The sequence below is a fragment of the Sparus aurata genome, chromosome 21 (genome assembly GCF_900880675.1).
Source record: "Sparus aurata chromosome 21, fSpaAur1.1, whole genome shotgun sequence".
Classification (NCBI taxonomy): Eukaryota; Metazoa; Chordata; class Actinopteri; order Spariformes; family Sparidae; genus Sparus; species Sparus aurata.
This window is the reverse complement of record NC_044207.1, coordinates 22,861,025-23,097,910: the sequence shown is the minus strand read 5'-3', so window position 1 is coordinate 23,097,910 and position 236,886 is coordinate 22,861,025. Positions and strand designations below refer to the sequence as shown.

Sequence of the window (236,886 nt, the reverse complement as noted above, 5' to 3'; positions counted from 1 at the left end):
TGGTAATGGTGCCTTTCAGGGCCACTCTATTTTCTGAAAATGAAATATTCATTCATTGGCGAGGACAGTCTTAGAGGAAGTCTGTCTGAAATATGAATTCATGGTTCCAGCAGACATTTCTTCAATATTTGATGGGTCATCAGAGCTCTGTGTCTAATACTGCGCCGTTCTTCCAGATACTCATTCTCTCTCTCTGTTTTGCTTCCCTGTCCTCAGCTCACTTCTTACCTTATCAGGCCCGGAAAATATGCACAAAAAAACACCTTGCAGGATAATTCTGCTGCACATTTTGGCGAAAATTTGAAAACATAAACCCTTTTTTTCCGTGTTTTCCTCTGTGCCTCTGTGACAGTGTTTTCTTTTCTCAACAGGTTAACGTCTCTTAAAGTCCGCTGCATTGTGTGAAACCATCAGCCAGTGCACACTAAATCAGCTTGATTGCATGCCAACAAGAAGATAAAAGGCTCGGAGGTGGGTACAGTAATCCAAAGAGAGCGGGTGGTCTGCTTGGAGGCATATCGTTTTTATTCCCTCATGCATATTCACTTCTAAGCCTCTGAGTATGCAGATTAGTCTTGTCTGAACAGTGGACCCTCCAATCACATCCTACTTTTGCTCTTTCCTTTTCTTTTCTCTCTAACTGCATCCTGCTGTGCGTGAAGGCCGCCACAATGAGTGTATCGTGCGTGCATGTGTGTGATTGTGAGTAAGTAAGTAAGTGTGTGTGTGTGTGTGTGGGGGGGGGGGGGGGGGTGTTATTTTTTATTTTGCTTGTTCGCAAGTTCGGGGGCAGGCAGCATTTGGAGTGTGCATGCATGAATAAATGTTTTGGTGTGTGTGTGTGTGTGTGTTTAGGTATGTGTGTACTGTCGTAGGTATGTGTTGTGCCAGACACATGGCTTTGTCTTGTCCTGGCACCACGCTCGGCTCACCAGATGTTCTCCTTTTTTATCATCCTCCACTTGCGCCGTGTTCTTTGAGGTTTAGGGAATCTGTGTCGCTCTTATTCAACTTGCTCTCTTGTTTTTCTGCTGCTCTGTGGAAACACGACAAGCTCCTCAAAGCTCCTCTTTATTTGTCTTTGCATAAAAATCTTTGAAATGAATATTCAGAGTCCTCTGGTAGCAGCAGTTCATCGTCCAGCTGTTTGATTTTTAGGACAAAATAATGATATATATATATATATATATATATATATATATATATATATATATATATATATATATATATATATATATATATATATATATATATATGTATATATAGATAGATAGATAGATAGATAGATCATTTTATTTATATTATCATTATATTATCTTTCCTTCATGTAATGTTTCTTGCACTGGTGTAAACTGGTAATATTTTATTGTTTATGTGGAGAACCATCAGTAGGTGCACTGGCAACAACAACTCATCTGGGAGTGAAATTAACAAATTAAATGTACATTAAGCTACATGTGATATATAATACAGTTAATAATATTAATTACCGCCCGTTTAAGCAAAATCGCCACTATGCCAAACTCACTTAGAATGTATATAAAGCAACATTAAAGGGGATTTCTTTAATGCCGTTTAAATCTCATATCATTGAATTCAAAATCCTTCAGGTTTGATCGGTTTGCTCAAAAGGAAGTGTGTCTTTTTGACGATCCTACCAAATCACAAAATCAAACAGGTGGCGGAGAAAGATGTGGCAGAAATTAAGAAATTAGAGCACAACCACACTTGTTTTTTGTAAATGTAAACAAAGGGTTTCTCTGACTGAGATCCAGACAGACATGTATGATGCAGGACATGAATTCGCTGACAGGTAAAGATTTCATTCTGTGATATGTAGATTTTTCTGGACTGGAAATGGCAGATGATGTAGCCAACAGCAAGTAGAGATGTTATCTCACCAGAAACCTTCTCTCTGGAGATCTCGCTCCAGAGTATTGGCTCCTTTATTTAGGTTTCAGGTACAGATAACGCCTCATTTCAGTTTCATGAATCAACAGTTCCCCGCCTAAGTCAAATCAAATCAAATCAAATCAATTTTATTTATATAGCCCAAAATCACAATCACATTGCCTCAGTGGGCTTTACAATCTGTACAGTGAACAACATCCTCTGTCCTTAGACCCTCGATTCGAGTGAGGAAAAACTTCACATGTTGATGGAAAAAAAACCTTTTAACAGGGTTTCAACGCTAGCGACGGGAATGATAATAGAAGCGGGGCGTCTGGCTCGTTAGGTACCATTCAGAATGCTCCAATAGAAAACAATGAAATCATGCTGATTGCTGACATCCGCTCGTGTCTATAGGCCGAGATGTCACAGCTCTACCAACCATTGAGGGAAATATGTGGCTTTTGAGACCCTTTTTTTTTTTTGCAGCTTTGTCTTTGAGATCAGCTTCCTGCTGCGGCCAAAATGACTCTATAGTACGAGAGCGACAGGAGTGAACCGTAAAGTTGTGTGTCAGACAGCCGTACAATGAGCTGAAACTCACTGTGAATGATTCAGGAAATAATTCTGTGTGGGTTCGTTACAATGAGCGACCCCTTTTCACTTTCTTGTTACTTTAGAAATATTGATTATAGTCACTCAAAATTGGATCCAACTCCTTCCACTTGAGTTGGCATGCTTTGGACAGATTCCGAATACACGAGCAGCTAATCCGAACACTCTCATAGTCCCTTTATGGGGAAATATCTCTTTTAGTTGACTCCGTTGGAGTGCTGGTTGCTCATGAGGTGAAATGGGGCGATGACTCTGAAGAGCCACAGCTGGAAAAACAAACAAACACTCCACAAGGATTCATTTAGTAAAAAGGTGGGGACCCGCAGTAAAATTTCCTTCAGGAGGGGCCAGTATTCCTTGCGATGTCCCTGGCCTTCTTCCACGAGAGGTCAGAGCACAGGGATGAATACAGAGTAACTTCCCTGATGGTGGAAGGGATGCTGCATTTTGCTCAAGGGCACATCAGCGGGGCAGATGCACCAGGAGGGGGGGGATTAATTGCATTTAATTGCGTGTTTACATTCACCTGCTGTTGCAAGTTTTACAACGGCGCTTGATTAAAAAGCCAGAATGAGGAAGTCGGAATTGAAAACCGCTGCATCACAGCGCGCGCGCTCCCCGCGTGGAATTAAATCAAGCTGTCACCTGGTCAGTGCCACCACCCACCACACACACACAGTCACATCAGCAGACACACTCCCATCAACAAACACAGAGAGCTGTCAAATAAAGCAACACTTGTAATTATGGGAGGGGGTGAAATTCAGATTTATTTATTCCAAAATGAAGCCTGCGGATCGACGGAGGGACAGCTCTCCTCCATCTGTCATCGTTGAAGCCACACTTGTCTGACACAGGGATTCATTCGTCTTGTCGTCTTTGACAGTCGGATTTTCCCGGCGCACTCCCACCAGGAGTCGCACTGGATTTTTGGAGGCAGACTAAAAAAGAAAACGCTCTGTGACAAGGGGTAGGCTCTTTATGAATGCAAATGAGTCTGGGAAAATTCACAGAGCAGCTAGCGGGCTCCGAGGCTCCGGCATCCGTCACGTCTCCCCCCACCAGGCACAACCCACGCCTTGCCAAGAGGTCTAAGGGCTTACAGGGGCCCTACAGCAAGAACAGACACACTCACAGAAAAGGGCATGAAAATCCTGTGGCTGACACACACTGCGAGTGCCACCGGTGACTATTATTTTCATGAAAATGATAAGCTTACTGTTTTTACATGCCATCCACAGAATAGCTGGTGGGTTTTAGGTTTTATTATAAAACATTCATCTCCTCAATCCTCCCTCTCTCTCTTTCCGCGTGTGTGTACGTGTGTGTGAGGATGCGTCACTTGTATCACTTGACATTTGGCTTCCCTTTTATCCTGTTCCAAGGATAGTAAGTCAAATGCTATGTGACAGGTCAACCTCTTCATATCAGTCATCCTTCACCCTGACCCAGCCTCAGCTGCACAAAGACACATCCAGCTCGACGACACTAAAAACGATCATTAGCTGCGAGATAGCAGGCGAATCCTGCTGGGTTAAAGGCAGGAGGCTGTTTACTCAAACTAACAAGGAAACACTGCATAAAATCTCCATTTTAACCAGGCCATGCTTGAGTCCTCGAATTGAATTTCCCCTAAATGTTGGTGCATAAACAGGGGGCAACATAAGTTCACCTGTTTTCAAGGAAGTGATATCTTTATTTTAAAAAAAGTTTCAGAAAAGATGAAGCAAAAAGCTTCATTTGCAGGTGCTAACAAAGAAAACACTCATTATGCTTAAATATATCTACCTTCATAAAAGGGGCACTACACCAATTTTACAAGTGAAGATAAGAAATGTTTCAATACCATTTTTTCCTTCCCAACAACGATTCCTAAACCTACATAAGTTATCAGCTGATATCGAGTACCGTCTGATATTTCTGCATCTGAAAAACAAATATTGGATTTTACCTGTAGCACACTACTCACCCTGTATGGATGTGATATGATTGCCAGCTTTATAGTTTGGCCTGGTTCAGATTTTAACCCTTTGTGAAACCGGAAAGAATACACACAGAGAGTAAATGTGAGTAAATATACAGTATTGTATTATATACCTTTACCGTCAACCATTACTGAAACAGAACACATATATCTACAAAGTTTGCTGACTTGTTCTTGAAGTTCAACAAGTCACTGGATGCTTATGGATATTTGTACTCTGTAATCCAGCAGTTCAGGCCGTGTCAGAGGCGTTTCCGATTCTTGTATCGGAATCAAAACAGCCCCAGTAAAGTTGCAAGTTATTCATCATGAGGAAAACAACTCAGCCTGTTAAATCTGTTGTATAATGTTTACTGCTTGGAAGCTACTTATTATAGCAAAAAGCCTGTGATATAAACTCTCATTTTAGAAATAGACATTTTTCATCGAAGACATGTTGACTTTTCATAGTAGCAACAGGACATGTTCACTACACGATAACATTTATGGCTTTGGTTCTATTCAAGTGTGCCAGTAAGCCGCCATCAAGGAACTGGAACTGTGACGCAGTTTTAACGTAGTGGCCACGCTTGGTATTGCAAAATAATGTGGAGCGCACAAAAGAGAATGGCTTTAAATATCCAGAACTCTATATGTTATCAGTAGAGCTGCAATTATTATTTTCACGATTTATCAGTTAGTCTCTAAACTCTCAAAAATCTGTTTGTAGCAAGTGTTTGACATTGTTTCTTGACAAAATGACTTACAATGAATAGATTATGAAATCTTTGTAGCACCATTAATCAGAACTTGTTCCATTCAGTTCAATACAATGTCTAGAAAGATGTATCATTAAACTACTTGATGCCGTTTATGTGGGCGTTGAGTAAAGAGGAAGTCTGCGCACACACTCAGTCCAGTCCATGAGAGCCCAAAATACTTTTGGACGTACGCACACAGTGAACAACCTTCACAAGAATGACTGGAGCGCCATCTTGGAACTTGATCAATTCTTGTATTATTCAGACCTTTTGTTGTTCCTACTTTGATATGTCTGCGGTGAAAAAGGTTTTTGTTGGATCCAACACATTTGCACCTTGACCTACTATTCATGAATAATAATATCAAGCATGTAGAACTGAAAGGATATCTCGACACGTGCTGTTATCATTGAACATGTCTCTCGCAACTGACCCACCTTTATGGATGCCCAACACTATATCTCTGGAGCAGCCCTTTAATGAGATGATTTATACATGGTATCATATTAATGACTGGGCAGCTGTGCCAGTTTTATTGCTTTCTACCTCAGGTTTGTTTTCATCTCACTCTTTTGCTAGAAAGCTAATCTGAGGTACACAGAAACTGGAACCTGTGGGTATTTAATTTAGCAGCAGTTCAAAAGAGGATGGTCAACAGAGGCAGAGCAAGGGCTAGGAAATGCTGACTCGGCTCCTGTCGTTTAATCTATTTGAGGTGCGATTAAAGTTTAATTCGTGCCCATCTCCTAATGCTGGCCGATGCGTGTGCTCCCCAGCAGTGGGTCGGTGAGTAGTTTCAAGCTGAGCCCAGGTCTTTTCTCTCTGTCTGGGCCTCACTTTATTCATGCCTGAGGGACACCGTGAGCTGCAAACAACTGAATTTTTCATCAAGGTTACTTCCTGGAGAGATGTGCCATGCAGTTGCTGCTTTCTCTCTCGGTGTGCTCCTAGCTCATACATAACTTACCCTGCTCTGACCTGCAGCTCTCTCTCTGGGAGGAGTTGTTTGACCCTGGTCCAGATAGGAGAACATGTGCTGTGGAGTCAGCATGAGTTTGTTGTGAAGCTTGGAATATTGAGGGTGGGTTTGCATGGTTTGATCATGAGATATCTGCCAGCGCGAGCATTTCTAAGCAGCCTATTAAACAATGTTGTAGCAGACATAAGGACATTGGAGGGGTTGATTAATTATTAAAGCAACTTATAAAGCATCCATACATAGGTAATGAATGCTTGATAATATAACACTTTACAATTAATATATGCTATGATATGCACACATGTGAAGTTAATAAATATATCAAAGTGTGTTCTTAAATTTTGGTTTCAACTTGATTAAACTGTGTTAAAAACCATTTCTTAAATAGGAATTAGGGTTGGGTACACAACTTGATACTTTTAAGGGTATCAACTGATTTACATTGTTACAACTGAGCACCGATTCACGCTAAAATCAAATGTTGCCAAATGTTGGCACCTGAAAGAGAATCTTTAGAGCAACATTGTAGAGGGAGAGGACACAAAATAACAACAGAGAGAGCATATTTTATATTATATCATTTATATTTTGTTATATCTTAAAGCTGAAGAGCGTACCGTGTTTGATAGCCTGGAATCCAGGTTCACTGCAGCAGCCCCAGCTAATGTTAGCATGCCTGTACCGTAGCTGTGATTGTTCTTAGAAAGTCAAATTACAAAGCATCATTATTGACATCTTTGTGTAACTAATAAGCTATTTGGTGATGTCGCTGTTGGAGATAATTGTTCTTTTTTTCATCCGCCCTTGCTGCATTCGAAATTCCTTACCAACATGCTTTTCAGTACGCTAAAACAATACAAGAGGTTTCTGCGTATGTCAGAGACCTTAGTATGAAAATAATAGTATGTGAATTGCACAGTGCAGGGAAAAAACTCTTTTTCCAGCCGCTTCCAGGTTTTTGAACAGCTTCCTCCTTTGAAGCAACTTACCACTGAAATGACATTTTTGTTTTTACAGAGACTTAAATACTAAAATAAAAGATGGTGTTGGGAGCCAGTACTGAATTCCAGCTACCGGTAGGCTATCAGTTCAAATGTGAACAGCTAATTAATGTCGAAGGGGCGATATGTAAGAATTTTTGTTGAAAATGTAAATAAATCTACAGAATGTAGATCATTTGTAGTTTTGATATTATAATGCCTGTGTATTGTGTTGCAGAGATATCTTATAGAGTTAGCATGCTAATTAGCATGCTAGCCCCCACCTGTCCTGCCCAAAGCTCCTGTGCGAGTGATGTAAACACCATGAACAGTCCCCTGGCCCCTGAGCTCCCAGTCCGAACACCTAGCTGGACTGCTAACTGAGCTGACTAGCTAAGGACAGCTAGAGGTAGCAGCAGGTAGCGGTAATTATAGTGAAGGAAGAAGGTTAAATTCAAGTGTTACCAAATATGGATCCCCAGTCTTCTCATTCAGTAGAAACCATCCAAACAGACTATATAAGGAGTTTCCTTATTTAAGTTTTGGCTCAAACTTGAGACAAATCCTGCCATTTCCCACTCACAAATGTATGATAATCTACGGTACATTCTGTCTCGTTCCATATTTATCAGAGCAGCCTCACCGGATGATGGTAAACACAACTCAACATATTCAACTAGTTCATATTTCTGCTGGGAATACCGACACGCTTGGCATTAACATTTTTAGCCTCTGAAAAACAAACTCTGCTGCAACTTCAGGAGAAAAGCATCTACTATTTATAAGAATATTTCTACATCAGAATTCATTTGCAATTATAATCAAATCCCACTTACTCCATTTTTTTTTTTTGCAGGATTATTAATGCTGCAACAACACATTCGGTTTTAATGGAGGGAAAATATGCAATGTCAGATGATTTTTATTTTTCTCCCCTCATTACGGCTGCAAATGCCGCTTTTTGTAAAATGCAGCAATCAGAACCACAAACAAGGATCTTATTTATTCTATTCAGAGTTTACTTTCCCAAAAGCAAACCACACAAGCAATAAGGTCATTTCTGTCTATTGGCTTATAGTGGAATAAATTTGAATTTAAAGCACGAAGAATGAGCTCTTCAGATCATATTTCACACTAATCAATGCAGCCTTTGATTTTTAAATCAGACCTAAGAAGACTGATGTGTGGGAGGTATGGATCGGGATTTGAAGGACCAACCTGACACCAGAGTTTGACTAAATACTCATTGTTTTGTAGAAAAACCTTATATTTGTCATGCCTTCTGGATATTTGTATTCGTTTTTGGAGCATGAGTGTTTACGACTGAACCCATCATAGCCTTTGTAAGGTCTACAACACAAAGATAATCCTCCGTCATTATGACCCTGTTAAATAGGGAATAAAATCAAGCAGAATGGCTGTTGGACTGCAGACTTCCATTTCAGGGCTGTGCTGTGCAGTCTTGCAGCTCCTGAGTGTCAGACATTATCACCACCACTACCCTCAACCTCACCCTGCCCCTTGTGACAATTACTGCCCTACCTCCCTATTCAGCACGTAATGAGAAAACTGACTGATCGATTTCTGTCCAGCCAGTAAAAGAGGGGAAGGAAGCATTTGGATGTAGCGCAGCCGAGACTCTGAGGGACAGAACTGCAGCATACACATATCATCATTCATAATTTCTTTATGTGTTTTGATGGGAGATAAATGGCATGCAAAGACAAATATTACATGTCCAATGCAGAGAGTGGTAAGATATCTGAATAAAGGTCTGGTTTAGGTCTGCAACAAGCAATTATTTTCATTATTGATTAGCCCTTGTGACAATTTCCCAAAGCCCTCGTTGACATATTGAAATTGCTTGTTTTGACAGAAACAGCAGTGAAAAAGAACAACAAATGTCTCTTTTTATTGCCACTGTAGACATAGAAAACATGCAGATATTCACATTTAATCAGACGAAAGTGGTGAAATTTGGCAGTTTGCTCATTGGCTCGTGGAGGAGTTGACTGATTTTAGCACTTCACCTCTGCTGGACTGTTTTGGTTCGGTTCATTCCGATAATTTTTTTGTCAAAACCTGGTGCCTACATTACCGACGAAGGACACTCAACCCCCGACAGTTCAGTTTGAGATTAACCGCACAGTATGAAACTTCTGCTGGTAGAGGCCTCTTTATTGAAACAATAAGAACACCTTGATGGGAGTTGTTGTCTGTATTGTTGAACCAACATTGTTGTTAAAAGTCTGTCTTCAAGACTCAGGCAGAAATGTTCAAAGAGGAGGGTAATGTATTTAAGTTTTATTAACATTAATTCTAGTCATGTCCTTCCTCACTCTCCAGCATATCATCTGATGTTTCCCTGGAGGTTATAGCAAGAAGCGACCAAATAAAATGCAGATTTCTCTGGATATGAACATTGTTGGAAATATTTGCGATAAGGTGACTACACAGCTACTATCCACCTCACTCCTAGCCGACATGATACCTTGCATGAATTGGGTTCCAGAACTGGTGACGTCCCCAGAATACTCCTGGATATCTTTAAGGTATGCTATGCTAGTAGCGGCTAACGTTGTCTCACGCAGCTAGCCTAAAACAGCGATGATAATGGAGGACGGGTAGATTTCAGGCAGCTTGAAAGGCTTGTAAACGCTCATTTATGCTCCCTTTGTGGACTAAAATAGAGACGTCTGTTTCAAAAACTGTCGCTGCCAACATGGTTCCATGTGTCCTTCATGTTGGTACGGGTCTCAAGTAAATCAACCACAAGATGGCGCCACATGGACCTCCAACAGACAAAGCAGGCTAACAGGCTAATAATGGCTCCAGTTATGACAGTGAAACAAGTCATTTCCCAGGAGTTGTGACTTAAAAATAAATGTATCCACTCTTTTACAGACAATTCTTTCACAATGTAAGCTCATGGGGAAAGAGTGTGTGCATGTGTGCATCACGTGATGATGTAACTGGCCAACGTGGAAACTTGCTTGAAAACACGCCACTCTTCCCGCCTTTTTTAAAAGTTCATCCTCTCGTCCAGTGGTAGAGTCTTTCTTGAACTATTGGCTACACTGCCCCCCCACATGGCTACCAATGGTACTGCTCCACTAGTGCTTATCCATAAGATTTCAGAAAATGCGCAGGGACACAGACAATATGAACGCAGAGTACGGACAGATGGCGACGTATAACTTTAAGACTCGTCCTTTATAACTGCTGATTCATTTTGACTAATGAAAATTATATATACTTATAAATGTGACGACTGAAGGAGTGTCCGGACGTTTAAACGTAAGGCTGGCTCGGTACATTCGTTACAACAACTGTTGTGGTGCCCCGTGTGACAACACAGGGCTTGTAAAAGCACTCCCCACAAACTGCTGCACGTTCCAATAAATTCATCTTGATTTATTATTCCTTTGACTGATTACACGGATGTAAATATTCAGCGGTGAAATATATAGTCGGGGGGTGACAGCGCGTCTCTCCCCCGAGCACCGCCATGCTGTCCTGTTGGGTCAGAGCTCCACTGCCACTCACAATTATTTATTAGGCTACATATTCACTCTCTATCCATCACCGTGTGGCCACCCGGTCCGGTCACATCTCTTTATGTTTATTACAGTGTCCCACCTTCCTCGAGGAGGGATGATTGACGTGCTCGGAGAGGAACCGAGGTGGGACTTGCGCGCGCCCTCTTCTCCAATCGTGGCTCGAGGGGGGCGGAGGCTTTCCCATCCATACTCTGATTATGAGTCAGTTACCAGACATACGCGAAACAATAACAGTTGGTGGTTTTACTTTGTGGCCAAACAAAACCCTCTTCCACAGGCAAGTTGAGTCTTTTAGCGCGTATTTCTTTTTTCTTTTTTGGGTTGCTTTTTTTTTTTTTTTTTTGTAGCGCGTCAAGCTGTCGAGTGTGCCGGAGGTTTCATAAGAGGAGCTCAGCGCGCTCCACTTTTAATCAGATTAGGAGCCTTTAATGTTCAACCCTGTGTCTTTTTTCTCTTCCTCTTCCTCTTCTTCTTCTCCTCCTCCTCCTCCTTCTTCTTTCTCCTTCCCTACAGTAGCGGTTGCAGGAGTGGCCAAAGCCAAAAGCAGCGATTCAGATCAGATTTCACCTAAAACCAGCTGGGAGAGACACCGAGAGAGAGAGAGAGAGAGAGAGCGCAGAGAGAGGGTTTGTCAGTCTCCCTCCTCCCAAATCCAGAAAATCTTACCAAGGAAAAAAGGAGGAGTGTCGGTGCTGAGAGAGAGAGAGGAGAGAGGAGGGAGAGAGAGACGCAGAGGAATCCAGAGGAATTTCCGAGGATATTTTTTTCTTCCCCTTCTTTATTTTTTTTCCTGCCCCCTCTCCCGCCGCCTTTTTTTTTTCTTGATATCATAACAAAAAAAAAAATAATTTTTAAAAGTTGGGAGAGGCGAGGCGAGCAGGGGAACCGTGGTCAAAAAAAGGATGGACGAGCAGCCGCGGTTGATGCACTCCCACGGGGTAGGCATGGCCGGACACCCCGGCCTGGCGCAGCATATGCAGGATGGCACGGCGGGGACGGACGGAGAGGGAAGGAAGCAGGACATCGGAGACATATTACAGCAAATAATGACCATCACAGACCAAAGCTTAGACGAAGCACAGGCGAGGTGAGGCTGCGAAGACACACACAGACACACACACACACACACACACACACAGACAAACAAAAAAAAAATAAACAAAAAAAACACACTTGTATTAATAATCGGAGAGCGGCAATATTAAAGCAGCGTTATTTGGTGATGGAGGAGGAGGAGGGGGGGAGATAATAACACTGGTTTATATCAAGACAGCCTCCTAAATGAGAGCAATTACGCCCACCGAAGTGCCGTGACTGCGCGAAAAGCGACGAAAAAGCACCCGCAAAAAAAACTTCGCATTCGATCATTCCGGAACAACTTTGGAGTTAATATTTGCAATCCAAACTATTTAATTAACGTCTGATCATTGCAAATTTCGGGGGACGATCTGCCGAGGGAGCTTTATTTGTCTGCACACCTCGGAAGCAGTTTCGCACACACTTCTTGCTTCCCTTTTACAACAGGAGCTTAACATTGTTAATCCCGTTGCTGTAATGATAAAACGTGTTGCGGATCCCTTCTGTAGGTATCACGACTCATAATGAAACATAGGACGTGGAGTTTGCGTTTGAGGCATGTCACAGTTGTGGTGTCACATGCAGGATTGTGTTGCTGTAATTAGAAAAAAAAACATGGCAATTTGTCTGTGAAGGTTTTGTTTTGATGTGACACAAATGCGGAACATTTAAAAGCACACTGTGATACAGCATCTCGTGGGGGATTCAGTGACATTTCTATAAGATTGACGTGGCTTTGTTGCTGTTGCCACTTGTTTGAGTGCTGATGCAAAGTGGTGTCCTGTCCATCTCCGTAGGAAACATGCACTGAACTGCCACAGAATGAAACCTGCCCTCTTCAACGTCTTGTGTGAAATAAAGGAGAAAACAGGTGAGTTCTGTTTTCTATACTTTCTTTTGTCTGCTGGGTTTCTTTCCCCTCGTCTCGTCGATGAGATGGTTGTCTGTTATTTTTATGGTCTCTCGTCCCTGAGCATCACTTTATGTTTCTTTTATTTTTCACAACCTCTCCGTAAAGAATGTAGATTTATTCGTACAAAGCGCAGATCGCTATGATGTCCCCCCCCCCCCCTCTCTTTTTCCCTTTAATGATTTGTGACTCCCTGATGGTTCTCTCGCTGACAAACGTCACACACCCTGCATGTGAACACCACTGGCCCCAGATGAGGTGCTGTCACTGGGCTGGAGTGTTTTCATGCCGACGTTCGGGCCTTTTCAGGGGGCTGGGCTTTTCTCACCCCTCTCTGTCTGTTTTCCTTGGCCCGAAAAGCGAGCTGTTTTAAAAACGCCGAGGCAGGTCAGAGGGATTTTTCTGTTTATGTTTGCAACGAGGGGGTCAAAGTCATGAAAAGGAATGTGTGAATTATTACTCTGCTTTAACGGCAGATTAAAACAGAAGAGGGGCTCACACGATGAAAGCCTGCGAATGTTCTCCGAGGGAGGTGGCGGGGCGCCGTCGAAACAGGCAGCCTTTTTTTTTGTTCGAAGGGGAGGAAATAAAACAAAAGATCCAATATAACCTTATCTGCGAAACACAACTTTGAAGCTGTCTTTGAGGTTATTGAAGAGAAGCCTCGTCACTTTGTCCGGCCGTCGCTGCATTCACAGCCATGACAGGTGAAAACAAACAATAGGGGCTCACGTTGGAGGCGATACCGCTTTCTCCTTGGTTTTTTTTTAACATGAACTGTTATTCGCCGACATTTCATACGTGTGAGTCAGAGTTTGGCACAGGTTTTTGCAAAAAAAAAAAAAAAAAGGAAGTAGAAGGAAGCAGCAGACACTTTGGGAATTTCACCAGAATTCACAAAAGGTTAAAGAGTGTGCTCTGTGAGGAGGAAGCTATAGTAGGCTGGGGCCCTGTTTCTAAATTGCAAGGCTTGGAAAAGTGAGAGAGTAATGCCTGGCTCTTTGTAAACTGTCTGGCGTCTCCCTGGGTTCAACCAGAGTTCGTTTCCAAAAAGAAGAACAAAGTGACTTGGACCTTTTCCTGGCTTTTCCCCCCTGCCTCTCCTCTCTTCCCACCGTTCTTGGCAACCGGCATTTCACAGAGCTCCTGACGAGAGAGAGGCTCCCCCCCCCCCCCCTCCTCCACCTCCTCGGCCTGCGAATTCTCTTCCCTCTCGGTTCAGGACCAAGTTTGGAAATGAGCATAATTCAACGCAGTTTATATTTTATCTCTTCTGAAAAAAGAAAATCTATTGATTTGGTTATTTTCACCCGAAGCGTGGCTGAAAAACGTGCTTCCAAAAAACCCCACCAATCAGCACGCTCTAAACGGACTGCATTGTTTTTGGCGAACGGACAGAAGGGCATTTAAAAGTTTAAGAATAACCCCCAAAACAATTCGAGTGAGAATCGAGACTTAATGGCTGCCTCGCTTGTGTCCTCCCTGTCTGCGTTTGAAGAGCTGAGCTGCGGCTCATCTTCGCCCATAGGAGGTTTGTGCAGACGAAACTGAAAATCCTTTCACTGCAGTGACAGAGAAAATGACTCAAACCTTCACCATGGCATTTACAGCCAAATGTGCTGAGTGCAGTGTATGCGCACCGAGTACAGCCTGTAATTTGTCAGGTCCTTTTTTATATTCTTTATAAAGAGTCAGCTTCTCCCCGCTTTCCTACATTGTTGCAGTCAGAGTGTCTTTTAGCAAGGAGGAGACGAGCACGGCGGCTCGGGCTCCGAAGCAGCCCCTCGCCTCGACCTTTTGCCGAAGGGAGGAAACATTTCTCGAGATCGTATATCATGTGTTGCATGTAGTTATTCACATGTGCGTCCTCTCTTCGTGGAATATCGCGGGCGTGTGAGTGTTGACAGCGGTAATACGGGACATTGCAGCAGCGAGGTGTCCATTGGCAAGCAGCTGACAAACAAGGCGGGAGTGCATGCCAATAGCGGACAGAGCAGGCCTTAACTGATGACCCCACCCCACCCCTCTGCCTGTATATTTGTGCTGGGGTCGAGCCTCGTGTCGCGCCGGGAGAGTATTTAGCAAGCTTAAACAAGCTCGGGTTTGCATGCTGGGTTATGAGAAGCGAACGGCGGAGGCTTGTGTTACCTCTCACAGACGTTCCTTTCGGCCGCCGGTGTTGTGTTTCACGAAAATGTTTTGCCCCCCACCCCCACCCCCACGTCTCCGACTGCCGGCCCCCACTTCTTTTTTTTTCCTTTCTCTTTTTTAAACTGTCATCATTGTTTCTACAGTTCCTGAGAGCACTTAGCATTAGTTTTCCTGTGTTTGCTTCACATCCTGCGAGGAGAGTTTTTGGAGAGCGTCTTTGTTTGTGTGGAACCATTACGCCGATGGAAGCTGGCACGTACAGGTTGACTAAGTAAGAGAAGCCAGACACCAAGTCAGTGTTTCTGGGTGTCAGATTTCAGGCCCTCTCCCTCTCCCTCTCCCTCTCTCTCTCGCTCTCTCTCTCTCCTCTGTGTCTCTCTATCTGTGGGCCTGCATGGGACTGTTTCGTCAGGCCACTCTGTGTCAGCAGCCTCACATTACCCCCTCGCAGGCTCGGGTCAGATGGAGAGCTCCTGCATGACTAATGTGATCAGACGGATAATGCATTACACCGCTTGAACTTATCAAAGCTGGAGACCTGCTGAATCAGTCGGTCCCCGCTAACTGCTAATTAGACGTGTACACAGGTTTCAGATACTCACGACGGTGTTGATCCGGTCACTTTTAAGTGTTTTTTTCATCGTTAAAGTGCGACGTTTGAAGACGGGCTGCAGCCAACAGATGTATTCATTATTAATTCATCTGATTACATTCTTGTTTGAATGAGTGATTGTGTTTGAAGAAGGTGGAAAAAAAACGGTCACGGTCGCACCTTCAGATGTCTCATTTTATCCGATCAGCAGCCCGAAAAATGCAAAGATTGTTGTATTGTGCAGTGACAGAAACCAGAGAGAAGCAGTGGATCGTCACACTGGAGGAGCTGGAAAAACAAAATGCGTCTTTATTTTGTAGTGAAGAAATTTTAATCGGAAGTGAAAGAACTTTGACTGATTTTGTTTTGGTGCCCAAGCAAACTAAATTAACAAAACTCTTTGTTTTCATGGATGAATAAACATACTGGCCTTAAAGCAGCGACTGACAAACTCACCTTAAAGGACAATTTCATGCTGTTTTACTATTTGTCACCTTTCCCTCTTCAAACAGTGTCCTGTGGCTGTTATTTTCCGGCTTGTTTTGCATGGAAAAAAAACAACATATTTTCTGAGTTTTTATTATTACCTCATTATTATGTTGTAAATAGAAACATGCCTGGGTTTGTATTTCTTCTCCACAGCTACATAGTGCCACTTTAAAGTAGCTGTGAATTCATTTGACAGCTCACTAATCCGTTAATGCAACGCTGTAGTCGGTAGGCCTGAAAAAAAAAAAAAAAAACGGTAAGGTGATAAAGTGTCAAATTACAATTTATGGTATATTTTGCGACATTAACATTAAACGTTGACGGAGGTGCTAGTCGGGCTCCCATGAAGCAGTGGATAGACTGGTCACTATGGCTCCCAGTGCTGCTGTTTTTCAGTATTTAATTGACATGGCTGTCCATGATGAGTTCAGGGGTTAGTGTTGCCTCTCTTTGTTACTCTCCTCTCATCTCCAGTGACAGATGGAGGCATTAGTCTCCAATGTGGCGCTGTCCTGAAACTAATGGCTATGTCCTTGGTTTTTCCCCGCGCTAGCTGGGAGACTGTATATCTGTCCCCGACTTGGAAGTGCCGAAGCAGCAGTTTATCCCCCCATGTTTTAGTTTCCACGGAAATAAGGCCGAACAGGACTCTGTCTGTTCTCCCCCATAAATGACTTCAAATAAATAACTTCAAAAAAGGAACCTGAAGTTTTTTTCCTGGGAAAATGTTGCCGGGCTTTGATTTGCGAGTTTATAGGAAACTCTTCCTCCACTTAACCAGAAACGTTCCTCTAAGTGAATAATAACAAACATGCAATATATTTTTTACGAGTCTTCTGAGCAGAGATGTGGTGATTCTGAGTTTATCTTTTGAACATAAATAGTCTGGATTCCACTCTAACCACTGACATTTCCTCTGTATTCATGTTTACACTCGCTCCACTATCAGAGCACTACAGAAGCAACAGCGTGTATTTTTCTTTTTTTTTTTTTTTGCTGTTCCCTGTCCTCTGATGTAAACTCACTCGCAATTAGGACGGCTAATATATTATGCAAATGTTGACTGGCTTAATTGAGACATGTTAATCATGTTTTAAGAGGCTAATTACAGCCCTGTATATCTGAGGTGGGAGTAGTAATTAGCCGTGATAACAGATCTGGCTGTGGAATGGTCATATTCTGTGTGTCGACGTATGGCGAGGGAGTGTGTGTGTGTGTTTGTCTGTGTTTGTGAGGCCATAGGTAGGTTTTGGCAGTCACAGCAGCTATTTTCTGTCTCTTTAAAGCCTCCAACCAAATTAAATATGTTGACGTACATGAGAGTAAGTAGTTCAGAGGACTATTTTTTCCTCTGCATCCATTTTTCCCACGTTTCACCTTCATGGGAAGCAGCAGGAAAGGACAGAGGAACAGAGATCCGTCGGCTCACCTCCTCGAGGAATGTGAACGCATCTCTATCTATAGTTTGTTTCCGTCACTCCTCAGTCTGGTTATCTGATGCAGCAGTTCTGGCCATCCTACAAACCGGGGCTTTTATACAAAGGCTGTGTTCTTAGTTTTCTGACAGAGATCATATTCGGATCCATTACGCTAAGAATGCCTTCCCACTTATCGAATATAAAATTGCTTTAGAGAGGAAATTTGCTCTGTGGCAGAGTGGAGTTTCTTTTTTATCAGATGTTTGTCTCTGGAGCAGCTTTTAGTGTCTACAAAACAGCTCTGGTGACATTATTGCAGTTGCAATTGCCTCAGCCATTGTTTTTCTTATTGGTGCTGTTTGGATTTGATTGGATTTTCCGCAGTCTCGAGGAATTGCTTCACGCAGTAGGACCGCCGGACGCGTATATCCTCATATTGTTGCCGTTGAAACACCTGCAGATCTTATTACTGATATGTTCATGGGGCTCCAACTGTGTGCTACAACTACCTCTGAATTACACAGTGTTTTTTTTCATAAATCTGTTTGGTTACACGTCGCCTTCTTTCCCCTCCTCTGTTTGACTTTCATACGATAAAAAAATGTAACTCGCACACTCTTGGGCTCTTTGATGGAGGTGGTTGCCCTGCCAGTTGATAACCTTTAATTCGAGGTGTGGGATCTCATTTCTCTGGCACCCTGCCACTACGATGTAAGTGGCGTGTTGGCAGCATGCTGGGGTTGTACAAAGGAACCCCCCTGACTTCGATGAACAGTCAAACATAAAATGGCAAGCGCTCTTCCCTGGCTGACTTAGTAAAAATGACATAAATTAATACATGCTGCTTAAACGGGACCAAGATTAATGGTTGCCTTTCGCAGCGGCTTAGATCCACTGTCAGTCGCTGCTCGCTGCCCAGATGGAATCAACACCAATCAATGAGGCTACCCGACTCTCCCCGGATATCTGCTTAGGATGCTGAGTGGGACACACACACACACACACACACACACACTTAAAGGTATAATATGCTAGATTTCAGCATTAGAATGTTTAAAACAACCACACCTTTGCTTCTTTTAATCTGTATAATCCCAGATGTGTCCAGCAATGTTCAAACCCAGAAAAAAACTGAATTTGTAGTAAATGTAATAGTGCTAGTTGCTTTTACTTCAGTGGTAAACACAAGAAAACACCATATCTGGGCTCAAGACTGCGACTATGTCGTCACATTCTGATCCATTTTCAGAGAAAGTGCGACTAAATGTTGTACCTAGGAGCGCCCACCGATTTGCAAATATGTCCCCCATGATTTTGTTTTTTAAATCCTCCTCCTCACCGTCGTGACCACCACAGCAATAGAAACCACACAAAAGTGGGGTTGTAACATTATGTCAATGTAGTTAAAGCTATTTGTTATCAGTTGATGTTTTGTGGTTCAAAAAGATTTAAGTGAAATCGTTGTATGTAAACACCAGTGCCTGAACTGATCTCTTCATTTAGAATTAAGAAATATTGTTTGTGTTAACACAGCTCATGTAGCAGCACAGCGCTTCATGTATAATGTTATGTTGTGACACATTTTACATTCAACAAAGAAATTGCAGCCCTTCGAGATGGGTATTTCACTTGGCTGTGTTGCGATTATGATAATGTTAATTAACTGTTCAGCTCTTGTGTCCACAATTGAATATTTTCTCCAGAACTGCTTATACAACCTTAAATACATTTTATCACTGGAGAGATTCAAATATGTTGAACTTTGTGTAAACAAAATGGTAGTTACCGGATAATGGAAACCCTGTGTTAGATAGTGACTAAGGATGTCGGCGATCGTGACTAAATACGTGAATAAAACTTTTTGATACATTACCTTGTCTGAGTTACGTAGGTAGGTTTTCTTGTTTAACATCGAAGACAACAACTTAACGTCGTCAAAATACTTCTTTCGTTATTGTTTCGGTCGACCCCCTAGTGGCAGAAAGTACAAACAGTGTATTCAACTATATCCCACAGACACATATACATTTAGGCAAAGGTATCATCGTAAAAAGACATGACTTGCACCCTGGTTGATGCAGCATCTCTGCTCCTGTCCTCAGCATTTCTTCATATAAACTGGTAGGCATATCCTGTATTACTTCCCATACAGTGGGGTGTTCAATCAGGTGCCACAAAGTCAGATGGGGAAGAGCAGTGAGGCTGATGGCTCAGTAGTGATTGGATGTTTCAATTACTGATAGTAATGCCATGGTGTAGTGAGTCATGCAGTGCAGATAGCACCATTTATTTTAATCAGGACAGGGGGAGAGATGGGTGTGGATGTGTCTCCCTCGTTTCAGAGTACTTTCACATTTAGATGCAGGGGAGTGTGCTCGCTCTCTCGCTCTCTCTCTCTTTCTCGCTCTCTCTCTCTCGCTCTCTCTTTCTTTATTTCACACACATGCACAGACACACACACATGCACAGACACACACACGCTCAGGTGGATTGAGAGTGGAGGAGAGGTTGCCTTGGGTAACGCATAGCGACAAGGTACTCTCTCGGTGAGCTATTCTAATTTATGTTAATAAACCTTGCTGTTGCTGTGAGAGACAAAGGGGCCACAGATGAGCCTTGGTAACCTCGGCACCTTCACTGGAAGGAAAGGCGCAGACAAAGAACAATGCAGAGACACACACACACACACACACACACACACACACACACACACAGTCGGAGAGAAAAAGAGAGAGAAGAGATACCGAACTGTAGAGAAAAGACACAAATACTGTGGCGGAGAGCGATGATAAATTTAGCCACACAAAGAGTTGTTTTTGTGGCTGCAAAATCAAACAGCCTCACGCTGGCAATCTTCACTGTGGTGTGTGGTATCTACTGCTTCTGTGTGTGTGTGTGTGTGTGTGTGTGTGTGTGTGTGTTGGGGGGGGCAGAAATAGGCAGGCAGGCTGTCTCTCGGGATTGGTGCTGCTAATTCCGTGGGGAATCTCTATAGAGACGCGGGGTGCTGCAGTTTTGGATCACTTCCCGGGGGCAGATGTGACACCACAGGTAGCGTTTAGCACAGTGGGGCGAGAGCGCGAGCGTTAGCAGAGGTCAGCACTTGGCCTGACTGCCTGGCACCAGAAAAGACCATCTCAGAGAGGCAGATAAGGGCCCTTAAATGAGCTCCTGAGGTAGTGACGCATTGAGTCAAAAAGGGAAACCCTCAGTGTGGAATAATAGAGACAAAAAACCCCACAAAACTCGCTATAATGTCGATGTATATTGTATAAGAAAAACAGGCAGCAAGTAAAAACTGCCATGTGGGTGCGAACCAGTAGATTAAAAAAGAAATCAGTGAATCAGTTATGTTATTGTAACTCATTAAACTAAAACTGGATCAGGATTTACTTCTTCTCAACTAGGGCTGCAACTGCCGGTTATTTTCATTGTTGATTAATTTGATTGATCTAATCGATTAGTTGTTTGGTCCATAAAATGGAGCAAAATTGCAACTGGTGTTTCCCAAAGACCACGATGACGTCCTAAAATGTCTTGCTGTGTCCACAGCATGAAGATATTCAGTAAACCAGAAAATATGTACGTATAAGAGGCTGCAACAATCAAATTACTCGAACCAATTAATCTAATATCAAAATAGCTGATGATAAATATCTTAGTTGACAACCCTTTAATGATTCCTTGATAAATTGCTGCAGCTCTAAGTTGGTTTGAGTTGTTGTTAGCTGATGCATTATGGAAATTCTAGATTATTCATTCAACTATGATGTCTTTCAGTGTGAAAACGAGCCACATTTGAAAGTAAAGTCTAATTTCTGGCACCTAACAAGGTGAAATATGCAAACTATTTCTCACAGTAACAACAATGAGGATTGATAACACGCCGATGCCTCCTCGCTGGTTCCCTCTGCTGTAGATCTCAGTATCCGAACCCAAAGAGCGAAAGCTGTGGGTTTCCTCTCTGCCGTCTGTCTGCCAGCTTGCCTTTGGCGGTGTTAGTTCTGGACAGTTAACTCCAACTGAAATTATGTTAATTGCTGTCATTTTCTTTTTTCTACTTGAGCATAATCAGCAAATTATATACTTCTGTTCATTTATTACCGAGCCACTTTTAACAGAGTTTTTACCCTTCAGAGATCAAAAGTTAGGACGTAGTTTGCTCTTATGATTTGTGTCTACGTGTCGGTTTATGTGCACAAATGTACGTTATTAACCGTTTGTCTTTTTGTGTGATAGTAATGCCGTTATGCTCTTAACATTGTGTCCAGAAACGCCATCGTGGATGAATGTATAGTGTCAGAATGAAAGAAAATGTCACTGCTCAGCACTGTTATTGGTGTATTTATATCCCTTTTTAGATATCAGGTGTGCGATTGCTGGCGCTCTCAGAGCTTAAACACTATAAAATTCTAGTGCCATGCAAGAATGGCTGTAGGTTTTTTGCTGCCATTGTGTCAGAGATGTCTTTAGAGGCCATTTTTTGAAGAAGACTTATTTCTCTAATGTATGATTTATTTACCGAATGAATACAGACAAATGAACAAAAACGCTATTTTAAGATAATAAGAAAATGCAGGAATCCTCTCCAAAGCACGGTCCAATTTTTTAAATTCTGTTTATTGCTGTCATTTTTTATCTTCAATTTTATGCCGGATTATATCCCCCTGTAATCACTCAGTATGTTAATGTGTGTATATGTGCCGTATGTGTGTGTGAATGTGTGAATAGGCAGTAACCCACTGACGAAGATTAAGCGTGAGGTTGGACAGGGAGGCGGCTGAGTTTAATTTTTCATTTTCGCGTGAAGTTTTGTGAAGAACTTTCTTGTTACGATTTGAACATCAACACAAACATAAGGATGTACTGTGTGGTCGCCTGCGCCTGGAGGTACAATTAGTTGAAGTGATCAACTGCTGTATTTTACTGTGCTCACCACAGGAAGACCAGGAACACAACTCTCATTCTACAGTAAGTATAAAATGAGATCGATTAATCTTTGTATACACGATTTGTCCTCTCTCACTCATCACTTCCAAATCCCCCCAAAAAACAAAAACAAAACAGAATTTACTTAAAAAAATGTCATCCTCGCCCAAACTCAATAAGTAGCCAAATGCAGAATGTAAAAACGACGCACATGTTTTAAGTCAGATGTCATCATCTGTTTGTTCGGTCATTAGGAGCGCAAACGTATTCAGCCTGGATCACGATACACAATATATATCTCGATATTTTGAAATCGCGATATCGATATTGCGAAAAAAGTCTTGCGATAACCTTTTGTACTGTCACACAATTTTACCACAATTTGATTTGTGATACATAATCATCAGTGACGCGTATATAATGGCTAAATGGGTAAAGGAAGAACAGTCAGAAAATGTCATCTCTTTAATGTACACCTAATTACTTAGTCTACTTTCTATATCAAGTAGAGTCCGAATGATATATTGGTTTGCTGATATTATCAACCGATCAGAAAATATGAAAACTCCCTTTTAAGAGATCGTAATGCAGAAAAAGATACATGTGGTAATTTATAATTAATACATTTTCTGTGAAGTTTGCTGTTATACTGCACTTATGTCATTTTGGATGATACATTTTATTGTTAAACAGAAAAACATCCTGCGTCTGTAACTTGTCGTTGTCACAAGTGTTTCATGACCTCATTCGAGGAACTCTTGTCGAATATTTTGCAGACATATTGAAATCACAACAGTCTGTAGTATAAAGATGTATACATATCTTCAAATCATGATGCCGATTTGATATGGATATGCTGCCGAGCATTACATCACGATACACCGCACAGTTTGTTCTGCGGGATGACACCTACAGCCTGGTACATACAATTGGTGGAGGTGGTCATAGCATTGAAGAATGGGGTTTTTAATTTTTGAGTATTGACTCAGTGATCTAAGATGATCTATGAGTGGATTTTTACCAAAACATATGACATGAGGACACATAGTTAACCGTAGATTAAGTGTAGATAACCTATGTTGCAATCAGCTTTTTTCATCATAATAATGCAAACTAGATTTAGATGCAGTTTTTCTGAGAGATCTGTATGTATCGTCTTTTATCTATAAAGATAATCTGAGCAGACGTGCAGCACGCTTGGTGTTAAAATGGCAGATGTCCAGTTTATTTTTATTTTTTTTTGCTTTTATATAAAAGGCACCTTCACTCAGGCAGCAGTGTGTCTGTGTCAAGTTCACTTTGAGCCTCTTGCAATTAGTCGTTCTTATTCACACTCCCACCAGTCGTTCGTTTCGTGAGATTTGAAACGATGACCTCATGACTTCACACATGCCTCGCGCGCCTCCGGGCGAGCTTCTTCTCCTACTTCTATTATATTTTATTTGGCTTGCTGGCACCACCTTGTAGCCTGTTTTATTGGACATGTCCTTCAGCACCATGTTTAGCAGTCTCCTCCCCTAAACACATAAAATTCCTTTATGTTCCTATTACTTGAGTTTATGAAGAGCGTCTTCGGCTCCCCTCCCTGCTGATAAGATCATATTGATAGATTGATATTGGGAGAGCTGCAGTGTGATAAAGGCGCGGAGGTTAAGAGCTTCTTGGATAGTTTAACCTTGATAAAACAGTTGTTTCAGTGAGGCTGATTTTGCCCCATCCGTCTTCATCCGTCAGGGCCCCGCTGAAGTATGCAAATGAAGGCAGTAGAGGGAAGCGCCGTGTGCGGTTAAATGGGGCGTTGCGAATGTGCGGTGTACCGCGCCGACGGGGTGATACTACTTACTGTCCAAATTTAGTGTGTCTCTTCTGAAACACCACCCCCCCCACACACACCACCTCCTCTCTCTTCCTTTTTGTCTGCATTTCAAGAATATATAGAGCCCCGAGAGGAACTGTGGCCTCTCGTAAAATGATTACAGCTGTGGCAGCAGCAAAGCACTTTACGCTCGTACATGTGTTTGTGCAGATTTTAATGTTTGGAGCAGGAATTTAGTGACTGCGGAACAGTGTGTTATCCTTTTTTATTTGTGTCTGTGCGGGCGCGCGTGCGTGCGCGCACTATCTGTATTTACATGTTGCAGCCGGTTTTATTGCACATACATTTTAGAATATGGCTGTTTATTGCGCTAATTAGCGAGTCTGGAGGTGTGAGGGTAATAATCTTTATGATAATAACTGTTTATGCCTTAACACTGCTCTCCATTCACGGTTTACGTTGCTCGGGCAGCTTCATTTGCCTGATTGGTTTTGTACCTACTCAGCAGCATTAGGGATGTTTTTTTTTGTTGGTTTTTTTATGCGAGTGTGTGTGTGTGTGTTTGATTCTCTCATTTATCTCATGTGTCGGCATATTGATTGATCCCCCGCTCACTCATTATTTTGTTCTGTTCTTCACAACTCATTTTCGGAGAGGGGGCCAGCGCCGAGGCCAGAAACAGATACCGTGTCTCTTCTCTAGCCACCACACACATAAAGCTGTCAATCAGGAGCTTTCCTGGCTGCCCTTTGTTATGGAACGCCAGCTCTGTGGGTGGGTCCTCCTGGGTGATAGATGGCTCCGAGAGCCTATCGGACTGCAAGGAGCATCCATCTCTGTCTGGAGCCTGTTAAACAAGCTTGGGAAAGCAGCCATGTAGTCCTAACCACCACTGGCCTCCACTAAAAAACCCCATTAACATTAATGAAGGATAGCTTTAAAAGTTCTTCAGTAATAGGCTTGAATTGGATTTATGAGTCAGATAGTTTGCCAGAGAGTACGTCATGAAAAATGCCACTGCTGGATAAATGGAAATGAGCATTTGAAAGGTCTCGGGACAGTGTTTCAGCAGGGATTTCAGAAACCTTTTTTTTTTTCTCTCTCTCTATCTCGCCCCTCAATCATTTTCCCTCCAGGTTCAAATCAAGCTTCAGAGTGGCTGTGAGCGGGAGAAGCAAGGTGTTTGATGCTTTAAGTGACTGCAAAGATAAAGCTGCTCATCTTACGCACAGCGCCGCTGCTTCTAGAGAGCGAAAAAAAACAAGTTCTTAATACTTTTTTTTTAAAGGCCTTTCATTCCAGGTGGCACTGGCCATTTCAATATCTTGGAACTACCACTTTACCTGTCTGCAAGGTCCCTATAGATGGCTGATGTGAAACTGCCATTAGCCAGCCAATTCCTCAGCCACAGATTACTGTGCCACTACGTAGTAATCACAATGTTGAAAAAGGTCTGATTGCACTCCATCCAACCTACAAAGTGTGGCTTAAATGGGTTTTTCGAAGGTCTGCAGTTGGTTGTTGGTGTGTCATCATAGTGCATTAGGACTGTCAGAGGCAAAATGGCAGTTTTTTTTTTTTTTTTTTTAAACCTTTCATTTCATGTGAATGTTAAAAGGATGCAGAAACGAGGCCTCGCTGCAACGTGCCTACAAGCTGCAGCATGTGGAACCATTCAACGCTCCCGTCGAAAAAAATACTTCTTTTAATTATTACATATTTGATGCCCCCACTTCCTTTCTCTCTTTCTTCTTCTTCTCCTTCTTCTTCTTCTTCTTCTTCTCTCCTCCTCCTCCAATCTTGCGGCTGGTCTGCTCCCCGCTAACCTCTGATGTCATTAGCGTTGGAGGGAGGCTGAAGGGAGACAAGGGTTGCTATTCTTAATGAATTCCACTGTGTCTTTGCACTCCCCCACCTAGTTAACCCTACCTCCCCCTCCCCCCCCACCTCCAGTGCTCAAGGTGTCAAATTAGAGCAGCTGGAAAAAGGGGAGAACACGGAGATGGACAAGGTACATCTCACCCCCACCCTCATTTCCTCACTTTCCTTCAAAGCGCCTCATATAACACGATATTCATGAATAGTATCAATGTAGCAGCTATGCAAAGATGGTGGGATGCACTCCACTTGTTCACTTTGATGATTGAGAAGCTGCAGATTATTAATTGTTACTCTTACAGTGATGTGCACTGAAAACAAGAGTTGAAGGGAGGATTCACCATCAGGTACTTTCACCTGTACTAATACTACATTACAAATGTTACAAGAATGAAAAGTGGATGCATTTACAGAATTAGAAGTACAAAGAAACTCTATGTTAGTGTATTGTTATAGTTTATATTTTGTTTGATTATCATTACCTCTGACAAGGACGTGTGTTTTTTATGTTTTCGTTCCGTTGGTTGGTTTGTCAGCAGAATTACCTTAAAAACCACTGGATGTATTTCCACAAAACTTGGATGGATGAGGGGGTCTCGGCCCAGAACTGACCCACAGAACTTTTGGTCCGAGAAAGCACAGATCTTAAACTTTCTTTAACAATGCAAGCTAGAGCGTTTCTTGACATTTTTGTTAATTTCTCTCAGGATCTGATGATTTAGATTCAGCTGGTATCTGTGATGATGAGCGAGTACGATTGGAGGACAATCCAAATTCGGCATCAAGCCGATTTAAAGATGATTTACTTGACATTGGATAAGGCTCGATTGAATTAAAGGGGATTGTTTGGTCTCGGCGGAGGTATGCGCTCTACTGAGTGCCACTCCAGTTGCTGGTGCATAAATACATAAGCAGCAATATAATGTCGCAGCTGGTCGAGTGGGAGCTAATATTATCTATTTTATTTATACGCTGCTGTACTACTGAATTTGTTCTCAGCCTTTCTCGGCTCGTAACCTTTAAAGTGAAGAATGTGACGACTTCTTCCTTCGACACATGTTGCTGATGAGATTCTCTCCTCTAAACATCTCACTTTGATTGATGTAAATAATCGTTAGTTACCGTTAAAGGCATGGTCAGTGTTTCACAGAATAGATTAGTGAAGCATCGGTATACATGAATATACATTTATGCAGCTTTTTTTATCACATGTATCATCTCAGGACCCTTTAAGGTTTCCTGTGACTGTCTGACCGTTGACATTCTGTAACAGTGTATTACATTGAACATGCTAGTTAAAGCTTTATGTGCAAAGTAGCTAGTAAATATAGCTGTCATGATAAATGACATGCGGAATAAACAATTATGATATTAGCAATATTGAAAGTACTGTAGAAGTAGCTCTGAATATTACTTGAGTACACTGTAAATAAAGTAGAGCTAAAAAGTTTCAACAACTTGAAATGATAAGGCTACTTTAATTTTGATCTCCTCGATCAGATTTGGTTCCTTTATGTGATTTTAACTGACTTTCGTATAGAGCTACAATAATTAATCGATTGGTTGTCAGCTATTAGATTAATTGGCAACTATTTTGATAATCGATTAATTGATTTGGGTAGGTTTTTTTTTTTAAAGAAAAGTAGTCAAAATTGTCAAATTCCAGCAGACAATAAACTGATTAAGAAGTAATAAAAAGACATTGATGTCATCTTGTCAACTCTGATTTCTGACCATCTTCTGACTATTCTGGTTCACTAAATTAAACATGTAATCGATTTATTAAGAACATAATCGACAGATTTATTGGCAGTGAAAATAATCGTTAATTGCAGCCTTGATTAATGAGGTGATGTCATTTTGTAATTACCCATCCAGCTGAACAGTCCAGCTCCAGTCTCACTTGTAACCCGCAAAACATGATTTTCAGTTCGAGCCGAGGTCTCGAACTTGTCAAAGATACCAAACATGTCTGCGAGGATTTGGGGAAAATGTGAATAAATGATGCAGAAGAGATGAAGAATATTTTTTAATTGTTAAAACAGTGCAGCCGTGACAAGCCGAGTAGCAGATGGGATCATCGTTATAATCATATAACTTCAGTTTAGCGGTGGAACAAACTGTTACAGATTATGTATGTTGCTGTCAGGTGGAATGTGGAATGAGAAGAACTTTCCAGAGTTGCTTCGGGGGAAACACGAGGGGGAGACGTTGACCTCAGCTTACCTCATCGGACTTCCTTCTGTCCTCAGAAGTCGTGTCGACAGTCTCCAACGAAGGAGGGCGTTCGCAGAGCAATAGTGGTGGTGACAGTGATAACGTGTCGGACCCCTTTGTAGTTCTGCAGGAAACGTCTCAGTGTGATGTCACATCCGCTCCCGTTAGGCCGCTGATTCTCAGGAACGAGAAAAACACACCGCCTGGCGCGATAGGCGCGAAGAAGATGCAAGCTACGTCGCCGGTGGCAGTTTTTAATGATGTTAGAGTGTTTCGGGGTGGATTTCTCCTGCGAGCCGAGCAGAGTTGTTGTTGTCTATTTCACCCGGCGTTAACGGTTGATAGTCCTGACTCAACAGAGAGCCGGCATCCCCCCGTGGCTGTGCTTACTCACTCCTGAGCCCGGCGTTTAGTTTTCCTTGGCAGACCCAGGCCACAGCTCATTAGACTAAGAGAATGTGCCTGCCTTAATTAATGATATGTAAATATCCTTGAATTGGCCACATTTGCATATTAAGAGAGATTTGTGGAATCTGTGGAGTAATATATTTTAATTAGGGATTAATTAAAAATAATGGGAATTTCATTTCGCCTGGCAGGTTGTGTTTGGTGTGAAGCATGCGCCGGGGCCCAATCTTTGAACGCCGAGGCTGCAACCAACATGTTGAAGGAAGCTCTGCTCTTCCACCTGCTATCTGTGCTGCATACAAACATGTACGCGTGTGCCCTCAGACACACACACACACACACACACACACACATACACACACATGCGCTGGCATCACATTCCTTGAGATGCCAGAGCCTTCCCAGGGGGTCTCCACAAAAGGCTGTAGCTTTGAAAAGCGGGTGAGGAGGAGGAGGAGGAGGAGGAGGAGGAGGAGGAGGGGGAGGGCGGGAGGGGGGAAGGAAGAGGATCCTGCTTGAACACCCACAATATGTTTTTTTGGGGATGGTCCCAGTTTGGCTCGATTTCATCTCCTCTCATCTTTCTGTTTTTAAATGTATTTTTTAATATTTTTTAATCCGTGTAGTTGGGGAATGGCTCTCAGACACGGAACACTAGTTATGTTGGCAATTATGTTAATGGAATGCCATTAGGCCATGATTGTGTATGAGCGGACGGGGAGAGAGGGCACGTTTTCACAGACCCGAGTCAATGTCTGCTTTGATCCACTTCTAGGAGACACTTTGCCAAAACATTTTCCAGCACATTCTGTAGTTTTCTTTCCCCTCATAGATCTTCAGTGTGACCGTCATGTCAGGGGTCGTTTCATTCCAGGCTATTTGTACTGGGTAATGATGTACTCGCTGTGGTTTCTTTTTTGTGTGTGTGTTTTTTCTTTTCTCTGACGGCTGCGAAAATAAATCCGAATAGAGACAAAGAAACCATCTGTCATCGGCATCACTAATAGCACTGATAGCACGGCCACTATCACGGCATCTCCTAGGTGGAAATCATCCCCATTACCAAGCATCAAGGCTGCTTCCTGCTTCCTGATGCACCCCGCGGCAGCGGCAGCAGCAGCATCATCACACACGGACGCACGCACAAACACACTCGTTTTACTCAATCTGCAAAGACGATTTTTGATGCGTTAGGTCATTTTTCAGTCCGTTTTCGCAGAGCAGAAGGACAGACATTTACTGCAAAATGTCTGTTTTTCTTCGGGCTGGGCTCAAAGCGCAGAGCTCCTTTGGCATTTGTGATGTGTCGTCAGCGCGCTGATGTTATTGATCCAGGACCTTCCGAATTCATTAGGAGATCCAGCACAACTGTGCTGCATCTTTATTTATGTTGCTGCCCCCTCCCTGGCCTGCCTCTCTCTCTCTCCCCTTCTCTCTCTCTGCCTCACTCTCTGTCTGCCTTCCTCTTTCATCCTCCATGCATTATTCTTTTATTATTCTTTTACAGCTGCCTTATCGCCCGCATTTTGGTGAGGATAAGACCTGTCATCTTTGGGTCTTGTCTGGGGAGCTGATGGGAGACTTCAAGGGGGAGGAGGAGGTGGATGGGAGGGGAAGAGGGGAGGGTGGGTGTAAAGAATGCCTGCTGTCCCCCCTTCTTCCCCCCCCCCCTCGTCTGAAATGGACCGCTCGCTCTTTCTCTTTTTTCCCTCCACCTTGCTCTCTTTCACTCTCGCTCTCGCTGTCTCTCTTTGTAATGAGAATCTCTCCCTAATTGAGGGAGCTGCAGCGAGCTGGCCGAGGGCGGCAGGGTTAGATTGTGATACTGGCTACGTGACCGTTATGCTGATAGAGGTGGCAGATCAATAATTTAGGCCCTGACCTTAATGGTGGTGTTAAAACGCTCATTCCTCTGGAGTCTGGAGGCCTTAAAGGTGCAGAGTTGGATAAATCCGCGACGCTGGGCTTCGGATGTGGAGGTGGGAGTGGGGGATGGTGGGAGAAGCAGATAAGAGGAGGAGAGGTGGAGGAAGACGGAGAGGGGAGAGTGTATTTGCAGTCGGTGTGTGGAAGGGGGGGTGGGGGGGATCATGAGTGATGTTTTTCCCGCTTCTACATTCAGATGCTCACATTGTCACCAACATTCATCCTCTTAGTATCTATATGAATACCATAAGCTTTTCTCTCTCTCTCTCTTGGTATCTTGTTGTAATCCGTTCTCATAAGAAATCCTCCACCCATCCTCGCTCATGCACTGAATGCATCACCAGACACCAGAAGTGAACAAAGACTGCGGTAACGAGTGGGTTTAATCTGGTTCTGGGCTTGTCTTGTGCTCCTAGCTTAAGGCCATGCACATTGAGGATTCGGACAGCCATCGATTTGATTCTGAGGGACATTAACGTCACGGCCTCATGCGTCTCTCTCTCTCTCTCTCTCTGAATCTCTAAGACCCGACTCATTCCCTGCTGGCAGGATGCGACCATCTCAACCCCTCCCCTCCTCCTCCTCCTCCTCCTTCCTCCCCACCCACCCAACCACCCTTAGGGGATGATATATTAGATATAACCAATTCAATTTTATGCAGCCAGGACAGACGCCCTGGGGACATAAACACACACATTTTTAATACACTCCTCACCAGGAAGCCCAATGCGCCAGAGCCTGCGGCTGCCCTGGGTCTCCTCTCACACTCAATTATTAATGTAACGGCCGTAGTGGCTTAATTAAATAATAAAGACAAGCTCACTGCAAAGGAATGGGCCAAGGACGAGTCAGAAAGGAGAAGTGGCTTCTCTAAATGTCTCGCGTTGACATATATGAGGATGTAGCGCTGTAAATACGCAACAGCGCAATAACAAATGTCGTATCAATCACCAAATGTACATGTTAAATGGTTAATATATCCATGCATTGGGTCAAATGGGAAGCAATTTTCCCTCTAAAAAGCTTTTTGCGAGTGGTTAGTATTTGTTTTTGTTTTTTTCTTGCAGAAAATCCTAAATAAATAAATAATTTGCGAGGTGTAGGCTTTTGGCTTCAAGTCTGGCTCGTAAATCAATTGTCTTGAGAGTCGGGTCAAACAGGGGCTCGCGATACCTCAACTACATAAAAAGAATGATTTCCTCAGATTATGGATTCCTGCCACCTCAAGGGCAAGCCGGAGGAAGCACTCTGTCTCCGATGTGATGAAATGTGGCGTTATCTTTTACTTTGTTTCATTAGATTCACTGGAGATTACACACTCTATCCTCAAAGAGTAGATTTTTTTCCAGCTTTCTAAGATGAGAGATCTCTCTGGCCTCGGGGCAAAAATATATATTTCCAGCTTCCCTCCTTTTTCCCCCCTCTGCCTCGTTTCTTGGGGTTCACGTCTGTTTTAGCTTCCGATTAATTATTCAAATTCATTTTGAAACGCAGGGTTACATTTTGAGTGGCTTGTTCAAAGAGAAAAGGCAGGTTTTTTTTTTTTTTTTTTTCTTTTTTTACTAATGGCAAGTAAGCTCTGCCATTAGATTGAAAAATAGGCCCATTGTGTGTGTTGACTTGGTGGCGTACTGCGATGAAGGATTGCGACAAACTGGAGTGTTTAAATCGGCGAATTGAAATTAATGCCCTCTCAAAGCCGGGCTTGCTGACGATACATTAAAGCTAATACTCCGGCGAGGTCGAGCAAATGTTTGTTTATATACATGAAATACGCTCGGAGAGAATGAAATGATTGGATTTCGCCCAAGTAAACACTTATATTAAAGGGAGAGGCAAAAGGAACAATTGTAATGCAATGAGGTGTGGGGCGCTTTCCATGTTTATTGTTTCTTCTCAGCTTCTGAGCGGGCTCATATTTCCTGACACGTTTCATTTATTGTTTTTAATTTTCCCTCTCTCTGCCTCTTTTGGGCTCGTTTTCGCCCCGCTGACACATCGAGACACTTTCAAAGGTCACGTCTCAAAAGTCTGTCTTGTCACATCACTTATTCAGGCCTCGGTTTTATTTATTCATGCCACTTTTTGATTTTAATAATTTAATGCGGTGAAATGTTTCTTTCATATGGCTATAAAGTGCTCGCGGAGGAGTGTTGACGTCCCTGAAAATGTGGTTATACGGCTTCTTTGTGGCGGGGCGCGGACACTCCTCCATGTAAAGTGTGAGCGGCCGCTGTCAGTAGCAGCTGTAATGTGTATCGATTGAAATTATCCCTCACTTCCACCCGCAGCCGGAGGACCTCTCAGGTGCCGGGGCCAGGAGTGTATAAGAGGCTCTTTTTGTACTTTTTCTTTTCTCCTTTAAGAATTTAATGCCAGCGGCTGAGAGTGGTATTTATTTTCCTCAGACTCTGCTCTGCTATCCTGGAGTTGGCAGAGTGATTTTGTAGAATAGAAACATTATAGACTGTTAGTGTCAAAGTGTTAAATGTGATGTATAGGGCTGGGGGTTTCAGAGGGAGGAGGGTGGACGGAGGGAGGAGGTGGAGGCGGTAAGGAGGTGAGCACTGCCAGCCATAACTGGAGCAAGGTGCTCATGGGAGAGAGGAGCCATCCACCATGTGAGGGATGGCAGGGTAATGTGGCGGGAGGTAATGGCTTTTCTCAGTCCGTTGAAACAGAGGGGAGATCATTAGGGGCCGCCGTGCCGCACCGCGCCGTCCGTTTACCCCGACTCTGCCGGCGTCTCCTGTCAGAGCAGGGATGTGGAGACACTCATTGCGTTTGTCTGTTTGCTGTGGCGCTGGCAGACAGCGTTGCTCCAAAGAGGCAAGAGTGTTTGATTATTATTTTGGGCCGTTCGTACCGGGATGGATAGACGCTGACACTCTGGCTTACAGCTGCACTCAGATATTTCCTTACCAAATGCTTCTCCAGCTGTGAAGTCGAATCAAAGGAGCGAGGCCGGAGCTGATGACAAAAACAAAACTGCGCGGCTTCTCTTTTGCTTTTATCTAATCCGGCATAAATTCCGTTCCTGGTGTAAAAAAATAAGAAATGAATGAAGATGAAAAGTAGCGGAGATCTCCAGGTGAAAACTCTTGTTTCATCAAGGGTTCGCTTTTGACTTTGATTAATTAAAAAGATCACAGCCGCAGTCGTACATTTTATGTTGCAAGCTGCAACGTAACACACGTATCTTTATAGTTGAACACTCAATTCATAATCAAAAGAGAGACCGACTTCAAACGGAGATAGTTTGAAAAGCATGCAGACAAGAAAAAAAAAAAAAAAAGCCTTCAGATCTCAAAGAGAATGTCTATGGCAAAATAAAGATACCTTCCTTTATTTTCCTCGAGGTTACCGTCAGCTTTGGTCTGTGTTTGTTTGGCTTACAAATCATTACAGTGGCTGACATTTATGTCTCACTACAGTAGGTACGATAAAACGCGCTATAACTGCAAGATTCTTTTTTATCAAAAGCTTCAAACCAAAACCTTGTTCTGGAAAAAGCTGTGTTTCAAGCTTCACGCCGTCGATGTTTGTGCATCTCTTTCCCTGCATGCGGCGCGAACGTCTAAACTTTAATTGCACGGAAAGACGGTGGCTTTCTCGTGAGGCCATGCTAGAAAATGAAGGTGCGCTTTGTGCATCAGCGAGGAGTCCAAAAAACGGTTAACAGCACTTTGAGCTGTCGGTCGATTTTTGCCCTGGTGAGCCTCCAGCCCGGCGTGACAGAGAAGATTGGACGTCATTAGGGTCCACACTCTTTCTGCTGTCTGGGGGTGTGTGAAATGGCCTCTGCTGCTGCCAAAAGCATGGACTGTTATTGTGTACGTCCATCGTGCATGTGAAATCTCAAAGAAAGGGCTCGCAGCACAGACGGCCAGGCCTGCACACTCAGTCTTGTGGTGTCATTTACCCGCACCGTGCTGGTTTTTCCAGATGTTTGGGGGATTTTTCTTTTTTATACATCCTCCTGTTACAGCTGAAGGTTGGCGACATGTCTCGAACGAGAAGATCCTTCTTGGGTCGCTGTCAAGACGCGTTACCACCGTATGAAAAAAAGCCTCAGAGAAATACGATCGCTCCTGTAAAGCGGACCAATTACTCCCCATTGACAACCTTCAAAACCCACTTTTATTGGCCGATTCAGCCAAATAAAACTTTATTGCACGAGCAGGAAAAGGGACGCCGTCGTTTTTGCATAGCTTTTCCAAGCCCAGCGTTTATATGATCGCCGTTATTACACCTCTGTGACATTTAAACTTTATTGAACGAGACTTTAAAATCTGTAGGCAGTATATAAAAGATCGAGGAATTTATTTCTTTCAGATGGGAGGAGAGTCCCCCAACGTTTGAGGCACGAGTGGAGCAGATTGACAAGGTTTTGTCAAAGACAGTGTAAATGCTCGCATTTTTCTTAATATCTTTTTTGTCATTTATTAAAGGGCTGCATCTAACTGCTTTTCTTCATTATCAGTTATTCTGCGATTTTGACGCGAAAATGTCCCAAAAATATCAGAAAAATAGCGAAAACTTCCCTCGCGGTTTCTGAAAACATCACATACGTACTGTCAGCGTGGAGGGTTCTTTGAGAATGACCAAAATTAGGGCCGAAACAAATCATTAACGATTAAGCTTGCAGTCAATGAATCAATTCATTGTTTGGTCTTGAAATTGGAAAAAGGCACAGCACAATTTCCCACAGCCCAAGGTGACATCTCCACATCGATTGTCTTACTAACAGTCCAAAAACCCAAATGTAGGACTCAGTTATTGTCTTTGTTGATCAATCTGCTGGTTATTTTCAGCATTTGGTCTGTAAAATGTTAGAATATAGTGAAATATGCCCGTCACAAAACCCTTAAATATCGTGTTTTTGAAAGAAAAGAGGCAAATCCTTAAAATTTAGAGGCTAAAATTGGTCTTTATCGGGGAACAACTTATCAAAACAATAGCTTTTTTTTCCCCTAACAGATGAATGGGTCTCACCTCTGTCTGTATTGTAAAGGTGATACAAGGTCGCCGCAGTTTAGCTCCCGGCTTTATTTAACACCACACGTGAGCTTCCTCCTTTCATACCGCATGTATTTCCTCGACAGGCAGACAGAGAGAAACTGAAGCAGGGAAGGGAGCGGGTAGAAAAGGTCCTGCCCCCCTCCACTGTGTAATTAAAAGGGGGTGTCTGTCAGGGGCTGCTGCTGCTTTGTGTGGCCCCATATGTTTGGGCGCTGATACAGGGAGGATTATTCTGTTTGGAGGCCTGATAACAGCCTGTTTATAACCTTGGCACAGGCTGGAGCCTAATCTGGCAGCAGCACATCTCTCCCCACCTCCACCCTCCCCGAAATTTTCACAGAAAAAAGAGCATATTGGCAATTTTTTTGTTCCTCCAACCGGTGGGGGAAACAGTCACGATGACCCAAAAAAGGACGTGAGTGTTTCACCTGTATCTCCGGTTGTTAAGCTGTCAGTTTGGACGTGAGTTATGCGAGGATAACTCAGATCGTGAATGTTAACAGGTGTAAAATTAGTCCGGCTTGTTTGGCTGTTTTTGGATGATCCATCCATCGCCGTATCCTCAGTGTGGAGCGTAAATACTGTGCCGTTCCCTCTCCTTCCCGCCTTTTCGTCGAGTTGTGCAGAACTGCGTCTACGCTCACCTTTCCTCCCCTTCTCTGGACGTCAGTGTTCCCTTTGTTACAGCGCTCCACTTTCATTTTTAAATCTACAGGCTGATTAGTTCAGTCTTTTGTTCTCGCTGCATATTGCCATCGTGCCGCCTTTCACATGACTGAGTGTGTGATGATTTTAATTCTGCCACTGCAAACTGCTTTGTGATTTTAAGTCCTTTGTGCTCTCCGAATTGTTTCTTCGGAGCGCCTAAATTATGCCTTTCCTACACTAATTGCTACGTGATTGATTTTATGAATTTATTAACACTTGATCCCCGGTATGGAGGCCGTATTATTCAGAAAGTATGAAGACATCCTACTGGTGTTATACTGTCAAACACTTTGAAGTCATTTCACTAATGTAACTTAAGTTTTGTGTCAGATGACCGCTGGGAAGTGGTAGAACATTTTGAGGTACTTCTCTTTAAATACTTCCATTTAAAGCTGCTTTATATCTCAACTCAGCTGCGTGTCGTGATAAAAATCTGATGCGATTTAACTACCCAACAGTATTAAGAAGCAGTTAAAATGAGCTCTACCTGTAAATTTTAATGCATCAATGATAATGATCCAGTGATACAGTAATATGTCACTGCACGAGCCATTCTGTCGAGGAGGACGTTTACATGCGGTAGATTGTGTTGCCAGTGCTTCCGTACTTTCCCATAACCAGTATTCTTAAACCGCTGAATTTTTACTTTTCTTAAAAGCCAAAATTCGTTAGAAGGTTGAGTGTTGAGTTGCATTCCTAACTGAACCTTTGGGTGAGTAGGTTGAGCTCGACACCAACCCAGCTGCGTCAGTATTTGAGAAGTTGGGATAGAGACTCAGCAATCAACCATCTAACAAATTGTATTTTAAATCTTATTAAATCCCCAGTGTGGAACTTTTGTCTTCTACAGACGATGAGAATAGTTACACAGCGCTGTCGACATGCGCTTTTGCCGCCTTGATCTCCGCCAGGCTCCGTGTTTCTGAAGCCTGCTCCATCGCTACGATCGCTCCCACATTCAGCTCCGGCAAACCAATCTTTACTGGTTGTCGTAAAAAACTAAGTGGCGACCTCTCAGGTGTGTGAGCTAATCCAAAGTCAGAAAAAACAAAACATTTAAATCCACTAGATAAGAATTTTTATTTGGATCTGCACTGTACTCACTCATAGATGCCAGCCACCCAAATATACCTACATTTTTCATGAAGATCCAATGTTATTCACTGACAAAGTAACAAAAAAACTAACAAATCTTGCAGTGTTAAAGACAGAAATCCTGGATCCACACCAAGAGTTAATTGGGTCTATTTGATCTGAGTTTTTAAAGAAACGGAGATAAAGATGCTGACAAACATGAGCTAAACATTTTTTCTTGTTTCTACAGCTAATTTCCATGTTTATAACAAGATTTTGTATACATGTTTAAATTATATTAAGCTTAAAGTTTTACATAATTGGGTGTGTTGCCACTTTAAGTGACAGCTAGCTGCTAGATGTCAAGCTAGCTGTCAGCAACCAGGTTTCATTTGGCCCGTCTCGGCTCCAGGTCCATCAAGATGGTGATGGCCAGAGCCACCACACTTTGGATTTGGATTTTATAGAAATAGAAGCTCATTTTAGTCTATTTTCTAATTAGAATGGAAGTCGTGATACCCTCTGCACTTCCGAAACCTGCTGGAGATGTGATGATGACAATGTCCATGTATTTTACAGTCAGTGCTTTAAATGCATTGCTCCTAGTGCACCAGCGCAGGGAAGTCACATCACACTCCAGACTTTAAAAATCTCTGATATGTTGCAAGATACAGAGAGATTTATGTGGCGGTGATGGGCTTAATCAGCTTGGTGTGAACACGTTTGGCAAGAGTCAAGGTTTAAATGAATAATCAGATTGTATCTTCCACCACTGGAGATGACTGTCAACATGAACACCAGCGTGTTTTCTTCTTTTGGTCTAAGATGTGGAGGAAAATGTGAATTACTTCTGCTTGCCCACATCCTGAATCACATAATTCCCTACAAGTCTCCTTAAAGGTCCACGTTAATAAGAAGGTTCCAACCTTGCTGATGAGTTTCCAGCGCGCTGAATAAAAGTCACCCTCGGTAATGCACTGTTCCATAGCGAGGACCCTTAACCGGCGCGCTGTGGGGAGAGGGAGAGCTCGGAGTGGCAGGCAAAGAGAACTGTCAACCTGTCACATTTCTCCCTCCTCTTCCCCCTGATAAATTAAAGTTACACAGTGTGCGTGTTGTAGCAGCGGAAGGCTGTGCAGAAAGCCTGGCTCCTCAGGTCTCAGGAGATAGCTGGCAACTAGGTCAGACTGATAATGTAATCCGCTGACTGGATCCTACAGCCCACTACATCTAGAGAGAAAAGCATGACAGGAAAAAAAACCAAATGTAGAAGGAAAAAATAGGAACTTTCATGTGTTGTTGCGCTTCCTGAGCATTACATCGCCGGCGCTGGTTTATCAAGGAGTAATGTCCGTGCAGGAAATTCTGAGGAAATGTACTGATAACATATCCAGCTGTGTGTGTGTGTGTGTGTGTGTGTTTGTGTGTGTGTGTGTGTGTGTGTGTGTGTGTGTTTCTGTGTGTGTGTGTGACTGCATACACGTGATTATTCAAAAAAGTGTAATCCATGTCAATGCACCTCACACTCCTCACTCCTCACAGGAATCGTATTTACACGGGTTCCTTTTGAACGCGTTATCTGTGCACCACATACTGCACTGCACATCCTCAACAAAATAGTGTCATGCGAGTCCGCCGGGAGAGAGTGACAAGAATAAGTTCCTGCATCAGCAAGGTGCATTTTCATTCCCATGCAGTATTCCAGAGAGGCTCTGTGGGCCCAGTGTGACAACTCTGCCTCCCTGCAGGTGTGGAAATGAAACAGGGCCTATAAATAGCCCAGGCAGCTGGGAGTAGAGCACTGTAGAGCAGGGAGGGGTGGAGGCGGGTGGGGGTGGATTAGAGGTCCAGCTGGGGATGCAGGTGTGTAGAGGCTGACCGACAGAATACGACTGCTGTCTCACCCAGGGGGCCGGGGAGGGAGGAGAGGCTGTGGGGCTGCAGCTCCATCCACCTCGGAAAGTGGAGAGCTTCAACATGATAAAAACATGTATATGATAATACTGATATACCATGGAAAACTACAGTAACAGTCATGTTTTACCGCTGTTTAATAGTTTTGTACAACCTTCCCACATGACTGATGGCAGATTTGAATGCATAGCGTGCCTCTTCGTCATCAGATGAAACAATAAAAGGACCGAAAATAAATCGCTGTAACTGCATCTTTTGTTCTGAAATGAAAGGATCTGCACTGTAACAAAAGAAAACCTCTCTGCCTTGTCAGAAAACATGTCTTTACGCTGTTTAAAATGAGTTTGCCTCAGACTTGTTGCTCTGTCCTAATGTACTTAAGTGGAAAACATTTGATAATTATTATTTGAATTATTTGAATAATATGAATAAGGACTACAACGAGAGTAAGACACTAAAGTAATAACCAAAGAGAAAGATAAACATGAACCTATACAGTTTCCTGGTATAACATTTGACACTGTTTCCATGGTGTCTTCTTCTTCTTCTTCTTCTTCTTCTTCTTCTTCTTTTCTTCTTCCACTCAGTATCTCAGTGTCGTCTGCACAGGTTAAAAACATAAACTCAACATGGAACTCTGAATTGAACAAATAACTGTTGAAATGAATATTCAACATTATTTTATGATTATTTATAAGTGCGACCAATGTTTATGTACTAAAGTGCAATTTGAGATTGCCTATCTGTACTTTACCTGGATCTTCCACTTCAGACATAAAATATTGTACTTTTTAGTTGACTATATTTATATGCAGTGTTGGGAAGATTACTTTGGAAATGTAGTTGGTTACAATTACAAGTTACCCTGCTGAAAATGTAATAGTAGTGTAACTATTTCAATTACTTTCTCAAAGTAATGTAACTAATTACATTTGAATACATTTTGATTACTTTTCTTAATTTTGAATGAAATCTCTCAACTGTTAACCATTTTCACATTTTAAGACCTATAGTGTGATAAACCTTTCAGTTCAAAGGTTTAACCATATATTATGAGTCTGACCTTGGGCCTGTACTGCGAAGGAGGCTCACTTCCTCACTAAATGGAGCGACAACGGGCTGATTTCAGCCAAGAGGAGCAGGTTGTTTTAATGGAGAGAGTATGAGGATACAAAAAAGCCTGATCACAGCCTGAAGCAACATTGTTGCTGCAAATATGACAAGAGGAGGCTGATTTTAATTTCTGACAGCTCTACATTGAGCTGCTTTTAAATATGAAGCTTTAGAGCAACAACAACTGTTGTTTTAAACTGTGTTTTATAGTTTTCATATATTTCACTGATCGCAATTATAAAATGCCAGAGTGAGTTTTACTGAAAGTGAGGCTGGTGTGCTATGAAAATAGGTTACAGTGGGTATTTTAGGTGCTGTAGCTACAAGAAAATCTCATGTTGTCTCTGCGCAAAGACCTTTTTAAATGTGAGAAAACAGAGTAGACCTACTCAGGATTTGCGTTTGGGCAACAGGCGGAACAATTAATTTATTCATGGCCACAGCAAGTTAAATTATCTGTCCTGCTGCGAGCGCACAACTTCTTTCAGTGGTGACTGACTGTATATAAAGTAAACAGGCCATAGCCTGATAAATGACCTCCTGACGCGAGTCGGATCATCAGCTGAGCAGCGTATCCACTCAGCTGAACATCTGTAAAGACGTTTAGAGAGAAAGTCAACAGCAGCGGATCAGCGCGATCTCTCCCACCGTACAAATGTTCTGATCCAGCTCCACTGGACTTTCAAAGTAAAGGTGACGCCAGCTGTAAATGAGTTAAATTAGTTTTATAGCCGATTTTATGATTAAACTCTGAACAGAACCTGGTCGGGACCAGGTTATGAGCTAAGCATAAGTTACCATGGTGATCTAGCCGGGTTAAAAGAGAGCCACCTTTGTAATACAGGGAAGCCTGGCCTCTGTCTGTATAAAGTGTTTTTGTATTTCCAGCCCAGGAACATCTTGTGCGCCGCCGACACTGTTGCTGCTGAGTCTGACCACGTCTCTGGTCTGACTGCCGCCGTACGGTTTGTCGGTTGAGTCGAATGGCACATGACCAGACAGAGCCAATCACAAGCGTCAGTTTTGGAATGAGGATGTTTATATGAAAAAAACTAAAAAAAAACATGAATCCAGGGGGGGGGCGAAAAACTATTTGAATCCGAGCTTTTGCGGTGATTTTTCAAATGTAACTTAAGTTGTAATCATTGAAATTTCCAAAAGCAACTGTAATTTAATTACATATTTTCTCCCAGTAATGTAACGGATTACAATTACGTAAATTTTGTAATTAAATTACGTAACGTCGTTACATGTAATTCGTTACTCCCCAACACTGTTTATATGACAGCCTTAGTACTTAACATAATTAGATTGTTGCATACATAACATATTAAGAGCTTCTGAAATATGTTTGCCAAAGATGCCAAACAAATCACAGTTCCGGCTTGACAAATATGACCCACTTTGAACTCTGGGTAACTGTGACAACAATTCTCACTATTTTCAGACTTTGCCAACCTCTCTCTCAATATATTGACGGAGAGAATAAACAGCCAGTTACAGTGTAAAACCTTGCTTTTATATTAACACAGGAGTTATCATGTAATTGTGCCTCCCTGACTATACTGACATAATTAAAGCCAGTGTTTTACTTGTAACAGAGTACTTTTACTCAAGTAAAGGATCTGAATACTTCTTCAACCACAGTTCTAATCAGTGTACAGTTGTATGTAGAGTACTGTGATGACACCAAAGAGTATTTGTTAAAGAAAATCAGCTGTTTACACACGTCGCCATACATTTAAGGTGATTTCATTTGGTAATGTTGCGGTTTGATCATGTTTGCGGTTTTCAAAGACGTGTTCTTATGAACGTGCGACATATATTTTATTGATCTTTAAACACAGTCGGGCAGGTGCGTCTTCTGCCTCTGCATTATTCACCGTATTGACAGAGCTGACCACAACTTTGATGCAAGTGCCACATGTCTTTACATTGGCTGAAAGGAGCTCTCATGTTGGATAAACTAGATGGCTGCCACCTGCAGGAGAGCAAAGACTACGGAGGTATCCCCTGATTCATGGAGCCGAATGCCAGAATGAACCAAACGTAGAGTTTGTCAGTAAAGACTGAGTTCGGCCCGTCTCAGCAGTTTCGTTTTTTCTGTGTTGTGCTGGAAGTGACCACGTGCGGTATAAGAGAGGATTGTTCTTATCACCCTTTCAGATAAGGGTTTTCGTCACAGTGACCCGGGTTAAACCCACATTGATGTTTGAGCTGAATGGGTCAGCGTGTGCTTCTGTGAAGTGAACTCTGTGGAGCTACAACTGCAGACTCAAGTGAACGCTGTGTTAACCTGTGACAGAAGCAGTTTTAAAAAAATGGGTCACACGTTGGCTGATTGATTGGTTAAACATGTGCTCGGTAGTCCCACACGGCTCTCTTATTTGAACGGGGTATTAGCGTTTCTGGCATGTGCCGCTGATGCCACAGGGCTGTCTGCATAGCATAGTAGTATTCAGCGTTACAGAGAGCCGCCTTGTCTTTATTTTTCAAGATCAAGCTTCAGCTTTTAGGGCAGAAAATGCAGCTTTCATTCCCCAACGGATGAGTCGGTATGCTTTTCATGTAAATGACGTCTAGCACTTGGTGTTTGCATTAATGCATTAATTCCTCAGTACTATATGCTTTTTTTAGCTGGAGGCGAAATGACACATTCTCATCAAAAAACACACACTACTCCCCCGCTCGCAGTCCCACTCCGCTCAGACACACAGACACACATTTGAGCATTGATTGACAGCAGGAGCTCCAGCTGACCCAGTATTCTGCTACAGTGGGACGATCCCACAGGCCTGTGATTAATGACTAGGCTTTATCCGCTAGTGGTGTGGTAGGCCTGCCAGCCAGGCCACTTAGACTGCCTGGACCACTACCTCTGCTGTAAACACACTCTCTCTTTCTCTGCCTCTGTGTTTTCTCTATGGCGCTCCCTCCCTCTCTGCCCTCAGGCGTTGCATTGTCATATTCATTGGTACAGCTCTAAATCTTTGTCCCAAGTTGACCCCCCTCCAACACACACACACACGCACACACGCACACACGCACATGCACACACACACACACACATGCATGCATTCACACAGCGTCACCATGAACTTTTTGCTTTTGCCCTCATGATGCTGCAGCTTCTCATTACAAGTGATAGTCAAATATTATTTGCATCATTTGTGCATTAGCTCGGTCTCAGCTGTGTTTTTTAAGTGCTCTCTTTTGTTTATGTAAAATTTCTGGCACGGTTGTTTTCTATCCGGGACAAACGTCAGCTATCTGGTAAAACAAAGATGTCCGACCAACGCAGATCTCTGTAGTGTCTGAATCAGAGCGGGTCTCGCTAATGAACAGCGATCCCTCACGTTGGTTTTCTCTCCTGACAGCTGGGGGCACGCTGAGCGCCGCCCGTCCTCTGAGCAAAACAGTAAAAACCTCGCAGGGATTTCCGTACAGTTGTGACAGCGTCCGAATAAAACTGCACACGCAGCAAAACAAAGTCGATTTGACTTAGCGTGCCTTGATGGGGATGGGAAGCTCCCTGATAAATGCAGGGGGAGACTGTATTTTCCTCCAGGAGCAAATCTCTCAAGTGCTACAATATTAATGGGCCCTCAAAGCCTATCAAGCATTTGGATGGCAGCGGTCCACCTGCCAGATTCTGCGCTGCTACTTTGCGCTGACGTTGGGAGCTGCTTTTGGCTTGTGTTTGGATGTCCAGTACATGACAAGTGTGGATTTAATCTGGAATATTTTAACCGGAATTACTACTTGATTACCTGATTGATCATTTAATTCAATGCCCTAAACATTCGCTGGTCCGAGCTACAGAAATGTGAGGATTTGTAGTTTTTCTCTGTTTTGGAATCCTTAAATCTAGATAATCTAGAATATCTTAATTATGGTGACGATATATTTTTGTATTTTCTCACAGAATGTAACAAAACCAGGGCTGAAATTATTGGTGAATTTAACCCTGAGTTGTTCTTCTGTTTCACTTAAATGTGAGGATTTTTCTGTGTCCATAATAAAAGTAAAGCTAATATCTTTGTGCTGTGGACTTTTCTGTTGGATAAAAACAAGCAGTATAACAATGTCACACTGGCCTCTGGGCAATTATAACTCTTTATTATTTTAGCAGGTCTCCATGAGCTGTGCTGATGTGTTAGGCGGGGTCGAAACAAGAGCAATAAAAAGACAATAAACAAAGTTACACTGTGTCAACAACAAAGCACAATACCAGCCACATGCATAATTCAGAGAGGCAAAAGGAAAGAAAGAAGGATGGGCTTTGACATTTTAAAGACAAAATAATTCATGGTTTGAGATGGTTATTTGCAGATTTACCAGTAATTGAATACATGGAATTGAATAATCCAATAAGAATATTTGGGGATTTATCAGTAATCAAATCAAAGCAATAAACATTTGCAGCCCTATTTTTTTTTTTTTTTTCCATTCTGGAATGTCAGTCTGCAGAGACCCACCGCAGTGGCTGATATTTTTAGCTTATCCATGGTTTGTCATGGGACAACAAAAGTGCCCTTTGTAGTTTTGTGGGAGTGTGATCCGAACTTGTGGGAGGCTGCAGGGCTTCTGCTGTGTGACAGCCATGAGGGAAGCTCAAGAATCTGCCAGTTATCTTCCCGGAATCACTCTCCAAAATGAAGGAACGGTGGCAGGAACATCACTGCTCAACCAACCAACTCCTGAGCAGCTAAGAAGAACACAAGATTAACATTTATCACAGCTGACATTACCTGTCAATTAAACTCATGTCGCTCATCTGGAGGGATATTTACTCACGTCTGCTTATACATAGATGCTCAGTTTGGATGGTATCTATATATAGAAAAGACAATGGGATCATATCTATTTACAGAGGAGGCATTGGCATATGGCTAACATTATTATCATGCCATTCAAAGCACTCAGTGACCACTTGTGCTTTATGGAGAGGAGCATTGTCATCATGGACGATATTGCTCCCAGTGGAGATGCAATGCATCATGGGATAATCTAAGTAACCACTCGGAATCTTTTTTAACAGTATAGTACAGGCCGAGCCATGTGACTCTGAATAGACTCCGTAATAATAATAATGAAGGAGCAGCGTCTCCGTGTGTCTCTGCGTTTCATCCCGTAACATCGTGGGAGTCATTTTGTTCACAAACTGCGAGCCAGGTTTCCTTTCTAGCGACGTTGTGTAAAATGCATGTTCACATGTTGTCGAGTGAAGCCGAGCACAGCGAAGCAGAACCAGCAGCACTATTGTCTATGAGCGGCCATATGGTGGGTGCCCTTGCGTGGTAGCTTTAGGGAGCCTTTCTCCCTGAGATGAGACGGTTTTGTTCAGAAATGAACCTCCTCTCTCAGCCCTTCGTGTTCATCAGACCCTGCCCCATCGCACACCTCTGAGATCACTCAGTGTGTCACCGGTCTCGCCAGGGCAAGGATGGCGACCCGGACGTCCCAGGTAGACCCAAACAACCTCCGTCAGGTCGTCTCTGCGACTCCCCCTTGTCAAAAAGCCCACCCCTGCTTGTCTAGCCCTGCTCCGTGCCTCCAGATGTGGCTTAATTTACTGCGACTCTGCTAATTGCTGTAATTAAGGATTAATTACTGTTAATTACCTTCGCATAAACTCATCACCAGTCAAAGAGCGGAGCCTTATGAAATGTGCCATGCACAGGAACACACACCGCGGGGACTTGAGGAGGCTTGTGTTGCTGGACCTCTTGTTTCATGACTTGTCCTGGTGCGTGGGGAGGGCTTGTAGGCCAACAGTTAGGGCAGGATGCTAACTGTCATGGACCATCTCCTCCTCCTGGCTCCGAACGCTTCACACGTCACCCCCTCACCAACTGGTGACCGGGACAACAACACTGAGCTGGCTGTCGTTTAATCAGTAGCTGGCTTTTATTTGCTTGAAAGTAAATGATACATTTGAGACATTCATGAAATGCTGTAAGATTATCTGCAGTAATTTTTGACATTTTGAAGTTGTTTTATCGCAAATAGACTAAATACTGCTAATACCAACCTGTCTTGCTTTTGACTGGGTTTAAAACTGTAAAACTCTCTTGTAGAAAACCTGCCGTGTCAGAGTCTTGCTTACTTATTCTTTCATCAAATCTAAATAAAGCTTTGCTAAGTTTAGACTGCATTTTTAAGACACAGTGAACTGATTAAGGCAGTTACGGTTAAGTGATTAAAGGTTCTGTACTAAATCATTTTTATGCTCCACGGGCTGTTTCAAATTTGGTGTACAAACCAAAACTCCGTTATTATATTGGCACTAGAATGAAGCTATTTGAGACGAGTGGTCTCATGGTGGCCTTGGGCTGTACAGGCCAGGGTATGCTTATAACAAAAACTAATTTGTGTGACGTTTCGTGCAGCCATGTCGGGAGGTGAAAGAGCTTTATACACATAAAACGTGACAGAGATAGGTCTGTAAAAGACGGATTAATGGAGGAGTTCACCTTCAGCTGACGGCTATGTAAAGATTTCGGACGCAGCTCCTCCAATTCTGATGTCACAAACGTGTGAAAGGGAGTTTCCGGAGCTGTTTGGTAAACCAACAACTCGCCCCCTCAATACTCTGATTGCACAAGAGGTCCTTGTTTGTCCATGCCCTCTGGAACAACACATAAATGCACTTTCTGATCTCTTCACGTAATTAGTGTTCGCACCCCTAAACCATTGCAAATCACTTGTGAAAAAGGAATTTGAATTATGTTTCATGGCGACGATACAAGCCAAGGTTGGGGTGCAACCAAGATGGCTTGGTTAGCTTGAATACGTGCTTTGTTAAGGATACAGAAACATTATGGTTCGGGTTGAAATGACCACTTTGTGAAGGTAAGCAGGTTATCCATTGTCAAGGTTGACATACGTACGTTCTTTTGATCCAACCATTCACTCCGACCTCCTTGTATGCAGACTTGGCCTCTCTAAAACGCCCTCACGTGACCTCCTCCATCTTTTCATATTGAGGACGTTTGTTTTTTGTTGTCACATTTACTTTTTTGCTTTCAAGTGTAAATCAACCTTTCATATTTTGCTCCTACATTCTGTTTCCCTCTTCGTTAACCGCAGGAGTAATTTAAATTGTGACTCCCTCCATCCCTCGGCCATCAGGACACGGAACGTTTAAGCATAAAGATATGTTGTTTTGGTACGTGTGCTGAAACGACAATGCTTGAGTCGCATGTTTTGGTCCTTTATTGATTTATACATTCATTCGTTTCTACTGTGAAATAAAGGCAAATCACACCTAAACTATAGATATATCTATATCTATATATATATATATATCTATATATATATATATATAGATATGCAACTCTGCCCGGGCTTTATTAAAAGTGTTCTGTTTTGGCTCCATAGAGATGTCTTTGTCTGTCTGCTAGCAGGTCGACTGTGCAGCTCGCTCCTCCACAAGCTCGTGACTTCTCCTCAGTTATTCAGCCACTCGGGTTTCCAGTGCAGCCTGGAGCTGTTGAAGCTGCACTGGCTGAGCATGAGTTTGATTCAATCAAGAAGATATATATTTTAAGACACCTTAAAAAAGACTGACAGCCAGGGGGCTAATGTATTGCCTATTTTGAATAATGAATTATTTTAATGAAGGCTTTTAAATGGGAGTGCTCCGTGTTGGTGGCAGGGCGGTGTTCTGAATGGTCTTCTCCTCTGGCGCTGGCTGCCTCATTATCAGGCCAGCCCCTCAGGCCTCAAACTGGCCTGCTTAAGCCTCAGATGATGACGATAATTACCGTTATTAGGAGTAGCTGCAGGGGGAACTTGTTCTGAAAAACACCAAGCTGAGTTCTTGCCTCGCTCGCCGCCGCCGCCACTGCTGCCGCATGAGAAACTACCGATCGCCAGTGGAGAAAGCCAGAGAGAGAGAGAGAGACAGAGGGGGGGGAAAAAAAGGAGGGGATGAGGGGAGCGGCCACCAAATCCGCCTAATGTGACGCCTGTCAGCTCGTCTCCCACCAGCTGTCACCTCCCAAATGCACTGGGGTTCATTTTTTTAATTGACACCTCGCTTTCCTATTCCATTTCTATTTTTCGCCTTTCATTCCCCCTCCATCACTCCCTTCCCTCCTCGCCCGAACCATCCACATCTCCTCGTCGCTGCCTGTCCCTCCAGTATTTCTTTGGTGTTTTTCCTTGTCCTTGGTGCCCCCTCATCCCCTCCTCCTCCCCCCCGCTCCCCAAACCGGTGTCAGATACAAAACCCCGGCTTTGCCCCCTTTTTTTTGCACATGATACTCGAGATAGCTGATAAAACATAAAGCTGTTTTAGAGGTACTTTATGACTATGCCCTTGTGTACTGAGGCTGTACAGCTTCCCATTATCCGGTGATGGAGGGAACATTTTGGGCCTGAGAAAGTTTCCCATGAGTTCAGGGATAGATCACAAATCTAGCTCTCAGCTCACAAAACACAACATTTTAAAAGCGATGTAAACAACACAGTATCAAGAATACAACAGTGGCTTTCACGCCGTAGACTTAAGCTATAGTTAGTAAATTCATAATGATTGTGTGTTTCTTTATTACAGCCCAGATTCAGCTCAGCAGAAATGACCACATATACAGTAAATTGGATATAATGCAACATAATATTCATTTAGTGCTCTCAGTAATGATAATAGCATTGCTTAGCGCCGTAGTTAACTTCTACTACGTGTGGCAATTTATGAAATATGGCACGATGATGCGTTTTATGATGATTGCTTTATTAGTAGGGGACTGAGTTTTTAACCTCAACGCTTTTTGGTACCGACTGAAATGTCTGTAGCACTCAGGACAAAAAGTGTCACTGGGTGCTGTGTTGGTTGAGAAAAAAATTAGTTTTTTTAATTGTTGTAAAATTCTTGCAAAGTTGCTGTTGTTTTGGCAAATCAAGCAATTTAAATGCCATCGCCGTCAGGTAAATGTGATGGACAGACAATTTATATACTAAATGGCCGATGGAATAACTAGAAAAATAGTCACCTGATGGAAATAAGCATTAGTTGAAGCCCCATTCTACACAATTTTCACTTTAAAGTCACAGTTTCTGGTTTAAATCATGTTTGGACAACATTATAAAGGCGGACACTGACATTACACGTCGTCTGTTGCGTACTGCTGCACGGGTACATAAAGTTGTATGAAAGATTTTGTGGCTTTAAATAAAGCACGCGAGAAATGTAAAGAATGTCCTCAAATGATGTCACACAAAATTGTGAGGTTGGGAGTTCAGATTTTGGACTGGCGGCTATGCTAGTAGCGGTTGCATCAGCTGCTGCTAGTCGTGTTGCGTTGTGCATAACAGCAGGTTAGATACCTGTTTAGCGTCGACCAGGTGATTCAGTTGAATCGATTCAGAGTTAAAAAATAATTTGTCCATCGAAACATGAGGTAAGCCTTCATTTCCGTAGCATGCCTTGATGTGCATTGTTACTCTTTTCATGTTTAAGGTCTGCAGTGCGACTCAGGCTGAAGTGAATGATGAGAGAATGTTTGACGACCTGTAGCCTGAGTTCTGCAAAGTAACAGCCCAGTTCTGACCGCCTTACAGAACAATTGATAGGTATAGAGAGCCACCTCCCTCATATGTAATGTTCGATTAACTAGCTAACAGTAGGCAACCATGCTGTTTCCTCTACTAAGTCACCGGAGGTGATGTAACATAGTACATTTTCACTGTGTGTCCAGACAAATGTTGATGCTTATACTTCTCAAGACTTAAAACATGAAATTAAAAAAAGAACATGATGTGTTCTTCCTCCCTCTGTCTCTACTTTTTCCATGTCTTCTCAGTCTCATCCTCTTCAGCCTCTGCTCCTGGGCCTCTGTGCTCGCTACTTGTTCGGCAGTGCGCCAGTTTATCCTGAGCCCCATCTTGCCTGTTGTTATAGGTTCTGATTAAAGGGAATCGAAATGCAATAAAGCGTATTTGTTTATTGAATGTTGTTTTGACGCAAAACGCTCCAAAAGGCTTCATTTGCGTCATAGGATCACAGAAATGTTCCTCAGATAGAGAATGCCCCCGGGTCCCCCTATCTGAATTTTTGTTTTGTATCTTGTCATCTTGTTTCACTACTGCGGAGTTTGAAGGTCTGTCTGGAGGTGCCGAGGAATAAAAAAAGACGATATCCCTGGTTCTGCTGCATCGATTTTGATCCCTTTTTTTTGTTTGTTTTTTTGTGTGGTGGAGTTTGCGGAGCGCCCTTTTACCAGATTCCCATTATCTTTTGTTGTAAAGAGCTCTTTGGGCCGGGGAACATGTCCCGTGAGTCCAACACAAATCCAGCTTTCAGCAGATTAGGAGAAGAACATTTTTAAATAACACATTAAGATTAGAGCTAACGTTTTCACACTTTATCACAAGGCGTGATTAGTAACTCCATAATGATCGTCCTTCCTTTATTACGCCTTTATTTACAGCTTTATTTCAGCTCAGCAGAAATGAGCACATATACAGTAAATTGGATGTAATGCAACATAATATTCATTTAGTGCCCTCAGTTATGATAATAGCATTGCTTGGCGCTGTAGTTTACCTCTAGCGTGCGGGTCAGTATGAAATATGTAACAGCGCGGCGTCTGATGAAGACCGCTTTATTGGGCTTGTATCAAATGCAGATGAGAGCAGGATGCTGAACCCCTTGAAGGAGCGGGGAGGGGAGGGTTTGTATTAGTGATACTTGTCATGTCTGCTGTAAATCACGCTGCTTTTTTCAGGTTCCTGGGTTGTTGTTGTTTTGTCTCAGAATGCTGTGTGGCAGGGATGAATGGTGGTGATGTTACATTATCATGTGGCTGTCGCTTTCACTCCTGCTGACTGGTCTGTGACAGGCCCACACACACATGGATGTACACACACACATGCAAACACACACACACACACACGCACACACACACACACGGTTGTGTCAGGAGCAGGCCTGATTTATTAACTGCTGAAACCGTAGATGACGTGTGCCCACACAATCGATAGAGAGCACAGCCACTGCCTGCCCTTCTCCGGGGTCATGTGATGCGGACGAGAGCTAGGCAAGGAAAGGACACACACGTACACACACATATATATACACTACAGTGCCGCGGAGTGTATTGCATTACTGTATTGATGGGAAATGGATCCAGTCCAGCATCGGCTGCTAGCTGCCAGTCAGAGGCAAGCAGGGTAAACTTTCATCATGGCTGTCAGGGACATCACGGCTGCCTTGTTTGACCGTAAATCTTCCTAATTGTGACAGAATACTTCAACATCATTAATTAAACATGTTTTCATTTAAAGGCACTCGCAGGGCGCCCGCCTGGGTGCTCAGGGTAGCCTGCCAACGTGCATAGCTGTGTATTTTTCCTGTGTGCCTATTCGAGTGCTTACATTCATGCACAAAGTGTATGTTTGCGTCGTGTGTGTGTGTGTGTGTGTGTGCACCTTGATTTCTCCCTGTATGAGTGGGTGGCTTAATCGTCATGTTTATTTACACTCCCGTTGTCTGCAAACAGCAGGCAGTGTGGCGATGGGTATGAGCCAGCTCTTAAGGAAGTAAAACAGCAGAAATTAATTTTGTCAATAAGCAAAACAAAGGCTTATTCTTAGAACTCCATTCATTATTCAGGAATTGTTGTATGACGCGCGTTCAGGTTTTTTTTTCAGCCTTTTTTGGGTTTAGTGGCCCACATCTCATGGAAGGAATTATACAAGAGCGTGCACAAAGGGGGGAGAAGGGAGGAGGAAGGGAGGGAGGAAGGGAGGGAGGGAGGGTGGGAGGAAGCGACAGAGAGGGGAATTGCGTCCTCTCATTGTTCAATTAAGTCTGTCGGTAATGATCAAGATTAGATGATGGCCATCTTCCTTTTATAGATACTAATCTGTGACTGTCCATGGAATCAGGGAATCGCAGCAGAGCAGTATGGACTCCGAGCTTTCGTCGCCACAATAGACTAGAAAAGTGCGTTTAAAGGGGTTTCTCCGTGTGATGAACCGTAATAGAGGTCACTTCCCTCCGTCAGGTGATTATGGTAACGTATAGGCCATGGTGGCAGGGTTCACAAAGAGCGCACATCGAGGCCTAATCGATTTCATTGCTATTACCGAACAGAAATAAATAAAGCTGATGGCTGTGGTTAGGGTAATTATGCCACAGCACAGTGAATTGTTTGATTTTCCTTATTAATTGTATTTATTTAATCCATTTCATGCTTTTACTTGTGCACTCGGGGACTCGGAGGGAATGAATAAATCACTCTTAGGCTCATTAGATTCCCCCTCTGGTTGGGATGTGCCACTATTTTGTCAGAATTAAATTGGCGAGTGTTATAATTTCCCGCTGGTGTGATTCACATGAAAAATATCCACATATCCGTCTACCGGCACATGGTGCATATGCGCCCACACACGCGCGCGCACGCACACACACATGTGCGTCTGCTCCCAATCTGAACTCCTGACCTTTTCCAGCCGTCTGATAGCCATTGACATTTGCCTCTTGAGCTGAGCTTGCTCACGTGTTGGAGCTGATGGGAATGGATGATGTTATTGCTGGAGGAGAAAAAAAGAGAGGGAAGGAAACAGGAGAGAGTGAGGTGGGTAGAGTGTGGGGGGGGGGGGGGGTTGAAAAAAAGGAGGATCAGGGTAGACAAGCTCCCACTGCGGCCCCAGGAATCCATCTGGAACACCACCCACCCCCCCCACCCTGCTCACCAGCAAAGGTCACAGGGCGCCTCAGCCTTACATCCTCATTACAAAAGAGCCGCCGCTGTGACCGGGGACTGTGGGCTACAATATGGCTTCACTGCTCCGTCACACCGCCTGTCATTTACCCTCACTGTCTACAGTCATCATGGAAGAGACATTGCAGGACGCTGTATTAGATCGTCCCCCTGAAACATTTTTGATAGATGCGTGGATTAAAGGTGTGTGTGAAAAATGTTGTGGCGCCAGCGTGAGCTTTGTCTTTGTCCTTGAAGACAGTGGATGGAGCGGAGGGGCTGCACCTGGTCGGCTGTTTTCAGCACCTCTGAGAAAGAAAAAAAAGGCAGGACGCTCTGCCGCCTTACCGAGGGAGCCTTCTGGTGGCAGAAAGAGGCAGGGCAGTACAGCTGATCTTTAAATAAAAACTCGTGGGGGAAGCATCTGTGTGTGTGTGTTTTGTTCTCGGGAAACATAGTCCGCGGCGTAGTTTTTTTCGTGCCACCTCTCAGGATATCCGGACCGCTTTTGTTTATGTGCGCACGTCAGGCGCATTTTTGTTTGTCCATCCCAGCAGGCCTGTCTTTGTTGTGTTTGCACTTCCCTCTCCGCACCATGGGAGCTGAGCGCCGGTCGAGTGCTGAGCGCCTGTAGGTGTGTGAAGGCGTGCAGGTTCAGACCCCCAAACAAGTGTGTAAACGACCTCGGTGTCGGCTGCAAGAGCATCCTCAGCCCTGCTGAAGGGAGATTAAAACGCTGCGAATGCTGCACTGATGTTGCAGGCGCCGTGTTGAAATGGTAATTTAGTGGTTGCTGTTTGATTTCCTGCTCCGAGTGTGAAAATAATTAACTTCAGTGATCACGAATCAAATGATTAACCTTTTATTTATGTATCTCTATCTTGATTCAGCGCCAGTCCCCACACATGATTTATTTGAGCCAGGTGTCGCTGCATTAATATGCTGTGTCTAACTCGTGTTATTAGTTTGTTTTTCTGTTTAGACAGCACCTGACAAGATAATAAAGCCATCAGCCAGAAACTAAACATAGTCTGAGCATAAGGAGAGCAATGAAAGATGAACTCTGGTGGAAGGCTGCGTTAATTTTTTTTTTACATGAAATGATAGCCTGAATCGATAAAATTATAGTTTTATGGTCCTGCCGAGCTGCCAGCCACTGTGAGGCTGCAGGTTTTTATGGCTCAGACTTGAACTATCTAAACGACGGCCATATTTCAGGGAGTTCACTCGGAAAAAACAGTTAAGACTCTTTCTTAATCAAAGTAAAGTTCTCGCTTTTGCTGTCATTTTGAACATCCATGTAAATCTTCTTCTCCTGTCCTTTTTTTGCAGTGCTCAGTATCCGCGGCGCCCAGGAGGAGGAGCCTCCAGATCCTCAGCTGATGCGACTGGACAACATGCTGCTGGCGGAGGGCGTGGCCGGGCCGGAGAAAGGCGGCGGGTCGGCAGCCGCGGCGGCAGCAGCAGCCGCCACAGGGGGCGTCGGCGCCGACAACTCAGCAGAGCACTCGGACTACCGGGCCAAGCTGACTCAGATCAGACAGATTTACCACACGGAGCTGGAGAAGTATGAACAGGTGGGGAGGAGGAACATTGTTGTTTACCATCAGCTCTCATATTGTCACTTACTCAGATCAGTTCCTCCTTTTGAAACAAATATTCATATTGTAATTGTATTGAAAGTATTTGATCTACAAACACACAGTGCATCTGTAGGATTCCCATATATCACTCTCACAAAACCTTAATTTAACTCCTCTAAGATAGGAATGTGATGCGTGCAGGAGCCAAAAATTGTTTTAGAGCCCTTTTTATTCTCCTGTATTTTATTTGCCAGGGTGTAATAAAATCCACGGTTTGGTTCAGACCTGATCTTTTGTTTGTTAGGTTTCTGTATCTTAATTGGAGCGCTTTAAGGATTTTTTTCCCACTATTAGAAGTGTCCAACAGAGCCTGTTTGATTGGTTAAAGTCGATGACAGACATCTTTCGAATTGTTAATCACAAGGACTCATGATAACCAAGGGAAGTTAAAGTGTGGTCAAATTTTTGTATGTACAAAAAAAACGAAAACATTTTAACTGTCTTAAGGAAAATGTGCGACTTCATTTATCCTGTACTTTTGTCATATTTAAGCTTATTTACATATTTTACCCATTTTGTTCCTTTTTCGCTTTGTCAATTGCTGTTAAGTGTTGACTTCAGTTGCGTTTTGCTTTTTAAAAAATGAAAAGAATATTTTAAAATAAGTAATAATACTTAAATAATACACAAAATAAGTAAACAAAATAAACAAGTAAACACAAAATACTTTATTAAAGACCAATCTTCATATTAGCTGTGTGCAAACGCACAATGTTGGTAATTTACGGTCAGCCCCTGAATGCATCATGTACAACGCAGTTAGTCAAGAGAAGCAGGCAGCTGTTCACAGTCCTCCAAAACTTGAGCTTTTGAAACAAGAGCTAACACGGTTTTAATTATTACATTTTTTTTTTTCTTTTCTGGGAGACAGGGCTGAACTAGTCGGCCTTGGTCTCAGACTCTGTTTCAGAATCGTGACAGCCTTATTATTTACTTAACAAATGGAGAATTTGAAACTTCACTTATAGGATAAAAGAAGTCAAATGAATAAATGCAAGAAAATAAATATTGAAACTTGTTCTCGTACTCCCCCCCCAGGTCCTGTGTCCTCGTCCTGGGAAAAAACATCCCGCTAAGGTGAATTGGAGACTCTAAATTTCCCAAAGTTAGGAATGTCACAGTGAATATTGTGTTTTAGTCCAAGGATTTTTTTTCTTGCCCTTTTTTCCGATGCATCGTGGCTCAGGCTCCATCTGTGAAGCTAAATAGGGATAAGTTGGAATAAAAAAATGCAGTTTTTTTTTTACTAAGTGTATCACTCACTGAAATCAGCTCTTACAGGCCAACTCATGACAAGCCAAGCTTTCAGAGATGTTATCTTCAGCAGGCAAGCAGCCATTATATCAGTCACACACCGGCTCTTTTCCAAAGACTGTAACGTCTTGTCATTCCCTCGGAAAAAGTCAAAGCGTTCTGGGTTTGTCATCTTCTGCGAGGAAGGCTAGTCATCGCTAACTGTCACAGTCAACACACACCTGAGCATTTTTGTGTCACCGCGCCACGTACGGCAGCTCACGCGCGTGTGAGTGAGCAGTGTCTGGCGTGTGTGTGCAAGCAGAACGGCTGCTCGGTGCATCACTTTGACTGACGTAACCCTGGTGTTGACAAGCAACAGACACCTTGACTCTGAATGCAGTCATATCCAGTGACTGATTCAGACAGAGGGAGAACGAGGTAGACTGAAAGATGGAGTGAAAAGAGAGGGAGACAGTTTAAACCTCTTGAACGTTAACGGGACTGAAAGCCTGCTGTCATTTTAGATTTCTCCTCACTTGTCACATTTTCTCATCCATTGAAGAGAAGTCTTTTTAATATTCAGAGAGCAGCGTGTGTCTCGCTGCCTCCACTGTACGACTCCGCCGCCACATTTGTTTGGCGTCGCACTGTCTGCTGCTTTAATTCAGACTGTTCCCATTACCTCCAACGCTGCTGCTGTTACAGTGTCAGCCAGCGCTGTTTCTAAGAGGCCGAGGCCTACCAGCGAAGGTGTGGCCTCTCCAGAAATTCAATTTCATCCTTTTTTTCTTGTTCTGTCTGAAGCCGTCGAGCCTCCACGATAGTTATTCTTTTTATGAATCCTGTCTGTCTGTGCATCCAGGCGTGCAACGAGTTCACCACCCATGTGATGAACCTGCTGAGGGAGCAGTCTCGAACACGACCCATCTCGCCCAAAGAGATCGAGCGCATGGTCGGCATCATCCACCGCAAGTTCAGCTCCATCCAGATGCAGCTGAAACAGAGCACCTGCGAGGCCGTCATGATCCTGCGCTCGCGCTTCCTCGACGCCAGGTCTGTGTTTCTGTGTTTTGTTTTAAAACACCTTCAGAGCGTTTTTTTAATGTTTCAGCGCTGAAGAATTATTGTTATCATCCGGCCGAGTATCTCTCAAAGTCCGATCAGTCTGTTCTTTCTCCCTCCTCCAGACGAAAGAGGAGGAACTTCAACAAACAGGCGACAGAGATCCTAAACGAGTACTTCTACTCCCACCTCAGTAATCCCTATCCCAGCGAGGAGGCCAAAGAAGAACTGGCCAAGAAATGCAGCATCACAGTGTCACAGGTAAGCAGAATAAAAAGAGCTGCGGTCCACTTGGCCTGTGTGGTGAATCATTCGGTGAGGAGTAATAAATGTCACTCCGAAGCCTCCGCCAAGGCCTTGCAGGATTTGAGATTTTACTCCACCTTTGAGGTTCGCGGTGTTATGGCCGCTCTCTGTCCAGCATGACCTCCAGTAGCTTGAATGAAGTATTATTAACAAGGGACAGTTTTATATTAAATATCAACACTGGCTCAAGTAAATCTCAGCTTTTAATCACTTAATGCCAAACGTCGGTAAATGCATCCTGAGCCAACACTGTCTGAACACTACATTTTGGTGCATTTATGTTGTTTTTTAATGTGAATTTTCACTTTTTCACCTTATTTTTAGAGGTTGAGTTAGGTTCTGGTTCTGTCTCAGCAGCAGCTGCAGCAGCATCACTTGACATACGATATATGTATATGTTTTGTTTTTTTTTGTAATTTAATTTAATATCTATGTGTGTAGACCAAAAATATCTTTTCACAGCCATCTACAATGGAGGCCTACCCGTCTGTAATCTGTAATCATGGCAACAACTGCATGACAGGGTGGCACACTTACCGTAACTGCCTGCCTGTTGAATCTGGTTCCGGCCGGTTCCCGCTGTCTCAGATGTCACGTTCAGACAGAAACGTTTGGCCCGCGCTGCACCCTAAAAAAGCTAATAAAGACACATTTCAATCAATACCGAAAACTTTCTTATGCAGATATCTGTTTATAGAGATTGGTGTTCTGCACACGCATAATAAAAACATTTAGATCAACGACTATCAGTGAGCATTTAATCATTGTCATTAAGAGGTTTGAATACAAGAAGATTCTACATAAGATTGGCAGAAAACAAAAGTGTGAGAATATTATTTAAACGTGAATTGTCATATGTTTTCTTAGTTTTTACTTTGTCGTTAAGATCGTGCGTCTTTGTTTTGTTGATGTCAGAGATGTTTAAGTGGACATTGTATATTGAGAAATCTGTATAAAATCTTATTAAAAAAAGAGAATGTTATTGTTATGTTATGGTCTGATCCATGACAATCATAAATATTTACGTTTTGCATTATAAAAACTTATCAGGAAGTCACTGATGTGAGAGCAGCCACAAAGACTATCCAGAAATCATGATCCAGGCTTAGGTGTTAAGTATCAACGTTCATTTTTTTCACCTGCTTGTTGGTTTGTATCTGTGTCGTCTTAAACTTGTTCTAACTCGGCTCCTGTATCCTGTCACTGCCATCTCCCCAGGTATCAAACTGGTTCGGGAACAAGAGAATCCGATACAAGAAAAACATCGGCAAATTCCAAGAAGAGGCCAACATGTACGCGGCGAGGACCGCAGTCAACGCGACCAGCGTGTCGGCTCACGGCAGCCAGGCAAACTCCCCGTCCACTCCCAACTCAGCAGGTGAGCTGATCCCAGACCAGCTCTACAGCTCTCTTTTTTTATACCAGAGCCGTTACAGACAGAAGCCAAGACGTTCTCCTACCTGAGCCCCAACTCGGGCATTCAGTCTCTGTTGCTCTTTCATTCAGACTAACAGGCTGAATCTCCTTAACTAACCCAGTTATACGGAGCGGCTTTCTATCTCCTCTTGTTCCGTTTTTTTTTTTCTTTCTTCTCAGCCTTTTTGCCGTCTGTCTCTTTCACTCATCTTCTTCCTCTCTCTCTCTCTGTCCCTGTTATTGACCTCTTGGTCTCGCGGACGTTAATTTTTTCCTGCCTCTTGTCCGGTTGACCTTGTGCATGCCATTAAGCTGCTCGGAGGGCAAGCGGAGTCTTTTGTCATATAGAGACTTTCGCAACTGTATTGGATTAGGACCGGGTGTTGAAATCAAGTTACGCCATGGTTCTCTTTACATCTGGGGAGCTTGGGTCCATTAAAGGACGAAGACGATTCTTTGGGTCTTCCTGCAGATCAATTATTACTTCCTTAATGAAACACTAGCAGCACGGACGTTTAACTAGAATATAATCCATAACGGCTCGTTTAAACTGGACTTAAACAGTTTTATGATGATTATCTGTCTCATGGTTCTCGTCGGCTGATTTTTCCTTTTAAATGATGCTTCGGTGATACTTTAATGTGCATGTTCTGCATCTTGGTAGAAAATGATGCTCTCCCAGACTAACCCACTCAGTGCACTTTTGCTTTTGCATGATCATTTTAACTCCTTTTTCTGTTCCTCTCTTCTTCCCCCTTTTCTCTCTCCTCTCTTCTCTCCTTGCTCTCTTTCTTCTCCTCCTCCTCCTCCTCCTCCTCTGTGTATTCTCAGGTTCTGCTGGCTCTTTTAACATGTCAAACTCCGGAGACTTGTTCATGAGTGTGCAGTCCCTCAATGGGGACTCGTACCAAGGGGGGCAGGTTGGGGCCAACATACAATCCCAGGTAGGCGCCTCTTCAAGTTTATGTGGCTTCAAACCATGCTGCGCTTAGCTGAGTTTCCATTGGCACTTTAGCCATGCAGCAAGTTGTGTGCTGTGCTCTCGGGCGCTGTCAGAGCCTCTCTGTTAGCAGCTTTGTGAGCGTTGATCCTTCAGTGGTTACTGCAGGGAAGAAGAGTATTTACAGTTGGTCCTTTGACCACAAGTCACAGCCATGGATCTGCTGCTTTTAAACGTCATGACAAGTGCGTTTTCAGTTAAAGACAAACCTTCACGGGGTTAGACTTGACATGCCAAATAAAGCCGAGTCACGCCCAGCTAGCACATGTGTATTTAATCACCCCAGTAGTGTCCTGCTTGTAGAACTGTGCAACCACTGTCCAGTCTTGGAGTGCAGAAGCTCACAACAACTTGACCGCCGCAGTGAAGCAGAGGTCACACTTAGCCTGAGGCTTTACATTAATGTGGAAGCCATTGTCAACCCACAGTTGAGTAGACGACCGCAGACAGTTTTGGAAACGGTGCAACACTCATCAGCACTCCTGACAAGAGTTCACATAGCCACTGGTGCACTGTAGCTCCCTGACCTTGCCCCAGTGGACAGTGACGACCAGCACACTGTTTTTGAGTGCTACATCTCTCACCATGGATTAAGGAATCACCACCTGAGGTGATAGTCTCATTTGGTTTCAGAGCTTTTGGCATAATTTCTCTCTCTCTCTCTCTCCCTGCATGCACCCCTTTCTATTCAGATCAGCTCTCCGGATGCTTTAGGTCATTCATGAATATGTAAAAGGGACGACTCTTGCAGGAGGTAAAGAGGTCTTCAGGGTCAGCCGTTAATTAGTGAGACTCATGTTCCTTTAAAATGTTTCCTTTTTCTTCTGTCAGAACGGCCTCGCTCTCAGGGCTTACGGAATTAAATAAAAGCGGAAAAGTAAAAGAAAAAGTACAACTCCCACTTAACTTCTCCTGAGTAGATTGGATGTGAAATCCATACAGCAGGTGTGTTTTCCTGCATAACCCTGGTGGGCTCCAGACTGACTTTTTACACTCTTTGCACTGGTCCGCCTAACTTTGAATTCCCTGCATTTTTATATCATAACACATTCTGTATGTGATTATAGATAGGAATAAGCCGCAGATTTAAATCAGTACACGCAGCAAGAAAAGTCGACCTCACATGTTGAAGGGTCATAATAAAAGCATAAAATTGATGTAAAAGTTTAATATAGTGTTAACACAACATTGTGTTTTTAAAATCAGACCTGCTAAATTTTCTATCACTTCATCACTTACCAGTTGAGTAGAAACTGTAAGTAGAAATGTTATTGGACAATGAAAACATGGAGGCCATATTTTGAGGAAAAACTGTATTTGACAACCCATGAGTTAATGTTAGCCTTTAATCACTTCCTAGCTAACGCTACAGTTTTTTTTACATCCACTGTGTTTCACGTCGCAGTTTAAATAAATGTGTCCAAGATATGTGTTGATATTTTAGAACTACTTCATGCCGTTCCTAAGGCGTGTAATGCTATCTAACTGTAATGCTAGCTAGAAGTTGTGGAATGCTAATGTTAGCTGTTGTAAAACAGAAGCAAATGGGTCATCAGATATGATGTTTTACCTAAAAAAAATGGCCTGATGTCCCACATGATTTTCACTATCCATTGTCCTTTCAGTTACTGATCGGTCTTGGAGCAGTGAAATAATAATTTGTAAGATTCACTTGGTTTATACGTCCTGTGATCTGGAATATCGCAGTACCACAGATGATTCCCTCCCGAGGAGGAAATGGCTGCTTTAAAGTACTTTTAGTGAATGCGCAACTAAAACTGGCGTACGTTGGAGCCCTGAACCGTTCCAGTGAATCTGTGAAGGTTTTATAAGTAAATAATGCAAGATGTGACTTCACCATATTTTTTATTGGCAGCCATGTTCTGTGGACATGTTCCAATTCATCATACGCTTTAGTGTCATATGTGGAAAAAAAAAAACAAGTCTTCAGAGTTGTAAAGTATTGTTTGCAATGTCTTTTTGGATTTTTATGTTTATTCAACCACGACCACAAAAACATCCACAAGTAGTTACCTCTTGTCATTTTTCTTGTATTTTCATCGTCTGCGACATCTGTTATCAAGCTTGTAATAGCGGCCAAATCATTCAGATTCTCTGTTTGTAACCTTTTCCTGTTTACGGTACCCTTTTACTATCAGGCTGACCTTTCCCTGTGCATGGCTGTCTTTGTTATCCAGAGCTTTTGTCTGACCAGGCCTTTTGTCTGTGTGTCCCCGCTGTTCCAGGTGGATACCCTTCGCCATGTTATCAGCCAGACCGGAGGATACAGTGACAGCCTCGCAGCCAGCCAGATGTACAGTCCACAGGGCATCAACGTAAGACCTGTAAACAATCTCCTTCTGTTCTTTTTCTCAATGTTTTCATTGCTGTCTAACTGTGCGATGATTCCCCAGTTGCAGGTTGTGTATAATGTTGTGTAATCTGTGTGCACACTGGTATGCCACTTAGCACAGTTTGCGGGTGTTGGGCTATTGTCCAGCCAGTTGCCCCCCCTCCCTGCTCCAGTCTTTGCCCTGGGTGGCAGGCAATGAGGCAGCTACCAGGCTGGAGAAGCTGGACACGCTCCTAGCCTGTCAGAGGACATTAGCGTTAACGAGACACCTGCAGACGACAGGAACAAGGACACAGGTGTCATCGTCCCTCCCAAAGCTGCTCTCACGTTGGCACCATAGGACAAGTCGTACCCCTTCCAAAAGACAAAAAAAAAAAAAAAAAGAAAAGTTCCCAGTTGCTAATTCTTAAAATAACTCTTTAACTATCATGTCAAAGGCTGGGCCAGTTTTTCCAGGTCCTCTCGCTGGGCTGGGCTGGGCAGGGCGGGACAGCCAACACTGGAGGCAGTGCGTTAGCATGTAGATCCATAGCGACAGGCGGCGCAGGGCTGAACAGAATCAATACGACAGTCACAGGGACAGAAAGAGCGGAGCTTTGGGCTAACAGTCTAAGCACATTGGTCAGATCATTTATCCACAGGAACAGCAGCACTGACAGCCAGGCCTGCAACACCCCTCGTGCTAAAATAAGAACATGGATGCATCGAGCCAGTTGCAACATACAACCGGCTCAAGTGTTCAATGCACTGTGCTGCTGTGTGAGACAGACCAATATCTTTTTACAAAAAGTGAAAACACTAACCTCCAAACTTTCCTTGTAGGAAGTTGGGATTAGATTTAATATTGTACTCGCCATAATAAAAGCTTTTTATTATTTCCTTGCTCATATGATTTTAATGACATTTAATGGCATCTGGATTCCCAGGATTGCTCCCAGTTTTTAGTACTCTAATCCCGTTTTCCAAGTGCACCCGATACAATTTTTTATCTACATTGTGTCACATTGTGTTCTCTTTTATTTGATTACCATTTATTTGATTACTGACATGAATCTTTTGCCTCAATGTGTCACTGTCATGTGAGTCACAGAGCTAAATACCCAATGATCTTTAAAAAAAAAAAAAAAGGGTTGCTCAACAAAAGGTACCACTGTTATGAAACTATGTCTTGTATCCTGAAAGAGTCTTCTAACCTTTGGGGGGAAGAATATGGTTTGAGTCACAATAAAAAGAAAGAGATGTTTTACCCTTTTTCTCATTTCAAGCAAAATGTTAGCCAGAGATCACATCTGTTCTTTCTCAACTAATGCAATTATTATCAGTTGTATTTTTATATATTAATGTTTCATGCAAAATAACACTATTAAAAAATAATTTAATGCTCTGCGTGTGTTTAACAAAAGAAATACAAACCAGACAACACAAAAATACTTGTACTTCTGCATTTGTTTAAGGAATGTAACACTTTTAAAAGATAATATCAGCATAACAATAGGAGTACATGGTTGAATCTTTAAAATAATGTCCATGAATATAAGAATATCTTAGTGTTTGCTATGTGCACCTTTTGCTTTAATAACAGCTTGCACTCGAATTGGCAGGGACCCCAAACGTTTGTCAAATCGCGTTGAGATACTGCAGATCATCAGGTTTTACACAAACTTGTGGAGTCCATGCCAGTTCGAGTGCATTCTGACATTAAAGCAAAAGGTGCACATACCAAATACTAAGATATTCTGAAATTCATGGACGTTATTTTAAAGATTGAGAACAATAAGACTCATATTGTTAAGCTGATTATATCCTGTGTAATCAAAAATTAAAAAGTGTTACATTCCTAAACAAATGCAAAAGAAGTAGTGTTTTGACGAGTGGTCTCAGACTTTTGGACCTTACTGTATGCTGTTTCCAGCTACCTGGCTTAGGAAAGTTGCAGGAATTTTTCTATCCATGTAGTCTCAGAAGACTATTTGAGGATTGGAAATACCTTGAGAACAGCAGTATGTGTCTTCAAACGACCTTCTCGGTGCTCCAAAGATGGCGAGATATTTATTATCAGAGTAACAGATGTTTAGCCCTGTGACTTGAATGTAAGGTTAAAACATGAAGTGAATGTAACACGAGAAGACTGGGTGTTCAGCGTGTACTAAAAGTGTAATTCTTCAATAACAAGTTGTCTGAATTGATCAGATAGAATGACTTATAACCTGCAGTTCAAACAATCATCGAACCCGCAGTTATATTGTAATAATCAGGAGGAACAAATCAGAAATGAGCCACAATGGAAAATGAAAATGATGAAAATATCATTCAATAATGCATTACAAAAACGCTTTATAGTTGTGAGTTACTGTGAAATAGATTTTAGGCTACATTATCCAGCACTTTTAGAAACATTTTTGGAGCATTCAGTTCCAGTTGGTGATAAACAGACTCTTCTAGTTCTTTCATGATTAATACATTTTAAAGAAAAATGGCAGTATTTTTCATTAAAGCTTGTGAATGAAGTGTTGCCGCTCGTGTTTATTCAGTCCAGATAAATAAAAAAAACTTTTTTCTAAGATCCACTGACTGAACTCTGGCAGTTCACCTCTCCTTCTTTATCCTTGAACAGCAATTACACCCCCTCAAATTGCTGGTGGGTGTTGCTGGAAAAGGCTGGAAATGCTATTTTTTTTCCTCTCTCTCTCTTTCTTTTTTTCCTCTCTTGCCTGTGAATAAGATGACAGACAGTCTTTACGCGAAATAACAGGGTTTGGAAATGAGAGGCTGCCAAAGCACGTCCCCAGCTCTCACTAATAGCGTTGAAATTGCAATTAATGTCCTTAATGGTCTTTAGTCAACCTTTTATCATGATTTGAGAAGGGCCTCCATTTTCGAGAGCTATTTTTTTTTTCATTGTGATAATTTATTCTTTTACCAGCCTGCTCAGGGGTATATTCTGAGATATATGAAAGGTCTGCGTGTTCTGTTTCATCTCCTCTGTTTATCTCACATTATGTCAGCCGCTCGGAGGGGAGAACGAGGCGCGATGATATTTCTAATGAAGAGTCTCTCGAAAAACAGTGTTTCGACAGTTTGTTGAATGTGCATTTATGTGGTATTTTATTCCTTTTTAGGGCCAAATAAACCAACTACATATTTGAAAGTGAAGCTGTTTTCTACATTCTGAATGTTTTTTTTTAAAAAGCAGTACATCCTGTTAGAGTCATTTTAATTCAAGGATAAAACTGGTGAGATTCTACATTGTTGTTATTGTAGATGAATGATGTAAAAGATGTAAAAAAATATATATATATACCGTTGTTCAGATTATTGCAAAAGAGTCAATGAAACAGGAGTAAAAACTGCATTAGTGCATAAGTTCTACTCAAAATATCTCACTACACTTAATATAAGATACAGTCACCTAACATGTGACATTTCAAAGAGATATGGGAACTTGTTTTTAGCCAATGCATCTTGAATATCGTCAGTAATAGAATTGTGAAAGACGGTTCGTTTTGTTTCAAGACATAGACTTTTTTGATTTAAGAACATACATTTGATTTACTTGAAAATCTAAAAAGTTTTTAGCCAACTTTATACATCAGAAAAATAGTTCTTTACATTCTAGGTTCAGTTCCAGCGTATGGCCCTGCAGCATGACATTGACTCTCTCTACCTCCCTATTCTCCTGTCTGTCGTCAGCTACACTTTCAAATAAAGGCCAAAAAAATAGACTTGAAATGAAGAGCTGTGGAAAAAAACAAGCTACTTTTGAGAGGAAATAACTACTTCTTTCACAATACTGACTAATACTAGTAAGATTTAGCTCAGAATTAGCTATAATTTCAAGGTCTTTTATTCTAAAAGGTCAAACTATCACATCTTATTTCAATAAATTCTGCAGAAATTGTTTCAATGGCGGATTTCTTTTTACACATACAAGCCAAAGACAAAATTAATGCATTTTTTCCCCCAGAAATTCATTTTTATGAAGCAACCAGAGGCGCACAATGAGGGGAGGCAGGCCGGGCCAAAGAGATCTGTACAAAAGGCCCCTGATGGCCACTCACATTGGCACATTTTGGAATGACTATAACTATAAAGCCCTTAAACCTCCCATAAAGGCACGAAACTGCTGCCTCTAAATCAGTGCGTTATGTGTGGATGATTGGTGGCCTTAAAATAATGTGTCAGCGTTGAAGTTGTTTAATTTGCCATTTAGGTTGAAATTGTTCTGTTTTCTAAAGTTATTTATATTCAGTCTTTTCATGTGATTTGTCTGTAGTAAGAAAAATGGGAAATCATTTCAGCTTCATCCTTAAAGACAAATCCAATACTGTGTCTTGCAGCGCAGTGTGTAACCATGACGCTAAACCGTTTCTTGTCTCTTTCGACACAGACAAATGGTGGCTGGCAAGATGCTCCGACTCCTTCGTCAGTGACATCGCCCACAGAAGGACCCGGGAGTGTTCATTCGGATACTTCCAACTGAATATATCCATCTCTACGCCTCATCTACAAAAAGAAAAAGGAAAAAAAAAAAAAAACCTGGACTGACCTTCCTATTCACAGTATTAAACAAAGGAATTATCTGTCCCACAGTTTTGGAGAGGTACTGTGAAATCCTAACGAGAAAAAAAAAAGAAACTTATAAACGCTGGACATTTGGGATACAAACAAAAAGTTTCACAATAAAAGTCCGCAGTCAGTGGAGACGTTTGTACAGATTTCACATTATATTCCGAGGGCTGGGGTTACTTATTCACTCATAATGTTTTCACTCATAATGATGAAATGATATGATAAATTAAATAAGTCCAATCATTGGTTTTAACTGAAAATACGTCATTCTACCTCTCAGCCACTAAAAAAAGTAGAAAAAATATGTCAGTGACCATTATTTGTTTTGTAAAAATGAAACTTTTTGTCTTTGCAAGCAAGAGGCACATCTTCTTACTTACATTTTGTTGTCTCTCACCTATTCTATGGTACGCCATTTAGACTTAAATATTGCTCAGTTGTTTACAATGTGTGCTTGATAAAAAAAAAAAAAAGTATGTTCATCTTCCCCCTCTGTCTCCCGACGAGTCAGAAACAGAGTTCTGTCAGGAGATTTTTACCTCTAAGGTAACCCTGTGAAGTATGTTATCTGTAAAACAATAAATAAATACTTGTCATCAAATCGGACAAGCTTGACATCATTCATTAAGAAGGACGACGTAAATTATTTTTTCACTCTGTTGGTTTTGGTTCTGCAGCATGTTGGTAAAGTGACAGTCACAGGATTTAAGGATTAACACACTGAGAAAAAAACAGGAATTTTGATTTTTTTGGTTGATCTATGGACAAGGAGAATTGGGTTTTTTGTAAAGGAGACATATTATGCTCATTTCCAGGTTCATAATTCTATGTTTGGTTACTACTAGAATATGTTTTCTTGCTTTATTGCTCTAAAAACTGCAGTACTGTATTCCCCCTCAGTCTGAAATGCTCAGTTTTAGCACCTGTCTCTTTAAGCTCCACCCCCTCCTGAAAACCCAGTCTACTCTGATTGGTCAACCCACACATGCCTGTGCCAGCATTGCTTACGACAACAGAGCAGCTATGCCCAGCCAATTCTTACGTGCTAAACAAACTGCTAGGCATAAATTATGCGTAACTTTGTGATGTCACGGAATTAGAGGCGAGGTGTTTCGGGAGCAGTGTTTTCTGTGGGAAAGAGGAGCTCCTGTTGGTGTGGACTTTGACATTTCTTAACTTTCAAAACCTATTACACACAACAACCTATATGTAATAATGAAGGAAAGAAAAAAAATGAAAATGCATAATGTGTCTCCTCCATCATGATATTTATGTTCCACCTCAGAAGAAACATTTTTTTTTTTGACTATGCCAAAATGCTGATGTAACCAAAACAAACCCATCATTCACTGGTGCTACAATCGAGCGAACAGTGCCGTCCGGTTGAGAGAAAACATCACTTTGTGCAGAAAAGAAAGTTTGTCAAGAACGTCTGTAACTGAGTTTGTTTTTCAGTACATGAACCACAATCCACTTAAACAGGGAAGTCATTATGTTAATAGAGTTTTACACAGTGGATCCTTGCTCCTGAATCTACAGCACAAGGTCACTGACGATCATCGCCATGAAAGAAGCATCTGGATGTACCTGAACTGCTGATACGTTCAACGTTTCGACGAATTGTGTCCTCCTCTGGGCGTTCATTTACATATACATCATTCAAGTCGATATATTATTCTGCTGATGCTTTAGAATTGACGCCAAAACAAATAGACATCTGAGTTCATGCTTGTCTTGGTACTATCAAACTGCTTTTTTTCAGTATCAAACATTTATGACATTGTAAATGTTGATCATTAAGCACTAAAGAAGGGACATTATGTCAAATAATGTGTTTCCTGAGCAGTCTAACCTTGTTTATAGACACTTTTTATGTTGTGTGGCCTATTTGTTCTTTTGTATTTTGTTATTTTTTTATGGTATGCTTAATGTAGGCTATTACTTTCTTCTTCTTTTTTTTTTTTTTGCTTTCCAACTCGTGAATTAGCTCATGAACTTTTCAACATGTGTTTATGTGCGCCATTGTGCTTGACTTGCTTTGTTGGAAAGGGTTTTCAACACATTAAAAAAATTATATGTAACACAGCGAGACCACACATCAGCATCTTTTTATTGTGGCGTTTAAGAGACTCTTCGAGCGAAGGCTTCGTGTGGCCTCGACGGTGGTCGCGGTCGCTGTTGTGATAACTGAAAGTCGACCAAGGTTAGTGACTGCCGTTAGACATCAACCCTTTTACAGCTCTGCATGTCCCCCGCCTTCCATTATGGCTCCGGTCCAACATATTAGTGTACATGCACTCAGACAAACACACAAAGAAATGCACAGTATGGCAAGATCAGGTTTAACAGCAGCAGTGTCTCTGGCAGGGAGAAGAAAAGAAAGGTCGGTTAAAAACTGTCAGGTTTGAAGTGTAACAGCTGGAGAGCTATAACACTGCTTTAAGAGAAGTTGTCATATTTGCTTTTAATTATTATAATATTAATAATGATCTCAGTAGAGCGCATACCTCTGCCAAAGCCCAACGGTGTCCTTTCATTCAATGATGCTTAATCCAATCTCAAACTCGATAGCGCTGCATCACTCTAAATTTTAAACCACACATCACTGCTAAACCAGAATATAAGATCACCAGATCTGCAACAGCCAAGACAAGAAAACAGTGAAGACGGATTCATAATCTCCATTGTGTTGTGGAAAAATAATGTCTATGAAAAAGAAACAGTTACACTCAAAATGAAAAATCTACATGAAAAATCGAATTTATTCAAAACATTAAAAACACACGTTATCGTTGTAGGCATTCATAGATAACAGCCATCGACATAAGCCTGTCTGCTTCTCATTTAGATCCATGCATTACTGAGAAAAATGGAAAATGTGGAGAATTGTGCTATCTTGCAATACCTAAGAGAGTGATCTGCACCAAAAGTTAGTGGGGACCCGTCATCCATCCAAGTTTTGTGGAAATCCATTCAAAAGTTTCCTTGGTGGAGGTAAAAAATAAGAATAATAACAAATTGTATCTATACAGCAGCTTTCATTTAGGGTGCGTTGCTCAAATTGCTTTACAAGTGAAGAAAAAAAGAGAGAAAAATAAATTAAAACAGGCAAATTAAACTAAGTGTGAGTAAGACGTGATAAAACCAAGCTGTGAAATCAGTGACAGATTAACAGGTTAAAGATAAGAATAAAAGAACATTGATTACTTTTGGGAGCAAACAAATCAGAGGATGAATTGAAGTTAAAGCAATACATGGAACAACACATGAGCAGAGTGACACAGTACTCATTTTGATGGAAGACAAACAATGCAAACAAAAAAGCGGGCAAAGTGAATCCAATAAAAACGAAAGAGTAATACAAAAAACTGAGAAGAAACCAGAAAACCAGGGAGAGCGGACACAGGAAACACAGACGACACAACAAAGACTGAAAGGAAAACACTGACTGAAACACACAGAGGCCGATTTACTAACCAAAACCCAACATGAGAATATAAGCTTCAAAATAAAACAGGAAACAACTTCATTAAATCCTAACACCATGAAAGTTGTCTTGCTTGTTTCAGAGTGACATATTTTTTTATTGTAAGGCTTCTCATGAACAAATGAATGAACGAATGAATGATGACAGAAAAATCTACCATTCTTTCTCACACTCACTGTAGCAAATATCACTCAGACAAGCCTATATTTTGCATTTGTCTGGGACTGTTTTATGCTGGGGATTAATACACACTTAATGCTGTTCTTCCGTGGTATTGAATTTAAATAACATCCAGAGCTCATGTTTGTGATGGTCGAGATCGAGCTTTTTTTTGACAACAATGGATCACAGGAACATCCTAACCACATTTTGTTCAAACAACAGAGGACAGAAAAATATCCAACATGTTGTATTTAGGTCATCTTGTGGTCACTTTGTTGTCATCATACATGTGCAAATCTGCTAGTGAATGAATAGAATGGTCATGTCCTTGTGAGATCCTTCCTTCAAAACGCACCAAACAACACCGCTGACACTATCCGGCTGGACAGTTGCATGTCTGACAGAATTACTTTCACAGCGGCTGAATATTCATAATTGGCCAAACAACAGGGGCGAGGGTATGTAAGGGAGCAGTTGGCTGTGGAGACTGCGGACGGTCACAGGCCTTGACTGCTGAGCGAGTGTGAAATGCCAAAGCCAGACTGCTCCCCTGCGCCTGGAGGGCAGCGAAGGAGCCGGGCCGGCTCTCACCCACAGAGAGGGGCATCAAAAACAATCTGACAAGACTTCATCTGGAAACATCTCCTGGCTTGTGCTTCTGGACGCTCGTGATTATCACAGCATCAAAGTCTGCTTTGAAACACAAACATGTTGTGGAGTAAGTTGTGCAGGGAATAATAACGGCTTTCTGACATTTTGGAGGGATTTCGTCATGCGGCGTGGCTTTTTACACCTCCTCATTCCTCAGCAGTGTCGACACTGCGCGGGCTGATTGAAATCTAACGTTGCCGTTGACATCTGCCTCCCCAGCTGTCATTGTACCACTGTTTATAATTACAGCTGCGGAGGAGGAGAGAGGGTGGGTGGCCCAGACACCTTGTCTCCCCCCTCACGACGGAGCCCAGCACACTGCTTTAATGTGCAGTGACACAACAGCACAGACCCTGCTGCTGCTGCTGCTGCTGCTGCTGGACTCACCGACCACATGGGCACTTCATCCAAAACTCACTCATTCACAAACTGTCTCTCTCTCTCACACACACACAGATTTTATTGTGCACAGGAGATTGGGTGTGGCATCTGGATCTCTTAAATTACACACTGTTCTCTTCTTTTGTTTTTGCAAATTGGGTGAAATACTGTTCGAGAGGGCGTGTGAATCAAAAATATGTTAAAATTAAATTTGATTAAAAACAGAACAGACCAAAAAAAAGAGAAAACATGGACGTGGAAGTGTCGTCTCTCTCCACACGATGGCGATGTGAACACGTTTTGTATCGTCCACGTGATAGCAGAGGTTTTTAAATCAAAGAGGGCTGAGTTGCATTATTGCTCGCTGGGAATATTGTGACTTATTTTCTTGGCACCGATTGGAAACTGTTTTGCTTCTGTTCTTGTTTTTCACTTGTTTTTTGTTTTTTCACTGGTGGAACATTCATGTCCAGCCCGGGGGGGATGACATATCTTCTTCTTGTCTTTCCTGCTGATCTCTCTCTTTTTCTTTCTCTTTCTTCTCCCCTTCTGTGGCTGTTTTTTTTATTTATTTTTTTTGCGTTTGTAGGCGTTCATGACGCAGATTGTTCTCATTTTTCACATTCTTGTGTATGTTCCTGTATTTTAAAACAGTGATGATTCAAATATGTCTTTGTTTGATATACTTTGTTGAGTATTCCAGCGTGTCTGCTACTCCACTTTGTACTTTTGACTCAGCTACATTTACTTCACATCAGCTAAATCAATATAGGTATCAACAGATTCGACTAAATAGGTTTTGGATGGATTGAACTGTTGTAGAGTATGTGGAGTTGTCAGAATTAGCTCCTCTAAAATGTTGCTCCAATTACACATTAATTAATATAACTCTGAAACTTGTAATATTAATACTTAAGTCCATTTTGCTGATATATTATTATAATGTCGTACTTTTACATGTCTAATGCAGGAGTACTAATTTGTAGTATTCTTATATTGTAACCAGTGGTCAACAGTAACTAAGTAGCCTACATTTACTCAATTACTTTACTTGAGCTTCTTTTCTGCTTCTTAGACTTCAACTCTGCTGCATTTCTGAGGCAAATACAATACTTGTTACTCCATTAAAGTGGCACTATGTAGTTTTGAAGAAGGAAGACTTGTTTTATTCACAATACTGAGGTAATCATACAAAGTCAGTAGTATTTATTTTATCCATAACTGAATAAACAAGCTGTTCTCAGAGAAAAAAAAAAAACGTCCTGGGAACACTGCTCTAAGCTAGAAAGGTGGCAGGGTCCGCCACTTACAAACAAAGTAAAACAGTATGAAACCGTGTTGGCCTTTAAGCTCAGTTTGTTTATTCAGTTTATTCAGACATCGAAACAAGGAGAGTTTGTTTAGCAGTTATCAATGAAGATCTTTCTCCTCAGATTAAGACGTCTCCAACAAAACCACATTCAAGTTAAAATCTGAATGAAGGCCTTTTTACTAGGAACAAGAACTGAGCACTCATCTCATGAGTCAAACCAGCCGTGGCTTGTTGGCCCCGGCTCGGCTTCACACTGAGGCCATGGGCCCCTCAGCACCCAGCAGCCCAGTGCAGGGTCACACATCGGTGTTGTGTTGCCTCTGGTGGCAGCAGAGCTCAACAACACACCACAGAGGGGGCTCACACTGACTGTTGGACGTTAGATGGCAACATTTATTCTCTCTCGATGCTCCTCCTTCTCCTCCTTCTCCTCCTCTCTCTCCCCTCGGTGCCTCTGATTCCTCTGAAAAGCTGCACCACCACATTCCCACCAAGACAAGAGCCCGCTTGTGTCGGCGAAAAAAACAACCAACATGGCAGACGTCGCCGTCCAACCTGACGGGAGAAGCGGCGGGATTGTGGTAATGAAACGAGAAAACACACACACACACGACGGAGACAATTGCTGCATGGCGCCCGAGCACAGCGCAGAGAGAAAAAAGTTTCTGACCCATGGGTGCAAACGCAGGCTCGGCTGCTGCGCATTCACGCAACTTCACGCACCTTGCAGACGTGTTTTTTTTTTTTCCCCCTGCAGGAGCCACATGTCTCTCTCTGACTCACTTGCTGCAGATTGATTTTGTTTTGTTGATGCATAAACTGCAACGTGATGTTCATGTGCTCCCTCCCAGATTGAGGATGACTGGCCGGGCTACAGTTTAGACCTCTTCAGCTACCCGGCTCACTACTCCGGAGATCTAGACTGCGTCTTCATCCCTCATGGCGTCATTATGGACAGGTACAACACCGCGCTGAAGGCAGGCGTGGATATGTGTTGACAGATCTGATAACAAGCACACAGAAACAATTTGTGAATGTACAATTACAACCACGGGCCTTCTACAGGCCATGTAGTTTTGAATCTTTTATCAGCATCTCACAGGACAGTCACAGGACACATGTTTTTTTCTGTCACGGGCAATATAAGGGTGTGTGACAAGGTTGAATTTGATTGATGACTATTAATACCTCATTTTCTTTGCAAAATCACATGATAGAAAACAGACTATACAGAATATAGCACGCATGTATGTCCAGAGTTTGGTTAGATCGATTATCAGGCTGATATTCAACATTTTATCATTTTGCTCAGGATCCTTTCACACGATGTCTACGCTGACAACAATATCAGATTCGTGACATGTCACAATTAATAGCCTGTTAACACAGAATTATCTGAATCTGCAAAGTAACTTAAGTGTGTCAAATAATAGTAGCGTACAGGAAGTATAAACGAACACCGGTCCCGAATATCTGTTTTCAGTCCTCTTGATTTCTAAAAACCATTATCGTCCCTGAGAAAGCTGTAAAAGCATGTAAAAGCGTGAAGGAGAAATATCTTGGTTGTAAATGCTACGAATTAGAGCTGCAACCCCGTAACCCGATGAACTCGCCTGTTATTTTGCCTGTTAATCGAATGATTGATTGTCCTAGCGACGGTCCAAGACACAAATATATTAGTTTTACTCTCACGTATGACGAAGAAGAGCAAACAGATTTTCATATTTAAGAAGCTGTATGGCAGCAAAGAAATGACAAACGAATCGTTGGTTTCAGGTCCACTCAGAAATATTGTGGACAGGTGGTATGATAATGTTTTTCCTTGTGTATTTTTCTCCAAGTGTATTATCGCCCAGTTGTAGTATCTTGTATTGTGAAGAAATAATTTTAAACTTTCTGTGGCCGAACCTTCCACCAAACCCCAGTGAAATGTGTTTATGCTTTTGAGATAACATGCTAACTTACAAAGAGGAGTGAACGTCTCTGCTTGTGAGTGTTGAAGTTCACCTGTCACACCGTCTTACAGGACGGAACGCCTGGCACGAAACATCATGGACGACCTGGGGGACCATGACATCGTGGTGCTGTGTGTGCTGAAAGGAGGCTACCAGTTCTGTGCCGACCTGGTGGACAGGATCAAGGCTCTGAGCCGCAACTCCAACCGCTCCATCCCCATGAGGGTCCACTTCATCCGTCTCAAGAGCTACCTGGTGAGCCGCCGCTCGCCGCTTCACATGCAGACCGTTTGACTGAAGTGGCGTGAGAACGGAGAGGAAGTCTTTTATGCTTAAGATTATCTATCATGATGGTGGAGTCCCATGACTTAGTCAGAGGATGTGCGAGTTATGTTGCATACATTATGACAGTGGTATCTTTGTGTAAAGTTGCCTCGAATGTGCTGCTTCATGCGGCCGCATTGAAGCTCAGGCGAAGAAAACCACAGACTCCGACACGAGTACACTGAAATTATGTAACTGTGCTGTGATATAAAACACACTTTGACCTTAAAGTCAGAACTTAGTTCAAGTTCCTGTTGATAAATGTTGCATCTTAATGAAAAAACACACCAAAAGGCCAAATAATGTGCTTTACTTAACACATTGACATCCTATTTAACGTTGGGAATGCACCCAGATGTTTCAGGACGGCATGTTATTTAAACATTCATTCATTTATTTTCACCTTTTTGTCTCCCTGTGTCCTCAGAACGACCGGTCAACGGAGGATCTCCACATACTCGGAGCAGAGGATTTATCTTTTTTGGCTGGAAAGGTGATATTCTTCTTATCTACGCTAATTTAAAACAGCCTAGCTTTTAATCAAGAGCAGAATTCGAGTCTGGTGGAACATTATTTTGAGCTCTAATGCGATAAAATAAACGCTGACCGGTGACGTGGAGTTGGAGATGGAGGGTACTGATGGATGTCAGCCTCAAGAGGGCAGCCTTCCCTCTAATCTGCCATCTCCCTCTCCATCCTGAGGAAATGGTTCAGTGCTTCCGTAGAGGCGATCAAAGATGGCAGTTTCTGACAAACCCAGCGGTGATCAGATACCGACAGTTGTAATGTAATAGTTTAGCGGCCTATTCGGCTTCACCTCAGAGGAGAAATTCAGTGTGAAGGGGAGAATGTACCTGTTATCATAGTGGATCAGGAGGTCGACAGTGGTGTGGTTGTTACTCTTTTGTCTGCTTGTCTTGTTGTCATGTAATCAGAGTCAGTACAACCACTTGACTGGAGTACGTGCAGGTGTGTGTTTTATTTGCTGACTTTTAGCGGATCTGACGGAGTGTTTCATTTTCACTGTGGGTGAAATTTTAAAACCTGATCAAGAGCTGAACTGACGGAGTTGTGAGATGATTTCTAGATGAATAAAGTGAAATAAGATAATTTTGTGTATGCTGTTTTTGTTTAAATGTATAGGATCCCTTAATATTATTTTTTATTTCTGAGCATGGCTGGCTATGCAGGAAATCAATCAATCAGTCAAGGGAACCTGGGATTCCAGTCCCCCTCCTTCATCTCAAAGGGGCTCTGTGGAATTTCTTTATTGTGTTGGAAGCTGGTCGATATGATTAGCAACTGTTGCTCTCTGTCAGCGAAGCGGAGAGAGGAACTGAGACGAGTCAGCCGAGAACGTGCATAAAGTCACGTCCTTAAGACTGTCCACCAGGAGAGAAGGGGAGCATCCGATTTTTCAGGTTGTGTTAACATCTGCTCACATGTGGCCAGAAAGATGTGATAAACATGTGTTAATTGTCACTAGTTAAGTAAAGTAGAGCCCCGATAAGTAGTCGTCTAAGCCCCTTTTAAAGGAAGATTTTGCAGAGATTACTTAATGGGCATTTAAACTCTTGAATAGCATTAAGTTTTGGATTTATTTGCATGTATCTGTTACATCTTTTAAAACACTTTCCCTCTCTCGATTTAATCAATGAACTGTTTCTGGTCTTGTTGAGCACAACTGTCCCACACCTGACGTTCACACTCTTGACAGTGGGTCTTTGTTTTTAATTTTTTTGTCCAGGTGCTTCTCTTTTAGCTGAGAGTGTGAATCTCCACCGCTTGTTTGCCGAGTGTGCACGTCCACACGCACTCTCATCTTTATCTCTCCGCGCATCTGTGCATGCATATGTGGGAGTGTGTGTGTGTGTGTGTGTGTGTGCGTGCGTGTGCAGACACGTGGCTGAATTACTCACCCGCTTCTACAGGAGTCATAAGTTGGCAAGAGTATTTCTAGGTAATATAAATCAGCTGATCTGAACTCTCAGTCTCACACACACGCCCCTATCTAGCTGAGCACACTCGCGCACACTAATGTGCTCTGTAGCCAGGCGTGGCATAAATGCCTGAAACATGAATAGGATATGAGGTAGTAAGCTTGAGTCACTGCCGGCTGCCGTGCTCACAGTATTTCAAGTGTGCTTGTGAAATCCCTGAGCTCCCTGTGATGTACAACTAAATTTAGTCGGCTGTTTGTAACACAGTGCTGCCATGTTTTGCTGGAAGAAGTGAACTCACCGTGTGACAAGGGGTATATTAATATAGTTCAAGTTACGCCTTCACCTCCCCGCAGTGTGTCTGACTGACAGTAGCTTCCCCTTTTTTTTAATATATAGCTTGTTCCTTTCACATTTCTCCAGGGTTTACTGCAGTCTAAATAAGTCTGAATGAATAATGAGGCCTAAACAAAGCATGACTTCGTGCTCGGCTGAACCTTTTTGTTTAAATTGTAGAGTAAACTGCATACAGTTACACGGCAGTTTAAAGTTTTTTGTTTATCTTGACCCAGCTAAGTTGAACCGGAGCGCTTGTGACTCCGGTGCCCAGTCGCCTCCATTTGATTAGATAAACATTTTCAGAATCTCGGCTATTTTCGGTGTGACTTTCAAAGGAAGCACTGCAGGAGCGCAGATTTCCAATCCGACTCGTTTTTCACTTTGTTCTCTGCTGCTCTCAACAAAAAAAAATCTTGACTGTTATTTCTCACTTCACAAGCTACTTCTCCATGTGTCTGTGCGACTGTTGTCGTCAGTGTATTTGTGGTTGATCATAAGATACAGTACTCTATTATCTGTTTCCAACTAAGAATAATTGTTTGCTTCCCTCCCTCTCTTCTCCCCCCAACATGCTCCCATAAGAACGTACTGATTGTGGAGGTGAGTCAGCCATGTTTTTTTGCGTCTCTGTTTTTCCTCTTCACCAAATAGGCCTATTGTATTTCTTGCTTTGTCGGCTATCCAGGTCAAAAGGAGGTATTTAAAGTTTTTTTTCTCTGTTCTACAGGAATTCGTCATAAGGAAACTTTTTTTAATGGGTTGACCCATATTTTGGAAATCAGAGCTGTTTTTTCCAACCTGATCGTAAACTTTCCTCGGTAGTACAATAATTGAATCCTGTATTGGGAGGTGCACTGGGGAAGAAATGACATTTACAGGAAAGGGTCAGTTAAGTCATTCAGTGATTGTTACTTTCTGTACACTCTCAGACATCACATGATTAAACATTTTGAAACAACAGTCATTCGTCAATGCTCAAACATACGTCAGTGTGGTCTTGAAGTCATTCCATGACTGACTGCTATTGCAGAAATGGGATTTTATTTATTGTAGCATTTCCTTATCTTCTCTTTTTATCCTATATCACATGAGTGCCTTTTTTCAGCTTTTGGTTTTGATTCTAATCCTTGTAAATTCACTGTTTTCAGTTTGCCCTTGCTGTTGTAAGAGTGAGCGAGTGAACATTGGACTTGCACTCATCAGGTGACAGAGACACATCTCTGATTAGATGCTAAAGTTGCTGAACTGCTTGCTAACAGGCTAGCCAAAATTGGCTTTGATAAGACTTGACCACCTGTCAAATTCATACTCATACGCTACTGCTGTAGCTGTGCAGCTAGCGGTTGGGACTGGAAGCTTTTGTTACAATAAATGAATTGTCAGTCCTCAGTGTAATTCAGAGGGCATAGGGAAGAGAGTATTTATACTAGAATCGTTACAATCAGGATGACTGACTGGCTGTTGAATGGTGACCATATGTGAGTCACGGCAGGTTTATTTGTTTAACAGCTCTCTGACACAGGCAGCTTAAAGTGCTTTACCCATGGTGGTGGCAAAGAACACACTAGAATAACATTTGAAAACAAGCTAAAAGGCACAATATAAAGTGACATATCTGACTTCTTCCTAAAGCTTATCCTACTTCTGCTTAGGTAATATTCAAGTTAAGAAACAGTATTATGGTAAGAGAACCATCAAGCACTTTTTTCCACCGGCTTAAATATCATCAAGTGAAAAATGTTAAGCGGAGTTTGCAATCCTTTCTATACGAAGGGCATGTTGACCTACATCTATGTGACAAAGGTGGCAAGGCACACTTATGTGGCTTCGTTCCACCGCAACTTTAACCTCTTCCCGATGCGAGAGGTCAGAGTCGGTAATGTGTAAAACATCACGTGTTTTTTTTAAAATTCCCTTTTCCGATCAAGTCATTTTTAGAAAACGGCTCATAAACAAGTACAGTGTGACCAACGTCTTCCTCTTTTCTCCAGTTTGAGAGAAATCTGCTTGAGGTCGACATTTCCCTGTTTGCTTTCTCAGTCCAGTTTCTCTGTCTTTCCTATTACAGGCTATTGTTGGCACCGGAAAGACAATGAAGACACTACTGAAGCATGTCGAAGCCTTCAGGCCCAAAATGATCAAAGTAGCAGGGTAAGTTATGGCTGTGAGGACCTCAAAAAAAGAAACCGGCCCAGTTGCCCTGCTTTGTGAATCACTCAATTTCCGCCTCCTAGTCTAGACTGAGAGGGGGGGGGAGAGAGAGAGAGAGAGAGAGACAAAGAAAGAATAATTGACTGTTTTAAAAAGAATACTGCCCCTTGTCGTCCTACGTAACATGTAGAGATATCGTATGTTACTGTCTGCTCTTATTCTCCCACAGACTTCTGGTGAAGAGAGTACCACATAACTGGGCATGCCTCCCTGACTGTATGTACCTGACCAACCCTTTTATCTGCTTTATGACTCAGTTAAAATAATTGTCGAAGCTTGTTAGTCAGTGAGTCAGTGGACCGTGGAAATTCTGGCAATTAATGTTCCTCTTTATCTTTCTCTTTCAGATGTCGGCTTTGAGATACCCAATCGCTTTGTGGTCGGCTATGCCTTAGACTACAATGAGTATTTTAGAGACCTAAATGTAAGTTGGTGACTGTTTTTTTATGAGAGAGAACCGTGAGTCAGTTTTAAGGAAGAGCTCGTAATATCTGCCTCGAAACTAGAGATGTGCGCGATTAAACGCTGATACCCCTCGTTAATCGGCACCAGAAATACTTATTGTTTAATTATTATTATTTTATTATTGCACACATTTTAGTTGGATATTGGAGATTTTTTTACTGAAAGATAATGCGCTCCTCGTCAAAAGTTGCTTTATATAAAATAAAAATCTTCTACTCTCACTGTACCACAGCACTGTATTCCCCCCTCTGCTCCATTTTAAGCTCCCGTCTCTTTAAGGCGCCTCATCCTGAATACCCAGTCTGCTCTGATTGGTTGACTCACACATGTCTGAGCCAGCACTGCTAACAACAACAGAGGAGCTTTGCTAAATTAGTTCTTACTAATACTCTAGCTGCTAGGCCTATATTATGCAAATGTGTGACATGGTGACGTAGAGTGATGTCACAAAGTCACGGAATTAAAGGCGGGACTACTGACGTGGCGTTTCAGGAGCCGTGTTTGCTGTGGGAGAGAGGAGCTTCTGTTTGGTTTTAACTATCAAAACCTTTCACATGTGAAAGAAAAGACGGAAAACAATGAAGGATGCAAAAAATCTAAAGCATAATACGTCTCCTTTAACTTTGTTTTGTCCGTCATGTTTAGTAGAATGGTGTGCCACACATTATAGCAGCATTTAAAAAAAACTAGTTAAACAGTTTCAGATCTTTTGAGAGTGTTTTCTTCCTTTCAGACTAGTCGACTAGTCTAAATTTAAACTTCAGGGAAACAAGTCGTTAGGAACAACCCTTCTCGTAACACTGGCCATCAAACAGGCATTAAATGAAGACATTTTTGTATCGAATGTCATGTTATGCCTTTTGACTGTTGTTTTTCTTGTCCCTCATTCTCTCTCTCTCTTTCTCTTTTAGCATATCTGTGTGATCAGCGAAAGTGGGAAGATAAAATACAAGATTTAAAAAAAAAAAAAGTCCCCACAGGATTGCGAAAGAGGCGACTGTTACACAGATGTCATCTGACGGAAAGCCTGAACATTTTCCCCGAGATGCCGTTCACTTGCAGCTGCTATCGTGACATTTGATCCCAAGCATCCCCTGTTTTGTTACGACATTCCTTTCTACAAAACGTTGATCTGTTTCTAACAATAGGAACTGACATTAAACTGTTAATTTTTAGCCAGCGCCATCGTTTTGAAGTTGTAACCTTACTTACAGATCTAATTCACATGGAAGATGTCTCATGCTTCTGTTAGTGGTTTGACTCTAACACAAATGCCGTCTCAGTTTTACTTCCTCTTTTATGCAACGTTGATAACTTGATAATCATGACCTGTATGAATGTGATTTTTAAGTCAGTCTGTGATGAGGGAGCAACTAAAAGGGAGCTGTTTTTTTAAATTAGTGTTAGAAGTTTACACTTTCTTCACCTGTTCATTGCCTTTTTGGTAGTTCTCCTGCTGCCACCTTTTTAATGCTCAGGGGCTAAAAAAAGTAGTTCTGTAAACACTAGCAAAGAGCGCTAACTACCTCTTGTTTTTTTAGTATTTGACTTGTAGTGTGATACTTCTGACATTTCTGTATTTCCTTTTATAATTCAACCTATCAGTAAAGTATTTTTAACATGTCTGTGTTCTCACACTCGCGGTTGACTTGTCTCGGCTTATCTTTGTAAGATAGAAAGAAACTTGTTACTCACGTTTTTTTTCAGGGTAATACACAAAGGAGGGCTGAGTCATTGAAACAGCGTGTTGAATGGTCAAAAGAAATTAAATCAATTTAATTTTTATAGCCCACAATCACATTGCCCCAGTGGGCTTTTTAAAACTGTAGAGTGAAATGACATCCTCTGGCCTTTAGACCCTCGATTCGAGTGAGGAACTAGCCATATTGAGGAAAAAAAGAACTTTTAACAGGAAGAAAAAGATGGACGAAACCTCAAGAAGAGGGATCCGTCTCCCAAGACAGACAGAATGATGTGTTTTAGTTGTTTATTTTTAAATAATCATTGAATGTAAAAAGCTGCTGGGAAGAAATCATTGTACAAATCTCCTCCTCAGTTTCCAAACCCTCCTAAACTTTGCGTTGACGGTTGGATTATTGTACCTTTCCGTTTTTCCAAGACTGGCCAAAGCTGCATCCTGAAACATCAGGTTACCATTGCTTTCTTTTGGTTGAATAAAAATGGGTTAACTGCAAATGAACTAGAAAAGGGAACAAAAGGGAGTCCGTTGTGTTGAGCTGCTGTACTCTTTGTACACACCTGACATATGACTCCCGGGAACACAAAGTGCTATAAAGACAAAACCTTTTTTTCTTTCTTTCTTTCTTGGTACTGAGGTCTGCTGGGGATTACGGTGGATTGACTCTCTGACCTTTTAACAGAATTTAGCTCCAAGAATTAAAGACTTGATGAAGTGCTTCCATAGAGTTGCATTAGAGTGGTATTCAATAAAAGTAGCAATAACACACTATAAATGCACTATTAAAGGTAAAAGTCCTACACAGTAAAAGCACAGATGTATTTCTAGAAAAATGTATTTAAATGAAAAAGATAAGTTGTGCAGAAAATTGACCCATGTGAATATTATTTTATTATACAGTATTAATGGTGCCTTAATGTCTTAATACCTTTTTACTGTTGTAGGTGGTTAGGTAGAGCTAATTTTAACTGCTCTCAAAAGTGCTCTGTAGTTTAAGATGGTGTTTTCTCTTTAAATTATTTTAAGGGGCACTGCGTAGTTTAAGAGAAGAAATTCAAACTATTTACAATATCAATTAGGTAATTATACAAACTTAGATTCCCCCCCCCCCCCCCCCATAACTGAATAAACAAGATTCAGCTTATTCGGACATGAATGTTTGGGCATAATAAAAATCAGTAAATGAAGATTTCCCTTGTAATTAAAATGTTTCCAACTACACAGTGCAGCTTTAAAGAGAATGGTTTAGACCCACTCCAATTCAAAAGAGTCATTAGATAACTAGTGACTGGCGCTACATAAATATTGATTAATTTTTATGTAAAGCTGAACCTGAAAGGAGAAAAGGGCCTCTCGCACAAACATAGTGGAGAAAAAAAACTATTTTCCTAAAAAATGTAGTAAAGTAATAATTGGTACCTGGTTATTTAACTTATTTTCAGAAGTAGCTCACAGGGTTGCTCTGTCTGTAACCTTTAGACGTTATTTTGTAGTTATTTTATCCACAGTGGAGCCACTGGAAGTAGAACTGGCTGGGAAGGACAGCTTTGTGAAAGTCTCCTCCCTGGACTGACCTCTGCAACAAAAGCTGCCGATCCCAGGAACAGGTGGTCCCTTATGTCGGGGAGGAATAAAGGGGACATGTTTCAGGGCCCTGAGAATCTCAGCTCTTATTTTAGTCCTCAGCTACAATATGTTTACGATTGCATGTGTGTGTGTGTGTGTGCATTTAATCTAAATAATTCACTCTGGGGAGTATACAATGGCAGCACGTTGAGAGCTGAGATTATACACAGTGTGGTATGTGTGAACTCACATTCCACATCCACTGCCATCCACATGCCAGCCCCGCTTCGACCTCACTGTGAACCAAGACATGTGACTCCTCGTTCAGCCTTGTTGAATTGAAACGAAGGCGAGCAAGGTTGTGGAAAAAAACCCTGAATTGTGACATGTGGAGTGTGTTTTTCTACTCTGTCTTCCCGAAACAGTCTCCGTGCTCCCTTCGACTCGCTGAACTGCGTTGAAACGGTTGGAAAACACCACCTCTCCAACAGTGCAGCGAGTGGCGACTTTTTTTGTAAACTCGAGCCTGATTGGCTCGCTCGAATGCAAGGCCGCTTGTGATTGGCCGAGAGTGTCCTGTTGACCGAAGGTGGACTCCCAGAGAGTCGGGGACGCTGGAAGCGAAAAAAAAAAAAAAAATTCCAGCTACAAAACTACACCATGCGCCTCCCCTGAGTGGGGTTGGAATAATCACCGGGAAGACGCTTGTACTCAAAAGTATATTAAATTATGGCAACGCCTGACCATCTTGGAGCTCCCACGCTATGATTTTACTTTTTCTACTCGCTTTTACAGACACAACCGCCGCCGCCGCTGCCCGCCTGCGATGACTCCTCACAACTACACAGGTAACTTTGTTTTAACTCCAGCCGTTAGCATGGATGCTAACCGCAGCGCTAACAGCCTGTTGCCGCAGTTGGTTTGGCTGTTGCTTTTGCCTACTTTACAAAGCTTTACAGGCAGCGTTCACGTAGTAGATAACCCAGAAAGTGACTACGACAGCCCGCACCATCATTTTTGTTTTGTGGTGGTATTTTATTTAAAAACAACACAGCTGAAGCTCCTTTTGTTGGTCGCTTGAGAACAACAGCTCGACACGCTCTGCTCGAGTTGACCATCGATCTCAAACAAGAGAAATTCACATTCACCATCTTTAAATCACGCATTCAAGTGGGGTTTTCCTCTCGAAAATATTGTAGTGACTTTAAGTGACTTGGGCTTTAACTTATATTCTCGGTTGTGTAGGTGTGTTGTAACTTAAATTCAAATGTGACGGACCTTTGTGTCGTCTGTAGTCCACTTGTTGCCGTCCATTCATTATGCAGCGTTGACTCTCCACGTTGTTGTGCTTCATGCCGATGACAACAAGCTCATGTTCTTGTTGTGTGAATAATGCCGTGATGATGTGGTTTGCCACATCGCTGTCTTAAGCATGTCGACGAAACTTAAGGTGATACTCGATAAAGTGTACATATAGTTTAGAGTACTTTTGAAGCAGTTAACTACAAAGTAATTTCGTCATGTTGGAGATAATATCACTCCAAGCCAGGCTCGGTGTATTGACTTTAAGTCAGATAAGGGACACAGAAGCATCTGGTAGAAAATAGCTTTATGTTAGGAGCTGTTGCATAATGTCCATTGTCCAACATTAAGCACGGATGGTCTACTATTAGGTGCCTCAAACAACAGAGGTATTGATTCATGTTGGTTTTGTACAGTGTGAGATACCATATCTACCATAGCAGTTCATTTTAAGATATGTCAGGAACAAAACAAAATGCAGCAATAATACATCTCTCTTTTTCTCTTCTTTTTGTTTTTGTATTTTCATAACAGGTGGACTAATAAATCAAGAAGCAAGAATGGAGGTGTGATCGGAGTGGAACATATTTTCTTGCATCCCGCTGGAGCTACATTTTCGATGTGGGCGTTCACGGATAACTGGATTTTAAGTTTAGTTGAATGATGGCATCACGTTGGGTTCAGTCTTGTGAAGATGATGAGAGACAACAAGCGAGATCTTCTTTCTGTGAGGTAAGCACAGCAACACCAACCCCTCATTCAGAGTCAAAATGGTGAATGACATTTTTCAAATGGTGATCATGAAAGTGATTTTTGGGGGCAACCGACTCTCTGGCCTCTGTGTCTTCTCAGTTTGGTCTTGGTGTGGGGGTAGTAATGTGTTTGACACTTTGGCCCAGCTGTCTGTGCTTGTTACAACTCCGGTTGGATTGTTTTGCTCTTTATCTCACCGGTGCCTTATTACTTTTGCTTCTTTTGGTAATCATAGCTGTCAGATATGTGGCAGAAATTTGTCTATGCCTCCCATTTTTTACTTGGGTAGATCATCATAGATTACAGGTTTCTGTTGCAGATCTGCTCTAAATTATATTAGAAATTTTAATCAAACTCATCGCAGGAGGATGTGGGAGGAGACAGTGGCGTTGAGGCAGATAATTCAAGACCCCGTCTTTCAGATTTTAAGCTGTGACCCCTGTAAAACCAGACAGGACACCATCTGCTCCTCTGAAAGCTTGTCTCCTGAATGAGGTCCTTCAATGGTAAACTAGGTAGCCAGCCCGCACTCTTTGAAATGGAAGGGCACCTATTTATAGAATCCATAGTTTTCTTTCATTCTCTTGATTGTCTTTAATCTAATATTCAGCTCTCCACTTAAGCCTCCCTGCTTTTTCGTGAATAGTCTGTTTATGAGAGATTGAAAGCTCCTTATGTTGTTACTTCTAGCAGACTCGATGTACTAAACTAAATTTGATTTTAGATCATTGATGAGAGCAAATCCTATCTCAGTACTCAAGAAGATATTAAGTCAATTAGCAAGTAATAGACTCAGTTTTATTGGGTTTGTTTTTATTCCATTTATATTTTTGAGTTTTTCTAGAGCCCTGAAAGTAGATTTTTGGTATTAAACATAGAGAGATCTCATTCAGAAGCCATGCTGAAGAGACAGCTTGTCCCATAGTCAAAAAAACAAAACAAACTCAGATGCTGTGCTTACCTTTTTGTATTTATGACAATTTAGATACAGCCTCATAATTTCTAAATAGGTTTAATGAATGAATGTAATATCACCTAACAATTCTGAAGCAGTTAGTATTCATTATTAAAAATGTTTTATCTTAAAGTGTTCCCTTGTTGCATTTTAAAAACTCTTTATATGACAGACAAAAGACATTTTTTAGATATTCTTTTTTTAAATGATAGTACGGTGTTAGGGAAAAAAAACTTCAGCTTGGCTCAGTGCAGTCAGTGGAAATCCTTCTTTTAGCAGCCCCTCTAATAAGGCTACCACAGAAACCAATTCATGTGCTAATTTTGAGCCGGAAACCCCCCTGGAGGTTTTGGTCCTGGGATTTTCTGGAAACGATGACACTCTGGAATTAATGACATCAGAAGTTTGTTAACTGGATGATTTTTTTAATTCACTTTTTGCAAACATAAATAAACGGCTTACAGTTGACTCAGCTGACAGAGTTCAGACACCAGAGATGTTGATGATGGATGGGTGTGCCTTTGTTTTTATTCAGAGAAAGCATGGCCTTGTTGCTAATGCAGGTGGAGGATTGGTTATTGTCTCAAATGTAGTGAAATGAAATTCAAATGAACTGGAGTTGAGATCTTGTAATTTAATTCATGGTGGATTCATACCCTTTAAAAATAACAATGATGATAAGATGATCTGTCTGTTGGCTTGTCCTAGTCGTATGTCTTGAAATGATAGCTTCTTCATGCTTGTAAAACAAGGCTTCATCCATTCTTCTCTTTTTATACTGTGCTACTCATGTAGAGTGTCTTATTTTCTGATGTTCACAACCATTGACCATTGGACTGATATATACTTGTATATACTGTGCTGGCAATAAATTGTGGTGAAAGACAGATAAATAATTGTATAATAACATATTTAATGTATAGTAATGATAATATAATGATATCTAATAACATTTTTTTTTATCGAAGATTTTGTCTGTGCCTTGTGGTTTGTTTGCTCCCTCTACACTGGAGTGTTTGTCTGCTTTATCAGCTGAATAGTGCATGGAATTCAAACACTGCAGCTGAATCCAAATGGGTGACAGGGTTTGCTTAAATTCTCCTTCCTCTTCTTGTTTTCTCTGGTCAGTTATTGGATTTTCAGTCCAGAGATTGTGTGATATATCTGTAGCAGAGTTTTAATAAGAGCCTTTTATTGTATCAAACTACATTATGTGATTTATTTGTGTTTTCCATATGATGTGTCAACTGGTAGCTTTTTTCATGAATGCATTCAGCTTGTTGTGCTCGAGCAGAACGATAGAAACGAGAGTGAGATGAATTACTGTTTTGGATGATGAAGCATGATCCATACTTAGCCCTGCACAGGGCTATTGACAAACAGAACCCCTGTGCCCCCCGTCCCCCCATTATTGGCCTCATTAAAGCTCAGCGTTTATCTCATTTAGGCTGGCTGCCTTTCACAGAACCCCCTGTGCAGGCATCGTATGGCTTACTGATGGCAATCGGAAGGGAAAATTGACAGTCAATTGGATAGAAGAAGTCTGTTACTTCCTGTGGCCTTATGGTTTTGTCTGTGATGTCTCAAGGGAAAACATAAGAGATAGGTGATGTGACTCAAAATTTCCTCTGTGCACTGATACTGTGCAGTAAAAACCGCTATGTCATCTTAAATCCACTTCTTCCAACCCAGGTGCTCAATGCACAGCTTTGGTAGAGCTTTGTGAGAAAGATAAATAAACAGCTGTGTTTCGCAAATCACTCTTCTCAGGAAACCAAGGGCATCAGTAATTTAATCCCACAGATGAGAGTGGGGATGTTTAAACAGTCCAGTGTTGTGGCTGAATATTGCAGACCGCTGTCTTGTCACCACAGCATTATTTATCCCTGAGAATGCATAGTTGCTGGCCTTTATTTATTTCTTCTTCTGCATTACGACTTATACAAGGAGATGCAATGTGGCATTTTTTCCCCCCCATGGGTTTTTCTTAGGAAGTGTTGAAATGTCTTTTTAAAGTGTGTATTCACATTAAGGATGATTAGATGATCTGTTTCTATGCTGAAACACAGTTTTACTTTCAGTATTTGCCAATGATAGCCCCTTTTTGGATGGGCAGTTTCTTTTGTCCAGACAAATAAATGATCATTGTCTCTGAAGTTCTGAAATGTACATGATCTTACTGTAATGCAGCCTTTACAACCAGGAAAAGACAACACTTCTGCCATTACACTTCTTGCCCTACTCTACAACTGGTAAAATACAAGTCATGTTCCCTCCCCTCATGGAGCCACCAGGGAAGTTTAAGTCATCTTTCCGTTTTTGGACAATGATGCAAAGAATGTTAATAAAAAAGCATTTTGGAAAGACACCCTTCATGAACAGCCACCGTAGGACAATTCTCTGTCCCATCTGTGTGTTACAACTGGAAGTGCGGCTTGCGCAAAACACACCATGACCATACATAGGCCGAGTAATGATACCCCTAACCTTGTCTTAAACTACAAGGCTGGAACGCCCAGAGCTCACCAGTGGCCCTCTGTATCATTATCTTAGGCTTTTCACAGTTATGTGCTTGGTTTGGATGGGATGTGGTGTAGAATGTAGCAGCCCACAGAGAACTAGGTTTCTTCGCATTTTAAGTCTATGTACCGATGTTACAGAGCTGATGTCATGCAGTGCTTGTAATATGTCATTTGGTGATGTCAGCAGAGGTTTTTAAAACATACAGTGCATGCAGTCTGGTTTTTAGAACATTTGTTGAAAATGAACAAGGTGGAAATTCCAGTTTCTTTTTCAGTGTGCACATGGCCTCAAGACATCAACATTTGTGGTGTGTAAACAGCTGTGCACGCACAGTGTTTCCCCTAAAATGTCTGATGTAGGTAGGAGTTATTGGTTTTGTCTGCCCTCTAATCTCTGTGGTGACGGAACCACAGATGTAGTCACTTTATAATCTCTCAGAAAATAACCACATGTAATACCATTTCACTTAATATGATACAAACAGTGCATAATTTGTTGAACAAGAATAGAATTTGAAGAGCTTTAATCGCAGTGGGTCTGAGTTTGTGTTCATTGCTCATGGTGAAATGCATGTAATAAGAGTCTTCAAAAAATTGTCCATGACAGGCATCTCTATGCATTAGCCATCCATGTATTGGAGCAGACATCTAATACAAACACTGGCATTGTAGTTGTACTAATGCCATTATGTGTTTTGTTATTCAGAGATGTATATACAGAATAAAGCTAGAAAGATACCCAGAAGCCCAATCAACAATCTTAGGGCATTGGCACCAGGCCCACTGTTGGGCAATCCTGGGGCCACCACTGAGCGTCTGTGGCCCTAGTTTTTGCGGTGTGTCCCGCAACATTTGAACTAGTAAGCCCTTGTTAGCAGCTTCTGGAGAATTATTTCAGCTCATGCAGGTGCAGAACACACAAGGTAGTTGGCTGTCAGCTGAGGTCTTTGCGTTTGTTCAAGTGTGGCCTTTGGAAACAGAAACAGGTGACGTGAGGTGACGCAACTCTAGGCCTTCACCTCCACTGGGCCTTAAGCCTTTTCAACTTTTCTGTTGTCTAATGCACATATACTTCAATTTTAAGAATGGGCTCAGCGATGGCCTAAAACATCTGGCATGTCATTCGAATAGTGCATTTGATGGAAACTATTTTCAGCTGCAGATTAATTCACATTTGGTGTTCTATTAAATATATTTATGGCAGCAGGACGATGTAAGTGGATTGACTCAATAAAGAATGATGAAGAAAAATATCAACCAGAGCACATCCTTGCGCTGGTTTATTAATGAGTTTTTAATGGTTTTTGGACAACAACGGACATTTATGGCATAAAATAATAATCTACAGTATATCAGGCTTTTGCTACACTGGCAGTTTCCTGTGTGATTGGTTGACAAAGAAAATCTAGAATATCACCAGACTAAATGGAATCTGGAGGTTGACATTACTGTTCCCACTCTGAGACACAGGATTGGTCACTGCTTGAATCCAGGTGCTTTCCAGCAGAAGATTAAATACTTTCTGAAAACTCTCTCCCAGCTGCCTCACCCAGTGTAAATATCGGTCTAGCATTCTGGTGATTCATAAATGGCTGAGAGCCATTCATTTGTGGGCAGGAGAAGACAGGTGCGCATTTTGATGTGGGTGTTCCTTTCATGTGCTTTTAGACCATTTTCTGGAAGTCATCTCATAATTTTCTCTGTCTTGATTCCCTTTTTGACCCTCTGTCGCGGTTATTTGAAAACATTATTAATCTACACCAGGGCCTTGCTGTGTTCTCCATCTTTTGATGGCACGAGCAAGATTTTTATTACGTAGTGGGAAAGGAAGACAGTGAGGGAAATCTCGGTCTGGAATTTATTGACCTGGAATGTCGCAGCAGTATTAACTATGCAATGATAACACTGCTTGGCATGCGTCTGTCAGGAGGCCCACACCCCCCTTCTGTCGTCCAGATCTGAAGATCAGAGGGTTGGAAATTGCCCCGTTGCACTGGCTGCTAAATCAGTTCCAGTAGACTGGGATTGGCTTGACCCGGAGACATGAGGGAAGCTATGCAGGCATTTCAAACATCCAGTGGATCTATTGTCATATCACCAAAAGCACGTCTCCGGGTCTGGATTTGAGTGTTTTCTAGCTGCATTAAAGCACCCAGAGCTCGTAGAGACACAGACTGCAGCATAAGAGTGCCAGTATCACAGAAAAGCCAAAGCTTATTTATGCACAGTAAAACCGGTTTTGCTAGTTTCATCAAACTTAAATGGGTGTCAGCTGCACCTGCAGCTCTATTTCCCAGCCAGTCAGTCATGCAGTGGGTCTATGCGCTCTGAAATATGCACATTGTTACTCTGTATATCTATTCGAAAGCTGTGCTTGTTACTTAAAATACATTTTCATCCAAGTAGTTTGTCTACTTGCCTCTTTGTGGAATATATGGTTAAAAATCATGTTGCCATTTGCTGCGAAGCATTCAAACCTTCTGCAAAGAATAACATGCTATAACTTGGTACAGACCCCCGGGCGCACAATGTATTTCTCATGAACCTGTGAGTGTCAGATTGAGTGTTCATCCTGCGACATTCAGAGCAGTTGGATGACATGTTAGTGATTTTTTATGTTGGTGTGAGCAAACTGTTCTTGTTTGTTTTTTTTAAATGCAGGTTTGGCTCATTTGCAACTCCCTGCAACAGCTGGAACGAGTGGGAGAGCTGCTCAGATTTATTTGTTTCTCTTTTTCTCAGTTTTTCAGGATTTTTGTTGTGCAACTGAATTTATTACAAGTAGACTAACCTCTTGCAAAATTCTTTGGTTATCGTGGTTTATCTCTGTTTATGTGAACAGACAGGTAATTCACGCTGATTTTCTGACATTTAACTCAACATATCTGCTCAGGCAGAGATAGCGTGAATGCAAGCTCATCAAATTCCTCACATTGTGGGGAACAGTCTATGCTTCAGGGGGGAAGGGGGAGGGTTTTTTTGAGACAGGGTGAGGAAAAATACTTTTTCACTGTGGAAATACAAGGCTGTTTTAAAAAGAGGTGTTCCTGAAAGTTGTACCGGAGCAGGTAATATGATACTGGGAGTTCAGAGTAAAGGGGGGTGTTGCCGCACACACGATACCACAAAGGTGTGAGGCTATAAATAGCCAGTAAACACAGGGGTGGGTGTCTAAAGCCCTGAAGCTTGACATGCTCTACTCTCCAGCTGTGAAAATAGAGTATCATGACCCGACTGTAAACACTGTTCAGCTAGGAACGTGTTTCCTTCTCCTCTAAACCATATGCACCTGTTATGAATGATTTATCTGTGCTACAGTTTTAGTTACATTATTTTAGGGATTTTAGAACTGGTGTTTTCCAGTATTTACACTTTCAATTTCAAGATTTCACAAAATTCTTCTTTTTTTTTCAGATTTACTGTCAGTGTAAAAGGGAAAGTAAAACATCTTCATTTCAGTTCTCTTCTCCTCCTCTGTCATTTTGTAGAATGAATCTCCAGACTGGAGAAGCTTGCCTGATTCACCTGCAGCGCAATACCAAACAGAAGAGGAGTTCTCATGGCCGAGACCTAAAACTGTGCTTTTGCGTCGAACTTCCCAAGGTTTTGGCTTCACCCTGCGCCACTTCATTGTGTACCCACCAGAGTCAACCATGCACTGCTTCCCGGTAAATTTCAGTCTTTTGTTATTAAACTCTTGAGTATTATTATACTGAGTCAACAAAAAGCCTGATAACCTAAATTCTATGACCAAGAGCAACAAACTCACTTGGGTACTTCTGTGTTTTTACAGGAGGAAGATCATGGACGCAGAGGTAAGCAGAAACACTCAACTGTTCCTCGTCATGCATGCCCTTCAGCACTGCTGAGTCAGAGCTGTGCCTCTGACTTCTAATGACTCTTAATCCATCCCCTCTTTGACTCTCTCTGCTTCCTTATGCGATGAGAACAATGTAACTCCTGTGTGTCACTGACCTTTGTGGAGGCATGAAAGGTTTGGTCAGCACCACCTGTTTCTGTCCTGCACCGACCCATCTCTTCATATTGTTTCACTTTGTTGTTCTTGCTGCTTTTCTCCCCCGCCATAGAAAGGCTGTCAGAAAGAGATGGCCTCAATTTTACTGGGTTGTGTGTATTTGACCCTCTTTCCCCATGTTATTCTCATACAGTTCTGTTTTTCCCTTTTCATAATCACAATCCTCTGACAGAAGTTAATGTTGATTCAGTCACCATTTTGGTAAGGCCAGTATATATAAAAAGAAATGTTTGGTTCCTACTCCTTTGGTCATTTTTCACAAGCTCACAAAATATGAATTAGAAGGTGATTTTTGATCCTTTTTTTAAAGCGTTTCCATTCAGGTATGCCTTCCTTTTACATCCACTTAATGTGAAAGTATGTACCCTGTAAATATGGTAAATAATATTATATTATCTGGTAATGACCACCATAATTGGCTAATAACTGAGACTAGAAGCTGAAATGGTAAGAAAAACACCCACTAGTACCTATCGATTTAACTAAGAAACATTAGTTTGTGACTAGTTATGTTCGGTAATAACTCTGATATTATTGCGTACTTCAATACTGTCTGATTCTTTGCAACACCTCCTCTATTATCCATCAATTCAAGATACAATTGTAGTTATCCAAGGTTTATGTTGGTTATATCCCAAGTTTAATAATGGGTAAACACACCATTGACGTTTGGTGTTTTTATAAAAAGGAAAACTGCATTTGAGATGACTCTGCTTTTGATGAACACATAGCTCATGATTTTTGGCTTAAGCTATATACATCCAGAGAACATATGATTGTCATGTTTCCCTTAGTATGTCTATGATGTTCTATTTTGATCATTGTCAGGCTTTATGCCAGGATTGGTCCAGCAGGCTTTGTGTCCTCCTTGTTTTAGATGTTTCCCTGCCCCAACACAGCTGATCTAAACATATAGATTGTTATCAGACTTCAGCAGAGCTTGATTACCAGCTTATCATTTAAACCATGTGTGTGTGTGTGTGTGCACACTGCTTTATTATAATGCATCAGAATTTGAATTTTATCCAGCAAGACTTTGTAAGTCTGAATTTATTTCTGTCTGTGTGGTTGCCAAGAAGGGAAGCTTTAAACTATGAAATCTTGCGTGAAATTCCTCATGAAAGATGAAAAAGGATTCACTTTACTTAATTAGGCTTTCCCAACTAGAGTATATTTTATTTAGATTTTCTGATAGGGTTTCTTTCCTTCTCTTTTCATTGCCAATTGATATCCCAGTTGCTTGTTTGTGGGCTTAACACATTGTTTAGTCTGTTGCCATTTGTTCACCATGCAGAGGTTGCTGTAACTGGAATTCATCCAGGTGGACGTCGGTAATTCTATCAGACATTTATTTTTCGTGGGGAGGAAAATTGTACAGGAAAGCAACACTGTAATTCCTTTTGCACATGTTGAGGAAGTGAATTATTATTTGCACAAGTAATACTTTTGTTTTCATTTCACATTGGGAAACCCCATGAATCTGTTCCAGCTTTCCTCAGTACTTATGTACAGTTGTGAAATGGTGAAGAACTGATACTAACAAGATCACAGTATGATTTACTTAACTGCACAATATGTATTGACATATAACACAGTGCAGGTTTATTGGTGCTTCTGAGAAGATACTACACATAAACATTGATAAATGAAAATCAGTAGTAATTAAATATGGCAACTCTAACAGGTAAAAGCATTTATAAGTATTACGCACACAACAGTAAAGCTCAGATTTTAATGTCATATGACTGTAAAGCAGTCTTTTTAAAGTCAGACACACTAAAAAATAAAATAATAACCAAAATCCAAGATTTCTTGATGTTAAATTGCAATGTTACCAAGCGACCCAGTTGATTAACTGTATGGTTCGATGGATCATGTTGGCTTGTTGTGTAGTGCGACATGAAGATACCTCTTGTTAGAAAGCAGACAGTTACGTGGCCATCTGCACACACTCACCAACACATGCTTGAATTTGTTCGCTGTCCAGTGCTAATGGTAATTATAGCACTCATCCAATTAAAATCCTGAATGGACTGTGTATGATGTATGTGCGCATCGAGTAGATATCCACACACACATGCACACTTTTCCAGCAAGACGCAGGCTGTTCAAAATCACAACATAGAGACTGCTGTAAAAATCATTTGTTTCTGCAACATCTGTCCATAACCACATGCTGAAATGGTGTTATGTGGTGTCCCAGTTCCAAATTAGAGTTTTTGTTTATGTGACCTCCTTTGTGATTTCTATAACAACAGGGAAGTGCTGGAAAGAGAGCTTGCACACAGAGCTTGCTAATCATCCCGACTAAAACTTTATGATAGATTACAGGAAAGCCATCTCCAGTTAAAGCAGTAATGATTTATATTCCGACCCAAAACTAAAACACTGAAGAAGACCTAGACGTTTTACGTTGGAGCTTTGCTGCTTCAATCTCAGTAAGCCAGAGAATATTAAAGAATCCTGGCAGTTGCGTAATGCTGGACACAGGGCTGGTAGGCAGCAAGCCAGAATAGAAGAAGGAAAAAAAGACAACCTGAGATGAATTTAAGTCCAGACTGGGCTAGACTGTTCACAGTATCACACTAAAGAAATAGAGATGCTGGCTAGCAGTAAGCGGCAACCAGAAGGAATGAGGAGAGAGCCTGTTTACATATCACTGATTCATGTAATGCAATCTCTTCTTTATACTAATTCTAATACTGATATGAATATACTAATTAGTAAGTATTTTTTCTGAGAGTGGGTCTAATCATTTTACAAAGGCAATGTCATCAGGTCAGAAAGATAATAACACATGCTATGTCCATGTAACATTGTAAAGAAGATTTATAGAAGAATGTGCAAAACAAGAATTGGAGGATGTTAGTTTACCCCCATATCAGTAATATGGGTCTCAAAATTATTTTAATATATCTTAGGAAAGGTTATCATTATGTTGCCTTTAACATTTCTGGTGTATATTCAGTGCTACTACTTGTTGGGGGGATGTTCATGGGCAAAACATTCCTATTATGTTCAGTACATTTGTGTGCAGAAAATTCTGTAGGTAACAATAGAATAGTAGGAATTCTTGTATCTACCAAACAACAACCTTGAACTGCTCCGTATTTTACAACAGTCTCTAAGCCATGGGCTCATCTCCTCCTTTGACTGTTGCTTGCTGGATAGATTAATGACGTCATTGTAATGATGGCCCCTGGACAAAACTGATCATTCAGATGAATTGTGGTTTTATACTGAAGAGGGCAATATGTGTCAAAACATGGACTTATGAATACAAGTATTGCATCAGAGTTACGAGTATTATACTCTCATTCCTCCACAATGCAGCAACACCATCAATTCTCTTATTGTATTAGAGTCTGCTGCTTCTATACAAAGCGCCTCTGTCACAACTCTGGGGTCAAGTTTGGGTGCACTTGTGATCTAATGTTTTCTTGTCAACTCTTCACTCCCTCACATGGAGAAAGGCTGTCTTTTACCTCAATTACAGCTGACAAGTAGCCTGTCGTTGCCCTAAGTGCTCAGACGTCGATGTTGGTGTTGATTTTTAAACAAGGTAATTTAATGAAGGCTTTAAGAAGATCTTTTACTCACAAATCAGTCTGCAATACTTTTTTTTAATGGCCTTTATAGGCTTTACAGTGAACGAGGACAAACATGAGCCAACTGTAGTCACTGCAGGCATATCATGTTCTTTACCAGGCCTAATCTCCCTATGTTTGCCAAGTGATTCAAATAGTGCAAATGAAACCTGGCAATGTTTTGATTTGCCTGGACAGGGTTTTCTCTGGTTTTAAAGAGTCAGTTTTTGTGTCTTTGTCCTCCACACAGGAAGATGAAAACAGTATTGATCTTTGAACTTTGAGTAAATAGGCAAACAAAAAGCATTCCCAAAAATGTTGAGTGTTTTTAAAATAAATGGTAATGTGCCAACACCCTAGTTAGGTGGTAAGTTGATGTATGATATTTATTGTTGGGTGGTGCTGCAGACTATAAAGAAGACATTTTTATTGTCTATGGCAGTCTTGTAGAGCAAAGATCTAGTCTGACTGCTTTAAAGTACTGTAAGAAGAAAGTGCCATTGTACACATTGCATAGTTACTGCTTATTAACTGTATGTTGGAGAATATACAGTTTGAATGCATACATGTTTGGGTCTCCATGTATTATTTCAAATAATGTAAGCCAGCAAAGGCAAAAACTGAGTTGCTGCCTGCCCCTATACATTTAAATGCTTAAGGTGGCTCGTATATGAAAAGCTCCATTGTCGAGATGGTGAGGTGTGATGCAGCTTTACTGTATACCACCAGAGGGAGTATGTCTTTTTGCTGTAGTTACATGGAACTCCTGTTGCAGTATTACATAATGTGAGTCCCCAGGATGTGATTCTGCATGAGTAATCTCGTGTGTGGAAGAGGGAAAAATGGAGTCCGTCTGTCTTTGTGAGGATTTCAAATCATCAAATCATTTTGTCATAATTATTGATTAATTAACCACAGATTGATATTAGGCCACCTGTTAGCTTGTTTCCCCCTCCAGTGCCTAAAACACAACATTCAAAAATAGCAGGTGATATTGTGTCAGTTCACAGGGACAAAAGTCTGTCTTCCTATTAATTTGTGTTTTAGTTGACACTAATAATGCTTAAACTCTTTATGTGATTGTGTAAGCAATTTTTGAACAACTTTTGATACATTTGTTTTTAAAACTCTCACGCCTGTATTCATGCTGGCCTTCCCAGCCGCTGTAGTTTGTGAGCCATCGTGCACTGACGCACTACCAGAATGTTAACTACTGGGGAAGGATTTGAGCCACTCTTTGGCTGTGCCCAGAGCTATTTCTTAGTTTATAAGGAAAGAGTGGGAGTTGTGCAGCTGAGCACACTGTCACTCTGCCTTCTCTCAGTCTCTCTTTCTCTCACCCCCTCCCTATTTCTTTTATTTCCTTTTTTTTTCTGAAGCCATGCAGCTGCTAGGAGACAGGAGCAGCATGAGCAAACAGGTTTCCTCTCTTTAGCCGCTTTTATCCACCTCCCTAAAACCACATCATTTCCCCCTATTGAGATCTTTCTTTTCTCTGAACCTATTAATGATCACATCTTTTCAAAGCTGGTATAATGTTGGCACGCACTGGCCAAACCCCAGTGTGTTCTGCTGTCATAATGTTGATTCACATGCCTCCCAACCTTGTGACAAACCTTCCCAATTTCTATCTCATTCTGAGACACAGCCATTCTCTCTTCTCACCTTATTGTCATAGAACAATTTACTGCCCAGTCTGGTGCTCGTTGGTAGGGTTTGATGTCACATTTCAGGCTCAGCCTTGGTGCAAGTGAGCGATTGTAAATGAACCTTCAGTATAGTGCTGCTTGCATTAGGTATGAAGTCTTTATTTGTGATTTTTACATCCTTGCTTTTTTTTGAAGAGAAAAGAAACTTCAGGTAAAACAGGCTGGTTTTATATGCTTCTTTGTATACTTGTTGTATAATGTTTACTGACCTGTTTCTTTCAGGGAGACAAAGGAATAGGCTAGAACCAATGGACACCATTTTCGTGAAGCAAGTGAAGGAAGGTGGCCCCGCTCACGGCGCTGGTCTTTGTACAGGTAATATAATTTTACAAACTTTGGTCTCTTAATCTTCTTTTACCAAAATCTATAGGAGATTTGCTGGGCTGTTGTAAGTATTTGGTAGTCATTATATTACACTATCCCAGGCGTGATCCTGTAAGTGATGTCACACAGAGCAGAAAACTTCCTCTAAGCTAGTGCACTGATGTTTAAGAGTTTTGCAAGCAGAAGAGAAAAAACTGCAAGGAGTGCACTTTTCAGAAGTGGCCTGACAGTACTCCTGCTGTGAAGCAAAACATTAGGGGCCATGTAGTTGCAGGAAAGTGCTCTTTTTTAGTTCTCCTCTTATTGAGTAGAATCCCCAGTGATTTTATGTCTTAGTGGATACAGAGAACCATCCGCACAGTAACTGTAAACATCAACATCAGGTAAGGTGACTGAACTTGTCTACAGAAAAAACACCCTGCAGTCTTTGACTGCCTCTCTCTGTTACTGATGTTATTGCTGCTGTTTTAACGTCTTTCAGGTGATCGACTAGTGAAGGTGAATGGAGCAAGCATCATTGGGAAAGCCTATTGTGAGGTCATAGCCCTGATCCAAGACAGGTTAGTTTGAATATATATCTGCATGGATGACCCTGGCCAGTTGGTGCATTTTCCCTACCTTAATCCTGTTTTCGTCCCCCAACAGTGGTGAATATCTCGAACTTTGTGTGATGCCGAAAGATGAGGATATTCTGCAACTGGTAAGTTTCTCGTTACCCCCCTTTTTAAAAGAGAAAAACTCTGTCTTGAATGTGTTTTTAAAACTGCACCCTTTTTGCTCCAGTCCCACAATAATCTCCACTAAATCTGATCTCACAGAGCTGCTCTAGTTTAAGGTGTTCATGTTGAGACGGTAGTCATGAGATGCAGGCAGCCCGCCCGCCTATTCCATCAGAGCTCTCTATGTAGGCCTCCTAATCAGGACAGAGCAGCATTTCTGTCCTCAACTTGCTCCTGACACTGCTGCTGAAATGGCCTATTTGGATTGGCAGAGCAGGCATCATCTAAAATACCTACACTGACATAATATCATCACATCTATGAGTATAGATTATATATTATGACTTGCAAGTGGCACATAAATTTGAGTGTTTTTTGTTAAAAGGTTGTCCTCAACGTCAGGTCTGTTTGGAGTAAACCTACATTAAACAGCAGTTGTAGAAAAGTTAATGTGTTCCTTAATCTGACTGCATCTCAAATCCTAAATATTTTTATATTTAGGACAGTGTTTCATTACCAGAGGCAGATTAACTACTGTTTACTATCAAAAGAACCAACAAAAGACGGGGTTCACGTGATGGCGCCGAGTAAGATGGCTGCTTAGGTTGGAGGCTGCGACACCACCAGTTTACACTTTGTGTGAATATACCGGCATTCGCTATTTTTCACATTGTTTTTTCTTTCGCAAGTGGCCGAATATTCGCTTCTCCTGCCTACGATATGCCGACCTCTCGGAAAAATGATGCAAACGCGTCTCAACAACAGCAAGGTGTCAGGGCTTCTGCTAGCTCCCGAGCTGGCCAGGCCTCTCCTGTATCGGCGACTCGAGAGGCCGCGGGCGACCCTATCTCCACTGCCCAGATACATGAACTTCTTCAGAAACTAGCAACTGACCAAACGAGAATCCTGAACGATCAAGCTAAACACTTTGCAGACGTCCATAAGGACGTGCTAGAAACAAGAAGAGCTGTTGAGGCGATGGAGGCTAAGCTAGCCGACATGCTAGCGAGAATGACTAGCGCAGAAGCTCGTCTGGACATGCTGGAGGAAGCAGAGAGGCAGCGCTGCGACTCCCCCCCGGCTTTGGCCTCCGAAGTGGAAAAATTGAACGCCAAACTAACCGAATATGAGGACCGGGAGAGGCGAGTTAATCTACGCATATATGGTTTCCCAGAACGTGTTGAAGATAAAGACACCATATCGTTCCTGAGGGCTACTCTCCCCGAGATCCTCCGGGCTGATTTCGAGGGGGGCCTGGATTTGGAGCGTGCTCATCGTTCGCTGTTACCAGCTAAGCCCGGAGCCCCACCAAGGCCCTTCATTGTTCGTTTTCTGAGGTTCCAGCAGAAGGAGAGGGTGAGACAACTTGCTAGAGAGATTGGGGATGTCCGCTGGCAGAACCATAAGATTAGCTTCTATCAAGACTTCTCCAAGGCTACACAGGAGCGTCGACACTCTTTTCTGGAGTGCAAACGTCTGCTTCACTCGGCCAAAATCCCGTTTGGCATCGGCTATCCTGCTGTGCTTTCATTCACAACTCCAAACGGGGTAAAGCATCGCTTTGAAGATCCTAAGAAGGCTTTGAAATGCATCAAAACATTTAATTGACCTTGCATTATGATGCGCCCCCCCTTTTTAATTTTGCACCTTGCAGAGTGACCTGGGTAAGACATCGTAACTTTTTTCTCTCCCCATCTCCCACTCTGACAGGCATCTAGATGAACATTTCGGTTTATATCACTGGAGGGTGGAGATGTGTTTTTTTTTTTTTTTTCTCTTGCCCGGTCTACTGATTTCATGCCTCGCTACCTGTAAACTATTTTTCAATACAAGGTCTTCTACTTTATCCTTTAGATTGTTATCATGTTTGTAGTTTTTTATAGGCTCACGCCTTTTCATACTTTGAGGACCATATGTGTGTTATTAACAGGTGAGCATGTTATGCCTAAATTGCCGGTGGGGTGGGGGCCACGTCCAGATGTGCCTTGGTCTGCTGAAGGTGTCCCTTACTGTTTTAAGGCAGATGCTTTAATGTTGAAGAAAATATTCATACTGTTACTGTTTAGCTTTTTGATAATTGGTGGTGTCGCTGCCACGCTTGAGTGGCCGGAAACTCTTAGTTCCTTGAGTTAGTTATCCAGTTGTGGATTATCAGGAAGGTTGATAGTATGTTGCTTCCTCATCTTCCTCTTTTTTTTTTTTGTGCTGTTTTTGATGTTTTTTGTTGTTTTTGTTTTGGGGTGTTTTTCTTTTTTCGATCCAGAGTTCTCTCTTACCACTATTGGGGCAACTCCTTTTCTCATTTTATTTTTCCTCTCAGCGCATGACAGCTCTCAATCTCATTTCAGTCAATGCCAGGGGTCTTAATATTCCTCACAAAAGAACCAGTGTGCTAGAGTATCTCCGTAAGAAAAACATAGATTTTGCTATGATTCAGGAATCACACTTACTATGCAAAGATGCGGGTAGATTAGCCAATAGGATATATCATCCTATTGCAACTTCATCTGCAGCCACTAAGTCTAAAGGGGTAATGGTACTGTGCAAACGCAAACTAAAATTTGATGTGATTGGCTCTTGGGTGGATGATGCGGGTCGGATAGCTATTGCCAAGATCCGTATGGATGGGAAAAACATTGCACTTATTTCCGCTTACGCTCCCAATGTGTTTGATGTCGCTTTCTATGAACTACTAACTAAATCTTTGCTTGACCTCACAGGATTTCATGTGGTTCTAGGGGCAGATTTCAATGCGGTGTGGGACCGCAGCATGGACAGAACAGGCGGCATTGAGAGTAGGGACCAACGTCTTGCGTCTGAGGCGCTCCGCCAGTGGGCAACCGATACAGGCATGGTCGATATTTGGCGTATGCTTAACCCCTCTCTAAAGGACTTTTCATTCTACTCAGGGAGGCACAGGTCCTTCTCGAGGCTGGATTTTATCTTCGTCTCGAGGGATCTGTGTCAAAATACTCATAATGCGTATTATATCCCGGTTGCTTGGTCTGATCATAAGCCAATATATTGTTCGGTTACTGTTCGCCCGTCTTCCACTAAAGCCCCTAGGTGGCGATTTAATTCCTCTCTATTGAGTGACGAAAAATTCAAAGCTCAGTTTGAAAGTAATTTTAGAGAGTTTTTGGAGTTTAATGTTGGCTCTGTTTCGGATCCAAGGATACTTTGGGAGGCAGTGAAGGGCTTTGTAAGGAGTAATACCACCTTATATGCTTCAACACGAAATAAGGAACGTGCAGCCAAATTAGAAGCTTTGGAATTAAAATATGCGACCCTTGATGCGAGCTTGCAACTTAACTTTAACGTTCATATAGCCCTGCAGAAGGAACTGATCAGGAAGGAGATTAACTCTCTTCTGAGGCGCCGCTCAGAGTTTCTTATGCATAAAACAAGGCAAACTTACTATTTCAACTCCTCCAAACCTAGTCATTTACTAGCAATGAAGCTTCGGTCTGACGAGCACTTTGCTGATATTTTTTGCATTAAAGATAAAGATGATACTCTTCAATCTGACCCAAAAAAAGTAAACGCTTCCTTTGCCTCCTTTTATCAGGAGTTATATAATTCCGATAGCAATTTCAATACACATGTTTGTAATAATTTTTTGGATAGCACCAAACTGTCTCGCCTTAATAATGATGACTCCGCTAAACTAGATGGCCCTATCACATTGCAGGAGTGTGAGGCGGCTGTTAAAGACATGCGTAAAGGTAGATCACCAGGGCCAGATGGTATCCCACCTGAATTCTACCTCGTTTTTTGGCCCTTGATTGGCCCTCTGCTAGTGGACATGATTCAATACTCAATCAAGGAGGGTTCATTTTCTAGGGATGTCAATTCGGCATTAATCTCACTACTCCTTAAAAAAGGAAAGGACCCGGTAGAGTGCTCCAGCTACAGGCCACTTTCACTATTAAACGCAGACCTAAAGATCTACGCGAAAGTATTAGCCCGGCGGCTTCAAGGCCATATGACAGAGTTGGTTCACAGTGACCAGACGGGGTTTATAAAATCTAGACTGGCCACAGATAATGTTAGAAGATTATTACACGTTATAGATGGCGTTCAAGGCTTAAGTACCCCTGCTGCTGTCCTTTCACTAGACGCGATGAAGGCTTTTGACCGCCTGGAGTGGCCTTTTTTATGGTCAGTGCTTGAGTTTATGGGGTTTGGCACGCCATTCATTAACATGATTAAAGTACTGTATAAAAATCCAACAGCCGTAGTGCTCACAGGCAAAACTAGCTCTCCTCCCTTCCCTGTTTCGAGAGGTTCGAGACAGGGCTGTCCTCTCAGCCCTCTGTTATTTGCTCTTTCTCTCGAACCGCTAGCACAAGCTATCCGCAACTCGCCTACTATTTCTCCAATTTCTATTAACGGAACTCATCATCACATTTCACTATATGCTGATGACGTTTTATTATATTTAAACAACCCAGTGCAATGTATCCCACATGTTTTGTCAATCTTTGAACATTATGGCAGCCTCTCCGGTTTTAAAATAAATTGGCAAAAATCCGCTTTGCTACCTTTAAATCAGGCCATGTGTGGTGCTCCCATCCCTGCATCTATCCCAGTTACTAAAAACTTTATTTATCTGGGGATAGATATTTATCCCTCAATACACACACTAACTAAAAACAATTTTTGTAATACGCTTAACAAAGTTGTGGCGGACCTCGACAGGTGGTCTGGCCTCTCAAATTCACTTCGTGGTAGGGTGGCTATAATTAAAATGAATATTCTGCCCAGAATCAATTTTGTGAGTTCGATGCTCCCCCTTCCCCCTCCCTCTCAATATTGGAGTAAATTGCAATCAGCAATAACAAAATTTCTTTGGCGTGGTAGACGACCTCGCATTAAGCTCACCACAATGCAGCGGGAGAGGCAGGCCGGTGGCCTGTCTCTCCCGAACTTCAAATTTTATAAGTGGGCCTTTACACTGAGGCCCCTATTAACTTGGTTTCGACCTGATGCACGGGTGTCATGGCGAGCTCTGGAGGAGCAGAAATTGGCCCCATATTCTTTTGCTAATATCTTGCATTCTAACATTTCAGCTCGCCAGTGCCGCTTGAGGTTTGGCCCTATAATTTCATATTTGCTATTTATATGGAGGAGGGTGGAGAAATTAGCTGGTTGCTCTCCTGGATGGGGCCCATACTCTCCAATATTTAATAATGATAAGTTGCTGATTGGCAGTCGTCCTATTTGTTTTCCTGACTGGGAAAGAAAAAACATTTGTACACTTGGTGACATTTTCGGAGAGGGGGGACTACTTACTTTTCAGAACATATGTATTAAGTACTGTGTACCACGTACCTCCTTTTTCTTTTACTTGCAGCTGAGAACGGCCCTAAAAAGCAATGGTGTTCCTTTAAAGGGCCCTCTTAGGCCACACTCACTTCACAAATTGTTCCACGCAGCTAGAGGCACAAGTGGTTTTGTTTCGAGACTCTACTGGTTCTTGTTACAGCATTCTTACAGACCCCTGGCATTAGACGCGGTGTGGAGGAGAGATGTTCCAGATCTGAAACCCACATTTGACTGGGATAAAGTTTGGGCTAATGTGAGCTTAGCATCCAGAAATCCTGATCATCAGCAAATACATTACAATTTTGTACATAGGGTATATTTAACTCCTAGGAAGCTTCATTTGATGAAGGTTATTAATGATCCAACATGTACTTTATGTTCTTCCAAAGTGATTGGCAGTTTTTTTCATATGTACTGGGAGTGTTCCCCAGTGGCTGAATTTTGGAAGATGGTTGCCTCTAACCTTTCAAAGCTGTTTAAGATCAGGTTGCCCTGCTTGCCTGCTACACTAATTTTGAATGATTTGACAGAGCTGGGTTTGACACTGGACAAGAGAAGAGCACTGTTGGCTGGTCTAACAGCTGCGAAAAAACTAGTTGCTACACGTTGGAAACCTCCACACTCACTTTCTTTCCGAGTATGGGTTTTGACATATTTGGACATTGTTTATCTGGAGTTGTCGATTGCCAGAGTTCACGGAGCTAAGGAGTCGGCAATAAAGGCTTGGCATTCACTTCTTACTGCCCTCCGTGGGTTTCGGGTGTAACATGTGACTGAGGTTTGGAGTCCTGGATCCAGGGAATGGGTGGGTCATATTTGGGGTTATGATTTCGGCTCTGATTTCATTGTGCATTTGTTTTTTGTTTTTTTTTTTAATTTTCAATTTTTATTTTAGTTGTTTACATATGTATTTAAGCATGTGTGTAGGTATGCAATATATTTTTATGATCTATTCTTGTAATGTGCAAGTACATACTTATGCCTTTCTTTCTTTAAAAATAAAATAAAAATTTGATCACAAAAAAAAGAACCAACAAAAGTAGAAGGGAGATTTATTTTGGAAAATGAAAACCCAACAAGTATATTATTATGAAACAAAGTAACTAATGTTTATGTCATCATCAGGTGACTGTGTAGTGACGTGCTTTCCATTATGACTATGACGGTTTTCAAGGAAGCAGTTGTTTTCTGTTTCACTTCCACCATTAAAGCTCAAAAAAAATTTGGAATGTCTACATAAAATACATAATGTTCAATTAGCAAACTTCAGGCTAAAAAAAATATTTTGTTAAAAAAAAAAGAAATACCATTTTAAAAAAATAAAAGGGCGGAGATTCTTGTGTGGTCCTCACATAAATGTTATTTTTTTAGTTCATTTTTTAGTCATTAAATATAAGTTGTAATTGTCTTATTAAAAACACAGTGTTCATCTCTGAAAATAGATATTCAATTGTTTGACATTTATAACCCAGCCCTAAACCAATCAGGCTTCATATGATGTATTTGTCTTTCTTCATCCAAATCACGCTCTGCCAAAAAATGTAGATTTTCTTTTTAAAAAGAGTTGACTGCGGTTTTTATATCCCTAACTACCCCTCCATTGCAGAGATGAACCCTCGTACCTGTGAGCACTTCAGATCTCTTCATTAACCTTTAATGCATGCTGCAGGCAGCTGTTTGCCGCTACTGTGCATCCTGCACATTCAGTGCAAGGCGAATGTGCACTCATCTGTTCCATATCTATAGCAGGTCTTATTAAGTGCGTTGTCAGGATGCCCATCCATCTTCTCCCAAGAGCTTGTTGTTATCTGATAGTCTGTTTATGAATTATATAATGATAGAGTCTGGCTGTTACTTTACATGAAATATTCCCTTGTGGGTCCTTTATGTCCAGATTGAAACTTCATAATAAACTTTATAGATAAATCAGTTAATTCTTTAGGAGTATTGTCTAATCAATATATATTGTTGTAACAACCAGTAATCTCTCTCTTTAAGCACCACACCCACCCAAAAATATGCATGCAGTTCTGAGACACTAAAAAGGTGTCAGTGATCTTTATTATTTAGGAATGATATTCAATCATGAGCCAGTTGAAATTAAATTTGTAATGTCACAGAAAAATCCAACCGTATTCACATGCTCATGACCTTCCACACACATTTATTATCAGTTAATTTTCTTCATACTTATGACCAATGGACTGTTACTCCACCCTTCTTCCCTGTTAGGTCCTCCCCCCTCTCTTGCCATTTTTCCTCTCCACCCATTTATACAGTCCTCCGTATCTTACACGTGTGTTGTGATAACACTGGCCTCAGTATTGCACAGTAAACAGCCAACAGCCACACAAAAAATATCTATTAATGTTGGCAGGCAAACTGACGATGGCTGTCACTAAGAACAAGAGGATTAGTAGAGATGCAAGCAAGATGACAGTACACTGTAGAAGGCAGCACACACTGACTGCTAGGAGACAGGCAGCAGTTGCTTAGCAAAGAGAGGGAGAGAGTGTACATCCAGGGAGCGAAAAGAAAAAAAGGGAGGGAACTGTACGCTAGGAAAGCAGAGGAAATACAGAGCAGGGAAAAAAAAGGAACTGCATGAATGATGAGCTGAAACCGAGCAGATAAAATCAGCTGACTGCCCTGTGTTTTGAACAGGTTGATGCTAAGGGAAAAGGAGGGAGGAGGAGGCAGTGGGAGGGGGAAGCTGTACCATCAGAGCTGAATGTATAATCAGCAGCTGCTGCTTCTGTCATGTGAGCAATAGCAGAGGGAGGGAGAGCGAGTCATAGACTGGAGGCACCTTGTTCAGTTAGCGTAATATTCTGGCTGAAGATGGATAGAACCATGGAGACTTAACAGCAGCATGAGAGGCGAGCTTCTGCTCCTGCCACCTCACCCAGGAAAGACTGGCACAGGCAGGTCGTAACGTGGCAACCTCTGCTTCATCTCTGCTTCTTCGTCCCTCTGTAATGCTGCTGCAGCTCTAGTATATTTTTAGCATGTCAAGCCCAGGCATTGCTGTGGCCGTTTATTTTTTTTTACAATGTGAGCATTTTGCTCTGCTGGAATCTTGTTCTATACCATCCTTCTCCCTTGATTTGTCGTTTTCACATGCTGTAACGGCAGCCTTTTTCTCTGGAAACTACTAATCTGGTAAGCAAACAGCAGACTGGGTATCCACTTGGCGGTGACATGTTGTGCTTGCTGTCTCGTTTTGCATGTGTCATGCATGTCAGCATCGTCATTTCAGGATGTGGTCATCATGTTTTACATCATATCTATTTAGTTGCCGTGGTTAACTGTTTAATGGTCAGCTCTGTGTTGGTGATTCAAATGTGTAGACTGTAGAAATGGCCGATGGACTATGTCTGCAGTACCTGTTAGATTGAGCACTCGAATTGGCATCCAGCTGGCATCTCAGCAAAGCCTCGCCCCTGCTTCATCCTCCCTGCCAGATGTCATTAGTGTGATAAAGGCCAGTGACCTCTGAACTCTCCTGCACACTAATGTTTACACAAAGGGAGGAACAACCAGCAGTGATTTCACTCACAGCTTTATGTAAGATTTTAATTTAACACCAGGTAGAAGGATCAAAGTCCTCATACCTTTACACGTCTCTCGATTGCTGTATGTGCAGTATGGTATGAGTAAAACAGATAAATGTGGCTGAGGCTTATAAAGTCCATAGAAATCTCCAGCATTGATTTTGGATTAATTGAAAAGGATTTTATTAGTATCTGCAGTGAAATAGTATAGGCTTCTAAACCTTGGCCGATAATCAGGCAGGCTAAATATAGCACTTTCTCTATGAGGGATGGGCAACCTCCTGTCTGTCCGAGGTTATAGTCTGTCAGTCTGACGTGGGAAAATGAAGTTACCAGCCACCTGTCAAAATCCTTACATTTTTAATATTAACATGTTCAAAAATGTTCATTGCCTAATCGTAACATTATTGATTCATTACAGTCTTTGCTGAAAATGTCAAAGTACAGGATAAATATTCGGTGCAGTGAAAATGAACAGCATTCCACATTTATATCAAGGAGTTTGCAGTTATAGTTACAGTTGTAGTTGTTCATTTCTCCCATATATTGGATATTGTAAATCAAAGTAGCAACAACCCATTGTTGCAGAAAACACAGATGGGAATGTTGGAAAAAGACAGCTGTACCATAAAAATATTGTTTGCGAACCCATCCTAAGTCTCAATTAGTGAAAGATATTTTGTATGTTAGCGTATATATTGCAGCATCCAGTCAGGGAACAGTGAACATAATCATGAGAACTCTAAATAAGGAGCAGATGAAGACCACTGACACCCCTGAACTGCTAACGCCTCCGTTCACTCATACTGCAACATGCACTGCCCACACACATGCATCCGGTAGCGTTTGTAATATCACGCTTGACTTCTCTGCAAGCACAGAGTAGCACAATGTTGAATGTTACACACACTTGGAAATGCAGCTTCTACTGATCTATTGTAACACTACTGTTCCTCTGTCTCTAGGCCTACTCCCAGGATGCCTACCTCCGTGGCCACAGCAACTACAGTGGAAATGCTCGTCACATTCCTGAACCACCCCCAGTATGCTACCCCAGAGTAGACTGTAAGCCTACGGGCATGGCCCAGGCGACAGACTCAGCAGAGCAGGTCTGCCGAGGGCCAACCGCACCTCCTGACCATGGGTACCGCAAGGAGATCACCGTGCCCCCATCTCCGCCTCCTCAATCATATCCAAAAAGCCAGATGGCAGTGTGTATGCGCAACGACAGCGTGAGGACAGTGGTGGTTCCTCCTGATAAAGCCCACATGGTGCGGATGGGTCCAGCACATAGGATAGATTACATGGACCCTGTCTTTGTCAGGGGGAGGCCTGGGTCACTGGCCCAGTATCCTCACCCACGAAAGGCTGATGTTTATCCCAGTGGTCCAGGAATGCATCCATATGGAGGTCAGGCACCTCATTACCCAGCCAACCATCAAAACATTGATTGGCGCACTTACCAAACGTACCGGGAGTACATTGACAACAAAGGAATCCATTCCCATGGTAGCCGGACTATCCAGGAGAGGCTGGATAATTTGCGGGCTACTAATCAGACCGCCTTTGGCGCTGCTCATCACATTCCCCGGGGAGACTGGGGCCCTAAGGGGATACGACGGAGGAGTACATCACATGAACGATCATACCAAGGACCTCCACCCCACTTTCAGATAGCCCCGCGCAGTGCATCGCAGGACCGCATGCTCAGTGCGGAGAGAATAGGCCAAACCAGGAACTGGCCTCCTCGAAGCGTGTCCCAAGATGGCCTAATGCACAAAGCCCGGGCACGCTCATCGGACTATGTTGACCCTGAAGAGTTGGCTCGCCCCAGTGAGAGGAGAGGAGTATATGGAAGGGCAGACCAAGGTACGAGACCCAGCAGACAGTCTGTCCCCAGACACGCCATGCTCCACAGGCCCTCTCTTGGATACAGTGGTGGCATGAGGGGGCCACCCAACCCCTCTCTGTACTCTAAAGGACCAGATTCTCTTCAGACCCGCTCCTCACCCATGCTCTCAGACAGATCCTCACATTTTGGAAAGAGCACAAGTGCAGAACACTCTCTTACCGACCAAAGAGTTGCAATCAAAGGAAACCACGCGGCCCACACTTCCCAACAAGGCCTAAGCAGGGTGCGGGCTGAAACCATGCAGCCTGTTGAGGCAGGCAGAGAGGCGGCATTGGTAGGACACAGGTCGTGCTCTACTCCAAAGCTAATGCCTCAGAGGCCAAGCATTCTCAAACCACCTCCCCTAGACCCACAGAGTCAGGTCAACGGGCGAAGCCCCACGGAGTCCGGCGTTGTTCTTAGGGAAAAGCCCCCCTCTGGAAAGAACCCCAGCCCTCTGCGGCACCCCTCCTACATCCTGGCGGTAACTGACGATGGAGCAGACTCTACAGCAGATGTGGCGGCTTGCTGGCTTCCCAACGATGCACGTCGAGAGATACGCATACGTCGCCTTGGGGAACAATGTCACACCTCGTGCTCCAGCAACCTGGATGAGTCTCTGGACTCCATTCCATTTATTGGTAAGAGAATAATCAGTTGTAAACCTTCACGCCCCACATTGTCATGGCAACGGCAGCAGGCAGTAGTAACATGAGGGAGACAGGCCGTGCTGATACTGTAGCTGGTTGAAAGGCTTCTACGATAGATGCAGATAGAAATCAATTCAGAATAGATGCATAGGACTGTGGAGCATGTGGAACTCTATAGTTTCATCGTTCATCTGATTCAGTGTGTGTGTGTGTGTGTTTGTGTGTGTATATACAATGGCAAATGGACTAGCATTTCAATAGCAATATTTCAATCTACAGACTGCTCAAAGCGCTCTACAGCACTTGTCACATTCACCCTTTCAAACACACATTCATACACTTATGGCAGAGGCAAATGGCAAATAAATTAATCTTCCTGGGAAGATGTATTAATCAGGTTTTGTGGCATTCCGAGATGTTTTGTGGGATATTCGGCTTAACTGGGGCAGAGTGAAGGATGGCTTAAGCCTTTTGGAATATATTGAATTTTTCCTCTTACTTAATACATTGTTTTCTTAGAAGGTCTCACTTCAGGCTGGATTGCATTGTGGTTCAGTATTCCCATAATGCATTTGTGGTGATTAAATGGAAGTCAGCTCCGAAACAACTCTCCTACCATTCACATAAGAAGTGTTGGCAGTGCTTTAAGCGTCCGTTGCATAAAATGTTTGAACTCATACACTTAAAGAGATTATCAGAATGCTGTATTTTTCCTCTTGAATAACACATATCTAAACCTTGTGTAAATTTGATTGCAAATATGTTCGTGTATTCATGCTTTTAAGGAGAATCTGTTGTAATCAGTTCAACAGTGAGACTATATTCATAATTGATAAGAGCTCTCAGCATGTTTTCTTGTGTGGTGTGATAAGAGCATCGCTGTAGCTACATCGCTTGAGGCAAGACTGAATATGGAGATGGAGGAGCTTTTATATTTCTTAAATGTCACCTTGAAATCTACTGTCAGATTGAACATAAATCATATTTTCATGTTTGGATCTAAATTGTCTGTCTTTATGTTTGACTCTTCCCATCTGTCTCTTATATTTATTATGAATGTTTGAGTGTCTGTCTATCCATCTGTCTCTCTACCAATCTTTCTGTGATGTAAAATGGAAATTACAGGATCTGGGAGGGTGGATATTCTGTCATTTACAGTTAATCTTCTCTGTATTTGTCTTAGTTCTTAGTGTTCCTTTTGTATGATTAGGCTGGTTCATCATAAAAATGGTTAGTCCCTGAGCAAAAAGAAAAGCAGGACAGTTTTAGGATCGAAAGCCTTGAATCAGCATAATGTAACTTCTGATCTACTTATGCTTTGTAAGGTCGTACAGTACAGGAAACGTTTTGTACTCTGCAGGTAGCCTTTATGTAGGAACTAGGTCACAGGCAGAGGCAGAACTGTAAGGTTTTAGCTTGACCCAGGGGAGAAGAGTTAGTTTCTGAGTTTAATGTGGGTCTTTTGAAGCAGTTCGGTGTAGGATAAATCGAAAATATGGTTCAAAATGAATTTAAAAGATGTTTCTAATTCACAAAACTCAAAGGTGAACTTTCAGAGGCCTGCTCACTTCTGTTAATTTTACATCTTTAATAATATACACACAGCTGTCAGTTTATTATGTACACCACATAAAAGCAATGCACTCTAAAGCTCTGTCAGCATGGGCCTAGTATTACCAGGTCACCTCATAGAAACAGCTACCTCACGTCCGTGTTTGTGTAGCACATTTACAAAGGATAGGCAAAGTCTATTTTACATGTATTTACTAACATTATTATGAGCCACTATCATATTTCTTGTTCCTTTTTCTGACAACAGAAAACAGATGTTTACAAAGCAAAACGCCCACATGCAATTCGCACAGGACTAATATAACTACATGACCACTGCTTTTGGCAAAGTATGGTTGATAATATGGAGTGGAAGTTTTACTTTATCAATGACAGACATGGCAGATTCACACACGGTTAAAATCACAGGTGACTGCCGCGATTATTACAAATTACTAGAGAGCTCTAGGTAATACTAGTCCTGTGCAAACAGGTCTTGGCCTAATACAGTTGCAATGCAAATACCTTCATGAAGATTGAAGTGATTTATCTGTAGGCTGCAGTTTGTGGTGCTGTTGAATTGTACTGCATTATACTTTTTAGTTGTTTTTAAAAATATTTTGTCCACTCTAGTAGTAAAGATAAAGCTGGGCAGGAGGAATGCCTTCAGTTGTCAACTTGTGTAAGCTTTTTTTATATGAACTTGTTGAGAAGTGTAAGTTTAGAGACTAGAGTTAATTTTTTCTTACTCAAAGTCATGTGGACCTACTTCTCTGCAGTGCTAAAATTAAAGGTATTGCTCTTGAATTAAGGGGAACATGTGACAGTTTTCAGTTGCATGTGAAGAGTATCTGAGGTCACTACACTTTTGGCTTACAGTGTTTCTGCCGTTCCTTCAGTGGTCCTTGTAATGTTTGTTGTAAAGGCGGGCCAGGTGCAGACAAAGCAGGCAGTGACAGTGGTGATGCCGCAACACCACCATTCTGGGACTGGTGCCCCGGCCCAGGAGAACAGTGCCTTGTTTGTGTAAGCCGCTCGGCCTCCATCAATAGCCTGTTTGAAAGCCCACTGGTCCAGGACTTAATCCAATCCGCCGCTTTTTTTAGCTAATCTACAGACAGGTCATATCTTTTCTTTTTATCTTCATTAGATGGTCTCGCTGTGTTTTTCATTTTTCTTTTCGCAGTAAATCTTGAGTTTTGGCCATACATTTTTGTAGCAGTGTAGTCTAATTTTGGATAATGCTTTACTGTCTCTTTACAGGGAGAATGATCTTAATTTTACATAGGACCAGAGAGTGAACAGTTTTAGCCTGGGGCAGTAACCTTCCAGTGTTGCTGTAGCAAGCTGCCTGACCTGTCAGGACTATGAGTGTTTTACGAGCAGCCAAAGAAAGAGTTCTTCTGATCATTGTGCTGTATTTGTGCATCATATGCAGAAGATCACTGTGTGCAGTCATGGACTTTAATGAATGCAGAGTTTGGTGAAAGGGTCTGGTCATCTCTAAATTAAGTGAAAATTGAAGTTGTTTCTACTAAATTAGGCTTATCAGTGATGGGCAGGACCTCAGTAAGGTAGCCTGATGGACCTTTCTGTGGAGATTGTGACATCCTTTTCCTTTGCCCCATTTCAAAGTTGGGTACAGGCTAGAACTAGGACAGTTCTTTTTAAATTTAGCACCAAAAGCCCCTCGGCTGCAGAGAGCAGCTTTGTACTCAGAGCTGTTTCAGGCTTGAAGTGCCAGGAGTGGGCAGTACTCATGAGTTAAGAACTTCCTTCTCTCTCTTAGAAAGCATGTCAGAAGATGATCTGTTATGGATCTCAGCTGTGGTGAGGCATGTCAGCCATGTGAGTCACAGGAAGGCTGTTTTTAATTTTTCCTAAATCCCACAGATGATTATAGTTAATGAAGTTGTCTTTGATATACAGATGGTAAAGATAAATGTTGAGCAGGCTTGCATTCTTCCAGTCAGAGACATAATGTGCAAGTAGAACAAAAGATGTATTTCATCTCTGTGCTGACGCTAAACATTGCATTGTCATCACAGATGAGCCAATCAGTCCCAGTGTCGACCGCAACGCTGCTCCTATTCCACCCTCCGCTGTGATATCTGTTGCACCATCCATAATGACTGGTCCCTCCACCCCTGGCTCACCGTGCCCTCCCATTCGTCGTCAGCTGTCACATGACCAAGGTAAGCTGCATTTGGTTGGTTGAATGATGTATATGTCAGTCTGAGCTTGTCTTGAAATAATTATTTTATTTCTCCTTATTGATAACACACTTAGTTAAGTCATCATGGATTGATTTTTTAAAATGACAATAACTTGGGTTATAAGTAGCAAAAAAATATGATTTATTATGTTTTCATCCCTGTATAGAGTCACTGAGAAGTGCTTTGTTGGAGTCTGACACAGCCAGTAAAACAGAGCGGTCCAAATCCTATGATGAGGGTCTGGATAACTATCAGGAGGAGGGCAGAGGGTGAGAAGTCTTTTATTCTTTAACATTTGGATGGAGTTGTGAATTAGTCTGACCTTGTCTCTGACTTGAAATATATCTGTTGTTCTTCAATTTCTATAGAAGATCTTCAAGTAAGCATATGCCAAGTTTCAGGGGCCTGAGAAAGGTGAGGAACTATGAATTTACGGAATAATGTTATCATTTTTTATTTATTTTTCATTTATATTGTTTTCTATCTTTGCTTTTACCCTGTTACCCGGTAGTATTTAGTATTTAGTAAGTATTTAATGTAGTCATTTTGATCTATTTGACATGGTATGTGACATGTTTCCTGAAACAGTTATGATTTATGGATATAGTCAGGCAGGTTTTCATGCTTTCTCAATTTACTTTCAATGGCTTCCTTAGGAAGTGTTTGGAGACAGAGATGTTGTAGATATTGGGGTGTCTTGGTGACCATGTAACTGTGAGATCCCCAGTTAGAATCTACTCAAAGATCCTTGTTGCATGTCATCTTCTTCTCTCACTTTCCATTCTTCATGTCACACTCCAGTGTCAGCTAATAATGCCAAACAATGTGTCATGTATTCACACTTGCAGGCTCTAGATGGTCATAAATCTTCTGGGGATTCTGGATCTCGAAGGGATTCTTCTTCGGGTATATTTGCAGATTCTTCCAAAGAAGGTTATCTCAATTTTAGGCAACTTACTACGGATAAAAACAAGGTATGTCTGCATACTCATGTATTCATTTAACAGCAATATACATCACTAATGTTATGATGTTTGAGTATTTCTCTTTCGCTCTTGTCTCTCTGCCTCTCTAGCGTGTCGGTGGAGGAATGAAATCGTGGAAGCAGATGTACGCTGTTCTACAAGGTCACACCCTCACTCTCTTCAAAGACAGGAAAGATGCACAGTCTCATGCCTCCACGCAATCTGACGAGGAACCGCCGCAAATCAGCATCAAGGCCTGTCTGATTGACATCTCCTATAGCGACACAAGACGCAAGAACGTGCTGCGACTCACCACCTCGGACTGCGAGTATTTATTCCAGGCAGAAGGGAGGGACGACATGCTGACCTGGATCCGAGTCATTCAGGAAAATAGTAACCCGGATGAAGAGGTGTGTTCTTGCAAGAGTCGTGTAGTGTGGCCAAGTTGTCAGGATCTCTTGTAGCCTCACATGTAGCTAAAATGATGCTGGTATGGAAAATTGTAACAAAGCGTAGCACTGTTGGTTGTTTAGGGTTACAGGAAAAACAAACAAGTTTAGACCGGACTTCACTCGAGGTTTGAAAGAAATAAGGAGCACACCCGTCGGGTTAACAACAAAGCGAACCAAAGTTGGTCTTTGAATAAAACACAATAAAGGCGTCGGTGAGAAGAAGAGGATTATAGGCTTTATTTCTGAAATGCCGGAGAGGTCTGGCAGCACTCTGAGATACTTGAAGTTATAGTAGTGAAACTGTCGGTGAAGACTGCCTCTATTACCAACATGAACCAGTTTGACCACTGATCAAACATAAAATCCAATCTGTAATGCAGAAATATTTGTGTTCTGCAATCCGGGCCTTTTTAGTTTTTATTTTGTCATTTCATCATGCTTTTAGTTATTAGGCAGTGTAGGCAGAGTTATCTTCCTTGAATAAATTTGATAAAGTTGAAGCTATTATATTCTTTCGTGAGTTAAGAGGATGAGGGACTCCGACTGCAAACTACTTCACTTGTGACATTAGTACAGTTCTTGGCCTGTCTGCAGTTAACCTTCAGTTTATTTGACCTGTGTCCCAGTCAGTATATCATCCAGTCTGTCAACTGAATGTTTGTATTGGATTATATCACAGGTTTATATGTGCAGCTGTTTATAACTGAGATAATTTAGATGTTATCATTCATGTATTATGCATAAGTTATTATGTATAATGAATAGGAAGGCCCTTTTAGTTATTTGATAAATGCCTGTAAACCCAACAAAGTAGTTTTCTAAACAGTTATAGTTAGTCATAGTAAATATAAAAATCTAAATCAACTTGCTTGTAATGGAGAAGAAACTTATAACTGTATTTAATGACCATCCTTAATGTGTTTCTGCTGTCATCACAGAATGCTGCTGTAACAAGTCAGGACTTGATCAGTCGAAAGATCAAAGAGTACAACATGATAAGGTATGCAGGACTCCACATCGCCCCCTGGGGCCCGTCAAAGTACCTGACCACTCATCTACTCACCTACTGCTATGCAAACTTACTGTTAATATTTCTGTATAATGTATGTTTTGCTCTCTGTCTGGATCAGCGCCCCCAGCAGCAGGTCGGAACCATCCCCCAAAACCTCCCGCCAGTCCCTCAGCATCAAACAAGCCTTCCTGGGAGGTAAAACAGATGGCAGGGGCCACAGTCCTCATTCGCCCAAATCAGGAGATGAGCGAAGGGGGTTGAAAGGTAATGACAACAATTCCATTTAGTGATTGAAGTGCATTTCTGACATTACATGGCTATTATATATCATCTTGTGTGTGTTTACTCTTCCAGATGACTCCAGTCCACCACGGGACAGAGGTGCTTGGAAAATTGGCATCGCAGGGATCATGAGGAAGCCCTTTGAAAAGAAGACTCCAGCTGGGGTCACGTTTGGGGTGCGGCTTGACGACTGTCCAGCTGCACAGACAAACAGGGTGAGTCTCAGTCTTTTATATCTGTAATTCAGTAAAAATACATTCAGATGATCTGGGTAGCATTTTGCTTCCGTACATATAAAAAAAAGACTTTTGTATCAGCGTGTTAGAATCAGTAATCACTGATTCTTGCTTGGGTCACTCACTTTGGTTGGTAAGAAACATAGATGTATATGACGCATAACTGCGTGCATGTCACATCTGTGCACGTCCAATTATAGGTTTTTATTATATATTTTATTAGTAAATCTGGATTCCAACCAGCCACTACCCAGATAAAGCTCTTCTTCCTGGGGTTCACACTAGTAGAAATCAAACCATAATATGAATCATTTTAAAGGTAGGGAAGATAATTCTGGACAAAGATAACTGATTCCCAGGTAGTCAAAAACGGATACTTTGGGTCGATATTTGGCCCAAACCGTCAGTATTTGAAAACCACTTAGTGGTTCCCTTAGACATTCTTTCATACTCTTTGAAGAGTAAAACAGTTTTACTTGTTAAATGTGTAATGTCTGATGGTAAACTGCTCAATATTTTCATTTCTCTGTACAAAACACATGGCCTGCATCGTGATATTTGTTTCTGTAATGTATGGTTAAGATTATGATTGTCATGATGAGGGTATAAGCGTAGATTGACCACAATCAGTGATATGTCACATGTAACATCTTCCTGCTGGTTGTGTGTTGCGCAGTTTGTTCCTCTGATTGTGGAAGTGTGCTGTAATGTGGTGGAGGAGAGAGGTCTGGAGTACACAGGAATCTACAGAGTCCCCGGGAACAACGCTGCCATCTCCAGCATGCAGGAGGAACTCAACAGTAAAGGCATGAATGACATCGACATCCAGGAAGACGTGAGTGACTGACAGTTCGGTTGCACAGTACAGTGTGCCGCTTTGCTGACAACATCGTTTAACAGTGACAGATTTACACTGTGAGGACTGCTTTAACGTAATGCTCCAACAATCTCTCACTTCTCTGCAGAAATGGCGGGACCTCAATGTCATCAGTAGTTTACTGAAGTCCTTTTTCCGAAAACTTCCTGACCCTCTGTTTACAAATGGTGAGATTTTGTACCAACACTGACAAGCAACAAGAAAAAAACTGAAACGGCACTGAATTTTCTGTCAGGTTCCTCCTTTTTGCAGCTCATACTGAGGGCTTTCCTGCTTTATTCACAGAAAAGTATGCTGATTTTATTGAAGCCAACAGAACAGAAGACTCAGTGGAGAGATTAAAAGAGCTCAAGAGGCTGGTGAGTGAAAAAAATCTAATATGAGCAGCATTTAATTGAACGGCATTACATTAAGCAAACCATTAATCCTGAGACTCTCTCGCCATTTTTGTCAATTCTTGCAGATCCAGGAATTACCTGATCATCACTTTGAAACTCTGAAATTCCTTTGTGCTCACCTTAAGAAGGTTTCTGACAACTGTGAAAAGAACAAGGTATGATCGTTAACAGGATCTGTCAGTGTTAATGTCATTAGTTTAACACCCTCCAATCCTTCGGGATTATGTCATTAAAACTGATTTGTCCTAACCTCGTCTATTTAGATGGAGCCTCGTAACCTGGCGATCGTGTTTGGTCCTACGCTCGTCAGAACTTCTGAGGACAACATGGCCAACATGGTCAATCACATGCCGGACCAGTGCAAGATAGTTGAGAACCTCATCCAGCAGTACGACTGGTTCTTCACTGATGACTGTGATGACGACCCTGTTGTATGTGGCAATTAATTTGTTTTATTTTTTATTTTGTTAGCATCATGAAAGAAAACAACTCCTCATAGATAACTTAATTTCATTCTGTTCTCCATAAACATGGATATTTAAAACTGCATTAATCAGTATTTTGTACGAGAGTAGATCATTATGCAGCTAAGTGTCTTAGAGTCAGATATTTCTCTCATGAATTGGAGATAATCTCTTCAGGAATTCAATTGATGTAGTTTTAAATGAAATGCATCTCATTCATCTCTGGTGGTTGTTTATCCGTTTTTCTCATTTATGTTTTCTTATCTCCTCTTTGCTTCTCTTTTTTTTATGTTATTGTGTGTAATGTACTCCAGACCACAGCTGAGCAGGAAAGCACAGTGCAGTCTCAGCCTGTGCCCAATATCGACCACCTGCTCTCAAACATCGGACGGACCGCACCGTCACCGGGCGAAGTCTCAGGTAAATCTGAGAAAGTTTTCTTTTAGAAGCAGCGTCCAGCATTACCGCAGCAAATACATTGTCATGGCAGCAATAATAGATTTCATATATAGCTGATAAAACTGTTAAATATTTGTGTTAAAGTCTAATTGTAAGATTGAATGTTAGCAGTGTGACAATTTTAATTGCTAAGATAATGAACATCATGCCTTTTTGTCATAACTTTAAATGCTTTGAGCAAAAACAAGCCTAATAAGTTTTATTTGTGTTTATGTTAACAAAGGCTTTTTCAACAATTATTCAATGAATATATTTTTTAGTTAAACAATTGGAAATTTGTTGAAAAATACCTTGCCGTATGTAGAGCTTTGTTTTTATTAATTTATTCATTTTGGATAAAAGTCTTGTTTTGATAAGATAAAATTGTCCTCAAGTTTTATTTCCGTTCATTTGTTTTGCTTTACTCTTTCTTTCTTCTGGCTCAAGTCATTTTTTTTCTCCCTGTGCTTTTACCTGTGTTGAGACGACGACTCCTTTTCTTTCAGTTCTTTTCTTCCCCTCCTCCTCGTCTCTCACACAATCCCGGCATGTTCTTTCCCAAAGAAAATCTTAACAGGCAAAAATGAGACGATGGACGTTTTTTAACCCTTCTGACCTCTGCCCTTCTGTGTGTAGTGTGTTGTTTTTTCTCCCTTATCCCTGTCCAGCACTCACACATTACCCAATCTTGACACAGGCCAAGTGGGCGGCGTCTATCACTCGATGATGTCACTGATGGACTCTGTTTTGTCAGTGATGGACAGCTGGGACTGTAGGAAGAAGGACGAGTGTTGTGCCCAGTGTAGCTGCCTAGTCTGCAGAAACCCGCAGCTCTTTTAAATTTGGGCGAAAGGAGGAAAAAAGATAAAAAAGAAAGAAAGAGAAGTCGATGTTTGTCATTTTTCCTGTGGTGTGCACGTCTCATATATAAACCAATACCCTAAATTGAGGGGATACAGAGCGATGCTGCTGTACTTTCTCTGAAAGCCCTTCTGCTGTTTCTTGTTGTCTCTAAAGCTGATCGCAAGGACAAGTAGCATGGTATGGTCAACCTCTCCGGTCATGTGGCATAATCTGTCATGATGTCTGAGGGGTGGGTTCGTAGTGGTGGGACTGAGCTGGATGTTCTGCCAGGACACACGCGTTTACACTCAAATACAACCAACACATACAACTACGTGTTAATACTACGTATTGCTTCGAGACTTAATGACTTGTTGACAAGCAGTCAAAGAGCAGTGGATGGAACATGTAGACGTAGTGGTATTTGCCGCGACAGGAAGGGTTTTTTTTGTTTTTTTTTTATTGTTTCAGGTGCTTCCTCCTGTGTCTTTTTGTTTGATTTGTTGTCTGTGATGTCTTTATTACAAGATCTTTGTCCCCATTCAACATTAGAAACATCACATACTTCCACATCTCCCGCTATGACATGATGTAGAACACCTACATCCATCACTGACATGTTCCTCGCAATGTCTCCCTACCCAGCCCTGCGCTACACACTGACACACACACATTTTGAACCTATGTTAGATCTTTAATAGCCCGTTTCCACCGCAGGAACTCTTTCAGGGGTCCTTCAGGAACTCAAGAATGTTGTTTTCATTTTGAAAGAGGATCTATACGTCAGGGCAAGTGCAGTGCAGAATGTCGCTTATTTGTCAACCTTGCTGCTCATAAAATTTACATACAGCTTTATTTAAACAGTAACCAAGCACTAGATCCCACTGAAGAATGTTTGGATGAGAGTCAGACTATCATTCAGAGTGAATGTTGTTGATCGTCTTGTTAAAATGCAATGCTCTGCAGAGAAAACCTCGGCCCTGACATTTATGTAGACGCCCCTTGACATGCACTGCTGACCCCCCACTATTGTGGACCAAGAACTAGCTCTCATGGCAGCGGCTCACCTTGGACAGTGGACACTGTATATTTCCACACCACATAAACTGCTCAGGAGGAAAGTCCAAGGGCACCCAGGTGAATGTGAGGACCAAAGGTTTCTCAGCAGAACATTGCATTGTAATGAGCTCATCAATGTTAGCGCTTTAACATGCCAGTCCTTTTGATGTTGAGGCTGATTGCTGTATAACAGTTTTAGTCTCCTTTGCAGCCATTCATTATATCTATTTAAATACAAGCGCTAGAGTAAAAACAAACAACAACATGAGCAATTGTATCTCAGCTGTTATTATGGATTTTAATCCATTAATGGATGAATCTTTAGGGGTTTTCCAGATGTGGTGGAAATGCATTAAAAGAGGACATTCAGTTCCCGAGTTTAGTTCTTCCGGTTCCTGTAACTATTTGGTCGAAATGGGCTATTGGTCTGCTTATCTTTGTTTGCTCCAGTTTGCGTGTCTCCTTTTTGTAAAGTGAGATAAGGAAGTTTTTATGAACTTTGTTTTGCCTTTTATTTTGTTTAGAATGACACATTAAAGAGCCCCCACAGGAGTTAATCTAGCTCGGAGTAAGAGAAACCTCTCCATTATACTGAGGCTTGCCTGCGCCAGCTGTATCGACCACGACACACACTCACTGATCTGTTCAGCTCAGGCCCCTTAAGTCTCTCAGTCAAAGCAAACCTCATCACTCCCTCTCCTCTGTGATGTCTTGAGTTGGGAAAGAATGCCTACAGCTGGTTGGTGGCTACATGTGATGCTCTGTGACTGACGTGTTTGTCCGTGATGTGCCGTCGTTTCCATCGATACATGAGCATGAGCCGCTTTCTGTGTCTTGGTTAACCGCTGGGTTTTCACTTCACTTCCTCTCCTCACATCCTTCATCTCAGGCCTCCTCTGACGCTTTCTACACGTTTCCATATAGAGCTTAATGTGGTTAGTTGTCCTGCTGTGTCTCTCTCTGAGCCGAAAATGTGTCATCTGCTTCCATTCAGCCGCTCTCATTATACTCGTCATGTGTGCCAGTTTCACTCTGAACAAACTTTTAATCTGCCTTTTCTCTTTCTTTTTCTTGTTGTTTTTAGCGAGTCAGAAGGTCGGCAAACTTGTACTAATGATAATCTTCTTTTTAATACAGATTCAGCATGTAGTGACTCCTCCAAATCAAAGGTAATGTCCTCCTCACTTCCTCATGTATCACACAAACCCCTCATTCCCTTGTCTTTGCTGTTATATTCATAAGTCTTGTTTTGACGATGCTGTTTTTGTTCTGTATCCGCAGGGCTTGTGGGGGTCAGGGAAGGATCAGTGTAGCAAAGAGATGCTGCGCTCCTCCTTCTTCGCCAGCCGAAAGCGCAAGAAGCCCAAGGACAAAGCTCATCCCAGCAGTTCAGACGATGACCTGGACGCTGTGTACCCTAAGAAGGAGCTCCCGGAGGAAGGCCAGCAGCACCCGCTGTGGTCCCCAGGCAGCCGGACCGAGGAGGAGGGGGAGACGGATGAAGCCAGTGAGAAAGAGAAGCACAGGAACAGCTCAGAGGAACAGCTCGACATGCCCAACAGGAAAGAGTCTCTCTCTTGCAGCCTGACATCGCAGCCCTCTCCCTCCCTGCCTACAGAACACATTTCCTCTGCCCTTCAAGCCGGCTCCCCTTACGCCTCGCCCTCCCATTCCCCAAACCTCAGCTACCGCATGCCGATGGCTCACCAGTCCTCTCTGTCAGACCCGCCTTCCAACTACGACGACACGGTGTCCGACCTCGGTACGATGAACAGCACCAGCTCTCAGGCGTCGGTGCCCAGAGTGAGGCGAGGCAGGATGGGGGCTCCAGAGGCAGGGCCGAGCGGGCTTGCAGCAGAGGTTTGCTCCATCACCTCCGATTACTCCACCACCTCCTCCATGACGTTCCTGACTGGAGCTGAGCTCAACACTCTCAGTCCTGAAGTGCAGAGTGTGGCAGAAAGCAGGGGTGGGGACGACGCTGACGATGAGAGGAGTGAGCTGATCAGCGAGGGAAGGCCCATGGAGACGGACAGTGAAAGCGACCTGTCGGTGTTCACAGTCGGAAAAGCAGAACATCGTGACCCTCAGGAAGCTCCTCGGCCCCTCCCCTCACACAGACTCATTGAGTGTGATACGCTTTCCAGAAAGAAAGCTGCTCAACAGAAACACAACAGCGAGTCTTCACTGGAAGGAGCGTGGAGTGATAAAGATTCAAACAGGCTCTCACATGTAATGGGGTCGGTCAAAGGACGCTCCACAGGCAGCCTCAGCTCCTCGTCTCGTAGCGAGTTAGATAAGGCTGAGCCAGCGTGGAAGCTGAAGATCACCGACAGACTGAAGGTGCGTCTGCGAATGTCTGTGGATGACATGTTTGGTGTGGGCAGCCAGAGGAGCCGGTCCCCGGAGGGCCGCAGCAAAAAGAAGAACATCAGACGCAGGCACACCATGGGCGGTCAGAGGGACTTCGCAGAGCTGTCCGTTTTGGGAGACTGGCAGGTCAGCATCGGCTCAGGCTCTCGCTCCGAGCTGTCGGCTGTGGACCAGCTGAAGCCCAAGTGCAGCTCTCAAGACTTCTCCATCGGGGACTGGATTGCCCGTGAGCGCCACCGCACCAGCAATCCCGAGGTCAGCCTGGACCTCGCTGATCAGCAGGGGGCGCTGTGCAGTGCAAGCTCCCAGAACCTCGGCGCCTCGTCCTCGTCTGAACTCCCACATCGGGCAGCGGAGGCGCTGAACGGCGACGTCCCCCAGAGCAAAAATCTGAGCCTTTCGGCCACCGCTCACCCACATAAACTCACAAGTTCCCAGGTGGTCCATTCACGCTTCTATCAGTACCTGTGAGGAGTGTTGGACGTGTGTGACTGTGTATGTTCTCGTCTGTGAGATGTTTACCTAATTGGGAGTCTGTCAGTGTAATGTTTGTTGTGTGACCAATGTTCGTGAATGGGCATGTTGTACAAAAATTGTCTGGAGTGTGTGTGTCTGTAACTGTGTGCGTGTGCTTGTGAAAAGAGAATTACTGCACACAGGGATCGTTGATCTTGCTCATGTAGAAGCATGAAACAAAATCTTGTTTATACCTTTCAAATTTTTTTCTTTTTTTTTTTTTAAATGACAAATGACTTTGGGATGGCTGAGCAGGAGGATTTCCTCCCTCCTAATACAAATCCCCGTTATGCTGAAGACTGAGAGGACCTGTGGCTCGTGAAACGATGAGCTTGTGAAGTCTGCGCAAGGAAGTTTGAACTGTGACACTCGAGTTAGGTTTTAGTAAAGTGGCTTTAAGGATGAACTGACTTTTAGAACGAATAGGAAGTAGTAAAAAGAGATTTTTAGTATTGCAAAGGAACTATTTTTGTGTAAAGAAAGTTACGATCTTCAGAGTCAGCGAGTCTCTCAGTAACCAAATGAAGAATGTACAGACATGCTTGCTGTAATACTGACTAAAAGCTTTAGATGCTTGTGTTTCACTCTAAAGTGTACATATCCCTATTTTTCTGTGTACTTGAATTGTGTTTTTGGTACAGCCTGCGCGTGTGGACCGCCTACAAAGCCGTCTGCTGTCGAAGGGGCCTTTCCAAAGGTACAAAGGTGACGAGGAGACACTGGATTTATGCAAAATGGAAACGTAGTTCTTATTCATCCCGGTTATGTGGTTTTAAAGAGCAGTGAACAACATCCCTCTGATGCAAGTGTTATGTTTTAGTGTTCGTGGTTCACACATGTGTCAGGCAGCAGAGGAAGAATACGTTGGAAGAAAAAAAAAAAGAAAATGGGTAATCAGATCAGAATATCATGTTTCTTCTCAATAGGAAGTGCCTCACAATGAAATGTTAAGGGTGCCATATTGTCTTTGTCGAGACACACGAAGATGTTACTGTGAATGACATTTTTATCGTCGATTCTCAGTCATTCTCCAGGTTTCTGTAACAAAAATGCCGAGCTTCCATTCCTTAGGCATTCCACTCTGGTCTTAACATGTTTTATACGCATTTTTTGTTATCTCCTGTTTTTTTTTTTTGTTTTTTTTTTCATTTTTTGATTTTAACAGAACTTGAATTTTAAATATTCCTTGTAAAATAAGTAACTTAAATGTACATATAAATGCCATGTTTTAGCTGCTTTACTTTTCATTTCCATCAGTTGGCAGGATTCAGTACAGTATTGTGAGTTGATGAAGATGATAATGATGATGATGATGACGCTCGTGGCCTGTGTGGGTGTTGTGTTTGGTACTTCTCTGTGTGGAGAGGTCCCTGCATGAGGAAACACTTCATTGCGCTGGAGCGTTTGTAACAATGCTGTGTTCCTCTGATTGTTAGAGGGGTGTGCACAGACTCCTGAAACACTGGAAATAAATTTTGTCAATGGCAGATGGTTGTTTTTATTTCTTTTTTTACTGAGTCACATGAGTATTTCTAACAAAGAAAGTTTTTATCGCTCAAATCTTCTTTCTAATTTGAGTATCTACATCAAACTTAGTGTTGAAATTTAAGCCTGGTCTCCTTCAGAAGTTTTGCTGTCTTTCAGTATTGAGTCAAATGTGATTTAATTCAAATCTATTGATCAGTTTTCACTTTGATTTGAAAGAGTTTTCTCTATATCCAAAAACACACATTAAATCTTTTTTGTTGTTGATCTGTAAAACATGGGTTGAAGTTTTTTCAGCTACTTGAGTTTCTCAGATCTTGATTTGCGGTGTCCGTTTCACCAATCCGATTTAAGCAACCTGATGCTTAAAAAAGGAGCAGCTGAATTCGGGTGACCTGAATTCATACTTTTGAACACTGAATACTTGAAACCCTATTAAAAAACAAAATACAAACTCTTATACTTATTCAGTATAAGATTTAAATGTATAACACATACAAAATTCCATTAAATATAATTGGACAGATGATTTTCCTATATGAAGTTTTTGTTTCTTGGATCATGTGACTGACCGAACACAATCTGATCAGGTCTGATCAATCTTCAGCAGTGTGGGTGATCAAGTTGGAAATGTTCACTTTGAACTCGGATGTCTGAAGCAGCAGACTGTTGTTTGGGATTGATCTGAAAGTTATAAAGTGACCTTCATTTGTGCACGTCTCTACAGTTTCCTCAGGAAATTTGAAACGGGGGAACTTCAAATCCCATTAGTTCAGATGGATGATTTTCAAAGCAAAAAGTTGAAATGCCATCTTACATTTAGTGGGTGTTATTCAGCTGCGGTCACATCCATTAACAGAGGCCTTTTTTTTTTTCGAGACTCACAGTAGTAAAAGACAAATATAATCAAATTATTGATGGCTGAATATGATTAAACTGCGTCTGTTTCAGGGTTATGTAACTGGGCGTGCTGGTTCACTGCAATGAGTTACTGAGACGCTTGAACAGAAATGATCCATCGGTAATATAATCAGCGACACCTTCGCTTTTTCTGTGGTGGAGTGAAGCTGTCATCAAAAGTAAAGAAATTATTAAAATATTCAATATATACATTTTCCATGAAATTCACAATAAATGGTAAAGTTAAATGTAAGGATTAATAATTTTTAACAAAATTGAAAACGTATGTTTTAGTTTGCTTTTGAATTTTTACCTTTGTAGTAATTCCCTATTAATTTACTTTGCTATTTAATTGTCTATTGTATTTATACATTTTTAAATGTATATTTTTATTAATCATTTTGCCTCTGCATTTGCCTCTCTTTATTTTCCCCAAATGTAATGAATTTCTTTATTTGTTCCTGATGCATTAATCGACATTGATGGTCTCAGGCTGCCCAGAGAAACCATAGAGAAATTAATTTAAAAATGAATACATTCATAAATAAAATAGCAAATTCAATACGGAAGCAAGAAAAAGGGAAAATAAATCAATGCATGTCTCGTTTTAAAAAATACATTTTTAACGGCTGCATTTATTGTCGATATTATTTTAGTTATTCTAATGACAATTCATTTATTGAGTCATATAGTTATTTCTAATTTTTGGCAGTTTTGGTCCTCCATATTTTCCTGTCATCACAAGCTGGGCATGAAGTCTCAACACCAGTACACAAATCTCAGCCCTCAGTGTTGCTGCAATACTTCTCCCGCACACTAGAGGGCAGTGACGCACTCTTGAGTTACACACCACAGTGATGTAAAGTGACTGATGACACCGACTTAAAGGTACATTTCAAAATGCTTTATATACAAGTTGCACATACAACATAAAGACTTAAACAATATAAGATTTATACACTTTGTACATCAGCTGACTAGAAACCACTGACAATACTAACAGAAGTGACGTGAGGAGAGAGTCGAGCCATTGAACACACAAAGAAATTCACAAAGTGATGAAAGTTCAGCAGAGTAACTCACCAGTGTGTCAGTTTGGAAGGTAAATATCAAGAACTGTCTTTGCAAACTAAGTACTTTACATTATTCGTCAGTGTAACACCATCTTTCAAGCAGACGTACAATTATCTTGTATTCAGTTCTGTCTAATGTTCTTCAGATGAGATGCGATTTTAAACTCCCCTCGCTAACACGTAGCTTAACATTTGAGGGAAGTAAAAATCATGATCTGGTTTTGTGGAGTTCTCAACAGAATGCACAGCTCAGACGAGGCCTATCCACGTTCACTCACCTTCAGTGTCATGCGTGGGCTTCCTAACATGAACACTTCACCCACAGTAAGGCACAGTGACTAAAAGAACAAGAGTTCGATTCAGAAACATGATGAGGGAAAGTATGATCTCATACCATTTTTGTATAGACACTGTGTTTTTTTTTGTGGTTTTCCTTTTTTTAAGTAACAACACACATTGTGCCCTCGTTTTGTCAAGCAACTAAAGACTGATGCAGCCGGACATCCACTCATAGACACGACACTGAACAGAGAAATTCTGAGAAACAAGTAGCGGTAATCATACTCGTGAACACAATTATCAGCAGGTTGGTCGGCAAAAGGTGATCAGAAAAAACGGGCAGCCTCTCAAAAAGATAAATCTTGATACGATAAACTGATCTTCACTGGAGGGATATTTTGTGCTGCAAAAGCGCTCGATGGATGTGCCGGGGGGGGGGGGGGTGAGATGGAGACGCATTGCTCAGGGGACGTGATGTTGGTCCTCTATTTGTCCACCAGAGGGAGCGCTAGTCCGTATAATCCAATAGCAGAGAGAAGATATAGGCTGTTCACATCTGAGATTTGTTTTAGTCTTTCTGGCTGGTTTTTCCTTTTTGAGGAGAGGATGGGGAGGCGGAGGGGGTGGAATGAAGGCCGAGGCCCCTTTTGCACATGCAGGTGCTGCGATGTCAGAGTGGAGCTAAAACCTGATTGGACAGCAGGTGGCGTAGGGGGTCGATGGGGTTAGAAACATCAGTTGCATATTGTGCTGTAGTAGCTGGCTGCGGGGCTGCTCAGAGTGGGGGGAAGGTTTAGCTGTCGTCCTCGTCCTCGTCCTGCTGGTCTTCCGTCAGCACCTCCGGCACCCGGAAACACTCCTCGAAGAAGTTGACGAGGGACTGGCTGAGGTGCTGCTGCGTCCCTTCACTGTGTAGGAAGTGTCCCTCATCTGGGTAGATCTGTAGATAGAGACACAGGAGTGGGTTTATAAAGAGCCGCGCCTTACTCACTCGGGTTTTTTGGTCATTCATTACCCATTTATGTGAGAAAGTCAATATTTTCCAGAGCCCAACACAACAATCCAGAACCCTGAAAATATTCCTTTACTGCAAAATCAAACTGAGAAATTAAGCGTGTCCTCCGCCGCTTCAACAATAACGAGATAGGTTCTCAGTTTCTCAAGTTCGATCTCGAAACATTACTAGAATATTCATCTGCAACCATTTTTATAATGAACACAGTGAGTCAGTGTCAAATTTGAGAATTTGGGTTAGGGTTAGGGTTATTCTACATCATAGCGAGATTTATATTATGAGGGGTTTGGGGTTGTTTTCACTGCTTGGACACTTTACAGATAAAACAATTAGCTGAAAAAATATGATTTTGCAGAATGTGTGCGGACTGAAAGCCTTGGAAAAACAGAAGTCGTGAGAACAATCTCGCCGCCGGAGATTGTGATTTTCTTTCCGACTGCACCACATGATCTTCCTGAGAACAAGTTCATCTGCTCCACTCAGACTTCCAGCCAACATTATCAAGAAGTCCTTAAAGTGCTCAGAAAATGGGGATTTGGACATCTACGTTTCCATGGCAACTGGGCAAACCTCATCTGCTCAGAAACATCCCGCGATGTGACTGAAAGCTCAGAAACAGCTCAAAGTGGTGACGCCTTCAGTCGACACACTTCAGTCGCTTCTGTTGCTGTTCTTATACTTTTTGCTTTACACATTTCTGATGTGATGCAGTTTTATTGCCATTTACACTTGTTGCCTTTTGCACAAAACAACAAATACACCCTTGTTGCCTGTGTACTTGACTTCTATTACATTCTGTAATCACATTTGTGTGATCTTAAATGACATTATTCTGTGAACAAATGCGATCTGCAGCCACAGTTAACACGAGGCTTTGACAGTCTGGATTACATAAAAAACCCAGTGGGTATCCTCCCGCTTTAATGACGATGTGAGCACGTGAATGGATGCCACAGTTACGGGCCGTAGGAAGCTGCAGCTCACCTGTAGAGTGTAATTGGCCTTCTCGCTGATTAGATGATTGATGAATTTGGCCGTGTGCTGGAAGTGAACCTTTTCTGTGGTAGTGGGGGAGATGAGATTGGAGAGGCACATTAGGGTCTGAACACAGTTACGTAGCTGGCGTTTCACTCAGCACAGCATGGAGCCATGATATAGAGTATGTTACCGTCAGCGGTCGGGTGAATTATCAAGTACTGCTTCTGCAGGAGCTGACCCGCTCTGTGTGCTAAATTTGCCATCTGAAGGAAAGAGCAGAAGGAAACATCCAACATTTATGTCACGATCGTCCTCTTAATAATCACCCTGAGATCCACCAGATTCCACTTTAGCAACAACATGTTGGTTAAAGAGGCTGAAATGTTGAAACTTTACCGTGTATACCCGGGAATCTGTCTTTGAGCCGAGGTACCGTTCTGAAAATGCAGACGCTGCCATTTTGAAAAGGGGATAAAGGAGTTAGAGGGATCGGGCTTCTTTAGACAAAGAGCATGAAATCTGAAGAATGTGTGGGAAATTATACCATAGAGCTCAAAGTCTGTGATGGGGGAGACCGCTGTTCCACATTTAAGCTGGTTGAACTCCTCCGAGCTCAGGAGCATCGTGGCTAAATATCCTCCGTAGGCCTGAACAGAGAGAAAGGAGACACAGAGACGTGCTGAGAAGTCTAATTCACTGTGCTGTGTGATGGGAGTTTCCATGCGAGGCCGTTGCCGTGAGTCTCTCTGTTCTCCTTACCTTTCCATAAACTCCCATCCGAGTCTTATCGATGTAAGGCTCTTTGGATATGAACCTAAAAAATGAAGGAAATCAGATTAAACCTCCGCTGGTTTGTTTTGGGGACCTGGCGATTGTCAAAGCAAGCAGTTAAAATCAAGGTCGTACCTGAGTGCCTCCAGCTGGTCCCGCTCCTCCAGTTTCCCCAGTTTCCTCTTGACTTTGTGGAGGAAGTTGGTGCCTTGGAAGCCGCTGCCGTGGCCGTCGAAGCGGATGACGATGGTGCTGAAGCTGCTGACCAGAACCGTGGCCCAGTCCACCCGGAACTGCTCCGATACCATCTGCCCGCCGGGCGTACCGTCCCTGTGGGAGAATACAGGCGGAACGAGAACAGATGAAATGAATGAATCAAAATGAAGAATTAGGGGAAATGTTTATCTACAAGACAGCATCAAGGAGTGGAGGCAGTTAAAGGAACAGCTCGCAATATCATACTATCCAATGAGGGATCACAAACCATTAAAAAAAACGACTTTATCTTCAAATCTTCACAAATACTATCATATGAATGCTAATTGTTTTACTAATAAAGCATCTAGCGCAGAATATTCTACGTTTTTATTACATCATGTTCAAGCCTTACAGTATTGTAGTGCTGTAACAATACAGGATTACATTTGATGAATTAATTGGCAAAGATATGAAACATTTCCTGTTTGTGGCTGCAGAAATGAGAGTATCTGTTGTTTTTCTCTGTCTTTTATTAGATGAAGTGAATATTTTGGGGTTTTGGACATGATCAATTTTACAGCTTCACATTGAGCCCCTGGGAACTGTGACAGGCAATCTGTTTTGAATTTTTCATTACAGAAGCCCTGAGGCTTTTTTTTCTACTGCTCCATTCTAAAAAAAAAAAAAAAAAAAAGTAATGTGTGTAACAGTGAATTTTTTTTTTCATGTGTCAAACCAGGTGAAAAAAAAAGAATTCTTCATGAAAATTTTATTTTTCACAAAAAAAAATGTTCTGTGTGAGACATTTGTTTCACGTGTTGTTTCAGTGAAATGATTTTCTTTTTTTGACTCAAGTGTTTCTTTCTGCAATGCTCATTTTGGCCACAAGAGGCAGAAGTGCACCACCGCTCTGCCGTTAGTGTCACAGGTGGACTGCTGTGTTTTATCGGCCTTTTCATTAATGTGTGTCAACAGTGAACAGTGAATCACTGCAACTGAGAGGAAGGCGAAGAAAGTGCATATTTCTGGCACAGAAAACGGGTTGTATGTTTCTGAGATGGAGGTTGGAGAACACGTAGTAATTCTTCCGTTCCATCAGCATTACGCATGAGTGCCACCGCAGTATTTCTATGTTTACAGCGATCACACTGACTGCTTCATGTGTCCAAATTGTGCATGACAATCAGCGGTGACCATCAGCCTGGGACATCATTAGAAAATGGAAGTTTGAGACGCAAACACTATTTATTCTAGTCTAGTTACGGTGAATTTGGCCTGCATCGTGATCAGGACTCACAACAAGGATATGTAGTGTAACGATTCTGTGAGAGTTACAGGCTTTGATAAATCGTACATTCCATACTTGGTGAGGATCCAGCGTTTTGGATCTCTCAAACTAGGTAATCAAAGTTAGAAAATCAGAACCTTTATGACTTTTGTTTTTTAAGAACTCTCCTGTGAATCTCCCCCAAACAGGAACGTGCAAACTTCAACTTCAATTGTTGTAAAACTGTAATATTTTGTCTCTTTCCGAATGAAAACAGATGTATTCATACTCACACCAGCAGCAGTAAGGGGTAATGAGCTGTTTCTATGAATCCGGCTGGCTTCAGAATCTGCATCGTCAGAGCTGCAACAGACAGGACGAGGTTACTGGAGATCTCATAATATAAGGTGACCGGCTGTAATGTCATTAGGATGGACACACAGGTTAATTGTGTATCCGCTGACTCAACGTGAGCGGGGGGGAACATACTGTAGTCGTCTATGACGATGGTCTTGTTCTCCACTTTGGGCATCTGCATGTTGTTGTACGTGTTGTTCACCCGCTCGTTCGTCTCCACGTCAAACACCTCTGCAGGATGAAAAAAATGGTTTTATGGCAAATCTATTTATCAGTGAAATTTCAGTGCAGATATTTAAACACTCACTCTGTTTGTCCTTGGTGCTGTAGATCGCAACGCTTGGCACTTGAGGACCTACACAGAACAATTCGGGGGAGAAAACAGTTAACAGGAAAGCAAAAATAGAAGCCGATAGTTCAAATTTCATCAAACAAGGCAATATCAATAGTCTCAAATGCTTCCACTGTATCAGTAATCAAGAAGCCCCTGAAATACAATCCTATCTGCAGCAGAAGTATCACCTTGTCTCATCTCAAACAGACTTCAGAAACAACCCTCCCAGCCAGCTCTGCAGTTAATAATCTACTTCCGTCCCATGAGGGAGCAGCTTATTATTTCACAATGGCTCCACTCTTCAAAGGTCCAATTAATGAAGAAAGCCACTGGCACTTTTCCTCTCTGGAGTGAGCCCCTTTAAGCAAATCGGCTTCTGAGGAGGACAAACAATCCTCAAACACAATGCTAACCACCGAGCCCTGTGTTTCATTCAAATACCAAAAGAGACCACACAGTCTATCAGCTCAGCTGTGCTCAAATGACTGCCGGCGTGCAGCCAGACAAGACATTTATTCCTGTGGCTAATCAGAGCAGCGGTTTGAGGCTATCTGCTCACGTCCAGTTCGATATAAGCTCTCAACCTGACATGGAGCACTAATTCAATTACACGCTCTCAGACCAAAATAAAAAAAAAGAGCCTGGACTCGAGAGGTTCAAGGTCAAAGACGCTCACCTTTACAGTAGAGTACGAAGTAATGCATGTTGTGGCTGAATGAAACGTCCACGTAGCCGCAGTTGAACTCACAAGACAGGCAGCAGCGGTTGAACGGAGGGATTGTGTCGGCGCTGTGGGACGGAACAGAGTTCAGTATCATTGTGTGGCGTAAAAGGGATAGTCCGGGTTTTTAGTGCGGGGTTGTTTAAGGCAATTATCCACAGTCGGTGTATCACCTACAGTAGATGCGGGTCAGCACGCCCCCAGTTTACAGAGGCTAAGCGATGAACTGCTGTGGGACGGATATGAACTGTAATGATTTAATATGTGTAAAGGGGCCCCTCGATCACTTATCTCAAGGTATCAGAATGACAATTGGCTCTGCAGGTCACCACAAGTCTCCCCTTCTCAGACATGCGGTGTGATTTATTGTTAACGTGTTACTTTCTATTCTAAATACAGTGTACTTGAAAACTTTATCTGCACACTGGGGTCACTAAACACTTGGAATTGCATGAATTGCGTATAACTGGAAAGCGGAGACTCGAATGGATTCGATCGTCCCAGTCGTATTCATGTGTGATGATGTCGGTCCACCATAGTAGCCATTTAATTGTAACAAAAAAAAAAAAAAGCTCTTGTCATTATGAAAAGAACTGCTGAGAAAAAATATTTGTCAGGATCGACTTCTTGATTCATCTTGAGTTCATCTTCCTGCATAAAATGTGTGCTCAGATTATTATAATTGATTGTTTTTCGGGCCCTATCTATCTTATCGCATACGATATAAATCACAATTAACTGCAATTCTTTTGAGGGGCCAAATTATACCTTATGGCGGGCCAACTTTGGTCAGCTCTGATTTAGAATATTTTCCCCACTTCACCTTGCCATCAAACAGCTATTTATGAAGCTGTTATATATCCATCTATGCCAGACTTTTTTCGACAAAAACAGCAATTTTACCTCTCATAATACATTGGTTGCCGTTCTGGTCTGCTGGTTGGCTTGTTCGTGTTTGGTGTGGCTTTGCTGAATGAGAATTAACCCTCTTAAAAACCGAATTCACACGAGAACACAAACAACCCAACCAGTCACGCCAGCGGTGGAACAGCAGCGTCCTTGTTCTGAGAGGTAAAATTACTGTTTTTGTTAAAGGAGTCTGGAGGCTCCGAAGGGAGCCGATAATGGCTTCAACTCCCCATCGAAAAGGACCTGTCTGAGGGAAAGGTAAAGTGGTGAAAAAGTTCTAAATATAACGTACACTCAAACTGATGTTGATGTTTTGAGGTGGGCCTTTTTACAGGCGGCTAAAACACCCATCCACACACCTGTACTCCTGCTGCTCCTCCAAACGGGGATGACGCCGACAGCCATCTACTTCTACACTAACTATGGAGTACCTCTTCCAAACCCCACTTCAAAACACAGGAACTATGCTATTAAGTAGCACCTTCAAACAACACATTAGTACTCATAACTTCTGCTAAAAGCCCACCTGTACAAGTGCCGTCGTTTGGGGTCATCCTCTGTGCTCAGGAAGTATCTGGAAAACATCCGAACATTACTAACAAACGACAAAAAGATATCTGGCAGCACTGGTTTGTTGCCTCAAAATGTCTTACATGAGGTTTCTTTCGTGATTGTAGGCCAAGATTCTGGTGACGTCCCAGTCCCCAGACGTCAGGGACTGCAGTATGTCTGTGCTCGTGTTGGGCTGGAAGAAAACAAAAACACTGAGCACACTGCAGCAAAGCCCTCAGCACAAGGAGAAACGTGCGGCCGCTCACCATGGAGGTGGACATGGAAATGTGGAAAAACTTTCCTCTGCCACCCTGAGGAATCGCTCTTGTGAAGAAGAACTTGTGTCCGTCCTGGGAGAAGAGCGGCGGTTCGTTCTGCAGAGAAGGAGAGACAAACATCTGCTTGTAGCCCAGAACGTGCCTGCAGGGGCTTTTAGACTACCGCATAACAACAGGGATGCAGCGTTTTCATCACGTACCTGTCTGTGCAACCAGCTCTCACTCTCATCTTCATGTTTCTGGGGGAAAAAACAATGAGAGAGAACGAGTCAAATGTCTTCAAGAAAAATGACATGAAAATTAACTTCAGTTCAGTTTACTCAGCTGTAGATCATCATTAGTGCGTATCTGCTGCACCAGAGCGGTGTATGTGGGATTGTCTCACATAAACTGCAGCGCCCATGTTCATTTTGATTAAGGAAGTGAGGTGTTTTAATCACTTTTGGACAACGAAAGAGGTCTAAGGCTCAGAGGAAATGAGCTTTGTCAGACTTACAGGTGAAAATGGAAAAAAGAAAGATCTTAATTAATTAACTAAGTAAACAAACTCTTCCATTTTCATGACTGAATAAACTGATTAAATGAACTGAGCTTAAGAGACAACACAGTTTCATACTGTTTCACTTTGTTTATGTGTGGCGGACCCTGCCATCTTTCTAGCTTCAAACAGTGTTCTGGGGTCCTTATTTTCCTCTGAGAACAGCTTGTTTATTCAGTCATTGATTCAAATAAATATTTCTGAGTTTGTACTATTACCTCATTAAGATTCTAAATATTAGAATAGTGAGTTTGAATCTCCTCTCTGAATCTCTATAGCGCCCCTTTAAGCCACACAGGCGACACTGGTTCACAGGTTTGAATTCATTGTCTGTTTTTTGCTCTTTACAGGGGATCTGACGATGGTGTTAAAACACACACACTATCCCCACATTTATCCTTTAACAAACACAGAATGAACAGTGGCAGCAGACTTCATTATTTGTCAAATAAAAGCTGCTGAATGTTTTTACCTTGATACAGACTCCAGTTGTGGCCTCACACAGTGTCAGGATGGAGTTGTTCTGGGCTCTGTTCAGCCAGTTGACAGCCAGTTTGGTGCTGGTGGCCCATTTCACCATGGTGATATAATATTCCCTCCTGAAACCACAAGGTGAGAGAGAACATCACAACCACTGACAACCTCTGTCTCAGCTACCTGGAGAAAAATGCCCCAGGGAGATATTTATTGCTTGTTACTTTATACTACTGTGGATTTAAACAAGCTTTCTTGCAAAAGTCCTGCATGATTACATCTTGTGTTTTCATGCTGTCCTGTCAAACCAACTAACAGCCGCTGGGCTGTCACTCACCCTATTCGAGGGTCATCAGGTTTCTTCATCACCACTGTGTGCAGGGGACCGTTGAGGCTCACTACTGACAGGTGCACTACAGGGTTTTCCTCCCCAGCCTGCAGGGGCAAACAGGAAGTTACACAGGTCAGCCTGGATTTCAGCTTAAGATAGTGAGGAATTGTACGGAAGCCCTGAGGGGCAAGTGTTTTTATGAACTGCCATCTGGTTGAAATAAAATTGTTTAATCATCAGGATAATCATTCTGAGGTCCATTAATTCTTTTTCCATCTGTGCAAACATGAAAAAAAAAATTCCAGGTGAAAAAAAAAATTCCAGGAGAAAAAAAAATATAATAATATATTTTTCACTAGAAAATGTTTTCAGTTGATTCTACAAGCAAAAAAAATAAAAATATTTTATAATAAATATAATAAATGTAGTCGTTTTTTAAAAAAATGTTCCCTTTGTTTCACACATTTAAAAAAATGTGTGTAAAAATCTACGAGAAAAAATAACAATAAAATATTGATATTTTAGATTAGAGTTAGAAAATGTATCACCAGGAAGAATAAAAATTCTTCACTTGACCCCTCAGGGCTTCCACAGTATTGTTGTCTTTGTTATGTTTAAGGTTGGGTAAAAGTCATCTATCAAAGTCCATCAGTATGGTAGAATATTTAATTTTGTGGCCACACAGGTGGAGCCTAAACAAGCCATGTACACAACAATCACAGATCATCATCTTTTCAGCTGATATTGTTTACAAATGGTTTTTGTCTGACACATCCACCAGTTTGTCTCTCATGTAGTTACTTAATTACCTTCACAGAGGTAACTATAAGTTTCAACCATCGATCTTTTAAAACCCCAGACGGTTGTTTAAAAACATTTAAAAGGCTGTTCTGACATCGTTTTCCCAATCCTCCAAGGCTCCTCTAACCATCTGGATGAAAAAATCTTATGACAGAAGACTTTCCGGTACTATGAGTCTGTTTGTGAATCAAGTCAACGATGGCAATTCGCCAGCTACCTGAGAAGGAAACAGACTCGTAACTTTTGAAACTGATTGAATATCTTTTTTATTGTGCAGCAGATGTAATATTTGTTATCCAGATGTTGACGAGAATCTCTCAAGGATTCTAATAATACAGTCAGAACAGCGGTAAGTGTTTTTATACCACCCTTTGGTTTTGACTAAGTGTGCCGGTTAATTATGTTTTTTTTTTTTTTTTTTACAAGTGATGGGTCCCTCTATGACCCGACTCTGGAAAATAACAACATGAGAGGCACAAACCGGCTCATTACAGAGCAACGTTTCTGGTGTTTCTGACCACCTGGTGAATTTAAGTCTAGTATTCACTCTCTTTTACTTAAGACAAAATGGCAAACTCTCCAGCTGCTAAATACTCCATTTTGTTCACCAGCTAGTCTCTAACTTTGTCTGTCAGCAGTAGCAAATGCAGGACTTGGGAACAGACGCAGATAAGACAAGAGTCAAACGCAGGTACACAAAGGAAGGAAGGCGGCGTCAAACAGACAAAGACAGGAAGTGTAAAGCAAAACAAGACACATGACGGAGAAACTTTCAAAATAAACAGAAAACAGCTAAATTGAAACCCCACAACAGAGACTTGCCTTCGGGTAGTGGTACTCTTGGCTGGCGGGGTAAGGTGCTCCTGTGAAAAAGGGAACTTCCATCCTCGGCACCAGCGTGTCGTTGATGGTCATGTAGGCGAGACGCAGCCCGTCTGGAGACCACCAGTGGGCGACCTGGGTCTGCAGGATCTCCTCTGTGAAACAGGACAAGCACATTTAAAGTGAAGTTTCATACTAGTGTATTTCTATTTTTTGGCCTGTTTGTTGTTTCCCGTTTTCTTATGTTTTTTTTATGTGTGTTTGGTTGTTATTCTGCACTGAAGCCCTGTGGGAACACAATGTTGCTCCCCTGTACACTGAGCACTGTATATGGAGAGAATGACAATAAATTCTACAGTGTCTTCGTCAATGACTTTGGGCTTTCCCCCTTAAAATTATTCAGCAAGACAGTCCTCACATCCACACAAAAATCCATAGTTAAAAAAAAAAAAACTGTTGGCTCCTGAGAATGGACACATTTGGCCCTACGAAGTCTCTAAAATGTGATGAGTCACATAAAGATTTGACATCCTTACACCTGTGTGCAGTTGTATTTCATAAGTCTGACACTGATAACATTGTTTCCAATATGTCACCATTTCAACAGCAACTTGTTATTTATGGTGCCTGTGAGAAAAATGAATGAATATTTATATCTATTAATATTCTCAAAAGTCTAAAATCCAAAAACATGAAGCCAGAGGATGTCTTCCTTCTTCCTTCCTGTCTAAAAGTGCAGAAATACATCCTCCTGAGGAGAATGTGATTATTGTGACAGGTAAAGAACACTTTCCCTCCCTATTCAGTCTTTGTTTGTTTTCAGCAGTGACTTTCATCCAGCAGGGGGCAGAAGAGCTCTATGAAAAGCACACAGTTCACACTCCACTGTATCTACATGCAGCCTTTTCCTGACAAAAATGATGAGTTCAACCTTGATGTGATGATTTGTCAGGCTATGATTATTTTTTCTTCACGTTACCGTGAATTGAAAAGGGTGATGGTGAGTAAAGGACACTATTCAGCGTTGGGTTCTCAACATTTCATCGAGTTTTTCGTTGCAAGGCCAACAAGTTTGCTGTAGCGCAGCAGGATTTTTCAAGGCCTGTGCCCACAGAACATCAGGCAGCACAATTTCTCTGAAGGCTGGAGCCTCAAATAAAAACTCCTGGCATCATCCGTCATTCTGCAAATCATGGAGATGTTCAGAGTTTGTACATATCATGTACCATATCATCATTCTTACGCTGCATGTCATATCACGTTTACATTACATGTATATGAGCTGACTTTCATGTCATGTAAAGGGAAGTGAGCAAGATGGCTGCCAAGCAAAAGACCATTATTCAAGGGACCATTTCAACATTTGCATGAAACCATCGGATATTTTCACAAGATGTCGGGACATTTTCCATCTGTGTAAATGGCTTTTGTTCATATTTACACATCACTGTATCGGCTGTTAGAGGCAAACAGTCGTCTACACCTCCATCCGCTGGAGAAAAGACACATAAACCCACATTTATCTCAACAGATAAGTCTTAAAACAGACACACAAATCCACAAACACACATGTTGCATTCTTGTTAAATCAATTGCTTTCATCTCCAACACCTCCCAGACGCACTGCTCCACAGGAAACATTCATCCCAACTTCAATCCCATGACTTTCGCTGTGTTTAATCTCTCAATCTCAAAGTCAGAGCACGTGTTTGCTGATGCATTATTATGACAAGTGAGGGAATAATTATTAGCTCTGATCAACATCAAAGACTCAATGATAAGAATAATTATCATTGTTCAAACCCACAGGACTTCATTTGAGATTTTTTGTTTGGATCTCAGTGAGTTTATTTGACGCACAAGTTCTTTAGCCCAACAAGTATTCCATTTGATGTGATGGCATGTTTGGTTTGAATAATCCAACAATGACTGCAGGATTTACTGTAACTAAAAAACAAGTTATATATGGCACCTTCATCTGTGTGTAAAAACCGTATTCCCCAATATTCAAGGCAGAAAAAAAACGAAACAAAAAATGTTGTAAATTGAAGATTGCGACACTACAATTCCCATGAGATCACCTGTTTTACTTCTTTATCACAGACAGCTCACAGCACTACGATGGAAACATTTGCTGCTTATAGGTAGTGGAACTTAAAAATACCTGAGAGAAACAAAGCTGCCTCACCTTGAACCGTATTCATACAACTTTTTTGAAACCGAGTCCCCTGAACAATACAGAACAAACTGTGCATGTAAGACATACTGTGAGTTCCATGACAGACAGTGATAAATCCATGAAACAACATGACAAACATATCTTCAGCAGTGGAAATGGATTACTTCTTTCATGTCATGTTCTGTGTCTATTACAAAGAAATAATCCCATTAACAAAAGACTGATTACAGCCGACCCTAAAGCTCTTCATGCACTGTCACAGAATTCCTCCCTGAATAACTGGCATTTTGCAATTACATAACATAATTACACTGCAATTATTATCCCAAACCACCTTCTGGGTGAGTCCAAAATCAATAACCACAGCAGAAATCCCCACTAACTAAACAAGAAACCTATAAATTTCGATTACAAATGATTGTACGGTGGATAAACATGGCGGCGCATCCGTAAACAAAGCCATATCTAAGTGGGGTGTAATTGGAAGGTCTGTCTCACATATGCAGTAATCAGAAAATGTCTCATATTTAATTACAAGTATGCAAGGCTTTTTGAACATCTGCTGAGTGAGACTGCAGCGCTGCAGACATGAATTAATTAAAATTTGCCTGAACACAAAGATGAGCTATGGTGAAGTCTACGGGAGGAGGGGCACTGAATCGTATCCAGCTGTGCCGTTTCAAACAGAATCAGGCCCCCAAACAGGCCTCCAGGTGGGGGCAGGTGTCAAGAGATCGCATCTAAACGGTCTTCATCTCTACTGGGAGTGTTTCTCGTGGTTCATTCAGGGCTATGTGGCTCCAATTTACAGAGGTTGTAATTAATAAAAATACTTCCACAGCTGATCACATAGCTATTTGCATATGAGAGGAGTGACAAAAACACAAGCATTTTTAACTTCTCTCAGCTTATTGTTTTGGTTTTCGGACTAAGTTAGCTGCTAGCTGAGGTGAACATGTACTGAAGACAGACCTAGCAGTCTGCAACTTATCCAGCTTCAAAGCAAAAAGTGCTTAGATTTATTAGGAGTGTTTCCTTATTTACGGAAAATTTGAATTATTATTTTTTTCAACAAAAATGGCCGTAAAAAATCTACTGCAGCAAGTTAGCAACTAGCTGGCAAACAAGGCTTTTAGATAGACTTAGCAGTTAGCCATTTAGCCATTTAACAGCAAGAGAAAATGCAATGATTTAATAAGGATGTTTGTTTACTTAATGGCAAGTAAAAATACACGTGTTTTCACCAAAAATACCACCAAAGTAAGTAGCTAACAAACATAAGGCCTTCAGAAATACCTAGCTGTTAGCACATTAGCCAGCATTAAACACAGCCCTGCTGGAAAAACCAGCATAGACCAGCTCCAAAACCAGCACCAAAACACAACATATGCTGGCCTATGCTGTTTTTTCCAGCAGGGAACAGCCAGAGCAACGACCAGCTGAACTAAGTCTGAATGTTTGCTAACTTACTTGAAAGCCACCTGACCAGCACCAAACAGCAGAGAGAGAAAGTTAGCAACTAGCCGCTGCGCATGAGGCCTTAGGATACACCTGGCAGTTAGCAAATTAGCCAGCTAAAATGAAATGACACAGCAAGAGCAACAACTGCTTGAATTCATATTGTTTTGAAGTCCTGGAACTAAAACAAAAAAGGATCATAACATATAAAAACAATAATAAATACAATGATATTTCTGGATTCAGGGTGATATTTGTGTGTGTGCAAATTGTAATAATCTCTCTCTCTTTTTTTTCTTTTTTTTACCAAGAACGGTGAAGTCGCTTGTTTTGGGCTTGTTTTCATAGGCCCGCTTGCTTGTTTCTCTCACGATATCTGGCAACACTGGTTACCACTGCCCTCAAGTTATGAAATATCAGTGAAGGTGGGTTTCAAGGTAAATCCTGGCGCTATTGCACACAATGATATGGCAAAGACCTTCAACTGTAACACCACAATGCCTCTGAGCACCGAGCAAGGTCTGGGAAGAAATGGTTGTCCGAGTTTGCTTTGGAAGACCTCGACCCCGCCCCGTCTAATGACTTTTAAATGGAACAGGAACGGCGACTGCGAGCCAGACTTCATCGCCCGCCATCACAGCCCGACCTCTAAACTAAGTGTACGCTCTTGCGGCTGAATGGTGGTAAGTTCCTGCGAGGCTCCAAAATCTTGTTGAAAGCCTTCCCAAGAGGACTGATAGGGCGTAACAAGAGTATGTACACGTAGGTGACTTTGTTTGCTGGCGTCTTACCTTCATACAGCCAGTCAGCGAGGCCATTGAAGACGATTCTCTCTTTACCGGTGGAAACCAGGCGGATCGCTCGGCTCTCCACTGTTGCTCTGTAGTAGATGTTGTTTTCAAATATGAAGATCTGGACAGAGAAGGAGAGCAGGAGAGCCGTCATTAATCTCTGTGTCCACAGTATGTGGCCTGGAATCGTTGTGTGTATCGCTTGGCTCACATCTGACTTTCCATTTTCTGCAGTGCAATGCTGAGAATACTTTTTCCTCACAGCCTCTCACATCGCACACAGCATGCCAAACCCACCTGTGGCTTCTCGTCACAACCTGACTCCATCTTAATCCAGATGGACACACATCTACCCGCTGAACGACACTCACAAGCTAATACAGTCCCAGTCAACACCTGCCGTAAGCACTGTATTAACGGATATTTGCCTAATTACAATTCTAGCTGGATTCCTGTCCTCTCCAAGGCTGTATGAAACCATTACTGTTGCTAATCAAGGCGCTGGAGCTGACTGAGGCCCTGCAGGTACACACACACACACACACACACACACACACACACACACACACACACACACACACACACACACACACACACACACACACACACACACATCCTCAAAGTCATACACAAGCACTCCATTTCCTTCCCCGTCTGTTTATTAAGACATTATGCTGCCTGCTGTGGGAGTGTGAGGGCTGAGCTAAGCCGCGGGTTCGACTGTTGATTTAAGCCCCTCGGCGCCAACGATAGCATCGCCTGAGGGAATTAAGACGGACTGCTGGCAGATGAGTGTGTGACACTTTAAAAACCCTCCGTCAACCCACTCCAGTATTTTTTGCTGCTTCGTTCGCCTTGTGCCAGCACGAGGGAGATGAATGTGGGATTGATTTGTATCTGAAGCTCAGGCTGTGTTGGTGTGACCAGGCTGTCGGCTGAAACCTCCTTCAGCTGAACCTAAGCCTCTAGAATCAGAAAAATAGAAGAGAGAGGACTCCTTTTGCTCTCATCCGCGGCTGCTGTTGAGAAAATCAAAATTTTATATTGAGGGGGATCAACATCTGAGGAAAACAGATCAATGCACAGGCTGTGTAGAGCAAAGAAAGCCAGTTGGCGAATGTTGCAAGGCCCGCCACGGGACAGAAAGGAAAATCACAGGCAGCTTTCAAAGACTCACATAAAAATTGAATTCTCAGTATTCTAATTATTGTGAATTACACCTAGCGCCAAAGTAATATTAACACGAAAATGACTAGATGAGATACATAAAGCCTCCAGGTTCAAAGGGGCTTGCCGTCAGCAGAAGAACCCAGTACAGCATTTAGCGGTAATTGATCCTAAACGGCCTCTGAATACTGGAATAATTAAGCGAAGCAGGTGGCAATCTCTTGACTTCTGCTCACTCGTTCGGCGACTTTTGCCAAACTTCAAGGGATTCAGATGAGAGAAGATAGAGAGAATAGGCGAAGAGGCGAGAGAATAGTCATTTCAAATGGGTGGAGGGATGAAAGTGGCAACATCAAAGATACCTGTGAAGCTCCATCAGCGGGGTGTCTCGTGTGTGTGTGTGTGTGTGTGTGTGTGCATGCGTGTTTTTTTTACTTTCGCCGGTTTCATATATTCATTTCATTCTTCCCTTTGCTTCTCCCCCTCCACCTCCTCCTCCTCTCTGTCAATATAACCTCTTTGTCAGGTGTGTGTTTGTGTGTGTGTGTGTCCCACTGATTGCTTTGTCACGGTAGAGTAATTGCTCGCTGTTTAATGAGGAGAGCGGCGCAGGATTCATCTCCCTTCTCCTCTTACTGTACGTATGACGCCTCACTGCACACAGCCACACCGCCACAAACTCTCACACACACGCCTCTCATCTTTTTGTGTGCTGATGAAGTGCTCGATGATGAATTGCCCCAATTCTGATCAACTCCAAAAATCTTTACACTCAGAAACCTAGAGGGGGGGAGAGAAAACAAGTCCAACATTGGTGGGTCGGACGGAGACAAAACACCAGAGCTTATCTCATTTTTCTCGAATAACCTGAGCTGTTCATTAAACCAAACACGGAGCGACAGTAACAACAGTCAGGTATTACCATATGCAAATTAACCTGCTTTCTTTTTTCTTTTTTTTTCCTCGGGCAGGCACATTTCTCAACGCACACCCGAAATGTTAATATTTCCTCACAGCGATGTCTCTGTAATTTAAGCAAATGATATGATAAGAACAATTACGGAGGAAGAGAAAGCTTTGAAGTGATAGCTGATGAAACACTGCGCCGTCTGTTGTCTGAGCACCGCAATCCAAACAGAAACTAATTTAAAGTCAACATGGACTACCGCATTAGGGGAGATAACACAACAGAAAAAGATTACCAGTGCTTGGGTCAATTGCACTTTTAAGCTTATTATAGGGTATGGCTGTCATTATTCAACATTATGTCAACAAATCGCATGAAAAGCCCAAAACTAACAAGTGTTTAGTTTGCTTTCTTCCACTCAGCTCTAAACGCAATGGTTTTAATGCAGAAAAGGCAAAATACAGTGCTTGGCACTGTAGCTATTAGCCAATGTTTCTAACGCAGGAGTAGACAGTATGTTTGTTTGTTCAAGGACTATTTTCAGCGGTGAATGAATACACACTTGGTGCACTAGTGAGTTTTTAAGAAGCAGGAGAGGAATAAGGGGGATCAACTCGAAACAAACCATAGTGCCCATGTTCATGGTGATGGAGAAACATGTCCACCTGTAGAACTGTGTGGTGTTTTCCATTTGAGAAAACAGTGGAGGTCAACAGCACAGAGGAGAGAGCTATATCAAGCTTCCAGAGCTTCTTTCCATGGACCATAATAGAACTGCAAACCTCATTCTTTGAAAAAATAAATGTGTTTTTCTTCTTCTTCCTCAGGCTAAATGTTTGAGCTTCACTGTGCTGAATGATGCATGTGCAGAGTTTGGCACTAGAAGGCTGTTTTCATGTGAATCTACTGAAAGTGTAAATTCTCTCTGTGTTCACTGAGTAACTTTTTTTGAAAGAAGTGGTCCTATGAGCATGTTTTGTGACATCACAAATAGTTCGGAAGTCAATTCTGGTCTGATATTCAGCGTACACAAGAGTGATGTGCAAACCTGACACTGAGAATGGTCTTTATAGTGAAGTAGGAGACACCAAGTGTCCAACAGTTAAAATTCCGAACATCCATTTATTTATTTTTTGTTAGGAGGAAGGAGATTTTAAAGATCCCATATTATACTGTCTTTCATCAATTTCACACAGCTGTTAGAGGTCCAACAACACTGTATTCGAAATGTATTGCCCCAAACCCATCCGTGGTCCTGAATTTCAGCTGTCTAAAAGTTGCTCTACTGAGCTCTACTGAGAGCAGGCTGTTTCTTTGCTTGCACCTGCTTACGCTAGCCGTAGCATGCACTAATGTTTACGGTAGATGTAACGCTATGGCTTGCTGAGAAGCTGTCGTTCAACTATACCAGTTTGACCCAGAATCAGACCCAGAGGGAGAGGCTCCTGAAGAAGTACAGACTCTGCAGCTGCAGCAGGACGTTTCAGAATGGTTAGTGTGTCTGAATATGTTACTTAGTTTGTTCGTATGTGTTGTTACAGTTACTACCATGTAGCTTATGCTAGCTCCTGCTAACGGTAAAGATAACTTATAGTTCTTCGGCAACTGTAAACGTGGTGACACTTAGCTGTGGCTCGGATGCAGTTGCTGGGTCCGGTATGGGTGGGACTGATCCTCTTACGAGGGTCAGTATCGAGGCAAAGCCAGCTTTGTACTGACCCTCGTTACTGAAGCAGTCCAACGTGAAGTGGTTGGCACATGTACAAACTAACACGAACCATAGCCGGCACGTTGTCATTAAAAATGAAACGCAACCACTGTCTCTTCTGTTGTTCTGTAGCTGGGACTTGTTGATTTTTACAACCAACAAAAGAGCAATTTGCGTGACTAGCTCTGAGCGACCACATTGCAAAACATTGCTATCTTACCACTGGACACACCGAACTTCACCTCGGGGATGAACTCTCCAAGAAGGGGCAGTGGTTTCACGCAGAGGAGGCCGGCCTACAAACATCTCTCCTTTCGTTACGTAAAGACAGGAACTGAATCTGAACAGCCTGCAGGAGCACCGTTTTACCAGTGGGTGGGCTGCAGAGACCATGCAGGACTCATTTGCTTTCCTCATTCTGGGAGTTGGCAGGCTCAGGGAGGACCAGCTTATATATGTAGAGACGAGAGAAAACGTGTTTTTCATAATATGGGACCTTTAACAAAATAGATGATTAAATTATGAAATTAAAAAGATGAGTATCTGACATACATTTTAGAACATCTGTCTGTAGGGGATCTTTAATAATGAACATCAAGCAATTAAGCATCTGAACAGGGTGATAGATAACTACAGGCTATGTGGTTTTTGACCTGAGGCCTTGTTACAAACCACTGTTGCAAAAATAAAACAGATTTCTAATGTGACAACGTTATGATTAAGGTTTGGTTACAGGTTAGGACAGCCCAATCGGCAGAAACAAAACTGTGTGTACATTTCTGAAAACCACGGATATGTTGCAACTTTACGCTTCGTTTTGATCAATTTTCAGTTTCATGTTGTGACAATGCTGTGTTTATGGTTTGTACAAGTTTAGGCACAAAAAAAACGTGTTAAGGATAAGGAGAAGATCTTGTTTTGTCTTGTTTTGTCTGCTACAAATACAGCAGGAGATCAGGACTTCTGTTAAAAATATCCAGCGTTGACACTCGCACATGTTGAAACGCTGTCTCGAACCATGCTCAGGGGCTAGTGGCTCAACACCACCGCTATCCCCTCACACAATGTAAACATGTCCATATGTGTTATATGACATCTACAAATGTGAAAGCATGAGTTGCAGAAATGTTTTCTACCAAACTCAGGAACATTTTGTTGTTTTTGGTAAAATAACTGCTTAATTCAACACATTTGTCTTAATAGGCGACATTCTGTTCTATTCTAATCCACTGCTTCTGCAGACTCTCCAACAACGTAACACGACTGAGCCCGTTTGCTCCTGATGGATAAGTGTCATTATGCCTCTGGTGCACATAAGGTGTTTGGTAATGGGTATTTGCCAAAGGACTTTGACGTTTTTCTCGGAAGTTCATTTAAAATTTGAAATTATGTTTTACTGAGTCACTTTACTGGTACTGCTGCAAATATGATAGCTTGAACTACTCTAATTATTTTTCTCTCTTTAAGCTCTAAAAACTGCAATGAACACAAACTGAAAACGGCTATTTTGTTTGCATAATTGGACATCAACTGGTGCATTTTATAAAATCTGTTCACACACACACACACACACACACACACACACAAACACACACACACACTTTAGTCAGTGCCATGTGTCTTCTCCCCCCGAGCAACCCCAGACTGCCCAACCTTCGGGTTGTGCCACCGAGATGCCATCTGCCACTGTGGCTCTCACCAGCGCATGTGTTGTCACAAAGTTGTCAAACTGAAAATTATTTGACTGCACAGCGATGCTCATCCAGGTCAAATGAAGGAGAGTTTGCCCAGGAACCCCTTAAAGCGGCCATTACACATAATATAAACCTCTTATTCCCATAACATCTATCTGTTCCACTAGAAATGGCTACTCTGCCTCGTCTGCGATGCCAGCCTGGTACTGACAGATCTCCACTGGTGTGAGTAAGCTCCAGGGTTCGGCCTCCTTACCAACTGCTGGCCTCGAGGTCCCCATCCGGCAAATTTCAGGACAGCTTCATGCACTTCAGGGGGATTCAGAGGCCAAGTTTCCCTGTGGAGACAACACATGAATGAAGAAGCAATGCGGTATCTGCCTCGGCTGCATGTACAATGCGCAGTCAGAGCAAGGAAGTCGTGTGTTTTTTTGGCTTGTTCCCTCACTGTAGGCTTCATCAATCATCCACATCCTTTTTTTAGCACAGGCTGACTTTGCTTTGCTTCACCACAAATACGGAACAGTGGGGACATAAGCAGACAAAGATGGATGAAAGGCTAAAAAAACAGGCCAGGTATAATGCACAAACTAAACTGAACTTAAATGCGTTCCAACAAAGGGGGGAGCAAAAGCAGGTAAATGGGGTGGACATCAATGAGCTGTATCATGAGGTCAGGCCAGGGACATTGTATTGTCCAGTCACAGATCAGAGAGAGGAACAAGGGAGACACACAGATAATGAGAGAAAAACACAACAGAGGTGGCTCTTACTGTGTCACAAGGCTGTAAATAATGTACTTGGCCTCATAGGAGTGTTGGTAGATCTGCAGAGAGAAACCACATCACAGTTAAAGAGGGACAACTTGAAGATGACACAACGCGAGGTAGCACTCGAAATCGTCTCTCACCAGTTTCACTTCAAAGGCAAACAGCACATGCTGCAGATCCGGAGACACTTGGTACTTGGCAGCTCTGGATCTGTCCTGGATGGGATCAAAAACAAACTGGCAGTCGTAACACACCCAGTACAGCAGCAGTGGAGGGTGTACCTGCTGCTCTTGAAGTATTAATGCCGGAGCAAGATGATACTCACAAACAGCTGGCTCGGCACGATGACAGTCGTCTCCTTCGTGTCAACGTTGAGCTTGACAACATCTCCATCCCCGGTGCGATACAGCAGCTCATTGTCTGTAGACAACAAATAAAAAGCAACCATCAGAGACAAAGATGGTGGAAACTGTACCAAGACAGAGTTTCTATTCTTACTGCACGGTGCCTTTGTAGACAGATTCACCATGATGTGCTTATAACAACCACTTCTGGGTTGACGTGGCATTGCAGAGATATGTGACATCAGCCAACTTGTTTATTGTCATTTTCATCGGTAACTGTAATATGAAAAAATCTATAGTGCAATAGTCAACAACAGCAACATCTAACCGCTGGCTGCACTAATGGCTAGTTTAGGGTGAACTCATACTGTCATTTTCTTTATTCTGTTTCCTAACAGGTGAATCTGAAGTTATTTTTTATATTAGATATAAAAGCATCAAACTGTCATAGTTTTGGGGTTCAGTATTGTTATTTCCTGTTTTATGTTGAAAGACTCCTCATGTGTGGTGTTTTGCTTTACATTTCCTATCTTTGTCTGTTTCCCACCTGTTTTTTTTTTGTGTTTCAGGAAACACTTTTCCCTCACTCTTCGTCAGTTTGTCTGCTTGTTCTACATCTCTTGCCTGGTCCTGTATTTGCTCCTGGCATATCCCCACCATTGCAGCTTTTATTCATCGTGGTTTTCCGGTTTGTTCTAAGCTTGGATTCTCACCAGCCTGAATTTTGTTCTTTGGATTTCAGCTTTATTTCACTAAAAGCTCAATTTCAGTTTCTTACCCTGCTTTGGTGTCGCGCACACACAAGCCTTTTGATGACTTTGCAATTAGACTTCTATATAACTAGATAGCTAATCACCGTGCATGTTTAAGGAACAGCAACAGTGGTCACAATTCAACAAGCGTGACTGGGATCAACACAAAGTCAAACAGTTAAAACTAACCCTCGCTGATCTGCCTAATGTTGGCTTGTTTGCTAACTGCTACATATATCATACACACAGTAAAAGAGTCTTTTAATTTGTACAGGCGGCGCTCAGAACAGTGTGTCTGCCCAGTGGTATGCTGTTGTCCTTGTCATTCTGCTGTACAGGCAAACAAAACAGTCTCATCTTTTAATGGGAAGATTCCATTGAACGCCAGAGTTTCTCTCTCTGGTTACCACTGCAATAAAATCCAGTGTTTTGAAAGCTTAACTACGGGATTTTGGTTGTGCATCTTTTGTAATCAACGCAAACTCTATTTTATAGAGAGAAGATTGGGTTTTATAACTCAGAGATGTCCTCACAGGCATGTCAAATCCGGTGTCTTGTGTTGAAACATAAACATTTTATCTAAAAAATGTACTGTTACAGCCATGACACCCGAGCCAAATTAATTGGCACCTGTTGACAGTGCAGTGAAATTGGCTGTTTTTAGTGTTTTGGCCAGATTTTCTTTTGTGTGGACACACACATGACTTGAAAATGTCGGTGCATACAGAGAGTTCCAGATGGAAACTATGATTTTTTTTCCTGAGAAGATCTGCTCACAGTGTTATAAATAGGGGTGACCGTGACTCAGTCACCAAGGATACGTGCTTTTGTTGTCTAGAACAAAGGTTGACTGAGCTATAGTTGTTGACACCTAATGTTCATTGTTAGACAAAATATTACCCCGTTGGATCTCACAAACACGACTGTGTCAGACAGACACCAGCAGCTCTTTGTTTCAGAGTTCGGTCTGAAGGTTGAATCATTTGTCTTTGGATGTGAGTCTACTGTGAGAAACTCAGAGGTGAGTCCAAAGACTACTGAGGCAAGCGGTGATCAAAGAGCAACAGGGATCAATTACGGACTCCTGTGAATGAAGCCCACAAAATATTGATGAGGACTACTGAAGTGTGAGGTTGTCCCATCGGCTTTCTTATCAGAAGGTCATTAGCACCAAATGGGACTTGATTGCATTAACTTAGCTGACAAGATGCAATGTCACACAATTGATTGCCCGGGTTTCATCAGGTGCTGAGGACGTTTTCATCATGGTCGTGAGCGAAGGGCACAGAAACTTAACTAATTATATGTTAATAAGGCTGTAATGTAAGTAATTAGGGGAGCAGTCTCCACAATGGAACAAAAGGACAGATGTAAGGTCGTAGCGTGTCTGTCACACAAGCCAGAGACAGAAGTCTGCATGTGCGCAGCTTGTAATGTGAATTTATTTATAGATGCTGCTGCATTCAGATGTATACAATAAGTCAGCAGGTGTATTCATGCCTAGGCTGTCTGTGAATGTGTCAGTAAGGTTGTAGTGGAAGATGCTGTACAAGTTCAAACTGTTTTTCAAATTCAACTAAAACGCTTTATAATGGAAACTAATATTGACGATTGAAATAACCAAAAATACATGTGGTATCTTTCTTCGCAAAGCTACAAAATGGTACAACATGACATTTCACAACACATGTTTAATATTTCTGTTTGAACAGGGTCTATAAAGCTGAGTGCTTCAAGGGAAAATTGATTGGGATCACAAAAAAATCACTTGTTGAGTGTTATATATTACCTTTCTATTATTTAATCAGATTTCAAATGGCAAGCTGTGTATTCTGCGCATTAAAGTAGAATTGGATAAAAATAAACAGATCTACTCTATACATTTTTGCTGATAATGGATATGCTGATGTTTTTCCAACTCATTCCGGCCGATCCTGACGTCAATATCGATGTACACACCGATTTTTTTCCCACCTAAATGCAGGGAACATTAAGTCCCTCCACTAGTTAAATAAACATATTAATATTCCTACTCTTTTTGTGACTGCCCACTGGCAGATGCACACATACAATACTTTTCGATATGTATATTTATGTTAGTCGTCCTATGCCTCAGAGCTGTTGTTGTTGTAATTTTGATGCTGTAGGATGCATTATATACTGTACTTTACCTCCTGCGCACTGGGGTTCGTGTCCCGAGTGCAACCAAAAGTCAAGATTGATTTGTTTTGAAGTCATGTAATGTAAGTAAGTACACAACGTCACTTCTGTAACTTTAGTTACGCAACGGATCGTAGTTATTTTAAGTATGATATTTTCCTAAACCTGATCAAGTAGTTTTATTTGCCTAAACCCTAAACCTAACCAAACCTCAACGCTTTCCCAACATTAATAACATTCCAAAAGTCATTACATGTGAACTGTTCTTCACCAAGTTTTATTAAATTAATTCCTAACTCGACTGTGGTGCCCTGTGCATATATAGTTATTTAGAAACATCAACACAAATAAACTCAGGAAATAACTCAGTAGTTAAAATGAAAACATCAGGTTAACACTGACTGTCCATATATATATTTGAGCACCACGCATCAATGATATAAACATCAAGTCCACCTCTTCTCGTCCCGTCTGAGCTTTGTTTGGCTCATTGCTCATCCCCGTCTAACATTATTCCAAGTTCATTTCTGATATCAGAAACTTTTAGCTTCTCTGGAGCTTCAATTTGTTCAGCTTGCTCGAAGCAAGAGGAAGATGGTGAGATGCGGTTAAAGGTCACTCCAAAAAAAGCCATCGATAAAAGTTATTGTGCCCGATTAAGGATGTCTACTCTGTGTAGGTGAGCTCTGAGAACACTAAACCAGCCTCAAGTCAAATGCAGCTGTTGAAGGGCTATCTATACACATGTTGTCATGGCAACAGTGGCGCCTGCAGCATTTCTTAGAGAAAAGAAGGAAAAAGGACAACATAACTGCTATTTTAACCTCTGTTGCTGAAACAAGTATGGCCTATGGCAGAAATAAATTAATTTGCGGAGAAGTGGAGAAGAAAGAGACCGTTTTGGTTTAAGAGCAGCGGACACTGACACTACCTCTGCCCGCAGCATCTCTCATGCTCGGCGCTCACACGCACTCAAAGTTGATGAACAGTGTTTACTTGATGTCCAACTTGAATGTAAAGTTGACATCATCGCGATGCGAAACATTATTTTTTCATGCTGTTCTGTAATGCTGTGATGTGCCACCACTAATAAATCACCTTGAACCTATAAAAACAGTATGTATGTGTTCATCAGTTCCGGAGTGATCCAATCACAAGCGGACAGATTTAAGCCCATTACTTCACACCTGGCAGTAAGTGTGTCTCAAAACTGCTCCTGATGTGCTGGTCGGCACCTTGCATGGCAGCCACCGCCATCAGTGTATGAATGTGCTGAATTGCTTTGGACAAAAGCGTCTGCTAAATGCCCTAAAATGTAAATGTAAAAAATGTGAATGTCAAGTAACCTCTTTTGATCAGATCTCACTTCCCTGCTTCATATGCAAATACTCACCCACATCTCTGCAACAAAGACAGCATTTTTTTACACAAAGAAATAAACATCTTCATGTATAATGTTTGCCAAATCAATAAGAAGGCCCATATAGTTTCGGATTTGTTTTAGGCAGCATTTTGAAAGGTTTTGAAAGTTTCTCCTGACGCAACAAGTCTCAAAATTTTGCGTTTTTTCTTTCTCCACAGACGTCAAAGAAGTTGTCTATATTTGTTACTGTTTACTGCATGTCACCGTCAATATGTTATACAATGTCCTCTATTTACAACTGAAGTGCTCTTTAAACTTACTTTACCCAATAATCAATAACACTACTTAATGACAGTGTAGTGTAGTTTTGGGGAAGAAATTCAAACTCAGAATTTTAATATTTAGAATATTTATGAGGTAATAATACAAACTCATAAATATCATAACAAGCTGTTCTCAGAGGAAAATAAGGCCCCCAGAACACTGTTTGGATCTAGAAAGGTGGCGGGGTCCGCCACATGTAAACAAAGGAAACGAGGATGAAATTGCGTTGAGAGTTTGGTTGTTTAGCTCGTTACACAAATGTTGCACGGCACCCAGTAAGATCTGATTATTCTTTCAAAATAAAGTATCCCTGATTCCGTTCATCATGCAGAAGCTGAATGTGAATGATATCCCCAGTACTTTTTCCTGTCGAACACCAGAGGGCACCGTGTCAGCTGATCCAACATTTATGAGCTCAGGTGGCTGCTTCCTACTCACTACTTTGTCAAGGTTAGAGAGGCCACAGCGAACCCACTCAATTGTACATCTGTTCAATTTAGACCATCTTACTGAACGGCTCTAAACACAGCATGCTGAATTTGTAATACATACAAGATGAACTGAAAACTGGTGCATTTGTTTGCCATGGAGACGGAACAAAAAAAAAGAAGAAAAGAAACCACAGCTAGAGTGAGTTTATGTGCATCTACGTGATGTTCTTGAACAGCTTTATCGAGAGGATAATCACAGGTGTCATAAAAATAAACCCAACAGAGCTGTTTATGTAGAAACATTTCAATAAGATCTGCGTTAAGAGTTACATTTAAATTACCACTAGATACGGAGACATGTAGGGTTAATGGTAGAGAAAAGGTGTTGTTTGTTAAGTGATTTCAGTGGGAACGGAGACAAAGAGAATTTTATATTTTATTGCACATTTTCATGAATAAAAATCTGCTGTTAAAGCTTCTTTTAGCTCACAACTCTCCTTTTATTTATTTTTTTCATTTATTTATTAACCTCTGCATAACTTTAGTTTCAGGTATGATGCGTCATACAAATAGTACAATGGCAGAACTGGAAACTGACCTCAAGCTCGATTCTTACAATCCTCTCTGAAGGCTTTAATACTTTATGATCCAATATTGATGAAGGGTTTTAGTCATCCAGGTCATGGTAGTTCTAAGTGCTGTATCGTAGGCAACCAGACTTTTTTTCAGTTTTGATCTTTGCAATCTGATGTTATTTCATGACTCTTTGCCTGTTTTTGTTGGAGATGTGCGAGATTGTGAAACCCTAGCACTGAAAAGCCTTGTAGTCAATAGCCTGATCTTCTGTGTTGTTGTTGTTGTAGAAACAACGTAATCTGTTTTCGAGTCCTTCAGCCCTTCATTTCACTATCTTTAAAAGGGTACAAAGTAGATCTTACAAATGTATTGAAACAACCGCATGCCAGACTATAACCCTCTCACACATCATTAAATTCAATTTCTGAAAAGTAGCTCCTTTTTCAGTTCTTGCATGGCCTTCGAAAACTGACGGCAGGGATGTTGAGAGGCAGCACCTCGCGAATGTGCCGGCGTGAAATCGATGCAACGCAGCAGATAAACACGAGCCACTTCTATCAGTCTTCAGTTTTATACGGGCTAATAGCGGTCGACGAGGTGAATGTCGGTGAATGCCTAGTTTTTATGAGCTCTAGTTTGTGTTGATCAGTGGATGTCTGGCTTTAGACCTGATGCCCTCTTATGAAGGTTGTGTGGTTCTCTGTCTATGAATGTGTTTTGTTCTCTAAATGAGACTAAACCCGATTAAATAACGTGTCAGGAGGTTATACAATGATTTAAAAGGCCATACTTTTTTTAGTAAAATGTCCTTTTCTGATTACATTTTCTTGTAATAATAATAGGCAGATTTTACTTCTGAGCTTCAGAAAGGAGTCCTTCGTTTGAATATAATATTATATGTTCAGTAATGAGTTGTGTTCTTGCCTAACTTTCAGATTTCACCATGTGGACAATGCACAATACGTATCAGTCACAATTACGATATGGGCAGTTCGAGACAGGACGTCAGATTTTAATACTGATGGTATATTCTGAGTCGTGGGCAACAAGTATGCCTGTCATGATGTGTCTGGATGTGTGCTATGTTTTGACATGAGAGGCAGATGCTAAATGCCAAAGCGCTCACTCACCGCTGAGCCATTTGGCGTCTGGGTCATGGATCTGAAAGTCTGGTCCGAAAACATCGTCTATCGTCACTTTCTTCTTAAGGGCGAGGCTGTCGTCTTCACCTGTCGAGTGCATCAAGAAAAGATAAACAAACACACGTGAATATGACGTATAGGTCGACCTGAAAGTGATTCTTGAAGAGAACTTGTGAGAATTATTAGCCTTTCCAGTGCAAGTTTGTCTAGTTTCAGAGATAAACTTAAGAAAAACTTTTTCCATGTAGCTTTGCTCTGAGGGCTGCAGCCTCATACCTCAGACTGCCATCAGTGCACTTTATTATACTCTTTTTCTATCTCTGGAGAGAGCACCTCCAAGCACTATTCAGCACTGTAGGTAGAGCAATTTAGCACAAGGTACAAACAAGAAAGAGCCCCCCCAGTATTGCACTATTGATCTGAGAGCATCAGTTCACATCTCACTGCCTCATTTTTCGCAGCGGGAGGCCCGACTCCTTCCATCCCCAAAACTCGAAACGAGATCTGAAGTTGACAGCTGAACTGCAGGTGGAGCCGACAACAGGGGGAGACTTCTACCGCACATTTACTCGGGAAAGAACCGGCAGACACGAGTTGTCAGGATGGTTGACAGCCCCGTGTTACTGTACAAAACAGCGCGATGACAGATTCTTCGGCGGGGCTTCGCGTTGTGACTGAGTGGCGTGATCTGAGTGGGTAAATATCACATCAGACATCGTAAAGTGTTTATCGACTTCGGAGAAAACCTCCTGTCTGGCGAGAGGCTGCAGAGTCAGTAGAGGAAGCTAATTTCCAAAACGAGGCAAATGGTATCTCTGATGCTGTGCCAATCTGACAAATGGCTGAAGTTATTACTGTATAATAATCTCCATTAAACAGGCCTGAATGGCATTACACGTAAAAAGGCCCATTACCTAGAGAGAAGATGACCTCGCCTTCGTGTAAAACCGGTACACCATCACCATGTCATCTGTAAAACCTTGCCCCCCTGAAACAAGGTTATTGTTAATAGCTGCCTGTGCTGAAGGAAAAAGAAGAGGAGAAAGAACGAGGCTGCAGCCTGACTGTAAACTGAGTCGTGTGTGTGTGGGGGGGTGTAGGTTGTTTGGCTTTGAGACTCCGTTATCCGGAAATCCAAAAGTCTCCACAATTTTCAATGGAGTTTGGTGTAAAATTAGGCCACAACTCATGAGGGACGCTGATCAGTTTTTAATGAGTTACAGAGAACTCCATTGCGAGATGTGGTGTTTTTCAACATTCAGACATTTTCTCACGTATCTAATTTGCAACGTCTGCGACATCTGGCACTTTGCATCCAATGATTTTGCAGCACATGGAGATCCAGAGATTAGACTGAAATAGGCACATGCATACAGAGGAAGCGTGTATGTACGTATGTTTTTACCTCTATTTGCATTCTCCCATGTTTCATGCCCCATAGTCTGCAAACTATGACAAAACTTGACAGATTTCAACAGAATTAGGCGAAAAGTTTTGCTATTTGATGAGGATACAGACCTTTTCAAAAAATGATTTCTTGACATTGCAAAAAAGCTTCACAGTTCATCAAAAATTTAACGATGACAGCTGAAATCAGATGTCAAAAACCCAAATCCCCAAAAAAACAAATGGCAGGCAAAGAAAAGTCCAAGGGAAAAACTAAAGAGAAATACAGTTATAATACGAGTTTTGTCTGAGGCACGTTAGATGCTTTCATTTTCTGAATTCAATGTCAAAGCTAAGTGTAGAATACGTGTTCATTGAGAAGCATGTTTCTGTGAGCGTAGCGACTCAAGGAAAAAGACCTGGGAGAAATAAACCTTTGTTAACACGTGTTTAACATCGAGAAAGGGTCTATTTTAATCCAAACCATGTTTTCCTAAACCTAACCAAACAGTGACAGAAAAACAGAAAAGAAACAGAACATAACAGATTGAACTGTGGTCGCTGTTTCGTAAACTGAAATGATGATCCTCAATCAACATTAATTATGACCACCAACCATACTGAGGCAGGGAACAGCCACACAGGTGTGTATGTAAGTGCAGTGAACAAGTTTAGGTGTTTGACAGTTTTCACAGGTGTATGTGAGGGTGTGTGTTTACTGTACATACGTGGGGTCAGCAGGATGACGGAGGTGACAATCAGGGAACAGATGATGAGGATCACCAGCAGGGCGATGGCTATTCCCTTCCAGTTCCTCTGTGGTGGAGCGCTACCCACCAGGTCCTGAAAAAACAATATTTCACATTACATTACACAGATGCTCTCACACACACACACACACGCACACACACACACACACACACAAAACAAAGCCAAAAATATCAACTTTCAAGCATTTGGGTAACGGATAAGATGAAGATGACGAGGTACGATGACCTCCAGGTATCGAGTTTTATATCAAAATGGCTGCGCGGAGTTTGATGTGTTTTTTACTGACACAGCTGGAGCCCGAGATTGGCCAGAGGACAGCTCATTCTACTGCCGACAGCTCAGCCACTTGTGTGCAGTAGCGCTGCATCAGCCAGCTGCTCCCCGCTGCTCGCGAACGAAGAGTCCCTGCAGCTTTGCCTGATAGCTGGAGTGGTGCTACGACTTCAGCGCAGACACAACAGGCAGCATAATGAGCTGCTCTCCTCACACAGCCCAGCAGATGGTAGATGGCTAATCAGCGCTATACGGAACACGTGTACTGCAAAAAAATCCACAGGACATACAAAACATTTTAACCGCACGAGAGCGGGAGGCGGCAATCAGGTGGCCCCCTGAAGACTGCCCAGCAGACACACCTTAAACGCTCCTAATCTGGAATCCTTCTTCTGAGGGAGTTTACTGTGTGATTTCACTGTTGGGCACAAACACACGGCATCATCGAGTCCTTTGCCACACTGTGTCCATTACAAAGCGACAGGAGCGGACAGATTTTCTAGAAAAAATGCAGCTGCAGGTTAACCTCATGAACTCTCACTCCATTTAGTGAAGGGTCCAGGTTGGTCAACAGGGTTTCTGTCCGGTCTAATTCCTGTCTAATTACACACAGACACACTCATGTGCACATCAATCTCTAGAAAAACATGAGCGTCTCCAGCCAGCCGCAGCGGTCCAGCTGTTGATATCCTTGTAGCCACTTAGACCTGGTCTCTGTCCGCCTACAGTGTGAAGCAGCTCAGCGAGCCATCTGCAAGTTAATGAGGGGTGTGTGTACACGTGAGACGCCTCAAACTCCTAGTCAAAGATGAGCCTTGTTTTCCATCTTTAAAGAACTGAAATTGCTAAATTCCAAATGTTTGAGGTGCCTCTGTGTGTGTGCTTTTCGGTTGCCTGTGTGCCGACTGTCTCTGCACAGTTTGTCTTGCTGCGAAGCGAATCGATACTGAAGGCTGTGAGTACACATAGAAAAACAGCAGGCGCATCAATACGCTGATTTATTGCTGCAGAGGTAAGGATTTTCATGATAAGGTGTATGGACGTGTATACTGGATTCATAAGATATTAATGTCCCTGTGTTATCACACTCTAATAGGGAAGACATGCTGTTGAAGCTGCCTCTGATATCTGCAGACCTCTGACCGAGGCTGGAGATAAAGCAAAGAGATGCTCTGACAGGCGAGCAGATAACAGCCTTGTTTCTGTTTGTTTTTCCATCCATCTGCACTGAAAACGCCAAAGAGTTTAGTGCAGGCAGGTGATTTAAATGCAGCCCCGTCCGGCATCCAGTTCATCGCAGCCGATACCTGATGGAGCGGAGAGGCACAGTTCTCCAAATGTGACAGCTGGATCGACGCTACTTAACAGAGGAAAAGTGTCTCTCAGCAGAATATTCCCAGACACTTTGATGCCAGCCTGGGAGGCACGCGAGTAAATATTTAGTTCCAGTCATTTCTGTCCCACCCGTGACAAACTCATCGCGCTACCACGGCACAAGGTAAAATTATTTCAGACAGCCTGCTTTTCAAACGTTAAATACATCTCCCACATGCCCTGTGGGCTAATTCAGGCTGCGGAAGTGTAGGATGGAGACGACTTGACGAGCAGGAGCAGCTTGGCATTTCTGTAACCAGACACCCAATTATTCAATCGGAGGTCAGGGAGCTTTTCCGCAATTCACATCAATAGACAGTCAAATGCTGTCAGACATTTGCCTTTTTCACAGTGAGGTCCTCAATAAAACAGCATCCAGCTGAAACAGATCCAACCATTAACCATCACTGTCAATAATCCTGAATACATAACACCGACTTGAGAACAATGTGATCAATTTTTATCGTGCTGTCTGTGGTGGTCAACGGTGCCGTCAGGTAAGCTGTTGCTGATATACAAACCTCTCAGTTAAACCCAAGCTACTGCAGAGACAGAGAGGGAGCTTTGAGAGGAGCCTCTGACTGTGTGAAACCCACATTAATGGCAGACAGAGATGTCTGAGGGTCAGTCTGAGGTCAAACAGAGCTTATACAAAGTGCTTTCTGACCACATCGGAAAGGTATTTATAGTTTTTCCAAACGGCCACACGGGAGGGTGAAATAAAAGAGACAGGAGACTCGATACTGTTGGAATATGAGGATACTTTATGAGACATCATGGGGATGATGGCACACATTTTGAGACTCCTTCTGGACCACGTATGTTCTCGGATGTACTCGTATGTATTCACGTGAACAGAGAGCTAGAGAGAGAAGCTTAAACCCTCACTCCTCTTAGTTCTAGACAACAGTATACTTGCTCCTTAATAAGAGAAATCTGCTTTGAGAGAAGGGGGTTATTGATGTATCATTTTATAAGACTCCCTTTAATGGGGAACCACATGAAATAATACATCACAATTTATTTATCAAAAGTACCTCAAATTGTGATAGTTTTTCAGATAGTACACGCAGATAGTGGAAGGAACAGGAGGAATAGGCGCTCATTCATTGACATGCTTCATACAAAGACTTATTGACCTCTAACAGACCGATGACAGACACATCTCTGAGCTGGTTGAGAAGCAGCTGCAGAGCCGTCTGACACGGTGGCAGGACGAGAGGACCATTCTCCACAACACCATCCAGATACTCCAGAAAACACTGACGGAGGAGAGGCCGGAACTTTGGTAGAGCATTCCCGAAGGCTCGCCTGCGTTTTTTTTCTTGCTTGTCTTGAACGAACAAGCAGCTAAATTTGGATTTTCAGTATTGTTGTATTGTTGTTACCCATCAGTTGTGTCATGTTATGTGATAATTAGTGTACTCTCTTCTACCCTGTCTCTCTCTCTATCACTTTAACTGTGTTATGATCATGTGTATTAAGGATCCACTTCATATTGTCGAAGATTGAAGATGAAAAAAATAACAAAAATGATCAAATGTCAATCAAATGAGTTTGGTTTGAAGCAGGTATGTCAACACTCTCTGGAGAGTTTTGATGACGAAACACCTCTTTAATGTCAGTCAATTCTTCAAAAGGTTCTCTGGTTAAACCTTAAAACTCTCAAATTCATGTCTTTCTTGTTAAAAGACGGAATGACTGCTGCTCCCACGCGTAGTCCATGTATTTAAAACATTGACTCGAAACAGTAGCACCATATATTTTAAAATAGCGCCGACAATCCACTGTTATTACAGTGTCTTCGCTCTGTTTGCTTTGTCCCTGCAGACTGCTTTATCCCTGCAGACTGCTTTATCCCTGTGTGAAATGTGGAGCATTTCGCCCACCTACTCAACCACAAACGAACAGGGAGCTCCAAACTCAGGCGGAATTCACTCACAAAGTATATGAAAATCATCAACTCCTGCATTGTGTCTAGCAAATTAAAACCCTAAAGAGACGTACAGAGCCCGACTTTAGATGGATTGTTTGATTTCCCCGATGTTCAGCGCGTTCAAGTTCATAACAAACTCTGCAGCTGTAAACTTCACTGCTCCCCGTATGCTGACTTTTCAGGTGAGCTCTTAACGAGGACGAAAGTGCATCTATGTGCGAAAGCAAACGTTGACCTTTGGCTTTGGTTTTCAGACATGGCGAAATGGTGGTGTCTGCATTAAGCCATCTCCTTCTGTTAGCAGTGTGAGGGGCAGGCATGCATGCCCTCCAGCTGATAACAATAAAAGCTGCATTAATAAATGAGAACCAGAGCCATTTTCACCCTCTTCTCCACAGACACCACATCTAAACAAACCCTGCGCATCTGGTGCTGATGATTCTAAAGGGTAGAGAATCCCATGAGAGGAAGCAACACATTTTTTTCAATCCATTTGTTTCTGTTTTTATTCTATTTCGAGACAAAGGGGGTTATACGAATGAAGCATCTTTTAAGGTCAAGCTTCCTTTATTCCCCCCACTCTCTCTCTTTCTTTAATCCTCTCTCCCTCCCACTTTCCCTCTTTCTAACCATCTCTTTGTCTCGCTGCTGAAGTGTGAAATGGATCTCTCCTGATCTGAGCACCTGGTTTCCAAGGGAACCAAGGGAGTCATTTGAGTTAGATTTGCAGTGAAGTTGGTGCTGGCTGCTGTACAGTACAGTGAGGACTAATGAGTGTCATGTGGGTGATGTGCCTGGGGGCAGCCGGAATTAACTCAGGAGTCGGAAAACAAGACACTCTCAAATGTGACACGTGGGGATCTGGACATCTGAAACGAAAAGCAAACATCAGCTGCGTAAAGAAATTGGACACTTGACACACGATATTTCACTCCACTGTAATGCAGTCGCCGTCAGACAACAGTCAAACTGGAGAGTGAAGCAGTAGCCTCTGGACAAGGGGGTAAACTTTTCCTCTGGAACAGCATCAATAAATTATGGGCATTCATGAGTGAGATTAAGAATTCATGCCAGCTGGCTTTTGGTTCATGGATAGTAGAGCACAAGCCTGCTCCTGTCGGTCCAGCCTGTCTTTGTCCATTTGGGTAAATGTAGATTGTTAGTTCAACAGAGGACACAAAGGACAATTGTGAAATTTGTGGAATTGTGAATTAAAGCTGGGGTTCCTGAGTAATTCTAGAAGCATTATTTTTTAGATTTGTAGAAAAAAACAAAAAAACTCGACAGTCAATAAATCAATTGCTTCGACACATAAATGAAAAAATAAAACAGTATCTGTGGCTGTTGCAGGCCTCCAATAAACACATCCAATCATCTGTCGGTCTACCTACAGTATGTACTTCCCTCTGCCCACGCACTCAACGTGCATGATGAGTGTATTCCAGAAGGTCATGCGAATGTATTAATACAGCTATTAGTGAGCAAGTTGTGTAAGAATGAAAGAGGAAGTGGAGCCAAAATATACCAACATTCTAGCCTGAAAGCTGTTCAGTGCAATCAATGGCCGGGTCGTTGTTTACGTTCATAATGATGATGCTGTGTTTTCTTACATATGAGTGAGGCCGTTGGGAGTGGTTAGGGATGACACTGATGTGCTGCACCAAAAGTAGCTACATAGCCACTGCGCCTGCTCTTCAGCAGTGAACTCAGCTAACTCAGCAGCACCAAGCACACAGCCCCCGAGCCAAAAAGAAAGCTGCTCATCAGTGACTGACCATCATTCAGCAGCGAACCTAGTTACACTAAAGCACACAGCCCTGAGCCAAAGAAAAGACCCGCTGTGGAAAGAAAAGACTTGTTTAGTGGCTAACGTTAGCACAAAGCACACAGCCCCAAGCCAAGCTAATCCTGTTAGCACAAAACAAACACTGACAACAGTGAGGAGTAGCTATCATGCCGGGCAGTCTTTTCTGACCAAGGTAAGTTTGCCTCAGCTATTTTGCTCATGTTTATGTCATTGTGGTGTTTTTCGCAATTAACCAAGCAGTTTATTTATATATTTATTAGACCCAAAATGCTAAGAGAGCTCAATGAGTGTAGCTATATAGCTACAGTGCGCATCATCTGGAGGAGAGCATGAAGTGAGGGGGTTGGATTGTTTTGGGTTGAATACTTTTAAATTCTTACAAACCCTAGCTTCAAGGACAGGTAAGAATCATGTCTTCAGACCTTGCGGCAGGACTATATATATGTTGTGGCTATGGTCAAACACTGCACATTATAATTGAATGTCAGGAAATCAAAAGATTTTCAGTATAAAATTCTTCAAAGCAGCATCAAATGCTATACCTATTTTGCCATAGAACAAGCTGAAAAAACAACCAATACATTATGACTCTACCCAATTCTTATGATGGATGTCCCGACCCCTGAGGAAAATATTTGGCTCGTAAGCTGCTAAATGCTGAATTATGTTCAGCAGCTCAACTGTTTGACGCTGAGCAGTTAATGTACAGTGTGTTTATCAGACCATTTTTCTCCAAAAACAGCTGCTTGCTGCAGGAAGAGAGCAGCGACAGTGAACAGTAAAGGCTGTAAAACCAAAACAACGACCTGAAAGACGGTAAAACTCTCCATAAAGCTAAAGCGATCTGGATGAATAATTCTCTGTGGGTTCATCATTACAAGCAACTCCTTTCAAGTTACACATTTGACCAACTTTAAATATAAAAAAAAATTATTTGTGCAGCTTTTAACGCATCAAACCTTAACTTTTATTTACTTGTTTGAATGTATAGTAGTATATGTTAGTAGTGGTGGTGGTTATGGTGATGGTTTTGGCAGCAGAGCAGCATTGTCACTGGTGGGTTGGACTAGAAGGGGAGACGAGTGCATTGTGTTGTTCTTTCACAACAAATCAAAATAATATTAAATGATTCAGACCCCTGCCTTTTATGCCATCATCTGATTTCACCTGGGAATAAATTATTCAATATCGGATGAAATGCTTTTTCTCTTCCATGGCTCAGATGCTTAAATTCTACCAGTCAGCCACAGTGTTCCGTATGTTGACAGTCTTAAATTAAATTACACCCAGTCAGCGTGTCTCATTTGAAAAATACCATAAGTGCCGCACTCGTCTTATTGTCTGAACGGATACATTACCAGACAGGAGTGGGAGGAGCTCACAGGGATCTATTCTATATCATCTTAGTGTGTGTGTGTGTGTGTGTGTGTGTGTGTGTGTGTGTGTGTGTGTGTGTGTGCGCGTGTCAGTGTGTGTCGGTCGGATTGTGGTACCTCAAAATCCCTTCGCATATACCTCGATGTCTTTTAGTAAGACTTAAAATTACATAATAAAAACAGTACAACAATATGCCTTGTGTGTACAATAATGTATTACGAAACATAAATAGGGACACAAGCATTCCAGGCTTCTCTAACATTAAAACTAACATCCACTTTTAAATTGAATAATTCCGCAATTACAGCAGAGAGACAACAAAAACAATTAGTCGTGTAATCACACGGCACTGTGCAAAGCCATAATCAGTAATAACAACACTGTCCTGCCATTTTCAACTCTGGCATGAGAACAAAATGTTTTCCAAAGCCTGTTGCTCATTTGTGCAGCAGTGCTGTCCTCCAGCATTCAGCAGCAGCTGGGGGTGAGGCGTTTCTCTTCCAAAAACAGAAGCAAGTTTGAGACGCTTGAAATGTCACTGACTGGTGGAGTGATGATTGAGTCACTGACATCGACAGAAGAGACTGTGTGTCGGGAGGCAATCCCCAGAGTCAATGTTGGCAATGCAAACCACAGACATCTTTGGCTGGGCCTATGGTGCGGTTTGGTTAAAACACAGAAAACAACTTGGTTAGCTTCGGAAAAGAACGTGATTCGGCTTAAAATGTCTGTTTTGGTCAAAACAAACATGGAAATTGTCTTGAAGTCTCCTTAAAGAGAAAGCAGTCCTTTCACACTTGTGTAAGTGTGTAACTCCACCACCATCCCCTCTGCCTCACAAGACAGTCAGGTCATAAACAAGTAATGGAAACAGTATCAGTGGTTCAGACCAAAGATTCACGGTGTAACCGAAACCGTTTTACAGGGGGAAAGTTTTAGCAAAGGTGAACCGGCTCGCTGCAGCTCGACTGCCAGCTGATGGTGTCACCTGCGACTCAGCCCATCACGCCGCCGGTGGCTGGTTTTAGAATGTAAGGTTTGTAATCACTGTTATCAGCGTCGACTGCTTAATTGACAACTTCGCTGCTCGTCCTCCACTCTGCTCACATCCACAGCCACTTTCCACCACTCGCCCGCCAACACTCAACCACACCTCTCCACCGCTCTTTTCTCTACCGCCATTTCATAATTACGAGAAATGCAACTGTATGTAGCGGCTGGCTCACCATCACTGTGCTCAATCATATTTTAAAGACACTAAAAATGATATCAAGCTATAAAGAAAAGCCTGAGAAACTGTAAGGGACACTGAGGAGCAGAGTCTGTGCAAATGAGATGGCACCCCGTCTCGTCTAGTTATGAAGAAAGTTCAGAAGTCTTTTGTCTGAACAATAGTGTTGCAATAGATTTGGCTGTCTTGATATATGATATATATCTTGATGTTTTAGAATCTCCTTAAAAAAGCCCTTCACAAGTGCTAGGGCAGGGCATTAAAAAATCAAATCTTCAATTGTTTTTTTGACCAAATAAGTAATGTAATATTGTAGGGATGACTATTGTTGCTTTGTAAAGACAATAAAACTCAGACTTTTGATAAATTAATGTAAATACAATGACTCGAGCATGTCAAACAGTCTGGTATGTTTGGAACCAAAAAAAAAAAACAGGGAATGACAACTCTAAAGCCATATCAGGATATAATCATATCCAAAAATCTAAGACGATATATCGTCTCAGATCACGTCGAGGAAAACTGAATTTGTTTAACATTTGCAGCCAGGTTGATTAGACACACACACACACACCCACACACACCTACACAAACACACATTCATAAGCCTGTGATCTGGCGACTCTAAACTTTCATCTGTCCTTTTTATCCCAACAAAGGGAACCATAGCAAAGGGGCTTAGTGTATACGCTATGTTGTGTTGCCATATTTGAAAGTGTGTTGACACCCTGGGCACTGGGTGTCCCTTCCTGAAGTCGATCATTTGAAATAATCCACAAAAATAGACGGGGAGGGAATCCGTCCCAATTCGCGTGGAATAAATACATATTTGAGCGTGGTGCTTCAGAGATCAGCAGTCTGCGGGGAAGAGAGTCATAAAACAGAGGACTGTGCGTTGCTGTGAAAAAAAAACAAAAAGGGAACAACACATGAAGTCATTAGTAGATATTTTCTGGGCTTCGTGAGGCTTTTAACTGGCCTTTGTGAGAATTAATAAGATGCTGTACCGAGTGTGTGCGAAAGGGGGAGGAAGATGAGAAAAGCAGATATGAGGTGGCGTTTACTCCTGCTGACTCCATCATCAGGAAAAAAAAAGGCAAGAGGAAGCAAAAAGAAATGTGATTTACCGCCTGCCTCTGGACACTCTACAGCATCCTCTGATCATCAGAGGAACTGTGGAGCACAACAACATTACCGAAGTTGACTAAAGAACAGCTCAACTCAAAGTAACCCTCGCCTTGTTTTTAAAAAAATAAAGAAAAGGAACATCTTTCCCTCAATATGTCCCTGAAAATTAAATCCATTCTGAGCTTAAAAGGAAAGATAAGAGACCTATTATCCTTTCAGAATAATTATGTGCGGTCCAAATGGATACAGCATGATGGAAGTTTAACGGGGGGAACAGCAAAAACATTCAAATTAAAACGTAATAACGGCAGATTTATTTATTTATTTTTTTACCAAGGCGGATGTGCAGCAGGTCTAAAAATCTCTCCCATTTCGTAACGGCTCTTTTTATACTGCGTGAGTCACCTATGATCCCCTCGATCTGGATGAGTACCCTGCTGCTACCTACCCCCGGTACAGTAACAGAGGAGATGCGATGATGAGAGTTAACGAGAGTATTTGGGAGACAAAACATTTTCCGCGTCCGCCTTCTAAGCATCACAACCGGCAACAATGAGAGGGGCACGTCTGCATCATTGGCTCAACAAAAGAGGCCGACAGTGATGGCGCATCGGATAAAGAGTGCACTTCCCAGGCCTGTAATGATTGCCCTAATGAAGACAGCAGCGTGTCTTAATGGAGAAGACGATGAGATAGCCTCAGTTTATTCACTTATATCTTCAGATTCGAGCTGGATAAAGAAGAGAGGATTGCAACACATCGCTCAACTCCATTAAAGATCCTCCACTGCCGGCAGCAGTGATGTTTCCAGTCCACAGAGCCGGAGTTCAGATCTCAGATGAGCTCCTTCAGCCGCGTAGCGCTTCCTGTGCTACGATGTCTTCGTCTCTCAGCCCCATGTCTCCACATCATTAAAAGAGTAGACGCACAGGCTGGCGTTCGCATTTGAAACTGATATTACCAGCGAAGCAAGGTCACTTCCGAGGCTATGGCGGGGGAGTGTGTTTTTTTTCCCGAGCTCGTCCATCCAACAGGAAACCTTTTTTGTGCAAAGTGTGCCTGCCAGAAATCAAGGCTGTATGAAAATCAGTATTGTGTTGCATTCTGCACACGTGTGCGTTCGCTTCGTTTTCAAGTTTGACATCCGATTTCCTCTCAGTGATCAAAAGAGAGCTGGTACTCCCCCTCTTTTTGTCTGATGTGAACATGGTTAAGGATCTGCTGTGGAGCTGCTGTCGATGCTGCACTCCTGCTTTCATAAATGTATGATCAGGGTGTGAAAAATAAACACTTTAGAGCTGAAATATTAAAATGTGCTGACTGCATCGAGACACAAGAAAGAGACTTTCACGCAGCCAATAAAAGGAAACTGAGAAAACGGTAAAAAAAAAAAAACACAGGTGAGGTTCTGAAGGCGACTTTTCCACTTTGGCAAATATCAAACTTAATTTCATCCGTCCCATGCAACAATTATGTCGAGCCAAGAGCTTTCACCTTTCTGTTTAAAGTCTGACACACTCAGCGCAGAGCGACACACTCAACACTCAACAATCAACAATGGTTACGCAACTCGCTTTACTGTCAAGCTGTTCTCGCCCCATACCAGCAAACATGAGTTTATTTCTGTGGAGCACATTTCGACATAAATTATGGCATGACTGCCAGGAGCTCCGTTACGTAAACCCAGAAGTGGATCGTGTGTCTACACGCCATTACATCACTTCACAGTGTTCCCTGTGGCCTCATACTGAGCACAGTGTAAACTCAGTGAGTTGACAGAAGCAATTAACACCCACCCTCTGCCTTTCTTCTCTCTTTTTTTGGCTGCCAAAACTTTTATCTTTGGTTCAGAACTAAAAAAACAAAAAAAAAAAAAGATGATGATTTCATCCCTGAAACAAAAAGCAGAAGTTGTTTTCACAGACCGTTCAGTGACAACAGGACACCACCCTCAGGGGCTTGTTATGGTGTAGATGCTACACCTGTGGGCTGAGGTTTCAATAGGAGCTCATTAAATATGTAGGAAGAAGTTTAGAAGTTGTTGCATACATTTTAACTGCAGCACTGAAACATTTATAGTCAACACATCCAATCGGAGACAATCAATAACTGATGAAAAACGCTCCCAAGAAATCTTTTCTTTATCTTGTTAAAATCAGCTGCTTCCCCCGCTGCTGCTGCTGCTGCTCCTGCATTAGCTCACGCACAAACACAATGATGATATGAGTACAGCTCGCCTCAAGTCCTACCTGGTCCGGCTGCTGCTGCTGCTGCTGAGCTGCTTTCACCGGCCCATTCGCGTCTTTACCAGAAGTCATGACGGTAAAAAAATAAAAGAGTGGAGAAGGAAGGAGGGAGGAGAGAGAAGAGAGGAGAGAGGAGCGCACCGGCGTCCGCCGCTGACAGGTGCAGAATAATGAAGCTGAGAGAGACGCAGAGAGAGGGCGACACACACTGAGAGAGAGAGAGAGAGAGACAGAGACAGAGAGAGAGAGAGCGAGAGGGGGGAGAGAGAGAGAGAGAGAGAGAGAGAGAGAGAGAGAGAGAGAGAGAGAGGCATACAAATTGTTCAAGGGTATCCAGTGATTTGCTGAAACAATGGAGAGACCGTGTGGGTGCAGACAAGCGCAGGGTTCAGCTGATGTGCAGGAAACCGTGGACCGGCTCGAGCGTGTGGGAGGTTCAGTTTGTCTCTCAGAGTGGCGCTGTCACCACAACACAGCTCGATGGATCCGGAGACTCTCACCTATACCTGAGTTTTACCTGAATTCCTGCTATTTATGGGGCAGGTTTGGAAACAGGTTGAGCACAAACTGGAGGCTGAGACATCCTTTCACCAGTAAAAACAAGTGTCAAAGTTATCTTTTTTCCCCAACGACAAAAATTATTGGGCGATATATCGATTCAATATCACCATATGGGATTTTATAACATCTTAAATTCTAGCTACATGGGCATACGGCATACGTTTGGTATTTTCCTGGTTTGCAAAGTGATGTCACTTCCTTTGCTGTTCTGCCTCTTCTAATCATCCATGTTGGCCTATCACAGATACATCTTTTCTTTTCAGAGATTATAATGCAGAATACAAGGCTCGGGGGAATTTATAATCATTAAATCTCACGTTATGAATACTGTTTCACTGAACTGATGCAGTTAAAGGTGTGCTATGTAAGAATTGACCACCAGGCGAATACTGCATGTCACTAGAGGAACAGCTAACTGTAGCTGCTGCCCGCTGGTTAGCTCAGTGAGCTGTTCGAGCTCAGGAGTCCGGACTGGGAGCTCGGAGAACCAGGGGAGTGTTGGTCTTGTTTAGACAGCTGGTACAGGAGTGTTAGCTTTAGCTCGCTAGTTAGCATTCTAACTCAATAGATATATTATCAACAGCTCTGTATTAACTGCTTGTTGGAATGAGTATTATTATTAAATAATGTCTGGTAATTTCAGCAAGAATTTCAAATATGTTGCTTGGGAATTGTCACCGACCTACCACGACATTTCAGTACCGGTGACATGAAGTGTCACACAAATCTATGTCACTAGTGAATACAAAAACAGTCATCCCTACAATAATGTTACCGAGGTATTTGGTCAAAAACATTGTGTGATTTTGTCGCCCCAGTCCTAGCATTAATGAAGTGTCTTTGAGGAGATTTCAAGATCTAAATTTAAATATTATGTGTAGCGATCTGGTGGATACTGGGAGATAAAATAAAAAAGGAATTTCCATCTGATAACGTTTGTAGGGGAGTCTGTTCTGTGAAGCAGGCCCTGCTTCGTTTGATAAACTCATCAAAAATGATTCACTGTGCACGCAGAGCCTGCATTGCCAATGACAAGAGACAAACCCCCATGCATCTAAGCATCCTCGGACTAAATTATGTAATATTAGACCGACTTGTCTCGCGGTATTAGTCATGGAAAACGAGAGAATGAGTGTGGGTTTCCCTTTTGTATCGCGCAGCAGAAAAAAGTTTATGTTTTTTGAGTATTTGAGATTTTGCCTTACTTGACATCGCACATCCTGTGATGATATCGTCCATGTGCACATTGTGCTGGTGTTGCTGAAACTGCATAGAGTGACATGCCTAACAGCAATACAGCCTAAAAAAATACTGCAATATGATTTTAAGGCCAGTTCTCCAAGCCCTCACCTGAAACTTCAAAAGAAAACCTAAATCGGAGAATGAAGCCAAAAAGGAAGCAAACATTGAAGTAAAGTGACATCATTAAGCAAACTGCAGCTCCATGTGAAGCAGACGTCTTCTCTGACTTCCTTTAAAAACTGCAGAGCTTCACCTGGTCCATTTCCATTTTCTCCATCCTCCGTGATTTAAAGGAGAGCTCAAGGTTTTGTCCTTCCACCTGGACCTATATTTAGTTGTACCAGGCTCCACTTCCCCAACCGCTCAGCTCCCGAGCTCGCAGCCACTGATAATATGGAGACCTGTCAGTTTGGATCAGATCACGGTGGGCACTCATTACTGGCAAGTCCATTACACAGGAAATGGAAACAGGAATCAATGCAAGTGGAGCAAAATACTTTCAGGTATCAGTGCAGTTCTGCTCCGGGGTGAGTTTCGGTCATGTATTACTTCAGTTGGAGTTAACATCCACCACTAAAAAGTACTCCGTGCACGGCAGTTTGGGGAGCAGGGAAGATTTGCATATGTGTCTATACCCATAAAAATCATATTCACTCTACTATATTGTGCCAACGCTGCTGTATTGTCTGCCAATAAAACAAAGGGGTTGCTGCTGGCCCAGCTCTCGAGAAGCAGTGCTACCGTCCTCCCACATACGGCAGAAATAGTTCCAGTTCGTAACAAAAACATTGTTTGTGCTGTATCTCTCTCACCGTGTGTCACATCTCTGCGCACACACGATCAGCACTCTTGTTAGCACAGCTTGTCTGCCTATTTGTGTTGCACGCACGCACACACACACACACACACACACACACACACACACACACACACACACACACACACACACAGCGCTGTGTTTCTGGAGAGAGCGTTTCTTCAGAAGTCATGCACAGTCTCTGCAGAGCTCCTGGCCTTTTGAACCAGTCATCTGTTGGAAGGGAAAGGAACTGAACAATCGCAGATAAGGCAGAAAGAAAGAAAGGAAGACAGAAAGAAAGAGAGAAAGCCCGGGATGTGAGTCACCGCCGGCGGAGAGGAGGAATGTGTTTGGCATCAGCACGAGGGAAACGATCCCTTGTTACCTTAATGTATTCGGTGTGATGCGTGGCAGTACCTTTATTGCCACATTAAGGGGGAATTATTGTTTCGGTGATGACGCATTCTCTCTGAGCCGTTTGTGGATCTATAAATTAACAGGAAAGAAGGGAGAAGAAATCTCATCTTCGGGCTAAAACTGTCCATTTATCTTGAAACGCGCGATGATTATAATAAACGGCGCAGTAAATCAGGCACTGTTTTGATTGCTCCAGGAAATTAAACACCAATGAATCTCATTCTCAGATTACGTCTTTGTTTATTACACTCCTGCAAAAATTATGAACACGATGATATAAAGCGCCGCCAGATCACACAGTCAGATTAGGAACGTAGTAATTATTATCAGTCCAGCTTACGCTTGGAAAAAGGCTAATTATAAATACATTTTGGGGGCTTTTGCGCCTCTGTTTTTAACAGATTTCTTCAGATTATAAAATCTTTGAGGATCCTTTTTGCTCTCATTATCATCATCATCATCATCATCATCATCATCATCATCATCATCATCAATGTACGGTCAAGTGCACCTCATAAAGTGGTTTAATAAATCCTCTAAGAATTAACTCTTGCAGGTCCCCTTAAATCCTCCTGCAGGCAAAAAAGTCAGATTTTTAGATGTTAGGAGCTACATAATGTTTCCAGCCAATGTTTGAATCAAATGAAAACGTTGTGCTATTGAAAGAAATCCTTAACCACAGAAGCGGATGTACACGCGCATCAACCTGCCAAGTTGGTATCTGCCATTGTTGAAACAGCACAATCTCTTTTTTTGGTAATGTCACAGCTTCGTAACTGAGAGGAGAAGACCAGCAAGCTCCACACATTAGAGAAGTTATCCTTCCAAACACATTCAACGATGTGAAAATATCCAAGTCCAAGTATTTTTTGTCGCCTCGATTTAACCGAACAGTGACAGACAGCAGAAAATAAATGGAAAATAATAAGCAAACACTATAAAAATAGCCTATATTCCAAACTGGACAAAAGAAACAGTCTTCTAAAAGAGCGTCCCACACCGACAACCCACTCCACAACAACCACTACAGCTGGCTTCACATATCAGATACACTGGCAGCAATACCTTATTAACAGTCCACTGTTTAGGATTTAGTAGCATCTAGCTGTGAGGTTGCAAATTACAACCAACTGAGCACCCCTCGTCTAGAGCCAGTGTTTGGTTTGTCTGCTATGAATATTAAACTCTATTACTACCAATAGATCTGACTTTCATGCAACATCTACTGCGTGTCTGTTCATCCTGGCAGAGGGATTCCTCCTCTGTGGCTTCTTCCATCTTTTTCTTCCCCTGGAGAGTTTTTCCTCACTTGAATCAGCAGTCTGGGGACAGAGGATGCTGTTCATTGCTACACTGTGATGGTGATTTTGGGCCATATAAATAAAACTGACTTGATCTGATTTGATTCAAGAACTGCGCCTGATGTGCTGGTCGGCACCTTGCGTGGCAGCCACCGCCATCAGTGTATGAATGTGTATATGAATAACTGAGTTGCTTTGGACAAAGGTGTCCGCTAAATGCCTTAAAATGAAAACGTAAATATCAGTTAATATAGAAATAAGACATGCATGTCGGTGGCAGGATGAGTGGACTTTCAAAGGCCGTACACACTCCAACCACCACATTTTGCAGCGCTGTCACCGTGCAGCTCCTCACATGGCCTGAGGGAGCTGCACGACCCGCTCACTGCCAGGACTTATTCAGCACCGCCGCTGTGGACAGCTCCTCTGACTCATGAGACTGTTTACCTCTCACCAGAACACATCCAAATCATCCAACTCGCGTATAAAACAAGTGTAAATGGGCCTGCGTCGCACAGATAGCACAATAAAACAAGAAAAACAGCTCTGAAATAAGTGAATTTCCCGCAATTCAAGATTACAGTTTAATCCCCCAAATGTGTGACAGTCTCTCCGCTCCCCCTATTGTCTGTTCACACTCGCGCTAATGTGCTTTTCTCCAGTCGCTCGGTGGCAGATTAAAACTCACCTCGCTTCTGACAATTAGCCGCACGGAAATGTGAGCAAAGTTTTTGAGAGGAGCGAAAGGCAACAAGGCAGCGTTTTTTACACGATCAACGCCGCATTAAACAAAAAAGCAAACACGGGGAGAGCTTAAGAGACCAGCCGAGCATTAACAAGCACGAGGAGAAAAACCCAAACGCAGCGAGGGGTGCGAGGATTGATCATCACGACACGACGCACGTAGCCTCCTGCCGACAATTACCTTCCACAGAAAAACAGCAGACAATCAGGCTTAACTGGAGAAGCAAAGAGAAAAAAAAACGCAGCCATGTGGGGTCAGAGCGTGCCAGCAGAGCCTCTGTTTTCACAACACATGCTCTCCTGTAAAGCACATTTTTATCAGCTAATTGACATCTTTTTCATTTATATTCCGTTTCTTCATCTGGCGGTTTTTATGTGCTGTCTGAGACGGCCTCTCTAGGCAGCACCTGTCAAATAAATCCTGCCTTCCAAGGCCCTTAAACAAGCCGTGAATGTGCTGTGATGTTGGAGTTGTCTTTTATTCTTCTTCGTTCTTTCCAGGGGACCAACAAACAGTCATTTATTCAACTGTCAATAAACAGAACGTCTTCGTCTGCATGCTAGCTCCCCCCAGTGATCACTGGCTGTCTGACATCTTAACACTGGTCAGAGACAAATCAATTTTCCGCAAACCTCGCTTTCTCTTTTAATTGTTTGTTCTCCAGGGCTTGTGTTTATTTTATTAGGAAAAACCCAGATGCAAATTAGAGTTTATTGTGAAGACTTTAACTGCAGCTTGGTGCAGCTGTGCGGTTATTGATAAAACAAACAAACAAACAAATAATTTCCCCTGGAAAAACAGCAGGAAATCTTTTTTGTTGGATGGAGAATATGAAAAACTGAACCCACGAAGGACCCCCACCTACAGTCATGGCCATCAGCCCTGACGGAAAAGAAAGAGGAGAAAAGCGAGAGTGACAGAGGGACGAGGACGCCTAACAAAGGCCGGGGACAGTTTTGTTTGATAACCGATCATTATCAGCATCTCTCTCTCCACAGTCCAAACAGCAGAGCAGAAAGCCTCACACAGCCGCAGCCACTTAAAGCCTACAATGCCAGGCAGCACACCATTATCCGCCATGTTTTTGTATGAATGCATCCCTGGGTTTTTTTTTCTCCAGCACGATAATGCCACGGTGATGAGCAAGGGATGCACAAAATGTCATCAACACCTGTGCAATCTAATGCAAAGCAATACAACAGATTTGCTACGAACTCGACCGTTGTGAAGCCAATAATTTCCCCATTTAGACAAAAACTGTCAGAGAGGAGTGAAGTCAACTGGGTGGTGCTTTTTATTATTTTAGCGCCGCTGTTAACGTTTCATCCATTATTAATCTGCAGCCCACGTATTTGGACTTGGCTTCTAATGGTCAATATCGGGTACGAACGGTCAGCATGTTCAAATCTGACCTTTTCACATGCAGAATTTTGTGTGTTTATACTTGGCAGGACTTCTCAGCAGAGATTCAGCAACCACGGAGGACGCTGAGGTTGCTCACGCTTCAGTACTTCTTCTGGGAATTTAAAGGATTTCCGCAGCCTAAGACAATTACACTTGGATTAAAATAACACCAACATGGCGGCCCGCGCAGTGTATTATCAGCTGGTTCCAGTGTTTTCATCCCCCCTTTTTATGGACTATTTTCTTTAAAGGGTGCAACATGTGAGATTTGAGTTGAAAATACTAAAGACATCTCAGTTCTGACATGATGTGTCTGTATTGTATTACACATATCTCTACTGAACTTAGCATGCTAACAAGCTAGCTCTGGCCAAAGGACCTGTACTAGCTTTGTATCCACTTGGTCTCCGAGCTGCAAGTCAACCGCTAGCTGCACGGCTAACTGAGCTAACTGACCTAACTTGCTAACGGCAGCTATAGTGTTAACCTCTACTGTACCTATTTTGTGTATGATTTAGAGGAGGTGGTCGGTTCTTACATATTGAAGCTTTAAATTGATAAAAGATTTAGCAATTCCCAACCAGGATGTTATAGACTGGCAAGTTAGTTAGAGTAATGCATTACCAGTTACAGTGATTACACATTAGGGGTGTGCCAAAATATCGATACTACGATATATAAAAAAAAAATGTATTCTTTTTTTTTTTTTTTTGGCCCACCACCACCACCCGTCTTCGGAGGTCAGCTTTATCTTTATTCAAAAATAGGTATACAATCAAATAAAATTTAAAAAATGGTTTAAGTAGCTCTGAAACCCACACATATAGATATTTAATGATAGTTGTAGTCAGTGTGTGTGTTAAGAAGAGACACTGCAATATACTCTTTGTTTACTTGGCTGTCATTCCTGTGAAATGGATTCAGTGCAGTCAATAAATTCTGAATTTCTTCAGTGACACAGATATCGGGATGTATCGTGGATGAAATTTCTTGCAATATGTCGATTATCGCAGAATCGCTGTATCGTGATATTATCGTTATCAAGGGCAAAATATTGTGATGGTATCGTATCGTGAGGTACCTGGTGATACCCAGCCCTACAATTAATTCAATGGTTGTATTGTCGTATTCACTCACAAGATGTCACCAAAATCACACTGTCCCTTTTAAAATCTTTCAGAAAATGATGTAAGTGTATCGAATCGTATCGAATCGTATCGTTGGCTGAATATCGTGATATATATCATATTGTGAGCTGAATATCGTGTATCTTATCGTATCGTGAGATTAGTGTATCGCTACAGCCCTATTATACATTACTTTTTCCAAAATAAACACAAAAGCATGACTAGTCACAATAAAATGGACGAATATAATGTTGTTTAGCTGCTTTACCCTCAGATTAACCTGGTCTCTACTGACTATACCACCTTTACAAAGGTTTTAAAAACTTTTAAAAACTGTAACATGTTCCATTACTCCTAACGATCAAAACCTGCTCCAGTCGGCATTTTTCTGCAAAAGCAATGCAACATTTTAACATCCGGTAATTATCTCTCTACAGCGAACAGTCATTTTTGTTGGCAGCGGCGGACTCCGGCCTTCCTGACCTGGGTTTAGATTACCCACCTAAACACGAGGGATTCACAGGAAAACAATGCGTGCATAAAACAGCCTCAGCATTTGCTGTTCACTCTGCTCACAGCCGTATCAAAGCTAAAGTATAATTGAATTACTGCTAATGCAAAGAGAGAAGCTCACTGCTGCTCCTTCACATTAAAAGCATTTAACCAGCTGAATGTGGGATGGCTTTTATTGTTAAAGCAGTCACAAGAAATGCGTATTTGTCCCTGTGATGACTGGAATCGCGATTACTATATATTCTTTTGAGCGAGGGAAGAAGAGTCTCACACTTCCAACTCCTCAGCAAGACAACCAGCTTAACTGTGACCCCCTGCTTGGAAAGATACTTTCAGCGTTCACGGCATGAAATCAGATCACGGTTGTGATCAGTATTGATTGACTTATTCAATGAAATAAAGTATGTTTGTTGGGTTGCACTGTAAACAGATACACTGGTTGTCATTTTTCCTGTATCCATGTCTGAGTAGCTGCACAGAGACCGTTTGCTGTAGCAATAAACTGAACTGGATGGGAGTCGCCAAATCACGCCAGGGCTGACAAATACAAATAAAACCATGTAGGGATTTTTATTTCCAGAGTCTGGTCAACACTTTGAGGGTTGGAGTATGTAGGCTATGTGTTGGGGGACTTGTGCCTCTGCATTTCTAATCTCTTGGCTGCAGCCTCGCTTCTCAGAACTGAACCGACGCCAGCGAAACTCAAAACAAGTTAATAAAACCTGCAAAACACAGTAAATAAAACAGCATGGATGTAATCTTAACTTCTCCTCGTGCACAATTACCGATAAAATCCTATCAATCAACGACGGCTGCTGATTTAAACAAGCTGTTTCCGTTCAGCCGTGGTGCCAGCTGTCAGCACGGCCGACTCAATCATCAGTCGCGTCGCCGTCGCCCTCTGGCCTGCCGTGACTCCTTCAGCTGTCCGACTGTCAGCACACCTGCCTCGCTTTAGTGTAAATACTGCTGTTTGCATCTCCACTTCCGTCTGCCGCGCCGCAGCTGTAAATCACCGGTTAAGGATGGAGGCCCGGCATGTGGGCAGCGCTGCGCGGTTTATCACGGATCATTACTGTACTTAAAGGTCATGAATTCGGACCCTGTTGAAAACACGCCTACGTGTGTTGCGGAGTGATAAAAAGGCAGGAGAAGTTTTCAGACTGCAGGCGGAGGCAGTTTTTCACTGTCTGGACATTACAGAGGGGTAATTAACAAGTCCACAAGTCTTTAATCAGACTCATTACTGGGCTTCTACCGAGAGACGACTTTCAGGGGGAAACAATTAATCTACCATTGTCTTGTCTGGGATTGTTTAGGCGCACACACACACCCACGCAAACGCACATACACACACAAATACAAACACGTACGGACACACATTAACTTTGAAGCGTTCCCTCGCCTGTGAACCTCACTTCTTGACCCTCTTCAATATCTAAGTGTTTTTCTGGGAGAAGGCTGCCCAGCTGGTCAGCTTACTCGATATAATAACAGAAGCAGTTGGTTTTACATTATTCAGCGACACTAAGCCCGCGGGGGGTTCATATCGCATAGTGTGCATACAGATATTAAAGTTCATAAGCATCAAATCAATATTGTTTTACAGTTCGTACCACCGTGCAGTTAGCTGCTGCATAGTATATGGAGCCGCAGATGCCGTATTCCTTAGGTACAGTGAAGTGGCTGTATAAATATCACCAGTTTTCTCCACTTGTTTATTGCCTCAAACCTGTAATTACTCTTTCTCTACTGACATTCACATTAAATCCAACCAAATGAGCCAACCTGAAGCCAATCCGATGATTAAAGGAAGTCAGGTTTCCAAACTTGCTACGAGGTGCTGCATTTCTACTCACTCAAGGCAAATATGACCTCCTGCCAGCTTAAAGGTAAAGTTCACCCCCAAATCGAAAAAATAAAAAAGATTTTAAAAAAAGGATTGCAGACAGACACCTCAGATGTCTAAATCGCACTGAAGAGGAAGACTTTGCAGGTGAAATGTCCCATTAAGTGTAATCTTTTGTAAGTTTGCACTGACTGTAATTTGCTTTTATGATGGATATTTAAATGGAGTCACTGTTACTACAGTGTTTGAGCTGCATTTTAAAAAGGGCTCTCTGTGCAGAACATCTTTATTATTATTTTAACAGCGTTGTTTAATGTCTGTAGTGAAATAAGACCACGGAGTATGAAATTGGTTTATTTTATGTGCTTGCTTTTTTCCCCCCAGTTTCATTATTCACTTTGCATTATTGCAGTTTCACATCACCTCCTCTGACTGACTCAGGCTCACAGCTGTACTTTCCTGTGCCCTCAAAGACGACTGTGTTGCTGCGTGCCCCCATTTCGGAAAAAAAAACCCCAAAATATTTTCTCCTGTGAACGCCGAGCGACAACATGAAAACCAAAAGCTCTCCGCTGCCTTTCAGAGCTTCCAACCAGAGGCTCTCTCTCCTGAGGAAAAAAGATTATCCTGACTGCGTAACACCCCACAGAGCAGCACCGAACACACTTCTTTCAGCAAATGCCTCCCAACTCAAACGGTAATAAAAGATCCATACAGATCATTGTCTGACAGCCTCAGGGACCAAAGTGGGAGTTCTTCTGAGAGAAAACTGCACCGCTGGAGAAAATAAGTATGAGGGAAGCAGTTTTGCAGGGTCGCCAGTAATGGAGGCTCACGGTGTGGTCCCAGTTTGGCCTTCGCAGAAGATATCAGTCCATTTATAGGAAGTCCAAACCTCGAACCCTTCATTTATTACTAGTGTGAGATTACGCTGACCATGAACACTCGACCTCCACCTGCAAGGAGAGTTGAAACGTCGGACACTGATGTGCAATATTACTTCTTATTCTATTCTAGTTTTATTTTAGCTGACTTATTTTACTGATTTGATGTTACTTTGTTGTCGCTCTATCGGGCGTCAGTGTCATCATCATATCACAGTCGGGGTGGAGAGCTTAAATGCAGGGGTAATGTCCTGCTGCTGCGCTCCAGGTTGCAAGGCGTATGAATGTGGGGAATCTGACAAACTGTGATCATTTCATTTCATTTCACAGCATCCTGACTGGTCAGCAGCTGACTGAAAGATGATAAGTAGCAACAGTCTGAAGAGATATCAGGTCACGTTTCAAGGTAAAACAACTCTAACCGTTTACATCCACCGCGATTCTCCTCGAGGTAGGTGAGGTGGTTGTATGTTAAAGTGAGCTGTGGTCTAACAGAAGATATCCGGTTATCAGGTGTTGTTTCACCTCAAAGTGCGGCCCGATGTCCCTCCCTCTGCATTGTCTTTTCAGTTGTAATCAAATCAGGAGGCGGTGACATGACAGCTATTTGTCAGATTCAATACGTTCATACGACTTTGAACACAGCTGTACCAGATATCAGCCTCCCATCCTGAGCAGAGTGTCAGAGGAAAATGGCCGCCATACATCACACACACATTTCCTTTAGGATTTCTTAGTTCTAAATTGTCTATCTTAACGTAACACACAGTTTAACTTCACCTGAAGGCCGCTGGGAACAAAATGTCCTTAGATTTTAGGGTCTGTGGCCTGAAGACGAGACACTAAACCAAACTGTCACACCTTGCAGAATGTAATGTATGAAGGATAACGATGACTGCTTAGGAAGATCAAACATATACATTTACATCACCCGTTATTGGTATTATTCTTTTCTATTTTAGCATTACTGTTCTGCCTTCTTGTTTTTTCTGAGACTCGGCTTCCTCGTGCTCGAGCTCGACCCTTGAGTGTTTATTCTGTGAATCTGTCTTCCTGAGTTTCCTGCTTTTGCTCGCTTCTCAGAGCACTTTGTAAACTCTGTTTTTAAAAAGGTGCTGTATAAAACATTTATTGTTATAATATCATGATATTATTATATATAAAGTAAGACAGACAAGATATATGGAGTCTCGGTGCTGACAGAATGAGACCTTTATGGGACGCTGCGAAGCAATGAAGATGGTTTAATCGCGCCCAGAAAAGAAGAATTTCCACCGAGAGGTCTGAGACGACCTGAGGGATGTTCATGATAAATCATTAATCGATTAAATCGGTGTTGGGAACATAACCGATTCAAAATGTTCCTGCCGACTATCAACAAGATGGTCAACACACTACACAACTAGCTTATTTAATATATCACGATGATGAGTCCCGTATGGGTCCGCATTTTATAAAAAGTCATTATTTTGCGTTATTTCATTAACTTTACATGTTGTTTAAAGTCGTCCTATAGCTGCTCTGGTTTTGCATCGAGCATAAATCAAGTCAGTGGTTAAAACGATGGCGGGTAATAAAAAAAATATTGGATGCAATTCATGTATTATTAATGATTAACTTCTAATGCAGCTGCAGAGGAGACTGATGAATAACATGAAAATGCATTAAAGGGCTCTTACACCATCCCAACACCATCTCAACGAATAATAAATACACTGGACTTTTGCTCTCTCTCAATTGGATATTCTGACTTTGTGGCAAGCCTGGCTATAAGATGAGGCCATAAGATGAGACTGTTGTTCACTCATGATGGACTAATATGGACACATGTGCAGACACACATGTAATCTGTATGTACTGTCTAGAGCTTGAATTCAGCTCTATATGCTACTGCTGTAATATGTTTTGTCAAAGGTCATAACAAAAGAAAAAAAGAGAAGAAAAGAAAAAAGTAATTTGCAAAAGACAAGAAAAGATCAGAATGAAGATTTTATACTGTGGGTAATGGGGGCGGGACTTGATAAGCTTTGGCTTCTCCCGCTTTTCCCTTTCGGCCATGTGTGTTGTATTATTTGAACAATGATGAAATGTGATGCTTATGAATTGACATGTCCGAAACAAACAACATAAATAAATAAATAAATAATACATTGTTAGGGCAGCCGACTATCGGTTAAATAAGTTGTTTATAATTGACATCAGTAATTGGGGTTTTACTGTGTTTGGTTTATCCTCTGTTCAGGCTTTTAGTACAAACAGCTTCTCATCGCACTCGCACCTCATCACTGATTTCACACATCGCGTCGGGCTTATTTAAAATGATCCCTAAACATCCCCTCCAGACATCTCTTAAAAAATGCAAAAACAGACTTGAGCTTGAATAATAATTTGTATCTGATGTGTGTTTTCCCACAAAAAAGTTAAATTATCCCATTAAATATTATCATATCTGCTCCTTCTCCCAGAGTATGAATAAGCAAATATTTTCTTTCATATATAACATTTAGACTAATCCCCTTACACACGCACATGCACACACACACACTGCAGACTGCACATTGTTTATACTTCCTGAAGGACACTACATATTGCACTAATAATAAAATATTGAACGGATACTGTACGTTTGTATTCATGCTGTGTGCTGCAGACATCTAGGATTTTCACTGCAGATTAATCTGTTTGATTATTTGCCAGATTAGTGGAGTAGATGTTTAATCTATAAAATGTCAGGAAAATGGTGAAAAATGCCTCCTCAAGTGTCTTGTTTTGTCCACAACTCAAAAGATATTCAGTTTCCTGTCACAGAGGAGCAAACAAACAAAAATCACATTTATGAAGCTGGAACCAGAGAACTTTGAGATACTCAAAAAGCGACAGTGCGCTAATCAAAATAGCTGGCGAGTTATACAAATGCTGACAACTTATCGATTGGACGAGTCGTTTTGATTTATCGTTGCAGCGATATTCTGCACAGTAATCATCCGAAGCAAAGCACATTTTACTGAGGCTGAGGGGTGAGCTGATCAGAGTGTGATAAACAAATGATTATTCCAAGTTTCTCTATGAATGTACTAGAAAACTGTGAAAAGAACATCTCAGCTGCCCTCCTGATGAGTTCATTCCACCAAAGTGTCTTAAGATGATGGCAGTAATTCTTTAAAAAAAAAACACCCGACGGCTACTTTGTCCAACCACGGTGAAAAACAAATCAAGCAAACAGAAGTTCTACTGAGTGGATATGAGTAATAAAACACAACTACGAGAAAAAAGGATGTCAACAAGGAAAACCGTAAAGTTGCCCGTTCAGTATAGCACACGGGCAGCTGGCGTGTGCGCAGACAGCGCCGAGCAGGATGAGTCAGCACGCATTTACAGAGCATTAACCCATCTGCTGATCTAGTTCTCATAAAACAGACTTACGGGCCTCATGAACTTTATGTGTGCTCATCAATGGCTTATGAGAGGGTCGTAAAGTGAAAAGTTTGAAGACGGCGCTGCAATTTTGGCAAGTTGTTATGGAAATTAGTTGGAGATGAAGCACAGCCATGGGCCGATAAACAAGGAATTAGCGGCATCGCGCGCCGTGTGTTCGGATCTGGGAGTTGCAAATCACCAGATAAACAAAAGTCACAGGTGTAAAAAAAATAAACAAAAAAAAAACTGTGATTCAGTGGGCTGAAAAAGGAAACGATAACGAATCATGCGCAGGGACGGGATAATTAATCCATGCGCGTTGTTCTATCCTTCTCAAGAATGGAGTGGTGGAGACGCCGAGGGGAGTGATTAAAGGCAAATTAGAGGCATCTGATTCAATAGTGCCTCATCGTTACATATTCACTGCAGGTTTTCATCACAGGCACTGCTCCGCGTCTCAGAGGAATACCCGCCAACTCACAAAAAAGAAGAATTCCAATCTAGTTTACATTTAATTATTAGATAGATAGAGATAGAGAGTGTCTCCAAATGAGGAAATTTACACACACACACACACACACACACACACACACACATTAAACTGTGTGTAAAAGACATCTCTCTCAGAAACACAGAGATGAAGACAGAAATCAAAAAAGCTGTCCACTCAGATTAACCACAAAGATATTCTGGTGTCATTAAGGACCAGTTCACCCAAGTGACTGTAAATGTTTTATTCTCACATCCAGTATCTACTCAAACCCTCAGTACTGGTCTCATCTTCTCATCTTTAAAATATACGTATCTGCGATTTCTGCCCCCAACCCCAGATAGAGGAAGGTGAAAGGTATTTTATTTGTGGTGCAAGTGTTGAGAAATAATAATAATAAAACTCAGACAAGTTCACCCCTCACATGCCAAAAGAAAGTTCTGCAGTCCACAAAGCGTTCATTTATTAATTCTCACACATCTTCAATGTAGCCGCCCAGCTAAAAAGTGTCTGAAGTGGGTGCAGGAGCTGGACTGCATGTCAAGGTTGTAAACATATTTTCAAATCAATACGGGGCCTCCAGAGACTTTTAATATGCAGAACAAGCCTTGTTGAGAAATTTCATGCTTTTTTTTTTTTTTTTAGGTTGTTTCCTTTTTGCATTTCAGAATGTTGCAAGGCTGTTTTGCTGTGAAGACGTTTTGTAGACCCTTCTTTCCATCGGCATCAAGCCAAATAGATAATGAGTGCATTTTCATTTAAGGGTGAACTTGTCTTCAAATGTCTTTTTTTTTTTAACTTTGAATAGAAAAAAATCCCATGCAAAACTACTTTCACCTCAATTGTACCAGGATGAATACAGACATCAGAAACCTCTAAAACGTGGAAGTTTTAAACCAAAATTACCTTCACAGTTGGATAGCATTAGCAGGAGGTGAACAAATGTCTTACTCTGGGACTTAAAAGAAACATCCCTCTAATTTGATCTTTTAAAATGTTGGAACTTCAGTCCACAGCGCTGCTAGCAGCTCTAGGCACACAGTGATGCAGGCTAATTTAGCTCACACTAAGCAGGTTCAGTGTTTACCGTGATCTAGACTTATATAATCAGCGCTGTGTCAGCGACAAGTTTCATTAATTCTCTTTCTGGGTCAAGGGAAATAAAAAAAAGCTCTGGCTTGTTTGTTTTCATTTTAAACCAATCACAATCACCTTAGGCGACACTAAAATCAGAATGCAGAGTGGGTGTCCCTGTCTGCAAAATAGTGTTGGGCTGAGGTGTTTCTGCACACGGGGAGGCGAGCCCTGCATCAGAATGTCTAAACTCCCACAAAAGAAAAGGTAAGAGCCGGTAGCCTTTTACGTCCTTACTGTACTATTGGCAACAAGGTTACTGTTAGAGTAACAGTACAAGGAAAGGAACGTGGTCTGAAATTTGCAGGCAGGCAAATATCAATAATCAATCAGTGAAGTCAGGGTTACTATGATCACCATCCTAAGTTTTTTAGTTTGATAACACACTTAGCCCTTCGTACAGCAGAGGATGATGGGAACGTCATTTGCTTTGACAGTACTTTGTCAGAAATATTGGCCGAATTAAATTTTGAGCTGAAGATGGCGCGAGATAAAACTTTAAGGGATCACCAAGTGTTATAAAATTCTTATGTGGACATGAATGTCTGTCTTTCACATTCCATTTTTGATGAAATATTTCACTCAAAGCCGTCAATGATGACCTTGTGGTAAGGGAAAGGTCTGTGGATTCTCAAAAAGACAGCATTCATAATCTTTGCAACAGCCCAAAGATGGTTTTTGAGCAAAAAACTGCAAAAATGAAACATTTAAACAACCTTCCTCAAGCAGGCGTCAATTACTTTTGAGTAGATTTTCATAGAACATGTGAATTTCAGATTTAGTTTCATCACCAACATGACGCTCCAGTTCCACCCCTGTGTCTGTGTATAAGTCATTAGTCATCCGTCTCTTCGATCATCAGTAAATCTAGTGTTTCACCACTAGCTGCGATCTTCAAGGCTAACTGAAAACAACACGCGGCTGTCACACACGTGCACGAGGGGATGGAGACGTGTTAAGACGCTCTGAGTTTCACAATCGGGGACTCGTTTTTTGTTGAAAATCTGTTAAGCTATCGTCGGAATTCTGCGAGCGCGGATTCCTCAGGAGTAGCAGCAGCAGCATCACTGAAACGCCGAAGATATGAAAATATTGTGACAGCTTGCGCACCGCCAGCCTCCTGCCAGAGCTCAGCCTCTCTGGGGATTTGGATGCAGTTTTGAAAATGCTTGTGTCGAACTCGTATCCTGTCAAAACGAATGCATATTTCAGGCATCAAGGTGGCCGCAAGGACGGAACGCCAGGGTGCACAGCTAGATCGGTATCAGCCGAGTCTGTCAGAGGCAGAAAGTGTCTCGTGGATGTCTCCCGCTCCCTGCGTGACGCTGATAGCATCAAGTGAAAACATCTTGCCCCACTGAGCTCCAGAGTGTTTACCAACTCCAAGATATGTGTATTACTGTCTTTAATGAAATATAAACGCCTAAATGCACAACTGCACCGCTGCTGGAAGAACCTTTTCCATTTGTAGACAAAAGTCTGTTGACATTTGCTTTAGATTTGACTTTGATTGAAGTCACAGTTAGACGGCAGCTGTAGCTTCTGTAATGTGATGGATTTGTGCGGTAAACGAAAGAGGTTGCCGTGGCTCAGCAAATATCCGTGTTGTAGACTTTTGGAGAGATGTGTTGATGTGGGATCACTCAGTCTCCCCATTTCACCTCCATCACCCCGTAATGAGCTCAGGAAGAGGACAATTACACGATGGGTGAGGTTAATTAGACAAACCTTAATCACATTTGATTGGATACAGTTTTGTAACCGCCCCTGAGTTCAAGAGGAGTCATTAGAAGTATTTTCTTGTCTTACAACTTCCAAGAGGAGAAAAGACAGGGGTTTGTTAAAGAATGTGAGTAGTAAGTGTGCAGTAACAGAGAACTAAACACATGCTCATGAACACGAAGAGAACAGGATCCTCTTGTCTGCTGCCATGTCGGGCGATTACGGCTGCGTGTTCTTGTGGTGATAAACTGCAAAAGTGAGCTAAAACAACAGCAACACTTAGACTTACTTGCACTTACATCAGCTTTGACACAGGGGCACTGGATTCTATATTGTATTTCTCAGTTAACTGTATTTTTAAGTGTTTTTGTGGGACGCCGTTTCCCCTTTATTAGAAGACAGAACCAAGGTCAAGACCGAGACCGAGGCAGAGCGAGACCTGCACGCCATGGACATTCCTGAAACTGATCTCTTTTATTGCCATTTATATATACAGCCTGTGTACACGTGTAAACGTACAATAAGGAATGTTTCAATAAAACACTCACAAAGCATTGTTGGGGTGAGGAAATAATATGTTTGATCCATGGCCATTTAGGGCTCCCGTAGAGACCTTCAAAAAGTGATTGTGAGAAGCAAAATCAATCTTGAGTACCACAAGTCTCGAGTCAGGATTGTTCTGATTGCATCGTCAGGCAACTCAGATGGCCCTAGAAGAAACTAAACCAAAGAAATAAAAACAGAATTCTGCCGCTTGGGTGAAATAACTCACAACATTATCAAGAAACTAGGTTTAGTGTATAATAGTAAATAAGCTGATGCTTTACGTTCCAACAAAAATTTGACACATTTTCACCAGAAACAAACGAACGAGAAAACAAAACCGAGGCATTTCTCCACATCGACCGCAGCTTCATACTAAACGTTTGTGCAGTTGAGGTCCAACTTTGTCTGCGGGGTTTACTGTATATTAAATATGTATCATGGTGCAAAAAAAAAAAGCTGATGATGCACGACGGCAGTGGGGAAGCACTCTGCATTAAACTGCAGCCTTTTGCTTAACCACAATTAATGCCCATGAGGAAAATGCATTAAGGTATATCTCTGCTGGAACCTGTGTGTCTGGTTTCAGTCTCCACGTCTCACTGCAGCAGTCGAGTGAGTAGTGACAAAAACTGCGAATCAACCCATAAATCTATTTAGCTCCACAATACTTTATACTAAGAGCTTTGCAGAACCATTTAACACATGCTGTTAACACAAAAGTTTCCCGGCAGCATCTCCTTAGAGAAGACCTGGTGTCAAAGTTTACCAGCTGACAAGTTTTTAGATATAATGACTGTGATTGTGGAGCGAATTCTGACAACAGCAACTTACAAGCGCGGCTGTCATCCCGAAAGTGCTCATTATATCATCAGACAGTTTGAAAGCTTAATAAATAAATAAACAGCTCTGACACTTCCTCAAGCGAAGAAACAGCTTGTAATTTCTTTTGAAAATGTCCTTCAAGTGCTCAATAACAGATTGATTAAAAGGCATTAATTAGGAGGAAGAAAGAACGCTTAAATGCTTCACATGGCAAAGGTTTTAACAAATTGCAATCACACGCGTCCCCTGAAAAGATTGAACACACTCACCTTCCACAGTCTCTCCACGCGGGACAACTTGCGTGTTTTCATTGTGACGGAGTGGCTGCATATGGAGTGTCAGAAGAGTGAGGAGGAGGAGGAGGAGGAGGAGGAGGAGGGTAGACGAGGGGAGAGGGACGGTGAATAATGGCCAGGTCATAAACGAGACGCACCTCAGCCCTCAGTGAGAATAATCCCACAGTCAGCATCTCTCGGTTCCACACATCACGTCAAAGGGAAGTGCCCGAGTGGCGCAGAACTGAAACACTGCCCTGCTCTCCCAAGTAAACTCAGCGAGGAGACCCCGGAGAAATGCCAACGAGAACTCAACACCGCCGTCGTCACGCCGGAGGAGGTCATGCCGGAGCCCACGAGGGAGGATCAGACGGAACAGGGTGTCCGACGGCCGCTGACAGCCGCACTAATCCCTGAAACACAACCCAAGAAGGGAGCGAGGAGGAGGATAAAGCCAAAGAGCTCGACCCCTTCACAACAATCAGCACTGAACCACTTACCTGGGCCATTAGCTGCATCTTGCCATTCAGCACAGATCAGCATTACACACCGCACGCAGAGCTGGGCCACTTTATGGCGCTTTTTACCCGGGGTTGTTTATCCTGTCTCCCCTCTGCTTTTCTCCCAGGAGCAATTTGCCCACAATACCGCCCTTCTGGACTGATAAAAGCGCTGCTAATACGGCTGCAGGCTGATGCAGGACAGAAGTATGAGAGGGCAAATAGACGAAGACTCAGTGGAGCCTGTGGATACCTGTAAAATATCAGTGAAGGCACATACACTATCTCTGCCTGACAGTAATGCCAAAAGCAGAGTTGCTGTGGTGAATGATTTAAAAAACGACAGAGGTAGAACATGCTGGTTTATGTAAGCTAATAAACCTCGGAAACCACTAATATTCTGTTCACACGGGAAAAACAACCTACAAACATCTTTCTAATTTCTTAAATGGAAAAGGGTACAAACCAATATTCATATCCTGGTCAAATGCTTGTAGTCATGGGTCTGATCATCAGTGAAGGAAGGATGATGGTTGCTAATTTTCTTTTCTTTTTCTTGTAAAATGGTACATATGACACCACACCCACAGTAATTCCTATAGCTGAAAGTGGTAATCAGTACTTTTATATCAACAAAAATGATGACATGTAACTTGAAAGTGCCGTACTCACAGATCATTTTTGACCGACTCTGCAGTTCCCTTAAGCTCTTTTTTTTCTTTAGCATTTTTTTCCTCATCATTCTGTTTTTACAGCTCACAACTTCAATGAGTCATTGCAGCTTCAACAGTCTCTAAAAACCCATTGTGCGATACTGGCCAAACACCAATCCACAGACAAACAAAGTTAGCAAGTAGCAGGTAGAACATACTGAAATGTTAAGCTGCTGAAGAACAACAGTTATTGGTCTAAAGACAATAAATATTGGGCTTACATTCATCAGGTAAATGGTGATTTATTATCTGCTTGCAACACATCCTCATAGCTTAAACGACTGAAAGGGTTGATTGCCAGCCACTCACAAAACGACATATATCACCGCTCCCCAAAACAACAAGACCGTTTCAGCATAACAGCAACAGGTGTATTGGACCTCTGTCGTATGGTCGCAGTTTAGTTAGTTTGGACGCCAAAACTACTTAGTTAGGTTCAGGAAAACATTGTGGTTTGGGTTAAAACAACTACGTTACAACTGCTAATGTTACATGACGAAACTTTACTCCCTTAGTAAGTAAAATAAACCTCACTGTAAGTAAGAACTGCGATCCCCTGGGTGAAAGTTCAATGCTTGTTTGACACAACCATCCTTCCCTGACCTCCTCCCTATCTGGACTTTCCAACTCTTAATACTTCTTCCTGACTTCCTCCTTTACTGCCGTAATAATCACCACGGACACTAGAGGTCGCCACCAAGCAGGAGACATCAATATGGGCTGTAATAAGCTGCTTTCGAAGTCAACCTATGTCAGTGTTTCCTCCAGTATTTTCTGAGACTGTGGCGCTAATAATGTAATATTTTTAGTTATGTCATAGGCTACTTAGGGAATTTAGGGAATGCTCTCACACAGCCATCATGAACTCCCCTGCATGGGCTTGGAATGAAGATTCATGTTGTAAAGAAATATTTTTTGTTTTAAGAGAGGAGTTATCCAAGTCAGAGTCCTGCACGGGTGAAAAATAATGTACTGTGTCGGACACAGATGCGGATCGGGTCGGACGCCTGAAGAGGCGGGTCGGGTTTTACGATTGCCATTTTCAAGGCGTCACATATCATCAGTCATTATTAGCGACACAAATGATAAGCATTTATATTTCATATGAGCTCATTAATGCGTGCTTGCGCCCTCCCAGAACTCCCATTCCCCACGCTGGCTTACTTTCACTTTTAAAAATTGCGTCCGTCGGTATCAATTTATACCGGGTTGGCTCGGGTACGAATGTAATTTGTGCTACTGTCGGAAAACGGGTCGGATGCGGTTATAAGTATGGCGGGTTCGGGCGGGTTTGCAAAATAAGACCCCTGCAGGACTCTGCTCTAAGTGACCATTTTAATCCTCTAGCTAATTATCAAGCTAAATATCCAACATGCTAGTTAACGTCAAATACTGCGGTGGAAGACGACAGTTAAATATTTCCTTTCTCTAACACTAGATTTATTTATGCCTGAATTTTTGAGGTGTGGCGGCTTTTATTTTGCCATGGCGGTGCGCCACAGTCAATTACATGTAGAGGAAACCCTGTATGTGGCCGTTTTCTGATGAGACTGAGCTTTTATAAGGATAATATGAATAATATGCTGCATGTTAAGCTTATGGTGCAGATACCAAGTGTCAAAAATGTGAGTAATTCAAATTTAAACAATCTTGGCTACTTAAATTATAGGAGGCTAGTAAAAAGGACTCAATCTACATTCATTTTATTCGAAGATCCAGTCAACTGTTACCCACATTGAGGTCTATCCAGCAATAAAACATCATGGGTCACGAGTCATAAGCTGACAGGCAGACAGAGTGATGGAAAGACAAACAGCTGATAAGGTGAGTATGTTTGTCTCAACACATAAGCCATAATGCCGGCGCAGCAGTGAGATGTCCTCCTAAACACACTCAGCAATAAAAGTCTCTGTATTCCCATGATGCAACAGCCAATCTGGCGAGGGGAGGAACATCAATCAACGGGGTTCGGCTTTCCTGTTCTTTGGTGGGTTACGATTTGACAGGCTGCCAGCTCCAGAATAGCGACTCACTCAATAGCTCTCCCCGTTCTCTCCTCCTCCGCTACACCAAACAATCATTATCTCCCCCCCCATCTCTGTTCTGCTCCATGTGAGCACCACACCAAACATCATCACAGAAGTCGGCACTTCACTCACAGCTCGGGGAAAAGCAATCTTCTTCTCCTCGTCCCCGGAGCTCCGTGGCTCATTCAGACTCCTGACTCCTGGCTTAGAGAGAATTATTGACTGGAGGTGATGATGTACATGCAGGGAAAAGCTCCACAGTAAAAAAAGGGCTCTCTACAACAACTGTGACCTGCATGTGGCTGTACACAAGAGGTAAGTTAGCAGATATACGCACTCGCACACTCACAACACACTAACAATTCGGAGCAAACGGCATCTATCTCCGTGCTGAGACCGACTGGCCACCCTCACCCCGAGCTTTCTGACAAAAGTAACAAGCTACAAACCCACCTTCATGGCTGGAAGGGCAACACTTTACTCTCCTGACGCTCCACGCAAGACGAGAACGCACACAGAAAGGCTCTGGCGAGGATGCAACATGAAAACCTATCTCATGTGTTATTCAGAAGATTAAACCAGAGCCTGGAGGCAGGACAGGGTCCACGGTGGCATCGTTCTGTGAGTGAACCAACACCAGCAGACTGGTGTCACAGCAGCAGACGCAGACAGACGCAGGTGTAACGAGCTGCAATTATAATGGCTGCCTGTGGCTCCAGGCCTCTGGCGTGGCATGCTCATTTAATGACATGGATTAAACAGAACAAAGCCATCAATAATGTTAATAATCAGTTACGACTGTGCTTTATCTGCAGTGAGGGGACAAAGTGCCTGATGATGATGACCAAAACACATTATCACCCTACAGTAGTGGTGGAATTACTATTACTCAAGTTCCTTATGTGATACTTATTACTCAACTACATTTGTCTCACAGTTTTAGTTACTTGTTCCTTTCCAGATATCATATTTTCATATCTTTCCTCTCCACTGAAAGCCATGTATCTCCAAATTTTGTGATTTAGAATTTTTCTGGTCAACTGAAAGAGCAAGCGATCCTTTGTGGATGAAGAAATTCTCAACCTTTTTAGGCTTATTTCAAAGGAGATATTATGCTAATTTTCAGCTTCATACTTTTATTTTTGGTTACAACTAAAATAGGTTTACATGTCAAAAAACACAACCGTTTTCTCACACTGTCCAGTGCTGCAGCGCTGTGTTTGACACGTTCTGTTTTAGCTCCTGTCTCTTTAAGGCCCCTCCTCCTGAATACCAAGTATCCTCTGATAGGTTAGCACGCACACGTCTGAGCCAGCACTGATAACAACAACGACAACAACAGAGCAGCTTCCCTAAATCCATTCTTATGTGACAAACTAGCCATTGGGCATAAATTCTGCGAAAAATTTTACATGGTGACGTAGTGTGATTTCATAGATATAAAACCGGTGCGCTTCAGGAGCAGTTTCTTCTACTGTTGGTGCTGATTTTGACCTTTTTAACTTCTGAGATCATTTACATGTACAAGAACATCCATACTATCACTTGTTTCTGCACTATGTAACTTCAGTGAGAGGGTCGGATCACAGCCTTATATACATGTTTACTTCAACATATAAGTTTCCAACACATAACACTGTTATGATGTAATGAGATTTGTTTGTAGTCGGCACCTACATTATGTCTGACAGATTGTTACAGACCTGGGATTAGTATTAACGACAGCGGTGTTCCACTCTGAAGCTGTGGGGGGCGCCAAATCGCACAAAATACAAATTTCTACATAATGTTGCTTTAAGTAAAGGATCTGGATACCTCGCTCACTGCAACATCGCATCAACTAGAGTCGCACCACAGGTGTACTACGTTCGACCAGGCATGATCACTGCATACAGAGCCATTGAGCCTTCCTGGTTTTAGTTAATTAAAGGTTTAAATGTGTTATTTCCATTGATGGAACTTGCCTGCTGACATTCAATCATTCAGAGAGCTGTGCTTTAGTCTGACATTTTGGGAAATACATTTATTCTCTCTCTTTTCTTTGCCTAGAGATATTTCAAGAAAATCAATACCACTCTCGCGTCTGTAAGGTAAATATCAAGATATCACATACAGCCGCGAGCTTGGTGGTGAGTTTATCTGATAAGGACAGGGAGATTCGGCTAGATTGGCTCTGTTTAATATAAAAATTACATACATATAAAAAATTGCCTCCACCTCCAAAGCTAACATATTCACACATGGCATGTTTCATTTGTTTAATCCATACAGAAGAAGGCCGATTTTGCTACCTTCAGACGGAGGCCAGCTAACTGTTTCCCCCTGTTTCTAGTTTTTGTGCTAAGCCAAGCTAACCTGCTACTGGCTGTAGCTTCATCTTTAATGGGCAGACATTCTATCCATCTTCACATCTAAAAGACAGAAAATCAGGGTATTCCTCAAAATGAGAAGCTATTCCTATAAATATCATCTTAGTTTTGTCAGCTGAGTTATTGCAGCATCTGTTTCTGTCTCTCCAGCTCGTTCGCTCAGACAGAGATGTAAACACCAACATGAGCTGGTGTCTTTTCCCCCCGCAGTGACCTCGCTGCTACAACTGTACAACAACAACTCCTACTTGTTGCTTCTGATGTTGTCTCCCTCAAGGATTTACAGTACTACGCTATAATATGACCCTGTTGACTCTGCAGCGCTGCCTTCTTCCTTCACCATTCTGTGTGTTTATGTACTAGTTACAAATGATGCCGATGAGTGTGTGTGTGTGCCTGTGTCTCCCAGGGGCGTGTCGCTGCTGTATCATAGCGTGGTCGATAAGGGAATCTGCCCGTGTGACACAACGGATTACTGCTGCCTGGTCTCAGCCCAGAAAAAGACTGCGAGAGGGACCCCGGGAGAAATGGCAGCTCCGCTCTGCCGCTCTAATTCTGGCTGACAGAAACGTTCTCGGAGAAATTTCCTGCGCTCGCTCTAAAGTTCTGTCTTCATTACCAGTGTTCCACTTCGGATTTGTTTCTTTCTTCTGATGAGAAAAGGCGAACATTTGTAAACATGAAGCGTTGCTGCACGGTGCACAGAGAAGATGAGAGTCTCAGCAGAGAGGGGAGAGGAGAGGGAGGATCTAACGTCTCATCCAAAAACAAGACATAAAGCCGCTGAAATAAACCCTCTGCAACCAATATGATAATTTGATCTTTCCCCCCTCTTGAATTACCACTGATGACGCCACCGTCTGCAGGTCAGAAATCCCTCACTGTGGCTGATTTTGCGAGGTGGCACTATGACCTTTTCAATCCTAATGAGAGGTGACATTTCGTTCCTCTTCTTGGAGCCGGATGAGACACTTTATCTGTGCCAGCTGGTTGGTTTTAGTCACAGAAGCAGCTTGAGTCTTTTTGTGGCATTATTGCTGCAAATATCCTGTTACGTCTGCGTTCAGCTCGGGCAGCGAGCCGGAGCTCACCTACTGTACTGTACGTTCACATCTACAGTACAGCGCAGGGCTGCTGCATTGATTGGATCACAACAGTCTCTAGTGGTAAAACAGGCACAGTGCACAGAGAGGCAAAAACATTGTTTTGTTTTGCTGCCTGCATGTTCTTGGCATTTTAGGCATCAATGAACTGAGACAGTCTGTTTATAAAAACCCTGTTATTTTGCAAACAGCAAACAAAGGAGCAAACTAACACTTGATCTACAATACTTGCTCTTTCCTCCCTCCTGCTGATTATCAACCATGCGACTAATAAAGCTAATCCTCAAAAGGAAAGGAAAAACATCGAAAAGAGCCTCGACTTATCCTATAAATAAAAAACAGAGAAATGAACAACAGGGGAGAAAGAGAAAGGGAAAATGGGAACGAGCTGGGTTAAAAAGACAGTTATATTTAGCCGCACACTCGCATAGAGTTCAAATAGAGCTGCAGAAATCTTTAAGATCCACAGTGAAGTGAAGTTTTCATCTGTGGAGTGAGCTAATCTCCTGTGAGAAGCAGAGCGGCGATGTGACTGTCATCAGGAAGCAGAAGATCAAAAAACGAAGGCTGACAAAAGGATTTTTTTTTTCTTCTTCTTCTTCTTCTTCTCGCCGCATGAATATTTCATCGGTTAAAATTTCAACCCGCGCAGCTACCGTTGTTAAATGAAAATATCTGTGGAAAGGGAAGGGGATTTAAAACATGACAGGAGCAAAAAAAACTTGGAGCCTTGATGACAGCCGATGATGTGTTTGTTACTCTGCGTGATCTTTAGAGCGGAAAATCTACCGCAGGAGACCGAAGCTCAGCGTCAGACGTCGCTGCAAGATCCTCGTCTCATCAGGGAGCAATAAGGCTCCTCTGTATTTAAACACTGACTAATGCCCACTGTCAGCTTGTGTAATAATACAGTAAATCACCAAGAGGGAGAGGGACAGTCTCCCAGCGAGGCAGCGGCCTGCTGACGTGCTGTTGACAGGTCCGCGGAGGTGGCGGTTGGGGAGGGAGGGCGACGTGATCGATGGCGTGTCAACACAGCGTCGAAGGTGCTGGGCGGGGGGGGATGGACGACCTGTTGAGACGCCCTCTGGTAGTAGAGGAGCAGGTCGATAGCGAATAAGTCTGCCAGCAGCGACCAAGAAACAGGAGTAAAGGCTGATACTCGTTAGGAGCCAAAGGGGGAACGCCTGTTTTTAGAGTGAAGGGGGAGGAGAAAAAGGAGTCACGCTCGTTACAGTGGTCGTTACATGTTGCATGACGCGAGCTCAGTGTGCGGTGTGAGGGCTGTGTCATCTCCAGATGGCAGCCAGAGCCACCAGCGAGCAGCAGCATGTGTGTGTGTGTGTGTGTGTGTGTGTGTGCGTGAGTGTGTGTGTGTGTATTCCCAGAGCTTACAGCCTCACCCTCTCCACCTTTGCAACCATGGCAACGCCGAGCAAGAGGTCCTGCTGAGGATGCTGTGCTGTCCTGAGGGGAGGCGCTGCGCTGCGCTGCGCTGCGCTGCGCTGCGCTGGGCGACAGCACATTTGCTTTGTGTGTATCCTTTCCTACGTGAACGTTTGGAACGTCACCAACAATAAATTTCATTTTATTTTTTCTTCTTTCATTTGATTTTGTTGTACCTCATTTTATGATTCATTGCACTCTGGGATTTTTTAATTTACCAGCAAAAAACGTTTTATATTTGGGTTTGTATCTCCGCATTTTCTGAAAAATTATGACTCTGAAGATTCTGACTTTTGTTCAGAATTGATTAGTTTTATGTTCTAGCCAAGACCTTTGAAGCTGCTACAATCAATATTTTTACACTGACGAAGCATCAAACGTCAACACGTAATGTAAAAGGGGTCATCAGAGATACTGTATCATTAACTATGCGCTTCAACATTTCTCCCTCCACTGCTTTGCCTGCAGCTTTACTTTCATAGCTTTGTTTGGACAAAGTAAGCGACTGAGTGGTGAACATAGTGAAGCATTTAGGTGATTAAAAAACAGATATTTCTTCAAGAGTTGACTGGGGCAGAAGGCAAAACAGAGCTAAAAGCAGTGTTAATATTAGAGCTGAGATCATGATGATGTAAAACTTGTCCGGTTGTATTACAAACAAACACGTTTACACAGGTTTGGAGATTGCACTTTGCCACATTGCGATTTCAATAACATTTTGATTAACTGGGCAGCCACGACTTCCTTTTATCAGTTGGACTGAAGCATGACGTTGCTTCATGACAGCTGGGTTCGTGAGTAAGCCACTATTTGGTAGTTGACCGTATCACATTAAAAGGTGATGATGTGTCAGTGATGTGTTCACACCTTGTTTTCGCTGCCCCCCAAGCAGCCAAAAATATATCTGTTAGGGCAGGTTGTAGCACATATAGTATGAGGTCCTGCATGATTTCCCATAGCCGTGTCACACTTTTATTTCTGTGTACTAGACATATTTCTTTACGACAGAATATTAGAGCCAAATTGAGAATATAGTCTGAATATTACAAGAATGAAGTCGTAAGAGAAAAACACAGGTTAATATTATGAGAATTTTGTCATAATTATACGAGAAAAATGTTACAAAAAAGTCATAATATTTCAAGAAAAGGTCTAAGGTTAATATTATTAATATCATTATAAGATATTACAAGACTAAATTTGTATTTTAATGAGAACAAGTCATAATGAAGTAATAATATTTCAAGTCAACAGTATGAATGTTAAAAGAATAAAGTAGGAATTCTAAAAAAGAGAAAATGCATTACATTACGTAAATAAAATCGTAAATCTTTTAGAAAAAGAAACATAATTTTTAGGAAAATATATGGCAGCCTCCATAATGTCTATATGCAAATAGCTTCCCTCTTGATCTGAGTGTTTAAAGGAACACAAAAAGCAAAGGCCCCGGATTTGATTGCAGCCGAGGACCTTTGTTTCATCTCTCCCCTCTCATTTCCTGTCATCTCCCAACTGTTGACTCTTTAACCGCACATCTGTTTTTTTTTTTTTCTCCTCTTTGCACAGAGCTCTGTTGTAAGAAGGAGGTCGTCTCAGGAAAGACCATCGTTTCTGATGGCGGTGCAGCAGGTAACAAAGCCAGTGGCAGTCTTAAGTCAGCAGTCGTCAACCTGAAGCACACAGTTAGCCCGGGCTGCAGATAATAAGGGACAACCCATCACATCCCGCCGCTCTCCCTTTCTTTTATCTGGCTGCTCTGGTTGAGCTCCGTCTGGCTGATTTATCTGAGCTCCGGACGTCGAAGGAAGCACAGAGGAGCTAAACTAAGGCTTGGGAACCCGGCCAGACTGTCTTACTCAGATCTGGAGTATCTCTAACTAGAAGGCATGGTTCAGTGCATATGAGGACAGGCAGGAAGTGTGTGTGCGCGTGCGCACGTGTGTTTGTGTGTGTGTGTGTGTGTGCGAGCCCTGGGCAGTATTACCCAACGGGAATTAGATCACAGTCAAGATGATTTATGATTCACTCCTTTTGAACTCCAATTTCCTGCGATCCAAAACAGGGTAACACAATTATGTAGACAGGGAATTCACCTTTGATAAAGCACAATTTTACCAACATGAAACTTAAGCAAATTAATTTAAAGATAACGGCCATGCAAGGTGTAATGACGCCTCACAGGATGAAGGATACCCAGCCAAGAATACACCCCGAGACACAATGGCTACACTCCAGTAATCTCTACAGAGGAATCAGGGCGCTCATAGCTCTTTGTGCTCCTCCCAGCAGATGCAGTCTGAGTAACCTTGATGTTTCCAAGCCACCATCTTTGCCACCAGCCTCCTCTGGAAACATTATTGCACTTTCTCTCTATCAAGAGGGCGCTGTTGGAGGCTAAGTAAATTTCACACAGAGGCAGCCCATTAAAAGTGATATAAAAACACACTTCCAGTGTATTTTTAATCAAAAAATCTATAGCCTAGGCAGAGGTAAAAAAGAAATGACTAATGCATTATAGAGCAGCATGCCAGTCTCAGATTAAGGTGGCCCTCTGGGAAATGAGCTTTTCACTAATGACTAGTGCTTAGACTTAAACATGAATTCACAGCCACCGTTAGAAAATTCACTGTAAGCAGGCAGCAGTGTTCATGTGTTGTGAGTAAAAAATGTTATGTGCGCCTGTAAAATAACATTTCTGTGATGATTAACAGTACAATAATTAGTATGTATTAAAAAAAAAAAAAAAGAAGAAAATCTGTGTAATTATGACACAAACCCAGAGGCTTACATCGAGCGATTAATGCTCAGTCGGTGTTAAAATCTCTGAGATCTCGTCGTAGGCAGGAACGTCTAATATGCCTTAATTATGATCAGATATGATAAACTCATTTGGGAAACTAACGGGTAATGAATCCAAAAAATGACCTAAAAAAAGGGAGTCAAACTATTTTTTTTACAGGCACTTTGAGGATGATTTACCTCTTTCAAATATGTGACTGCAGGAGCAAATCATTTTCAAGGGTATTTCTTTTAATTTCAATCTCATATCCTAAACGTTCTCCACGAAGCGTTTAACTAGTGTTAAACGGAGAATGAAACATTCTCAGTTTAACACCGATCCCTCTATATGAATTATACTTATAAAGTATAGGCTATTTCAACCTTATATATTTATGAGTAAAGCTGCTGTAAGTGAAACAGACAGGAAGTTTCGACAACATCGCTTATAGCAGATAATATAAGTTATTGCTGATGGCAGAGTGCTGAGGATGAACTCAGGGGTCTCAGTCTCAGGACAGAGGCTGCTCTTTAGTCTGGTGTTACGGCACTAAAGTAAAACTTATATTAAGAATAGCTGGCCAAAGCAAAATCACGCACTAGCCACATCAAAACCTTGAGTCACAAAGGTGGGGCTCATACCGCTTTTAAAATCTTTAAAGTTCTTTGTAGCTGCCAAATCATTGCTGACTATTAAGGATACTAAAAAGACGACAGCCACTCCAGCCACAGTCTGTTCACCCTGCTGCCATCTGGAAAAAGATACGGAAGTATCCGCTGCCGCACCACCAGATTACCGAGCAGCTTCACTCCCCAGGCTGCAGTCTCAGCACACCATAAAATAGTAATTCGGTGTTTCTACTGTGAAAATGTGTCAACCAAATTTAGGTGTACTGTATTTCTATGGTTATTGGTTTTACTCATTTTATCTGCACATATTTTTTTGTATTGTTTTGATCTGTTATTGAATGATTTCCAGTAAGATTCTGTCTATATTGTCTATTTGTCAGACATTTTAACAGTAACACTTAACAGCTACTTCAAGTAGTAGTTTTTATTTATTACAAAAGTAGACTTAACTTTGTTTTAGTGCCTTGGCATACCACTAGAAAGAAGACTGGATCATTTGGTTTCTGACGCTGTGACAGGCGTTAAGAATATCAACTGTACAGAAATAGCCAATCCTCTCGGTAATGGTCTCATTTGCATATATAGGTCAAACAGAGGTATCAGTTTTAAAGTAAGACTGTTTCATTGCCAGGTAAAGGCTCCCTGTAGTGCGCTTAAATCACAAAACAAACTCAAACTTTTGAGGTGAGAACCTGGCCGATTCTCTTGACGAACAGGTGAGCCTTCATGTCCCACGTCTGAGAAACCCTCAGTGAATAATTGCTCCAAATTTTGATATACATGTGCGGACTGAGACCACCGTATGTTCACGTGTCAGCTGTAATTATCGTAGCAGAGAAATGTTTCCTTTTTCTCTGCTGTGCATAAAGAAAAAAAAAAGCACAATACAGGCGTGAAAGTGTCCCCGGGCTCCAGTCTGAAGGTGAAATGTCAGCGTTTTTCACCTTTATGTACAACAACAATCAATTAAGAGCACTCCTAGGTTTCCATTTGCAGTTAAGGGTAGAGAGGAGGATAAAAGAACAACTGCTGATGTCTCCCCAGGTGACTCAAACTCTGCAACAAAACACTGATGCATACACACTGAGCTCAGCAACAATTAATCAATCCAACAGCGCACACACACACACACACACACACACACACACACACACATACACACACAGTTCCTACAAACTACGCAGCTGCAGTGCCTGCACTTTGTGAGAGCTCATAAGAAGCAAGCAAATCAAACCGGTGTTTACAAAAAGTCCTGATGACTGTACTTCCATTCCCTCTGCCAGCTTTGGCAACCGTGCAGGTAAATATCAGGATGTTTTAAAGGCTCTGAAGACATCTCCAAATCAATTTTTCCTGCCCTTCTCCGTCTGGAAAATAAATGAAAACAACAATAACGCATTCAAACTTTTACCGAGTGGGGCAAGGGGTTGGAAATAGCACTCCTTGAAATGGTCTCCCCATCTCCTGAGGCTAAAGGCAATTTCATGCTCCAGCACGACTCAGGGGGACATCAGGACGAAAGGTGACCTCAAGGTTAACAGTGCAAACCTAATAAATATATTGGCAACCCGGCGGTACAATAACAGCTCCTGGTCACACTCCTAAAATGCAATTCCGTGGTTTAATTGCCGGAGAAAAATTGTGATTTCTAATTTTCCAGCAATGAAGTATCTCATAATATGAACATCAAGGCTCTCACATGAAATGAGGGAAACACGGCGAGCGCTGAGTCCACCCGGGGTGTTGTTGTTGATAGCCAGAGCAGTGTCGTCGTTCAGCCTGTTGCCAGCCTTATCACTTGATTCTGGATGTGACAGACATCAATAATTCAGAGTAACATCGCAGTGTTGGCAGCTATTTAAAGATAAAAGGCCAGTCAAGTGTGCTTGTGTTTGCTCTAGGTTTCAACTGCTGTCATCTGGAGACAAGCAGCACACTTATTAACAAGCCACTTCATCAGGCGTTTCATGGAGGTGAAGAGTTTACAGGCGAACCGAAAGGCTAAAGCAGCTGTGTTCGCTCGTCGGGCTAAGGAGGGCTAATCAGGGAATATCTGCTTCCAGCCCCAGTCGGTGAGGTAGAATGCGGTCAATTAACGATTCCGATACGTTCACATTACATGACATCACCTGACTTTCATATCAGCGGGAGGAGGGGACGACAGTGGAGTTACAGCACACCAGGCTGCCCGGGCCAGTGACCGCAGTTTGAGACTGCATTTCAACTTTTGTAAGCGTGACACAACTAGATATTTTTTAAGCCGACCTTGAGACAATTTCGCATTCATGCCTACAAAAACACTGTTCCTTTTAATGTTAAGTCTTGGGACATCTCAGGCTGTGTTTGCGATAAGTAACGCAGGTATTTTTGGCCAAAACATGATCCTTTTTTCCGACCCTTACCACAGTGTTTTTGTCCCTTAACCTAACCAGAGCGTATAGGCACAGCGCTGTCACAACTTGACATAGAAAACTGTTTCAAGTTCCAACATATCTGCGGTTTGCAGAAGGAAAAAAAAAGCCCAGTTGCTAGAATAAAATGTCGGCATTGATTATACATTTTCTACAATACAGGTAAAGTGACGTAGTTCCAGCAACACCTTCATTAGCCAAGTTTTTCATTGGGAGGAGGGCGGAGTAGCTGGACAAATGGAGAGACTGCCTTTCTTTTGGCAACAATACCAGGCACCAGGCGCGACGATGAGACACGTCGTCAGCTGCTACATGTCTCATCGCTGCGTTGCCTGTCAATAAGTGTGCTGCTTGTCATAACTGAGGATTTTAACCCAAACCACCATCTGTTCCAAACCCTAACCCTAAGTCTGTGATCCGTGATTTGCAGAAACAACTGACGAAGGTTGATTGCCAGCGTCTTCCAAAAACGAATCCCAAAAATCACCGCTCTCACGCAATATGACCATTGCAGTGTAGCAGCAACCACAGGTGCCCCCCACCTCCATTCTATCTCCATTCCATTCAGTCACAGTTTGGTTAGATTTAGGAAAATAATGAGGTAATGCATTAGGTAATGTGCGTCCTCGTGCGAACCTCCATCGTGGAGGTTAAAAAAGCCCAAAACGTTTGGGGATTAAAGCATTATATGTTGGAGAGGAGTGCGGCTTGATTCCTCTTCATGACCTTTTAACTGTTCAACTTGTATTCGCTGTTCTGCGTGCGTATTCTCAGCGAAAGAAACAGTCAGAAAGACAAAGCTGGACACTGTCAACTCAAAGCGGAACAGCGTTCTACAAATATCAGTCAACACTGGATTCAATTGTGTGTCACAAAACAAGCAAAAGCCACCGTCGTCATCAAAGCACACGTGTTTGGAGCTACAGATCTTTTCGTCCTTGCTCGACTGCTTTCCAAAAAAGTGCAACTTATCTTTCAAAATGCAAGCTGTCGGGAGCTGCCGTTCCCCACGGACATCTTTCCCCCCCTCTCTTGATTAAATTCAGATTTTCTGGCTCTGGTACATTAACTGCCAAGATGGTGAGCAGCATACAAAACAACGAATCAAAGCTTTTCAAATCATCACAGACTACAGCCGTGTCTTCGCAACAGTCTATGACCGAAGCCTCGTGAAGATCTTGGCAATCAGCACCACGGACAGCGCCAGGAGGAGGAACACAGAGTCTCATCAGACAGGGATGATTTTCACATCATAATCATCATCATCACCATCATCACACCTGGCTATAATGAGGATCACACCAGCTCCCACAGACCCTTTTAAGCGCTCATCTAACCAGATGCCGAGAGCTTGACGAGGACAAAAAAAAAAAACACCGTAATTCATCAAAACACACATCCACAAAGATTCCAGCTGCTTTGAATAAAAAGGCAACCTTTTAAAACTTTCTCTGACCCAATCAGAGCGCTTCTATAGCTCTAGGGATGGACTCTGCAGGCCCTGTGAGGACTGTGTGTGTATATAATCATGTGTCTGACAGTGTCAGTGGAAATCATCTGAACTATACATCTGGAGATTTGTCATTCACGTTTGTAAAATAAGTAAATTAAGTGTTCTTACGTCCTCGTCCTCCTGGAGACATTTCTTGCGGTACTGGACGTGCGGTTTGCCGTCGACGAGTTGCTGAGGGGTCTTCGTGGCGTTTTCCTCGTCTGCGACCTGTCCACCGAGAAGGTGGCTGGCCTCAGGTGGGTGCGGGAAGGAATTGGTCGTATTGATCTTCCCGGTGAATCTCTGATACAGCGAAGCCATAATATAGGTCCAGTTCAGGTTAAAAAGCAACTTACAGCATGTCACACACACAAGCCACGGACGGGTGTGTTTTCAGGGCAGATCTATTGGTTTTTATGTGCGCTTTCGTGGTGAACCGATGGCAGGCAGTCAGCTTTCCACCTCCGGGATAGAGCCAAAAAAAAAAAAAAGATAAGGTGCTCAGCTAGTAAATAAACATCTACGGTTTGGTGGATGACTCACGGGCTTGAACTGATGGACCGATAGAGAGCGGGATCCTTCGCAGCGATGTCCTTTTAGCGTTGTCCAGGCGCGCAGCAGACTGGTGGGCTGAAGGTGTCAATAGTTGCTCTCATCTGTATTCACAACACGTTGTCTCCCCTCTCCAGTTCCCTGATGCCTCCTCGCAGAGAGATAGCAGGCGGATGCGCTGAGTTTGCGATCAGATATTCGATCCCACACCACGCTCCGGGAACGATTGTCCGCGAAATTAGAAGGGAAAAAAAAAAAGCGCGAAAGAGATACTGTTTCGACACTTTCTGCTGTGTTTCTCTTGGCGGACTGTCCTCACGCGTGGAGAGCGGTGAAGGACGCAGAGAGCCCGGCGGTGCTCTCCGCAGACGCGCTCTGCATGAGAAGTGACCAGCAGCTCTGACAGAGCAGCTTTTTACTGTCACCGCGCTCCTGCTGCTGGGTGCTGCTTTTACGCACAGACACGCGCCGGCGATGCACAAGTTCCACCAGCGCTCAGCCTAATTTGAAACCTCGGATAAGAGAGTGGCACTCATTTATGATTTCAGGAACAGGGCCATGTGTTTTTCTTTTTTCTTCTTCTTCATTTTTTTTATTTTTTATTCCCCAAATGGCGGTCCCAGGGCGGAGCTCGAGTGCCTCTCTGTGGCGCACAGAATTAGGGCAGGCTGGCCAAACACCTTTCAAAGAGGTCGGCTTCAGGTGTGAGACAACAACTCATCTTGCTTTCGCTGAGATGATCTTGCAAAGTGAGGGCATCTTTTGTCATTTCGCATTTTCCTAAAATAAATAAATGGATAAATAAACCAACAACCAGAAAATGCAGCAAAAACGTGCTGAAATGCAAGGAGTCTATTTTATTTTATTTTATTTTTTATTTTTTTGCTTTTACATGAAACTCTCTCCTTCAAGTCTCATAAATACTTCCCTTCATGTCACATCTTACAGTAATAACTCAAACATGAAAGAGTCTCTCCCTCCATATATATACTTTCTTTTTGCCTTTTCCTCACATCACATATTTTTAGTCAGTCCACATCCACAAGTGTTGTTCAGCTCATACGCTACACAGCAAGTGATTTCATGCTTGAAACGCTCACAGAGGCCGAAGCAAACGCAGCTCTCTGGTAAACGCAGAATATTGGCTTATACTTGGGGTTGGAGGGGCAGCGGAGTGGAAGGCTCTGGAGTGGAAGTGTTAAAATCTCTGCCATCCCCTGTCATGAATGCCAACGGCGAACACCCCTCAGCCTCTCGCTGTGAGGGCCCGAGCTGTATTTTTCTGGGAAATAGGTCATCTTCACAGGGGTACGGCTTCAAAAGCAGCACTGAAAGCATGGCTCCAACTACCACACACACACAAACGTAGACACACACACACACATTCTGTTGCTGTTTTGCATCTCCCATTAATTCAAATCGAGTTTATTCTGTAGTCGTTTGCAAAGAGGACTCAGGGCTGACTGACTACAACAGCAGAAATGAAAATATTCCACATATTGGACGTTGAACAAAGAGCGAGAGGGTTTCAATTAATTTTTTTTTCTCTCTTTACAAATGGTGAGTCATCTCTTTAGCTCTGAACGGACTGCTGGAGGCTCATTGATTCACAGCTTGAATTATGAATGTAACCTCTATAATAGGATGTGTATCTTGAATACAGAGTATTGATTTCAAAAGCTTTGGACATTCATTCAAAAAACAAGGACGTGGGACATTAGTGCCTTTGCCTGATTAAAGCGGAGTCCCTATCCCCTCCCTCTCTCTTCGGTTTGAATCAATTCCCCTTTTGAATTTGAAAATGATTCACAAATCCATTCGACCACAACTTTGCCCGGTGCTTTTGCACGCTTTTTAATTGCGGCAGAGATTTATGTCGTGGGCTCAGCATCTGGGCTCCTCTTAACACGCTGGCTCGCCTCGGTCCCTGTCATCATTTGTTTCTCTAGTTCATAAATGCCTTCGCTGGCTCTGCTCACCCCGGGGGAAATAGGTCCGAGTCACTTGACATCCATCCCGGCCCCTCTGATAGATGCCTTCCAATCTCCCCTCACCTTGTTGGGGAGCTATTGTGATCCGCCTGGCTGCCTTAACGCTCCCCTCAGGACCGTGCCGGGGAGTCTGGGCTCAGCTTGACTCTCCTATCACCTCCCAGCAGATACAGCAGCTCTCACAAACATCACTGCAGTCATGCTCTTTCTTCTGAGAGGCAGAAACATTGGAGAGGCATGTAATAACAGCTATAATGATAATGATAGCTGCAGCATGCCTAATACCTCTGCAGGCAGCTAATGGTGCTGTTGTAGCAGGGTACAAGTTACTTCAGCTCTGAGAGGGGACCTTGTCATTATATTTCAAGCTTGTAACAGACACATTTTGTCAGTTCTGCCTCTCTGGGGCTCTGCTGTGCAGCAAGCTCCCCTGGGTGAGTTCACTTTTGATCCCAGCGAGAGTTTTCAAACAAAAGTTACCACAGAAGTTAACTGAAATAAGGCACAGATGTTATTATATTATGACGCAGCCAGAAGGAAGAAATTTGTCTTCCCTTCATTGTCGAAATGCAATAATCTCAAAATACAAGTGTTCACACGCTCCACAGAGTTCTGAGTAGTCCGAGGCAGCCTGCAGGTCAAATGCCACCACGGCGTGAAAGATCAATCTGCAACCAGGACGTCTGAGAGACACAGTGGTGACCAAACTGTTCTCCAGCGTAGACTAATAAATAATGAAAAGTAGTTTATTGAAAGCAAATGAAGCTTTCTAATGTTTTTCCATTTCTTCTTCAACCCAGCCTCACATCGAAATGTATAATAGCTACGATGGTCCACAGCACAAAATGTTGGCGTTTCGCAATAATCGCTCTAAAATTGCATCATGTTAGATTTTCTGCTGTCCTGCGTCCAAAACCCATTCAAGAAACTCATAGACCCCATGACGAGGGAACTGTAAGATCAGAAAATGGATCTAGGAATCATGACTACACAATCAGTGGAAAACACAATATCTTAAAATTTCGGCATTAGGAAAAAGACTTGCACGCACTGTCCAAGTTCACTGACAACAACGTTTCGGTTGTCAATGAGTTTGGATGTAGGTGAGGTGGACAGTGTGTGTGGGAGTCTTTTTCCAGATTTTTTTGATTTCCGCTTTTGGTCTTCTCCTGCACACCTGTTGCCCCTAAGGTGTGCAAAAGCTGCACTCTGTAAGATTTCTGCATTAAAATTACTAGTGTAGTGCATGTTTTATTTCCATAAGTTCGCTATCATTATCTGTAATTTGATCGTTACGAAGATTTATCTAGGTTTCGCAAGAAAATTGTCGTAATGCAACATTTTCTGTTGTTGCTGGTTGCTGTGGACTCTCTCTAAAACAGCGTAGTCTCCACATTTAAATTATCATCTTTGTGTGAATTTCTATGTTATTTGTTTTAAGATTGGCTTAAAAGTCAGCCCCTCCTGGACCCAGTGATGACGTATTTCTTCTTCTTTGGTTTTCCATCAGTTTACATTATTTCTGCGTCAACTCTGATGAATAAAAATATCAGAAGGCTAAAATTTCCCAGGATCCTCAAACCCCATTACCCCCACCAGTCTTTTTGCCGTTTTCTGTTACAAAACCAAAACGAGTACGTTTAAGCCCAGTTATAGTATTGTAATATATAAAGTGGGGTGAATAGCTCGAGGTGTAGCTCAGTGTCTCAATGCAGTCATACCTGTCATTATTCAGAATATCATCTATAATGCATTATTGTGCTCACATTAACTCAAATGCCACCAGAGGCTCGTGGCTCCATCCGCATTCAGCACACACAACGACAAAACGACACACAAATTAATTGGATGGAAGAGCAAACAGATCAATCAATCAATGTCTGCGGGAAGCGCAGTAATATCTAATTTCCTGTGAACATCAGTCAGCTGAGAAAGGAAATTACTGTGCCCCTCTACACGCATGTAACAGAATGGATTTAGTCACAGCCCACCGTAATCACATAATTTTCCACCATTTTCCATTTGGCATTAGCTGGTCGCTAATGATTTCCCTTGATGCTGCACTGAGCCAACCGAGGCAACAAGTTTTTTTAATCATCCTGCTGCTTGTGTCGGATTACATGCCCCAGCTTTGATGTGGACTGAACACATATATTTTATGTCCTCAGCAGAGTCCATTGCTGGGGCATAAATAGTTTACTCTCACATTGATTAGAAATCATAGACTCACTTAAACTGAGCTGTGTACATCAAATTTTCCCAATTACCAGAACCAGACGTCAAACAGGAAATGCTACAGAACATAAATCATCATGACAATCCTTCTGGATCAGAGGTTTTTAAAGTGTGGAGGGAGAGGGCAGAGGCGTGAGGCGAAAAGATACTGCATGAAGTGTAAGGAGCAACTTGGAGTCAGTTAATTTGGCCCACTGACCAACACGGTCCATAGCAGCAGCAGCAGCAGCAGCAGCAGCAGCAGGAGGCTGTCACACAATTGGTACTTTAAAGCAACATTACGTTAACCTGGCATCAGCAGACCAATTCCCAAATGTGAATCAATCTAGAACATCTCAGTTCATTTTCACTTTCCAAGGGTCGTTATTATCAGGCGCAGGCCAAAGAGGCTCTCGACCAGGGATGTATAATGAAACTGGGATACAGGATTGAAGGCGGAGCTCTGTTCAGTCCTATGAAAGCTGCTCTGTGGCGCATGAAGCCATAAAATTTGGATGTCTGGGTAGAAAATTACCCCAAGCCCCTCGAGGTGTCTACCAGACTTCTGCCAGCTGAGCCAGCTAACTTCCACTATAGCCTCCGCTAACTTAATTCAAAATGTTATAGGACCTGCTGGATCGACTTCTGATAGTGAAATGAGGGTTTTGGCACTCAAAAAAATTTACTGACCTTTTTACAGCAGTTTCTTTGACAATGTAAGCCTATGGTAAAAAGTATTTTATTGGTGTCAGTGCATCACGTGACTCAGCATCGCTTCAGGCCCTGTGCTCTACCTGGAAACTTGCTCTTGAGGCCACTAGATGTAGCAACGAAACGTGTGACGAAGTGCTAAACTAGTGCGTAGCTAAGAGCTTAGAGAAAATATAAGAGGACGCTGAAGAAGAAAGCTTGGAGGCTTTTTGTCGTTGGAGTTTTGCTCCAATACAAGGCTGCTAGACAGACGTCAAGCTGGTCTGGTCGGTTCTGTTGGACTTGCAAGTAATATTGTCTGACTTGCTATACTTAGTGCCAGATTCCTGCACTTTGCATCAAAAACCAGACTCCTTCTTACAGCCATAACTCAGTCACATTTGACAAACATAATACACACATTTTCAGAATCAAGACTTACACTTAACTTAACTTACAATAAAGATCCATAAACCCAACTACATATCCTTGAACTGCTGTCGACTCCAGAACTTCCCCGAGAATCACTATGTTTTCAAGTTTCCATGAGTATCAAAGTTATCCAGGGATAGTTGTCTGTACTTTTAACTCCCTGATTCCATTTCAAAGATGTACAGATGGGTGGATTGAGGGGTGGACCTACAGACCGACAGATGAATAGATAGAAAGATAGCTAATCTCCATATTCCTCTTTCAAATTCAAGTGAACCAATGTCAGGGGGAAACCAAACGTCAGCGCGTGTGTGTGTCTCATGACTCCTCTCCCATCTGTATCACAGTGTTATATTAAACATGTCTAGATATAACACTCATTGCTCCCAGGGCAGGAACATCTTCCTCTGTCAGTGTTTATCAAAATTTAATTACGCCTCACTGAAGGCCAAAGTCAATGAGACTGTGCGGAGGAATATGTTCCTTATCACCGAAGTACACCTTAACACTACATTACAGCACGTGGCTCATTTTGGGCCGTGTAACGACAGCAAATTCAATTACCTGCGATGCGTGTCGTGACACTTAATTACAATTGTGGCCTGCTTTACACAAAAGCAGAAAGCCTCCACAAATCACTGAGCCAGTCGCCGACTCAAGTTCAGGTCATATTTACCTGATAATATCCTAATAAAACCGCCACAAACACACACGGAGACTCTTAGATTACACATGTCACGCAGCGTTTTTTATGAAGATCGCACCAGAAATTCACATTATGCTAAATATTCCCTCGAGTTCTCATTTTCCAACTCGCCCCTAAACTAATTTCAAAACTAAGCCGTGTGCAAAATTCAACTTTGTTAACTGCTTTTCAGAGCATGTTGCCTGTTGGAACTGGCACGTTATTATTATTCCTCCACAGATGATAAGTGCTGAATCTTCCAGCACATTACAGATGAGGGGGGGGGGAAGCTGTGCGGTGAGCCCAAATTGAAATGGTAGCAGATAAGTCAGTGAGGAAAACGGAGTTTAATGCCGGCTGATGTGGTCGAATAGAGCGTGGCCACGTTTGAGCTGTGGCAGCAAGCAGATGATGAGGAGGAGAAGCAGGGAGGAAGGAGGAGGGAGGGAGGGGGTGGATAGGGAGCGGGGAAACCGAACAAGAGAGCGTGTCACTAAGAATTTATTGTCACATGTGTGTTTGTGCGGGAATAGATAGCCAGGGTGTGTAGCGGGTGAAAGAAATGAAGGAGCTTATCGCATGAGAAGTGCGAACCGCCCTGCTTCTCCCGCTCTTTTTTCATTCCGTTACTGGCTGCGGGATATAACATAAAATGCATCTCAAGTCCTCTGAGCCATTGGTTATTTGTGCTTACTTAGGTGCCATTCATGTGTCTAATAATGCCGAGAAACCTGTGATAAACACCTTCAGACTGGGTATTTTGTGACATTTTTCATCACTAAAATAGCTCGAAAACATCAAAAGTTGTCCTAAACTTCTAACTTCTCATCCCTCTCCCCTGCAGCACATTTGCATGCGAGTATGAGAGCAGCATTAACGTGGCATTCATCCAAAAATGAGCCATTAGCTGATCTCAGAGCCATCTGAATGATTTCCACGTGAGCAAAGAGTAAACAAAACGTTTAAATTCAGGACATTCCAGCCAGAATCGCAAAAAAAAAAAAAAAAAAAAACAATCATTTAAGAGATCCAAAATATCCCACATACATACTTCCATCCAACTCCCCCCCCCCCCCTCTCCCACGGTGGCCACTTCCCACCGAAGTCATTAACTGGCAACACATCACAAAGAATAACAATGAGGCACTCTGCAGCATATGTAACCAACCGTTCATTAGAGAAGTCGGCGATTTCAAATTGAAATGGGGAAACGTTTGTCCATCAAGATCCTCAGCGGGGACGTCGGGACCCGCCGCTCCCATCCACCCCCCCACCCACACCCCCGCGCCTGTCCGGTTTCTAATCACCAACAGCCAGCAGCCCTTTCTGTCAGGAGCAGGAGACTCACCCATAAACACAGACATTCCCCCACAGCGTGCCGTGCATGCTAAAAGGGCCCCCCCTTACCCTTCTGGAAGCAGTGCTGGTGTCTATCTTCAGCTGGGTGGCTATGAGGACAGACATGCTGAAAAGTGCCACTTGTCTTCCCTCCTCGCTGTGCTCACACCTTTTGTGCCGTGAAGTTGGAGCTGCTGGAGGTGTCTGAGAAGTCCCCCCCACTATCCCTTAACCACCATCACTACACCCCTTCCTCCTCCTCCTTCTCCTCCTCCTCCTCCTCTCCCTCCCCTACGGCTCAGAGGAGAGAGGGAGACGATGACCCGGGGGTCCAGGAGCCCCGACCACGACGCCTCCCTCTCGCTCTCTCTCCCCTCGCAGGGTGAATCAATCACACGGACGCTGGCATCGCCTCCACATGGGGCGGGAGAGGAGGTGGTGCGGGGTAAGCTCAGGCTCCTCCAAGTGCTACTTATCTCTCCCGTCCTTACAGCATCCCTCCCTCATTCTCTCACACACACTTAAAACTCTCTCAAGAAGACTTTCATCAGCGCAGAGTTCAATAGTGTAAGAAAAATAAGACACACACACACACTTCTTACACATACTGTATACATATATATATGTAAACAATAAATACAAGTTGTTTCTCAGTACTGATACTGCCTGCGAGGCATTTTCCCCCTCAACTGTGTGCGTGTGTGTGTGTTTCTAATCGGAGTGTGAGCACATATTACCAAGAAATGGATCAATTTCAGTCGTCTTTGCAGCTGGGTTGTGATTAAGCGCAGGTAATATTTATGCCGCCTGTCTTCCCACGTCATAAAATACAACCTCTCCACCACCACCACACACACACACATACACACACACACCCATCAAGCCATGCTAACAGGACAGGAGCCTGGCACGCGCCACCCTGCTGCTTTATTTATGTAGCGTTTGTGCCTCGTGTATTGAATCCCTGGGCTGAGGCTGAGCAACCAGTTTGTACAAGCAAACCATGGCATGGGAGCCGCGAAGAAACAGAGGATGAAATGGATTTATAAAAACCAGAACTAGTCATATCTCTCAACGGTTTCGTGCCGAGTCCCGTGTTGCTCTGGGGATGAAACTGACTGATTTTGTTTTTATGCCCAGATAAACAGACTGACCTTAAAGGACAACACAGTCTCCTACTGTTTTACTCTGTTTATATGTGGCGGACCCTGCCACCTGTCTAGCTTCAAAACAGTGTTCTGGGGACCTTACTTCCCCTCTGAGAGCAGCTTGTTTATTCACTTATGGAAGCGAGGGAGTTTGTGTTATTACCTCATTAATGTTGTAAAAAATTTCAGAGTTTGAATTTCCCGTCCAAAACCACGTAGCGCCCCTTTAATCTAAGCTGCTCAAGTGAATGTGACAAAAGCCAGAGGCAAGATACACAGAGCCTTGAGAAGACCGGCACAGACAGCAAAGCATTCATAACTCATTCACCGAAACGGCTGCAGGGAGGGCTCCAAGAGCAGTGAATCTCAAGGCTATCCCAGACTCCAGTCCGGGTCAGGTGGGGAGTACTATTTCACAATTTTCCTTTGGTGTGTGGGGATCAAGATGCTACAGCAGTGTGAGCAGTGAAGACGTAAACTACGTGCTGCAAAGTCATTAAAGCACCATCACGTTTCAGAACGGTGCCTCACGTTTTTCACACTTCACAGCTGTATAGGCTGCTTTCTAATTTAACATTAATGGGCAGGGAAAAAAAATAAAATATGTGTGCACTATCTCAAAATGACCTTGCCAATTATTCATTGGAAATGTGAATAAAGTAAAGTCGAAATGCCTATGTTCTCATTTCACGGACAGCGGTATGTTTTATACCCTGTGGCAAGAGCTGGTTTGAGGTTTCACGGCGCTTCATAAATACTTATATTTAAAGTCAGCTGAATATCTTTTTGACCGTGACTCATGGACCCGTTTAAAGCAAGAGTCTTCCCCCTGCAGCTGCGGCGGTTTATCACTAATGACTGCCGAGCTCTCCGCGGCTCATATTTTCACGTGTCGGCGATGAACCTGAGATGACAGCAGCAGGTGATGAAGAGCTGCACTTCTGTAAAGGTGAGGCCGCGTGATCACATGACATGAGACACGCGGGAAGATATAAAAAAAAACAGGAGAACAAAAGAGCAACTAGAGCTGTTTTCGTGTTCATTAGGGCCAACATGTAAAGTCACACTCTACAGGAAGGACAAAGAAGATCTAAAGTTCATATCTGCATGCACACCACAGGAGATCCATCTGAGAGAATAATTGCTCTGGTGACTGTGCCGGGGACTGAGAAAGTCCTTTGAGTTAATAGGAGACGTGGTGGTTTGAGTCGTGGCCGTTGCTGTTAACAAGCTGATTCGGTGCCGTGACATTTTCCCAAGGTCCTTTTAAACAAGCCCCTGATTGGTCGTTTCCCGCGTTCGTGTTTTTTTCACATTTACAGCCCTGACATACACTCCCGTGATTATGAACCTTGCTGGCTCACAGTAAGTCACCGTAATTGCAATTAGTGCAAAAGGTCAGCGGCGTTATTGCTGCAAAACGCGGAGGTGATGTGGTGTTTCATCACGCTGACAGAAGATTAACAGCGCACGTCTTGAATTTCTTTACTTGTTTACTTTTACTACGCGGCGCCGTTTACACTCATTGACTAATTTCCCTCCGTCTGTCACCTCCTGCTGATTTGGCAGAATGTGGGCTGCCATTAAAGCACTTTAAAAGCCGGTGTCAAAACAACGCCATTAATAAAGCTGGTGATCGATGGCGCAGACAAACCGGAGAAGATGAGTTAGTTTATATCCCAATGACAGTGTGCGTTTTGGTCCTTTTTAAATCACGCATATCAGCATGTTCAAGGGAAACGCCTCAAGCACATATGGCTCTGGAGATCGAGAGAGAAAGCGGGATTTATCACCAGATGCCACAGGGATAATGAAATCATCAGTTTGGGTTTTGGCTTGTCCGTCTAACCGGTGTCTACAGCTGCTGAATTAAACTGATAAATCATAAAACTGATCAATAAATAAGGCCGGTAAACACCAAACAGCATTATGTGGATTGGAAGAAGCAAATCATCCCCAATGGCGTGTTCCTTTTCTTTTCTCTTGAGCAGCGAGAGATTAAAGGAGACATATTGTGCTTATTATCGGCTTCATCGTTTTATTTAGGGTTACTACTAGAACAGGTTTATATGCTTCAATGCTCAGAAACACATCCGTTTTCTCGTACAGTCCAGTGCTGCAGCGCTGTATTCCACCTCTGTCTGAAGCGCTCCTGTCTCTTTAAGGCCCCCCCTTACAAATACCCAGTTTCCTCTGATTGGTCAGCTCACACACGCCTGAGCCAGTACCACTAACAGCAACAGAGCAGCTATGCTAAATCAATTCTTACATGCCAAAATAGCTGCTATGCATAAAATATGCAGAAGTGTGACATGGTGACATAGTGTGATGTCACAAAGTTACAGAATTAAAGGCGGGACCAGGCATTTCAGGAGCAGTGTAACTTTTAAGTAACTTTTATAACTTTTAAGGTCTCCTTTTAAGCAACACTACGTAGAGATTCTGTGCGATATTGCGCCCCTCACCGTTTCTGAGTGCAACACCACTGTCATAAATGCAAATCCCACATTTGTAACAGTTTGTCAGATGTAATGTAGGTGACAGGTACAAACAAAACTCCCTACGTCACAACAATGCTCTGCCTGAAAACTTGTTTTTTGAAGTAAGGATGTATATGTAATGCATTGACCCTCTGGAAACAAGTGATAGGGGCCAGAGTGGCTGAGACAGACTGAGACCATTCACCCTATAACAAGATACTGCGCCATCGAAATTATTTTGAAACTGTCATTTTGAGGTAGAAACGTTACAGAATGTTTCTAGAAGCAAACCCGCAGGGCTACGGTCCAAACCCAAATGGACATTCAAAGAGTTTCTGTGGAGAATTGTGAATTAGTTTCTTTCTGTGTGCTCCAGTGCAGCATCAAAGTGTAATCTAAACTCATTTCAGAAATGTATGTCCCATGATGCCTCCATGTCCTCAGCCGGGCTCTGATCTTGACCTTCAGCCACGCCGCAGCACCTATCCCCGGCTAATCGCCTCAAAGGCCCCGAGCATCTTCCACCAGTGCTCCTCCCTGTGGATCCCACGGATTCACCCTGCTGTACTTGGTATTCTTCTCAGACCTGCACCTCTTTGAGCTCAGGGAAGGGCAGCGGTGCAAAGATATGAATAGAGAACACAACGCTGTTTGTCAGAATTGGAATGAGTCCAGGAATGTGTGCATATCGGGCTTCAGTATGTCTTTATCAGCGAGATGCAAGCGGCCTCGCTCCAGACAGAGCTCTATCAGGTCATCTGTTACAGGTGACAGGTACGGATGAAACCTGCACCCCAGGGGAGCAATGCAAGAGCGTGATTGTGTCCAGGATGAAGAACTCTGGGTGCTCGAGGGTGGCCGGGAACCCAGACAGCTTTCATAAACATGGCTCTCATCTACAGCAAACCTTCCCCGGAGAGCCAAACCCTCCGCTCAGCAGTTAGCGGTGACAAATGACTGCTGCTGAATGGTGTTGTCCCTCGCTGCCACGCGTCCCCTGGTTGTTTCTCTGTCTCGAAATTTCATTTCATTGAACAAAGTGCTGTTGTTTGCCGCCGGATTATCGTTCTCAATACGGTCATTGCCGGGAATAAACAGATGGTATTGAGATGTGCGCATCGTATACGTACATATGCGCACATCAGGAAAGCGAAAGTCATTTTCAAGCAGCTAATAGCGGCTGTGGGCAGCAATACAAACATTTAAAGCAGGCAATTCAAAGTGCAACGGTTCAATGCAGAAACACAGAGACTCACTGGATGAATACAGAATGTTTTTGAAAGGCATTTCATCTGAACATATTCCTGCTGCATACAAATCATCTCAGTGAAAGTTTTGTCTGTACAATCCCACTCCAGGGAACCTTAGCATTCAGCTCAGGGTGCCAGAAAATCTTGGAGACTTCCTTCCAAACAGCTCTGATGCAGGTTCGCCTCCGAACTAACCTGATCACACATATTAGTGCGCCGATCCTCGCACAGAAAAAACGAACATGCATCATGACCCCGCGGACACCTCTGCGAAAGCTTTGACCGAGCCGAACATTCGAGACAGTAACGGCAGCGCGGGAGATTTCCGCAGAGAGCGACACAATAGCGTTCGTATCTTGGAAACAGAGAGCACCGTCAGCCTCTCAGTCTCTCAGCAAATGCAAATGATGGAAGTCTAGACTCAGGAGAAACACACTGGCCTTGAAAGTGTCAGGCAACGGGCAACACCAGAGGCAGCCACCACAACAGATGAGACAAGTCACGTGAGGCAAAATACAAAGTGTATTTTCTGCTCCGTGGTGTAGGAGGTACAAATGATTGCCACTGATTCAATCTGGGCCACGTCTTTCCATCTGATTCTAAATGCACTTTTAATCGGGGGATCTGAGATGCACTTTGCATGCTGAATAAAAATGATGAATGAAAGGCGTGCTTACGATTCTCTGTGACTTCACAGCAGCAACGCCCTGAAACGCTACAAGATACAAGAGACAGCGAACACACAGGTCCATGTAGCAGCCGAGTTTCTACAGAGGACTTTTGGATGTCGGGATTTGTTTATGCTCTTGGGTGAGAATTTCATTATAAAAGCATTCGCGAACATAATCTTTTGATGGAAAACATCAAAAACTCCTCAGCACAGCGGCAGAAGCATTGGCAGCTTACGATCCGACAACAAACACAGCAAACAGCTTAACGCGCCATAACCGTGGACAACAGTCATCAACGCAGTAATCAATAAAAACGTAATTGTAGGAACGCATTGCATGTAAAACACCTGCGTCTCAGTCCACAGTGTTAAGTTCTGGCAACCACTAACCTAGCAGAGAGCAAGACAAAATAAACTTTAAAGGGCAACTCCATCAATTTCACACAGTAAAATGTGTTTTCAGGTCTTGGGGAGTACGAAGGCATTTAAGAACAAAGCGGTATAAAGCCATCTGTGGCTCCAGAGGCAGCTGCTTGTAATCCGATCAATTGCCTTCCAGTGATGGAACTCAGTGGTTGCATTGCATTGTGGGTAATGTAGGCGGCATGGGGTTTTGAAAATTACGAGGAATATGTGGAATAAAAAAGGGGAAGAAAAAATAGAATAAATAAATTGATAAGGGAATCAGCTTCTCAGCGCTGTATGGAGATGCGGATATCCTTTCCCAGCTCGACTAGTAACTGGTTTGCTGATCATGACATCACGGCGCTTGACTGGCCAGCCAACTCGAGTGACCTGAACCCCGTTGAGAATCTATGGGGGTACTGTCAAGTGAATTAATCTACAGAAAAAATGAACATTTAGCCATGATATTCTAACGTTTTGAGGTGCACCTGTAGAAAAGAGCAGCAGGTTTCCTCTTTTTCTTTACCTCTCTCTCTACCCACCAGCTGTTGTTGCCTCATTCCAGATGTTTAGATCGGATCTTCATCCTCTGGGACATCCTCTGTCTGTCTGTCTGTGTGAATTATTAACTTGGTCCAGGTCTCCACGGTGGAGAGGAAGTCATGTGGCTCAGGTCTTTTTGCCACCTGCAGAGACGTCCTCAGAGATCTATTCTTTGTACATGTTTACAGTCTTTCTATTCTGCACACTACTACATGTCTGCCTGTCCAGGGAGATGGACGCCTCCCCTGTTACTCTTCCAGAGTTCTCATCCATATTTTCCCCGTTAATCGAGGAGCTTTTGAGGAGCTTTTTTCCTCATCCGGACTGAGGGTTTATAAAGACAGTTTGTTCAGAGTAAATTTCCTGTGTAATTTCGATGACTGCTGCGTTACATTTATCAAAGAAAAGAAAAGAGAAGAAAAAGGGGAATTAAGGAAATGATAATTATGAAAGAATACATGCATATTCAGCTTCTCAGTGTCAGTAAGTCAGAGCTCTCTTTCTTTCTCAGGGCAGGATCATAACAGCCACATCAGCCTTAATGAGTTTTAGTGAAGACATGTCTGCATTTTCTCCAAATTCGCTCAATCCTCCGAGAAGGGAGGGCAGCTCGGATATCCACGGCCAGACTTAATGATTTCTTTTCTATGCAAATTGAACACAGATTATGTGAGAATTTAATAGGCTGTGCCTGGGAGTCGTTTAAGAGTCAAACTTCTGGTCACAGAAACTTCTGTGTTGAGGATTTTTGAGGGGGGCTTTCATTGCACCGAGCTGTAAGTGGAGTCAGCATTAATCTGGGATGTATAGATGTATCCTTCTCATCGCAGTCGTGGAAATCTGTGTGAGAGAAACTGACTGGAGGCTTTCGAAAGCCCGAGTAACGAGAGAAAGAAAATCTGTCAAGATGCCGACAAATAGGAAAAGACTGTGGAGGATGCTTGATCAGGAGCCGGCTGTGCGTCTTTGTGCCTCCAGCAGAGGGCAAACTAGCTCCAGCATGGGATGAGATCAAGAGTCAAAGTGTAATCTGTGACAAATGAGTGAGCACCCACAGAGAGCAGCCACCCATCCACATTTTGACAAGACTGAGTTATATCAAACAAAACATGCAGAGCTGTGAAATCTGAATCTGATTAAATGAATCCAGTGGAGCAAAATACTGAATTTCCTCCTTGTCCTTGGTGCGTTAGTGATGACTGAGACGTCTCTCCTTTAATCTAGAAATCTAAAAAAAAGAAGAATCCATCTGTAAAAACTCAACTTGCATGGGGCATAGGTCTCATTCAACTCACCGAAACAGATATAAATACCCTCTTCAATATAAAGCCTGTGATCTGAAAAAAAAGACATTTTGGGGGGATGACATGCCCCCTAGAGGCAGACAGATTTGTCGCAAATTAAAGATTTCACAGCTCCTCCTCAGAGTGACACACGGAGGGAGACTGATTCAACATATTTTTGGTCTCCTATTAAAACAGCAACCGATGCGTCTGCCTGTGTGAGTCGAGTTAACTTTGGATCTCTCGCCTGAGTGTTGCTTTATGGGAGTGTTACTGCGGGGGCATCACTTGGCAGACACGATGTTTTCTTTCTCTTCTCTCTTGTATCCCTTTGGGTTGATTTGAGACGTTTCCTTTCCTTGTGAGAACGCAGGAAAAGAAAGAGCGCTCGATTCAGCGGAAGTAAGTAGGTAATCTGGCAGATGCACAGAGTGAAAGTTGGTTGAAAGCATCAAGTCGGAGCTGTGAGGGAATAGAACATCATACGCAGACGCTTTTATCAGGACAGCCTAATTGGCTTGACTGCACGAGCTGCAGACGGATACCCGATTTGGGCCGTGAAGTCTGCAAAGAAGTTATCAAACGAGTCGAGTGAGGATTTGGAGAGGCCCCCAACAGAGGGAACGGTGGCACTCGCTGTCTCCACGTTTACGCGCGAGAAACGCCGAACATGTAGCCGTAGTGACATTTGTGACAAATGCAAGTTTAAAAATCGAGATTTACGGACCCAAAAAGGCAGCAGCACCCCAGCACATCAACAACATGCAACCCGACTCTGACCGTCTTCTGTTCCAATCAGCAGCGGAACGAAATAAAACCGTCTCCTTGCGCCTGAGTGCGCCTGCAGAAGTACTCCAGCAACGCTGCGCCAAACAGACGAAGGTGGATTTTCCTTTGCTTTTTCTTTCTTTTTTCTTTTTTTTTTCTTTTTTTTATTATTATTTTTTTTTTTATGCGTAATGGTTCCAGGAGAGAAGAGCGAGCAACAGAGGAGGCTTCACATATAAATTACCTTGTCTCCTTTGCTGGATGCTTTGCGGTAGTTCCCTGCACCTGCTGATGAGTTCATGGTCCCACGTAAAACAAAAATCTGCAACACAAAAAACAAAAAACAACAATCTACTTTGATCTCTCTCTCTGTCTCTCAGCAACCACCAGAATATCTGATTTTTCTTTTTCGCCAAATAAACCTCGCACTGATAATTGCATGCGCCCGAGCCCCGGTTCTTCCAGATGAACCACCACCCACCTGTAGTAGTGACGCCTTCTCGGAGTGTGGTCCGGTGCTAAATCAAAGCGCTGTAGGCGCTGGCTCTCTGGAAACGGTCTGTGCAAAGAGCGCGCAGCCAAGAGGATGAGCAGAAAGTTTCCGGTCAAGACGATTTCCCTGCCTGCGGGGGAACTTTCTTTTTTTTATAGCTACGTGCAGAAGTGTTGCTCGAAAAAATGAGCTGATCCGCCAGCCAGAAGATGAATAGAAAGTGAAAAAAGGGAAGACGCTTTATCGGCAGATTGCATACGCGTCCCCGTTAAGTTGCGGACTCAATCCACTTAGTTGAGTAAGAGACCGTATTGGCTTTCTCATCTGCGCCTTTTGGAGCCGTTCACGCCCCATCCAGCGTGTCAGAACATATCGAGGAGGGGTTGTGACAAGTTAAGCGCGCCTCTGTGGCGCAGAATCAGCTCAGACCTCTGTGGCTTCTGCTTATCAGGAGAGGTTTAGACATCTGACTCAACTCTCACGACTCGGCTTTGGAGAGTTTGCGCGCACCGGCTCTAACCTGTGCGGTGCCTTTTCGCCGTCTGAGGGCATTGAACTTCCGCGTCGAGGCGGCAATTAGACGCTTTTAGCGGTGGGTGGTAATCAAAGTGGAAACCATGTCACCCTCTGGCCCCCTCAGCGGTTGATATGTTTCCATAGGCCTAATGAGGTAGGGATGCAAAAGAGTTCATTACGGAGAGTAAAGTGTGAATTTAGTGAAACCACAGGGAGCGAAGCGGCGGCGCACTCTGCAAATACTAATGATCCGGGGCTGGGGACATTTTCTCCAACTTTCAGCTGCAGCTAATTAGAGGGAACAAAAGGACAGACTTTTCTTTTGTTAACAAGAACAATATGATTGATATTAAGCTGAGGATATTTGTGTGAATCCCCAGCGAAGGGATGGGATTGTTTCACCCACCTCTTCTTCTCCTGCAGACTTGTGTGATGTTGAAATCAGAAATAACAACAAGGAACATGACTGATGACCAGTGAAGGCAACTTCAGTTATTCTCTCTGGAGAGTTTGAGGAGGTGTGGAGAGGAAGGAAAAAAAAGTATTTTCTGTAATCCCCAACTTTCTTTCGTACTCTTATTTATTTATATATTTTTTTGCCGCATTGCACTGGTGTAGGATCATAAATAATTGAGCAGCAGAAATGTGCTATATAATACCCAAGGACATGCAGTTTAAGTATGACAATTCCCAGTTGGGATAAAGTAACAAGGCAACACAAAACGCACATATCTCCTCCTCTTGGCAGATAATGAAGCAACAGAACCAGCCACAGTTGTTGCTCTATGGAGGCAATAGGAAGATCCAAGTCCTAATTGCAAATTCATTTAAATACAAAATTTATATCAGTGTTTTCCTCCCTGTGTGAGAGCTTCTTGTTGTTGGTGCGTCACCTCCCAGGCGAATCTCTTTTCCTCCCGTTTCACAACTTCAAAAAGAAGAAGAAGATTGCATGACGCTTTTGTGTTTTCCAGAGAAGCGATCATGCATGAGACATGAGAAAGTATGAAGCATTGTCTTCTCTGTGTGTCTGTGTGGCAGAGGGCTGAGCAGCATGGAGGCATCCTCCATCACAAAGCCATCATTTACAGATCAACACCATGGACAGCAGCCAGGCAGCTCTGTGGTGGTGTTAATGGAAGAACAGGCAAGGGGCTCTAAAGCCACAGGAGACCAATTACAGTTGTAACACTGTTGTGGGAATGCTCAAGTGAAGTATAGAGGGTTTGTTAGACCAGGAGCTGAGTTACACCGAGCCCTGATGAATTGGAAATCGGCCAGATGAAATGGATTCGGGGATGGACGAACAAGGGGGAATCTGCATAACAGATGTGCATCATGATGCTCCTCTGTTTTTGTCTTTTTCTCTGTCTGTGTTTATGAGCCGGCTTTGTACTTTCTTCACAACAGAGAGGCAACCTTGGAAAAATGGACTACCAAAGTCTGGTACGCCTTGAGTTACCTGCAGTTGTGGAAGAACAACATGTTGGAAAACAAGAGTTTATGATGCAAATTTGGAGCGAAGGTTAATTCAAAAACTGAAGACCAACTTGCTAAAATCACAAACTAAACCTTCCCTGCATCGGTTCATTGTTCATTGTTTGTTTCTATTCTTTCTCTGTAGAACTGCGTTGCAACAAAGGTGAAGACTCTCAGCCCTCAGCTGACTGATTGTCTGTACTGAATTACATCTTTATAGCAAGAAATCAGGTGACCACTGCAAGTATCTGTGTTCACAAGATCCTGTTATCAATAAAGCATATCCTGTCAGATGGTATGTGAGAGCACTCCTGCAATTTCCAGATCTTGTTTCAGCTCCTCTGGTCTATAAGCACTTTATTTAGGCGAAGCTAAATCGCTTAGGACATTTGAAAAATAGACACACCGCATGACAGCATATGGGTCAGCCAGTGGTTGCTTTTCACATGTGCTCAAGATCAAAATCATTGACATCTTGATGTAGCAGGATTTTGAATATATCTGGCTTTTGGAGGAAGAATCCAAAGTTCCTACAGTTTTAATACTGACAAGGCTCGAACCAAACATGCCTGCTAAGGCGAAATTTATTTCTAAAATGGGCTTCAAAGATTTGCATATGACTTATTTATTCCATCACCACCTCTGAAACAGCAATCTAGACGCAGAATAAATCATGGACTTCTCGCTGAAAATCCAATTTTTCTCCCAGTTGGCCTTCCCCTTCCCACATTAGATTATCACAAAGTTGACCACATGGGCTGTGAAGCGATAAATAAATCTCTGTTCCGAGCGCCACTGATTTAATGGACTTGAGGATCTCTGGGGTTGGAATTGTGCGTTTTGGGGAACTCTGGCTGCATGTGGAACGCCAAGCCCTGTAGTGATAATGACCTGAATGACCAGAGGAAGCAACACCATGAGTTTAAAAACATCCTCCACTTAATGATGTGTGGGCTGCTGAAGGGCTCACATGAAGTTGGCGTGACATAAGACTGAATGCAGACAGCAGCGGTAGGCCACTGACATTCATTTCCACTTCCCCACTTTGCCTAGAATTACTAAACGTAGTTTCCAGGAGAAACACGGGTTATAATACGCCTCTAAAATACATTTGTAGTGCTCGACTTGCTGAGTAGCACTTTGGAGGGCCGAGCCACTTTCCACAAACCTTTTTGTAAGAGAGAAGAGGAACAAGTACAAAGCCTAAAGAGATGTTTGAAGTGCTCGTGATCAAATAAGATATATTTGAAGCAAAAAAACACTAATAAGAAGAAAGAATATCCATTCAAATAGATTGAATTATAAAGGCAGCAATATTTCATATTTTATCTTAATCTCAATTAATCTCTTATGTCAACAAATCCCCAAAATAGAAATGCATCACAGACACAAGACCATTTTTTCTTTTGGAAGACTAACATCTACAAAAAATATTTGTATATATTGTACATTTTTATCTTACAACAGGTTAGGTAAGCAAAAATAATATCCTAAAACATCTCTATGATTTTAAGGACTAAAACACTAAACTGTGCATTTGTTGGGGACTGAGATTGACTCAAATACACGATATGTTTATTGTAACAAAGGAACATTTCACCTGCTGCAGTAGTGAAACAGACAATATTTGATTCAATCTCTGTGTTTTTTGACTCAGTGACAATTAAAAAGCTTGCCTAATTGGCTCAGACTCAGTTTGCCATGGAGCCAGCAGCTGTAGCGTTTCCATGGACCAGGACCTCGGATCATGGTTTCACCGATGACCTGCCACTCTGTCAGATTCCTAAACTCAGCTCAGCTCAACCGGGTTTAGGATTCTGACAGTGGACACGGAATCAGGACTGAACACAGCCTCAGAGACCACCATAGGTCAGTTTGAAGACAGGGGAAACAGTATGGAGGCGATTTACAACAGCTCTGACAGGGAATATGACTTAGCGATGAGAAGAGTCAGGGAGGTGCGCAGCAGGAGAGGAGCGAGACAGAGTCACGCATCAGCACAGGTGAAAATGGCATATAGAGCTGGAAATATCTTCACATCTTACTTTGTAAATTGTGGATTTATTTCAACCAAGCCAGAAGGTGACAGTGGAAAGACAAATCAAGACTGTTTTGTGTTTGTTTTTGATGAGTTAACAAGGAGATTAAGCTCGCCTTTGTTCCATAAAGGAGAGGAACTTTAACTGAGAAGGTGTGTGGTTGAATTTTTTCTGTTCTGTTAAGAAAACAGATGTCAGAGTTTTTCCCTTCTTGACATTTTGTGAGTTTATTTTGTTGATTTATTACACTAAAAGCCAAAAGAGCTTGTGGAACATAGTTTTTCACAGCTGAAATCAAAGAGGGCTATTGTGGTACGAAGTGGTATTACATGACAGGAGTACCCAGGGCTAGCTGGGTAGCACGCTAACTTCAGCAGATAAAATTGTGGCCATATCTCACAAATCGTCCCTTTAACCCTTCAGACGGTTCAGAGAAGTATCAGCCGAAATGCCGCCACTTTGCAACATTGTCCTCGAGTTTTCGCAAAGTCTTGAACTCAACCTGCTCCTCACAAAGATTGACATACAAGAGTGCACACAAACACACACACACACACACACGCTTACAGAGACCCACAGCACTGCATCAGCTTTCAGGGCCCCGTCTCAAACTTCCAGCCTCTTTATCTCAGGTTGTGGTGAAGAGCGACTTCCTGTCGGATTGCCTTTCAGCCGTGCAGGTCCACACAGCTCCTGTTTAGCCACACCACTGACATCTATACAGTAATTACACCGGACTGCAACTGGGCTACGTTCACTGAATTTACATAGAAATAGTGTCCACGGACTTCCTGCAGGAGGTACAACCATACATCTTATGTGAATATTACATTTGGATTGTGCATCCTCATCTCTCTCTCTGGCGCCTGTTGGAAAGTGAGACCTCTTCTCCTCTTCTCTGAGCCATTTGTCTCCAGTAGATAGGAAGATTGGCTGTTGGGAGGATACAAAGTGTGACCGTGTGTATCGAAACTGTGTCAGAAAACAGTTTAGAGTGAGAAAAGCTCCAAAATAACTCACATGAGCGAATGTGTTTTGTAACGTGGAATCTGCGTCTCTGGGGGGATGAGCATTAGTGACGCTCAGTTAAATGCAGTGTGGCCATTTGTTTGTCAGAGCTTTCACTCGTGCCCCGAGTGGTAAACATTCATCACATGGTGTGCAATATGACAATTTCTACGTTGGTGTGAGGAAATCTCGACCCAGAGCTGGTGACGTGGCTGTATTAGGGGGATAAATCATGCCATTAGGGGCCATGCTCTTTCAAAACGCCACAAGGAATTTGTTGGCCCAGATTAATCTTCAATACGAGCCAACAATTCAATAACATCCTAGGCCTATGTGCTAACTGTCATGTTTTATTATAGAATTTGTCAACGGGAGGATGAGCGAAGACAAGATAGTACACAGAACAAGCCAGCGAGAGATTTGATTTGGACAGATTTGAGTGGGCTCACAACATTGTGTTTTTGTTCTGAAGAACTAAGCAAACAATATTACGTGCGTGCACTCTGAGTAAATGCCTGTCATGTCAGGTACATGCAGCACGGATGAATCTCTCTGTTTTCTCATCGCGGCTGGATTCTGCGATGCCCCTGAAACGCTGTCAATTATAGATGACAAGAGGTCAAGATGCTCCATCAACACTCCGATCAGATCCGGGCAGAAAGGAGACGACCACTCGGAGATACTGTTGCTCCGTCGCATTATTCTGCGGACGCCCGGCATCATGCATCACCTTGGCAGCGCATTAAGCCTTATGTACTTTATGAAGAGGGATTATAAAGGGAAAAGTGAGCAAAATATCTCACGTTGACAGAAATACTCTGCACACACAAAGGTCTACATATTCCAGCTCAAAAACAATTACTCATCATCAGAGCCTTTTGTCTGCGCGTGCTTTGTTGTTTTGACAAAGAGAAAGGGACCATTCATCACCATGAATGGAGGGAGACACTGTGAATCTTCACCGTACTGTACATGGGGATATTCAGCCACAGCCAGGGCTGCTGAATCTTCGGCTCAGAGACGGTGGTGATTTGCGGCTCATGATTTATGATTCTGTAGGCTCAGAAAACAAACCTGTCCTGCATGTGTAAATATTTCACGGCAGAGAAAGAAAAGTTGCTGCTCATGGCGCCGTTCATCGAGGTTAGTTACAAAGGTCAACGGCCCTGGGCCACATTTTACTTTCTAATACATAAGCCACAATCACAATCAATCCAGAGGTTCACAACCCGGCGGTCGTGACCCCCACAAGGGGTTGCAAGATAAATCTGAGGGGTTGGCATTGTTTCAAACACGTATACCCACCAGACAAAGACTTCTCTAAGATATCTTTAGTCTCTTGTGATTATTGGATCATTTTTACTTCCCCACAGTGTTTAATTTCTTAGACCTGCCATGACATGGATGACTGAGAACCTTCATCAGTAAGGCAATAAAGACAGTTTCTAAAAATTACCAGAATTGCCCTCTAAAACATATCATACAAGAAGTGTCTTTTTCATGATATGCTCTAACAAATACAATTGTTCATTTTATTGAATAAAAAAAGATTAAGTATTAGTTTTAAATAAAAAATCTGTATTCAAACTTAATTTAGATCTTCCTTTTATTCACATTTATGGACAATCCTCACTACTTTCAGAGTCAATCTGCAGTTCATCCTATCTCATAAACCCTGAAACAAATCTCTTCTTTGTCGGGGATCAAATACAGTCAATTACAGGCATTCCCAACCAACGGGCCCTGGACCAGTATCGGGCCTCGTGTTGTTCAGTACCAGGCCACAAAAACCAGGGATGATGTCACTGTCACTGATGTGCTGCATTGGGTTTGAATTATTTTCCTGGAAAAGCAACCTTTTCTATTACATATCACAAGGCAAATCATTTTAATTCAAGTATAAAATGTTCAAAAAAATGATTGTATTTACGTTTTCATACGTATTAAGCTTTTAATCATATATAATTCATACATCTCAACATGACCCACTGGCCCCCAATGCTCCTGATAGGTCCATGTCAGGTAGAGTGGACTATAAACATAGTTATAAGTCTGATTTCAAAGCAACATTATGGAACTATTTTGACTGAAAATTACTCTACCAACTGTCTTTGGTGAAACTGGATCATTTGTATGGAGAAAATGTCTTCTGGTTTTCTCCTCCGGACGCTCTGCGTCAACTCTGTGATTTATGGAGTTTCCTGAGAAGTAAAAGTTTAGCTGCAAGTTAACTTCACTAGCTGACTCTGCTCGGAGCGCTGCCAGGGAGTCGCTCTCACCGTAGCTCTGAAAATCAGGGGGAGGAAGGCTTTCAGGTCCGTTATTGCACTCGCTCGATGTTTGTGTCAGCAAAGTTGTCGACTGGCTCATTTTTTTAACTCAAGCCCAGTCAAGCAATATCGACATTGGTCTAGCCGTTAGCATGACATAGCCAGGTGCTACTGTCTCTGGTTGAGGTTACATTAGCTTGGCGAGCTGTTACTGTCTGAGTTGTCATATAATGTCAGGCTACAACTGACAAATTGTTGCAGAACTGCGATTTGTATTTACGACAGTTGAATGCCTCCCTCAAAATCTCCCTGTCTTTTACAACCATACCCTCCTTGGGAACCCTGAAAATAGATCAGTTAAGACAATGAAAATGATCACTTGTTGAACTTTTCAACACTTCACAACAATGTGACAATGGCTGCAAGTCGACATAGACTCAAGTGTCGACTGTAGTTTTGTATATGTCGCAGACTGTTTACTCCCCGCGCTGTTGGTGCGCTATTTTTGGCCTGATAACCACCCTGTTTGACTGAGGATGAGAGGAGATATTTACTGTTTTATGTCTGAGATTATATTTAACATTTCAAACAGCATGTGATCTGCCAAGCCACTGGGAGTTTTTTTTCTTTTCTGCCTTTTTAATTTTCAGATTCCGAGAGGCCCTGTCTCTTCCACCCCTTCTGCCTGTGTGCTACAGCTGCCCACACAGGTGCCGCTTATTTGTTTACGGCATCTCGCTTTGACTGTGCCATTCAACAAAAAGGTGTAAATAAGTCACTAAAAAACAGAACAGACAACGATCGTTAAACCCTTTTTTGCTTGCCATCTGAGATAACTTAGCTCACAATGGCTGGAAGGACCATTGTCAGGTTTGTGTGACGCCTGCGGTCTCATCGTCTGCCTCATGAAACTTTGAAGTGATCCCTTGGTAGCCAGCAAAGAGAATTCTGTCAATTCCCTAATGGACGCAGATGCCATGACTTATTCAGCAACCTCACATTCAGCCCAGCAGCTGAATTTGGGATAGTTTTCACCTATTTCATGTTGGTTCACTGCATCTTTCCCCAGACTGTCAAAGACCCTGTTCTAAAATACATGATTACATGAAGGTCTGCTCTCTGGTCCTCTGGCTGTATTTTTTGGAAAAGCAGTGTAAATACCCAAAGTGGCCTCATTCAGACAGCTTGTATATTATCCTAATTAGTCTCTCTGATAATTCCAGTTACCTTCAAGGATGCACGCAGCTTTTCATTTTAGACCAAATAGACAGACACTGATTTATGATTCATATTTTGTGAAAGGCAGCAGGAATGTTAAATCCGCGTCTATTCCTCTTTAGAAGGATTTCTGAGTTGGGCTGCTGAACTCAGCACATTCTTCCTCATTTTGGGTTCCCCTTAGAATAGGTTTACATCAGTTTCCTCATATAGTCCAGTGCTGCAGGACTGTAGCTCCTGTCTCTTTAAGACCCCCCCTCCCTCCCAATACCCAGCCAGCTCTGATTGGTCAGCTCACACACGCCCGAGTCGGCACCGCTAACAACACCAGAGCTGTGCTAAATCAATTCTTACTCGCCAAATTAGCCACTAGGTCTAAATTATGCGTGACACTGTGATGTCATGAAGTCACAGAGTTAAAGGCGGGACTGCTGACACAGCATTTCAGGAGCAGTGTTTTCTGTGGGAAAGAGGAGCCTCTATTGGTTGGTGAGCTATTCAACTTTCAAGATCTTTTACATACACAAGAATCTTTATCATACACTTAAAGGTCCTTTTTGTGAGAAGAGTGAATTTTTGAGTCTCATTCCCAACTCATCAGTGTTTCGTTGTAGAGACCGTCGCCCAACTTTTATTACAAACAGAAGGTTTGTAATAAAAGTTAAAAAAAACAGAGCAAGAAAAAAAGCATTAAAGCTCGCCTTTAACATACAGTAAATACATACATACACTCAGAGAACTAACAGAAGGGCAGGACTGAGAGAAAACAGGTGTAGTTACAAATCTTCATCTTCATCCATCCAATACTTCAGCACCACAGGCATCATCATAGATTCATCAGTACACAACACAGTTATATTTCAGAGCCACAGTCGGGGTCATACTCTCACAAACCTCAGTCAGATAAAGGATCAATGAGTCAGCCAGACTAGACTAACATATTCAGCTAAACAAACCCCTCTGCCCCTGCACTCTCTCTGCTAAAAGGGGATGGTGAGCAGGTGAGTAAGTGGGATGGCATCCCCCCTCAGTCCTCCAAACATGTAGGAATGTTGCAGGATTGTTGTCAATAGATAAATTGATTTTTGACCATGAATAAATGAACAGTAAAGAAGGTGATTTAGAATAGATTTGTCAACACTTGAGTAGCCTAAATACTACCTGCGCACTTCCTTTCCTGTGAGTACTCACTTAATTATTGACAGATGGACTCCTCCTTCTCACTCTCTTGCCCAGCTGAAAGATTTAGGACGAATGCATCTAGTGGTTCATGAAACTGGCCTATTTAAAAAGGTGGCCTTGTTCTCCGTGGAAACAAACAATCCGTCTGGACTCTTACATCTGACTGTAAAGGAGATGCAAAGTTAAGACTGACGGAAACATGATCTGACACTCACGATGATCATGCACCTGTCAACCTATAATTGAAAGGTTCGGCTGATTCATGCGCTCTGACCTACAGAGCAACAGCATTTAAACTAATGAAGCTCCCCAGACATTTTCTGTCTCGCTTCATTTTCCTACGTCACAAAGAGAAACATTTCAACAGCCTGCAGTAAGGACGGGGATCCAGCCATGGACGACTGAAACAAAATCTTTTACTTGTTTGACTGACACACCTTGAAAATAACTGTGCACTGACCTTGTTGTAGTGTCTAAAAAGTCCACAGTCACACTATAGTGGCTCTGCAAGGCAATGGCGCAGTAGTGCTTTCAGTTGAATGCTAACTTCAGCATTAAAACATGTTTGCAAAAACACTGCTAACACGGCTGTCTGCAGATGTTTAATGGTTAGCTCAGTTAGCTGTGCAGCTAGCAGTCTGGACTGAGAGTGGTATCCTGAGAAAGCTCAGGAACTCAAAACTGTTATTTCTTCACATTCTGTTGAAAACTGTATCCACTTTTTAAATATTTTTAAAAAAAAAGTATTTTAAGTCTTTTTTTGTATTTTACATGATGCACCTTTAATTCAATTAATCCTCAAAGACACATAAATGTCTGTACTAATTTTAATGACAATTTATCATTGGAAACAAAATATTCGTCATCGCCTTAGCTTAAAAAGTCGGGGATCACCAAAGTCAAATACGATTTGTCTTCTGGGGAACATCCAGTAGTTGTTGTAGAGATATTTTAGTCTGGATCAAAGTGGTGAAAGACAAACAGACAGACAGACAGACACACACACATTGCCTTCCCACTAGCCATGCTGTTGGCATATCCTGGACTGCTGAGTATGGCGTGTTTCCCCACATCCCTCCGAGCTGTTGTTACATGATTCACATCTTTAGTAACATGTCTTTGGGGTCATTCTATTGCTGGTTTCATTTATCTGACTGGAACATGAACTGTTTTATTGAATACATTCTTTATTTCTGGCTGAATGCATAGTGCAGAGCTAATCGGCGAGAGTCTGATATTTTCATCACTTGGAACATTTAGTCCATTACAAACTTTAATCTGAGTGTTCTTTCGCAGACTTCATCAAATAACAGAGTGAAACCAAGGCTTTGTGGACAGTTGCTTATTATTCAAATGTAAAAGGCCATCTTTAAAAGTGTGGCTACAGCTCTCAGCAGAGGCCTGGTGAACTACTGAAACACACACAGTTTAATTGGCTCTACTGAGGTCTGTGTGCGCCCTGTAGTGGACTGGCAACCTGCCCAGGATGAACCCCATCTCTCACCCAATGTGTGCTAACGTAGCCTCCATAAGCAGATGGATGGATGGATACTGAGCTCTTCCTGTTTGACTGATTGTCCTTCCCACAAAATACTGACCCACAGCTGACCACAGCTTTTCCATGTTCTCGACACATTACCTAAAACAGAAGGCAGAAAGGGAAGGCTTTATATCTAAATATACTGTATATCATACACAAAAACAATCTCCACATAGTGAATTTCTAATGCTGCAAGCCAATCACATATAAACATATGTAATCGATGCATGAAAATGTCATTTGTTTACACGTGGCATCGTCTTTTTTTCACATTTTAAAAATTAAGAAGTGACATTCACACGTTAAGAAGCTCATGATTTCAAGTATCATGTTCAATTTGCACATGTGGAAATCTAATCCAATCACATATGACTGTGAGATTCAGAGGTAAAAGGGTACATTTCAATAATATGTTAAATGTAAATATGTTAAAAATAAAAGTATCCAGTCACTTAACATATATTTCATTTTATATGTGAAAATAGGTGGTCGCATTTTGAAATGTGAAATTCTGTGCATTTTCCCACATTCGGGGATTTTAATGAACATGTTGTTATAATGCACATTGCACAAGTGAGCTTGTTTTGTTTTTTTAAAATATTAACATTTTTGTTGACGTGAAAATAGCCAATGACGTGAAAATGTATGAAAATGTGCAATACACAAGTATAGAAGAACATTTCCGCTGACTTGTTGTGCCATATTTTGTTAATACCACTGACAGGTGACGTGAATAACATCGATCATCTCATCACATTGCGATGTTCCGCAGGGAAACCTTGGGTGCTGGCATTCATGTTCACACTCAGCACCCAACCAAACACTGTTGTGGACCAACTACACCTCCCTTATCACAACAACCACAAGGGGAACCTTCACAACTTTAGGTTGGTGGTCATAATTTTATGACTGATTGATGTATATGTTGAGAGGCTAGTCACATTTGTTAATGCCTGTTCCGCATGTAAAATTATTTTCTTTTCATGCGCTACAATTTTAGTTTACAGGTGACATTAACCGGTCACATGAACATGTGTGCCATTTTTTCCAATGTGCTCCTTGTCAACTGGTTTATGTATCATTCATATGTTTCTTCTGGGGGCGCTAATGATAGTTGAATTAGGCCAAAGTGCACAGCACTGAGTCCATTTTTGCATTTTTGACACCTTTATTTTTTCTTTCCCCTCTCTTCTAATGCCCAGTGCAGAGCAGCAATGAGGACAAATACGAGTGCCTGTAAATCCTTTCCACACCACGATCCACACTTCATCATGGCTCTTTGCGATGTAAACAAACAATATGACAGCTTGATAACACAAAGCATGAGTAGCTGTATTACCTGTCTGCTATTCAGTATCACACTTGCTACAAACTGTCACAGATTTCTCCCTTATTACCAGGATTCATATTTCTGTGGCGAAAAAAACCCAAAACAAAACAGAAATAAACTGAAGGATGATTTGACATTTTTTGACACAGGGATATAATAATGTTATAGCCTTCTTCCAATAGCTTTGACAAGCATCCATGCAGTGAATACACAATGCATCTGGAGTCTCACTGTCACGGAAAGAAAGACATTGAAAACACAAATATGTCTCATTTTCCTTTGATGCCCTGTTCATAAAAATTCTCAGGTGACTGTTACGCAGAGATATGCTAAATTGAGTGAAAGTATTTCAACTTTCCCAAAGAAAGAAAGAACAAGAAAGCAGCGAGCATGAAGTTGTAGCACTTTGAATCGCAATTATTTTGTTGCATTAACCTGCAGGGACTTCAACAACAACACCTCAGCAGAGGAGATTGTTAGGATTCATACATCCAAGGTTCCAAATTCATGAAGTTTGGGTCTGTAAATGTCAATAATTTTTTCAAATGAGAAGAATAATAGCAACTTAAATTAACTTTTTTACAACTTGCTTGGATATTCTGTAATCTATTTATTTTTTTTACCAGAGTGAGGGTCATTGTCTCCTTTTGGAATGAGTTTCTTTTTATCAAGCGTGATAGGGAAATACACCCAACAGGGAATGGCTTCAAGAAAGACAAATTCAGTTCAAGGCAGTTTGATTATTATAATTTTCAAAAATATAACTTATCTGTAATGCTCACCTGATTGTATATTAAGTTCACTATGTTTAATTTTTTACTGTTAAAGGAATAGCTTAACAACAATTCTCTATGAGAAAAAACTATTTTATTCAAATCAAAATGGCGTAGTATCAATATAAACCAAATATGACATTCTGAAAACAAATGATATAACTCACTACACAAAAAAAACAACAAACAACAGAACCCATAATGGAAACAGTAACAAACACAAAGCTCTCACAAACCTACCGTCACACTGAGAGCAGTAAAAGTGGAACCGAAATGCTAAAGACACCAGGCCGATCAATAGATGCAAGTTTATTCAAAATAACAGCAGGAGAGGGTGAACACAACCAGACAACTCGACATAAACCGAACTAATGACTGAACTAAAATACAAACAGAACCGACGAGGGCAGGAGGCATACGGTAAGTTGAAGAGAGGTGGAGAAGCACAGATGAGGAGGGAATCGTGAGCAAACAAAAGAGCAAGGAAAGGAGCTGCTGGGCTGGGAAGAGCACGGGGAACAGGGCGGGTGTGGAGGGAAAAGCAGGCTAGTGAAGAGCAAGGAACCTTGAAAAAGAAGGAAGGGATGTTACATGCTTGAATCTTGCTTTGGTGCCAGCTGGTGGTGACAGCTGTATTGACGTCTATGGGAGAAGCATGGAGAAACACGCTGAAACCCTCTACGTTGTGTGACTTCTGATGGAGAAATAACTCCACGAAATGAAAGAACGCACTTCAGATAGTAGGTCAACTTCTGAATTTGCATCTGCACATTGTTCGTACCTGGATCTAGTTATGTAAAGGCTCCTGTTCGCAGTGTGATTGCAGTGTCATCAGCGATATTTGGGTCGGACCTGCCCAGTGTGGTCACAATACGATCAGCCCTGTCAATCATTTGGGAATAATCAGTTGTTAACATCCTCACTGAAGCGTTTTTTTTTTTTTCGTTTCGTTTTCTTCCGCTTTATCCATGCGGGTCGCGGGTGATGTTACCGCTTTTATACCACCTTTTTTCAAGGTGCGCTTTCATTTTGTGGAGGCAATACTATATTGAGTTTTAGTGTGTTTCTCCATGCTATTTCCATTGACTTCAACACATCCAAAGTGAGATTCAGTGACGTAGTGACCCTTACTTCTTTTTTTAAGGTTCCTTAGGGAGGAGCAGTAACACAGGAGGGAAACACAGAAAACACATATAAAAGGAGACAGAAAAGACAGGAACATGAGACCAGGCCTCACAATCACATGTCCCCCCCCCCCCAAAGCTAAAAAATTTAGTGATTCAATAACATTAGCCTAGCTTAGCGTAAAGACTGAAAGCAGGAGGAAACTAACAAGACTGGCTCTGTTCCAAGTTCACAGATTCACACATTTAATTTAATTTTTTCAATCCATACACAAACTGAGGTGTATAACTACACTATTTATAAAAATGGACTGAACAACATGCTAATAGGCTAGGCTAGCTTGTTTCCTGTCGTTGGCTAACTGCCTATGTATTTGAATTTCTCAAATGTGAAACTAATGTTTTAATGTTGGTCACCCCTCAGCTGACGGAGCTTGAGCGTGCCTGTGCCAGGGATTTAATTCATCCGACAGTGTATTAAAAGGGTTTTGTCACACACAAAAATGATGATTATGAGGTTATTGCCAATGCCTGAAAATCCTCCACATGAAGTAGACTTCAAAGGGAATTTGGATACGGTTCCCCGTCCTCACCCGTGCTCCCATCGCCTCTACTCTTCCCTGCAAGAAGTGAGAGTCCACTATGTCAACAGGCCTGGGATCTCTGAAGTTAAGCCCACCTCAATCTCCTCTGTCACATTCACTTCACTCCCCGATATGGCTTGAGGACAGAGCATCAGTTCTGGTGTCTCACGGCCCACTACCCTTCTCCCCCCGGGTTTATATGGGAACTTGAATTCATCTCCTCTATTGCTGCTGCAAGCTTGAGAGATTCCACGAGGCATTATCTGAGTCAGACAACTGATTTATGCGGCAAAAAAAGCGGCTACTACATGGAGCCATATGCCCAAGTGGCGTTTTTTGTCGGAGGTGCCGGAGATAATGCTAACACAAAAGCATCTGACTTGGAAGATTTTCTGTTGCAGTTCTTCACGAGTGAGCGAATCGCCGCAGGAGGGGTGTGCTGAAGGTTCACGTGGGATTGCAACAGCAATTGTTTGCCTCCTTCAATCGAAAAGCAGCTGCGTGGAATAGAACAACAGCTCCTAATAACACATAATGAGGTGAAATAATCTCTGACCCGGGCCAGACGAGCCTTCGGTGGCCTGTTGTTCGTAC

The 236,886-nt window shown here is 42.4% G+C and overlaps 4 protein-coding genes and 2 long non-coding RNA genes across 20 annotated transcripts; 4 read left to right on the top strand and 2 right to left on the bottom strand.

Moving 5' to 3' along the window:
• Positions 1 to 11,069: 11,069 nt before the first annotated feature.
• Positions 11,070 to 68,769, top strand: pbx1a (pre-B-cell leukemia homeobox 1a). 7 transcript variants are annotated; one of them, XM_030403659.1, is made up of 10 exons: positions 11,070 to 11,835; positions 12,623 to 12,696; positions 54,436 to 54,680; positions 55,785 to 55,823; positions 56,845 to 57,035; positions 57,170 to 57,305; positions 58,569 to 58,728; positions 59,598 to 59,710; positions 62,013 to 62,111; positions 66,507 to 68,612. In XM_030403659.1, exons 1-10 carry the CDS (start codon positions 11,651 to 11,653, stop codon positions 66,597 to 66,599), a joined length of 1,335 nt encoding a protein of 444 aa, XP_030259519.1. In that variant the 5' UTR covers positions 11,070 to 11,650; the 3' UTR covers positions 66,600 to 68,612. The 7 variants fall into 7 exon arrangements, 6 of the variants coding, with proteins under 6 accessions (XP_030259519.1, XP_030259523.1, XP_030259520.1 ...); XM_030403660.1 differs by having other exon boundaries at positions 11,072 to 11,835; positions 62,013 to 62,102; positions 66,507 to 68,610; XR_003982210.1 differs by lacking the exon at positions 59,598 to 59,710 and having other exon boundaries at positions 66,507 to 68,769.
• A 4,287-nt stretch (positions 68,770 to 73,056) lies between these two features.
• On the top strand, positions 73,057 to 81,540 carry prtfdc1b (phosphoribosyl transferase domain containing 1b). 3 transcript variants are annotated; one of them, XM_030401788.1, is made up of 9 exons: positions 73,064 to 73,262; positions 73,533 to 73,639; positions 74,708 to 74,891; positions 75,388 to 75,453; positions 77,822 to 77,839; positions 79,308 to 79,390; positions 79,620 to 79,666; positions 79,798 to 79,874; positions 80,827 to 81,540. In XM_030401788.1, exons 1-9 carry the CDS (start codon positions 73,215 to 73,217, stop codon positions 80,872 to 80,874), a joined length of 678 nt encoding a protein of 225 aa, XP_030257648.1. In that variant the 5' UTR covers positions 73,064 to 73,214; the 3' UTR covers positions 80,875 to 81,540. The 3 variants fall into 3 exon arrangements, with proteins under 3 accessions (XP_030257649.1, XP_030257648.1, XP_030257650.1); XM_030401789.1 differs by lacking the exon at positions 77,822 to 77,839 and having other exon boundaries at positions 73,057 to 73,262; XM_030401790.1 differs by lacking the exons at positions 73,064 to 73,262; positions 73,533 to 73,639 and adding an exon at positions 74,411 to 74,482.
• LOC115572034 (uncharacterized) lies at positions 73,430 to 74,757 on the bottom strand. Its single transcript, XR_003982019.1, has 2 exons — positions 74,647 to 74,757; positions 73,430 to 73,684 (listed from the first exon to the last, which is right to left on the bottom strand). It is a non-coding gene; the product is annotated as an uncharacterized LOC115572034 (long non-coding RNA).
• A 2,280-nt stretch (positions 81,541 to 83,820) lies between the features above and the next one.
• Positions 83,821 to 125,679, top strand: arhgap21b (Rho GTPase activating protein 21b). 2 transcript variants are annotated; one of them, XM_030401785.1, is made up of 24 exons: positions 83,821 to 84,028; positions 85,017 to 85,214; positions 92,201 to 92,380; positions 92,506 to 92,527; positions 98,267 to 98,359; positions 98,850 to 98,928; positions 99,014 to 99,068; positions 108,935 to 110,501; positions 114,110 to 114,256; positions 114,444 to 114,546; positions 114,646 to 114,691; positions 115,126 to 115,251; positions 115,353 to 115,652; positions 116,633 to 116,694; positions 116,825 to 116,970; positions 117,061 to 117,203; positions 117,901 to 118,059; positions 118,190 to 118,268; positions 118,387 to 118,460; positions 118,565 to 118,654; positions 118,763 to 118,930; positions 119,278 to 119,383; positions 122,441 to 122,472; positions 122,585 to 125,679. In XM_030401785.1, the coding sequence occupies exons 2-24, from the start codon at positions 85,143 to 85,145 to the stop codon at positions 124,145 to 124,147; spliced, it is 5,412 nt and encodes a 1,803-aa protein (XP_030257645.1). In that variant the 5' UTR covers positions 83,821 to 84,028; positions 85,017 to 85,142; the 3' UTR covers positions 124,148 to 125,679. The 2 variants fall into 2 exon arrangements, with proteins under 2 accessions (XP_030257645.1, XP_030257647.1); XM_030401787.1 differs by lacking the exons at positions 83,821 to 84,028; positions 85,017 to 85,214; positions 92,201 to 92,380; ... (2 more) ...; positions 98,850 to 98,928; positions 99,014 to 99,068 and adding an exon at positions 106,799 to 107,577.
• A 1,787-nt stretch (positions 125,680 to 127,466) lies between these two features.
• On the bottom strand, positions 127,467 to 221,355 carry LOC115573062 (dipeptidyl aminopeptidase-like protein 6). 6 transcript variants are annotated; one of them, XM_030403676.1, is made up of 27 exons: positions 221,218 to 221,355; positions 220,981 to 221,058; positions 158,156 to 158,270; positions 156,030 to 156,128; positions 149,275 to 149,369; positions 149,090 to 149,164; positions 148,953 to 149,005; positions 148,436 to 148,517; positions 142,704 to 142,824; positions 138,276 to 138,430; positions 136,659 to 136,756; positions 136,320 to 136,446; positions 135,510 to 135,548; positions 135,298 to 135,405; positions 135,133 to 135,224; positions 135,006 to 135,053; positions 133,526 to 133,638; positions 132,823 to 132,870; positions 132,648 to 132,746; positions 132,452 to 132,521; positions 130,829 to 131,023; positions 130,682 to 130,736; positions 130,467 to 130,569; positions 130,319 to 130,374; positions 130,113 to 130,185; positions 129,929 to 130,002; positions 127,467 to 128,869 (listed from the first exon to the last, which is right to left on the bottom strand). In XM_030403676.1, the coding sequence occupies exons 2-27, from the start codon at positions 221,035 to 221,037 to the stop codon at positions 128,723 to 128,725; spliced, it is 2,397 nt and encodes a 798-aa protein (XP_030259536.1). In that variant the 5' UTR covers positions 221,038 to 221,058; positions 221,218 to 221,355; the 3' UTR covers positions 127,467 to 128,722. The 6 variants fall into 6 exon arrangements, with proteins under 6 accessions (XP_030259536.1, XP_030259537.1, XP_030259534.1 ...); XM_030403677.1 differs by lacking the exons at positions 220,981 to 221,058; positions 221,218 to 221,355 and adding an exon at positions 212,259 to 212,428; XM_030403674.1 differs by lacking the exons at positions 220,981 to 221,058; positions 221,218 to 221,355 and adding an exon at positions 204,417 to 205,390.
• Positions 221,356 to 221,533: 178 nt separating this feature from the next.
• On the top strand, positions 221,534 to 223,320 carry LOC115573063 (uncharacterized). The gene is made up of 3 exons (XR_003982214.1): positions 221,534 to 221,899; positions 222,169 to 222,295; positions 222,787 to 223,320. It is a non-coding gene; the product is annotated as an uncharacterized LOC115573063 (long non-coding RNA).
• Positions 223,321 to 236,886: the final 13,566 nt, after the last annotated feature.

Coding starts and splice junctions, on each gene's coding strand:
- pbx1a (XM_030403659.1), top strand. CDS start 11,651: ATGGACGAGCAGCCGCGGTTGATGCACTCCCACGGGGTAGGCATGGCC. Junction 58,729..59,597: donor GTCCACTCCCAACTCAGCAG/GTGAGCTGATCC, acceptor GTGTATTCTCAG/GTTCTGCTGGCTCTTTTAAC. Junction 62,112..66,506: donor AGGGCATCAACGTAAGACCT/GTAAACAATCTC, acceptor CTTTCGACACAG/ACAAATGGTGGCTGGCAAGA.
- prtfdc1b (XM_030401788.1), top strand. CDS start 73,215: ATGGCAGACGTCGCCGTCCAACCTGACGGGAGAAGCGGCGGGATTGTG. Junction 74,892..75,387: donor TCCGTCTCAAGAGCTACCTG/GTGAGCCGCCGC, acceptor CTGTGTCCTCAG/AACGACCGGTCAACGGAGGA. Junction 79,875..80,826: donor AGTATTTTAGAGACCTAAAT/GTAAGTTGGTGA, acceptor TTTCTCTTTTAG/CATATCTGTGTGATCAGCGA.
- arhgap21b (XM_030401785.1), top strand. CDS start 85,143: ATGATGGCATCACGTTGGGTTCAGTCTTGTGAAGATGATGAGAGACAA. Junction 115,252..115,352: donor TTACTACGGATAAAAACAAG/GTATGTCTGCAT, acceptor CTGCCTCTCTAG/CGTGTCGGTGGAGGAATGAA. Junction 116,971..117,060: donor TGAGCGAAGGGGGTTGAAAG/GTAATGACAACA, acceptor TTACTCTTCCAG/ATGACTCCAGTCCACCACGG.
- LOC115573062 (XM_030403674.1), bottom strand. CDS start 204,608: ATGGCTTCGCTGTATCAGAGATTCACCGGGAAGATCAATACGACCAAT. Junction 149,165..149,274: donor TCGTGCCGAGCCAGCTGTTT/GTGAGTATCATC, acceptor GATCCCATCCAG/GACAGATCCAGAGCTGCCAA. Junction 136,447..136,658: donor CCTGATGACCCTCGAATAGG/GTGAGTGACAGC, acceptor TTGTGGTTTCAG/GAGGGAATATTATATCACCA.